Genomic DNA, 227,396 nt, shown 5'->3' with positions numbered 1-227,396 from the left:
ATGGATTGATCCAAAACTTTGTCAAAATAACCAGTTATAAAATCAATCCACAAAAAGAAGGATCATTCACAATTTAGAGCACCCTGGGATATCTGGCCACAGTGTCCAGGAGGAGATAACTGTAAGTTTAGTCAGGAATGGGGTAGCTTTGTGAGTGTAAGCATTTAATCAGCACATGTAGTGTTCCTATGTGTACAAGCATGCAGCCTTTGCAGTCTGCCTGGCTCATAGACTAGAAGTCTCCCTGTCACCAGCAATTGTTTCTAGGATTCTAAGAAAGGAAGCTCTTAAGGTGAAGCATTTATCCATTTGGTGTTTTTAAGAATTAACAGTGTACTACAATGTCCTCATTCCTTTCTAAAAGAAAAAAAATGTTGTGTAAATTTACTGAAAACCCAACTAAGGAAAAATGATAAAGGAATACAAAATATTATGGAAAAGCACTAAAATCAAATATTCTCTAGAATACATCACAAAATGTGCATTGAATATTTGACTTAGTAATATAAACTCAACCTTATTAATAAAATTCCTAAAATAAAGAAGGAAGATAGACAAAGAATTCAATAGAAAGGAATATTTTGATCATATCTTGATAAACATACTGAGGAAGTTAAAAATGTAATTATATGTTTTCATTTGTTAAACAGCGTGCCCTCAAAATAAGAACATGGACACAATATTTTTTGCAAATACATTGTTATGTTTTCAATTAAAAGTTTAATAGAATTCTATAGTCAATTACATAGTCATTTATCTATTAGAAATGTAAATGTGAGAAGACAATTCTAGTCACTCAGGAATTGAGGCATGGTTTGGCATAATTACTTCAAAGGCTACACAGACTCTGTTCCTGTCCATTTCTTCCCTCAGTTTTATAAGGATCCACAGACCATTTTCATCTTGTTAGGTCAACAGCCCACTCAGTTCTAGCTGAAGTGAAGCAGGTATGATGCCATGGAGATAGCTAACAATGTGTCCTTTGGAGCCATTTGATAGAAGGAAACTTGCTGTGATAACTCGGGAAAAGGTCAAACCAAAAGTGAGCTACAGTGGAAAAAATACAAGACATGAGTAAAAGGATTGCACTATATCACAATATCAGTCTTGGTCTATATTTAGAAATCACTGGAAGCTGGGCACCAGTGGTTCATGCCTATAATCCTAGCTGCTCAGGAGGCTAAGATCTAAGGAGCATGGTTCAAATCCAGCCCAGGCAGGAAAGTGAGACTGTTATCTCCAATTGACCACCAGAAAACCAGAAGTAGCACTATGATTCAAAATAGTAGAGCACTAGTCTTGATTCTCCACATTCCCCATTCCCCTCCCCTCAAGCACTATCCTTCAGACAAGACATGTTTAAGCATCCCGGTATTCATTTTGCTAAACAGTATTTTAATCCCACATATATCCAAAGACATTACTTGTTGGGGATTTTAACACACCACTCACCCCACTAGATAGATCAACTCGGCAAAAACACAACAGAGAAAGCACAGATCTAAATAACTGCATGGATCAACTATATTTAACAGACATCTACCAAATATTTCACACATCAGCATCAGAATACCCGTTTTTCTCAACAGCACATGGAACATTTTCCAAAATAGACCACATTTTAGGCCACAAAGCAAACTTGTCCAAATTCAGAAACATTGCATTCTCTCTGACCACAAGGGAATAAAATTAGAACTCAACACCAAAAGCCACCAAAGAAAGTTCAGTAACACATGGAGGCTGAACAACACACTGCTGAATCACGGGTGGGTCATGGAAACGATTAGAAACGAAATTCAAATCTTCATGATATTCAACAAAATTGAGCACACAAATCACCAGCTCCTCTGAGACACAGCAAAGGCAGTACTCAGGGGCAAGAGTATAGCTCTGAGTTCCTACATCAACAAATTGATGAGATCTGAAACCAACAATTTAATGACACATCTGAACCTCCTTGAAAAAGAACAGCAAGATAAACCACAATCCAGGAGATGGAAAGAACTCAGAATTTAATGATTTAGAATAAAAAAAAACTATAGAAAGAATCAACAAAACAAAGAGTTGGTTCTTTGAAAAAATTAACAAAATTGACAGACCCTTAGCAAATCTTATCAGGAAAAGAAGAGAACACACCCAAATAAACAAACTCAGAGGTGAGAATGGAAACATCACCAGAGAAACAACCAAGACTCAGAACATTATAAGGAAATACTTCTCAAAACTTTATGCTAATAAGTTTGAGAACTTAGCAGAAATGAAACTTTTCCTAGCAAATACTGACCTGCCAAAACTAAACCAAGATGAGTTAAACCATTTTAACAGGCCCATATCAAGCATTGAAATAGAAACCACAATAAAAGACATCCCATCTAAGAGAAGTACAGGACCAGATGATTTTACAGCAGAATTCTACAAGGCATTCAAAGCAGAGCTCACACCAATACTCCTCCAACTCTTCAATGAAATTGAAAGAGAAAGTTCACTACTGAACACATTCTACGAAGCCATGATAACCCTCATCCCAAAACCAGGCAGGGACTCATCAAAGAAAGAGAACTATAGACCCATTTCTTTGATGAACATTGATGTAAAACTTCTCAACAAAATTTTGGCCAATCGACTTCAACAATTCATCCAAAAAATCATACACCACGATCAAACAGAATTCATTTCAGGATGCAAAGCTGGTTCAATATACGCAAATTAATATAATTCATCACATCAACAGGAGCAAGGGCAAGACCTACAGGGTTATCTCAATAGATGCAGAAAAAGCATTAGACAAGATCCAACACCCCTTTATGATGAAGGTTTTGGAAAAATTAGGAATCCATGGAACATTCCTCAATATAATAAAGGTTGTATATGACAAACCTACAGCCAGCATTATACTTAATGATGAAAAACTAAAGCCATTTCTTCTTAACTCAGAAACAAGACAAGGATGTCCAGTCTCTCCACTTCTCTTCAATCTAGTATTAGAATGCCTAGCTACAGCAATAAGACAAGATGCAAACATAAAGGGGATACAAATAGGGAAAGAAGAAATAAAACTCTCCCTCTTTGCAGATGACATGATCTTGTGTTTAAAGAATCTCATAGACTCCACTCCCAAATTACTCAAGTTGATTCAAAACTTTGGCAAAGTAGCAGGGTATAAAATTAACCCCCAAAAATCAATGGCTTTTCTGTATGCCAACAATGAGAAAAGTGTGGCTGAAATTAGGAAAGCAACTCCATTTGTAATAGCCCCACAAAAAATAAAATACCTAGGAATTAACTTAACCAAAGAAGTGAAGGACCTTTATGATGCAAACTTTAAAAACTTGAAAAAGGATATCAAAACAGAACTTAGAAAATGGCAAAAACTCCCATGCTCCTGGATTGGAAAGATCAACATCGTCAAAATGCCAATACTTCCCAAGGCTATCTACAAATTCAATGCGATATCTATCAAACTTCCAACCTCATTATTGAAGGAAATAGAAGAGGCAATCCAAAAATTCATATGGAACAATAAAAGACCCCAAATAGCAAAAACACTCCTCAACAGAAAGAACACTGCTGGAAGAATATCAATACCAAATTTCAAACTCTACTATAAAGCCATAGTAATCAAAACAGCTTGGTACTGGCACAAGAACAGACCTCAGGACCAATGGAATAGAATTGAAAACCCAGAAATGAACCTACAGCCCTATAGCCAACTAATCTTCCATAAGGGAGCTAAAAAAATGGAATGGAAGAAAGACAGCCTCTTCAGTAAATGGTGCTGGCAAAATTGGTTAACTACTTGTAGAAAACTAAAGCTAGATCCATATATATCACTCTGCACTGGAATCAACTCCAAATGGATCAAAGACCTCGGAGTCAAAGCAGACATTCTGAAAACATTACAGGATGAAATAGGAGAACCCTAGGTCTCCTTGGCGCAGGCTGAAATTTTCTTAATAGAGACCCAGAAACACAACAAGTCAAAGAAATGTTGGACAAATGGGATTGCATGAAATTTCAGAGCTTCTACATGGCAAAGGACATAGCTAGCAAGATCAATAGAAAGCCCACGGATTAGGACAAGATCTTCACTAGCCATACAATGGAAAAGGGTCTCATAGCTAAAATATACTTGGAACTCAAAAAATTAAATCCCCCAACAACAAATCCTCAAAGAAACAACTGCCCAATGAATAAGTGGGCTTAAGACTTAAAAAGAAACTTCTCTGAAGAGGAAAGAAGGATGGCCAATAGACACATGAAGAAATGCTCAACCTCCCTAGCCATAAAATAAATGCAAATCAAAAATTAAGATACCACCTCACTCCAGTTAGAATGGCAAAAATCAAGAACTCTAATAACAACAGATGCTGGAGGTGATGTCGACAGAATGAACCTTACTGCATTGTTGGTGGGAGTGTAAACTTGTTCAACCACTTTGGAAAGTAGTATGGAGGTTCCTCCAAAGACTCCACATAGAGCTCCCCTATGACCCAGCAATCCCACTTTTGGGCATTTACCCAAATGTTTACAAACAAGACCACACTAAAGTTACCAGCACAACTATGTTTGTTGCAGCATTATTTACTATAGTTAAGATATGGAACTAACCCAGATGCCCCTCAGTAGATGAATCAAGAAAATGTGGTATATATACACAATGGAATTCTATGCCTCCATCAGAAAGAATGACATTGCCCCATTTGTTAGGAAATGGAAAAACTTGGAAAAAATTATATTAAGTGAAGTTAGCCAAGTCCAAAGAAGCATAGGTCCCATGGTTTTCCTTATTTGCAATATCTAGTATATGTCTGAGTCAAGCAGAAAAGGTCAGATAAGGTGATGTTAGGGAAATGAACCCTAAGATATGTATTTAAATGTTTTTTTTCTTTCATGTAATTTGTTTCTAATGCATTTATAAGATTATTTCTTTGTTGTTTTGTATGTCCCTCCCCCACAGTATAACCCCTGCTTTCACTGTATTTGATGTCGGTATAATTTGTGGAGGTGAAGGGGAAAAACAAGTCGTTTAAATAAGGATACTGGTGGACCCATTGCAACAATGAGAAGTAAAAGTTGTTATGTAGAAAACGAACTTTACAACTTTAGTGGGGGGGGGAGAATTGGGTAGGGGGTGTGGGAAGGATGGGAAGGGATGGGAAGGGGAAACAAAGGAGGAGGCTACAATGCTTAAAAAGAAATGTACTCATTATCTTGCCCATGTAATTGTAACCCCTCTGTACAGTATTTTCACAATAAAATATAAATAAAAATTAAAAATACAATTAACCCCTTTCTCCTTTTTTTCTTCCTCTTTAATTCTTCTCATACAAACCCCCAATTTTGCCACTCAACTTTTAAAAACATGAATAATCTTACTTCCCTAACCACCCACCTTACCATGAATAATAGGATTGCTTGTGTAGATGATGCTTTTTTACTTCATGTAACTATCTGCATTGCTGATGACTTATTGTTATTCCTGAGTTATACCCCCAGGTATACCACCAGGTCAGTGGCAGGACAATGCATACCAGTACTAACCTACCCAGTCTGCCCAGAACACAAGAAATATCTTCAACTGAAAGAGTTTAGATGACTAAACCCACCATCAAAGCATGAGTCCTCATGAGAAAATTCTATAACCAAAAACAAACAAACAAACAAACATAAACATGACACCTTAAAAAGAATAATCAAATTAGACTGGGATTGCTCTAGGCAGTATGGCTGTAGACAAGCATGAGACTTGCCACCACATTGTGGCTTGTGCTTCCTTATAGAATTAATATATGTGAATATGAATTTTAGAAATAATTTTCTGGATTTCATTTAGGAAAATTCCTTGCATAATATTTTATTATGTTTTTCTAAGAAGCTTATGTTAATTCCCAACATATCACATGTGATTATTTTTAATATTATAGCTAAGAATTTTCTACCAATGCACTGGCTATCTTTTCACTCTTTGTTGTATTGTTGTTATTTGGTCTGTGTAGATTGTTTTCATTGTGAAGCAAACCCAATTGGCAATATTTTCTTGATAACTGAACTGAGATGTCAATCTAGGTAACAAGCTTGCTAGGCAGATGCTGCAGAATGAGCCATAACTCCAGCCCTTCCTTGCACTGACTTTTTTTAAGTTAGTTTCTTTCTTTTCACCTATGCCTATACTTGCACTGCAGTGCTTCTATTGATGGCTCCTGCAATCGCTGGGATGATAGGCATATTCCATGATGTGTTGTTTCTTCTATTTACATGGGTATCTCATAAACTTGTTTTTAGCCTAGAATGGCCTGGTATCACAGTCTTTCAGATTTCAGCCCCTACATTGCTGGAATATAAAGCACGTGCGTGCCACCACACCAAGCTATAGGTTGAGAAGTAGTCTCATGAAATTTGTGCCAGGGCTGTCTGTGAACTGTGATCCTCTCAATCTCAGCAATGTGAGTACCATGTACTTCAGTCATAAGCCACTATACCTGGCTCAATTCTTTCCCATGTTGGATACTCATGAATGCTAGGAAGTCATTACAGCTGAGAAATGCACTAACCAACATTCATTAGGTTTTTTTCTCTTCTTTCTGGTTATTACAGTCTATTGTGTGACAAAGTTGAAGAGGATTTTTGGAGCATATAAACGGCCTTTTCTATAATTCCAAAGGCAAATGAGTGACAATATAGAACTACTGAATACAACATACCCTAATGAGCATAGTACAATATAGAACTATGTTAAAATGAAAATATTAATGGAATTCATTAATAAATAAGATATAAGTTAGTATTTTGTTTATATGTTTCAAAAAGTAATTGAGAAATCAAAAATAAGATAAAAAAACCGGGATAATATGCTAATTGTGAAAAATAGTATTAAATGCAGATTGAATTGAAGAAACAACATACATACAAAATTCACATTAAGATAGTGATAGTTACAATTATACCACTATTGTGATATCAGCACTAGACAAACTAGTAAGAGCAATTTACTCATTGAAGTAATTCCCATAGTAAAAACTAAGAGCGTACTGGGAAAATTTAGTTGAGACCTTTTATACATTGATCAAACACATGTGGCAAATCTTAAATCTTATCTTCTCAAAGATGTATTTTCTCCCTGAAGCCATGCAGAGAATTTCTATTGGATTTCAACACGATGATGTAGCACTTGGGGACAAAGATGCAGCACAGGAGCCCTGCACTGGAGGCCAAGATGGAGAAGACCTCCACAGCCACTATGACCTTCCCCTTGGCACTGTGGTAGACAGGCAAGAAAGTGAGCCACACACTGCAGAACACCATCATGCTGAAGGTCAGGAACTTGGCTTCATTGAAGGTGTCAGGCAGGTTTCTGGCCAGAAAAGCCACAGTGAAGCTGGCCAGGGCCAGGGAGCCCAGGTAGCCCAGGACACAGTAGAAAGCCGTAAGAGAGCCCTTGTTGCACAGGATGATAACATGGCCATGTTCAGAGTGTGCATCTGTGTCAATAAAAGGAGGAGAGGTTCCCAGCCAGAGTCCACAGAGAGTCACTTGGATCAAAGTACAGATAGGGATGATGAACTTAGGAGCCCCAGATATCAGCAGCCACCTCATCCTTTTCCCTGGAGAAGTGGCCTTGAAGGCCAGAACCACAGTCACTGTTTTGGCCAACACTGTAGAAACAGCCACAGTGAACACAACTCCAAATGCGATCTGCTGTAGGATGCAGGTGACCATGTTTGGACGGCCAATAAAGAGAAAAGAACAGAGGAAACAAAAAATGAGAGAGATGAGTAAGATGTAGCTGAGAGCCCGATTGTTGGCCTTGACAATGGGAGTGTTTTGGTACCTCACAAAAACCCCAAGAATAATAGCAGTGAGAGTGGACAAGCAGAGAGCTATGCAGGCCAGGGCCATGCCCAAGGGTTCTCCATGAGCCAGGAAACTTTCAGCCCTCAGGACACACTGGTTTCTCTCTGAGTTGGCATATAGATGATCTGGACACTTCACACACTGCTCCATATCTGGAAAGGAAGACAAATAACCCCTTTCAATAATGCACCTTCTTCAATGAAAATTCGAATCTCCCTGCTTAAAGTTAAAACATGTAAGTGTTTGTGATAATAAAAGTATTACCAGTTAGTATATAAAATGTTCAAAGTTAACATTTGTGATTCCAGCTCCCTCTGTTTAGAATACGCATTATCAAGAAAATAACAATTACAAATGCTGGCAGAGATGATGCCAAAAGGGAAATCTGTTACACTGTTGGAATGTAAACTTATGCATCTATTCTGCTAAGTAATGTGGAGGTTCCTCAAAAGCCTAAACAGAGAGCTACTCTTTGACACAGCAATCCCATTCCTGGGCATTTATCCAATAAAACACAATGACAAACTTAAGACTACCAGAACAACCATGTTAATTGCGACACTGTTTACCGTAGCCAAGATGTGGAATCACTGGCAAATGAATTAAGATAATGGGGTATATATGAACAATGGAATTCTATTCATCCATCAGAAAAAATGATATTGTATTATTCATAAGGAAATGGAAACACTTGAAAAGCAGAAAGCCATGTCAGCCAGAGCCAAGGAAACATAGGTTTTATAGTTTCATTCATTTACAGTGTCAAGATTGTGCCAATAAATCTTCAAGTAAACACACTAAATGACATATGTAGAGAGAGAGAGATACAGATTTTATATAAATGTAAATATCATATACCTATATATTATATATTTAAATCATCATATATAGATAGAGGTATCATTCAATCCATTTATTCATTGAGTGTGTTATTCATTCAGTGTGTATATATACACACACACATATACACACACACAATGGAACATGATGCATGTCCTATATAAGTCCTATATAAGTCCTATATAAGGACTCTAGACATTCACACACTGAGGCCAAAGAAGAATATGCAGAGGAGTGGTTGACAAAGACTCAATAGCTATGTGAATATGATCATATAAAATAATATGAAATGAACTCCAAGAAAAGGAAATGAGATTTTTTAGTTGATGTGTTGATTTCTTTTCCTTTTCTTTGTTAGTTTGTATATTGAATGGTAAAGAGGGGCACAGAGAAGGTAGGACATAGGGTGAATAAAAACAAGAGTGGTACTCAATAGACACAATGTGGAAAATGAAGTGTACATCTTGTGGGTGGGGATGGGAGTGAAAATCTTAGAGAAAGTGAGGGAGGGGAGGCATGGTTCAAAAAGAATTGTACTCATTGCGTGATTTATGTAACAATAACCACTCTGTATATCACCTCTATACTAATCAAAAAATAATGTTGGCACAATTTGGGAGGGAAAGGGAAAAACAAATTGTTTAAATAGGGATACAGGTGGACCCATTGCAACAATGAGATGTACAAGACTTTATGTCAAAAAACAAACTGTACAACTTAGGAGATGGGGGGAAGAGTGGGAAGAGAAAAACAAGGGAGGAGGCAACAATGCTTGATCAGAAATGTACTAATTACCGTGCTCATGTAATTGTAACCCCTCTGTATGGTATTTTCAAAATAAAATAAAATAAATGCTTAATACTGTTTTATTTTACTCTTTTCTAAACTGTAAACCTTTTTATTGTGAAAATACTGTACAAAGAAGTTACAATTATATGGGCAAAGTAATGAGTACTTATCAAGCATTGTTGCCTCTTCCTTTGTTTCTCCCTACCATTCCTTCCCATACCCCCTGCATCCCCAACACCCACCACTCGTTTCCTTCACTCCTCACCCCAACAAAGTTCTAAAGTTCATTTTTCAACATAATGTCTTGTACATCTCATTGTTGCAATGGGTCCACCTGTATACCTATTCAAAAAAATTGTTTTTTCCCTTCCCCTCCACAAATCATACTAACATCAAATACAGTGAAAACAGGGATTATACTGCAGGGGAAAGAATACAAAGCAACAAAGAAATCATCTTATAAATACTTTAGAAACAATCGCATGAAAGAAAATCCATTTGAGTCCTTATCTTGGGGCTAATTTCTCCTAACATCAACTTATCTGAGCATTTCTGCTTGTCTCAGACATATACTAGTAATTGCAAATAAGGGAAACCATGGGACCTATGTTTCTTTGAACCTGGCTTACTTCACTTAATATAATATTTTCCAAGTCTTTCCATTTCCTAACAAATGGAGTAATGTCATTCTTTCTGATGGAAAAATAGAATTCCATTATATATATATATATATATATATATATATATATATGTATGTATATGTATATATATATACATATATATATATATCCCACATTTTCTTGATCCATTCATCTACTGAGGGGCATCTGGATTGGTTCATATCTTAGCTATGGTAAATAATGTATAATAAACATAGTCATGCTGGTAGCTTTAGTATAGTCTTGTTTGTGATCATTTCAGTAAATGCCCAAAAGTGGAACTGTTGGGTCATAGGGGAGCTCTATGTGGAGTCTTTTGAGGAACCTTCATACTACTTTCCAAAGTGGTTGAACAAGTTTACACTCCCACCAACAATGCAGTAAGGTTCCCTTCTGTCCACATCCCCTCCAGCGTCTGTTGTTATTAGAGTTCTTGATTATAGCCATTCTAACTGGGGTGAGGTAGTTGTTTTGATTTACATTTCTTTTTTTTGGGGGGGGGGTCCGGTCGTGGGGCCTGAATTCTGGGCCTGGCTGCTGTTCAGCTGAAGGCTAGTGCTCTACCACTTGAGCCACAGCGCCCCTTCTGGCTTTTTTCTTTTTGCTTATGTGGTGCTGAGGAATCGAACCCAGGGCCTCATGCATGCAAGGCAAGTGCTCTACCACTGAGCCACCTTCCCAGCCCCGATTTACATTTCTTTTATGGCTAAAGAGGTTGAGCATTTCTTGATGTGTCTATTGGCCATCCTTCTTTCCTCTTCAGAGAAGATTCTCTTTAAGTCTTTAGTCATTTATTTATTTATTTATTTATTTATTTATTTATTTATTTATTTATGTGAGGATTTGTTGTTGGGGATTTAATTTTTTGAGTTCCAGCTATATTTTAGATATGAGATCCTTGTCTTTTGGATGGCTAGTGAAGATCTTGTTCCAATCTGTGGGCCTTCTTTGATCTTGCTAGCTATGTCCTTTGCCATGCAGAAGCTCTGCAATTTCATGCAATCCCATTTGTCCAACCTTTCTTTGATTTGTTGTGTATCTGGGTCTCTATTAAGAAAATTTCAGCCTGTGTCAAGGAGACCTAGTATTTCTTCTATTCCATCATGTAATGTTTTCAGGGTATCTTCTTTGACTCTAAGGTCTTTGATCCATTTGGAATTGATTCTGGTGCAGTGTGATATATAAGATTCTAGCTTTAGTTTTCTGCAAGTGATAAACCAATTGTGCCAGCATCATTTACTGAAGAGGCTGTCTTTCTTTCATTCTATTTTTTAGCTCCCCTAGCAAAGATTGGGTGGCTATTGGTTTGTGGGTTCATTTCTGGGATTTCCATTCTATTCCATTAGTCCTGAGGTCTGTTCTTGTGTCACTACCAAGTTGTTTTGATTACTATGGCTTTGTAGTAGAGTTTGAAATTTGGTATTGATATTCCTCCAGCACTGTTCTTTCTGTTAAGAATCATTTTTGCTTTTCGGGGTCCTTTATTGTTCCATACTAATTTTTGGATTGCCTCTTTAATTTCCTTGAAGAATGAGGTTGGAATATTGATAGCTATCACATTTAATTTGTAGATAGCCTTGGAAATATTGCTACTTTTCACGATGTCGATCCTTCCAATCCAAGAGCATGGGAGGTTTTTCCACTTTCTAAGTTCTGTTTTGATTTTCCTTTTCAGGTCTAAACCATAACCTTAACCTCACTCCTACATTGTGGGTTTTTTTGTCAGATTGAATCTTTAGTGACTATCATCCATACTGATAATATGTCCCTCTTGTCATTTTTAGTATCCTAATCATTTTCTACACTATTTTATCCTGCTATACCATTCATTCTTAGCACTCTTTGCGCAGCTCCTTAAGCCCCAATGAAAATTGTGGATATGGCATGCACTTTAATATATAGGTCTGTGAAATGTTAATAGAAGCCCTAGTGCACATTCTTGAATACATGACATTATATTTGTCTCTCCTGTTCACCTGTGAAGCAGTGGGGAACAGAGGATCAAACTATTCTTAGAATCTCTAACATCATGCTACACATAAAACTTCTCTATTTCTTAAACCAATCCCATATTCTCAGCACCTGCTCTCTGGCAAGAGAAGTTCTATTCACTGTGATATGATCAATGTTTTCATCGTTTTATAACAGCAATCTGCAAGAACATGGATACCCTATCTTAATAAGGCTTCATATTTAGTATTAGGATAGAAGTTAAACTTCCCTTATTGATGGAGAAGTAAGTTTTCTAGAGAGATATCCATGCATATTAGACTAGAAGAAAAATAATGCCAGATATAATTCAGGTCCAAGATTTATATAGTTTGAAGGAACAATATTATCAATTGTTAGAAACTGAAGGAAAGGTAGCTTTGACTCTGCGATCTTGCTTTCTTTGCACTTGGATTAATCAGAGAACATTACAGAGAACTGCTACATAAGTCATGGACTTACCTGTCCCATTAGAAATCTCATTTTCTGGGCAAGGGATACAGTCAAAGCAACAGGCAGCCTTTTCCTCCTGAGAGGATTTCCTGAATCCAGAACCACAACTCTCACTGCAAACGGAGTGAGGAATCTGAGGAAAATCATATATGTTTTGGTAACTGTTAAAACGTTTACCTACCACACGAAAATCATTAAATTTTCTTAGAAATTGGACCGTTGCACACACTTTCTATACACATAAAGCCAATCAGTTGAATGGATAGTTACAGATTCCTTATGTCATCATCCCCAAACGCTTATGTGCTATACTCTTCTTCTGCAGTCCCAGGTACCATTGTAAAGTGTTCAATCTTTAAGAGGTGAACATAATACTAAGATAGTCATTGATGGTGAATACTAAGGAAATTCTAAAATTCATTGTGTGGGTGTGGGTGTTTGTGTGCATGCATGCACATGGGTGTGCCCACAGGTGCATGCTGGTCTTGGAGCTGGAACTCTAGTCCAGGGCACTGTCCCTTAGTTTATTTAATCAATGCTAATACTACCAATTGAGGCCACAGCTCATTTCTAATTTTTTGTGGTTAATGGAAGATAAGAGTCTCATAACTTTCTTGCCCCGTCTGACTCCAAACTGCAATCCTCAAATCTCAGCCTCTTGAGCAGCTAAGGTTACAGGCATGAGCCTGGTAATGAGCATGGTGCCTGATAAATTCACTTCCACTGATTCATAAAATATGAAAACCCTCACTGAAGCTGTCAAAGTATTCCCTAAATATGGATATCCCCTACATAAGGTTATGTGAAACCCTCCTTTCTTCCTCTCTGCTTTCCATTTACCAAGAAGTAAAAATCTTCTGATACAGAGAAAAATCTTTCTGATTCCTGTCACCCTGATGCCTAAATTACAGATCAAGTAAGCCTAGCCTAAAACAACTACAGTGTGGAGCAAAATGAACCTTTCTATTTATGAATTGATTCCTCAGGAATTTTGTCACTTGTATTTTTACTAATTACAATAAAGTTTAGAAACCTAGAATTCATATATTCCTTTTCTATCCTAGAGACAACAAATAAGAAAATTCCTCTAGATGGTAATAATTATCCAATGCTTGGATAATTAATGAGAATAGAGGGGCTTAAAATATAGGGATTATTTTGCTTCCATGAAGTTAAAATCATTGTAGTTAGGTCCAACTCACCTCAGTAGTTCGTATGGTCCACTCTATCATATCTTCAGATATTGACAGTTGATGACCCTGTGGAGCATATGGAGAAAATAGTCCTACTTTCACCTTACATTCAAGGCCTTCTGGAAAATTCCAATTGTTCACAATGTCATAGTCTGTATCTAATTTCTCTTTCTCATTCAAAATCACTTTGTCTCCAGCAGGATTATGAAATTGGATCTTCTTCAGAAAAGGGTGCAGCTAAAATAGATCTTACAATGAAGTAAATGTAAGCATTAAGACACAAAACCTAAATTCTACAATGACCCTCATTGTCTTTAATACCTGCTTCATAATTCTGGATTGACACACTACATGAAGTAAAGCAAAACAAAAGTGTATAGAGGACTGAAATAATGTTTCTGAATATTACTCACTCACAAAGCCTCTTTTAAAGGCAAAACAATTCCATGTAAATAACCTTGAATGAGACAATTCTATGTTGTATAGCTACAGGTTAGCAGAACTGCCTGTGTTTTGAATATCTGGGAACTTCCAGTTGGCTAAATTATTAGTACCTAAAGTGGAAATAAACCAACTCATTTCTTTTTTATATATTTTATGAATATCTAGGAACATGCAGCTGGCTAAATTAGTAGTAAGGAAAGTGGAATTAAACAACCCCATTTTTTTAGTTAGAGAGAAAGAGAGGTTTCATGCATGAAAATAATACATTAATTTTTTTAAATTTTTATTTTATTGTTAAGATGTACAGAGGGGTTAAAATACATGAGTAAGGCAAGGAGTTCATTACTTGTGGATCATTTTTACTCCTTCTCTTCCTTGTTGTTGTCCCACTATCCCTTCCTTCCCCCACATCCCACACACCTACCCCATCCCCCACCTTCACTGCCCTAAGTGGTAAAGTTCCTTTCCACTACACTGTCCTGTGAATATCCTTGTCTCAATGGGTCATCCTGTGTCCTTGTTTCAGTGTTTTGTTATCCCCCTTCCCCTCCCCAGATGAGACATATGTATATTATACAATATTCAGGGGGTCAAAATCTAGTACAGTGAAAGCAGGGATAAGCCATAGGGGAAAGAACAAAGGAAACAACAAAAGGAAACAACAAAAAATAAAATCACATGGTATATTTAAAACAATAACAATAAAGACGGAACTCTTGTGTCCATATCTTGGGGTTCATTTCACTTAGCATCATCTTATATGTTCATTTGTACATGGTTTTTGAGCTTTTCAGCTCATCTGATAAGATTATCCTATATGTATACTTATTATTGCAAATAAGGGAAACCATGGGACCTATATTTCTTTGGGACTGGGTAACTTCACTGAATATGATTTTCTCCAAAATTTTCCATTTCCTAACAAATGGGGTGGTGTCGTTATTTCTGATGGAGGCATAGAATTCCATTGTATATATGTACCACATTTTCTTGATCCACTAATCTACTGCGGGGCATCTGGGTTGGTTCCATACCTTAGCTATGGTGAAAAATGTGGCAATAAGCATAGTTGTGCTGGTAGCTTTAGTGTGGCCTTGTTTGTGATCATTTGGGTAAATGCCCCAAAATGGGATTGCTAAATCATAGGGAGGTCTATGTGGCTTCTTTTGAGGAACCTCCATACTGCTTTCCAACGTGGCTGAACAAGTTTACACTCCCTCCAACAATGCAGTAGGGTTGCCTTTGACCACATCCCTTCCAACATCTGTCATAATTAGATTTTTTGATTATAGTCATTCTAACTGGGGTGAGGTGGAATCTCAATGTTGTTTTGATTTGCATTTCTTTAATAGCCAGAGAAGTTGAGCATTTCTTCATGTGTTTATTGGCCATTCTTAGTTCCTCTTCAGAGAAATCTCTCAGAATAAACTTAACTAAAGAAGTGAAGGACCTCTATGATGAAAACTTTTAAAACCTAAAAAAGGAAATTAAAGCAAAGCTAAGCAAGTGGAAAAACCTCCCAGGCTCCTAGATAGGGAGGATTAATATGTGAAAATGGCAATGCTGCCAAAGGCTATCTACAAATTCAATGCAACACTCATCAATATCCCAACCTCATTCTCCAATGAAATAGAAGAATCAATCCAAAAATTCATATGGCACAATAAAGACCCCAAATAGCAAAAATAATTCTTAGCAGAAAGAACAGTGCTGGAGGAATAACAATCCCAGACATTAAACTACTACAAAGCCATAGTAATCAAAACAGCTTGGTACTGGCACAAGAATAGATCTGAAGTCCAATGGAATAGAACTGAAGATCCAGAAATGAACCCACAGACTTAGAGCCACCTAATCTTTGATAAGGTGGCCAAAAAATAGAATGGAAGAAAGATAGTCTCTTCAGTAAATGGTGCAGGAAAAACTGTTTAAATACCTGTAGAAAACTAAAATTAGATCCTTCTATATCACCCTACACCAGAATCAATTCCAAGACTTCGAAGTAAAAGCAGACACCCTGAAAATAATACAGGAAGGAATAGGAGAAATTCTAGGGCTCCTTGTCACAGGCCGAAATTTTCTTAATAGAGACCCAGAAACTCAACAAATCAAAGAAAGGTTGGACAAATGGGATTGCATGAAAATGTAGAGCTTCTGCAAAGCAAAGGACATAGCTAGCAAGATCAGTAGAATGCCCACAAACTGGGAGAAGACCTTCACTAGCTATACAACAGACAAAGACCTCTTATCTAAAATATCAGTACGTTAAGTATAGCGTGAGCTGGTGGCTCATGCCTGTCATCCTAGCTTCTCAGTAGGCTGAGATCTGAGGATCACAGTTCAAAGCCAGCCCAGGCAGGAAACTCAATAAGACTCTTATCTCCAATAAACCACTCAGAAAACCGGCAGTGGCACTGTGGCTCAAGTGGTAGTATGTTCTCCTCTAGCTGAAGAGCTGAGGGACGGCACCCTGGCCCAGAGTTCAAGACCCATGACCGACACAAAAAAAAGTAAAAAATAAAATATACTTAGAACTCAAAAATTTAAATCCCCCCAAAACAAATCCTTAAAGAAACAACCATCCAATTAATAAGTGGGCTGGAGACTTAAAGAGAGATTTCTCTGAAGAGGAAATTTTTTAATTTTTTATTTAATATTGTGCAAAATGGTTACAATTCAGTGTCAGTTTATGAATACAATGCATCTTGATCAATTTCTCCCCTTACATCATTGACTCTCATATTTCCAGCCCCACTTATCCCTCAAGTTATTTTCTGAACACAAAATCATTCAATTACTTAGGTACATGAAGATAATCCTTTGATATTTAAGAAATTCATAAGAAAGGATAGATTTAGAAGTTTGAAAACATTAGCTGTGAATTGAGTGAGGTCATTTGTAACAGAAAAACAATATGGGAACATTAAGAACATTTCCCCCTTTCCAGTAGCATGTTTTTCTTGAAGAACATAGGAAGAGAGGTCTGAAGAAACATCAGGAACCTTTAAACAAAATTTCTCTTGGGATTTTTTAAAATTAGAACATATTTGGATTCACTTTGTTTTGGATGTGTCAATTCCAACTAAGAATACCTTACCTGTACAGGGGAAGGCACCATCCCTTCCCCATTTCCCATCAGTGGTATCTCTGTTTGATGAAGAAACATCTTGTGAAGGGCATGGGCCACAGCATACACAGCATTGTATATATTATAACTCTCTTCAGACATGGCCATGTCAAAAATGTGTCCAGGCAACCACTCCAAGGAGGCATCCTGGGGACAGTTCTCCCATGTTACACAGTCAGACTCAGAATGGGAGCAATTAAAAGAAAGAACCCACAGCCTAGCAAGGTAAAAGTCTTCTGGGTATTTGGAAGGATTAACTTCCCTGACATAGTTCTTAAACCAAGAAATGTCTGAATGGTGGTGTGAGAACATGAGAGGAACATGGAGTGAGCCTAAAATGAAGTATCTTCTACTGATGGATAAATCACTCTGTGAAGTCATAAGCCAAACCTTGCCTGACATTAAAATCTTCTCAAAATAAGTCATTAAGTCTAGTAGGTATTCATTATCACCATAAATGATAAACACATTTGCTGATGATTTACTAATCTTGTGATGGATTGTCATTATGTTTAATACTTGTGTCAGGGTAGTGCTTGGAATCACATGCTCAAAGGCTACACAGACTCTGTTCTTGGCCATCTCTTCTCTCAGTTCTGGAGTTATCCACAAACCACTTTCATCTAGTGAGATCAACAGCCCCACCCAGTTCCAGCTGAAATGAAGCATCAAGGAGACCATGGCAATGGCTAGTGATGTGTCCTTTGGGGCCATCTGATAGAGAGAAGGAAACTTGTTTTGTTCACTCAGCACAGGATCTAAAGGTCCAAAAGTAATCTAATGGGAAATAAAATTGGAGAGTCTGTAAGAGGATTGCTATCCTTCACGATCTTAGTCTGTATATTAAAGAAGAGGTTTAAATGATGGAAGGGGATGTTTTCTTTCCTTTTTTGTTTTGGAAACCAAATTTTAAATTTGATTTCCCATCTGTATCAATCATACCCATTTCCGGGCTTTATTTTACATACATAGTTGAACATTACAACTTTATTTTCCATCAGTCCTCTCTTCATTCCTCTATTCCCCACATCATTCCCTTTATACTTCTACTATTATCAGGAAACACATGTTTCAGCTTCCTCCTGCTCATTTGGTCAGAGCACTTACATCATGGGAATCCATCATTCAGTACATCATCCTTCAGTGTATACATACTTGTGGCTATCTATGGGATTACATATTTATTTCATATTTCATGCTTATATTTTAAATCTAACTTACACATATTAGAGAAAACCTGATAATTTTTTCTTTCTGCTCCTGATTCCATTCACAAAATATCTTCATTTTTTGTTTTACATAAACTAGGCCTTGAACTCAGGCCCTGACCCATGTCCCTGATCAACCCTAGATTCTATAACTTGTTGCCACACATCCATTGCCAGCTTTTTTCTGGTTAATTAGAGATAAGTCTCATACGCTTTCCTGCTGATGGGGCATGTAAAACCACAATCTTCAGATCTCATCCTCTTTCATAGCTAAGATTACAGATGTGAGCCATCAGCATCCAGATAATTTCACCTTTTTGTTTAGGTTTTACTTTTTTAAATTTTCACTTTTTAAAAGTCATTTCCTACTTTCTTATTGCTTCCTATACAATTATTCAACAGGCTTTCAGTCCCTGGCAATTTCCTTGTCGGCTCCAACTTCTCCATCCTCTCTTAACCAATGGGAACATGGATAACTAGCTATTTTTGTATATTTAACCTTTGATATTATAAAACTTTATAGATTTTGATAACTTATCTCTTATTATCACTTGAAAAAGCAACAAAGTAGACATCTTTCCACATCTGCTTCCCTACCGTTCTCACCTGTGGAAACCTGTAGATTTCCAGCAATGTCCCAATCTGGGCTGATGTTATTGCTGATATTCCTGTGAGTACTGCTACAGAGTTACTTTCTCTCATGCAGGTATAATTAGGGATCTTGTACTGCCCAGAAAGCCAGACAAAGGGATTCTCAAGTGTTGACCAAGCTTTGAAATCCACATTATAGATATCAAATCCCAGAGTTACGTTATGTAAAATATTGGGGTTTTTGTTGATTTCTTCAATGGCAAAAGCCAAGGAAAGGACAAACTGGTAGTTCTTGAAGACAAATCTGCACCATAGATATGAAAAATTCATCAGAAATAATTCAAACTTTATCTGCAAGTCAGTGCAATAACTTTGATGAGTTTAATGTTTGTGTCTTTAAAACATAAATGTGTTAACAAAAATTACCCTCTTTGGGATGGAATGGTAATGTGGTGTCCACATGAATTCTCAGAAACTATGATTTTTCTCTTTTATATGCAATATACCAATAAGTTTGGTCTTCATTAAACATGGAATAGGCTATCATAATACACAAAATATTTTTTGCCTTGATCTTAGAAAAACTAGCTCCATATGTGTGACAAATATTTGTTTTTCAGCCACCTTGTATGTTACATGGTTATGTGGCAGGTTATAGGTTCATTTGAGGAGGATCCTACAGCTCTCTTCAGAAACCCATTACTTTGAACAGCTCTTTCTGAGATAGCTACCAGAACAAAAAACTCAAAATATCAGGAGAGAGGCTTTATTTATAATATATAACAGAACAAATAAGATGCTTTAAAATGCAACAGAAAGTAGTTTCCCATATGAACTTTCACTTCACTAAACTTCAAGAAACTAACCGTGAAGAAAGGAACTTCCAACTACAGGATGGAGAGAAAATTGTCATGAAGACTTGTGCTAAAATACCTGTCCCACAATTCCCATGGTGACATGGTAAAATGCAGTTGATGATCACTACTCTCTTTCCAAAATATGTACATCGAGATGTTGAAAAAGAAAGGATACAGAAAGTAAAGAGGATTAAGGTCTCTATTCTCTCTCTGTCTCTTTGTGTGGGTGTGGGTGTGTCTGTCTGTCTCTGTCAGATACACAAGTAGACAACATAATGAAACTCAATACACACTATTTTTAAAAAAGGAATGATAGAGGAGGAATTGTAATACTAATGAGGGAGTGAACTTGTCCAGCATTTCCTATATGCATGTGTGGAATTTTCACAATAGAAAAGTTTTATGTCAGTGATGTATGCTAATCCCAAATAAAGTTTCAAAATTGGCTTACTTCACTTAATAAATTTTTCCCAAATCTTTCTATTTCCTTATGAATGGTATAATATCATTCTTTCTGGTGGATGAGTAGAATTTGTATATATTTCACATTTTCTTGATACATTCATCAACAGAGAGACATGTGCTTTGATTTTTTATCTTGGCTATGGTAAACAATGATGCAATGAACATGTTTGTGCTGCTGGCTTTTGTTTTTAGGTCCACTGCATAAGTGCCCAGCAGTAGGATGCTGGGTCATAGTGAAGCTCTATGTTTAATCTTTTAAGGAACCTCCATACTGCTTTCCAGGGTATAGAACAAGTTTACATTCCCACCAGCAGTGTAACAGAATGTCATTTTTGCCACATCCTGCCAGCCTTAGTTATTTTAAGTTTTCCTGGTAATGGCAAATCTAACTGGAGTGAGGTTGTTTTGATTTGCATTTCTTTTATAGCTTGAGATGTTGACACTTCTTTATGTTTCTATTGTCCATTCTTACTTCTTCCTCTGAGAAGTCTCTCTTTAACTCTTTAGCCAATTTATTGATTGGCCTGTTGAGTTTCAGTGAGTTTATTTTTGGGAGGTTAGTTTTTGGAGCTCTAAGTATATTTTAGCTATGAGGTCCTTGTCTGATACATAGCTAGTAAAGATTTCCCTCATTCTGTGGGCTTTCTGTTTACTGGCTGGCTATGTTCTGACAAGTGAAATATACAGGAGTATAGAGAAGATTCTCAAGTCTGCAGTGGGAAAAACAGGTAAGTATACCCCTATTTCCTTAATAGTTGACTTCTCAGTAGAATCCACACAGGCCAGGAGGACATGGAATGATGTCTATATAATTCTGAAGGTAAAAAATATAAATTATTCACAAAGTATAAGGCATCTAGCAAAGATGTTCTGTACAAGTTAAGTACAGGTAAAGATGTTCCCAGACCTGCAAAGTTAAGAGAATATACCTCTAGCAGATACTCTAGAAGATATGTCGAAGGAAATTGTTCTAATGAAAAGAATCATTAATATGGAAAAATATATAGTAATATCAAACTTACTGGTAAGGATAACTATACAAACAAGATGAGAATGTTCCAACATATAAATGTGCTAGCTAAATCATATACATATTTCTTAGAAGATGGACAATGTTAACATATTTCCAATATTTAATATATAAAAATGTGAAATCAAATATACAGTACTTGAAATGATAAGGACAATAATGCAGTAAGTTTTCATTTGTGCATATTTACTAGATTAATTATATGAAGAAATTTCACTATGACATTTCTTTACATTCACTTAATTTTAATCATAGTCTGCCTTCTTTCTTGTGGGTACATTTCTTTCTTGTTCTTTTGTTTGCTTCTCATCCTTATCATGGATAGTGCTATCACTGCAAAATACTTTGCTGTAATCAAGTATAATTTAAGCCTTCTATTAACCACAAATTAAAGCTCATAATAGACAAAGAAAAATAATAACCAAAAAATCAAAGGACAGAGATCATGTAGTAGGACACCTGCCAGTGAGTGAAAGTATCAAATACAAAATTTGAATCCCAATCTTGGACAAAAGCCTCACTTATTAACCACTGAGTCTGCAAGAGAGAAAACATAGAAGCATCATCAGTGAACCAAACTCTAGCACATTACATAATGGAACTAATAATCATTTGTCAACAATGACTAAAATCAAAACTGCATAAAATTCTCAATGTAAAAGATATGGGACTGAAACCAAACACCTGTGGCTTATGCCTATAATCCTAGCTGCTCAAGAGGCTGAATTATGAGAATCGTGATTCCAAACCAGCCTGGGCAGGAAAAGTCTATGAAATTTATCTCCAGTTAGGCACAAAAATCTGGAAGTGGATTTGTGGCTTAAGTGGTAGGGCACTAGCCTTGAGCATAAGAGCTCTCGAACCACACCCAGGCTGAGATTTCAAACCCTAGTACCAACACACACCAAACTATGTTGGCTCCAAAGGCCCCACTTCACCTTCAAAAGCTCCCATACACTGTTTCTAATGGAGGCAGCCTGTGCAAGTGGAAACTAAAAGAAAGCAGGAGTATCCTTAACACATCATATCAAATAGACTTGCAACACAATGAAAAGTGACAAAGATCTCAGTTCAACGACAAAAGAATCAAATCAGCAAAATGACTTAGCAATTTTAAATGCATATTTACTCATTATCCAAACACTTCACTATCTGAAGGAAGTGTTAGCAGAAAGGAGAGAGAGCCCCTAGTATAATCATTGCTAAAGAGTATCTGGAGAGACAAAGTGAACAAGGATTGATCAGAGAGATATTTTATCCTAGATCAAGTGAGCCTCACACCTGTAAGACATTTCACCCAATTTCTGAAAAGAACATCTCTTCATCACACATGGAACATTTCCCAGAGAGATCAAGGAAGATGACCCAAAAGCACTCTCAAAATACTGAAATTTTCTTTACTATACATTGTGACTATGGTGTAGTAAAACTAGACATTAATAGTAAAAGTGTGAAAATCTGCACATACAAAAATTTAAAAGAATGATTTTAAGCCACAAATGGGTCAAGTCAAAATTCAAGAAATTGAAAATGAAAGCAGAATACCAAAATCTCTTTTTCTTTTTCCTTTTTTTTGGGGGGTGGGGGGTCCGGTCATGGGGCCTGAACTCTGGGCCTGGGCACTGTCCCTCAGCTCTTCAGCTCAAGGCTAGTGCTCCACCACTTAGCCACAGCACCGGCTTTTTTCTTTTTTGCTTATGTGGTGCTGAGGAATCAAACCCAGGGCCTCATGGATGCAAGGCAAGCGCTCTACCACTGGGCCATCTTCCCAGCCCCTCTTTTTCTTTTTCTTTCTTTCAATTTTTTCTGGTCCTAGGACTTGAACCTTGGGCTTGGGTACTGTCTCTGAGCTTTGTTGCTCAAGACTAGTGCTCTTGAGCCATAGCATCATTACTAGCTTTCAGCAGATTCATTGGAGGCAAGAGTTTCATGGGCTTTACTACCCTAACTGACTTCAAACTGTGATCCTCAGATCTCAGCCTCCTGAGTAGTTAGGAATATAGGCATGACTCTCCAGCACCCAGTTAGAAAAGCCATTTTAGATAGTGGCACTAGGCAGTCCCTAGGCTGGGAGGAAACAAGACTCTTTTAGTCTTGTCTGTGCTGCCAAATTTGTGTATTGAACTACCAGACAGTCCCTTGATTCTTTGAAATGATGTCTGAGTCACATACATATTAAGATAGCTTTCAGATCAAGAGTGAGAGCAGGAGATTGAATTTCCCTTCAACTAAATCCTAGCATTTTAGGAAACATCCCCATCTGCAAAAAAAGTGATAAAGTTAATAACTGTTTGGTTTAACCTTGCAAAGTTACTGTGTGGATTACTCTGTGAAGGTGAGATGTTTTCCTTGATATGGTTTAAGAGGACATTCATTGGCCTTTGTCCCTAATTCCTGGCACAAGGCTCCGAACCTTATGGTACTTTCCAAGTGATAAAGGTGACAGAAGCCCTTTTGCCAGTTCTGGGGCTTGGAACTCGACACTGTCCCTGAGCCTATTTGTGCTCAAAGCCACCACTCTACCCCTTGAGTTGCAGTCCACTTCTAGCTTTTTCTGAATAATTTATTTGGAGATAAGAGTCTCACAGATTTTACTGCCAGGCTGTCTCCAAACCATGATCCTCAGCTCTCAGCCTCTTGAATAGCTAGGATTACAGACACCTGGCTTAGTCCTTTTATTCTAGTGTTTCAACTCTTAGCAGGTCCCTATATGACTTTAGTTAGACCATGCTTTGATCAGAAGTTTGGAACTTTCAGCCCTAGCTTCTTGACTTACAAGGCAGAGGGGATGGATATTACATTCTATTGCCAATTGCCAGCAATTTCCTTAATCATGCCTTCATCATAAAATTTCCCTAAAACTTCTAAGCCAAGATATGTTAGAGGAGTCTCTGAGAAAAGTCAACACACATAGGTTCTTGGAGCTCAGAAGCTCCCACCATACCCTGCCCCTCCCCCTCTCCCATTTGGCTGTTCCAATAATTGTCAGTAAGAAACATATACCAACCTATCTATCTTCCTTCTCTGTTTTTCTCCTCCCTCCCTATCTCCCTCCTTATCTTCCTTCTTTCTCTTCTTCCTTTCCTTCCTCTGTCCCTATCTCCCTCCTCTTTCCCTTCTTACTTCTTCACGCTCCAGCCTCCTCCTTCCCCATTCTCCCTCTCTCCTATTCAATTTCCCTTTTTGTCCTTCTTTATTGGCAGTACTAGGAGTAGAATTCAGTGCCTCATGCTTGCTAGGCAAATACTCTATGACTTGAACCATGAACCCCACTACCAGCTCTTTTCTCCCTTTAGGCACTTTTCTGAGAGAGTCTTGTATTTTTGCCTAAGAGTAGCCTCGAAGAACAATCCTATCTATGCTTTCAGCATGTCTGAGACCACAGATGTATGCCAACATGCCTTACTTATTACTTGAGATGGAGTTTCACTAACATTTTGCCTTGGCTGTCCTTAAATTACAATCTTCCTGATTACAGTAGCTGAGATTACAGTTATAGTCACCGGGTTCAGTCCTGATTTTTGTTCTTTATAATAAACCTATGACAAGAAGTTAAGTGCTTTCTGATTTGCATGTGTTATTCCAGTGAATTTTTCATCCTGATGGATGGCTTGTGGAAAGTTTCAGATTGACAGTGGTGTTTTATAGTACAAGCCCTTATTCTTCAGAGTCTGAGCTACCTGTGAGTGGTGTCAGAATTGGACTGAGTTGTTAAATAGATTGGTATGCATCTATTTACTCTTTCCCCCTCAATAATTAGGACTGAACTCTGGGCCTAGAAAAGTGCTCTACTCATGTCTCCAGTTTTATTGCATTTAATTTATTTTTCAGAGAAAGTCTCACACTTTTTCAGGGTCCCTTCTTGGACTGTGGTCCTCTGCCTTCTGAATTGCATGTGTTCACTATCATTTTCAGCCCCTACTCACTTTTTATGCCCCACATCATCCTATTCCATAATGAAGACAGGAATTCCAGGTCATAAGCATTGAGACCACTATATGGTAGAAAAATGAGGGTATTGTTCTTTGAAAGTGATAACAAGTGGAATAAAAATAAAATGCACCCAAAATAGAGGAAACAGTCAGGAAGAGGACAAAAATAGAAAACAAGAAAATGTTACAGCAGCAGGCATAGATTCACTTAATTGAAAGAGGAGATATTATGGGATGGTGGCCTATGCTGATAGGACTAGAAATGAGAGAATATGGAAGCAGGGCAGATATTAGGGCTTTGCTCCATCCACCTGTGTTGCGAAAGATAACCTTGGAGCCGAGGAGAGCTAGCATAAGTGAGTAATGGAGTGACAAAGAGAACATACCAAAGCAGTGCTGGGTTACAGAAACATGACATGATGAATTAAGCCACATATCATTTATATTTCCAATGAGCTACAGGTATCGATTGCCTATTGCTACTATAAGAAGTTATCATAGACATAGTGGCTTTAAACAACCCAAATCTATTCACTTAATCTTTCCTTCTGGAGTCTTCAGGGGAGAATCTGTTCCCAGGACAACTCCATCTCAGAAGCCACTTCACATGCTTTAGTTTGTGGTCCCTTTTGTCATTGTCAAAGCCAGCAGAACATTCTTTGAGGTAATTCCATCTACTAGGCTACTTACAACTCTTGTGATTACATTGGGCCCACCTGGACAATCCATCATCTCAGTGTCTTTAACATCATCATAGATGAAGTGTCCTCTGCTGTTAGGATGCCATATTCACAATGTTCTTAGGTGTGGATGTCCTTGCCTTTGGAAGGTCTTTATTCAGCCACATTAAAGTGGCTATAATTAGGCTGTGGATGCAACTTAGTGGTTAAAATATTTACCTAGCATGTGTGAGACCTTGGGCTCAAACTTTAGCACATCTCCTTTACAAAACAAAACCCCTAAAACTAAACCGTTGAAATTATTTAATAAGTTATCCCAATGAGTTCAGTGCTAAATCAATGTGTTAAATTCCTAGGTAAGTTTGTAAGTACATTATATACTAAATCTATAGAATCGATACTTAGTATTGATACTATATATAAGATCTGTCTATATAGTATGCATATACTGTATGCAATATCTATATATAAGTCTCTATAAAGATGTATATAGAGACCTATATATAGATAGATACTATATGTGTATACTATCGTATGTTATAGAACTATATAGTATTTATATCAATACTGTGGTATTCACATAGATATAGTATATATATATATAGTTATAATATAGCTCTATATTATATACAGAGATATACTATAGATATACTATATATAGTATAGATAGATAGCAGATATGTATATCTAGTATGTACTATATAGAGAGATCCATAATATGTATATGTGTAGATATACTATATATGCTATATAGATATTATATATTGATATCTATAGCATAGATATGTATATCTACATAACATATATAGATATCTACATATAGTATCTATAACTTATAGATACTATGTCTGTGTCTATATACTATAGCATACAGTTATTCACGTCTCCCAAACATGTCTTCCATCAGGTAACTTGTGGGACACAGTCAAAAGTGGTGGAAGAACTGGATAGTAGACATACAATGCTATCAGCTACAGTTGCTAACATGGAGACTTTCCTCATTTTTTTGTAGGAAAAATATATGATTCATGTTTTGGAGAAGGGAGTGACATTTCTCCCGAGAAGTTAGGAGATCTAGATTTGAGAGAGGTCCAGCTAGAGGCTGAGAGTTGTATTGGCTTTATGAAAGATGGATGAGCTGATGGTGGTGGATGAGAACAAATTCCTGGAAACATCAATGTTGAGAGACCAACTGAGGAAGGAATGAATAAGGAGGGGTAGAGGGAAAGAAAGGGCATGTTTAAATCTAGAGGAAAGGAAAATGTAGTGCAAGTGGGAGGAGGGAAGTTAATACCAATAGTATTTTTTACTCTTCTTATTTAGAACTCAGGACTTGATCTGCTCAGCTTACTTATTTGGTGGGTATTCAACTACCTGAGCCAAACCTCCAGACCAGCATTTTTCTGTATAATTGAGAGTGAAGTCTTGTTGACTTTTTTAAAACTTCAACTGACTTTGAACTTCAATTACAAATTACTTCAATTACAAATTACTAAGCCAGGCACCAGTAGCTCACCTCTGTAAAATCCTAGCTACTCAGGAGACAGATCTGAGGATCACAGTTCAAAGCTAGCCCAGACAGGAAAGTCTGTGAGACTCTTATCTCCAATAAACCACCAGAAAACCCAAAGTGGTGCTGTGGCTCAAGTGGTAGAACACTTGCCTTGAGCTGAAGAGCTGAGGGACAGCACACAGGCCCAGGGTTCAAGCCCCACCACTGACAAAAAAATTACAAATTACTAGTACAGAGTTCTATTCTAGCACCAGAGAACAGACTGGCAATCCATAGGTATATGCATATTTATATCCTCATATGTTGCCTTCATCTGATCCTTTCCAAATATTACAATATTGTACCTATACTTTTGTTTGTTTATTACTGGTCCTGAGACTTGAACTCAGGGCCTGTGTGCTGTTCCTGACCTTTTTTGCTCAAGGTTAGTACTCCATCACTTGAGTCATAGGTTCACTTCCAGCTTTTTGCTGGTTAATTGGAGATAAGAGTCTCACAGAGTTTCCTGCCTGGGAAGTTTTGCACTGCAGTCATCAGATTTCAGCCTTCTGAGTAGCTATTATTACATGTGTGAGCCACAAACACTTGAAATTTAAAGAATATGAAATGACCCCTCTGGTTTATGTATTCCATTACTTCAAATTATACTCTTATTGGTGGAGGCATTTGCTTAGATTTGTCACAGACAATCATAGCTAAAGAAAGAGGTTATTTTCTCAAACTTTTTGCATAACTGACTCTAGCCAGAATTTTTTAAAGGATGACAAAATCAAACATACCTAAAATGATATTAATATTGCAACAGTAGACAGCTATTCTTCATATTTTAACTTTATTCAAATTTAGGAATAAAGAAAAACTTTGTAGAATTAAAAGTTTCTCAAAACGCAAACAGAAATGTAGTATCAACAGATAGTTCATTTCTCATTTTTCTTACAAAAATAGCCATGACTTGTGTATTGGTACTAAGTACAATTTTTGAGAAAAGAAGCCAGTCTGCCCATCTTTAAGTTTTATTTTCTGATTTATTTACATCAACAATAGCCTATAAGTAGAAATGCAAAATGAAATTTTCTCAGTTCTATAAATTATTCTGTTAAGATTAATTTAAACAGACATATAAACATACAAGCCCACTCTTTTAAAAAATGGACCCTTTGCATCTAAGAGTACTTTAATTTTTTCAAGTCAATGGCCATTTCTTCAAACATTCTCTAGAAATGTTTTGTTCTTCTGAAAGAATACATGGAGAACCATGTGGGAGGAGTAAAGATGGCAGTTTCCACTAAATAACTTCAAGAGTGCACAGTGATACTCTGTTTATTCTCCCCACAGACTTTCTCGCTAAGCATATCAAGATGAAGCTTTTTTTTCTTTTTTCTTTTGTGCCAGTAGTGGGTCTTAAACTCAGGGCCTGGTAAGTGTTCCTTAGCTTTTTCACTCAAAGCTAGCATGCTACCACTTGAGCCACATCTCCACTTCTGGCTTTGGGATGATCAAAACTGAAGATAATAGCCTCACAGAATTTGCTGCCTGGGCTTGTTTTGAAATAGGATCCTCAGATCTCAACCTTCTGAGTAGCTAAGGATATAGACATGAACCACCCATGTCCAGTGAGGCCAGGGGTTATTAACTGAGTTCAGTTTTGATTTCATGGTTAGGGAAGTGGCATGGCATCTGGAAACTAGTAGTTTGTAACAGTACAGTATAGATGACCTCTTTCTGTCTCCCCAGAGAATTTTCCTGCTCCATATGTCAATAGTGTCAGAGTTGAAGAGGCCCCCTTTGAACCTCCCCATTCAAGAGAGAAGAAGGCATGTCCCTAAGCAAGAGGGAAGGGAAAGAGCAACAAGAGAAGGATGTGACTAGGGTCCATTTTATTTACAAGGATTCATTATTTTGTTGTTTCAAGTAAATGTAGCAAACACTGGATCCCATGGACATTCTTGGCAGCTAAATAAAGGCCATTTTCTTTTTATGGGTGTTCACAATTGACTATATCCTGGGATCTTGTAGTCAATTAGAGTTTACAGTCAATGGCTACCTACAACCTTCCTTTGGCCCACATAGGAGGCAAACTGATTCCCAGGCTGAGTTGATTTCACTTCAGAGAAATTGATCCCAGAGAAAGAAGTGAAAATATTATAGACAAGTGTTCTAGAGAGAGAGAATGGTGTGATCAGGCCCTTAACTTAAAGTATCTTTGTAAGAGGAAAACACAATACACAAATCATAGACTTCTGTGTCTCTTCAACTTTACCCAGTAGTACTGCCTATGGGGTTTCTTCACTTGAGCAAATTACTTGTTCTTTTTGAGCTGTGTATTCATTAGTAAAATTGAATCAAAAGATACACCTTGCAAGTTGTTATAAAGACTAAATAAAATGTATATAAAAATCTTAAGATAGCATATACAGGCAGTAGAATCTCAGGATATCGTTTTAATGTCATAAACTCAAGATCAGAGCTGCAAACTGGATAATCAATTTAAGAAGAAGCGAGGAGTTTTCTTTCTTTCTCTACCTTTCTTCCTTGCTTCCTTCCTTGCTTCCTTCCTTCCTTCCTTTCTTCCTTTTCTCTTTCTTTCCTTGCTTTCTCTTTCCTTCTTTCTTTCTCTACATCGTTCTCTCTTCCTTTCTTCTTTCACTCTTTCTTTCTCTCTTTTTTCTTTCTTTAATTATTCCTTTCTTCCTGCTACTGATCCTTATTCTTGAAATAAAGGCTATGTCCCTGAACTTCTTTTGCTCAAGGCTCTACTACTCTACTACTTGAGCCACAATTTCACATCTGGCCTTTGGGGGGCAGTATTTTATTGGAGATAGGAATATCATGGACTTCCCTGTCCTTGGTACCTTTGAACCATAATCCTCAGAACTCAGCCTCCTGAGTAGCTAAGATTACAAGCATGAGCTGCCAGCACTTGACTGCATCTATGTTTCTTATAGGAAGATCACATCCCTGATGAAGAAGGCTAAAGATCACTTTCTACCATTTTTCATCTCTTTTGAGTTTTTCTTATGACCTGTGAGCATCAGGAACTACAAATTGGACAGCAGTGAGGTCATTAGCTAGAGGACCTGGATTTCAATCACACCTTTTAGCTGTGAAATTATATGACCCTGGACTCTCTGATAGTTGACCTTTTCTTTACCCCTGGCCCATGATGAGTAGGAGATAGTAAATGTGTACCATTTAGGAACACGTAATAAATTTTCCCAGGTAAATTGTATTTCTCCTGTTGAACTAACCATATTCTAAAGGGGAACCATATGAAGAACTTCCACTTTGAAAGTTGTCCATTTTTGTAGACTACAACAGCCATGATTACACCATGAGCCATTTTGGCTGTTTCCTACATTACATGCTCTTCTTTTTATCTTTTCCATAGCATTTATTTTTGTGGTTTACCATTTTCTCCTTTGCTGAATTGTGAAGTCATAATTTAGCATAGTAATATTCTAGCTATTTTCCTGGGCAGATGGAATGTACACTTAGTTTTTCCAATGGCTATCTTGGTTTAACATTTTGGTGGGGGCGGGGGGTGGGGGGGGTGTCCGGTCATAGGCCTGAACTCTGGGCCTGGCTGCTGTCCCTCAGCTTTTCAGCTCAAGGCTAGTGCACTACCACTTGAGCCACAGTGCCACTTCCAGCTTTTTTTCTGCTTATGTGATGCTGAGGAATCGAACTCAGGGCCTCATGTATGCAAGGCAAACACTCTACCGCTGAGCCACCTTCCCAGCCCTAACATTTCTTTTATTACTTAACTTGGTGATGTTGATACTCGTCTGATTACTCTTCCTTGAATAATAATAATGAGTATTGAGAGCTTCTGATCAGACTGCTCACTGAAAAGAGCACCAATTAAACCAAAAGGGTGAAGGAAGGATGGTGGAGATTGACAAAATAGGCACATGTGTGTAAACTGAAGTATTGAAACTTATGGAGATTGGTTTGGGACAATAAGTGATAAACAATAAAGGTTCATCAGGAAATTGAATACAGTGGACATTTGATACAATACCACATGTGGATGTATAGTCCAAAATGTCAATCTCAAATTTGTACAGTGATGCATTTGTATACATGTTTGTTATTGTTGACAAACAATATCCAACTATGGAATCACCCTGGGTGCCCAAGTGTTATAGATTAAATAGAAATGAGTTTTCTTGAACCATAGGATGAAATAAAAATTGTAAGAAAATACATGGAAACTTTTTAACTAAATTAAGCAAGTATCATGAGTACAAGTACCATATTTTCTCTCGTATATGTAATGTAGAATAACAACAAGTGAAAATGGAGAGAAAATTAGAGATATATGAAGGTAAACAGGATGTGGAAGGATGCATAATAAATCATTATAAGTAGAAGGGGTGACTATAATCAAACTATGAGACATACAATATCAATAAACAGTAATGAACTAGCTTGCACAACACAAGTAATTGTAATAATAACTGAAAATCATTACCATAACATCTGTGAATGTAGAGTTGAGTCATAATTTTCACCCTCTGACACTTAATTGCAGTGGTCCATTTATGGCAAACTTCTTAGATGACATATTACTATCTTTAACCTGCAACATCCATACATTTTACTTCCTGATTACCAACAACTCTTTGTATCTTCAAGTAGCTAAAAACCATCCAGCAACTGGAACCATAAGATCTAATGTGTTTATAGAAGAGCAGTAATAAAATTATTCTAACATAATTAGGAATGTCAGGAAAAGGAAAGTCAAGTGAAAATAGAAAAAATAGTGGAGTTTAAGAAAAACAAGTATCTAGGAGTGACAGGAAGAAGCAAGGTTCAGAACCTTCAATAGTTCAGATTTCCTCAAGTGGGGAAGAGAGTAATTCTTTGTCCTGCCATGTGTGCCTCCAACTGTGTGCAGCTACATCTGGCTACTCGGCACATTAGCATTTGAAAACTGGTGAAAGAAAGTGATAGAGGCTAAGGATCCAATGTATATTATGCAAAATTAAGAAGAGTAAAGGAAAGATTTTAGAGGAGAGGAATGAGTGAAAATGATGAAAGGAATGACATCAAGCAAGATATGTTCATAAACAGCAACTTCTTTGTACAACTACTTAAAAACATGATGATGGCAACAATAATGATCATCTAAATAACATATTTCTAGTGCAGTAGTGTTCAGGATACATGATACAGAGAATACTGAGGTATACACCCACAGTTCCCTAAGCCATTGACCATCCTAGAAAAAAACAGTAAATGGAAATCAGACAATGAGGTACTTACTGTGTGTTCTCTTCTTGCTTAGAAGTATCACTGACACTGTGATCTCTTCCCAAAGTGTAAAGAGGGAAAAACCCAGCAATCACCACATCTCCATCCATATGTGCTCTCTGTTTCATTCTAGAAAAGCAGTTGGCTATACCCAAGACACTGACAAATGGAGGAAGCTGGGAAATGATTAGAAAAGCAAAAGGAAACATCACTGAAGCATCTCCAAGCTGGAATTCTCGCTGCAAGTGGAGACTACCATGTCAGATATTTATATACATGTATCTTCTGTTTGGCATATGTTCATATGGGTCTTTATGGACAGAGTTAGACACTCTAACCTACCTTTTTTCATCACATTCTTGATGCGGGCCCAGGAGAGATATGTAAAACTCTCAGCCTGGGGCTCTGCATCTGAGGCCCTGAATCCAGGAGAAAAACACAAGATGGAAAATATGTTTGCAGATCCTGTTCTCCAACCAGGTGCTATGATTTCATCTAAGACCACAGATAATGAAGCCCCAGGAATGAAGTTCTCCTTGACACATATGGTCCCACATCCGTGTCAAGAAATTTTGTAAACAAAACTCATTTGGGATGCTGGAACTGGATTGTATCAAAAGATGTCATGTCAGGAGCATGATGAGATGGCCAGAAAAGTCCAACCAGTAAGATGTCAATCAACCGAAGTTAGTGCATCAAACCCAGAGGGAGCTTCACATAACCATTGTCCATAATAGTTACACACCACTGCTGGTTGGTCCAGACAGGATTCAATAACTAGTCCATATGTAGAAACCTCCACACTGCACCTGTGGAATAAATTATACTGATGAAACCAGCAATAACATGTCAGTAACTCAGTGTCAATGAAAAAGTTGAGTTGCACCTTTGCATTCTGAATGTAGACATTCAAAGAGGCAATTTGAAGTGAACATGCTAACATGAATCAAGACATTTCCATGATGCACTGGTAGATCCAAAACGTTGTATTTCTCTATTTATGGTTTTCTGTGAACATGTACGTGTACATGTATGGAGGAAATCCTTCTCTGTTTTTCACAAACCTAAATCCATATCAAAACCAACTCTGTATATTATACGCAGAAACATATATTAGAACCAAATCTTATGCAGACATCCGTGGTGCTGGAGAACAGAGATATTTCAGGGCAGTAAACACACTGTGTACAAGTCTGTGGTGTTGGATGCACATTATGACACACTTGCACTTGGCTTCAGGAAATAGGAATCACAGAATGCATTAAGAACTAAACAAAATATATATTTAACTCTCATATGGCTCTTAAAAGTAAAATGGAATAATTAAAAATTGATTTCTTATACATTTGTATATATTTGTATACTTGTACATTTGCAATATGTAGGATTTATCCCTTCTTAAAATTTTAGTAGTGTATGTTAGCTACACAGAGGTCTTTAGACATGTTCATATGTAAATACAATTATTTCCAATCAGCCTCACAAGATCATAGCACTGGATCATATCATAAATTTATAGTCTTTTTAAATTTCTTACTTTTATTATAAAGGTGATGTACAGAGGGGCTACAGCTATATAAATTAAGTGAACAGTGCATTTCTTTTAGAATATTAGTACCCCTTCCTTCACTGTCTTCCAATTTTTTCCTCCCATTCCAGATCATAAGCTGTGTAGTTCATTTTCAGCAAAGTGTCTTAAGAAAATCACTACTGTATAAATCTGTAGTTTCTTGGGGAATCTGCATACTGATTTCTCATAGTGGTTGCTTGAAAATACATTCCAATGCATAGTGGGAATTATCACCAGAATTTGTTGTGATCTTAATAATGACCTTCTGACTGGGACGATATAAAATTCAATGTCATCTGGCATTGCATTTTTTTGGCCAAGGATGTTTCTTTGCTATATGTTCTTCTTGCTTTGAGTAGTGTCTTTAAGTTCATTGGCCAGTTTGCTAATTGGCTTGTTGATTCTTTAGGAGTTTAGTTTCTGAGCTTCTTGTGTGTTCTGGTTATGAATCACTTGCCAGATATATTACGCAATTTCTGCAGGTCATCAATAGTCTGTGTACTGCTTTACTTTGCTGTGCCAAAGGTTTGTAAAATGATGTAATCCCATTTGGCAATTCTTGCTCTTCTTTTCTGACTACTAAAGTTTTGTTTACAAATTCAGTCTCTTAATAGAACAATTTGTCACATTTTACCATTATACTGCAGTATTTTTTGGTCAGTCATGGGGCTTGGCCTCTGAGCTTGGGCACTGTTCGTGTGCTCTTCAGCTCAAGGTGAGCACTCTACCAATTGAGCCACAGCGCCACTTCCAGTTTTCTAGTGATTTATTGGAGATAAGAGTCTCATGGACTTTCTTGCCCAGGCTGGCTTTGAGCAATCCTCAGATCTCAGTCTCTTGAGTAACTAGGATTACAGTGAGCCACCGATGTCTGGCTAATAATGCAACTTTTTAAAGTATATAGTTTTGTCTTTTTAATGGTCTAGACACAAACCAAATGTCAAGCTCAGGTGTTTGTCATAATACACAAACAATAAACAATTTATAGAATCAGCCTAGATACCCAACAACAAATGAAAGGATAAGGAATATGGATACAGATACAAAGATAGATATAGAGATAGATATAGAGGGGCTGGGAAGGTGGCTCAGTGGTAGAGTGCTTGCTTTGCATACATGAGGCCCTCGGTTCGATTCCTCAGCACCACATAAGCAGAAAAAGCCGGAAGTAGGCTCAGGTGGTAGAGCGCTGGTCTATAGCTGAAGAGCTGGGGGACAGCTCCCACAGAGTTCAGGCCCCACAACTGACAAAAAAAGAGATAGGTGTACATACAGATACACATATGTATGCATAAACACAAACACATATAAAGTTGAACTTCTTCAACAATAAAGATTGAGATCATAGTTAATCAAATTAGGCTAGTAGCATGGATATACATGAACCATAATTTCTCCTGTAAGTGTATGAGAAAAAAATACAATAGGAAATTAAAGACATAGGCACAAGAAAAGAATGTTGAAACGGGCATAATAAATGGTAATAAATAGATTGAGGGGCTGGGAAGGTGGCTTAGTGGGAGAGCACTTGCCTTGCATGCATGAGGCCCTGGGTTCGATTCCTCAGCACCACATAAGCAGAAAAAAAAGCCAGAAGTGGCACTTGTGGCTCAAGTGGTAGAGAGCTAGCCTTGAGCTGAAGAGCTGAGGGACAGCGCCCTGGCCCAGAGTTCAGGCCCACAACTGGACCCAAAAAAAACAAACAAATAAATAGATTGAGTGACTCTGATCAAAGTACATGATATTCAGGAAATAAAATAACCAGCTTCCATGACATAAATAAATTGCAATAAATAATTGCAATAATACGTATGATTTTAGAGTTGAGTCAAATTCTCTTAGTCACTGACATCTAATTGCAGTAAAGATTTCATGGATAAAATATTATGATCTTTAACCTATCCCATGCATAACATTTTACTAAACTGTATTATAGGATATTAAGAACAGACTTCCCTAACTATTGCCAATACCTCTTCATATGTGTAAGTAACTAAGAAATATCCATCAGCTGCACTCTATGACAATGTGTCTAGATAAGCACCCTAGCAAAATATTCAATATATTCAAAAATATTCAAATATATTTTGACATTAAACCAGGCACATTAGAAGTGCACATTAGAAGTGATAGTGGAGGATAAAAAAGATAAACGGAAAAGATACACAGACAAACATGTAGGAGTGACCTGTAAGATCAGGAGATATATTTTCTATAACTGTGTCTTCAGTGTCTTATTATCACAAGTCTAATATTGAAATGGGGAACTTATGGGTTAATAAAACTATCCCGTTCTATGGTCATCTACAAACCTGACCGGAAAGTCCCCAACAGCAAAAACTGAGCTGCAGTAGTTAATATTAAACTCAGAGGAACAAATTGACAGACTTGTGAAACTGCTACAGAGGAACTTTATTTAAAATCTTTACCATCACATAAACTTTAAACCATGGCTTTCTTTTGCTTCTTTGTTATTAATTTTTATTGTAAAGATGCTGTACAGAGGGGATACAGGTACATGAGTAAGTTAATGAGTACATTTCTTGTGGAGAATTGTTATTCCCTCTTTTGTTTTTCTCCCACTATCCCTAACCTCCCCACCTCCCTCACTTCCCACCACCCACCTCCCACCTTAGCCACCCCCCCCAAGTTATAGTTTATTTCTAGTTTACTCTCTTGTGGGTAACTTTGTTGCAATGGATCATCCTGTGTCCTTGTTTCAATATTTTGTTATTCCCGTTCCCCTCCCCATTAAGTTCTGTTTTCATAATGATTGATAGCTTGCAGCTGAGAAAACAGGATGTGACTAAATGACTGTAAATCTTTGACTAGGGTAAAACTAACTGTATATTGGCTTCTGTAAAAATGCTTGCTTGCAAAATCCCCCTGTAAACCACTTTTATAAATCCTGAGCTATTTGATTTTGGGGCTGCTCACTCCCTAATTTAGACAGCCCCAGGCAGTCAGCTGAATAAAATGACAATTTTCCATCATTGGTCAATGTCCATGATTTGTCCAGGGGTCATGTCCACTTCAATATGAGTGAAGAGAGACTGTTCTCTGCTAAGTACCAAGGTGTTAAAAGACAGATATCTCAGTAGAAGTGGACAGCAATTCATTGTGACCTTCCAGAATTAAATCCCCATGTATTTTTCACTAGAGATTGTTCTGTGGGGTTTCCGTTCTAGACTCGATATCATCCTCAAGCTTGGGGATATTTTCAGACTTGGAATTGCCCATTTTTCTGAGGTTTCGGGAAAGAAATCTCATTCTGTTTGAGTTCAATACTGCTTTTCTTTCCATTTGACTCCTTTGCACAAGGTTGCTGACATTTAATATCTTTTTTTCTGTATGCAAGGATAATTTTATTTTCTTACAGGCTTGTTTTTTAGTTTGAGGCTGAAAATAGATCCAGACGTAAGGTGTGGAAAAACCGTGGATGTTTGCTTCATTCCAAGCTCCTGAGTCCATATCTTGGATCCAAACAGTACCTGGTTCAGATACCCTAGCCTGTCCCAGTCTCCCTCCTTTGTTAAAATTACAGGGTTTCTCCGTGGATAGTGGGTATGGAATTTGCTGAGAACACTTGTGGCAAAATTTACCTGAGGATTAAACAGAAAGGGCAGATTAGAAGTACAGGAAGAAGTAGTTATCTGCTATGAAAATCAGGAGCAAATGCCTGGTAAATATGACAGTCCCTAGACAGGTTGAGGGCCACACCAGGGAAAGGAAAAGCACTGGCGCGGAACCCTATTATTGGAGATCCAGTTTGTCAATCAAGTGTCCAGGGTAGGACCAGTTTTTGTAGCCAATCACGAAGGCCGTTTCTTGGCCCCCCCCCCAAAACCGTCCAATGAGGATTGCCCGTGGGAGGCAGGTGGCGAGGTAAGGCCCTAGAACTTCCTGTTTTTTGCTGCCATGTTTGTTTGTTATCTTGGCTATTCTGTGAGGTCTGAGGTGGCGCAGCCTGGAGACTCCCTTTCTGCCTTGACTTTGGGAGCTCTGAGGAGATGCGTCAACAGGTAAGAAGGTGGTAAAGGCAATGGGGAGCTGGGGTCGTCGAGGACGGGCTGTGGGAACCGGAAGTAGCTGTGGCCGCCCTGCTGTCCCCTCAGTGGTCAGTGGGCTGAGACCTCAGTTTCCCCCCAGGGCCCAAGGTGGCCTGTGAGGTGGGGCTGCGAAGGCAGCTGGAAGGCTGTGCTCTGCTGCGTGTCCTTGAAGCGGCCTCCTCCCCACCTGCAGGCCTCCACTGCCACCCCGCGGCTCAGCACCCACTGAGGCCTTCTCAGAGCCATGGCAGCAGGTTGCTCATGGAGGAGACTGCAGCTGCATTAAGGACTTGGTGTGTGGAAAGAACTTGAGGATGCGGAGCGCCTTCCTCTCCCCTCCCCCCTCTCCCTTCTCGGACACTTTTTTTAAGTCTTTCAGTGTATATCCCCTCACATCTTGCTGATCAAGTCCCTGAACTCCATGTGTCCAGACATTGCTAAACCCTTCAAGAATGGGGATCCACAGGCGCATTGGGTGGAGGTTGGAGCAGCGAGAAAGGCATTTATGTCTCTGGCCTGTTAGGCCCAGTGACTCTTTCTAGACATGTTTTAGTTTGATTGCTTTTTTTTATTGTAAAGGTGTTTAACGGGGGGGGGGGGGGGAGGGGGTTTTACAATGACCAAAGTTAGGTAATGAGTACATTTCTATTTGAACAGTGTCAACTCCTCCCTCATTTTCAGAGTATGTTTTCCCTAATTACTAATGTTGGATGATGGAATGTGGCAACACCAGCTCTTAGTCTAAAACACGTTTTCCCCTATAATCAACCTGTTCTTAGGGCGACAGTTTACTGCTTTAGGCTTTAGGTGGAGGTAGAGACCGGTTATTAAAAAGTTAAAGGGAAACTTTAAAAACTAATTTTTGAGCATTGGCAAAGTTAGTTTCATAAGTGTTTCTACTGACTAGTTCAACCTTCAGTTTCTACAGACAAACCACAAATTTGGAAAGTCTAGGGGTAAAAGTGTGGAAGGTTCACGTAATTGTTTTGGATGTTTGCTGGCTCTGTGACACTTCTAAACAGAAAGGCTGGAATCAGAGTTCTGGAATTGTAGCTGCTTTCCCAGATGGATCTCGGTAGTTAGGAAAAACATTTCACCTGTTGTTTTGCCTTCAGGTAGTTGATCCTCACGGTGTAATTTGTTGCAACTGAGAAGACACCTTTAGGTTCTGCCTGATGCACAAAGATTTTGTGTATTTGAAAGTTGATGTTGATCTTTAAGGACTGGTCTAAGTGTCTAATGTGTTCTGTGCAATAGAATCATCTTTATTTTTCATAATCATCTTCTAACAAGGTGAGAATTGATGTTACTAAGGTGACTCAGGTGCCAGCATCTATCACTTCAGGAAGGTGAGTGGTGACTAGACAGAGTGAACACTTGATTTGCACAAGCCTCTGCAGTGGAGGCAATGTGGTGGGACCAAGATCTGAATATCTGTGGACTGTGCTAAGTCTGGGTGGTATCAGCATTACATTGTGGGACATCTTACTGGGGTCTGAGAAAAAGGGTGGGCTCAAGAAACACCACAGGTTCAGTGTTATAACTGTTGCAGAAAAAGTTACATTGCAGATCATCACCTTCAGTGTCTCCAGGAGAGTGTTTGATGACAGGTTACACTTTGGTCTGTGATAGAGACAGTCACAGGATTCATTACTTAGCCATTATTTGTAACTTTACCATCTCCTCATGGTTTGCCTATCTTCGATTCTGAGTTGTTTTTATCTTTCATATAATCATGCAGTAAAAGTTTATTTGGTAGCTTGTCTGCCATAGTTTCTTGCACATATGGTGAATGATAAAGATTTGTCAGGTTATTCTCTTAGCCATTTCTTTCCTTACATGATTTGTTTCTTTTTTTTAATATTTGACTCTGCTATCTATGTTATCTGAAATCCTATTGCATCATAAATTACTTTTAGCAAATTTGGAAAAAATTGATTTGTGGAGTTCATAGGTAATTTAAAATTATTAGGAAAATTTGGTAGTGCACACACTTTTTCATCAGGTCTTTTAATTGATGTTTGTATGGAGCTTATTTCCCATGTCATATTTCAGGTTATTTGAAAATACCTCTCTCTCGTCTCATATTTTCTTCTGTGTCTTTATGTCCAAGATTTGTGAGAAATTGTTTTCATTACCATTGATAAACTGTTCCCTTTTTACATTGTCCACATTTATATTATTTATGTTTTATTTTCATATTTGACTATTTCTTCATTGGAGTGGGGACATTTGAACACTAAAGTGGCATAGGTTAGGCAACAAGTTCAATTTTTTCTGGTGTTAAGGTAGGAATCTTTGGTTGTAGACATTTCTGAAATGATTAGACATGTCAGAAAATCTGGTTTTTGTTTGTTTTATGGCAGAACTTATGCAAAACCCCAACATTTCAATCAGAATTCTTTACCTTCTTCTCCCCTGAAACCATCCATCCCAGCCAGCCCAGAAGACCACATGGAGACAGTCATGTACAAGAGAAGGAGGTTTATAAGGAGGTTTATCAGAGGGGCCATATACCACTGTATAGGGAACAATATAGTGCCAGCCCCTACCAGGTGGATCCTGTAACACCTGGGCTAGAGGTGAAAGGTACTCTGCATGTGCAGCTAGGTGTGGGCAGAAAGTGGGAATGCCAACCAAACCCGAGAGAGTTCTAGGGCAGGGATAAGTTCAGATCTAGGTGGAGGGCATTCAGCTGATGTAGCTTGGGGCTACAATCTGCTCCCTCAGTGAAGTGGGAGGGACTGAGTACCTAATATGGAGGGAATGCTAACATCTCCCACTTTGTTGTTTAATAAACTAGGGGTACTGGGTGGGCCATGAGGATGGACAGAGGTCCTTTCTTCTGGAGTTACTTCCCGCTAACATCCTCTGTATAAAAGTAGTTAGGGAATTTTCTCTGTATATCCTTGTAAGAATATAGTACAGGTTTTTTTGTTTACTTTTATTTTTTCAGTACAAAACTTTTATTTAAAAATGGGGATGTTTAAGTCTTTGTGTTGCAACCATTAAGAAAACATAAGATTTAAAGTCTTGTGTTTGAAAGTCAATGTAAACTAAGTATCTAATCTTAAGCCATAAATTTTGTTTCTGATTTAACTGATGTGTCTTTGTTTCATTCCAAGGAATCAGTACCTCTGAATGAAATGTTCTCAGTAAAGTCTTTAATAGAATTTAACCTTTGACAAAATGTGTAAGACCAGTGAGTGCAACGTATTTGTAAGATCCTGCTTAAAACTTCAGTATAATATATTTCCTAGCAAAATTCGTTGTATTTTACAAAGCCTTTTCATTCTCTCTTCTAATAATTCAGTGTTATAGTTCTTCTTTTAGAGGGGTAGACTATCACAGTGGAGTAAAAATAGAAAGAACATTTCACCTCTTTTCTTCAACCTAAGAAGAATTTAGGCAGAAGAGATGAGACTAGGTTTTTTTTCAGTTGTCAAACATAAGTAGATTAAGAGAGACCAAAACAATGTGTGTCATGGTATTCAAATAAAAGTATGTCAGAATGTAATATTTACTTCCAGATAAGAAGTATGATGGATAAATTCCTTTTAATTCGCTACTTGTTTCCTGTTACAGAGTTTTGTTTGGATTTAGTAAGAAAAATAGCCTTGCTTTTCATGTTTTAATCAGTAGAAGAACAGAGAGATACCTAGTGAAGGCAAGTCAAGGAACTTAAAGGCTAATAGGATACAAGGCTTGCTAAATGAACTGAAATGGGGAAGACTAAGTGAAAGAGTAACCCTCCCCTGCTGATGACTGGGAGTGGCCTTCACATGTACCAGTTGGTGTTTGTAGGTCCTGGGGCTTGAAATCATTCCCTAGGGACTGTCCTTGAGCTTTTGTTCTCAAGACTAGCATTCTGCCACTTGAGCCAAAGCCAGCCCAAGCTGCCTTTGAACCTCAGTCCTCAGATGTCAGCCTTCTGAATACCTGGGATTATAAGCATGAGCCACTAGGACACAACTGGGTTCTTCTGTTTTAGTGCACTGATGATTTATGCCATAATAATTTATAGTCCTGCATCATTCTTTGCTTTATTTCAGTCCTAATCAGATAGCTATTGTGGCATTCATTTTACCTTGACTTCCTCATAATGTTTTTTTGTGTCAATAGCTCCTCTGTTATGCTTTTACATTCTTCAGATTTGGGTAACACAGCAGCAATATGAGCCTCAGTGGATGGCTTTTCTTAAAGAATAGATGGCTAATGGAGAATGTGACCATTCACTTCCACCAACTACGCTCTAGCAAACATAGCTAGATATAGTATATTCTTCATCTGAACAGCAGATTTTACACAGAAGCGTAAGTTCTCTTAAAACTCTGTTCCACACATAAATTTTCTGGAAACCTTCTTCTGAAGCCTGCTATACTTGGTACTAATTTGCTTGGAAATGTTCTGATTTGCTTTTCTACACTGAATAACTAGATGAGAAGTAGTCAGTGTGATAACCACATTTGTTTAGAGAGCTGTAGTTATGTAATGGTCCTCCAGGGTTTTTCTTTAATATAAGCTTAGTACCAAGTAAGTAGAGTAATGATCTACAACCAACAATATCAGGGGTACTGCAGCCAAAATCTCAGTAGCCATGGTAACCTCCAGCTCCCACTACATTATGGTATGGTTCTTGTAGATTGTAGATTGTAGAGTCTAGTAGAAGTACCACCAAACCAGCAGGCCTCCTGGCATGTATTGAAATTTGTTTTCTCTCTTCCTTCAGCAGTTCAAGACACATTAGATTTTCCAACCTTTATTTTGGGGGATTTCAGCTGAAGGAACTAATGCTTCTCTGAGTCTTTTCTCCTTCTAACTTTCTTTCCTTCCTTCCTTCCTTCTTTCCTTCTTTTTTCCTCAAGGCTAGCATTCTACCACTGTGAGCCACAGTTCCACTTCTGGTTTCCTGGTGGTTAATTTGAGATAAGAATCTCATGGGCTTTCTTGCCTAGGCTGGCTCTAAACTGCAATGCTCAGGACTCAGTCTCCTGAATACCTATGACTACAGGCATGAGCCACCAGCACCTGACTGAGTCTTATTTTCATCACTTCATGGATACTATGGCTTGTGTTTGATCTTAAGTTGCTGCATCAAAAAGCGTTGTTGATTTTTACTTCTGTTGCTTTTATTTGTGTGCATGAGAATATGTATTTCTGTATCCTTCCACGAGGAATTATAAAGTAAAAGTATGTGACTTCATTATATCATGATGATAGAGTTTTTCTCTCTTTTTATGCCTCACATGAATATCAGGTGATCAAAAGCCTAGGGCTACATCATCCTATGGAGCTGTGAGCAGAGTCATAGCACCCACATACTGCACCTGTGAGTGAATATTCAGTATACATAGATAAAATATTATATGTGTATATTTAATATGCATATTTAATATGAGATAATTGCTACCAGTTTGAGCAGCCTACTTATCTCATGACCTCTGTTTAAGCCTTTGAATATCCCCTGATTTTTTATGTCTTATTATAACTAGTGTCAACATCGGAACTTCACCTCTGCAATTGACTGTAACATTTGCATAACATTAACAGGATGTCTTAAGGACCATCCCTTGTCTCTTTTTTCTTAGTCAGACTTGATAACTGCTCTCCTTCCTGGTGGCCAACATGCACTCTAACTTCTGCATAGTGGATATTGGGGAACTGATATGTTGTGACCACTGTTAATTGATTGCCACTGAATGGATAATCCATGTTTTACTCAGCCATAATAATCCAACCCTGTTGATGAAATTTCTAAAATCAAGAAAAAAGATAAAATATTAACATCAATAGAAACAAATATTTTGGCCATCTCTTGATACAAATACTAAGGATTTAAAAAACATTTGATCAGTATTATGTCTTTTAAAAAAGAACATGAGCACAGTGGGGTTTTTTGCCAAAACATGGTTATATTGCCAGTTGAAAACTAAAGTAGTAGAAGCCCATTGTAAGTATATAATCACTCATCTATTAGAAAAACAAGTGTCAAAAGAAGAGGCAATGAACAATAGAAGAGAACAGGAAGGATGGCCATTATGTGATCATATGTCTTAAATAGTCATGTGTTTCTTTTCTATATATTTTTATTGTAAGGATACTATACAAAGGGGTTACAGTTACATGAGTAAGATAATGAGTACATTTCATTTTGAGCATTGTTAATTTCTCCTTTGTTTTTCCCCCACTATCCCTTCCCTTTCTAACTCTTGAACTTCTCTCTTCCCCACCCCAGAATTGTAAAGTTCATTGGCAACGTAGTGTCTTGTACATCTCATTGTTACAATGGGTCAACCTGTATCCTTATTTCATCATTTTGTTATTTCCCTTCTCCTCCCCAAAGTCATGTAGTTCTTTAAACATAGTATAGAACCCAATAATTCAGTCTGTTTAAAATAATGAATAATGAATTTCTTATAAAATTAAAATTTTGGAAATGTAACATTTTCCTGTAATAAACATATGTAACATCAATTGATAACATAAGAAAAACTTTATATATATATATATATATATATATATATAGTATATAAATTTGTATGTATAATATTTTAAAGTGATTAAACAAGAATAAGTTGAAATTTTTATTCAGCCATGGATGAGCAAACTATTATCAATCTCTACTTTCCTCAGCTATTAAACCACAAATCCAATACATTGTGATGTACAATTAAAGTGCATTTTTGTAGCATATAAAGCCCATTCTTTGAATTCTAAAACTATATACAAAAAGCAAAGAGGAAGGAAGAGGAAGAAAGAAGATAAAAGAAAGGGAACAGAAATGGAGTGGATTTGGGGAGATTGACTTAATGGAACAGACTGAGGAATATTGCAAAAGGATGATGTGTTAAAAGAAATAGAGAACTATTAAAAACACTCTAATAGAGTATGAGAAAATATGGAATATTTTAAAGAAGAAAATATTAATGAAATGTATTTAAGGATGAAGCAGCATAGTGTTATGCAGACAGGAAGTTAGTGTACATTAAAACTTAGAAAAAAACCCATAATCATAGTTACTCAGAAAGCTGAGATCTGGAGATCAAACTTTGATGCTACCCTGGCCTACATAGTCCATGAGAATCTTTTTTTTTTTTTGAACCATGAGAATCTTATCTCCAGCTAATGACAAAAATGCTGTGGAGCTGTGGCTCAAGTGGTCAAATGCTAGCCTTAAGCAAAAAAAAAAACAAACCTCAGGGACAGTACCCAGGCTTTAAGTTAAAGTCCTGTGACTGGCACAAAAAAAGTTAGACAAATGGTTAAGAGAGCAAAATTCGAAAACAGGTCAACATTGGAAATGCACTAGCAGAAATGATGGGATTAAATGTGGAGGATCATACATAATAAAATTGAAATTTACCTGGCTCTGGCTATAATTTATGTCTATATCATTACTAGAGAAATGAGTTAAGATTCACTTATTCATTGAAGTGATTCCCACAATAGAAGTTAATATCTAATGGGAAAAGGAACTTAGATTTAATCTAGCCTTCTTATGTGTATTTGATCAGGTATATAAGTTTCATCTTAAGAGGGCTTATTTCTCCCAATATATTTTTTGTCCCTAAAGCCATGCAGAAAATTTCTCTCTGGCCTTAACAAGATGATGTAGCACTTGGGAGCAAAGATGCAGCCCAGGAGCCCCACACTGGAGGCCAAGATGGAGAAGACCTCCACAGCCACCATGACCTTTCCCTTGGCACTGTGGTAGACGGGCAGGAAGGTGAGCCACACACTGCAGAACACCAGCATGCTGAAGGTCAGAAACTTGGCTTCATTAAAGGTGTCAGGCAGGTTCCTGGCTAAGAAAGCCACAGTGAAACTGGCCAGAGCAAGGAAAACCAGGTATCCCAGGACACAGTAGAAAGCAGTGAGGGAGCCCTTATTACACAGGATGATGACATGGCCATGTTCTGATTGTATATCTGTGTCAATGAAGGGAGGAGAAGTCCCCAGTCAGAGTACACAAAGAGTCACCTGGATCAGGGTGCAGATGGGAATAATGAAGTTAGGAGCCCCTGATACTAGCAGCCATCTCATCCTTCTCTCTGGAGAAGTGACTTTGAAAGCCAGAACCACAGTCACAGTTTTGGCTAAGACAGTGGAAACTGCTACAGTGAATGCAACTCCAAATGTGGTCTCCTGCAGAATGCAGGTGACCATGTTGGGATGGCCAATAAAGAGCAAGGAACAGAGGAAACAGAAGATGAGGGAGATGAGCAGGATGTAGCTAAGAGCCTGATTATTGGCCTTGACAATGGGGGTGTTCTGATGTTTCACAAAGACCCCAAAAACAACTGCTGTGAGTGTAGCTAAACAAAGAGCCATGCAGGTCAGAGCCATCCCCAAGGGTTCTCCATAAGACAAGAAACTTGAAACTCTTAGGAGGCATTGATTTCTCTCTATGTTGGCATACTGGTGCTCTGGACATTTCACACACTGCTCCATGTCTGGTGAAGAAGCCAAATAACCATTAGTCCCTTTTCAGTTCTTAAAAGAAAATTAGAAAATCCCTACGTAGAGATAATTCTAACATGTCAGTACTTACTATCATAAAACTAAATAATACCAAGTATTACCAAACATGTTCAGTATTATTTTTATGTATTTATCATGTTATCATATTATGTATTCATCATTCCCACATTCTCTTTCTTTTCAGTCTCATTGAACCTTTTTTACCCACAGTGACTATCACACATTTATGTCTTGCCATTTCTAATATCCTAGCAACAATTTTCAGCACAATAATAATGCTGCCATAATAATTTCCAGCCTTATGTATATAATTCCAAGCCCCCATTCAAAATTTTGGTTAATAAAGCTGGAACTCTGATGTATGTTTCTGTGCAATAAATAGGACCTTGGTAGCCCTTCCTTGCAGTTCTATTTGTCTCTCCTACTAACCTGTAAAACAGTGGGAAACAGAGCCCTTTTAAGCTCTAAAGTCAAGCTGTGTGTGCCACTTATGTCTGCTTCACACCAGATCCAACCCAGAGCACTTGCTCTGTTGGAGGACTAGTTCTGGGCACTATCAAATAGATGGGCAATTTTTTAAAGGTAATTTTGAAGAAGATGGAGACCTTGTCCTTGAAAAAGCTTGGCACTTAATATGATAGAAGTTAAATTTACATTACTGAGTAGTTGAATAATCATGCACTCAACAGACTAGAAAACAATACTATATGTAATTCAAAACCCATGATTTGTGTTTTCTAAAGGAGCAGTACCATCCATTATCACAATTAAATTACTAATTGAAGGAAGAAAGACTTTGACTCTGCAATCCTAATATGCACTTTTACCTGGACTTGCATGGATTGGGGGACACTAGGAGAAAGTATGATTTTCTTCCTAAGTCATGAATTTACCTGTCCCATTAGCAATCTCGTTCTCTGAGCAGGGGGTGCAGTCAAAGCAACAGGCAGCCTTTCCCTCTTGAGAGGATTTCCTGAATCCAGAACCACAGCTCTCACTGCACACAGAGTAAGGAGTCTAAGAAAAAACATAAATGTCAGTAACTGTTTAGAGTTTTACCTAACACTCCAAAAAGTCCATTGTTTTAAAGAATCAAATTATTAGACATAGTATTTCTATACATTTAAGTCCAGTCAGTTAATTGAATGCTGTTATAGATTCCACATCATGTGATCACCAAAAGATTATGTTCTATAGTCTTGATCTCTAGTCTATTGAACTATGAGAAGTGTAGTACCTTTAAAAGCTAGCGATAAATGGTGAGAAAGTAAGTCCTAGTGCGTAGCTCTATGGAATTTCTTTGAATTCATTACTCTTACTCATCAGTGATATGGTGAAGAGTAAGGAGGAAGAATCCTCCTTGAAGCTTTAAAAGTATGCTGTAAAGAAAGCCCATCCTATCTACCTCTCTGTTTTCCATTTTCCATGATAAAAGGATCTTCTTCTCACACAGGCTTCTTCAATGATTCCTCTCACCATAGATGCCTAAGTAACAGGTCAACTAAGCATTGATGAAAAAACTACAGAGATGATCAAAATAAACATTTCAATCTTATGAATTGATTCCTTAAGTATTTTGTCCCAGGGATAGAAAACTGCTATGACTGTCATTTATCTTTATTATAAGAAATAAATGAACATTTATGAGCAAACTGTTACATTCCTTTGTGCCTTTCCCATCTAAAAGTCAATAAATGGCATAATTTCTTTCAATTTCAAAATAATTAAATACATAATGCTGGGCCATTAGAGATTACAACAAGTATAAAAAGAGTTATTTTTATTATTTCTATGTAGTTCAAATCATGACAATTAGATATGACCCACCTCTGTACTTCCTAAGGTCCACTCTATCATATCTTCTGACAATGAAAGCTGATGACCATGTGGAGCATATGGAGAAAACTTCCCTACTTTCACGTTAAGTTCAAGACCTTCTGGAAAATTCCAAATGTTTACAATGTCATACTCTAGCTCTGATTTTCTTTTATCATCCATAATTACTTTGTCTCCAGCAAGAGTCTTAAATAGGGTTTTCTTCAGAAAAACATGCAGCTACAAAAGATACAAATCTTATGTTGAAGTGAATCTAAGAACTAAGAGAGAAAACCTGAGTGAAATAAAGCCCCTCATTATCTTTAATCCTTACTTTATAATTCAAGATCAACAGACATCAAACCAGTGGAACAAAAAGAAAGTGTGGACAAATGGGATCGTATCAAACTGAAAAGTTTCTACATGGCAAAGGACATAGCTATGAAGACAAATAGGAAGTCCACAGAATGGGAGATCTTTACTAGCTATGCATCAGACAGGGGCCTCATACCTAAAATATGCTTAGAGCTCACAAAATTCACTCCCCCAAAAAACAAACACTCAACAAAGTAAAACACAGTTAATAAATGAGCTGAAAACATAAAGAGAGACTTCTCAGAAGAGGAGGTAAGAATGGCTAGTAGATACATGCAGATATTCACTAGACACTATGTTGAAAAAACTATGCACCTTGTGAAAGAAAGTTGACAGAAGGGAAAACTGGGAGAAAACAAGGAAATAGGTGACACTGATCAAAAAGAATTGTATTCAACATGTTGACCCATTGTAACAATGAGATGTACAAGACATTGTGGAAAATGAACTTTAAACTTGGGTAGGGAGGGAGGAGTTGGGGAGGTGGGCAGGGAAGTGATGGTAGAGGAAAGACAAAGGAATGGGCAACAGTGCTCCAAAGGAAAGGTACTCATTACCTTACTCATGTAACTGTAACCCCTCTCTACAGTATCTTTACAAAAAATTTTTAAAAGAAATGAAAACAGCTAAAACAGTGATTAAAACTCACCAAAAATGTATTTATTACCTGATATATATAACTAACAATCCTCTGTACAGCACTTTTACAATAACGATTTAAAAATCTGAACAAAAAATGTCTATGGGAAGAAACCTAACAAGTGAAACAAAAGAAAGTCTAGGGAAACCAGGTCATAATGTGTAGATCCCAAGGCTCATTTTCAAGCTGAATTATATCCACCTAAATATGTTTCTTTTAAGTTGCCTAACTACAGTTGCCACAACCATAATGTTATGAATGTTCAGAGATGTTAAGTTTGCCAAATTGGTCATATCTAAAGTGGAGTTAATCAGGATCATTTATGAAGTCTGTATATATTCCACAGGTTTTAGGTATTTAAAGAGCTGATCATCTTTTGCTATTACACTTGGAGGGAAAAGCTTGATTTGTAATATTGAGAATGTTAGCCATGAGCATGTTAAGAAATCATTCATAACAGAAAGAATTGGAAAAAGCATGAAACAGTTCCTGCTTTACTCTGACTTGTTTTTTTGTTGTTTTTTTCTTTTTAATTATATTTTTATCTTAGGCCTATGTTTCTTTGAAAGAACATGAACACAGTTCTAGTGTACTTCACATACCTTTAAATATAGTTTCTCTTAGATTTAAAAAGAAGTTTTAAATACTTAATTTCATCCTGTGAAAAACACTATTAGAAAGTAACTTTGCCCATGGTATGTGAAATCCAACACAGAAGCATTACCTGTGCAAGGGAAGGTACCGTCCCTTTCCCATCTCCCATTAATGTCACTTCTGTTTGATGAAGAAGTATCTCGTGGAGGGCCTGGGCCACAGCATACACAGCATTGTAGATACTGTAACTCTCTTCTGACATGGTCATGTCAAAAGTGTGTCCAGGCAACCATTCCAAGGAGGCATCATATGGACAGTTCTCCCATGTCACACAGTCAGAGTCAAGAGTTGAGCAATTAAAAGACAGAAACCACAACCTAGCAAGGTAAAAGTCTTCTGGGTATTTGGAAGGGTTAACTGCCCTCATAAAATCTGTGAATCCAATACTTTGTGCATGGTGGTATGAAAAAATGAAAGGTACATGGAAGGAGCCTAGCATGAAATATTTCCTTTTCATGGTTAAATGCCACTGTGAATTCATGATACACACTTTGCCTGTTACTAAAAATCGTTCAACACACATCATTAAATCCAGTAGGGATTCATTATCACCATATATAATGAGTACATTTGTGGAAGATTTATTAATCTGGTTATAAACTGCTGTGAGTCTCAATACATGTGACAAGGAATGGTTTGGAATCACATGCTCAAAGGCTACACAAACTGTGTTCTTGGCCATCTCTTCTTTCAGCTCAGGAAAAATCCACAAATCATTCTCATCTTGTGAGGTCAACAGTCCCACCCAGTTCCAGCTGAAGTGAAGCAGTAAGGAAACCATGGCAGTGGCTATTGATGTGTCCTTTGTGGCCGTCTGATAGAGAGCAGGAAACTTGTTCTTGTCATTCAGGGCATGATCAAAAGGCCCAAAGGTAAACTAAAAGGAAAGAAGATTGCATGCTCCATGAGTGGCAAGATTCCACCTGTCACAATCTCAGTCTTGATATAAATTAAGCAACCAGTTGAAGTAGATAGATGTTAGGTTTCATTTTTGAAAAAAAATACATTTATAATAGATTTTGAATTTGTCACTATTTCCATCAACTCCTTCCATCTATATCAACCTCACCCTATTTCCTGATGTTTCTAATTCCATTTTCACATATGTATATTGAATATTATCTACTGTTCGTTGTCAGATTGAACATGTATACATATAAATGGCTATGTATGTGTCCCATATTTCACATTCCATGTTGATACTTTAGCTCCAACTTTCACATGCGAGAGGACTCATAGCCTCTTTCTCTTCCTGATACTGACAATTCAAAATCATACTGTGTGTGCGTGCACACAAGTGTGTTCATGTGTAAGGACATGAACTCAAGCCTTCATGCAATTTCTTGGCTTGGCTCCTCAAGGCTGTCACTCTAGCACTTGTACTACACATTCACTCGGTTTTTGCTAGTTATTGGTGATAAAATTTCATTAGTAAGATTATCTTCACACTTTAAAGTCACTTTCCATTTCTGGATTTTTTAAAGAAAATTATTGATAGGGCCCAAAACTCCAAATAATCCCTTTGTCTGCTCTAACTTTTCTATCCTCTTTTCCAAACAATGCAAATAACAGATATCTGACTATCTTTGAATACTTACTCTTTTTTTTGGGGGGGGTCCAGTCGTGGGGCCTGAACTCTGGGCCTGGGCACTGTCCCTCAGCTCTTCAGCTCAAGGCTAGCACTCTTCCACTTAAGTCACAGCGCTAATTCCGGCTTTTTTCTTTTTGCTTATGCGGTGCTGGGGAATCAAAACCAGGGCCTCGTGCATGCAAGGCAAGTGTTCCTCTACCATTGAGCCACCTTCCCAGCCAGAATACTTACTCTTTGACATCACAAAATTTGATAGGTTCAAAAATCCAGTCTTGGGGCTGGGAAGGTGGCTCAGTGGTAGAGTGCTTGCCTCGCGTGCATGAAGCCCTGCGTTTGATTACTCAGCACCACATAAGCAGAAAAAGCCAGAAGTGGCACGGTGGCTCAGGTGGTAGAGTGCTAGCCTTAAGCTAAAGAGCTCCGGGACAACACCCAGGCCTAGAGTTCAAGGCCCACAACTGACCAAAAAAAAAAATCCGGTCTTTTCCTATCATTCTCTTCTAACACCTGAAATGGTACCAAATTAGACATTACTTAATATCCCTATACTCCTCACACTCACCTGTAGAATCCTGTAAAGTTGCAGCAGTGGAACAATCTGGGCTGATGTTATTCCTGATGGTCCTGTAAGTACTGCTATAGATTTGCTGTCTCTCATGCAGGAGTAGTTTGGACTCCTATCCTCCCCAAAAAGCCAAATGAAGGGATTCTTAAATACTGCCCAAGCTCCAAAGAAAAAATCGTAGATATCAAATCCAAGAGTCAAGTTATGTAAAAGATTAGGGTTTTTGTTGATCTCCTCAATAGCGAAAGCCAATGCCAAAACAAACTGATAGTTCTTGAAGATCAACCTGCATAATAAGCATAGAGATTTATGAGGAATATTAGAAAACTTACGACTTTGATGGACTGAATCTCTTGAATCTTGAATCTCTGCCAGTGAATATGTTAAAATATTACTCCCAGGGTCTGGAGGAAGATGGCAGAGGAGAACTTGGAGGCTAAACAAGCTCTCACATGAAAGCAATTTTAGGGTTCCAGTGAACAGTCCTAGGCTAGAGAAGCACACTAAGTGTGCCATCACAGTACAGGGAGTTTCACCAGAGAGGAAAAATTCAGGTAGTTAGGTCAGGGAGACAGATCTGAGCACTTGCTGGTGTCCATGGCGGCAGCAGCTGCTGCCGGCACCACCATATCAACAGAGAAAGCCCAGGACAAAGTTGCCAGATGCGGTGTGCAAGTAGATTCTACTCATCACCAGAAAGAACTGACAAGGAGCAGAAATCTTCATCCTGCTGATCACAGACCAAGGATGGCACAGGAACCAAGAGGCTAGCATGAGTACACCCAAGACATCCGCACTCCTTCTCATGGAGCAGCAGTGGGAAGATAGTCCCTCCCCCACCAGTGGATAAGAACTCCATCTTTGATAATGACAAAGGCCCAGTTGAGCTGCTAGCTCCAACTCAGGCCTTGGAAGAAAACAATAGGAGCCATTCGGCAGGTCACAGGAACCTGGCCTGACCTGCTAGGCTCAGCTCTACCTAGGAGAAAGTTGCCCTTCCCAGGCAGAGGCATGTCTGCCCCAGAGAAGTGACTTTCTTCACTGGGTAAACAGAGCCAGAGGCTGTCCCTCCCCACTGCAGCTGAGACAGCACGAGGGGTAAAAGATAAACAATTGAAACTCAGTAAACATAAATCTGGAGAATGGCTCAATGAGGGCTCTGTGAGTGTCTCAGGAGCTAGTCCCTCAGGGAAAAGCTACTGATTGCTGATAGAACTCAACCCTAACCAGAACCTAGCCTCACCACAGCAACTACAAGCTTTTTTGTGATACTCAAAGCAGATCACACTCCTACTGAACTAGCCTGGTTTTTCAACCATAATTAGTTAAATAATTTAATTGAAAGTATTCAACCTAACTGATTAATAGATGACTAAATGAATTGTCTTTCAGGGCAAATTTCAAACAATAAACATCCTTGAAGCAAATGAAAATATCAGACTATGAATATAGAAAAAGGGAATAAAAAGAAACTAGCAACATTTGCTTAAATCAAGAGTACAGATACTATACTAAAGAATCAACACTGCATGTTAAAGAACTAGAAAAGTCAGAATTAGTAGAAGGAATGAAATAAGTAGAAGAAAAAGATAATAAAAACAATAACAATAATAAAGAAGGATGTACAAAAAAAATGTTGACTCAAGTAAAATTCATGAAAAATCAAAGGGGAAATCAAAATTGCACATATCAACATATACTTCCCATTCTGGGTGAGCAGAATCAGTATGGTGAAAATAGTCATATTACTAAAAACCATCTACAGATTCAGTGCAGTCTCCATGAAAATTCCTATTGTTTCCTTCACAGAAATAGAACAGGCAAGCCTAAATTTTATGAAAAGGAAATCCTCAGTTAGCCAGAGCTATCTTAAGATACAAGACAAATACTGGGTTATCACCATTCCTGTTAGAATTATAGTAGCAGAAAAAAAGTACTGTGACTTAAAAAGCACATAGGTCAATGAAATATAAAATCAAGATATAATTGCAAACATCTACAAGAATCTGATTCTTGGAAAGTTGCCAAATAATACATGGACTAAAGATGTCACTCTTAGTAAGGGGTGGCACTGTGAACTAGGTACTCATGTGTCAAACACTGAAACTAGACCCTGTCTTTCAACCTGTATGTTTTAATGCAAAACAGATTAGTTACTAATAAAAGACCAGAACTTGGCAAGTAGTAGAGAAAATGTGAGGAAATATTCAGGTAACTTTAATAGAGTTCAAATAGCTCACAAAATATCAAGAATGAAGCTCTGGATTTGGCTAGGTGGTAGAACCCTTTGTCTCATTCACATGACCCTAACTTGTACCCCCAGCAATGGAAATGCAAAGTAGCTGTGATTACATTAAATTGAAGCTTTACTGCAATGAAAAAAAGTTTGATAGCCATTCAATAGTTGGAAATCTTGCTAGTTATTCATCTCATAAAGGATTAATACCATAGTTTAAAACAATTCTAAAACTGAAATACTAATAGGAAAAATAAACTAAAGAACAGACACAAGCAGATGCTTTAAAAATTAAAAGTACAAATGCAAAGTTAATACAGAAAAAAATGTTCAGCCATTTGAGCACTTGGGGCAGTACAAGTCAAAGTGACAATGAGTTACCCATCAACCAAGAAAAAATGCACTTTTGGTGACGGTACATAAAAAAAGATTGGAGATTCCTCAAGATAGTAAAACTGCCTGTGCTCATGGCTCATGTCTTTAATCCTAGCTATCAGAAGGCTGAGATCTAAGGATCCTGAATCAGAGGCAGCTAGGGCAGAAAAGTTTATGCCACTCTTTTTTTTAAAATTTAATTTAATTTTATTTGAGAACATACTGTACAGAGGGGCTACAATTACATGGGCAGGATAATGCATACATTTCTTACCAAGCATTGCAGCCTCCTCCTTTGTTTACCCTTCACCTCCCTTCCCAGCCTCCCCCCTCCCCCCACCCAATTATACCCCCCCCCACACCGACATTGTAAAGTTGGTTTTGACATGACATTTTGTACTTCTCATTGTTGCAACAGGTCCACCTGAATCCTTAAACGACTTGTTTGTCCCCATCTCCTCCACATGTTATACTGACATCAAATATAGTGAAAGCAGGGGTTACACTGTGGGGGAGGGACATACAAAGCAACAAAGAAATAATCTTATAAATGCGTTAGAAACACATGCATGAAAGAAACGAAAACATTCAAATACATATTTAAGGGTTCATTTTCCTAACATCACATTATCTGACCTTTTCCGCTTGACTCATACCTATACTAGATATTGCAAATAAGGGAAACCATGGGACCTATGCTTCTTTGGGCCTGGCTTACTTCACTTAATATAATTTTTTCCAAACCTTTCCATTTCCTAACAAATGGGGAAATGTCATTCTTTCTGATGGAGGCATAGAATTCCATTGTGTATATATACCACATTTTCTTGATCCATTCATCTACTGAGGGGCATCTGGGTTGGTTCCATATCTTAGCTATGGTAAATAATGCTGCAATAAACATAGTTGTGCTGGTAGCTTTATGTCTGTTAACTAACAAAAAGCCAGATGTGGAGGTGTGGCTCGAGTGGTGGAACATCAACCTGGAAAAAAAAAGCCAATCAAGAGTGCGAAGCAACTCATGCACCAGTGGCTCATACCTATAATCATAGCTACCTCAGGAAGCTGAAAATGGTCCCTCCCCCATGGTATAACCCCTGTTTTCACTGTATTTCATGTTGGTATAATTTAGGGAGGGGAAGGGAAAAAATAAATTGCTTAAATAGGGATATAAGTGGACCCATTGCAAAAATGAGATGTACAAGACATTATGTCAAAAAACAAACTTTACAACTTTGGTGGGGGGAGGTGGGAGTGGGGGAGGTGTGAGAGGGCAGGGATGGTAAGGGGAAACAAAGGAGGAGGCAACAATGCTTGATAAGAAATGTACTCATTACCTTGCTCACAATAAAAAAAAAAAAACATAAAAAAGAGGCTGAGATCTGAGGATTGTGTTTCAAAGTCGGCTTCAGAAATGATGTCTGCGAGACTCTTATCTCCAATTAACCACCAAAAAATGCCAGAAGTGGAACTGTAGCTGAAGTGGTGGAGCACTAGCCTTGAGCATAAACAGCTCTGAGCAGCACCCAGACTTCAGTTCCTACAACCCACACAAACAGGGAAAAGTAAGAAAACATACCAGTGACATATAAGATAAGGAGACATATCTTCTATAGCAGGAAAGAGAGTAATTCTTATCACTGCCATCTCTGCTCCCAACTGCAGGCAGCCACATTAGGCTACACTTGTCATACCACTACTTGAAAAGAGTGCAAATGATCGAGGCAGTAGCATTTTCTCTTGCAATAGGTATCAAATAAACTGCTAGAATTTCTTGAAGTTTTGTATAGCCATTTTTCTTTTTTCTTTTTTTGTATAGCCATTTATTAGTGAGACCCTCTGCTACAGAACAAAAGCTAAGGATATACATGTGCATAAGTAAAGCAGAACTTATCTTGGATGGATACAATTCTCCCATAAATGGTGTTTGATAACACTGTCCTGCCTGGCAACAGCTGGACTGTGGAGCATATCTGGCATGAAATAATGACACAGGGCTTAGTTTAAAACAATAGCAGCTTGTCTACAGTAACAGTGTGCATGTGTATGTGTGGGTACATGTGCAGGTGTGCCTGCATGTACCAGTTCTAGGGCTTGTACTCAGAGCCTGGACACTGTCTTTGAGCTTTTTTGCTCAAGGCTAGCTAGCACTCTGACACTTGATCCTCAGCTTCACGTTCAGCTTTTGACTGGTTAATTAAAGACTCACTAATTTTCTTTCCTGGGCTGACTTCCAATCTCAGTCCTCAGATATCAAGTCCTTGGAGTACTTAGGATTACAGTCATGAGCCACCTACAATAAGAAATTTTATCCGTGTCCTCAAAATACAGTGTTTCTAAAGGAAAGTTCTACAGCATTTTACAGAACTTGTGCCATTGACACAGGTTGTAACAACGTCACTTCATCCTCTGCAATGACAGCTTGGATGGAGGAGATACAGGGATGCTGGAGTAAAGTGAAGAGCTTACAGCTTTGGAAAGAAGCTACTTGAAAGGAAACTATGGCCTTCTCTTACTAGCAGAAGAAAATCATTCAACAGCAGATTCAGGATAAAGTAATGACGATGAGCTGTTTGTGGTGCAGTAGGCATTGGAAGATCAGGGTTGAGGATGCAGAGAACAACCAGGATTCCCCCAGCCATTGCCCCTCTTGAGAACAAAACAGGAATGGAAATAAAATGATGAGTTACTTACGGTGTGTGTTCTTCATGGTTGGAAGCATCACTTTTACTTCGATCTATTCCCAAAGTGTAGAGAGGGAAAAACCCAGCAATCATCACATCTCCATCCATGTGTGCTCTCTGTTTCATTCTGGAAAAGCAGCTAGTGCCAGCCAAAGACCTAACAAGAAGGGGAAACTGGAGAAGGAGTGTGAAAGTCAAAGGGTGCATATGTCAGGCTGAAATTGCTGGCAATGAGGCCCCAGTGTCAGATATATATATATATATATATATATATATATATATATATATATATATATATATATATATATATAATTCGTATGTCTTTGCAAATGTCCTTTTATTGACAGAGATGTACACTGTAGCCTATCTTTCATTGAACCCTCTTTTGAAGCCCCAGGAGGAATGTGTAAAACTCTTCCCTGGGGCTCTGTATCTGAGACCTTTAATCCAGGAGAAAAACATGAGTTGGAAAATATGTTTACAAGTTCTCCTTCACTCCAGGTGCTATGATTTCATCCAAGAACACAGATAGACCCAAGGGTTGAAGTTAACTTTAATAGATTTGGTCCAATGTCTGTCAAGAAAGTATTTGCATGAAAACCATTTAGGATGATGTGACTGGTTGCATCAGAGGATGCCATGTCAGGTGCATGGTGTAATGGCCAGTAAAAGGCTATGCCAGTGAGATGTCAACCAAATTATTAGAACATCCCACCCAGAGGGTCAGTTCACACACCCAATGTCCATAACAGCCACAGAAGGCTTCAATAAGAATTCCAATTGCAGAGACCTCAACAAATGCACTTATTTTCTGTTGCCTAAGGAAGCAATGATCATGCTGAAACCAGCAATTAGCATGTTAATAAGTCAATGTCAATGCTGAAATTGAGTTGCATATTTGCATTCTCAACTTTCACCAGCAAACAGGTATTTTTACAATATGTTTTATTATAAAGATACCGTACAAAGGGGTTACAGTTACAGGAGTAAGGAAATGAGTACATTTCCTATTGAACATCATTACTCCCTCATTTGTTTTTCCCCTACCATCCCTTCCTTTCCCAACTCCCCAACTCCTCCCTCCCCCTCCCTAGAATTGTAAAGTAAGTTCGTTTTGAACATAGTGTCTTGTACATCTCATTGTTACAATGGATCAACCTGTATCCTGTTTCAGCATTTGAAACAGGTAATTTTTACTTAACATAGATGAAGACATTTTCATGATACACTGTTCTGAGAATATGTGGTAAGAGAGGAAAATCTTCTCTGTCAAAAACCTAAATCCCTCCCCCTCCCTAGAATTGTAAAGTAAGTTCGTTTTGAACATAGTGTCTTGTACATCTCATTGTTACAATGGATCAACCTGTATCCTTGTTTCAGCATTTGAAACAGGTAATTTTTACTTAACATAGATGAAGACATTTTCATGATACACTGTTCTGAGAATATGTGGTAAGAGAGGAAAATCTTCTCTGACAAAAACCTAAATCAATATCCAAACCAACTGTATGTTTTCTACTTGTGAAAAAATATATTAGACCCAAGTTCCTTCCAGCAACCCCATTTTCTTGAGAGAACAAAGATACTTCATGGCATTGAACACACTCTGTACAAGACTGTACTTATTGTTTGATGCATATTGTAGTACACTTGCCCATAATCATGCACTGAGTATAAGAAAATATGAATCAGAGTAAAAATGAAAGACTGAATGACACACATACTTAAAAAATTCAGGAGCACCAGGCACCAGTGGCTCACACCTGTAATTGTAGCAACTTAGGAGGCTGAGGTCTGAGTATCACCATTCAAAGTCAGCCTACGCATGAAAATCCATGAGACTCTTACGTCCAGTTACCGCTGGAAAACCAGAAGTGGTGCTGTGGCTCAAAGTGGTAGAGCACTACTCTTGAGCTGAAGAGCTCAGGGACAGCACCCAGGCTCTGAGTTCAAGCCCCACAACCAGACAAAAAATATTCAGGAGAAAAAATGTAGTGAGGCTTCCTCCAGTGTTTTATGCATACATACTCATTATATTATATAATGTTTTATTACTTAGTTTTAAAATTCTTAGTAGCATATGTTAGCTGGGCAGAGGGTTTATTTAGACATATATGTATGCATGCAATGGGCCTCAGTCTCAATAGGTGGTGGCACTGGTTCATACTGGTTTATACTTTCTTAAGGAACCTACATATTGATTTCCATAGTGGTTGCATGAAGTTATATTCCTATGAATAGTAAGTTCTCTTGCCCTATGTTCTTACAAGTATTTCTTATTTGTGTTCTTGATGATAGATATTGTCACTGGAATGAGATAAATTCAATGTCGTATGACTTTGCATTTCCAGTATGGCAAGGATGTTGAGCATATCTTTGTATTGTTTTTTAGCTATTTATATTTGTGGTTATGAGTAGTGTCTTTATTTGCCAATTTAATTGGCTTGCTAAGTCCTTAGGAATTAGTTTCTGAGCTTCCTCAGATATTCTGGTTATAATCACTTGCCATATGTTTATTTGAAAAATTCTATAGGCTATCTACTCAGTCCAGTGACTCTCTACTTTGTTCTGCCAAAGGTTTTCAAGTTTGAGGTAATCCTATTTGTCAATTCTTGCTTTTCTTTACTGAGCTATTTGAAGTTTTAATCAGAAAGTTACTGCCTATAAAAAATGTTTCATTTTTTTGTTATCTGTAGTGTAGTGCATTATCCTAAGTCTTAGCTCTTGAATTTCTGGGGGCTAGAATAACAGGAATCATTCACAACTTAGAGCATCCTGGGATATCTGGCCACAGTGTCCAGGAGAAGATGGCTGCAAGTGTGGTCACAGAGAATCTCTGTGAGTGAAAACATGTAATCAGCACATTGCTGCTCTTGTGTGTACATGTGTGTGGCATCTGCAGCCTCAGTGTAAAGTTCAGTAGGTATTCATTATCACCATAAATGTTAAATACGTTTGCTAATTATTTATAAATCTGGTGGTGCTCATGTGTCAGGATATTGCTTGGAATCACATGCTCAAAGGCTATACAGACTCTGCTCTTGGCCATCTCTTCTCTCAGTTCTGGAATTATCCACAAACCATTTTTATCTAGTGAGATCAACAGTCCTACCCAGTTCCAGCTGAAATGAAGCATCAAGGAGACCATGGCAATGACTAGTGATGTGTCATTTTGGGCCATCTGAGAGAGTGAAGCAAACTTGCTTTGTTCATTCAGAGCAAAATCTAAAGGCCCCACAGTTAAGCTAAAGGAAAAGAAAATTGGGGAGTTTATAAAAGGATTGCCATCCTTCACAATCTCAGTCTTCACTCATATTAGGAAAAAGGAATAAATCAGTGAGAGGAAGGGTATTTTTTAGTTTGGGGAACAATATTCAAATTGTTTTTAAATAGTTGTACAAAGATCTTTAATTTGAGCATATCAGTGTCTGTGTAATGCCCATTGGTTATATAACAGTTTCTCTTATCCTCCCCCATCTATACCAACCCCACTTATTTCCTCATTTTATTTTTACATATGTATTTGAGTATTATAATTGTATTTGTCATCATCACTCCTCTCTTCAGTCCTCTGTTCTCCACACCTTTCCCTTTATACTAACCCCTATTATCAGGTAAAACATTTTTTTTAACTTTCTGCTATTTAGAACAGTGACACCATGAAAAGCCACCATTTTGTACACCATTCTTTAGTCAGTTTTATCATGTACATGTGATTAGGGCCATGGATGCATTTTCATATTTATTTCATATTTCATGTTTTTATCTTAACAAAAACATTTGATTTTATTCCTACATATGGGGAAAAATCTTGCCCATTTTGTCTTTCTCAGTCTGACTTCATTCACAAAATAACTTCAATTTTTTTATTCTTTTATTTATTTATTTTCCAGTCCTAGGGCTGGAACTCAAGTCCTGTCCACTGTCCCAGAGCTTTAGTGCTCAGCGCTATCATTCTTACCACTTGGAGCCACAGGTCCACATCCAGCTTTTCTTTTCTTTTTTTTTAAATCAGTGCTGAAGCTTAAACTCAGTGTCTGAGCACTGTTCCTGAGCGTTTTTTGCTCAAGGCTGGTGCTATACCACTTACAGCCTAAGTCCCACTTCCAGTTTTCTGGTGGAGATAAGAGTCTCATGGACTTTCTTGCCCTAGCTGGCTTTGAACTGCGATTCTCAGATACCCAGCCTCCTGAGTTGCTAGAATTACAGGCATGAGCCTCCAGCTTTTTTTCTGGTTAATTGGAGATAAGAGTCTCATGGCCTTGCTTGCCAGAGCTGGCTTCAAATCAAGATCCTCATATCTCATCCTCCTTGAGTCATTAGGATTATAGGCTGAGCCACCAGCACCCAGCTAATTTCACATTTTTTAGAAATTCATATTTTTAGTTATTTCCCACTTCTTAGTTGCTTTCCACAAATTTATTCAACAGGCTTTCAGCCCCAGATCATTCCCTAGTCTGCTCCAACCAATGGGAACATGAATATCCCACTTTGGGTATTTAGTCTTTGATATCATAAAACTTGATAGGTTTCTATATCTTTTCCCTTCATGTCCCTGTATAAAAGCACAAAAGTAGACATCTTTTCACATCTGCATCCCTACCATCCTCACCTGTGGCAACCTGTAGAGTTCCAGTAGTGTCCCAGCCTGGGCAGATGTTATTCCTAATAATCCTGTGAGTACTGCTACAGAGTTACTTTCTCTCATGTGGGTGTAATTAGGGATCTTGTACTGACCAGAAAGCCGGACAAAGGTATTCTCAAGTGTTGACTAAGCTCTGTAATCAGCATTATAGTTATCAAATCCCTGAGTCATGTAAAATATTGGGGTTCCTTTGATGTGTATTTTAATGTTTTTTTCTTTCATGCATGTGTTTCTAATGCATTTATAAGATTATCTCTTTGCTATATTTGATGTCAGTATAACTTGTGGAGGAGATGGGGAAAAACCAGTTGTTTAAGGATACAGGTGGACCTGTTGCAACAATAAGAGTACAAGTTGTCATGTCCAAAATGAGCTTTACAATGTTGGTGCAGGGGGGGGGAGGGGGGAAGGAGAAGGATGGGGATTGGGGGGGGAGGGAGGAGGCTGGGAAGTTATGTGAAGGGTAAACAAAGGAGGAGGCTGCAGTGCTTGGTAAGAAATGTACGCATTATCCTGCCCATGCAATTGTAACCCCTCTGTACAGTATGTTCACAAATAAAATAAAAAAAATATTGGGGTTCTTATTGATTTCAACAGCAAAATTCAAGGCCAGAATAAACTGGTAGTTCTTGAAGACAAGCCTTCACAATAGACATAAGGAATTTATCAGGAGTAATTCAAAATTTATCTTCAAATCAGTGCAATGATTTTGATGAGTTTTTGTTTGTTTCTTTGCATATGATATGTTGGAAAATTACCGCCCTTAGGATGGATTGATAATGCAGTGCCCACAGGAATGCTCCAAGTGTGTGATTTTTCTGTCTTTCATGTATATGCAATACATCAAAAAGTTTGGTCTGTGTTAAACATAGAATAGGCTCTCATGAGGCATCACATATTCTTTTGCCTTGATCTTGGGGATCAAGGCAAACAAAGAAATCTTTGTTTTTCATCCACTCAGTTTATGTTACATGGTTATATGGCTAGAGAAAGGTTCATTTGAGAAAGATTCTATGGCTCTCTTAGAAACCAAGCACATTGAACAACAGCTCTTTCTCCACTAGCTACCAGAACAAAAAACTCAAATATCAGGAGAGAAGGTTTAATTAAGTTTATATAACAGAGTAAATAAGAGGATTGAAAAATGCAACAGGAAGTAGTATAACAGTCCTACCTCCAATTGAACAACAGAAAACTGGCAGTGACACTGTGGCTCAAAGTGGTAGAACATTAGACTTGAGTAAAAAGGCTCTATTATCTACTGATAGTGTGACAACAAAATATTGTAAATGGCTATTTAATATATGTATATTTATAATATCCTAATAGAGGGGATTGAACAAGGATAAAATCATTAACGTATCCAACCATGTTTAAGTCAACTATTACTATTTTGCCTCTATAGCTTCCATCAAATACTAGCTGTTATATTAAATACATTGTGAGGCAACATTGAAGCATATTTTTGTAACATATAACTAACCTTTCCTACAAATTGAAAGATAAAGAGGGGAAGAAAGAGCTGAATTCTGAAAAGTACACTCAGGAATATTTCAAAAGGCAAATGTGTAAATGCTAATGTGAAACTGCTGAATACAGCATACTCTAATGAGCAATGTGGAACTATGTTAAGAGATATTGATGGAATTTATTTGATGGCTAATAAATAGGGAAGGATCTGGTTTATTTAAATGCTTAGAAAAGTAATGGGGAAATCAAGAGTAATACACAACAGGGATAGCATACTAATTGGGGATAGTAATATTAAATGCAGATTGAGAAGCCAGAGCAAGAAGGTCTATGACCTCCTTATCTCCAGTTAACCACTAGAAAACTGCAAGTGGCTCAAAGTGACAGAGTGCTACCATTGAGCCAAAGATCTCAGGGACAATGCTCAGGCTCTGAATTGAAGCTCCATGACTGACCAAAATAATGCAGATTGAATGGAGGAACCATAGGTATAGGGAATAAAATTCATATTAACATGGTGATAATTATAAGTTGAACACTACTATGGTATCAACACAAATAACTAAAGGCCATTTACATATTGAAGGAATACCCACAATATAAACTAATAGCTTACTGGAAAATGCTGTAGGTTTAGTTCAGACCTTCTATACACTAATCAAATACATACGATTAATCTTAAATCTTATTTTTCTGTTTAGGTGCTTTATTCCTGAAGCCATGCAGAGAATTTCTATCTGACTTTAACAAGATGATGTAGCACTTGGGGGCAAAAATGCAGCACAGGAGCCCTGCACTGGAGGCCAAGATGGAGAAGACCTCCACGGCCACCATGACCTTCCCCTTAGCACTGTGGTAGACAGGAAGGAAGGTGAGCCACACACTGCAGAACACCAGCATGCTGAAGGTCAGGAACTTGGCTTCATTGAAGGTATCAGGCAGGTTCCTGGCCAGAAAAGCCACAGTGAAGCTGGCCAGGGCCAGGGTTCCAAGGTATCCCAGAACACAGTAGAAGGCAGTAAGGGAGCCCTTGTTGCACAGGATGATTATGTGGCCATGTTCAGAGTGTACATCTGTGTCAAGAAAAGGTGGAGAGATTCCCAACCAGATTCCACAAAGAGTCACTTGGAGTAAAGTGCAGATAGGGATGATGAAGTTAGGAGCCCCTGATACCAGAAGCCACCTTATCGTTCTTCCTGGAGAAGTGGCCTTGAAGGCCAGAACCACAGTCAGCGTTTTGGCCAAGACAGTAGAAACACCCACAGTGAACACAACTCCAAATGTGATCTGCTGCAGGATGCAGGTGACTGTGTTGGGACGGCCAATAAAGAGCAAGGAACAGAGGAAACAGAAGATGAGGGAGATGAGCAGAATGTAGCTGAGAGCCCGGTTATTGGCCTTGACAATGGGAGTGTCTTGATACTTCACAAAAACCCCAAGTACAGCAGCAGTGAGTGTGGAGAAGCAGAGAGCCATGCAGGCCAGGACCATGCCTAAGGGTTCTCCATAAGCCAAGAAACTTGCAACTCTTAGGAGACACTGGTTTCTCTCTGTGTTGGCATACTGGTGCTCTGGACACTTCACACACTGTTCCATATCTTGTGAGGAAAATAGATAACCATTAGTCTGCACTCAGTAGTGCACTTTCTTCAATGGAAATTAAACTTTCCTGCTTAGATGTAAAACTAACATGCCAGGGTTTGTTATCATAAAAGTATTACCAATTAGTATAAGAACTGTTCAAATTGAACATTGAGATTCTACCTCACCCTAGTTAGAATGGGCATGATCAAGAAAACTAACTACAACAAATTCTGGCAGAGATGATGCCAAAAGGGAACTCTACTATACTTTTGTTGTAATATAAACTATGGAAAGAAATATGGAGGTTCCTGAAAAAGGCAAACATATAGCTACCTTATGACCCAGCAATCCCACTCCTGGCCATTTATCCAGTAGAACACAAAAAAGTTACACTAAGCCACACAACCATGTTGATTGCAGCATTGTTGACCATAACCAAGATAAAGTATCAACTAGGATGTCCTTCAGTGAATGAATGGATCAAGATAATGTGGTATCATGATTATCTCAATAGATGCAGAAAAAACATTTGACAAGATCCAACACCCCTTTATGATGAAAACTCTGGAAAAACTAAGAATCCGTGGAACATTACTCAATATAATAAAGGCTGTGTATGACAAACCTACAGCCACCATTATACTTAATGGCGAAAAGTTAAAGCCATTTCCTCTAAATTCAGTAACCAGACAAGGATGTCTGCTCTCTACACTCCTCTTCAATTTAGTATTATAATATCTAGCTACAGCAATAAGACAATATGTAAACATAAAGAGGATCCAAGTAGGGAAAGATGAAGTAAACCTTGCCCTCTTTACAGATGACATAATCTTGTATTTAAAGAATCCCAGGGACTCCACTCCCAAGTTATTTGAGCTGATCAGAAACTTTGGCAAAGTATCAGGATATAAAATTAACTCTCAAAAATCAATGGCTTTCCTGTATGCCAGTAACAAAAAGAGTGTGGCTGAAATTAGGAAAGCAACTCCTTTTGTAATAGCCCCACAAAAAATAAAATACCTAGGAGTTAATTAAAGAAGTGAAGTACCTCTGTGAAGAAAACTTTAAAAACCTCAGAAAGGAAATTAAAGCAGAGCCAAGCAAGTGGAAAAACCTCCCATGCTCCTGGACTGGAAGTAGTAACATTGTGAAAATGGCAATAGTGCTGAAGGCTAAATACAAATTCAATGTGATACCTAACTATATCCCAACCTCATTTTTCAATGAAAAATAAGAAGCAATCCAAAAATTCACATGGAACAATAAAAGACCCCGAATACCAAAAACAATCCTTAGCAGAGAAATAACAGTGCTGAAGGAAGATCAATTCCAAATTTCAAACTCTACTACAAAGCCATAGTAATCAAAACCACTTGTTACTGGCACAAGAACAGACCTCAGGACCAATGGAATAGAACTGAAGACCCAGAAATGAACCCAGAGACCTATAGCCACCTAATCTTCAATAAGGGAGCTAAAAAATGGAATGGAAGAAAGACAGCCTCTTCAATAAATGGTGCTGGCAAAATTGGTTAATCACTTGTAGAAAACTAAAGCTAGATCCTTACATATCACCCTGCACCATAATCAGCTCCAAATGGATCAAAGACCTCAGAGTCAAAGCACATTCTGAAAACATTACAGAATGGAATAGGAGAAACCCTAGGTCTTGTTGGCACAGGCCGAAATTTTCTTAATAGAGACACAGAAGCACAACAAATCAAAGAAAGGTTGGACAAATGGGATTTCATGAAATTGCAGAGCTTCTTCATGGCAAAGAACATAGCTAGCAAGATAAATAGAAAGCCCACTGATTGGGAGAAGATCTTCACTAGCCATACAACGGACAAGGGTCTCATATCTAAAATATACCTGGAACTCAAAAAATTAAATCCCCAACAACAAGTCCTCAAAGAAACAACCGCCCAATTAATAAGTGGGCTAAAGACTTAAAGAGAAACTTCTCTGAAGAGGAAAGAAGGATGGCCAATAGACACATGAAGAAATGCTCAACTTTTCTAGTCATAAAAGAAATACAAATCAAAACAACATTGAGATACCACCTCATCCCAGTTAGAATGGCTATAATCAAGAAATCTATTAACAACAGATGCAGGAGGGAATGTGGCCAAAAGGAAACCTTACTGCATTGTTGGTGGGAATGTAAACTTGTTCAACCACTTTGCGATTTGCCCAAATGATCATAAACAAGGCCATACTAAATCTACCAGCACAACTATGTTTATTGCAGCATTACTTACCATAGCTAAGATATAGAACCAACCCAGATGAATGGATCAAGAAAATTATATATATATATAGTAAATTATATGTAATACATAATATATATATATATGAATTCTATTCCTTCATCAGAAAAAATGGCACCACCCCACTTATTAGGAAATAGAAAGACTTGGAAAAAATTATATTAAGCCAGACCCAAAGAAACATAGGTCCCATGGTTTCCCTTATTTGCGATAACTAGTATATGCCTAGGACAAACAGAAAAGGTCAAAAGCTATGTACATATGACCATATAAGATAATGCTATGTGAAATGAACCCCAAGATAGGGACACAAGTGGTTTTATCTTTCTTGCTGTTGTTTTTAATGTATTTATAATGTACCATGTGATATTTTGTTTGTTTTGTATGTTCTTCCCCCATGGTATAACCCCTGTTTTCACTGTATTTGATTCCAGTCCCCCGCATCTTGTGTATACATTTTTCTACTTTGAGGAGGGGAAAGGAAATAACAAAATACTGAAAAAAGGATACAGGTTGACCCATTGTAGCAATGAGATGTACAAGACACTATGTTAAAAATGAACTTTACAACTTCAGAGGGGGGAGAGAGGAGGAGTTGGGGAGGTGAAAAGAAAAGGGATGGTAGAGGAAAAATAAAGGAGGGGGTAACAATACTCGATAGGAAATATTACCTTACTCATGTAACTGTAATCCCTCTGTAAGGTATTTTTACAATAAAAAATATATACAGAAGAAAAACATAACGTGATATATATATATATATATATATATATGCAATGAAATTCTACTCATCCATCAGAAGGAATGTACTGTACCACTGGTAAAGAAATGGAAATATTTGGAAAATATTAAGTGATGTAAGCTAAAACCAAAGAAACGTAGGTGTCATGATTTCCTTCATTTAAGAAGGCAATGTGCCTATAAATTCCTGTAAAAATGAGAATAACCTACAAATAAACACACTGAAAGATACATGTGTGTATATATATGTATACATATATGTTATTCAGTGTGTTTATTCCTTCAGTGTATTATTACACACACACATATTACACACACACACACACACACACACACACACACACACACACACACACACACACACACACACACACACACACACACACACACACACTAGGACATGATAAATTATATGGGACCTAAACATTCACACACTGAGGCCAAAGAAGGATATGCATAGGAGTGTTTGAAAAAGGCTCAATAGTTAAGTGCATATGTTCATATAAAATTATATTTTATGAGCAGGACGCTGGTGACTCACACCTGTAATCCTAGCTAACTCAGAAATCTGTCATCTGACGATTTCTATTCAAAGCCAGCCCAGGAAGGAAAGTGTGTGAGACTCTTATCTGAATTGAATCACAGAAAAATGAGAAGTCATGCTGTTCAACAAGTGGTAGAGTGTTAACCTGGAAACAAAAAGAGCTCAGAGACAGCACCCAGGCCCAGAATTCAAGCTTCAGTACAGGCTTTTTTTATTAAATGAACTCCAAGAAAAAGAAATGAGATATTTTTAGTTACTGTTGTTGCTTATGTTGTTTTCTTTTCCTGGTGTCTTGTTTGTTAGTTTGTATGTACAACAAACAGTACAGGATGGCACATAAATGGTGGAACAAATGAAAAAATACAAGAGTGGTACTAATTGGACACTGTGGAAAATGCACTTTAATCTTGTGGGTGAGGACAAGAGAGAACAACTGGGAAAGAATGAGGGAAGGGAGAAATGGTTCAAAAAACATGGTACTCATTACCTGATTTATGTACCTGTAACCCCTCTGTATATCACCTGTTATAATAATAAAAATAAAAATTTTTAAAGTTCAGTGTTTAGTTTACTCTTTTCTAACCCATAAGTTCAACCTCACTCCCACATTGTTTTTTGTCAGATTGAACCTTTTACCTTCAGTGACTATCATTCACATTGATAATGTGCCATTGTGTCATTTTTAATATCATAATCATTTTCCTCACTATTTAATGCTGCTATAACATTTATTGTTAGCATTCTGTACACAACTTCTAAGCCCCATAATAAATTGTGGATATGACTTACACTTCTGTATATATTTCTGTAAATGTTAATAGAAGCTCTGGGGCATGACTTTGAATTCATGACATATATTTGTCTCTCCTCCTCCCCTTTGAAGCAGTGGGGAACAGAGGATCAAACCACACTTTGAAGATCTAACATCATGCTCTGCACAACACTTGTCTTTCTGAAACCAAATTCAGCTTCTGAGCACTTGCTCTGTGGCAAGAGCAGTTCTGTGCACTGTGTACATGATCCATGTTTTCCTTGTTTTATAAATGGAATCTAGAAGAACATGGAGACCCTACCCTTATTTGGCTTTGTATTAATATGATAAGAAGTTAAACTTACATTATTGAGTATCAAGAAGTGAGTTTTCATGAGATAATCATGCATACATTGGGCTAGGAAAAAACTAATGATGATGTAATTCCAGGCCATGATTTGTATAATTTCAAGAAGCAATATCATCAAATGTTAGGAACTAAAGAAAGAGAAGCTTTGGCTCTGCAATCTTAATTTCTTTTCACTTGTATTAATCAGAGAACATTAGGGAGAATTTCTACTTAAGGATTTACCTGTCCCATTAGAAATCTCATTCTCTGGGCAAGGGATACAATCAAAGCAACAGGCAGCCTTTTCCTCCTGAGGGGATTTCCTGAATCCAGAATCACAACTCTCACTGCAAACTGAGTATGGGGTCTGAGGAAAATCAGATATGTGTTGTTAACTGTTCAGACTTTTACCTTCCACACCAAAATAGTTAAGTTTTCATATCAATTGGACCATTAAAAACAATATCCATACATTTAAAGTCAATCAGTTGATCAAATACTGTTAGAAATTCCATATGACATGATCCCCAAAGGCTTATGTGTTGTAGTCTTGATTTGTAACCCAAGGTACTATTGGGAAGTTTTGAAACTTTAAGAGGTAGAACCTAATACTAAGATGGCCAACCCTTAAATATATTATGTGTGTTGTGCTTCTTGGGCTGGAACTCTGGGCCTGTGCACTGTCCCTGAACTATTTGCTCAAGGCTGACACTTCACCAATTTAGGCCACAGCTCCATTTCTAGATTTTTGTGATTAATTGGAAATAAGTGTCTCACAGACTTTCCTGCCTGGTCTTGCTCCAAATCACAATCCTCAGAGCTCAGCCTCCTGAGCATCTAGGATTACAGGCATGAGCCACTAGTACATGGCAAATTCATTATTGTCTTCTACAGAGTCGCTAAGGTGAAGGCAACCCCTCATTGATACTCTCAAAGTATTCCCTAAAGCACAGACATCCCATACATAGGGTTATGTGATAACCACACTCATCATTTCTTCCTCTCTGATTTTTCATCATCAAGAAGTGAAAATCTTCTTCTCACACACAGTTTTCTCAGATTCACGACTGAAGCATAAATTACAGGTCAAAAAAGCCTTTACTGAAACAATCACAGTGTGAAGCAAAATGAACTTTTCTATTTATAAAGTTATTTCTCTGATATTCTGTCATCATATAAGAAAACTTATAAACCGGGCTCCGGTGGCTCATGCCTGTAACCCTAGCTACTCAGGAGGCTGAGATCTGAGGATCGCAGTTCAAAGCCAGCCTGGGCAGGAAAGTCCGTGAGACTCTTACTCCAATAAACCACTAGAAAACAGGAAGTGGTGCTGTGGCTCAAGCCGTAGAGCGCTCGCGCCTTGAGCTGAAGAGCGCAGGGACAGCGCCCAGACCCAGAGTCCAAGCCCCACAACCGACAAAAGAAAAAAAAAAAAGAAAACATAACATTTCATTTAGATGTTTCATAAAGTTTAACACTTAGAAACATAGAATTCATATACTGATTTTACATCCAAGAGTCAGCAAATAAGAAATTTCCTCAAGCTAACAGTAACTATCCAATGCTTGGATAATTAATGAGAACAAAGAGACTTAAAATTCAGGGATCATTTTTGCTTTTATGTAGTTTTATGTAGTTGTGGTTAGGTCCAGCTCACCTCAGTAGTTCCTATGGCCCACTCTATCATATCTTCAGATATTGACAGTTGATGACCATGTAGAGCATATGGAGAAAATAGTCCTACTTTCACCTTAACTTCAAGACCTTCTGGAAAATTCCAGTTGTTCACAATGTCATACTCTGCTTCTAATTTCTCTTTCTCATCCAAAATCACTAGGTCTCCAGCAGGATTATGAAATTGGATCTTCTTCAAAAAAGGGTGCAGCTAAAATAGATACATCTTATAGTGAAATGAATCCAGGAGTTAAGACAGGAAAGCTTAATTATACAATGCTCCTCATAGTCTTTTAAACCTGCTCTGTAATTCTAGATTAACGCACACCACATGAAGTAGAACAACACAAAACTCGCTAGAAGACTAAAATAATGTTTCTGAATATTCCTAACTTATAAAAAGATCATCATAAGGCCTCTTTACAAGACAAACCCGCTCCATGTAAATAGTCATGAATGAGAGAATTCTAAGTTGCATACCTACAGTTTTTCTCAACTGCTTATTTATGAATCTCCAGGGAGTTCCAGTTTGATAAATTAGTAGTACTCAAAGTGGAATTAAGGAAGCTCATTTCTTTTTTATGTACTTTATGAATATCTAGGGACATCCAGTTGGCTAACTTGGTAGTGACTAGAGTGGAATTGAAGAAGCTTATTTCTTCTTAGGTATATATTTATTAATATTTTATGCATGGAAATTGTATATTCTTTAAATTTTTATCATTATCTTTTAAGTATTCTGTAAAAAGGTTTCAATTCAATAAGTGTGTTTATGAATACAATGCATCTTGATCAATGTCACCTCTTACATCATTCTACCCCATCTTTCCAATCACCCAACTTACTTTCCTAACAGAAGATCATTTTTAAGTATTAAGGTATACAAAAAGCCAAGACATTTGCTGTTTAAGAAACTCATAGGAAGCCGGGCGCTGGTGGCTCACGCCTGTAATCCTAGCTACTCAGGAGGCTGAGATCTGAGGATCGCGGTTCAAAGCCAGCCCGGGCAGGATAGACCGTGAGACTCCTATCTGCAATAAACCACCAGAAAACCGGAAGTGGCGCTGTAGCTCAAGTGGTAGAGCGCTCGCCTTGAGCTGAAGAGCTGAGGGACAGCGCCCAGGCCCAGAGTTCAAGCCCCACGACCGACAAAAAAAAAAAAAAAAAGAAACTCATAGGAAAGGCTAGATTTACAAGTTTCAAAACATTAGCTGTGAATTTACTGAGGTCATTTGTAACACACAAAAACAATGGGTACATAAAATGCATTTCCTCCCTTCCAATGGCGTGTTTTTCTTGAAGAATGTAGGAACATAGGTCGGAAGAAAGTTCAGAAACATTTAAAGAAAGTTTCTCCCACAATTTTTGTTAATTTGAACATATTTAGATTCATTTTATTTTTGGTGTGTCAAATCCAACAAGCAAGATATTACCTGGGCAGGAGAAGGCACTATCCCTTTCCCATTTCCCTCTGTTTGATGAAGAAGCATCTTGTGAATTGTGTGGGCCACAGCATACACAGCATTATATATATTGTAACTCTCTTCAGACATGGCCATTTCAAAAATGTGTCCAGGCAACCACTCCAAGGAGGCATCCTGGGGACAGTTCTCCCATGTTACACAGTCAGATTCAGAATATGAGCAATTAAAAGAAAGAACCCACAGCCGAGCAAGATAAAAGTCTTCTTGGTGTTTGGAAGGATTAACTTCCCTGACATAATTCTTAAACCCAGAAATGTCTGGATGGTGGTGTGAAAAAATGAGATGGACATGGAATGAGCCTAACATGAAATACCTTCTACTGATGAATAACTCACTCTGTGAAGTCATGAGCCAAACTTTGCCTGTCATTAAAAATTGCCCAAAATACAGCGTTAAATTTAGTAGGTGTTCATTATCACCATAAATGATAAATACATTTGCTGATGAGTTATTTATCTGGTGATGGAATCTTATGTAATTTGTTACTTCCATGAACATATTGCTTGAAATCACATGCTCAAAGGCTACACAGACTCTGTTCTTAGCCATCTCTTCTCTCAGTTCTGAAATTATCCACAAACTATTTTCATCTAGTGAGATCAATAGCCCTACCCAGTTCCAGCTGAAATGAAGTATCAAGGAGACCATGGCAATCGCTAGTGAGGTGTCCTTTTGGGGCATCTGATAGAGAGAAGGAAACTTGCTTTGTTCACTCAGGACACGATCTAAAGGCCCAAAGGTAAGCTACAGAGAAAGAAAATTGGAGAGTCTGTAAGAGAATTGCAGTCTTTCACAATCTCAGTCTGTATTTAAATATTAAGGAAGAGGTTTAAATGGATATAGGGAAGGGTCTTTTTTAGTTTGTGTAATTTTGGAAAACAAATGTGAAATTGTTTTAAAAAGAGTTGTACAAAGGTCTTTAATTGAGTGTATCAGTTACTGCATGCAATGCCTGTTGATCAGTGTAACTCTGTCTATTATCCATAACAAGCCTATTCATTTCCTCATTTTAGTATTACATATAAATGTGAATAATACAACTGTATTTGCCATCGGTCCTCTCTTCATTCCTCTGTTCCCCACATTATTCTCTTTATACTTACCCCATTATTAGTAAAACATGTTTCAACTTCCTGCTATTAATTGTTCAGAGCAGTTACACCATGGAAATCCATCATTTTGTACAACATTCTCAGTCAACATATTCATGTAAAGTCCTAATTGCTGTGCATGTGTTTTCATATTTATTTTATATTTTATATTTATATTTTAAATCTAATTTCCACATATGAGACAAACCTTCCCATTTTGTCTTTCTCAGCCTAATTTCATTCACAAAATATCTTCCCTTTTCTTCCAGTCCTGATTCTTGAACTCAGGGCCTGAGCATGGTTCTACACTCTACCACTTGGAACCACAGGTCCATTTCTAGCATTTTTCTGGTCAGTCTCATTGCCTTTCCTGCCGGAATCATTATCCTCAGATCTCATCCTCTTGCATAGCTTGGAGTTACAAGCATAATCTATCAGCATCTGGTTAAGTTCACATTTTTATTTAATTTTTTATTTTTAATTTCACATTTAAAAATTTTTTCCAACATCCTGACTATTTTCTACAAAATTATTCAATAGACTCTCAGCCCAGGTCATTCCCTTGCTGCTCTATCTTATCCATCTTCTCTTAACCAATAGAAATATAGATATCCAACTATGTTTTGTATTAAGCCCTTGATATCATAAAACTTGATAAGTTTCCATGTCTTATCTCTTCCTTTCACCTGAAAATAAGCACCAAAGTAAACATCTTTTCACATCTGCATCCCTCCCATCCTCACCTGTGGAAACTTATAGAGTTCCAGCAGTGTCCCAATCTGGGCAGATGTTATTGCTGATATTCCTGTGAGTACTGCTACAGAGTTACTTTCTCTCATGCAGGTGTAATTAGGGATCTTGTACTGCCCAGAAAGCCAAACAAAGGGATTCTCAAGTGTTGACCAAGCTCTGAAATCAGCATTATAAATATCAAATCCCAGAGTCATGTTATATAAAAGATCAGGGTTCTTGTTGATTTCTTCAACAGCAAAAGCCAAGGCCAGAACAAACTGGTAGTTCTTGAAGGCAATCCTACACCATAGACATAAGAAAATTTTCAGGAGTAATTCAAATTTTATCTTCAAGTCAATGCAATAACTTCAATGAGTTTAATGTTTGTTTCTTTGTAAAATGAATATGCAGAAAATTACACCCTTTTAGATTGAATGGTAATGTAGTGTCCACATGAATGCTTAGGGAGCACGATTTTTCTCTTTCATGTATAATACCAAAAGTTTGGTTTCCATAGAACATGAAATAGGCTCTCAGGAGACACCAAATATTCTTTTACCTTGATCCTGGAAAAACTAGCTCCATATGTGTGACAAACAAATCTTTGTTTTTACAGCTACCCAGTTTATCGTTAAATGGCATGTGATGGGTTCATTTAAAGAAGATCCTTTGGCCCTCTTCAGAGACCTATCACCTTGAACAGCTCTATATGTACTAGTTATCAGAACAAAAACCCAAATATCAGGAGACAGTGAACAGTTCTAACATATAACTGAGTCAATAAAATGCTTTTTAAATTCAATACAATGTAGTTTCCTATGTTAACTCATATACTAAACTTCAAAAAACTAATCACAAAGAAAGGAGCTTCCAACTAGGGTATGGGGAGAGAATTGTCATGATATTAAGCCTTATGCTGAAACCCATCTCCCCAAATTCCCATGGTGAAATGCAGTTTGGGTAAATGCCTCATAAGTACTACCTTCTTCCCAAAACACACACATAGAGATATTGAAAAGGAAATGATACAAGGAATAAAGAGAATCAAAGTCTGCTCTCTCTTTCTCTCTCCCTCTCTCTCTTTCTCTCTCTCTCTTTCTCTGCCATACACAAGAAGATATCATAATTAAACTTAACACACATGATTTGAAAAAAGGGAAAGATGAAGGTGGTATTGTTATACCAATGAGGGAGTAAACTTGTCCAACATTTCCTATATACATGTATGGAATGATTACAATTTTCAAACCTGACTTACTCCACTTTATATGATTTTTTCCAAGTCTTTCTATTTCTTTATGAATGGTATAATATCATTCTTTCTGGTGGATGAGTAGAATTCCATTGTGTATAGATACAACCTTTTTCGATATGTTCCTCCACTGAGGAACATGTGGATTGATTCCATATCTTGCTTATGGTAAACAATGCTGCAATGAATGCAACTGTGCTGGTGGATTTAGGGTGACCTAGTTTGTAATCCATTGGATAAATTCCCAGAGTGGGATTGCTGGGTCATAGGGTAGCTCTATGTTTAGTCTTTTGAGAAACTTCCATACTGCTTTCCAGAGTCATTAAACAAGTTAACATTCCCATTAACAGTGGAACTGAATTCCCTTTTGGACACATCCCTGCCAGCATTTGTAATTGTTAGTTTTCCTGATAATAGAGTGAGGTGGAATCTCAATGTGTTTTGATTTGCATTTCTTTTATGGCCAGAGATGTTGACACTTCTTCATGTGTCTGTTGGCCATTCTTACTTCTTCCTCTAAGAAGTCTCACTTTAAGTCTATAGCCCATTTATTGATTAGGCTGTTAATTGTTTGATCTTTAAGTGTATTTTACCCTTATCTGATGCATAGCTATCAAAGATATTCTCCCATTCTGTGAGCTTGCTAGCTATGTCATGTACCACATAGATGATCTTTAGTTTTATACAATCCCATTTTATATAAAGCAAAGTAAACCAGACCCAAACAAATATAAGCTACATGGTTTCCTTCATTTATGGTAACTAGAATGTACCTATAAATATACACGTAAACACACTGAATGATTAAAATATATATGTATGTGTGTATACATACATATACTTTATATATAATATATATTTTGTATATACACATTTAAATACTTTCTATATGTATATGCATACATGTACATATACATACATATGCATATGTTTATATAAAGTATATATACATACACATACACACACATACACATACTCTGGGACATGATGAATTATATATGACTATAGACATTCACATACTGAGGACTATGCATAGGAGTAGTTGACAAAGACAAAGCTATGTGCATATGATCATGTAAAAAACGTTTTTTTGAAATGAACTCCAGAAAAAGAATATGAGACATATTTTTAGTTGCCATTGTTGCCGGTTTTGTTTTCTTTTGTCCTGTTGGTTTGTACTTGGGAGGATAATAGAACACAGAAAAGGTGGAACAAGGGTGAAAAAATATAACTGTGGTATTCATTAGACACTATGTAGAGAAAATAAACTCTATTTCTTCTGGTTGGGAACAGGAGGAAAAAACTGTGAGAGTGAGATAATGGGAAACATTCAAAAAATATGCCCATTATCCATTACCTGATGCATATAACTGTATTCCCTCTGTATATCATCTCTATGATAACAATAAAAAAGAAATTTACATGAAAATAAAATAAATAAATAAAAGTGGGAAAAAGTTAAGGGGTAACATTGTCCAAAGAAATATACTCATTACTTGAATTATGAAAGTGTAACTCCTCTGTACATTACCTTTATAGTAACAATAAAAAATTAATAAAAATTTTAAAAAATAATCTTAAACCTAAAACAGAAGAAAATAATGATATTGAAGAAAATCTGAAAAAAATTGAAAATATTCATATGGAAGAGGAAACCAAAAGGAAGAATTGTAGACCTGAAAAGTATTTGTTAGAAATTAGCAAGTATATTCTTTTACCTCTTTTAAATATAATAAAAAATGTCGATCCTTATAAAAAATTGGCAAGTAGTTTTAAATAAAAAGGAAATGTCAGTACTGTTGAAGTTTAGTAACTGATTGAATAAGGTAAAATGCTTATTCAAACAGAACAACAGAATAGAATAATAATTCTTAATGTAGATAAAATTAAAATATCCATGGTTAGCAAGATCAAAGATTAATAGAACTTCCACAATGACATCTACAGTAAACTCTCTTATGATCAAGTTCTCACAAGTAAAATACACGGAAATATACATAAGATTCTCATCTGTGAGAGAAAAATAGCACATTAGTATGTTCTTGTTTCCAGGAGCACATGGAATAAGATCTGTATAATTTTGAAGATAACAAACATAAATTATCCACAAAGTATATAACACTTAGCAAAGATAGCCTGTTAAAGTGATGGAGGGGTAAAGGTGTTCCTAGACATGCAAAGTTAAGAGAATATATCTATAGAAGATCTACTCTAGAAGATATTGTAAAGGAAATTGTTCAAATAAAAGGAATCATTTATGTGGAAGAAAATATATAGGAATATATCAAACTTACTGGCAAGGATGATTATACAAACAAGCTGAGAATGTTCTAACATGTACATGTACCAGTGAAAACATGCACAGAAGATGGAAAATATTAACATATTCCCAATATTCAATCTACAAAAATATAAAAATTAGAAGACAACAATGCAGTAACAAGAGTTTTCATTTGTACATGATTGCTATTTTATGTATAAAGAGATTTCACTTTAATATTTCTTTACGTTTACTTAATGGATTTTGATCATGGTTTGCCTCCTTTCTTCTGGATACATTTTTCTTGTTCTTTTGTTTGCTTCCCATCCTTGTCATCCTGGATAGTGGTTTTCATTACAAAATAATTCGCTATAATCAAGTATATTTTAATCCTCTTATTAACTACAAATGGAAACCCATAATAGACAAATGAAAAGTCATAACCAAGAAATCAAAAGGCATGGATTATTTAGTAGCGCATCTGCCAGTAAGCAAAAGCATCAGATGGCAAGTTTGAATCCTGGTCTTAGACAAAGAAAAATCAAAACAGATTACTAGTGAATTCACTTATTAATCATTGATTCTCTACAAGAGAGAAAGCATAGAAGAAGTTTCTGTGAAACTAGAGAACAAGTTACATAATGGCACTAGTAAGACATGATCTGTCAACAGTGAATAGGATCAAAAATGCATAAAATTAGTCATTTAAAAGATAAGTGACCGAAGTCAAGCATGTGTGACTCATTCCTGTGACTGACCCTACTGTCTGGAGAGGTTGAGATCTGAGAATCATGATTCCAAAACAGTATGGATAGGAAAAGTCTATGAGACTCTTATTTCCAATTAACCACAAAAAGGTGAAAGCAGAGCTGTGGCTCAAGTGGCAGAGTGCTAGCCTTGAGCAAAAGAACTCTGGAATGGTACCTAGGCACTAATTTCAAACCCCAGTACCACCATGTGCCAAACTCTATGTTACCTCCAAAGACCCCACTTCACCTTTAAGGGCTCCCATACACTGAAAGGGATGGAGTGGAGGCAGTCCATACAAGTGGAAACTAAACAAAACAGGAGTATCTGTAACATGTCATGTCAAGTAGACTTTCAAAACAATGAAAACTGAAAAGGTTACATTTCAACAACAAAAAGATCAAATCAGCAATATAAGTTAGCAATTTTAAGTGCATTATCCAAGCATTTCACTTCATGTAGAAAATACTGACAGAAATGAGAGATGATTCCCCAACACAATCATAACTAAAGGATATCTGGAGAGACAAAATGAACATGGATTCAGGAGAGAGGAATTTCACCCTATATCAAGTGAGGCTCACACCTACAGAACATTTCACCTAATTTCTGAACAGAACGTCTCTTATTCACATATTGAACATTTTTCTGGATAGATCACAAGATGACTCAAAAATTTAAAAATATTGACATATTCTTTAACATATATTGGGACTACAGAATAGTAATGGTAAACATTAACAGTAAAAGTTGGAAAACATGCACATACACAAAATGTAAGTGAATTATTTTCTAGCCACCAATGGGTTGTCAAAATTGAAGAAATAAAAAATGAAAGTGAAAACAGAATATCAAAATCTATGGATATTGCAAAGGAAGGGTAAAAGAAAACTTTCTCTTTTTTTGGCGGTCCTACTGTCCATGAGCCTCCTTTTGTTCAAAGCTAGTGCTCTACCACATGAGCCACAACAGCATTTCTGACTTTTTCAATAATTAATTAGATAAAAGAATGTCACAGACCTTTCTGACTGGGCTGGCTATAAACTACTATCCTCAGATCTCAACCTCTTGAGTAGCTAGGATTGCAGGCATGAGCCACTAGCATCTGGCTTTTTATTATTAAGTAATTGTCCAAAGGTGTCTAAATTCAACATGTTTGTGATTGTTGACATACAAATTCCAACTATGGGATCACTTTGGGTGTCCAAGTGTTATAGAATGAAATGAAGGTGCATTTTCTCAAAGGTGTCTAAATTCAACATGTTTGTGATTGTTGACATACAAATTCCAACATGGGATCACTTTGGGTGTCCAAGTGTTATAGAATGAAATGAAGGTGCATTTTCTTGAACCATAATGATGAAATTAATTTGTAAGAAAATACATGGAAATGGGGATTATCCTGTTAGGCAAATTAAGCAAGTATCATGAGTATAAGTACCATCTTTTCTCTCCTATCTGTAATGTACAAAAACATGGAGAGAAAATTAGAGATATGTGAGGGAAACAGGATGTGAAAGGAAGCATAATAAATTACAAATTGCAAATATTACAAATAGAATGGGTGAATATAATCAAAGTAGGAGACATGCAATGTCAATATACAATAATGAACTAGTTTGTATGGCACAAATACCTGTAATAACAACTGAAAAACATTACCATGATGCTGTGGGTGTAGAGTAGAGTCAGTACTTCCACCCAATGTCACTTAATTGCAGTGGCCCATTTATGCAAAGACTTCATGGATGACACATTACTATCTTTAACCTACAGCATCCATACATTTTACTTCCTGATTATCAAGAACAACCCTTCATATCTTCAAGTAGCTAAGAAACATCCACCTACTGAACCAGAAGATTCAATGTCAGGAAAGTCAGGTAAAGGAAAATCAAGTGAAAGTAGAAAAGTAGTGGAAATTAGATAAACAAGTATCTAGGAGTGATAGGAAGTATCAAGTTTTAGATCCCGCAATACTTCAGACTTTTTCAATATCTGCAAAGCGAGTAAGTCCATATCCTGCCCTCTCTGTGCCCCAAGCGTGTGCAACCACCTTAATCTACCTTTGTCATGTCAGCACTTGAAAACAGGTGAAAGAAATTGATAAGGGCCAAGAATCCAATGTATATTCTACAAAAGTAACAGTAGGGAGGGTTGGATAGAGGAGGATTGAGTGAGAATGATGGAAGTGGTGACATTGATCGAGGTGGAATGTATTCATAAACTGCTTTTTTATATAGCAATTCCTTTAGCAATTATCTTGAAACAGGAATCAAATCAGTTGCTGCAATTTCTGGAAATTCCTCCTTAGCCATTTATTAAAGAGACCTTCTGCTGCAGACCAGAACTTCAGGGTGCACATGTGCACAAGGAGAACAAATCTAGGGCAGATAAATTCTGTCATGAAAGAAGTTTTATTGCTGGAATGTCTGGCAGCTGCTGGATCATGCAATAAATCTGATGTGAAATTAAATAGAGCTTAGTCTGAAACAGTAGCTGCATCTGTACAGCAAGAATTTTTTTGATCAAAGTCAACAAAATAGATGCCATCTCATACTTACCAAAAGAAACTTCTCATACCACTGGCCTATGGAGCAGGAAATGTGTCTGAAAGCTCAAAGTACAGAACTCATGCCACTAATGCAGGTTGTTAGTAATAACATCACTTCATCTTCTGCAAAGGCAGGCGGTATGGAGCTAGAGGGATGCGGCCGTGAAATGCAGAGTCCACAGCCCTGGAAAGGAGAAGCTACATGGAAACGAGTCTTCTCCTATTAGCAGACAGAAAATCCCTCAAAAGTAGATGTGTATACAAATGTATTAAATGAAATAGTAGATTCAAAGAAGAATTCAAATTGTGCAATTCCTTAGGTAAAGTCAAAATTTAACGATATAAAATACTAGGCATCAGGTACTCAAAAGGACTGAGGTAAGAAGGAAGGCTTGAACAAATGCAGAAGAGAAGAAGGGAGAATGCAGTTAGGAGTCCAATGCAAAATTAAGAAGAGTGAGGACATTGATTAAGATACTCATAAACAGCTTTGTTCAATGGCAACTCATTTGTCCTTTGATGATGGTAGTAATAATAATTTAAAAAACATTTTTCTAGTGCAGTAGAGGTCAGGGTAGAAGATATAGAGAACAGTGATGTGTGCACCCACAGTTCCCTCAGCCATTGCCCATCCTGGGAACAAAACAGTAAATGAAAATCAAACAATGAATTACTTACTGTGTGTTCTTTTCTTGCTTAGAAGTATCACTGACACTGTGATCTCTTCCCAAAGTGTAGAGAGGGAAAAACCCAGCAATCATCACATCTCCATCCATATGTGCTCTCTGTTTCATTCTAGAAAAGCAGCTGGTGCCACCCAAGACACTGACAAGTGGGGGAAGCTGGAAAAGGATTAGAAAAGTCAAAGTAAACATCACTGAAACATCTGCCAAGCTAGAATTCTGTCTGGAAGTGGAGCCCACAGTGTCAGGTGTGTATATACATGTATCTTCTATTTGTGTGTGTATATGCAAATGGGTCTTTATGGACAGAATTAGACAGTCTAACCTACCTTCTTTCATCACATTCTTAACTAGTGCCCAGGAGAGATGTGTAAAACTCTCAGCCCTGAAGCTCTGCATCTGAGGCTCTGAGTCCAGGAGAAAAATCACAAGTTGGAAAATATGTTTGCAGATCTTTCTCCACCTCAGGTGCTATGATTTCATCTAAGGCCCTAGAGATGAAGTTCTCTTTGATACATATGATCCCTGATTTATGCCAAGAAAATTTTAGAATGAAAGCCATTTGGGATGATGTAACTTAATTCATTGTATCAGAAGATGCCATGTCAGCTACATGGTGAAATGGCCAGAAAAAGTCTAAGCCAGTATAATGTCGGTCAATCAAAGTTAGTGCATCACACCCAAGAAGATTGCTTCCCATACCCAGTGTCTATAACAGTCACAGAACATTGCTGGTTGATCCAGACAGGATTCAATAAGTATTCCAAATTCAGACACCTGCACAAATTTACCAGTGGAAGCATTGATGCTGCTGAAACCACAATTACACATCAGTACCTCCATGTCAAGGCCAAGTTGATATAAAGAGCAGTTACAGTTATGTAAGTCAGGTGAATAGCACATTTCTTTTTGAACAATATCACCCCTTCCCTCACTTTCTCCTCACACATTTTTCACCTTGAACTTTGGCCTTCAAAAAGGTGCTTTTTACTAAACATGCTAACATGGATCAAGACATTTTCATGATGCACTAACAGACCCAAAGTGTTGTGGTTTGTTTGTTTGTTTTGCCTGTCCTGGAGCTTGAACTCAGGGCCTGGACACTGTCCCTGAGCCTCTTTTGTTCAAGGCTAGCCCTCTACCACTTGCGCCTTAGCGCCATTTCCAGCTTTTTCTGTGTATGTGGTACTGAGGAATCAAACCCAGGGCTTCATGCATGCTAGGCAAGCACTTAACCACTAAGCTACATTACCAGCTATGTTGTGTTTTTATTTATGGTTTTCTGAGAAAATATGCTTATGGAGGAAATCCCTTTGTCTTTCACAAACTTAAATCCATATCAAAACCAACTCTGTTTTTATACTGGTCAACATATATTAGAACCAAATCCCATGCAAAGACATCAGTAGTCCTGGAGAAGAGAGATATTTCAAGGCAGTAAATATACTCTATCAAGGCTGTAGTGTTGGTTGGGTATTATGATACACTTTCATTCTGCATCAGAAAATGTCACAGAAAACAGTAAGAAATAAACAACATATATTCTTTAAAGTTCATACGGCTTTAAAAATAAAATAAATTTGTTAGAAAAAATCCATTTCTAATGAAGTTGTCACTGATCTTTTATACTTGTACATTTGCAATATATAGGATTTTATCCCTTATTACTTCAAATGTTAGTAGCATATGGTAGCTGTACAGAGATCTTTAGACATTTACACATGTAAATTAAATGATTTCAATCAGTCTAACAAGGTGGTAGCACTGGATCATATCATAAATCTTTAGTTTCTTTTTTAATTTTTATTGTTATAAAGGTGATGTACAGAGGTGTTACAGTTATGTAAGTCAGGTGAACAATATATTTCCTTTTGAACAATATCACCCCTTCCCTCACTCTCTTCCAGTTTTTCCTTTCTATTCCAGCCCATAATTTGTGTAGTTCATTTTCAAGATAGTGTCTTGTGAGTAACACTGATGCATACATCTATAGTTGCTTAAAGAAACTGCCAGGTGCTAGTGGCTTATACCTGTAATACTAGCTACACAGGAGGCTGAGATCTGAGGATCACGGTTCAAAGACAGCCCGGGCAGGAAAGTCTGTGATACTCTTTTCTCCGGAAGTGGTGCTGTGGCTCAAGTGTATAGCACTTGCCTTAAGCTGAAGAGCTGAGGGACAGTGCCCAGGCCCAGAGTTCAAGCCCCACAACCGACAAAAAAAAGGAACCTACATACTCATCTCCATAGTGGTTGCATAAAATTATATTTCCACGCATAATGGGAATTCTCACCACCATTTATTGTGATCTTGATGATAAACCTTGTGACCTGAGTGAGATAAAATTCAATGTCATTTAGCTTTGCTTTTTTTGGCCATGGATGTTAAGAATCTCTTCCTATATTTCTTCCACATTTGTTCTTTAAGTTTATTTGTCTTTAAGTTTATTTGCCAATTTGCTAATTGACTTCTTGATGCTTTAGGAGTTTCGTTTCTGGGCACCTGTATATTATGGTTATGAATCACTTGCCAGATTATAAACTGGCAATTTCTGCAGACTATCTATACAGTTTAAAAACTGCTTTACTTTGCTATGTTATAGTATGATGTAATCACATTTCACAATTCTCGCTCTTCTTTTCTGAACTATTGAAGTTTTAACAAACTCAATATTTTAATAGAAACCATTTGTCACATTTTACCATTATTATAAAGCAACTTTTAAAGTATGTAGTTTTGTCTTTTTAATGGTCTAGACACAAACCAAAGAACTAATCCTACCTCCAAAAGTTTAATTAACAATTCTAAATTTGCTTAGCATAGTGGCTCAAGCCTACAATCCAGCTCCTTGGGATCAGAGAGGTCATGGTTGGACAGGTTATGTACCAAATAATAGCTGTAAATCTTACTAAATATTATTATTAAGCATGTATTAGACTTATAAGTGTAAATTATTACTTGCCTTGTAAAATATTTCAGAATTTTAAACAATATTATCAAATGACATGCTTTTTTAAATATTTTATTGCTATTGTAGAGATGATATACAGGTAAATGAATCATATAATGAGTACAATTCTTTTTGGACCATGTCTCCCCTTCCCTTGCTCTATCCCAGTTTTCCCTCCCATCTTCACCCACAAGATGTACATGTATGGAACTCCTTTATATTATTGATATAACATAATTCACTATGTTTTAGCAAGAGGATGTATGGCTCAAATGGTAGAACGCTAGCCTTTAGCGAAAAAGTCAACCAACAGCCTGAGGCCCTGACTTAAGTCTTAGTACTGCTCCCACAAAGAACTAAATTATTAGTAGCATGAAGGAAATCTCACTGAAAATAGCACAGGACAGCTGTCTGGAGGTTCCTCCAAAAATTAAACATAGATCTTCCCTACAACTGGCCATACTACTATGGTAAGGACACCTGCACATCAACATTCATTGCTGCATTATTCATAATAGCCAAGATATGGAAACAGCCCATATACCCCACAATATATGAGTAGATCCAAAAAAATGTGGTACCTATACACAATGGAATTATACTCAGCCATTAGAAAGAAGAAAATAATAACTAGACAACTTGGAGAGGAGAGGGGTCAGGAGGAAAAAGTCTGGAGAAAATGAGGGAGATGTGACACAGTACAAAAAGAAATGTACTCAATACTGGATTTATGTAACTTGTGATGACATGGGAGAAAAAAACCTACCGTTGGTGGGACTGTAATTAGTGTAAGCAACATGAGCATTGCTGGATTTCCCCCAAAAGTAAAAATACATTTATATTATTAATCCCATATTCCACACTCTTTGCATCCATCTAAAGCCAACCCAGGCAGAATAATCTTGGATATGCCATCTCCAGCTAACCAGCAAAAAAGCAGGACTATAGACATGTCTCAAATGACAGAGTAACTTCTATGAGCCAGCAAGTAAATTGAGAGTGCCATATCACGCTTTCAAGACATGATACCTGGACACACACAGAGAGAAATATATAAATGGCCACAGGGGTGTGATAATGTGTCCAACCTCCTTAATCATCAGGAAAATATAAATCAAACTACAGAAAGACATCACCTCACAAGGGCAAGAATAACTAATATAAGCAAGATTTAGTACAAAAAAAAGGGCTGTCAGTTGAGGAAAAGCAAATTTCTATACTCTCATGACAAGAATGCACATTGGTACAGCCACTATGGAAAAATAATGTGATGATTCCTCACAATTAAACTAGAATTCTCATATGATGCATTAATCTCAGTAGTGGATGTATAAGGGAATGATATGAGCACTACAAAGAAGCATTTGTGCTCTTGTGTTCTCCATATCACTGATACTAACAGAAATGGAAAACACCTATATGTCCATTCTTTGAAGTGTAGATATGAAGCTTAATCTTTTCTTAGGCAGTGTTGGGGTTTGAGGTCAGTAGTAGGCGGAACTTCTACCATGTAAGATCCTATCACAATGCCTCACCCCTTCTTGCCTTTGCAGTTGGTTTCATAGGACCTTGAATTTATTCCTGAGTTGGCCCAAATAGTATCCCCCTTATGTGTCCTTCCGTGGAGATAGTGGGCAGTACTACCACATCAATTTTGTATTGCCTGAGATGGGTCTTGTGAACTCTTTATTTTGGTCATGAACTGTGGTCTGCTGATCACTACTTCCCTAGTAGCCAAGATTACACTAAGAGGATAATAAGTAAACTGAAAGTTGTTGAAAATTAGAGTCAGAGGGAGTCAGTGAAAAGCACAATGAAGGGAATTAATCTGGTCAAAGTATAATGTTGCTGACATTTAACATCTTTTTCTGTATGCATTGGATAATTTTATTTTCTTGTAGGTTTATTTTATAGGTTTTGGCCCCAAATGGATAGCTTATGACATAAATATGTAGGAAAACATCGGGCATTTGCCTCATTCCAAGCTCCTGGTTATCTTGGTTTCACAAAGTATCTGGTTCCTATATCTTAGCCTGTCCCAGTCTTTCTCCTTATTGAAATTATGGGGTTTTTCCTCGGATAGTGCATATGGGATTTACTGAGAACACTTCTGGCAAAATTCACATGGGGAAAAACAGAGAAGGCAGGTTAGAAGTACAGAAAGGAGCAGGTATCTGTTATGAAAAACCAGGAACAGATAGATGCCTACTAAATACAACAGTCCCTAGGCAGGGTCAGGGCCAGGGCCAGGGCCAGGGCCAATACAGGTCCATGCAAGGGAAATGAAAGCACTGTTGCTGCAGACTGGTATTAGAACATCCAGTTTGCCAGGCTTGACAGTCAGGTGTCAGGGGCGGGACCACTTTTCACAGCCAATAACAAAGGCCACTTCTTGGCTCCAAAACTGTCCAATGACCAGTGCCGGTGGAAGGCAGGGCGGCAAGATAAGGCTCTGCTGTCATGTTTGTTCCTCGCCTCTGCGGCTGAGTGAGAGGTGAGGTGACACAGCCTGGAGACTCCATTTCTGCCACGACTTTGGGAGCCCGGGGGAGATGCCTCAACAGGTCAGAAGGCAGCGAAGACAATGCTGCAGGTGGGTGGGAAGCTGCGGTCATGGAGAACGGACTGTGGGAACCGGGAGTATCTGTGACTGCCCGGCTGTCCCCTCAGTGCACTGTGGGACTGGTGGGCTGAGACCTCAGTTTCCCCCCGGGGCCCAACATGGCCTGTGAGGTGGGGCTGCGAAGGCAGCTGGGAGGCTGTGCTCTGCTGGGTGTCCTTGAAGTGGCCTCCTGCCCACCTGCAGGCCTCAACCGCCACCCCGGGGCTCAGCACCCACTGAGGCCTTCTCCTCAGAGCAGCTGCAGCCCTGACAGATCACTCCGGGGGAGGGCACTGCGCCTGCGTGAAGACTTGCTGTGGGGAAGGAACTTGAGGACGCAGTCCTGCTCCCCTTCTCTTCACTCTCATTTTTTTCTATCCGTGTATCCCCTCAGATCTTGGTGACCAGGTCCCTGAACTTCATGTTTCCCAGACTGAACCCTTCAGTAATGGGGATCCATGTGCTTGTGTGGTGGAGGTTAGAGTGGGAAGAGAAGCATTCACCTCTCTGACCTATTAGGCCCAGTGATTCTTTCTAGACACGTCTTTTTTTTTTTTTTAACAAAATACGTCTTAATATTGGATGACAGAATGTGGCAAACCAAAGGAGGAGGCAACAATGCTTGATAAGAAATGTACTCACTACGGAAGTGGCGCTGTAGCTCAAGTGGTAGAGCGCTTGCCTTGAGCTGAAGAGCTGAGGGACAGCGCCCAGGCCCAGAGTTCAAGCCCCACGGCCGACAAAAAAAAAAAAAAAAGAAAAGAAAAGAAATGTACTCACTATCTTGCCCATGTAATTGCAACCCCTCTGTATGGTATTTCGACAATAATATTAAAAAAGAAGGAGGCAAAGCCAGCTTTTAGTCTACAAAATCATCTTCTTAGAGTGACAGTAAAAGAGAGGTTTTTTAGGCTTTAGGTGGAGGTAGAGACTGGTTATTTAAAAGTAAAAGGGTAACAAAAAAAAACCTAACTTTTGAGCTTTGTTTTTTGTTTTTTGTTTTTTGTTTTTTTGTCAGTTGTGGGGCTTGAACTCTTGGCCTGGGTGCTGTCCTTGAGCTCTTCAGCTACAGCACCACTTCCGGTTTTCTGGTGGTTAACTGGAGATGTCACCACTTTTCTGCCCGGGATGGCTTTGAACCTCGATCCTCAGTTTTTAGCCTCCTGAGTAGCTAAGATTACAAGCATGAGTCACTGGTGCCTGGTACTTTTGAGCTTTTTCAAATTTATTTTATAGATGTTTCCACTGGTTAGTTCAACCTTTGGTTCAGCCAGAAAAACTGGAAAGTTGCAAATTATAAGGGTAAAAATGTGTGGAAGGTTTCATGTAACTTTTTAGGATGTTTGCAGGCATGGTGATGCTTCTAAACAGAAAGACTGGAGTCAGAGTTCTGGAATTATAGCTGCTTTCCCAGATGGATTATTGTAGTTGGGAAAACCATTTCACCTGTTCTGTTTTGTCTTCAGGTAGTTGGTTCAGACAGTGTAATTTGTTGCAGTTCAGAAAGACTGAGAAGGAGCAGTCTGAAAGACACATTTAGGTTCTGCCTGCTGCACAAAGATTTTGTGTATTTGAGAGTTGACTTGCATATGTAGTATAATTTTTAAGGACTGCTCTATGTGTCTACTATGTCCTGAGCAATAGGACCATCTTTGTTTTTCATAATCATCTTCTAACAAGGTGAGAATTAGCATTAATGAGGTGACTCAGGTGCCAGCATCTATCACTTCAGGAAGGTGAGTCGTGACTAGACAGAGTGAACACTTGCTTTGCACAGGCATTTGCAGTGGAGGCAGTGTGGTGGGACCAAAATCTGAATTTCTGTGGACTGTGCTAAGTCTAGGTTTTATCAGAATTACATTCTGGGACATCTGACTGGCGTTGGAGAATGAGGTTGGGTTCAAGAAAGACCACAGGTTTGGTGTCAGAAGTGTTGGAAGAAAAATTGCATCTCAGATCATCACCTTCAGTGTCTCTAGAAGAGTATTTGATGACAAGTTTCACTGTGGTCTGAGACACCCACAGGATGGATTACTGAATATAGCTTTACCATCTCTCATGGTTTTGCCTATCTTAAATTCTGAGTGGGTTGGCTTTTCATCTAATCATGTAGACAAATTTTATTTGGTAGCTTATCTGCCATAGTCTCTTGCACATATGGTGAAGTTAAAGGCATTTTTAGGTTGTTCTCTTACTTGTTTATATCCTTGCATGTGTCAATTAGGGGTTTTTTTTGACTGTGCTATCTATTGGGTCAAAAGTCCCACTGAATAATAAATAACTTTTAATGAATTTGGAAAAATTGATTGCGTGAAGATTATGGGTAATTTAAAATTAGTAGGAAAATTTGGTAGTACATGGAACTTATTTCCTATGTGCTCTTAAAGGTTATTTGAAAATCTTTCTCATCTCTTTATATTTTCTTCTCTCTCCATCCATCCTCTCTCCTTCTTTTTCTTATCTCTTCATGGTATGTATATACTATTCTTTTTTTCAATTGAAATCAATTTTAGAGAAAATATAGCCAAATGATGCATTTTGGTATTGTATACTACTGCTACAACTCACTAATTCCATGAATATTTTCATGTATCTTTAGATTTTTCAACATAGATAGTAATGCCCTATGTGAACAAAGATACTTTTGTTCTAAAAATATGTATTACTATAGTCTTTGGAATTGTTACACAGTATTCTAGCTTGACATAGGTTCTTTAGCATACTAGGCAATGTGTTAGCCCTCTATGAATGTTACACATTCCTATCCAGGTATACTGTGAGAGGCTTCAATTTCTCTGAAGATTTCCCTATAACATGGGCAATTTAAAATTTGTGATGGCATGTTTTCTTCTTGAGAGGTTTCTAAACTTTCTGTGTTCCAGTTTTATTTCAGTGTAACTTTGGAACATTTAATATAATATTTATGAAAGTTATATTTGTAAGGAATATGTTGTAGAACAAGTCATCAGCTGTGTTGGTGAATGCACTACATTATTTGAAAAGATTATGTGCATTAGAGTTGTTGAAATGCAGTCTCTTACTGATCTAGAAGTGTCAGAAATCTCTGCAAATGTTGTAGATCTTGGTTTTAGTTTCCTATTTCCATTGTGATTTGATACTCTGTTTAGTGTAATATCTATTAAGACGCATTATGCCTCCAGGAAAAATACTTTCCTTTAATTAGTCCCTTTATTCCCTTAGTCTTTTGTTTATGTATAATTATGTGTAATTTAATTTTATGTATAATGTAAGTTGTACATACATTATCTCATAAGCACATAAATATATTTCGTATGCCTTTATATTAAATCTATGTATCTTCATGTTGTTTTACTTTTAAAATATCCCAATTTACAAATAAATATTTAATACATTGATTGTATAGATCATAAAATTTTTTAAATGTCTTGAGGAATGGCTCAGTTGAGATAATTTATGTAAATATTAGCTCCTACTTACCCTTCTACTTAAAACCTAACTCCTTGGAGATTTTCCAGAGTGCATTTCAATGTTCTTAATTGTAGCCATAATTTTATAGTAGAGATATGTCAGACTCTTTCTTTCTGTATAGCTGAAATTTTGAATATATCAAAGGGTATGTCCAGATAAATTCTGCAGTATATGTCTTAATATTTAAAATGGATTTTCTTGTATAGGAACAAAAGTTGGTCCTTCTCTTCTGATTTACTATCTCTAGGTTTTAATTATTATGCAGATAATTCAAGCAGAAACTTATCATTGATCTAGTTAGATCATTATGTGTATTTGTAAGTTTGTTTACTCCTTACAGATTATGTACGTATAAACTTCTCATAGTTTCTGTCTACTCATTGTAATTCTATGTTTTAGATATTTTCTCTGCTCCCTTAGGAAATCAAGTATATTTTGTATATTTTTAGTGATTTCCCACTTACTGAAATCTATTTGCAGTGTATCTAAATGCTCTTTCTAAGTACAATGTACTCTTTCATGGGCAGTGCAAGTATCTTAGCATGTTCCCAACTCCTGGTGTCCATTCTTTACACAATTGAAATAATTCACTTTTTTATTATCATTATCTATAAACTATTACATTGTTGATAGTCCCATCATGTAAGAAAATATGTGAATGTAGATTTGAATATAGAAAGTTAAGATTTTGTTGTACATTCATATAATTATTCACAACACTGCTTTTTTTGGTAATCAGAGTTCTTACCATACCATTTCCTTCTCTCTAGAGAATTCTTTTGAACATTCCTGCAATGCAGAAGCTGTTGATATAGTCTTTTCCTTTTATTACTTTCTTCAGGCTTTATAGTTCCATCCATTTATCTTCATGAATGTTTTTTATTCCTCTTGCTATATAACTCCATTGAGCTGTAGTAATGACTTCATTTAAGTGACTTTAAACATACATTATTTCTCTGTGGTACTTCTGATGATATCTAATTATTTGTCAGCATTTTTTATGAGTACAATGTGCCTTTATTGAATATATGATTAATCTTTTCTTGCTAATTGCCCTTACCCTGGGTCTGAACTGCAACAGCAAGTATTAGCACCATCTAGTGGAAAGAGCCTAACATTCTGGTGTGAGTAACAGCACAGCCAAGGGCAGTCAGAAGTCACAGCAGTAGATTCTACATGGACATATCTTTGCCAGCACTCTCCATAGCTCTAACAGTTGATCAAGAACCCCTTCAAAGGTTGTTAGTACTTCTTATACAAACATTTTCCCTTGTTCCTGAGGGACTTTTTTCCCTCAACTTTGGTGCCTTTGAGCCCTGACATTACACTGCAGCGTTTTGTGTAATAACTACTCTTAGGTCCAAGATTTCTCAGAAATTGCTTCTTTCAATTAATTTCCATTGATAAAGTATTTCCCTTTTTTCATTGTTCATGTTTATATTATTATATTCATATTTTATTTTCATATTTTATTATTTCTTTATTGTCATTGGAGAGGGGACATTTGAATATTAAAGTGACAGAGGTTAGACAACATATTCAGTTTTTTCCAGTGTTAAGGTAACAATCTTCATTTGTAGAAATTTTAGTCAGGGAATTTTCTCCATATGTCAGTGTCAGAACATGGTACTGGTTTTTTGTTTGCTTTTATTTCTTCATTATGAAAAACTATTTTTATTTAAAGTCTGGGATGTTTAAGTGGATGTGTTGAAACCTTTTAAGAAAAAATAAGATTTAAAGTCTTTGTGTTTGGAATTCAATGTAAACTAAGTATTTAAGTATATTAAACAATAAATTCCATTTGTTTCTAGTTTAAAGGATATGATTCTATTTCATTCCAAGGAATCAGTACTTCTGAATGAAATGTTCTCAGTAAAGTCTTTATTAAAATTTATCCATAAACTAAAATGTGTGAGATTACTGAGTGCAAGGCATTTGCAAGACTCTGGTTGATACTGCATTATAACCTATATAATATATAACCTATATATATAATATATAATATATAACCTACATATATAATATATAATATATAACCTATATAACCTAGTAAAATTCTTTGTGTTTTACAAAGCCTTTTCATATCTCTCTTCTAAGAAGGCCATGTTACAGTTCTAGTTTTATAGGGGTAGGCTTAGTACATTGGAGTTAGGGGAGAAAGTATACTCCACCTCTTTCCTCCGACTTAAAGGGAGAAGAATTGAGACAGAAGAGGTGAGACAAGGTTTTTCAGTTGTTGCATATAAGCAGATTGATTATGAAAGACCAAAGCACTGTGTATAACAGTACTCAAATAGAAGTATGTCAGAATGTGATATTTACTTCCAGATTGTAAGTATGATGAGTAGATTACTTTTTCTTGGCTACTTAAATTTCCTGTCAAAGATTTTTGGTTGGTTTCAATCAGAAAAATATCTTTGTTTGTCATTTTTTTTTAATCAAGAAGAACAGAGAGAATACCTAGCAAAGGCAGGTCCAGGAACTTGAAGGCCACTACAATGCAAAATTAGTAGTGGGCTTCACATGTACTGGCTCGTGTGTGTGTGTGTGTGTGTGTGTGTGTGTGTGTGTGTGTGTGTGTGTGCGCGCGCATATGTGTGTGTGCGCATGTGTGTGTGCGCGCATGTGTGTGTGTGTGTGTTTGTGTATGCACGCATGTGCACACGTAGGTCCTTGAGCACTATCTTTGAGCTTTTTTGCTCAAGGCTAGAATTTTGCCACATAAGCCGGCTCAAGCTGGCTTCAAACCTCAATCCTCAGATCTCAGCCTCCTGAGTAGCTAGGATTACAAGCATAAGCCACTGGTACCCAGCTGGATTCTTCTGTTTTAGTGCACTGATTTATGTCAGGGAAGATTATTAGTCCTACATCACTTTTTACTTTAAGTCCTCATGAGGTCGCTGCAGTATTAATTCATTTTATCATGACTTCTAGTGTTATTGTGTCAATAGCCGTTTTGTTATATATTTACATTCTTCAAATTTGAGTAACATAACTGCAATATAGCCCTCAATGGGTGGCTTTCTTGAAGAATTTATGGCTAATGGAGAATGTTTCCATTCACTCTCACCACCATCCTCTAGCAAACAGCTATATATGGTTCATCTGAGCAGATTTTACAAGAAGTACAAGTTCTCTTAAGAACCATGTGCCCCACATAAATTTCCTGAACACTTTATCCTGAAGTCTGCTATGATACTATTCTGATATGAAATGCTTTGATTTTCTTTTCTACTTTGAAGAACTGGATGAGAAGCAGCCAGTGTGAAGATAAACATTTGCTGAGAAGGCTGTATAAACAGTGTTTCTCCAGGGTTTTTCTTTGACATCAGCTTAGTAGCGCACAAGTGGAGTAATGACCTACATTCAACAATATCAGGAGTTCTGCAGCCAAAATCTTAGTAGCCGTGGCAACCTCCAGTGCCCACTGCCCTCAAGTCTTGTACATTGTAGAGTCTGCTGGAAGTACCATCAAGCCTCATGACAGTTTTGTAATTTTTTTGTCTCTGCCTTCAGTAGGTCACCAAAACACATCAGAATTTTTTTAATTTTTTAATTTTTTTATTGTGAGAATACCATACAGAGGAGTTACAATTACATGGGCAAGATAACAAGTACATTTGTTATTAAGCATTGTTGCCTCCTCTTTGTTTCTCTTCCCATCCCTTCCCATACTCCTCCCCTCCCTCCACCCGACCCTCCACCCACTCCTCACCAAAGTTGTAAAGTTTGTTTTTCCATGTAATGACTTGTACCTCTCATTGTTACAATGGGTCCACCTGTATCCCTAGTTAAATGATTCGTTTTTTTCCCTTCCCCTCCACAAATTATACCGACATCAAATACAGTGAAAGCATGGGTTATACCGTGGGGGGGAGGGGGGGGACATACAAAGCAACAAAGAAATCATCTTATAAATACGTTAGAAACAATTGCATGAAAGGAAAAAAAAGCACTTGAATACTTATCTTGGGGTTCATTCCACTAACATCAACTTATCTGACCTTTTCTGCTTGACTCAGACATATACTAGTTATTGTAAATAAGGGAAACCATGAGACCTATGTTTCTTTTGGCCTGGCTTACTTCACTTAATATAATTTTTTCCAAGTCTTTCCATTTCCTAACAAATGGGGCAATGTCATTCTTTCTGATGGAGGCATAGAATTCTGTTGTGTATATATACCACATTTTCTTGATCCATTCATCTACTGAGGGGCATTGGGGTTGGTTCCATATCTTAGCTATGGTAAATAATGCCGCAATAAACATAGTCATGCTGGTAGCTTTAGTGTGGTCTTGTTTGTGATCATTCGGGTAAACTCCCAAAAGTGGGATTGCTCTGGGTCATAGGGGAGCTCTATGTGGAGTCTTTTGAGGAACCTTCATACTGCTTTCCAAAGTGGCTGAACAAGTTTACACTCCCACCAACAATGCAGTAATGTTCCCTTCTGTACACATCCCCTCCAGCATCTGTTGTCATTAGAGTTCTTGATTATAGCCATTCTAACTGGGGTGAGGTGGTATCTCAATGTTGTTTTGATTTGCATTTATTTTATGGCTAGAGAGGTTGAGCATTTCTTCATGTATCTATTGGCCATCCTTCTTTCCTCTTCAGATAAAATATGGAACGCTTCACGAATTTGCGTGTCATCCTTGCGCAGGGGCCATGCTAATCTTCTCTGTATCGTTCCAATTTTAGTATATGTGCTGCCGAAGCAAACACCACATTAGATTTTTATGTCTTTATTTTAAGGGATTCCAGCTGAAGGAACTTAATGGTTCTCTGAATCTTTTTTTTTACTTTTTTTCTTTCCTTTTTTATGTGGTGGTGGGGCTTGAACTCAGGTCATAGGTCCCCAAGCTCTTTTTTGCTCAAGGCTGTTGTTCTACCACTTTGAGTTATAGCTCCACTTCTCATTTTCTGGTGGTTAATTGGAGATCCAAGTCTCATTGACTTTCTTGCCCTGGCTTTATTTGAACCAGGATCCTCAGATCTCAGTCCTGAGTAGCCAAGATTATAGGTGTGAGTGAACTTGTCTTATTTTTAATCACATAATGGATATTGGAGATTGCATTTTATTTTAATTCTCTTCATCTAAAGTAGTTGTTGATTGTTATTTGGGTTGCTTTTTCTTGTGAGAATGAATATATGGCTTTCTATATCCTTCTAGGAGGAATTATAAAGTAAAAATATGTGACAGCATTTTACCATGATGGTAACAGTATATATATGGTGATCAAAAGTCAACACATCATCCTGTGGAGCTGTGAGGGGACTCATACCACCCACACCTCTGTCCCTGTCAGTGAATACTCACTATACATGTGTAAAATATTAATGTGTATATTTAATATGTACTTCATTGTACAATATTGTACATAATATGTACCAGTTTGACTAGCCTGCTCATCTCATGACCCTCATTTAAATGAGGGTCTTTGAATGTCCTCTTGGTATTTCATGCCTTAATATCACCAGTGTCAATATCAAAACTTCATCTCTACTATAATATTTGCACAACATTGACAAAATGTCTTAAGGGCCATCTCTTGTCTCTTTCCTCTTACTCAGACTTTATAACCTGCTCTGCTTCCTGAGGCCAACATACATTCTGACTTTTACATAGTGGATATTGTGATGAATGTTGATTGATTGCCACTAACTGGGTTATCAGTATTTTACTCAGCCATAATAATCCAACCTTATTGATGAAAGTACTAAAAGCAAGAAGAAAAATAACATATTAACTTCAATAGAAATAAATATTTTGACCATCTCCTGATTTAAATGCTAAAGACTTTGAAATACTTGCTTAATATGCCTTTTAAAAGGAACATAAGTACAATGAGATTTTTGGCCAAAACGTTGTTTGTTTCCAATTTAAAGTAAAAGTAATAGAAGTCCATAGTCAGTATATAACTACTCATCTATTAGAAATACAAATGTCAGGGCTGGGAAGGTGGCTCAGTGGTAGAGCGCTTGCCTTGCATGCATGAGGCCCTGGGTTCGATTCCTCAGCACCACATAAGCAGAAAAAAAAAGCGAGAAGTGGTGCTATGGCTCAAGTGGTAGAGCACTTGCCTTGAGCTGAAGAGCTGAGGGACAGCGCCCAGGCCCAAAGTTCAGGCCCCACGACCAGACCCAAAACAAAAAAAAAGAAAACAAGAAATACAAATGTCAGAAGAAAGATGCAGTGAACAATAAAAGAAAGCAGAAAGGACTGAAATTATGTGACCATATGTCTTAAATAATCATGTATGTCTTTAAACATAGTATAGAACTTAGTAATTCAATGTATTTTAAATAATGAATAATGTATTTTTATAAAAATTTTAAAATATTGGAATGTAACATTTCATGTAATATACAAATGTAACATAGTTAACAAGAAAAAAATTATATATTTAATGCATACAAATTTGTATTTATCATTTTAAGTGATTAAACAAGAATATGTTGAAATGTTTATCCATCCATGAACAAGCAAACTATTATGAAACTATACTTTCCTCAGCTATTACTCCATAAATCAAATACACTGTGATATACTATTAAAGCGAATTTTGTAATATATACAGCCCATTCTTGAAAGTGTAGCACCATATAGAGAAAGCAGAGAAAGTGCAGGAGGAAGAAAGACGAAAGGAAAAGAAAGACAAAAGGGAAAGGGAGAAGCTGTGGAGAAGTTGATCTAATGAGACAGATTGAGGAATGTTGCAAAAGACAGATGTGTGAAAAGAAATATACAACTATTAAAATACATTAATGAGTATGTGAAAACATGGAACTTTGTTAAGCAGAAAATATTAATGAAATGTATTTGATGATTAAGCAGCATAATGATATACAGACAAGATGTTAACATACTTTAAAATATCAGGAAACTGAGATAATGGTGATTACAGCTTGAAGCCAGCCTCAGCAGGAAAGTCCACAAGACTCTTATCTACAACTAACAACAAAAGAGCTAAAAGTGGAGCTGTAGCTTAAGTGGTAAAGCGCTAGCCTTCAGAAAAACAAAACAAAAACAGGGACAGTGCCCAGGCTTTAAGTTAAAACCAGATGACTGATACCAAAAAACTAATTTTAGACAAATGATTAAGAAATCAAAATTGGGAAACAGGTCAACAGTGAAAATATTACATTAGAGATGTTGGAACTAAGTGCAAAGGAAATAGGAACCAAAGATAAACAGAATGAAATTAAAATTTAACTGGCTCTGGCTACAACTTAGACTCTACCATTACTAAAGAAATGAGTAAGAGTCACTTCTTCAATGAGGTGATTCCCACAGTATATCTTAATATCTAAAGGAAAAAATGTAGATTTAATCTAGACCTTCTGTAAATTTAAACAAACATATAAGTGTCATCCTAAGAGGGCTTATTTCTCCCAGTATATGTTTTGTCCCTGAAGCCATGCAGAAAATTTCTCTCTGGCCTTAACAAGATGATGTAGCACTTGGGAGCAAAGATGCAACCCAGGAGCCCTGCACTGGAGGCCAAGATAGAGAAGGCCTCCACAGCCACCATAATCTTCCCCTTAGCACTGTGGTAGACAGGCAGGAAGGTGAGCCACACACTGCAAAACACCAGCATGCTGAAGGTCAGGAACTTGGCTTCATTAAAGGCATCAGGCAGATTCCTGGCCAGAAAAGCCACAATGAAGCTGGCTAAGGCCAGGAAAACAAGGTATCCCAAGACACAGTAGAAAGCAGTGAGGGAGCCCTTGTTGCAGAGAATGATGACATGACCATGTTCAGATTGTGTATCTGTGTCAATGAAGGGAGGAGAAGACCCCAGTCAGAGTACAAAGAGAGTTACTTGGATAAGGGTACAGATGGGAATAATGAAGTTAGGAGCTCCTGATAACAGCAGCCACCTCATCCTTCTCTCTGCAGAAGTAACTTTGAAGGCCAGAACCACAGTCAATGTTTTGGCCAAGACAGTAGAAACTGCTACAGTGAACACAGTTCCAAATGTTGTCTGCTGCAGAATGCAGGTGACCATGTTGGGACGGCCAATAAAGAGCAAGGAGCACAAGAAAGAGAATATGAGGGAGATAAGCAGGATGTAGCTGAGGGCCTGATTATTGGCCTTGACAATGGGGGTGTTCTGATGTTTCACAAAGACCCCAAGAACAACTGCTGCAAGTGTAGATAAACAAAGAGCCATGCAAGCCAGGGCCATCCCCAAGGGTTCTTCATAAGCGAGGAAACTTGCAGCTCTTAGGAGACACTGGTTGTGCTCTGTGTTGGCATACTGATGATCGGGACATTTCACACAGTGCTCCATGTCTGGTGAGGAAGCCAAAGAACCATTAGTCCTTTTTCAGTACTTAAAAGGAAATTGAGAAATCCCAACCCAGAGGTAATTCTGATATGTCAGTACTTGATCATAAAACTAAGTATTTTTGTTTTTATTGTAAAAATACTGTAGAGTTGTTAGTTATATGAGCAAGGTAATGAGTACATTTCTTATCAAGCATTGTTGCCTCCTCCTTTGTTTTTCCCATACCATACCCTCCCTCCCACTTCTACAACTACACCATCTACCCCCCCAACCAAACCCACCCCCCACCTAAATTGTAAAGTTCATTGTTCAATAGTGTCTTGTACATCTCATTGTTACAATAGGTCAACCTGTTGGCACAGGCCAAAATTTTCTTAATAGAGACCCAGAAACACAACAAATCAAAGAAAGGTTGGACAAATGGGATTGCATGAAGCTTCAGAGAGAGCTTCTGCATGATAAAGGACATACCTAGCAAGATCAATAGAAAGCCCACCGATTGGGAGAAGATCTTCACTAGTCATACAATGGACAAGGGTCTCATATCTAAAATATACTTGGAATTCAAAATATTAAATTCCCCAATGACAAATCATCAAAGAAACAACTACCCAATAAATAAATGGGCTAAAGACTTAAAGAGAAACTTCTCTGAAGAGGAAATAAAAATTGCCAATAGACACATGAAGAAATGCTCAACTTCTCTAGCCATAAAAGAAATGCAAATCAAAACAACATTGAGAATCCACCTCACCCCAGTTACAATGGAAATAATCAAGAACTCTAATGACAACAGATGCTGGAGGGGATGTGGCCAGAAGGGAACCCTACTGCATTTCTGGTGGGAGTGTAAATTTGTTCAAATACTTTGGAAAGCAACATGGAGGTTCCTCAAAAGACTCCACATAGAGCTCCCCTATGACCCAGCAATCCCACTTTGGGGCATTTGCCCAAAAGATCACAAACAAGACCATACTAAAAGTATTGCTTTAAATTTTTATTGTAAAGGTGATGTACAGAGGGGTTACATTTATATAAGTTGGGTATTGAGTACATTTCTTTTTGAACAGTGTCACCCTCACCTTTAATTTATCTGTTTCCACCCTCCCAATCACCTCCCAAGTTGTACGGTTCATTTCTAACATAGCATCCAGTATCACTGATGAATTAGTTCACCCTTCATCCCACCATTTCTGTGCTTCCCCTTCCCTACTCCTAATCAGATAAACTTACATGCAAGAAAAAAAATCACACAAGAAATCAAAAACATCAATAAAAGGGGTAAAACAGGAAAAAAAGAACCACAAAAGTAAAATAAAAGCTTGTTTCCATTTCTTGGAGTTCATTTCTATAATCATTTTATATGATCATATGCACATAGCTATTGAGCTCATGTGATCCTCTCCTAATAATATCCTCCTTGGTTCCTCAAAAGACTTCACATAGAACTCCCCTATGACCCAGCAATCCCACTTTTGGGCAGTTACCCAAATGTTTACAAACAAGACCACACTAAAGCTACCAGCACAACTATGTTTATTGCAGCATTATTTACCATAGCTAAGATATGGAACCAACCCAGATGCCCCTCAGTAGATGAATGGATCAAGAAAATGTGGTATATATACACAATGGAATTCTATGCCTCCATCAGAAAGAATGACATTGCTCCATTTGTTAGGAAGTGGAAAAACTTGGAAAAAATTATATTAAGTGAAGTAAGCCAGGCCCAAAGAAACATAGGTCCCATAGTTTCCCTTATTTGCAATATCTAGTATATATATGAGTCAAGCGGAAAAGGTCAGATAATGTGATGTCAGGAAAATGAACCCTTAGATATGTATTTTAATGTTTTTTCTTTCATGCATGTGTTTCTAACGCATTTATAAGATTATCTCTTTGTTGCTTTGTATGTCCCTCCCCCACAGTATAACCCCTGCTTTCACTATATTTGATGTCAGTATAACTTGTGGAGGAGATGGGGAAAAACCAGTTGTTTAAGGATACAGGCGGACCTGTTGCAACAATGAGAAGTACAAGTTGTCATGTCCAAAACGAGCTTTACAACGTCGGTGCGGGGGGGGGGGGGGGGAAGTGGGGGGAAGGAGAAGGATTGGGATTGGGGGGGAGGGGGAGGGGGGAGGCTGGGAAGGGATGTGAAGGGTAAACCAAAGGAGGAGGCTGCAATGCTTGGTAAGAAATGTACGCATTATCTTGCCCATGTAATTGTAACCCCTCTGTACAGTATGTTCACAAATAAAATAAAATTAAATTTAAAAAAAATTAAAATCCAAAAAAATAATAATATCCTCCTTTGGTCTCACTGCATGTTCAGAGTCCTGATTAATTTGTTATATATAAGTGTAAATTTTTGTCATTTACTACCTATTAGGTTTACTAGTAGATTTATAGGCACATCCTAATTATTCTCTTTTCCTTCTCTATTATTCTCTTCTTCCTCAGCATCTGTCATTCTTACATTAGGTTTTTTGATTGAGGCCTAAAGTTCCTGCAAGCTCTTTAGTTTTTTTTTGTTTTGAATAATTGTGCCTTCTTTCTCTGTAATAGCCAGGCTCTCTATGATTCCTGAGACTCTGTCTTCTACATCATCTAATCTACTGTCAAGTCTTTCCACTTTGTATTTATTAACCTGCCTTCTATTTTTTGATAGATTCTGTTTCTTTATTGAAGCTTTGTTTTAGGTCTTCTATGAACCACTTCCTGGATTTATCTGTGTCTTCTTTCTTTTTTATTTTTTTTCTTTTTAATATATATTTTTATTGCAAAGATACTGTACAGAAAGGTTACAGTTACATGAATAAGGTAATGAGTACATTTCCTATCTACGATTTTTACCCCCTCCTTTGTTTTTCCCCTACCATCTCTTCCCTCCCCACTTTCCCAACTCCTCCTCACCTGCCTCTCGAAGTTGTAAATTCCTTTTCAATAGTGTCTTGTACATCTCATTGTTATGATGGGTTAACCTGTTCTTTATTTCAACATTTTCTTATTTCCCTTCTCCTCCCCATATTAGAAAAATATGTATATACAATGTTCAGGGCATCAGAATCAAATACAGTGAAAACAGGGGTTATACCATGTGGGAAGAACATAGAAAAGAAACAAAAAAATCACATAGTACATTTTAAATACATTAAAAACAACAGCAATAAAGATGAAACCTCTTGTGTCCCTATATTGGGGTACATTTCGTTTAGTATCATCTTGTATGGTCATATGTACCTATCTTTAGACATTTCTGCTTGTCTGCTAAGATTATCTTGAATATACACTAATTATTACAAATGAAAGAAACCATAGGATATGAATAAAATTCAAAGATAAATTCTATGTTGCCTCCAAGAAAGCCATTAAAGTCTCTCATAGACTGCAAATGAAGGAGTGGAGGTAGTCTATGCAAGAGGAAATCAAAAGAAAAGAAAAGTATCCACAGCATGTTGTGTCAGATAGACCTTCAATACAATGAAAAGTGACAAATATCACAATTCAATGACAAATGGATCAAATCAGCAACATGATAGCAATTTTAATATATATTTTTATTGTAAAGATACTGTACAAAGGGGTTACAGTTACATGAGTAAGATAATGAATACATTTTCTATCCATCCTTGTTACCTCCTTTGTTTTTCCCCTACCATCCCTTCCCTCCCCACCTTCCCAACTCTTCTCTCCTGCCCCCCCAAGTTGTACAGTTCGTTTTCAACATAGTGTCTTGTACATCTCATTGTTACAATGGGTCAACCTTATTTCAGCTTTTTGTTATTTCCCTTCCCCTCTCCAAATTAGAAAAACATATATACAAAATGCAAGGCACCAGACCAAATACAATGAAAACAGGGGTTATACCATGGGGAAGAACATACAAAAGAAACAAAAAAATCACGTAGTACATTATAAGTACATTTAAAACAACAGCAACAAAGATAAAAACTCTTGTGTCCCTATCTTGGGGTTCATTTTGCTTAGCATCATCTTATATGATCATATGTACACAGCTTTTGACCTTTTCTGCTTGTCCTAGACATATACTAGTTATTGCAAATAAGGGAAACCATGGAACCACTGCTTCTTTGGGCTTGGCTTATTTCACTTAATATAATTTTTTCCAAGTCTTTCCATTTCTTAACAAATGGGGCAGTGTCATTCTTTCTGATGGAGGCATAGGATTCATATATATATATATATATATATATATATATATATATATATATATATATATATGATAAACATAGTTGTGCTGCTAGCTTTAGTATATCCTTGTTTGTGATCGTTTGGCTAAATGCCCAAAAGTGCGATTGCTGGGTCATAGGGAAGCTCTTCTGAGGAACCTCCATACTGCTTTCTAAAGTGGTTGGACTTAGCAATTTCATATGCATATTCACTCATTAGCTAAGGACTTTATTACATGAAGGAAATATTAGAAGAAAAAAGAGATGGTCCCAATACCATAATCAATAAAGAAATGTTCTCATTAACTGACCTATTTAGCAGTAACTCTTCTGTACATTACCTTGAATATATATTTGTTTTCATTTCATATGTATATGTATATATATACATATATATATACACACATATATATGTATGCATATATATGTGTATATATATATATATATATATATATATATGAAAGGAAAAGGAAAACAGCTTCACAGCACAAAAAAGTAAGGAATGTTTGGATAGATCAAGCAAATGAACAAGGATTCAGCACAGAGAAATTTCACCCTAGATCAAGTGAGTCACACTTACAAAACATTTTCACCCAGGTTTGTACATTGAACATTTTCCTGTATATATCATAGGAGAGGAACCAAAACCAGCCTCAAAAATTTTAAAATACTGAAATTTTCTTGAACCTACCTTGAAACTCCAATGCAGTAAAGCTAGAAATTATCAGTACACATGGGAAAATCTTCATAAACATCAAATCTAAAAATTATTTTTCAGCTATCAGTGGTAAAATAAAAATTAAAAAAATAAAAATGAAAATAGAAGAGCAAAATCAATGTATATTGCAAAAGGAGTAAAAGTAAACATTTCCCTTTTTATCTCTAAGTAATTATCCAAAGGGGATTAATGCTACACGTTAGTTAATAAGTACAATGCATCTTAATATCATCCTTTTAATTGTTCTTCCCCGTATTTTCCCAACCTCATCCATAAACACGAGTTGATTGTTTTAATAGGAAACATTAGGAATCATTGTACAGAGTTGTATATTAAAGAATCTTAACTGCATTTCAAGGAACAAGAATACAACTAAACCCAAAATTAGTAGAATGAATGAAATAGGAGTAAAATAAATCAAGAATAAAAACACAAAAAAAAATAAAAACAGTAGCAATAATCAGTAAAGCAAAGAGGAAAACAAAAGGGAAAAGTCTTAAGACTACAGAAAACGTAGAGAAGACTGAAGCAAGTAACATCTCACATGAAAGCAGAAACATAAAATATCATTAAAGATACTTTAAGAAAAGGACATGTCAGTAACTTTATAACATGGAAGAAATGACATGGTACATTTTCCAGTGCTAAACTAGGAAGACACAAAAAAAAAACAAAAATAAATAACTTTAATGGAGTTCAGTAATAAAAAGCTTGTCATGGTTTTACTGCTGAATTGTTCTCAGAATTAAACTGTGACTAAAACCCATTTTTTAGTTTGGAATATAATTGGAAGAAATTCCTTATAACACATTCTATGATCTTGATATTACCTTTAAACCAAACCAGAGGAGGAAGTGAAACTATAATAAGAACTATATTTGCTGTCTATGATAAACGTAGCAGCAAATATTCTAGTCAAAATAGTAACAAAGTGGTTATAACACTTATAGTCTATTCCTCAAGAGCAAGAGTTGAAGAATCGAGAACACATAATTTCAAACTTTCCCCCTCTCTTCTGGGATGATGGTGGCATCAAAAGGTAAACTGCCTAGGTGTCTGACCAAACAGATTTAGGGTCCCAGCACACATGTCACCTCAAGAGATCCACACCAATCGAACTTTGAGCTGATACTCATTCAACTATAGAAGAAATCACACTATAAGAGGGCAAGAACAGAAATCAGCGAAGTTTTCAGAAACAGCATGTGGATCCCTGCTAACAATTGCAGTCAGGGTGCACTACCCCAGGCAGCATAGAGATTGAGAGTGACACTCCTAAAACACCACCACCAATCAAACTTTAAACAGAGACTCATTCTAGTACAGAAAAAAAAACACACCGCGGCAATGCAAGAAAAGAAATCAGTGAAGATTTCAAAAACAGTGTGTGGACCCCTGCTAACAATTGCAGTCAGAGTGGACTACCCCAGGCAGCATAGAGATTGAGAGTGACACTCCTGAAACACCACCAATCAAACTTTAAACAGAGACTCATTCTAGTAAGGAAAAAAATCACACCATGGAAATGCAAGAAATCAGTGAGGATTACAGAAACAGTGTGTGCACCCCTACTGAGCAGCTATTGTGGAAGCCATACTGCACTAGACAATGCAAGAAGGGGGAGAGTGAAGAGGAGTTTGAGACCACCATATACGGGCACAGAGATGCCTCACAAGGACTCCACTGTGTAGCTCAATACCAGCTCAGGGATCTGTAAGTAGCCCATTGGAGGACTATTTCCCTGTGGTGACCCAAAGCACCTAGACCAGATCCTCTGCCTTAGAGGGAGGGAGCATATTAGAAAAAGGCAAAGAACCAAACTCTTCCCACACCTTCTGTGGCTATCCAGGAAAGAATCCTGGGACACAGCCTTGCTCCCGTACCAACAAACTACAACTCACAACTCTTCCACAAAACTCCCACCAGTGGACAGCAATGCCCCTTGAAGAGGCAGGCAGCGAGCAAAGCATTTGGGAAAACAACACCAGGACCTACACCAGACAGGAAAGACTACTCATAATCACTACAATCTCAACCCAACTACTCTTATGGGAATAACTGCATATAGCTCCAGTAGCAACTAGAGTGAAACTACAACTATGAACTGAAGATCTTCCTCTAAAGTGGCCCTAATTCAAGCCATTCCCAGAGAAACTGCAGTATGGAACAGACTTGGTCTCTGACAAACTGAGCAGAGAGCCTCTTTTATTTTTTTTTTCTTTTTCACCTTCAGTTTTTAGAGAATGTGTATCTTCAAGTTGAACATTCTGGGTCTAATGATTTGATGATTTGAGATTTGTATTTACACAATTTATAAACTATTGTTTGTAATATATACACACATATAACACCCTACTGTTCTTTATAACATCTTTCTTCAAAATTAGAGCTGTTATTAGCTTAAGCTTTTTAGAGAAGTCAAGGCTCAAGGCACTTAACCCAATTTCTCTGTACTCCCTTTTTCAATATAGAATACAAAGGATTTTTCTCCTTTTTTGTCTTTTTCTTCTCCTTCATTTATATCCTCCATGATGCTCATTTCCTGTCCTCTCCTCTTTCCTTTCTTCAACTCCCCTATAAACTTGTACCCATCTCACTCATGTCCCTAAAAACTACCCATCCCCATTCTAACCATATCTCACAATCTCACTCAGTATTTTCACCTAATACTAACTTTTTGACAGTTCATTTCCACAGCACAACTGAACCCATACAGGGTTCAGATAAGTAAATCTCATCAAGGGGAAAGGACACCAGCTGCCTAGTCACTCAAAAAAGATAAGAAACAGACTGTTTAAAGAACACAGATAAAGCCAAAAGTGTCTTCAAATGGACAGAGCACATCAAAGAAATCCTAGAACTATACAAATCCAAGGGAATACTATGATCACAGAAAACAACCAGACAACAGAGCAAGGAAATAGGGATCTAGAAGACATTTTACAAGATGCACTGTCATTACTGATAAATTTAATTAATGAAAAGTTTGAAAACATAAACAAGAAAATTTGTAAGCATGATGAGACTAATGAAAGAATAATTGAAGAATTCATGGAGAACACAAACAGGAAGCTAACAGAAACCCAAAAGATGGGAAAGGAGTCCAAGGAAAAATCAGCCACCCAGTTAAAAGAGATTAAGAAAAATACAAGCAAATCAGTAGCATAAAGAGGTCCTTAGGAATACTTAGACAAGACTTCAAAAAAGATGTAGAAAATATCAATAATGACCAAACAGAAAAAAATAACTAATAAAGTGGAAAGTCATTGTGGCCAAAAACATGAGGGAAAAGATTAAGAGCTGGAAGACAGAGCAGATCAAATTAACCGATGAGGTTATTATACAGAACTATTCCAAGAAAGAAGAAAGAAGCCTGCAGGAAACCCAAAACTCAATTCAAAGACTGAATTAGATTGATAGATATCCAGAAAGGTAAAGAGGGGACAGCCAAGGAGATAGGAAACATACTTCACAGAATCCTAGCAGAGAATTTCCCAAATATCCTAAAAGAAACACGCATTCAGATATGAGAAGCATTTAGGACACTCAACAGACTAGAATAGAACAGATCATCCTACAGCCACATTATAATCCACACTGGATCAATAGAGACCAAAGAAAGGATCCTCAAAGCTGTCAGAGAGAAAAGATTGATTACTTATAAAGGGAAACCAGTGAGAACAACTGAAGACTTACCAGTTGAGACCATGAAAGCAAGAAGAGCCTGGTATGATGTAGTCTAAACCCTAAAATCAAACAATTATGAACCCAGAATACTGCACCCAGCAAAGCTCACCTTCATAACCAAAGGACAAATTAAAACATTCCATAACAAAAAAATTTAAATAATCTATGTCCAACAAACCAGCACTCCAGAAAATATTTTCAGATACAGAAAACAAGAATACTATGCTGGCAGAAAAAAAATGCTCCTTAAAATAGAATCAGATAAATATGGCAAAAATGGAGAAGGCACAAGACCCTAAGAAGGGTGATAGCATGGCAGACATTACCAGACAACTCTCAGTCCTAATTTTCATTATCAATGGAATTATCTTTCCCATTAGAAGAAATAGACTGACTACTTGGATCAAAAAGCAAGACCTGTCCATATGTAGTTTACAAGAGACACATCTTGGTGACAAAAGTAGACACATTCTTAACATTCTCAAAGTGAAAGATTGGAAACAATCTTTCAAGCAAATGGCCTCAATAAACTGGCCAGAGTAGTAATCCTAATATCAGAGTCTTCAAATTAAAATCAGTCATAAAGGGAACTCCACTACAGGAGAATATGGCAATTCTAACTATATATATATGCATCAAAAGCTGGAGCACCCAACTTTATCAAACACATACTCCTTGGCTTAAAGGTTCACATAGATCAAAACATATTGATTGTTGGCAACTTCAGCACATCATTGAGACCTCTGGAGAGATCATCCAGGCAAAAACAGTAAAGACAACACAGACCTAAATAATTATATTGATCAACTATATTTAAGAGACATCTACAGACTATTTCACCCAACAGCATTAGAATACACAGCAGCCCATGGCACATTCTCCAAAATAGATCATGTTAGGTCACAAAGCAAATCCATGCAAAAAATTTTTAAATTTAAATCATTGCTTGCCTCCTATCAGACCACAGCAGAAAATAAAAGAGTATTGCTCAATAGCAAGAACCCTACTTCATTGTTGGTGGGGTGTAAACTTGTTCAAACACTTTGGAAAGTAGTATGGAGGTTCCTCAAAAGACTCCACAGAGAGCACTCCTATGACCCAGCAATCCCACTTTTAGACATTTACCCAAATGATCACAAACAAGACCACACTAAAGCTACCAGAACAACTATGTTTATTGCAGCATTAATTAGCATAGCTAAGATATGGAACCAACCCAGATGCCCCTCAGTAGATGAATGGATCAAGAAAATGTGGTATATATACACAATGGAATTGTATGCCTCCATCAGAAAGAATGACATTGCTTCATTGTTTAGGAAATGGAAAGACTTGGAAACAATTATATTAAGTGAAGTAAGCCAGGCCCAAAGAAACATAGGTCCCATGGTTTCCCATATTTGCAATAACTAGTATATGTCTATGACCAGCAGAAACAGTCAGATAAGTTGATATTAAGCGAAATTAACCCCAAGATAAGGATTCAAATGTGTTTTTTTTTCTTTCTTGCTATTGTTTCTAACATATTTATAAGATATTTCTTTGTTGTTTTGTATGTCCCTCCCCCAAGGTATAACCCCCATTTTCACCCTATTTGATGTTGGTATAATTTGTGGAAGGGAAGGGAAAAAAACAAATCATTTAAATAGGGATACAGGTGGACCCATTGCAACAATGAGATGTACAAGGCATTATGTCGAAAAACGAACTTTACAACTTTGGCACGGTGCGGGGATGGTTGGGGGAGGGGACAGGGTGGCTGGAGGGGGGAGGAGATGGGAAGGGATGGGAAGGGAAAACAAAGGAGAAGGCAACAATGCTTGATAAGAAATGTACTCATTACTGAACAACACATTGCTGAGTGATTAGTGGGTCATCGAGGATATTAGAAAGAAAATTCAAACATTTATGGAATTTGATCAAAATGAACACATAAAATAACATCTCCTTTGGGACACAGCAAAGACAGTACTCAGAGGAAAATTTATGGGTCTGAGTGCTCACATCAAGAAATTGGTGAAAAACTGAATATTTTAATGCTGCAACTCGAGCTGCTTGAAATATAGGAATAAATTGTTGCAAATAAGGGAAACCATGGGACCTATGTTTCTTTGGGCCTGGCTTACTTCACTTAATATAATTTTTTCCAAGTCTTTCCATTTCCTAACAAATGGGGCAGTCATTCTTTCTGATGGAGGCATACAATTCCATTGTGTATATATACCACATTTTCTTGATCCATAGCTAGTAGCACAACTGTGTCGAAAAACAAACTTTACAACTTTGGCTGGGGGGGTGGAACATGGGAAGGGATGGGAAGGGGAAAGAAAGGAGGAGGCAACAATGCTTGATAAGAAATGTACTCATTATCTTGCCCATGTAATTGTAACCCCTCTGTACAGTATGTTCACAAAAAATTAAAATTAAAATTAAAAAAATTAAACAAAAAAATGTACTCATTATCTTGGCCATGTAATTATAACCCCTCTGTACGGTACTTTCACAATAAAAAAATAAATAAAAATAAGTTAAAAATTAAAAAAAGAAAAACAGGCACCAAGCAGACCCCAAATCAATAGACAGAAACAAATAATAAAAAATTAAATCAGAAATACAGGTATTAGAATATTTAGAAAACCCATAGGAGGAATTCACAAAAGAGCCAATTCTTTGAAAACATTAACAAATTGACAGACCCTGAGCAAATTTAATTAACAAAAGAGAGCACATGGAGCTGGGAAGGTGGCTCAGTGGTAGAGTATTTGCCTTGCATGCATGAGGCCCTGGGTTCGATTCCTCAGCACCACATAAGCAGAGGGAAAAAAGGCGGAAGTGGCCCTCTGGCTCAAGTGGTAGAGTGTGTGAGCTTTGAGCTGAAGAGCTGAGGGACTGTGCCCAGGCCTAGAGTTCAGACCCCATGACCAACAAAAAAGAGAGAGAACACACCAAATTTAATAAAATTAGAGATGAAAGTGGGAATATCACAACAGAAATATACAAGATTCAGAATAATCTTAGGAAATACTTTGAAAATACTTATGAAAATAAATCTGAGAATCTGGGAGAAAAGGAGGCTTTCCTAGAGAACGTTGATGTCTCCAAACTGAACCAAGACTGAACTCAACCAAATAGATCCATACCCCATACCAAGTAATGAAATTGAAATGGCAATATAGACCCTCCAAATCAAGAAAATCCCAAGTCCACATGAATTCACAGCAAAATTCTATAAGGATTTCAAAAGATAACTCACAAACTCATCAGTAAAATAGAAAGGAAAAGGTCACTACCAAGTTCATAATGTTCATCACCAAACCAGATAGTGACCCATCAAAGAAATAAGATTATAGACTCATACCTGATAAAGATTGATGCAAAACTCCTCAATGAAATTCTGGCCAAATGAATTCAATAACTCACCAAAAAATAATCATATGCTATGAAAAAAACAGGTTTCATTCCAGGATTGCAAAGCTGGTTCAATATGTGCAAGTCAATTTATGTAATTCAACATAACAACAGGAGCAAGGAGAATAATCAAATGATTATCTCAAAGATGCAGAGAAAGCATTTCACAAGATTCAACAGTCCTTTAAGTTAAAAGTTTTAGAAAAGCTAGAAATCCATGGAACATTCCACAGTATAATAAAAGGTATAGAGAACAATTCTACATCCAGTATTATACTTAATGGGGAAAAGTTAAAACCATTCCCTCTAAAATCAGGAATGAGACATGGATGTCCCCTTCTCCACTCCTCTTCAAAATAGTCCTGGAATGGGATTGAAATAGGGTAAGAAGAAGTAAGGCTATTTCTTAGAAGACAACGTAATCCTTTAGATGCATCTCCCAAGCTACTTGAGGTGATCCAAAAATGTGGCAAGGTATCAGGTTATAAAATCAATCCACAAAATTCAGTAGCTCTTCTGTGTGCCAACAATAAGAAGAGTAAGGTTGAAATAATTAAAGCAACTCCATATATAATAGCCTCAAATAAATAAAATAATTAGAAATAAAATAATTAGAAATTAATTTAACCAAAGATGTGAAAGATATCAGTTATGAAAACTTTAAAACTCTGAAAAAAGAAATGGAAACAGACTTAAGGAAATGGGATAACTTCCCGTGCTTCTGAATGAGGAGAATTAGCTTAGTAGAAATTGCAATTCTACCCAGAGAAATATACAAATTCAGTGAATTACCCGTGAAAATCCCAACAACTTTCTTCAAGGAAATGGAGAAATTAATCACCTAATATTTGGTAAGGTAGTCAAAAACATAAAATGGAAGAAAGCTTCAACCAATGGTGCTGGCAGAACTGGTTATCTATGTACAGAAAACTGAAGCTCATATATCACCTTGTGCCAGAATCAAATCTAAATGGGTCAAAGACCTCACTCAATGTAAGGCCAAATATTTTGAAAATATTACAGGAAGGGGTAAGGGAAACCATGGCCTTCTAGTTGCAGGAAAAACTTCCTAAATAAAGATCCAGAGTCACAACGAATCAAGGACTTGAGTAAATGGGATTGCATTAAACTGAAGAGCATCCGCATGGCAAAGGACATAGCTAGCAAAATGAGTAGAAAACCCACAGAATGGGAGTAAATCTTCACTAGCTATGCATTAGACAAGGGCGTTATACTTCAAATATACTTAGAACTCAAAAACTTGAACCCCTAAAAAACGAATACTCAAAGAAACAACCCATTTAATAAATGGGTTACAGAGGGGTAAAAGAGAGACTTCTCAGAAGAAACAAGAATGACCAGTAGACACATGAAAAAAATGTTCAACATCACTGGCAATAAATGAAATCCAAATAAAAAGAACATTGAGATTCCACCTCACCCCAGTTAGAACTACCATTATGAAGAAAATAAACAATAACAGATGCAGGCCAGGGATGTGACTGAAAGGGAATGCTGCTACTCTGTTGGTTGGAATGTAAAATTGTTCAATCACTCTGGAAAGCAGTATGGAGGTTCCTCAAATCACAAAACATAGAGTTTCCCTATGACCCACTAATCCCTGTCCTGGGCATTTATCCAATGGACACCCTTCAGCACAACCATATTCATTACAGCCTTGTTTACCATAGCCAAGATGGGGAATCAACCTTTATGTCCCTCAGTAGATGAATGGATCAATACAATGTAGTATATATACACAGTGGCATTATACTCATCCATTAAAAAAAACGATATTGTACCATATGTAAGGAAATGAAAATACTTGCAAAAAATATTAAATTACATTAAGTGAAGTAAGCCAGAGCCAAAGAAACATAGGCTGCATGGTTTCCCTCATTTTTTTTAATTGTGAAAATATCATACAGAGGGGTTACAATTACATGGGCAAGGTAATGAACGCATTTCTTATCAAGCATTATTGCCTCCTCCTTTGTTTTCCCTTACCATCCCTTCCCATCTCCCCCTCAGTCACCCTGTCCCCTCCCCCAACCATCCCCCCACCGAGCCAAAGTTGTAAAGTTCATTTTTCGACATAATGTCTTGTACATCGCATTGTTGCAATGGGTTCACCTGTATCCCTATTTAAACAATTTGTTTTTTCCCTTCCCCTCCACAAATTATACCGACATCAAATACAGTGAAAGCAGAGGTTATACTGTGGGGGAGGAACATACAAAGCAACAAAGAAATATCTTATAAATATGTTAGAAACAATCGCAAGAAAGAAAAAACATTTGAATACTTATCCTGGGGTTCATTTCGCCTATCATCAACTTATGTGACTGTTTCTGCTTTTCTCAGACATATTCTAGTAATTGCAAATAAGGGAAATGGTTTCCCTCATTTGTGTAGCTATAATTTGCCTTTAGGTGTATGAGTAAACACACTGAATGATAAAATAAGTGTCTATATATATATATATATATATATATATATATATGAATCCACACATGCTGGGACATGATAAATTATGTATGATTTAGGACATTTACACACTGAGGCCAAAGGAGGATATGCATAGAAGTGTTGACAAAAGCTCAATAGCTATGCGCAGATGATCCTATAAAATAATCTTCTATGAAATGAACTCCAGGAAAAGGAATCCAGAGACATATGTTAGTTACCATTGTTGCCCTTTTTGTTTTCTTTTCCCTTTGTTTTGTTTATATTTGAAAGGGTAAGGGAGGGCACATAAAGGATGGAACAAAGGGGAGAGATAATTCAAAAAGAATTGTACGAATTACTCATTACCTGATTCATATTACTATAACCTCTATATTAACTCTCCAATAACAATTTTTAAAGTTATGTACTCATTGTCTGACTTATGTAACTATAACCCCTCTGTACGTCACCTCTACAATAACAATAAAAATATTTTTTCAAAAAGAAACAAAAAATTAATCTTATACATAATTCAAAACCCATGATCTGTGTTTTCTAAAGGACCAGTATCATCCATTATCACAAGTTAGTAATTGGAAGGAAGGAAGACTTTGACTCTGCAATCCTAATACATGACTTTTATCTTGACTTCCATGGACTGGAGACACCCTAGTATAAATTTACCTGTCCCATTAGCGATCTCATTCTCTGAGCAGGGAGTGCAGTCAAAGCAACAAGCAGCCTTTCCTTCTTTAGAGGATTTCCTGAATCCAGGAACACAGCTCTCACTGCACACAGAGTGAGGAGTCTGAGAAAAAATCAGATATATGTTAGTAACTGTTTAGAATTTTACCTAACATTCCAAAAAGTCCATTGTTTTAAAGAATCAGATTAGTAAACATAGTATTTCTATGCATATAAGTCCAGTCAAATAATTGAATGCTGTTACAGATTCCACATCACATGATCACCAAAGTTTTATGTTCTACAGCCTTGATCTCTGGTCTGTTGAACTATCGAGAAGTGTGGTACCTTTAAAAGATAGAGATTAATGGTCAGAATGTAAGTCTTAGTGCCTAGCCCTATGGAACTTCTTTGAATTCATGTCATTATTGTTGTTTCCTTCATATCAGTCAAGAGCAAGGAGGAATTATCCTCTCTAAAGCTTAAAAGTAGGCTGTAAGTTAAAGAAGCCCATCCTATCTTCCTGTCTGTTTTCCAGTTTCCATGAGATAGGCTTTCAAGCTTATGACTGATTACTCGGGTATTTTGTCCTCCTGTTACAAAACTGCTATAACATGCCATTTATATTTATAATAAGAAATAAGTCAACATTTATGAACAAACCATCAAGTCCCTTTGTGTCTTTCCCATCCAAAAATCAATAAATAGGACAATTTCTTTCAATTAGTGAGCACAACAAGTATGTAGTTCTATCTAGTTCAGATCATGACAATTAGATATAACTTACCTCTATACTTTCTATGGCCCACTCTATCATATCTTCAGACAAAGACAGCTGATGACCATCCAGCACATATGGAGAAAATTTCCCTACTTTCATATTTAGTTCAAGACCTTCTGGAAAATTCCAAATATTTACAATGTCATACTGTGGCTCTAATTTTCTTTTATCATCCACAATCACTTTGTCTCCAGCAAGATTCTTAAATAGGGTTTTCTTCAGAAAAGAATATAGCTAAAAGACATAAATAGCTATGTTGAAGTGAAACCAAGAATTAAGAGAGAAAATCTGAATGAAGCAAAGCATTTCATTATCTTTAAACCTACTTTATAATAATTAAAGATCAACAGACATCAAACCAGTGGAATAAAAGAAAGTCTACGGATTAAAAAAAAAGAAAGTCTATGGATAAATGGCATTACATGAAGAGTTTGATATGGCAAAGGATATAGCTGTCAAGATAAATAGTGCACAGAACAGGAGAAAGTTTTTACTACCTCTGTGTCAGACAAGGGCCTCATATCTGAAATAAACATAAAGCTCAAAAAATGAAACCCTCCGAAAATAAATCCTCAAGAAATAACACCCCAATTAATAAATGGGCTAAAGGTTTCAAAAGAGACTTTTCTGAAGAAGGTGTAAGAATGGCCAGTAGACACAAGAAATGTTCAACATCTCTGGCCAGAGAAAGAAATGCAAATTAAAATATTTTACCCCATCCCAGTTAGAATGGCCATTATCAAGAAAACTAACAATAAACAGATGCTGGCAAGGATGTGGCCAAAAAGCAATGCTAGTACACTGTTGATGTGAATGTAACCTTGTTCAACCAATCTGGAAAGCTGTATGGAGGTTTCCCAAAAGACTGAACATAGAGCTTCCTGATGACCCCGTAATTCCACTCCTGGGCATTTTTCCAATAGATCACATATGAGGCATTAACTAACCATAGACAAGGTATGGAATCAGCCCAGGTGCCCCTCAGTGGATGAGTCTATGAAGAAAGTATGGTATATATATATATATACAGAATGGAATTCTTTGCTTTCTTCAGAAAGAATAATACTGTACCATTTTAAGGAAATGGAAAGACATGGATAAAATTATATTAAACAAAGTAAACCAGACCCAAAGAAACTTAAGTTCTGCAGTTTCCTTTATTTGTTGTAACTAAAATATGCCTATAAATCAACAAATAAACACACTGGATGGTAAAAGACAAAAAATACACTTGGACATGATAACTTTTACAGGACTCTAGACACACACAGTGAGAACAAAGCAGGATATTTTTATGAGAGGATCACAAAAGTTCAGTAGCTATGTGCATAGGATCATATAAAATGATGTTGATCAAAATGAATTCCAAGAAATGGAAACAAGGTTTTTTGTTATTTTGCTTTTTGGTGTTTTTTTCTCCTTTTTAACTTTTTTTTGTTTCTGTACCTTTTATATGTTATTTGTTTGGAAGAGCTTAAGGAGAAGGACAGAAATGATGGAGAAAAGGATGAACAAATGCTACAGTGATATTGATTATACATTATCTTGATAAATCTATACAACTTGTTGGGGAGGGTGTCATGAGGGAAATCTGGGAGAAAAAAAAAACAAGGAAAGAGGTGACACTGTTCAAGAAGAAATACTCATTACCTGACTTATGTAACTTTAACACCTCTGTACATCACCTTTACAATAATGATTTTTTCATCATTTTTTTAAAAAAAATGCCTGTGGAAAGAAACCAAACAAGTGGAACAAAAGGGAGACAATGGGAAAATAAAATATATGTTGTATCAGATACTGTGTCAGGCCAGGTCGGATCCCAAGATCCATTTTCTTTTTTTAAGTATATTTTTTATTTTAAAGAAACTGTAGAGAGGGATTACAGTTACATGAGTAAGGTAATGAGTACATTTCCTCTTGAGCATTGTTACCCCCCCCTTTGTTTTTCCCCTACCATCCCTTCCCTCCCCAACTCCCCAACTCCTCCCTTCTCCTCCACTCGAAAGTTATAGAATTCATTTTTAACAGAGTGACTTGTACATCTCATTGTTACAATGGGTCCGCTGTATCCTTGTTTTAGCATTTTGTTATTTCCCTTCCCCTCCCCAAATTAGAAAAATGTATATACAAGATGGAGGATACCAGAATCAAATACAGTGAAAACAGGGTTTATAACAATAGGGAAGAACATACAAAAGAAACAAAATAAGTCACATAGTACATTATAAGTGCATAGCTTTTGATCTTTTCTACTTGTCTGGTAAGGTTATCCTTTATTCTCTTTATTCCCTTTATTCCCTTATTGCAAATAAGGGAAACTATGGGACCTATGTTTGCTTGGGTCTGGCTTACTTCACTTAGTATAATTTCTTTCCAAGTTTTTTTATTTCCTAACTAATGGAGCATTACCATTCTTTCTGGTGGAGGCATAGAATCCATATATATACATATATATATATATATATGTATATATATGAATTCTATGTGAGATATATATGTATATATATACATATATATGTATATATATACATATATATATATCACATTTTCTTGATCCATTCATCAAATGAGGGGCATCTGGGTTGGTTCCATATCTTAGCTATGGTAAATAATGCTGCAATAAACATAGTTGTGCTGGTAGCTTTAGTATAGCCTTGTTTGTGATCCTTTGGATAAATGCCGAAAAGTGGGATTGCTGAGTCATAGGGGAGCTCTATATGGAGTCTTTTGAGGAACCTCCATACAGCTTTCCAGAGAATTTGAAGAAGTTTACACTCCCACCACCAATGCAGAAGGTTTCCCTTTTGGCCACATTCCCTCCAGCATCTATTGTTAAAATTCTTGATTATAGCCATTCTAACTAAGATGAGGTAGAATCTCAATGTTGTTTTGATTTGTATTTCTTTTATGGCTAAGGAAGTTGAGCATTTCTTCATGTGTCTATTGGCCATTCTTATTTCCTCTTCAGAGAAGTCTCTCTTTAAGCCAAGACCCATTTTCAAGAGAAAGTACATCCACTGAAATAGACATGAAATGAGATTCTTTGAAGTTACCTAGCTACAGTAGCCATAACCACTAATGTTATGAATGTTCAAGGACTTTCAGTTTGCTAAACTGGTCATACCTAAACTGAAATTAATCAATATCATTTATGAAATGTGTAGGCTTTCAACAGGGTTTAGGAACTGAAAGAGCAGATCATCTTTTGCTGTTAAGAAACTTGGAGGGGAAAGCTGGTTTTACAATTTTTAAAGCATTACCTGTGAACATGAGATCATAAATAATGTAAAGAAATGGTGGAAACATGAAACATATACTTCATCCTTTCCACTTACTGGTGTTTCTTTTCAGTTATATTTATATCTTAGGCCTGTTTTTCTTTGAAAGAACATAAACACAGGTCTAGAGTACTCCACGGACATTAAAACGAAGTTTTCTTGGATTTTAAGAATATTTTAAATATTTATTTTATCCGGTGAAAAACACTATTAGAAAGTCATTTTGCCAATGGTATGTGAAATCCAACACAGAAGCATTACCTGTGCTAGGGAAGGCACCATCCCTTTCCCATCTCCCATTAATGTCATTTCTGTTCGATGAAGAAGCATCTCGTGGAGGGCCTGGGCCAAAGCATACACAGCATTATAGATATTGTAACTCTCTTCAGACATAGCCATGTCAAAAGTGTGTCCAGGCAACCATTCCAAGGAGGCATCATGTGGACAGTTCTCCCATGTCACACAGTCAGAGTCAGAAACTGAACAATTAAAAGAGAGAAACCACAACCTAGCAAGGTAAAAGTCTTCTGGGTATTTGGAAGGGTTAACTGCCCTTATAAAATCTGTGAATCCACTACTTTCTGCATGATGGTGCGAAAAAATGAGAGGTACATGGAAAGAGCCTAGCATGAAATATTTCCTTTTTGTGGTTAAATGCCACTGTGAATTCATGATACAAATTTTACCTGTAATTAAAAATTGTTCAACACACAACATTAAATCTAGTAGGGATTCATTATCACCATATATGATGAGGACATTTGCTGAAGATTTATTAATCTCATTATATACTGCTATGAGTTTCAATACATGTGACAGGGCATGGTTTGGCATCACTAGCTCAAAGGCTACACAAACTGTGTTCTTGGCCATCTCTTCTTTCAGTTCAGGAAGAAACCACAAACCATTCTCATCATCTGAGGTCAACAATCCCACCCAGTTCCAGTTGAAGTGAAGCAGTAAGGAGACCATGGCCATGGCTATAGATGTATCCTTTGGGGCCATCTGATAGAGAGCAGGAAACTTGTCATTGTCACTCAGGGCATGATCAAAAGGCCCAAAGTTAAGCTAAAGGGAAAGAAAATTGGATGTTCCATGAATGGAAGATTGCCATCCATCACAATCTCAATCTTGATATATATTAAGCAACCAATTGAAGTAGGTATAAGTTAGGTTTTTGTATCAGTTTCTTCATAAATATAGGGCTCAACATATCAATTTTTGTCACTGTTTCTACTAACTCCTCCATATATATCAGCCCCACCCATTTCCTTTCTTTCTTTTTTTTAATTGTGAAAATATCACACAGAGGGGTTACAATTACATGGGCAAGGTAATGAGTACATTTCTTATCAAGCATTGTTGCCTCCTCCTTTCTTTCCCCTTCCCATCCCTTCACATGTCCCCCCCCCATACTTCCCCATTCACCACCCCACCCCACAGCCAAAGTAGTGAAGTTCGTTTTTTGACATAACTTCTTGTACATCTCATTGTTGCAATGGGTCCACTTGTATCCTTATTTAAACAATTTTTTCCCTTCCCCTCCACAAATTGTACCAACATCAAATATAGTGAAAACAAGGATTATACTGTGGGGGAGGGACATACAAAGCAACAAAGAAATCATCTTATAAATATGTTAGAAACAATTGCAAAAAGAAAAACCATTTGAGTCCTTATCTTGGGGTTCATTTGGTTTCCCTTTGGTTTCCCTTATTTGCAATTACTAGTATATGTCTGAGACGAGCAGAAATGGTCAGATAAGTTGATGTTAGGCAAAATGAACCCCATTTCCTTTCTTAATTCCATGTTCACATATGTACATTGAATATAATGTTGTATTTGCCCACCCATCCACCACCCATTTCTCAGCCCCTTTCCACATCCCCTTAACATGTAAGCCCCTCAGACAACATATGCTTCGGCTTTCTGTGTTCATTTTATTATACTGTTAGTTACTTAGTGAGATAACACCATGGTATTTCACTCCTAATTATACCCTACATTAGTTGCATTGATTTTCTATGATCAATGTAAATGTAAATGGCTATGTATGTGTTCCATATTTATTTCATATTTGTATTTATATTTTGATAAGAGAACACATGCCCCCTTTCTCTCTCTGAGCTTGACTTCATTCAAGAAAATATTGTGTGAGGGGGTGGTAGTTGTAGAGGTGGGAGGAAAGGGATGGTAGGAGAAAAACAAAGGAGGAGGCAACAATGCTCGATAGGAAATGTACTCATTACCTTGCTCTTGTAACTGTAACCCCTCTGTACAGTATTTTGCCAATAAAAAACATACAAAAAAGAAAATACAGTGTGTGTGTGAGAGAGAGAGAGATTGCACACCACTACAGGGGCATAAAGTCATGGTTTCATATACTTCCTTATCTTTTTCCCTCAAGGCTGTTGTTTTTACCACTTAAGCCACACATTCTCTTCCTGTTTTTTGCTGATTAATTGGAGATAAAAGTTTCATATGTAGCTGGGATTGTAGATGTAAGCCACCAGCACCCAACTCAACATACCTTCTCCCTTTAAAGGCATTTTCTGTTTCCTGATTTTTTAAAGAAAATTATTGGTAAGGCCTAAAATTCCAAATAATCTCTTTTTCTGCTCTAACATTTTTATCCCCTTTTCCAAACAATGAAAATACAGATATCCCACTATCTTTGAATACTTACTCTTTCACATCACAAAATTTGATAGGTTCAAAAATCCAGTCTCTTCTTATCATTCTCTTCTGACACCTGAAATGGCACCAAATTAGACATTTTTTATATGCCTCCACTCCTCCCACCCTCACCTGTAGAAAACTGTAGAGTTCCAACAATGTCCCAATCTGGGCAGATGTTTTTCCTGAGGGTCCTGTAAGTACTGCTATAGACTTGCTGTCTCTCATACAGGAGTAGTTTGGAATTTTGTCCTCCCCAAAGAGCCAAATGAAAGGGTTCTTAAATACTGTCCAAGCTCCGAAGTAAACATCATAAATATCAAATCCCAGAGTCAAATTATGTAAAAGATCAGGGTTTTTGTTGATCTCCTCAATAGCAAAAGCCAAGGCCAAAACAAACTGATAATTCTTGAAGATAAACCTGCATAAAGAAAATAGAAATTTAGGAGTACTTCAAAACTTAGGGCTTTGATGTACTGAATGCCTGTTTCTCTGCCAGTGAAAATGTGAAAATAGTGCTCCCAAATGGAATTAAAGAGAATGTACTGCCTTATATTTCTATGTAGGATTAAAGTACATGAAAGAAATTTGTCATGAATGATATTCAGAAACTTAGAACTTGTTTGTTCCCTTCTACCACATTCACCACAGCAAAAAGTTGTTATCCATTGAACCTGGAATAGGCTTTCATGAAACACCAAATAATTCTGTTGCCTTAATTTTGGGGTAACTAGCTCCACTACTGTGAAAAATAGATATTTTTTGAGTCACCCAGTATATGTTCTGTGTTTATATGCCAGTACAGGCTAACTAGCTAATGTCCAGCTTAAGAGCAATTTTCAGAAGCAAAGTACTATTTCTGAAATATTCTATAGTAAGGTCTGCTCACAGACCAAATATATTGAATAGCTCTTCCTGAAATATCAGCCAGAATAAGAGCTCAAATATCAGGGAATTTTGTTCTTATTTATGCAACATAAGGGATGCATCCAGCTCCAAGAAGCTGCCTGTAGGAGTGAGGAACTTCCAACAAGAGAGATGAGAATATTAAACAAGCTTTACAGTGAAATCCCAGTTCCAAGGCTGCCATGATAAAATGTAGTGATCGTTACTCCCTTCCCAATGTATTTAGATTGAGATACTAAAAATTAAAGGATGAAGAGGAAGAAAGAAGATCAAAGTACCTTCTTTCTCTGTGTCATGTCTGTGTATGCAAGGGGGTGTGTGTATTTGTACACACATTATAAAGAAATTGGTGAAATTAACACATATTGTTCAAACAAGAAACAATGGAAGCAAAATGGATATACAAATGAGAGGATGAACTTATTCAACTTATACTGTATGCATATTTGAAATCACAATGATGCCTATTATGTTAGTGAAGTTAGAGTTTGAAGAAAATATGATTTATTATACACATATGGAAAAGTAAACTGAAGCAAGGATGAAGACAGGTGAAAAACGTTTTGTCAAAAGTTGATAACAGTATTTTAAAAAGCAAATAATGATGTTTTGTGGATTCAATAAATGGTTGAGAAAGCTAGAGAGTTGGAATACTTTTTCTAGTAAGTATTGACAGAACTTGAAGTTCCTAATGTAGACAAGTATAGAAATGTAAGATATCTATTGTAGCTTTTTTTTACAGGGCTGAGGACCAAAACCAGGGCCTTGCACACGCCAGGTGGGCGCCCTTCTGCTGGGCTAAACCCCTAGCCCCAGAAATGTAAGATATCTAAAGATGAGAGGTTAATCAATTTTGTGTGTGTGTGTGTGTGTGTGTGTGTGTGTGTGTGTGTGTGTGTCAGTCATGGTGCCTGAACTCTGGGCCTGAGCGCTGTCCTTCAGCTCTTCAGCTCAAGGTTAGCACTGTACCACTTGAGCCACAGCACCACTTCTAGCTTTTTCTGCTTATGTGGTTCTGAGGAATTGAACCCAGTGCTTGCCTCATGCATTCAAGGCAAGCACTCTACCACTGAGCCACCTTCCCAGCCCTCAAATTTTTAACATGATATCTACAGCAAGCTGTCTTATTGTCAAACTGTCACAAGTAAAACATACACAGAAGATTCTCTATATTAGAAGAGAAATGGAATCCATAACACATAGATATGCCCCTGTTTCACTAACAGCTGATTCCATAGAATCAATGCAAGCCAAGAGGGAATGGCAAGAGATCTTTACAGTATTGAATGCAAAGAATTATGTAAATTATCCACCAAGAATAGTGTACTTATCAAGGGAGCTAAAAAATACAATGGAAGAAAAACAGCCTTTTCAGTAAATGATGCTGGCAAAATTGGTAAAAATGCCTGTAGAAAACTAAAGCCAAATCCTTATATATCACCCTGAACCAGAATCAACTCCAAATGGATCAAAGACCTCGAAGTCAAAGTAGACACCCTGAAATTATTACAGGAAGGAATAGGAGAAACTCTAGGGGTCTTTGGCACAGGCCAAAATTTTCTTAATAAAGACCCAGAAACACAACAAATCAAAGAAAAGTTGGAAAAATGGGATTGCATGAAACTGCAGAGCTTCTGCATGGCAAAGAACATAGCTAGCAAGATCAATAGCCTTGAAATTGGGAGAAGGTCTTCATTAGCCATACAAAGGACAAGGATCTCATATCTAAAATATACTTAGACTCAAAAAGTTAAATCCCCCAACAACAAATCCTCAAAGAAACAACTGCCCAATAAATAAAGACTTAAAGAGAAACTTCTCTGAAGAGGAAAGAAGGATGGCCAACAGACACATGAAGAAATGCTCAACATCCCTAGCCATAAAACAAATGCAGGGCTGGGATGTAGCTCAGTTGCAATGCGCTTGCCTAGCAAGTGCAACATCCTGGGTTCGATCCCCAGTACCAAAAAAGAAAAGACAAAAAAATACAGTTAAAAAAAACAAACAAAAGAAATGCAAATCAAAACAACATTGAGATACTACCTCACCTCAGTTAGAATGGTAAAAATCAAGAAATCTAATAACAATAGATGCTGGAGTGGATGTGGACAGAAGGGAACCTTACAGCATTGTAGGTGGGAATGTAAACTTGTTCAACCACTTTGGAAAGTAGTATGGAGGTTCCTCAAAAGACTCCACATAGAGCTTCCCTATGACCCAGCAATCCCACTTTTGGACAGTTACCCAAATGATCACAAACAAGACCATACTAAAGCTACCAGCACAACTATGTTTATTGCAGCATTATTTACCATAGCTAAGATATGGAACCAGCCCAGATGACCCTCAATAGATGAATGGATCAAAAAATGTGGTATATATACACAATGGAATTCTAGACCTCATCAGAAAGAATGACATTGCCCCATTTGTTAGGAAATGGAAAGACTTGGAAACAATTATATTAAGTGAAGTAAGCCAGGCCCAAAGAAACATAGGTGCCATGGTTTCCCTTATTTGCAATAACTAGGATATGTCTGAGACAAGCAGAAAAGGTCAGATAAGTTGATGTTAGGTGAAATGAACCCTAAGATAAGGATTCAAATGTGTTTTCTTCCATGTGATTGTTTCCAACATATTTATAAGATGAATTCTTTGTTGTTTGTATGTCCCTCCCCTGTGGTATAACCCCTGTTTTCACTGTATTTGATGTTGGTATAATTTGGGGAGGGAAAGGGGAAAAAACAAATTGTTTAAATAGGGATACATGGCAACAATGAGATGTACAAGACATTATGTTGAAAAACGAATTTTACAACTTTGCCAAAGGTGGGAGGGCATAGGAGGGGAGATATGGGAAGGGATGGGAAGGGGAAACAAAGGAGGAGGCAATAATACTTCATAAGAAATGTACTCATTACCTTGCCCATGTAATTGTAACCCCTCTGTACAGTATTTTCACAATTTAAAAAAAAGTCTTAAAGAGAAACTTCTCTGAAGAGGAAAGAAGGATGGCCAATAGACACATGAAGAAATGCTCAACCTCCCTAGCCATAAAAGAAATACAAATCAAAACAACATTGAGATACTACCTCACCCCAGTTAGAATGGCAAAAATCAAGAACTCTAATAACAACAGATGCTGGAGGGGATGTCGACAGAAGGGAACCTTACTGCATTGTTGGTGGGAGTGTAAACTTGTTCAACCACTTTGGAAAGCAGTATGGAAGCTCCTCAAAAAACTCCACATAGAGCTCCCTTATGACCCAGAGCAATCCCACTTTTGGGCATTTACCCAAATGTTTACAAACAAGACCACACTAAAGCTACCAGCACGATTATGTTTATTGCAGCATTATTTACTATAGCTAAGATATGGAACCAACCCAGATGCCCCTCAGTAGATGAATTGATCAAGAAAATTTGGTGTATACATATAAGTATGTATGTATGTATATATATGAATTATATGTGTGTGTGAATTCTGTGCCTCCATCAGGAGAATGAGAATGACATCTCATCATTTGTTAGGAAATGGAAAGACTTGCAAAAAATTATATTAAATGAAGTAAGCCAGGTCCCATAGGTTTCCTTTATTTGCAATAACTAATATAAGTCTAGGACAAGTAGAAAAGGTCAAAAGCTATGTACATATGACCATATAAGATGATAAGTGAAATGAACCCCAAGATAAGGACAAGTGGGTATTTTCTTCCTTGCTATTGTTTTCAATGTAATTAAAATGTACTATGTGATTTTTTTTGTTTCTCTTGTATGTTCTTCCCCCATGGTATAACCCTTATTTTCACTGAATTTGACATCGGTGCCCTGCATCTTGTATGTACATTGTTGTAATTTGGGGAAAGAATGAGAAATAATAAAATGTTCAAATAAGGATACAGGTTAACCCATTGTAACAATGAGATGTACAAGACACTATGTTGAAATAGAACTTTACAACTTCAGGGGGAGGGAGGATTTTTGGGAGGTGGGGAGGAAAGGGATGGTAGAGGAAAAATCAAAGGATTGATAGAAAATGTTCTCATTACCTTACTCATGTAGCTGTAACCCCTCTGTACAGTATTTTTACAATAAAAACATATAAAAAAGAATACTTACTTATCAAAGATGCCCTTTAGAAGTGAAGACAAAATAAAGATGCTACCAGATCAGCACAATTAATAGAACATATCTCCACCAAACCTAGTCTACAAGAAATACTAAAGTAAGTTTATACTTGAAAACACTGAACAAAAAAAAAATATGGACAAAAAAATATACAAAAATGTATAAAACTTACTGGTAAGAGTGACTAGTGATATACCTGTGAGCTGAGAATGTGCTAACATTATAAATGTGCTAGCAAATTGTACAAATAATTCATATATAGAGAGAAAAATTATTAATATAACTAGTAATTACTATATGACCATGTAAAATTGTATATCAAATATTACAATATAGGAGGGATACAATGTAGTTGCAGATTTTGTCTTTACTATTTTATCTTAAAATATTAAGTTTTCATTAAAAATTTAAATGAAGGATTTTATTATAACATTTCTGTACATTCACTTATGGACTGTGATCATAGTCCTTATTACTTATACATGTGCATTTTCTCTTTTTCTTTCATCCTCATGACAGCGAATTGTCACCATTCAAAAATACCCTGCTGTCATCTATTTTTAGTGCCCCTAAGTACCACAGACTCTATAATAGACATGAAAATTCATAATTCAGAAGTCAATACACACTACTATTGAACTCAATAATCACTGAAGTCTCTAAAAGGAGAAAGAGGGGAAGAGGCTTCAATAAACCTGGAAGAACAAGTTACATAAGGGCAGTGATGAGAAATGATCTGTCAACAATGACTGGAAGTGAAAATGCAGGAAATTCGACCAATAAGTGCTACAATAACTGAATGAGTAAAAACTCAAGGCCAAACAATAGGTTGATTCAAAGAAACTCACTTTACCATTAATGTACCCCAATGACTGTAAAAAATGAGTGGATTAATGTAGTCAATGCAAATGAAACCAAAAAGAAGCAGAAATATCCATAACACATCATATCAGATAGACTTTAATCAAAGCAACAAAAATGACAAGTTTGTAATGAAATGAGGAAGGGATCAAATCAACAAGATGACATAGTTTTTTCTTTCTTACTTTCTTTCTTTCTTACTTTCTTTCTTTCTTTCTTTCTTTCTTACTTTCTTTCTTTCTTTCTTACTTTCTTTCTTTCTTTCTTTCTTACTTTCTTTCTTTCTTTCTTTCTTACTTTCTTTCTTTCTTTCTTTCTTTCTTTATCTATTTTGGTCAGTTGTGGGGCCTGAACTCTGGGCCTGGGCACTAGCTCTGACTTCTTCAGCTCAAGGCTAGTGCTCAACCAATTGAGCCACAGCACCACTTCCGGTTTTTTCTGCTTATGTGGTGCTGAGGAATGAAACCCAGGGTCTCATGCATGCAAGGCAAGCACTCTACCACTGAGCCACCTTCCAAGCCCAGCATAGCAATTCTTAATGTGTACTTACACACTATTGAATAATTAACAATGATATCACTTGACTTTGAGATAGTCCTCAATACAATAATAGTTTTGTGTAGTGATCAGACAAAATCAACAGGGAGGTAACAGAGTTAAATTTCACCCTTGATCAAGTGAGGCTCACATACACCTAGAGAACATTTCACCCAACTTCTGAATAAAGCATCTCTCATAAACATACTGAATGTTCTCCAAGGGAGATCATGGGTTAAGATACAAAGACAGATTTTTTAAATACTGAAAATATTGTAAGCACACATGTAGATCACACTGTAGGAAGGCTAGACATTAACAAAAAAATACGTACACAACATAAAAATTAAAAGAATTGTTTTTCAACCATAATTAAGTTAATTAAATAAGTATTCATTATAATTAATGGCTAATTCATGATTAAATAAATTGTCTTCAAGGCAAATTTCAAGAAATAAACATCCTTGAAACAAATGAAAATAAAAATACCTGAATCTATCAATATAAGAAAAGGACAAATATGAGGAAACCTTTGCTTAAATGAAGAGAACGTATTTTTGTATGTATTTTTATTGTAAAAATAGTGTTCAACATGCAGGGAAGATGGCGGAGGAGAATCTGGAGGCTAAACAAGCTCTCACCTAGAAAGCAGATTTAGAGTTCCAGTGAACAGTCCTAAGCCAGAGAATCACACCAAGTGTGCCATCAAAGGACAGAGAGTTAGGCCAGAGAGGGAAAATCCAGGCAAGGAGACAGATCTGAGCCCTTGCCAGCAGCCGCCACCCCCGCAGAGGCAGCGGTGGCGGCGGTGGCCGAACCTGCCATACCTGAATCACAGAGAGCCGGGACGAAGGAGCCAGATGGGTGAGCAGATTCTACTCAACACCAGCAAGAACCAACAAGGAGCAGACATCTTCATCCTGCAGTTCACAGACCAGAGACGACCCAGGAACCAAGATTTGGCATGAGTAGAAGCCTGACATTCTCACTGCTTCTCAGGGAGCAGAGGAGGAAAGGCCACCCCTTCCTCCCCCCCCCCCTCAGTACCGGAGATCTCCATCTTGGATACCGACAAAGCTCGGTGGAGCTGCTAGCTCCAACTCAGGCCTTGGAAGAAAACTAGAGCCATTTAGCAGGACACAAGAACTTAAGCTGACCTGCCAGACTCAGCTCCACCCAAGGAAAAGTCACCCAGCTTGGGCGCCAGCCCTAGGAGTGGTTTCTTCACTGGGTAATCAGAGTCAGAGGCTGCACCCCCCCCCCTTTAGCAGCCTTGATAATCAATTGAAATTCAGTAAACATAAACCCTGTGAGTGGCTCCAGCCTGAGCTCTGTTAGTTTCTCACAAACTAGCCCCTGGGTAAAGCTACTGTTTGCTGAAAGGCCTCAACTCTACCCAGAACCTAGCCTCATCACAGTATCTCCAAACTAGAGGGAAAAGCCATCTCCCTCTTTTGTGATACTCAAAGCAGACCTCCCTCCCATTGAACTACCCTGGGAGGAGGATCACAAAATCCTGGGTAAAGCAGAGCATTTTTCTGCCTGTTCAAACTGACTTAAGAAACCAACCAAGCCACAGGACTACAAGTAGACCAGAGACTCCAACAAGAGGCTGGTTACGGACAAAAGGGAGATACAGGATTTTTTCCAACCCTCCCAAAAAAATCAAAGAACTTTTTTTTTCTTCTTTTTTTTTGTACCTTTTATTTTTTTAAAAAAATGTTTTTTCTTTTCTAAATTTTTTTTTAATTTTTAATTTTTACCTTTTTTGAAAAAAAAAGGTTTTCCAGTAACTTATTTTTCCTCTTACAATTTTTATTTTAGGGATACATGTGTGTGCGCGCTTTTCTTTCTTTTTTTTTTCTTTCTTTTTTAAAAAAAATTTTTCTTTTTGTTTTTTGTTTAGCTCTACTGAACTTCTGATCTTTTTTTCTTTCTTTCTTATCCTTTTCACCTTTTCTTCTCTTTCGTTCTTCTTTATGTGACTTAATTGTTGTTCTGCACATCCTCAGAAAAACCCGTAGTTGATTATTAGACCCTATCCCCCATTGTGTACACACTTAATCCATAAATTTATTACTCAATTCAAAACCTCTGAGACTTAAATTACTTAATAGCAGTACTACCTCTTTATACCTATATAATATTTTAAGTATTTTTATTTTTAAGTTTTTCACATCTCCTTTATCTCCCTCCCTTTCTCTCATTATATTCACGTTCTTCTCTGAATAGTTTGTTTTTGTTCATGCATAATACATTTAATTTTTACTTTTCTATTTGTTCTGGTCTCTTTTTTTCCCTTTCTCTTTCTTCTTTTTTCCTCTCTCTCTACTTTCATCCTACCTAACCTATTTACTGCTTCGAGATTAGGACTTAATTAAGTTAACTCTCCCTGTGCATTCCCACATCACTCTATTCCTATTTTTTACCCACATCTTTCCCTAACCCTAATAATTTCTGGTTTTCCAAATTATTCTTTGTAGTTCGTAGCCCATTAATATATAGTTGCTTGATGTTGAATAGATGTATCTGATGAATTAGATTGTATCTGCAGACTATTGACTGTGCAAATTCAGACTTTGGGTAATGCTTGCCTTAAGATAGTGTTTTAGCACAAAACGTGCTGTTTTCATCCCAAATGGGCAGAGTAAGCTGGAAAAACACAAGAAAAATGGCAAGTCGGGGTATCTCAACTCCCACTCATGATAATCAGGGGACATAATAGATCATGAATAATCCAGAGGAGAGTTGCCAAATAGCTCTACAAACACTGCTGGCAAACATGATAAATGAAAAGACTGAAAACCTACAAAGGACTCTGTATGAGCGTGATAGGGAGAGAGAGGAGACAAACAAAAGGTCAATGCAGGAAAACAATGAAAACCTACAAAGGACTCTGGATGAGCATGATAGGGATAGAGAGGAAGCAATCCAAAGGTTTACACAGGAATATCACTAGTGTGAGAAAGCCACTCAAAAACTGATACAGGATTTGCGTGAGCAGCTTGAGAATACTCAAATAGAAAGACAGGAATGGCTTGAACAGGGTGAGACACTCAAAGAGAACTACAAGAATGGCATGAACGGGAGGAAGCTAAGCAAAGAGTAATACAGGAATAGAGAGAGCAGGATGAGAATACACAAAGATCACTAAAGACATTCATGGGATCCATTAACAAAGAGCTGAAGGAAGTCAGGGAGACCACAAAGGGAAAGCTGAATGCAACCCAACAGAAGGAATGGGAGTCCAAGGAAAACATAACCAATCAACTAAGTGATTTGAGAATAAACACTGAACACCAAATTAAGGAAATAAAGAAGTCATACAAGATCTAAAACAAAGCTTCAACAAAGAATTTGAAGCTATCAAAGCTGACCAATAAAAAGGAAAAGAAATAAAAAACAAGGTAGAAAGTCTTGACAGCAGGTTAGACCATGCAGAAGATCAAATCTCGGGGATTGAAGACAGCCTAGATATTATAGAGAAAGAACATACAACCATCCAAGACAAGTCCAAGAAATAAGATAGATCTATCCAACACTTGGAAGACACCATCAGAGGGCCTAATCTAAAGATAATGGGTGTAGAGGAGCACGTAGAAACAGAAGTTAATGGTCTAGGAAATTTGTTTAACAGGATCCTAGCAGAGAAATACCCAAACATGCAAAAGAATAGGCCTATTCAGATACAAGAAGCTTTTAGAACTCCAAATAGACCAGATCGGAATAGGACATCCCACTGTCACATTATAATCCACACAAGATCAATTCAGAACAAGGAAAAGATCCTTAAAGCTGTCAAGGAGAAAAGATTAATCACCTATAAAGGGAAACCAATTAGAATCACCTCAGATTTCTCAGCAGAGACAATCAAAGCAAGAAGAGCCTGGAATGATGTATGCCATGCCCTAAAAACAAACAACTATCAACCAAGAATACTGTACCCAGCTAAACTCTCCTTCATAACTGAAGGCCAAATAAAAACCTTCCATACCAAGGAAAAATTGAAACAATACATTTCCACCAAACTAGCCCTACAAAAGGTCCTTAAAGATGTCCTACACATAGAAAACCAACACCACAATAAAGGCCAAGAAACTGCACCCAAACTGAGAAACCAAGAACCATAGCAAGAACCCAGTTTTTGCAACCCCAAAGAAGGTGGATAACATGGCAGGAACTCCCAAATACCTCTCAGTCCTATCTATCAACATTAACGGACTTAACGCTCCAATTAAGTGACACAGACTGTCTAGTTGGATTAAAAAACAAGATCCTTCTATATGCCCATAAAAACAAACACATTTTCAATGTTAATGGCTGGAACAAAATCTACCAAACAAACGGCCCCCATAAACAGGCAAGAGTTGCAATCCTAATATCAGATAAAATAGACTTCAAATTAAAATTCGTGAGAAGAGATAAAGAAGATCGTTAAATACTAATTAAGGGATCTCTCCATCAGGAGGCTATTACAATTCTAAATATCTATTCGCCAAACAATGGAGCACACAAATTTATCAAAGAAACACTACTTTCCCTCAAATCCCACATAGAGCTAAAGACATTAATTGTTGGGGATTTTAACACACCACTCTCCTCACTAGATACATCAACTCGGCAAAAACTCAACATAGAAACCGCAGATCTAAACAACTGCATAGATCAACTAGATTTAACAGACATCTACCGAACATTTCACCCAGCAGCATCAGAATACACAGTCTTCTCAGCAGCACATGGAACATTTTCTAAAATAGACCAAATTTTAGGTCACAAAGCAAACTTGTCCAAATTCAGAAACATTGAAGTTATACCTTGCATTCTCTCTGACCACAAGGGAATAAAATTAGAACTCAACACCAAAAGCCACCAAAGAAAGTCCAGTAACACATGGAGGCTGAACAACACACTGCTGAATCATGAGTGGGTCATGGAAGAGATTAGAAAGGAAATTCAAATGTTCATGCTATACAACAAAAATGAGCACACAAATTACCAGCTCCTCTGGGACAGAGAAAAGGTAGTACTCAGAGGCAAGTTTGTAGCTCTGAGCTCCTACATCAACAAATTGGAGAGATCTGAAAACAATTTAATGACACATCTAAACCTCCTTGAAAAAGAGCAGCAAGATAAACCCCAATCCAGTAGATGAAAAGAAATAATCAAAATTAATTCAGAATTAAATGAATTAGAATCCAAAAAAACTATAGAAAGAATCAACAAAACAAAGAGTTGGTTCTTCGAAAAAATTAACAAAATTGACAGACCCTAAGCAAATCTTATCAGAAAAAGAAGAGAACACACCCAAATTAATAAACTCAGAGATGAGAATGGAAACATCACCACGGAAACAACCAAGGTTCAGAACATTATAAGGGAATACTTCTCAAACCTTTATGCTAATAAGTTTGATAACTTGGCAGAAATGGACCTTTTCCTAGCAAATATTGACATGCCAAAACTAAACCAAGATGAGTTAAACCATCTTAACAGGCCCATATCAAGCATTGAAATAGAAACAGCAATAAAAGACATCCCATCTAAGAGAAGTCCAGGACTAGATGATTTTACAGCAGAATTCTACAAGGCATTCAAAGCAGAGCTCACACCAATACTCCTCCAACTCTTCAATGAAACTGAAAGAGAAAGTTCACTACCGAACACATTCTATGAAGCCATCATAACCCTCAACCCAAAACCTGGCAGGGAGTCATTAAAGAAAAAGAACTATGACCCATTTCTTTGATGAACATTGATGAAGGGTAAACAAAGGAGGAGGCTGCAATGCTTGGTAAGAAATGTATCCATTATCCTGCCCATGTAATTGTAGCCCCTTTGTACAGTATGTTCTCAAATAAAAAAAAATACAATTTAAAAAAAAAAAAAAAAAAAACTTCTCAACAAAATTTTGGCCAATCGACTTAAACAATTCATCCAAAAAAATCATACACCACTGTCAAACAGGATTCATTTCAGGGATGCAAAGCTGGTTCAATATACACAAATCAATTAATATTATTCATCACATCAACAGGAGCAAGGATAAGAACCACATGATTATCTCAATAGATACAGAAAAAGCATTCAACAAGATCCAACACCCCTTTATGATGAAGGTTTTGGAAAAATTAGGAATTCATGGAACATTCCTCAATAAAATAAAGGCTGCATATGACAAACCTACAGCCAGCATTATACTTAATGGTGAAAAACTAAAGCCATTACCTCTTAACTCAGGAACAAGACAAGGATGTCCACTCTCTCCACTTCTCTTCAATGTAGTATTAGAATGCTTAGCTACAGCAATAAGACAAGATGCAAACATAAAGGGGATCCAAATAGGGCAAGAAGAAATAAAACTCTCCCTCTTTGCAGATGACATGATCTTGTATTTAAAGAATCCGATAGACTCCACTCCCAAATTACTCAAGCTGATTCAAAACTTTGGCAAAGTAGCAGGGTATAAAATTAACCCCCCAAAATCAATGGCTTTTCTGTATGCCAACAATGAGAAAATGTGGCTGAAATTAGGAAAGCAACTCCATTTGTAATAGCCCCACAAAAAATAAAATACCTAAGAATTAACTTAACCAAAGAAGTGAATGATCTCTATGATGAAAGCTTTAAAAACTTCAAAAAGGAAATCAAAACAGAACATAGAAAATGGCAAAAACTCCCATGCTCCTGGATTGGAAAGATTAACATCATGAAAATGGCAATACTTCCCAAGGCTATCTACAAATTCAATGTGATATCTATCAAAATTCCAACCTCATTCTTCAAGGAAATAGAAGAGGCAATGCAAAAATGCATATGGGACAATAAAAGATCCCGAATAGCAAAAACGCTCCTCAACGGAAAGAACACTACTGGAGGAATATCAATACCGAATTTCAAACTCTAATATAAAGTCATAGTAATCAAAAAGCTTGGTACTGGCACAAGAACAGACCTCAGGACCAATGGAATAGAATTGAAAACCCAGAAATGAACCTACACACCTATAGCCATCTAATCTTCGATAAGGGAGCTAAAAAATAAAATGGAAGAAAGACAGCCTCTTCAGTAAATGGTGCTGGCAAAATTGGTTAACTACTTGTAGAAAACTAAAGCTAGATCCTTATATATCATCCTGCACCAGAATCAACTCCAAATGGATCAAAGACCTCTGAGTCAAAGCAGACACTCTGAAAACATTACAGGATGGAATAGGAGAAACCCTGGGTCGCCTTGGCGCAGACAGAAATTTTCTTAATAGAGGCCCAGAAACACAACAAATCAAAGAAAGGTTGGACAAATGGGATTGTATGAAATTGCAGAGTTTCTGCATGGCAAAGGACATAGCTAGCAAGATTGGGAGAAGATCTTCACTAGTCATTCAACGGACAAGGGTCTCATATCTAAAATATACTTGGAACACAAAAAATTAAATCCCCCAACAACAAATCCTCAAAGAAACAACTGTCCAATAAATAAGTGGGCTAATGACTTAAAGAGAAACTTCTCTGAAGAAGAAAGAAGGATGGCCACTAGATACATGAAGAAATGCTCAACCTCCCTAGCCATAAAAGAAATACAAATCAAAACAACATTGAGATATCACCTCACCCCAGTTAGAATGGCAAAAATCAAGAACTCTAATAACAACAGATGCTGGAGGGGATGTGGACAGAAGGGAACCTTACTTCATTGTTGGTGGGAGTGTAAACTTGTTCAACCACTTTGGATAGCAGTATGGAGATTCCTCAAAAGACTTCACATAGAGCTCCCCTATGACCCAGAGCAATCCCACTTTTGGGCATTTACCCAAATGTTTACAAACAAGACCACACTAAAGCTACCACCACAACTATGTTTTTTGCAGCATTATTTACCATAGCTAAGATATGGAACCAACCCAGATGCCCCTCAGTATATGAATGGATCAAGAAAATGTGATATGTATACACAATGGAATTCTATGCCTCCATCAGAAAGAATGACATTTCCCCATTTGTTAGGAAATGGAAAGGTTTGGAAAAAATTATATTAAGTGAAGTAAGCCAAGCCCAAAGAAACATAGGTCCCATGGTTTCCCTTATTTTCAATATCTAGTATATGTATGAGTCAAGCAGAAAAGGTCAGATAATGTGATGTTAGGAAAATGAACCTTAAGATATGTATTTAAGTGTTTTCTTTTCTTTCATTCATTTGTTTCTAATGCATTTATAAGATTATTTCTTTGTTGCTTTGTGTGTCCCTCCTCCACAGTATGACCCCTGCTTTCACTATATTTGATGTGGTTATAATTTGTGGAGGAGAAGGGGAAAAACAAGTCGTTTAAGGATACAGGTGGGCCCGTTGCAACAATGAGAAGTACAAGTTGTCATGTCGAAAATGAACTTTAGAACTTTGGTGGGGGGGGGGAGGATTGGGTGGGAGGGCGGGGGTAGGCTGGGAAGGGATGTGAAGGGTAAACAAAGGAGGAGGCTGCAATGCTTGATAAGAAATGTACTCACTATCTTGCCATGTAATTATAACCCCTCTGTACAGTATGTTCACAATAAAAAAATAAATATATAAATAAAAAAAAGTGTTCAAAGGGGTTACAGTTACATGAGTAGGGTAATGAGTACATTTCCTAATGAGCATTGTTACCTCCTCCTTTGTTTATACCCTACCATCCCTTCTCTCCACACCTCCCCAACTCTTCCTCCTTTCCCCCATCCTCCCCCACCCCCGCAAAATTGTAAAGTTCTTTCAACATAGTGTCTTGTACATTTCATTGTTACAGTGCATCAACCTTTATCCTTATTTAAGCATTTTGTTATTTCCCTTCCCCTCCCCAAATTAGAAAAATGTATATACAAGATGCAGGGCACCAGAATCAAATATAGTGAAGTACATACCAAAAATACAAAAAAAATCGCATAGTACATTATAAATACATTCAAAATAATAGCAAGAAAGAAAAACCACTTATGTCCCTATCTTGGTGTTCATTTCGCTTAATATCATTTTATATGGTCATATGTGCATAGCTTTTGACCTTTTCTGCTTGCCCTAGACATATACTAGTTATTGAAAATAAGGGAAACCATGGGGCCTGTGCTTCTTTGCTACTGGCTTACTTCACAATATAATTTTTTCCAAGGCTTTCCATTTCCTAACAAATGGGGCAGTACCATTCTTCCTGATGGAGGCATAGAATTCGTGTGTGTGTGTGTGTGTGTGTGTGTGTGTGTGTGTGTGGTGTGTGTTGTGTGTGTGTGTGTGTGTGTGTGTGTGTGTACCACATTTTCTTGATCCATTCATCTACCCAGGGGCTTCTGGGTAGTTTCCATATCTTAGCTATGGTAAATAATGCTGCAATAAACATAGTTGTGCTGGTAGCTTTAGTATGTCATTGTTTGTGATTGTTTGGGCAAATGCCCAAAAGTGGGATTACTGGGTCATAGGGGAGCTCTATGTGGAGTCTTTTGAGGAACCTCCATACTGCTTTCCAAAATGGTTGAACAATTTTCACTCCCACCAACAATGCAGTAAGGTTCCCTTATGGCCACATACCCTCCAGCATCTGTTGTGACTAGATTTCTTGATTAGCCATTCTAACTGGGGTGAGGTGGAGTCTCAATGTTGTTTTGATTTAAATCTCTTTTATGGCTAGAGAAGTTGAGCATTTCTTCATGTGTCTATTGGCCATTCTCAGGAAAGAACTATTGTATTAAAGAACATACACTGCATCTCAAGGAACTAGCAGAACAAACCCAAAATTAGTAGAAGGAATGAAATAAGTGAAGAAAAATAAATAGACAATGGAAATACAATAGCAATAATCAATAAAGCAAAGAGGAGGTTCTACAAAAAAGTGATAAGATTGAAGTTAAAATAATGAAAAATCAGGCTGGAGAGGTGGCTCGTTGGTAGAGTGCTTGCCTTGCATACACTAGGCCTTGGGTTCAATTCCCCAGCACCACATAAGAAGAAAAAGTCAGATGTGGTACTGTGGCTCAAATGGTAGAGTGCTAACTTTAAGCTGAAGAGCTGAGGGCCAGTGCCTAGGCCCAGAGTTCAGGCCCCATGACCGACAAAAAAAAAATCATTTAAAAAACAACGAGATTTACAAGTCCTTATGTCGAAAAACGAACTTTACAACTTTGGTGGGGTGTGGGGGAGAATCAAGTGGGGAAAGGGGGAAAGAATGGGAAGGGGAAACAAAGAGGAGGCAACAATGTTTGATAAGAAATGTACTCTTTATCTTGCCCATGTAATTGTAACTCCCCTGTACGGTATTCTAGCAATAAAGAGAGAGAGAGAGAGAGAGAGAGAGAGAGAGAGAGAGAGAGAGAGAGAGAGAGAGAGAGAGAGAGAGAGAGAGAGAGAGAGAGAGAGATGGGTGACAATGTTGTCAGACACATTGTACTCATATACTGTTTTGTAGAATGGGAACTTCTTTGTACAACTACTTAAAGATAATAAAATAAAATATTATCCCAAAAAATCAAATGGGAAATGAGCAAAATTATACATATCAACAATATCTCCCATTATTCTGGATGAGCAGAATCAGTATGGTGAAAATAGCCATATTACTGAAAAACTACAGATTCAGTGCAGTGTCCATCTAAACTCCTGTCACTTCCTTCATAGAAATAGAATAGGCAAGACTAACTTTTATGAAACAGGAAATCCTCAATTAACAAGCTCTATCTTACTATACAAGACTAATACTGGAGTATCATCATTTCTATCTTTATTTTATACTACACAGCCATAGTAGCACACAAAAAAAAAACATCTGCAACTAAAAAATCACATAGATCAATGCAATATAAGACCAAGACATAATTGCAAACAACTAAAGATATCTGATTCTTGGAGAAGTTGACAAATAATACATGGGCTAAAGATGCCTCCCTTAGTAAGGAGTGACCCTGTAAAACTGGGTATTCATGTGTCAGACACTTAAACTAGACCCTACCTTTCAACCTGTATTTTTTAACTCAAAACTTATCAGTGTGTAACAAAAAATTGGAACTTTACAAGTAGTAGAGAAGATGAGGGTAAATATGCACAGGTTGAAAAAAAGAATAGTTGCACATGAAATTATATTTTAAAAAATGCACAAGGGCTGGGAAGGTGGCACAGTGGTAGAGTGCTTGCCTTGCATGCATGAGGCCCTGAGTTCGATTCCTCAGCACCACATAAGCAAAAAGAAAAAAGCCGGAAGTGGTGGCACTATGGCTCAAGTGGTAGAGCTCTAGCCTTGAGCTGAAGAGCTGAGGGACAGCGCTCAGGCCCAGTGTTCAGGCCCCACGACCTGACCCAAAAAAATGCACAAGAGGGCTTTAATAGAACTCAAAGAGCTCATAAAATAATAGCAAGAATTAAGCTCTGGATTTGGCTAAGTGGTGGACTCTTTTGTCTCATTCACACAGCCCTAAATTCCACCCCCAGTACTCAAAGTGTAAAGTAGCTGTGGTCGCATCAAATTGAAAAGCTTCAGCATAAAAAAGGTTTGACAGCCAGGTGAATGGTTAAAAATCTTGCTAAATGTTATCTCACAGAGGATTAATGGCATAATGTAAAACAATTCTAAAATTGAAATACCAATAGGAAAAAAATCTAAATCAAGAACACACATATATGCAGACACTTTAAAAATTAACAGTACAACTGGAAAATCAATGAAGAAAAAATTTTTTCAACCAGGTGGGGAGGGACGAAGATAGCCTAAAGCTAACCTAAACTCCCTAAATAAGCAGAGTTTGGGGATACCATCAGGATTTTCATGTCTAGAGAGCCACACCAAGTAAACTATAATTATACAGAGATACACACCAAAGAAGATTATAAATTACTTAAATGAGAAGATGCAACAGCCATATATACACGACATTATATTGGAAATGCTCTGTACAACTTTGGGGCTGGGTGGGGTGAAGGGGAGGGAAAGTAGGAGAAAAATGAGGGAAGGGGTAACAATTTAGACGAGAAATGTACTTATTACCTTACTTATGTAACTGTAACCCCTCTGTTCATCACTTTGACAGTAAAAAAATAAAGAATTGAAAAAAAGACTAAATTCAGCACATGCTAGTGGCAGTGGCAGCAGCTGAGCCAGAGGATTGTATGTACCTTCAGTTCAGAATTTGAAGAGCCCACAAAGGAGAACGCAGGAACTGGAGCCCACAGCTGAGCCAGTCACAGTCAGATGCAGAGACAATTCCCTAAAGAGAAGATCTTTATAGCTATGCATCAGAAAAGGGCCACATATCTAAAATATACCTAGAACTAAAATAATTAACCACCTGAAAAAACAACAATTCAATTAATAAATAGTCTAAAGACTTAAAATGAGACTTCTCTGAAGAAGTAAGAATAGCCAATAGACACATCTCAGGCCATAAAGGAAATGCAAATCAAAAACCACACTGGGATTCTACCTCACTCCAGCTAGGATAGCCATTTTCAATTAAACTAACAATAACAGATGCTGGCAGGAATCTAGTCAAAAAGGAATGCTACTATACTGTTGGTGGAAATGTAAACTTCCTGAACCACTCTGGAAAGCAATATAACAGTTCCTCAAAAGAATAAATAGGGAACTTCCCTATGACCCAGCAATCCCACTCCTGGGAATTTTCAGTTGACCACAAACCAGGCCACACTAAAGCCACAAGCACAAACATATTTATTGCAGTATTATTTACTATAGCCAAGATACAAAATCAACCCAGATGCCCTGCAGTGGACAAATGGATCGAGGAAATATGGAATTCTATGTTTCCAACAGACAGAATGATACTGTCCCATTTGTATGGAAATGGAAAGGCTTGGAAAACATTGTATTTAGTTAGCCAGACCCAGAGTAATACGGTTGCATGGTTTCCCTCATTTGTGATAATTAGAATATGCCTATACATCTACTAATAAACCTAAAGGAGAGTAAAAGACAAAAAAAATACACTTGAACATGATAAATTCAACAGGACTTTAAACATTCACACATGGAGACCAAAGGAGAATATTCTTAAAGAGAATCATAAGATCAGAAGAGCTCAGTAGCTATGTGCATATTATCATATAGAACGATAGTTATAGAAATGAACCCCAAATGTGTCCAAAAGGGAACCCTATTGCATTGTTGGTGGGAGTGTATACTTGTTCAACCACTTTGGAAAGCAGTATGGAGGTTTCTCAAAAGACTACACATAGAGCTCCCTTATGACCCAGCAATCCCACTTTTGGGCATTTACCCAAAGGATCACAAACAAGGCCATACTAGAGCTACCAGCACAACCATGTTTATCACAGCATTATTTACCATAGCTAAGATATGGAACCAACCCAGATGCCTCTTAGTAAACGAATGGATCAAGAAAATGGTGTGTGTGTGTGTGTGTGTGTGTGTGTGTGTGTGTGTGTGTGTGTGTGTGTGTGTGTGTGTGTGTGTGTGAATTCTATGCCTCCATCAGAAAGAATGACATTGCCCCATTTGTTAGGAAATGGAAAGACTTGGAAAAAATATATTAAGTGAAGTAAGCCAGACCCAAAGAAACATAGGTCCCATGGTATATATCTATATAGGATATATCTTGGACAAGCAGAAAAAGGCAAAAGCTATGTATATATGTCCATATACGATGTTGTTAAGAGAAATGAACCCCAAGATAGGGACACAAGAGGCTTCATTTTTGTTGCTGTTGTTTCTTTAAATGTATTTATAATGTACTATGGAATTTTTTGTTTCTTTTGCATGTTATTCCCCCATGGTATAACCCCTGTTTTCACTGTATTTGATTCTGGTAACCTGCATCTTGTATATACATTTTTCTACTTTGGTGAGGAGAAGGGAAATAACAAAATGCTGAAATAAGGATACATGTTGACCATTGTAACAATTAGATGTACAAGACACTATGTTGAAAACGAAGTTTACAACTTTGCAGGGGAGGGAGGAGTTGGGGTGGAGGGGCGGGAGGGGATGGTAGGGGAAAATCAAAAGAAGAGGTAACAATGTTCAATAGGAAATGTACGCATTATTCTCATACCTGTAACTCCTCTGTACAGTATTTTAACTATATAATACATATTTTATATATATATATATATATATATATATATAAAGAAATTAACCCCAAGAAAAGGAAACAAGAGTTTTTTTTCTTATTTTACTTTTTGTGGGTTTTTTCCTGTTTTTCCCTTTTGCTGCTGTTTTTTTATTTCTATACTTTTTGTCTTGAATACATATTAATGTGACTAGGGGAAGGGAAGGTAAAGCACAGAAATGATGGATGAACTATTTCAGCAGTAATACTATATGCCATGTTGGAAATGAACTAAACACCTGGAGGGGGTTGGGAGGAAGAAATTGAGGATAGGAGTGACACTGTTCAGAAAGGAATGTACTCAGTACCTGACTTATATAACTGTAACCCCCCTGTACATCACCTTTACAATAAAAGTTTTTTTAATGTTCAACCATTTGAGCAATTGGGAAAATACAAATCAAAGCTACAATGAGTTACCCATCAATGAAGGAAAAATTGCAATTTTGGTGATGGTTATTAAATAGCTTTGAGATTCCTTAAGAAATTAAAACTAACTGTGCTGATGGCCCATGCCTGTAATCCTAGCAGATCAGGAAGGTGGGATCGAAGGATCTTGAGTCAAAGCCAGCTGGGGCAGTAAAGTCCATGACACACTTATCTCCAGTTAACCCAAAAAAAGCCAAAAGTGGTATTGCGGCTCAAGTGGTAGAGCATTAACCCTGAAAAAAAGGCAGTCAAGGACACAAACAAACCAAGACCATTGGCTCATGCCTATGATCCTAGCTACTTCAGGAAGCTGAAAAGGAACAGAAGAAACTATAGATATGGAAGAGAACAAAGGATATGAGACAGAGTATTAAAAATGGTCATAAATAGAGTGCATTAACATGCAGTGTGGAACTACAATGTGAAGCAGATACTTGGCACAAGTTCCACATTGTATAAAAATTAAGAAACATTGCCATAACATCAGTATGTATGGAGTTGAGTCAAATCACCTATTGATGTCTAATTCAGTCTACAAGAGACTTCATGAAATAATATTGCTATATTTAGTTGATACCATGCATAAAATTTTACTAACCCAGACCAGGCTTCTTTTCAAATCTGTATACTCAATGTGTCTATGTTAACACACTTGCAAAATATTAAAATGTATTTTGGGAAATTAGGAGAAGGAAAAACAGCCAAACATAGCTAAATAGTGGGGGGGAAGGAAGAAAAATAAGCTACGCTAGTCACTGGTGCCTTGTGCCTATAGTCTTCAGCTACTCAGGAGGCTAAGATTTCAAGATCATGGTTCAAAGCCAGCTTGGGCAATGATGTCTGTGAGACTATTACCTCCATTTAACCACCAAAACAATGCCAGATGTGGAACTATGGTTGACGTGCTAAAGCACTAGCCTTGAGGGAAAAAAGCTTGGGTATAGCACCCAGGCTTGAATTCTAAGAACCAGTACAAAAGAAAGAAAGGTAAACACACTAGTGACACATAATATGTATCTTCTATAGCAGGAGAGTGATTCTCATCACTGCCATTTCTGATCCCAACTTCGGGCAGCTACCTCAGGCTATACTTGTAACTCCAGCACTTGAAAAGGAATGCAAATGATAGAGACAATAACATTTTCTCTTGCAATAGTGCAATAGTTATCATATAGATTGCTAGAATTTCTTCTTTTTTGTCAGTGGTAGGCCTGAACTCTGGGCCTGGGTGCTGTCCCTCAGCTCTTCAGCTCAAGGCTAGTGCTCTACCACTTGAGCCACGGCGCCACTCCCGGCTTTTTCTGCTTATGTAATGCTGAGGAATTGAACTCGGGGCCTCATGCATACAAGGCAAGCACTCTACCACTGAGCCACCTTCCCAGCCCAGCTAGAATTTCTTGAAGTTCTATATAACCATTTTTCTTATTTTTTGTACAGCAAAGTGAGACCCTCTGCTACAAATGAAAAGCCACAGATATGCATGTGTACAAGTTAAGTAGAACTCATCTTGGGCAGATCAAATTCTCCCCATAATAGATCTTTGATCACACTGACCTGCCTGGCAATGACTGGATTGTGGAGCATATCTGACATGAAATAATGACACATTGCTTAGGTTTAAGCAGTAACTACTGTCTCCAGTAACTCTGTGTGTGTGTGTGTGTGTGTGTGTGTGTGTCTGTGTGTGTGTCTGTGTGTGTGTGTGTGTGTGTGTGCATGTGTGCTGGCACAGGGCCTGGACATTGTCCATGAGCATTTTTGCTCAAGACCAGCACTCTGCAACTGGGCCCTCAGCTCTGCTTCCATCTTTTTGCTTAATAATTGGAGAATAAGGTCTTATAGGTTTTCCTTCCCAGGTTTGCTTCAAACCTTAAACCTCAGATACCAACCCCTTGGAGCAGTTAGGATTACAGGCACGAGCCACCAGCATACAAAAAGAATTTTTATCAATGTCCTCAGCATATAGGGGGAAGGAAATGTATCTACAACCTTTTACAGAACTTGTGCAAATGACACAGGTTGCAATAACATCACTTCATCCTCTGCAGTGACAGCTGTGAAGGAGGAAGTACAGGAGTACTAGAGTAAAGTGAAAAGATTACAGCCCTGGACATGAAAAGCTACTCAGAAGGAAACCAAAGGCTTTTCTTACTAGCAGGCAGAAAATTATTCAAGAGTAGATGCAAGATAAAGTAAAGAAGCTGACCTGTTTGTGGTGCAGTAGGTGTTAGGAGCTGAGGGTAGAAGATGCAGAGAGCATACCCAGAATTCCCTCAGCCATTGCCCATCTTGAAAACGAGACAGTAATGGAAATAAAATGAGTTTCTTACGGTGTGTATTCATCATGGTTGGAAGCATCTCTTTGAGTGTGGTCTGTTCCTAAAGTGTAGAGAGGGAAAAACCCAGCAATCATCATATCTCCATCCATGTGTGCTCTCTGTTTCATTCTGGAAAAGCAGCTAGTGGCAGCCAAGGACCTGATAAGGAGGGAAAATGGAAGAAAGAGTTTGAAAGTCAAAGGGTGCATCCCTGAAGCATCTGCCAAGCTGAAGTTCTGGGTGGAAGTAAGGCCCACAGAGTCAGGTACGTGTAATTCATATATATTTGTATATGTCCTATGTGTCTTTTAATGGACGGAGATGTACACTGTAACTTGTCCTTCATTGAATTCTCTTTTGAGGCCCTGGTGGGATGTGTAAAACTTCCCTGAGGCTCTGCATCTGAGGCCTTGCATCCAGGAGAAAAACATGACTTGGAAAACGTGTTTGTAAGTTCTCCTTCACCCTAGGTGGTATGATTCCATCCAAGACCACAAATAGGCCCCAGGGATGAAGTCATCTTTGTTATATTTGATCCAACATCTGTTTCAATGAAGTATTTGCATGAAAACCATTTCAGATGATGCAACTGGATTGCATCAGAGAATGCCATGTCAGGTGCATGGGGAAATGGCCAGTAAAAGTCCATGCCAGTGAAATGTCCACCAAAATTATTAGAGCATCAAAACAGAGAGTCAGTTCACATACCCAGTATCCATAATAACTAAAAATGTTGGGTTGAGCTAGACAGGTGTCAATAAGAATTCTATGTGCAGAGGCCTCCACAAATGCACCTAATTTCTCTTGCCTAAGGAAGCAATGATCATGCTGAAATCAGCAATTACATGTCAACAAATCAATGTCAGTGCCAAAATTGAGTTGTATATTTGTATCCTCAGCTTTCAGCTTCAAACAGGTAATTATAACATAATCAAGATATTTCCATGATGTACTGACTGAGAACATGTGGTAATAAATTATTCTCTATCACAAACTTAAATCAATATCAAAATCAACTGTATGTATTCTACTTGTGAAAATACATTAGACCCAAATTCCTTACAGAGACCCCATTTGCCCTGGAGGACATAGATAATTCAGGGCACTGAAGAAATTCTATATACAAGACTGTACTGTTAAATGCACATGATAGCTCACTTGCTCTTAATTGTGCACTAAATATCAGAAAATATGAATCACAGTAAAAATGGACTGAATGAATGACATATGTACTTCAAAAATTCAGGAGGAGGGGGCTGAGAAGGTGGCTCAGTGGTAGAGTGTTTGCCTTGCATGCATGAGTCCCTGGGTTTGATTACTCAGCACCAAGTAAATAGAAAAGACTGGAAGTGGTGCCATGGCTCAAGTGGTAGAGCACTAGCCTTGAGCAGAAGACCTGAGGGACAGAGCCTGAGACTCTTATCTCTAAACCACTAGAAAACCAGAAGTGGTGCTGTGGTTCAAGCGGTAGAGTACTTGCCTTGAGCTAAAGAGCACAGGGATAGTGCCCAAGCCCAGAATTCAAGCCCCATGTGCGACAAAAAAAAAATCAGGAAGAAAAAACTCCAATGAGGTTTCTACTAGTCTTTTATGCTTGTATACTCACTATGTTTTATAAGATTTTATCAGTTATTTTTTAAATTCTTAGTAGCATATGTTAGCTGGATAGATTATTTATTTAGATGTATATGTATGTATGCAGTGGGCCTCAGTCTCAATAGGTGGTAGCACTGGTTCATATAATAAATTTATTTATACTTTCTTGAGGAACCTATATATTGATTTCCTTAGTTGGTGGATGAAATTACATTATCACGAATTATAAGTGTTTCGTTGCCATATATTTTTACAAGTATGTGCTATTTATATTTCTATTCTTTTTTTATTGTGAAAATACCGCACAGAGGGGTTACAATTACATGGGCAAGATAATGAATACATTTCTTATCAAGCATTGTTGCCTCCTCCTTTGTTTCCCCTTCCCATCGCTTCCCATCTCCCACCCCCCCTCCCAATCCGCCCACCCCGGCCAAAGTTGTAAAGTTCATTTTTCGAAATAACAACTTTTAAAGAATATAGTTTTGGCTCTTTAATGGTCTAAACACAAAGAACTAATACCTCCAAGAGGTTAACTAAAAATTACAACCTTGTTTGTCATAATGGCTCAGGCCTGTAATCTATCTCCATAGGATGACAGAGATCATGGTTGGACAGCTGATATACCAAATAATAACTGGAAATCTTCCTAAATATTATTATTAATCATATATTAGATTTATAATTTTAAATTATTACTTACCATACAAAATATTTCAGTATTTTTAAATAACATTATCAAATGACATGATTTTTTGTGTACTTGATTGTGCCTGGTTTAACAAAAATATTCAAATATATTGTGGGAATTAAACCAGGCACAATCAAATACACAAGAAATAATAGTGGATGATAAGAAAGATAAACAGACAAACATATAGGAGTGACCTGTGAGATCAGGAGATATATTTCTATATATTCCCTAATCCTGCTATCTCTGCCCCCAAGGGTGGGAGATACCTCAGACTACACTTGTCACACCAGCACTTGAAAAGAGGGGCAAGCCATCAACACAGACAATTACATTTTCTCTTAAAGTAGGCATCAAATAGAATGTTAGAACCTCTTCCAATTCCTCCTTTGCCAATTATTGAGAGCCTTGCTGAAGACCAAAACCTCAAGGTGTGCAAGAGCACAAAGAAAATTCAACTTGGGCAGGTAAAATTCTCCCATAATGAATCTTTGATCTCTGATCTTCCTAGCAACTACCAGATTATGAACCTATCTAACAGTAAATAATGACAACATGCTTAGTTTGAAACAGTAACTGCAGGTTTATGGTAGGAATTTTTTAATCAAGGTAGTCAAAATATTTGTCAACTCCTACTTATTAAAGAAAACTTGTCAGACTACTGTCCTTTGCGGAAGGAAATGTTCCTGCAGCTTCTTAGTACAGAACTCATGTCACTGAGCCAGGTGGTGTTTCTTTTATTTTTTATTGTCAATGTGTACAGAGGAGTTACAATTACATAAGTAAGGTAATAAGTACATTTCTTGTCAAGCTTATCCCCCCCTCATTTTTCTCCCACTTTCCCTCTCCCCAACCCCCCACACGTTGTATAGATAAGTTCCAACATATTGTCTTGTGTATGTCGCTGTTGCATTGGTTTCTCCCCCCCACCTTGTCCTTTGTCTCACCATTTGGTTGTTTCCCTTCCCTTCCCTAACTCAAATGAACAAAAATACAACACCAGGGTACCAAAACCAAATACAGTCAGGTGGTATTTCTAAAAGCATCATTTCATCTTAGCAGTGACAGCTGGGATAGAAGAAACACAGTGATGCTGAAGTCAAGTAGAGAGCTCAAAGTTCTGGAAATGAAAAGTTATATAAAAGAAAAAACAGCCCTCTCTTCTACCTGAAAAGCAAAATAATATTCAACACCAAGAGTACAGTCAAGCTAAAGTAATGAAACTAAGTTTCTGGTGGTGCACTGGGTGATATGTCAGGGTAGAAAATGCACAGAACAATACTGTGTACACCCAGAATTCCCTTATCCACTACAATCTTGAGAACAAAACAGTAATGGAAATAAAATGATGCGTTACTTACAGTTTATAGCGTGTTTTCTTCCTAGTTGGAATCATTGCTTTACTGTGATCTGTTCCCAAAGTGTAGAGAGGGAGTATACCCCACAATCATCACATCTCCATCTACATGTGCCCTGTGCTTCATTCGGGGAAAAGCAGCTAGTGCCAGCCACGGAGCTGACATGGAAGGGAAGCTGGAGAAGAAATAGGAAAATCGAATGTGTCTGCCAAGCTGTAACTCTCTCTGGAAGTAAAGCCTGTAGTTTCCAGCAGGTATGTGCACATATATTGTATTTGTGTATATATCATACATGCCTTTTATAGCCACTGTAACCCAGCTTTTCTGATGGCAGCTTCCTGCAGTCCCTGGTAGTAATGCACTAACCTCTCTATCCTGGGGCTCTGCATTTATGACCCAGGATGCAGGAGAAAAACACAAATTGGAAAATATGTTCACAGAACCTTCTCTCCAGCCCACACCACAGATAGGCATGGGGATGAAGTTCTCTTTGATAGATGTGGTCCCAAACTATGTGTCAACAAACTATTTGCATGAAAGCCATTTGGGATGATGCAACTGGATTGCATGAGAGGATGTTCTGTGAAGGTGAAATGGTTACAAAGAACCCAGGCCAATGAAAGCTCAAGTGAGTCATTATGACATCACACCATACAATGTCAAATACAAGCATGGACACCACATAAAAATGTCCAAAGCAGCCACAGAATATTGCTGGTTAGCCATGATGGTTTCAGTAAGAATTCCATGGGCAGAAGCATCCACAAATGTACCAATTTACTACTGCCTGAGGAGGCAGTGATCAAGCTGAACTAAGCAATTTCACATTAGCAGCTCAAGGTCAACGAAGGAGTTAAGTTGTACATTCTGAGATTTGACCTTTTTAACTACTAGCAGTGTTTCTAGACATGCTGAATGCATGTGTCAATCTACTATCATAACGCATTGATACATCCACTACCTTGGGTTTTCTGATTATGGTTTTCTGAGAACATGGGGTTCTCTCTTCTGCCAAAAATCAGATAATAATGTAAAAATATCTCCATATTTTCTCCTCTGAAAATATATGAAACTCAGAAACCATGCTCATACAGTGTCCATTAGAAAATTTGAATACTGAATACTGTGTACCTCAAACCCTGGACAACAAAATGACATGTTGAGATTGGCTCAGACAATGTGCCATGTCTCTGTCTCTCTCTGTCATTGTCTGTGTGTGTGTGTGTGTGTGTGTGTGTGTGTGTGTGTGTGTGTGTGCGTGTGTGTATGCATGTGTGGCTATCAGTACTAGGTCTTAAACTCAGGTCCTGGGTGCTGTCTCTTAGATTTTTTACTCCAAGCTCCTGCTCTGCCGCTTGAGACACTACTCGTTAATTCAAGATAAGAGAGAATCCTGGATCGGCTTTGAACTGTAGTCTCAGATCTCTATCTCCCAAATAGCTAGGATTATGGACATAAGGAGCCATCAACAGGCTTCTGTTCAGCTTTATTTTAAGCACTGAAAAATAGAAGTATTTGGTTAAAAAAATCACAATTTACATGAGGATAAACTGAAAGGACAGGTACAGGAAGAAGCAGGCATCTGCTATGAAAAGTCAGGAGCAAATGCCTGATAATACAACAGTCCCTAGACCGGGAAGGAACACGCCAGGGAACGGAAAGGAAAGCGCTGTTGCTGTTATTGGAAGGAAGAATCAGTTTGCCAGGCTTGTCAATCAGGGGTCCAGGGCGGGACTAGTTTTTTTTAGCCAATCACAAAGGCCATTACTTGGCTCCAAAACTGTCCAATGAAGAGTGCCAGTGGAAAGCAGGGAGGCGGGAGGTAAGTCGCCAGCACTTCTTGCCCATTGCCACCATGTTTCTTCTTCACACGGTGAGGCCTGAAGTGACCTGGCCTGTGCTTCCGCCATGACTTTGGGAGCTCAGGGGAGACCCATCAACAGGTGAGAAGGGAATGAAGGCAATGGTGCGTGTAAGTGGGAAGCCGGGGTCGTCGAAGACGGGCTGTGGGAACCAGGAATATCTGTGGCCTCCCCGCTGTCGCCTCAGTGGTCTGTGGGGTCAGTGGGCTGAGGCCTCAGTTGTCCCCGCAGGGCCCATGGTCTCCCGGCCTGCGGGGTGTGGCTGGGAAGGCAGCTGGGAGCCTGTGCCAGGTGGGTGTCAACCGCCACCCGCCTCTCAGCATGCACGGAGCCCTTCTCCTCAGAGCTGCGGCGGCCCGACAGTTTGCTCAGCGAACACTGCGCCTGCGTAAGGACCCCCTGCTCTCTCTCCATCTTTCATGAGAACACTTTTTTTTTCTGAGTCTTTCAGTGTATAATGTAATAACCCCTGGGGCCCGAATAATCAGCGGGGCCCAATAGTCAGTGTGGCTCTGTGGCCGGCCTGCTGGAGGGGGCGGGGCATCAAGAGGAGACCCTCGCAGCTCCACAGACCAGGCCACCGGATAGAGCCGGGCTTTGAGAGGCTGACGTCACCGCCCCTGGGGGAGGAGGGCGCTGGAGGGGCGCGCCATGCCGCCGAAGGAGTGGGGCATGCCGCTGAAAGGGGCGTGGCATGCTACTGGAGGGGTGGAGCGATGAGCCCCACATGGTGAGCTGTCAGGAAGTGATTGGACAGTGGCAGTAGGAAAATCGTTAGGGAAAAGCCGTGAGAAGGACGGTAAGGAGAAAACCGTTAGCACGGAGGAAGTGGAGGAGTTGGAGTGGAGGAGAGACGGTAGGAGGGGAAAGCTTGCTGGAGCAGGGCAGGCCTGTGGAGGACAGGGCAAGCCTCGGGAGGTCATTTGGGGCTTCTCAAAGCCATTTGGGGCTTCCTTGAGAGGCCATTTGGGGCCTCCTTCCGAGGTCATTTGGGGCCTCCTCGAGGAAGCCATTTGGGGCTCCTTGAGGGATCATTTGGGACCTCTTCGAGGGCCATTTGGGGCCTCCTTTGGAAGTCATTCGGAGCCTCCTCTGGAAGCCATTTGGGACCTTCCTCTAGAGAGGCCTGTGGAGAGGTGCCTCCCGGAGCAGAGCAGGGCAGGGCTGTGGACAGTGGAGAGGCCTGCAGTGGAGGAAGAAGGGAAGAAAGGGAGAAAGCCTTCCCCTTTGGAGCTTTGAAGCTTTGGAGGTCTGAGGTTTGGAGGTTTGCAGGCCGACTAATAAAGGTCGGGGGTCCGGACTGCCCATTGGAGGCTTGGAGGTTTGGTGGTTGAAGCTGCTCTGGGTTCTGGGTATCTAGCCCAGGACAAGGTAGTCTCATGACCCTTTTCTGGTGTAAATAGTGTAAATAAACTTCTTTTGTCCACCTTTCACTGTCTGTGCCTCGATGGATTGACTCTCTCTCCGTAGGTCATAAGTGTATCCCCGCCCCCCCCCCAGGTCTTGATGACCAAGTCCCTAAACTTCATGTTTTCGCTTCCTCCATTGTTGAACCCGTCAGAAATGGGGATCCACGCACACATATGGTTGAGGTTGGAGTGGGAAGACAGGTTTACCTCTCTGACCTATTAGGCCCAGTGACACTTTCTAGACATGTTCGTTTTGTTTGTATTTTTTTTATTATAAAGGGGATGTACACAGGGGTTACAGTTATGTAAGTCAGGTAATGAGTGCATTTCTTAACAGTGTCACCCGCTCCCACATTTTCTATCACTATTTTTTTAACTAAATACTTATTAATGTTGGATTATAATAACCAGCGGGGCCCTGATAATCAGCGGGGCCCCAATAATCAGCATGGCCCCATGGCCTGGCCCACTGGAGGGGATGGTCATCAAGAGGTGAGCCTCACCACTCCAAGGACCAGGCTCTCCGAGGACCAGGCCATTGGAGGGGGTGGGAAGCTGACATCACTACCCGCGGGACATGCCACTGGAGGGGCATGGTAGTGCTGCTGGATGGGGGTGGGGCAGGCTACTGAAGTGGGTGGACATCAAGCCCCACATGGTGAGCTGTCAAGAAGTGATTGGACAGTGGGCAGCTTGGGGGAGGAGCATGAATGGCAGTTGGAAAACTGTTAGGGGGAAAACCATGAGTCCTGAGGAAAGCAGGGAGAGAACGCCTAAGAAGAGAGAGAGAGACAGCAGGAGAGGAAAGCCTGCTGGAGTAGAGTAGAGCAGAGCAGGCCTGAGGAGGGCAGGGCAAGCCTCGATAGGTCATTTGGGACCTCCTGAGGGACCATTTGGGACCTCCCTCTAGAGAGGCCTATGGAGAATAGAAAGGCCTGCAGAGAAGGAGGAAGGGAAGAAAAGGAAAAGCTTTCTTTCCCCTTTGCAAGTTTGGAGCTTTGTAGGTCTGAGATTTGCAGGCCAACTAATAAAGGTTGGGGCTGCCTATTGGAGGTTTGGTGGTTGAGGCTGCTCTTTGTTCTGGGTATCTAGCCCAGGACAAGGTAGTCACAGACCCCCTTTCTGGTTTAAATAGTGTAAATAAATTTGTTATCTTTAACTGTGCCTAGATGGAATGTCTCACTCTTTAGAAGTCATAAGTGGATGATGGAATGTGGCAAAGGCAGCTCTTAGTCTAAAAAAAGGTTTTCCTTGTAATTTTCCTGGTCTTAGTGTACAGTAAAAGAGAAGTTTGCTGCTTTAGGTGGAGGTAGAGGCCAGTTATTAGAAAGTTAAGCTTTTAAAAAATTAACTTTTGAGCTTTTCTAAAGTTAGTTTTGAGATGTTTCTACTGATTAATTCAACCTTCAGTTTTTAGAGTAAAACAAAATTTGCAAAGTATAGGGGTAAAAGAGTGTGGAAAGTTTTGTGTAGCTGTTTAGGATGTTTGCTGTCTCCATGACGCTTCTAAACAGAAAGGCTGCAGGCAGAGTTCTGTAACCATAGCTGCTTACCCAGATGGATCATCACAGCATTTAGGAAAAACATTTCATCTGTTCTATTTACTTTATTGCAATTGAGAACAGCTGAGGGCTGGGAAGGTGGCTCAGTGGTAGAGTGCTTGCCTTGCATGCATGAGGCCCTGGGTTCAATTCCTCAGCACCACATAAGCAGAAAAAGCCTGAAGTGGTGCTATGGCTCAAATGGTAGAGCGCTAGCCTTGAGCTGAAGAGCTGAGGGATAGCGCCCAGAGTTCAAGCCCACAACCAGGCCCGGAAAAAAAAAAAGAGAACAGCTGAGAATGGACAGTCTGAAAGACACCTTTGGGTTCTGCTTGCTGGACAAAGCTTTTTGTATTTGAGAGTTGATGTGAGTCCATAGTATGATGTTTTAGGAGTGGTCTATGTATGTAGTAGGTAGTATATTATTTATATTTATATTTTATTTTCATATTTTATTATTCATTGTCATTGGAGATCAGAGATTTGAATACTAAAATGTCTTAAGTTCAGATATCAGGAGTAAGGAGAAAAAGTACATTCCACCTCTTTCTTTCAACCTAAAGGGAGAAGAATTGAGGCAGAGAGGTGAGACTAGATTTTTCAGTTGTCACAGATAAGTGGATTAAGAAAAAACAAAACAATGTGTATCTTGGAACTCAAACAGAAGTATGTAGTGTTTATGTCCAGATTATTAGTATTAGTATTACTTTAACTTGGCTACTTAAGTTTCCTATTTTGAAGAGTTTTATTTGGTTTTAATAAGAAAAACATACTTGCTTGTTCTTTTTTTTATTAAGGGAAGAACAAAGAGAATACCTACTGAAGGAAGGTTGACGAACTTGAAGGCCAGTAGAATACAAGGCTTGTTACATGAACTCAAATGGGAAAGACAGTGAAAGAGTAGCCCTCCCCTACTAATGGTTGTGAGTGGCACTCACATGTACCAGTTAGTGTGTGTAGGTCCTGAGGCTTGAAATCAGGGCCTGGCCTCTGTCATTGAGCATTTTGTAGCATTTTCCACTTGAGCCACAGCCAACCCAAGCTGGTTTCTATCCTCAATTCTCAGATCTCAGCCTCTGAGTAGCTATGATTACAGGCATGAGCCACTAGCACCAAGATGGATTCTTCTGTTTCAGTGCACTGATGATTGATGACAGGGAAGACTATCAGTCCTGCATCACTTTTTGCCTTATTTTAGTCCTTATGAGGTAGCTGTTGTGGCATTAATTCATTTTACTATGAATTTCTTGTGTTGTTTTTGTGTCAGTAGCCCTTCTGTTAAGCTTTTGCATTCTTCAAATTTGGGTAACATAACTGCAATGTAGCCCTCAGTGGATAGCTTTTCTCAAGAATAGATGGTAATGGAGAATGTTTCTATTCACTTCCATCAGCCATCCACTAGCAAACATAGCTATCTATGCTTTATTCTTTATCCTAACAGCAGATTTTACACACAAGTGCAAATTTTCTTAACAACTGTGTGCCTCACATAAATTTCCTGAAAATTTTTTTTCAGTCTGCTATACTTTGTACTGACCTAATAGGAAATGCTTTGACTTTCTTTTCTGCTTTGAAGAACTGGATGAGAAGCAGCCGGTGATAACACACATTGCTTAGAAAGCTGTAGTTATGCAGTGGTTCTGCAGGATTTTTCTTTGACATCAGCTTAGTATCAAGCAAGTAGATAATATCAGAATATCAATAATAATAATAATAATAATAATAATAATAATAATAATATCAGAAGTTCTGCAGTCAAAAACTCAGTAGCCATGGCAACCTTCAGCAAATACTACCCTCTGGTATGGGTTTGTAGATTGTAGTCAACTAGAAGAACCACCAAGTCTCCTAGAGTGTTTGGAAATTTGTTTTTTCTCTTCTTTCAGCAGTTCATCAACACACATTATATTTTCCTACCTTTATTTTTAGGAATTACAGCTGAAGGAAACTAATGCCTCTCTGAGTCTTATTTTTTTTGACGTAGTGGGGCTTGAACTCAGGATGTGGCACAGTCCCCAAGCTCCTTTTTGCTCAAGGCTAGTGGCCAAACAAGGCACAGCATCATTTCTGGTTTTCTAGTAGTTAATTGGAGATAAGAGTGTCTTGGACAGAGCGCTGGAGGAGCGCCCGCCGGCAGAGATCCTGGAGCCGGACCACTGAGGAGAGAGGAAAACCTTGGAGCAGCCGGGAAGAGTATTTCTGAGAACAGCAGCTCCGCATTTCAGTTCAGTTCCTTATGTCCTCCCCTGAAATAGCCTCTCTCTCATGGGGACAAATGAAAGTACAAGGCTCTACCAAAACCTATAAGGATTGCAAAGTATGGCCAGGTGGTAGCCGAGATTGGGATTGGAGAGAAACAGGAACTGAGCACTCTCCTGGTGTGCAGCCTGCAGATGTAAAGGAAGTGGCTGAGAAGGGTATACAGTGATTGGCAGAGGGATGAGTGAGGCCTTAAAGGTGCCCCCATCCACTGTGGAATACCTCGAGAAACAAGGCATTGATGTACGGGTCCTCCAGAGCAGGCAGTGAAAGAATATAATGCCTTGGCTGCCAAAGGGGTCAGGGTAGGAGGCATCTTCCATTCCGCCTGCTGATGAAGTCTTAAGAGGAGAATAAACCATGAAGCAATGATAAAAAAATAAAAATAAAAAAAGTGTCTTGGACTTTCCTGCTCTGGCTGGCTTTGAACTGTGATCCTCAGATCTCAAGCCTCTTGAGTAGGTAGGATTACAGGTGTGAGCCACCAGCACTCAGCTGATTCTTCTATTTATCACCTAATGAATATTATGTATTCCATTTGGTCTTAATTCTCTGCATCTAAAAGAGTTGGTCTTTATTTCTGTTTCTTTTTATTGTGTGCCTGAGAATATGACTCTCTGTATCCTTCTAGGACAAATTATAAAGTAAAAGTATGTGACTTATTTTACCATGATGGTAACAGAGCCTCACATGAAGATAAAGTGATCATGAGTCTGAGGACACATCATCCTATAGAGCTGTGAGGATACTCATACCACCCACACCTTTGCCCCATCAGTGAATACTCACCATACATACATAAAATATTGTATGTGTATATTTAATATATATTTCCAAGGGTATTTGCTATCAGACTGAGTGTCCTCATCTCCTGACCCCTAACTTAAGTGAGCAGTAAGCCTTTAAATGTTCTCTTGGGTTTTTTGTGCCTTTTATCACTAATATCAATATCAAAATTTTACCTCTCAAATTGACTAAAACATTTACACAACGTGAACAGGATGTATTCAGGACCATCTCTTGGCTCTTTTTTCTTACTTAGACTTGATAACCTGCTCTTCTTCCAACATACCAGCATGGCCAACATGCACTGTGACTTCTGCAAATAGTAGATATTGGGGGACTCGTGTTAATGATGAACGTTAATTGATTGCCACTGAATGGGTAAGTCACTGTTTTACTCTCCCATAATAATAGAACCCTACTGGTGAAATTACTGAAATCAAGAAGAAAGATAAAATATTAAATAGAAACTGAAATATTTTGACAATCTTTTTATAGAAGCACTAAGGCTTTAGAAATATTTTCTAACTAGTATGCCTTTTTAAAGGGACATAAGAACAATGTGTTTTTTTAGAAAAAACATTGTTGTATTTCCAATTTAAAATTAAAGAAACAGGAGTCCATGATTGGTATATAATCACTCATCTATTTGAAGTACAAATGTCATAAGAAAAGTATAATGAACAATAGAAGAGAGCAAGAAGGACTGTCATTATATGACCATATGTCTTAGTCATGTGTTTCTATGAATATAGTATAGAACCCAGTGCATTACTTATAAAATTAAAATATTGGAACTGTAACATTTTCACGTAATACCAGCTATAAAATTAATTGATAACATACCAGGAACAATTTATGTATACATATAAACATGTATATAATGTATACACATTTTTATATGTAATATAAACATGGAACTTGGTTGAGAGGAAAATATTAATGAAATGCATTTTATGATTAAGCAACATAGTGATATGCAGGCCAGAACTTCATGTGCTTTAAAATTTAGAAAATACCCATAATTCTAGCTACTCAGGAAGCCACGATCTAGAGATCACAGTTTGAAGACAGCCTGGACTGGAAAGTCCATGAGAATCTTATTTCCAGCTAAAAACCAGAGAAAAGTGGAGCTGTGGCTCAAGTGATCAAAGCTAGCCTTGAGCAAAAAACTAAGGGATAGAACCCAGGCTTTAAGTTAAAGCCCTATGACTGGCACCAAAAAATGTTAGATGATTAGGAAAGCAAAATTAGAAAACAGATTAACAGTGAAAATATGCTACCAGAGATGATGGGATTACGTATAGAGGAACATACAGAATAAAATTCAAATTCACATGGCTTTTGCTACAACTAGAGACTGCACCATTATAAGAGAAATGATTAAGAGTTACTTATTCACTGAGGTGATTCCCACAATGTAAGTTAAATCTAATGGGGAAAAGAATTTAGATTTAATCTAAACCTTCTTCTTGGCCAAGTTTTGGCCAAGACACTTAAGCAAATATATGTTTCATCTTAAGAGGGCTTATTTCTCCCAATATATGTTTTGTCCCTGAAGCCATGCAGAAAATTTCTCTCTGGCCTTAACAAGATGATGTAGCACTTGGGAGCAAAAATGCAACCCAGGAGCCCTGCACTGGAGGTCAGGATGGATAAAACCTCCACAGCCACCATGACCTTCCCCTTGGCACTGTGGTAGACAGGTAGAAAAGTGAGCCAGACACTGCAGAACACCAACATGCTGAAGGTCAGGAACTTGGCTTCATTAAAGGCATCAGGCAGATTCCTGGCCAGAAAAGCCACCATGAAGCTGGCCAGGGCCAAGAAAACCAGATATCCCAAGACACAGTAGAAAGCAATGAGGGATCCCTTGTTACACAGAATGATGACATGGCCACATTCAGATTGTGTATCTGTGTCAAGGAATGGAGGAGAAGTCCCCAGTCAGAGTGCACACAGAGTCACCTGGATCAGAGTACAGATTGGAATAATGAAGTTAGGAGCTCCTGATACCAGCAGCCACCTCATCCTTCTCTCTGGAGAAGTGACCTTGAAGGCCAGAACCACAGTTACAGTTTTGGCCAAGACAGTGGAAACTGCTACAGTGAATGCAACTCCAAATGTAGTCTGCTGCAGAATGCAAGTTACTATGTTGGGTCAGCCAATAAAGAGCAAGGAGCAGAGGAAACAGAAGATGAGGGAGATGAGCAGGATGTAGCTGAGAGCCTGATTATTGGCCTTGACAATGGGGGTGTTCTGATATTTTACAAAGACCCCAAAAACAACTGCTGTGAGTGTAGATAAACAAAGAGCTACACAGGCCAAGGCCATCCCCAAGGGTTCTCTATAAGCCAGGAAACTTGCAGCTCTTAGGAGACATTGGTTTCTCTCGGTGTTGGCATACTGATGATCTGGACACTTCACACATTGCTCCATATCTGGCAAGGAAATCAAATAAACCATTAGTCCCTTTTCAGTACTTCAAAGTAAATTGGGAAATCCCTACATAGAGATAATTCTAACATATCAGTAATTAGTATCACACAACTAATTACCAAGTATTACCAAACATGTTCCATATTATTATTATGTATTCATGGTCCCACAGTCATTCCTACATTCTATTTTTTTCAGTTTGAAACATTTTTACTCACAGTGACTATCACACATATTATTCCTTGCCATTTCTAATCTAATAACAACTTTCTGTACCTCTTCATGCTGCCCTAATAATTTTCAGCCTTGTGTGCTCAACTCCAAGCCCCCACTCAGAATTGTGGATAATAAAGCTTGCACTTCCCTGGATGTCTCTGTGCACTATAAATAGGACCCCGGTGTCCCTTCTTTGCAGTTATTCTATTTGTGTTACCTACTCACGTGCAAAGCAGTGGAGAACAGAGAAATTACACTTTAAAGCTCTAAAGTCATGCTATGCATACCACTTGTGCCTGCCTCTTTCACCAAACCCAATCCAGAGCACTGGCTCTGTTGGAGGAACAGTTCTGGGCACTAAGAAATAGATGTGCAGGATCTATGGGAGATTTTGGAATGTGAAGGTAATTTTGAAGAAGAAGGAGACCTTGTTCTTAAAAAAGCTACACAAGATGATAGATGTTAAATTTACATTACTGAGTAGTTAAATAACCATGCATACAACAGACTAGAATAAAAATTAATTCTATATGTAATTCAGAACCCATGATTTGTGTTTAAAAAAGGAGCAGTATCCTTTATCACAAATTACAAATTGAAGGATGGGAGACTTTGACCCTGAAACCCTAATATATAACTTTTGCATTGACTTGCAAGGATTGGAGGCCACTAGGAGAGAGTATGAATTTCTCTCTAAGTCATGACCTTACCTGTCCCATTGGCAATCTCATTCTCTGAGCAGGGGATGCAATCAAAACAACAGGCAGCCATTCCCTCCTGAGGGGATTTCCTGAATCCAGGACCACAACTCTCACTGCACACAGAGTGAGGAATCTGAGGAAAATCAAATATGTGTCAGAAACTTTTTAGCCTTTTACCTAATATTCCAAAAATTCCATTGTTTTTAAAAAATGGATTATTAAGTATAGTATTTTTATGCATGTAAGTCTAGTCAGTTGATTAAATACTGTTATTGATTCCACATCACATGATCACCAAAGGCTTATGTCCTATAGCCCTGGTCTCTAGCCTATTGAACTATTGAGAAGTGAGGGGCTTTTTAAAAGTTAGAGATTAACAGTGGAAAAAGTAAGTCATTGTAACCAGCACTATGGAACTTCTTTGAATTCATGTCATTATATGTTGTTTCCTGCTCATCTATGACATGGTGAAGAGTAAGGAGGAAGAATCCTCTTTGAAGTATGCTGTAAGGTAAAACAGCACCATCCTATCTTCCCCTCTGTTTTACAGTTTCCATGAGATATGGACTTTCTTCATACATTGGCTTCTTCAATGATTCATGTCACCATAGATGCCTAAGTAACATGTCAGCTAAGCGTTGATGAAACAGCCACAGAGATGAACAAAATAAACCTTCAATCCTATAAATGGATTCCTCAGATATTTTGTCTTAGTGTAAAAACTGCTATAATGTATCATTTATGTTTATGATAAGAAATGAATGAACATTTATGAACCATCTGTTAAGTTCCTTTGTGTCTTTCCCATCCAAAAGTCAATGAATAAGACCATTTCTTTAGAGTTGTAAATAATTAAATGTATAATGCTGGGCCATTAGTGAACACAAGCATACAATCCAGGTGTTATTTTTATTACTTCTATGTAGTTCAAATCATGACAATTAGATATAACCCACCTCTTTCATTCCTATGGCCCACTCTATCATATCTTCAGACAAAAACAGCTGATGACCATGGGGAGCATATGGAGAATACTTCCCTACTTTCACCTTAAGTTCAAGACCTTCAGGAAAATTCCAAATATTTACAATATCATACTCTGGCTCTAATTTTCTTTTATCATCAACAAGCACTCTGTCTCCAGCACAGTTCTTCAGAAAAGGGTGCAGCTAAAAAACATATATATCTTATGTTGACTTGAATCCAAGAAATAAGGCAGAAAACCTGAATGAAGCAAAACCCTTCATTATCTTTAATCCTTACTTTATAATTCAAGATCAGCAGACATCAAACCAGTGGAACAAAAGAAAGTTTATGGATAAATTGGATATCAAACTGAAGAGTTTCTGCATGGCAAAGGTCATAGCAGCAAGATAAATAGAAAACCCACAGAAAGTGGGAGATCTGAGGGGAGATCTGAGAAGATATTGGAGGTGCAGCTGGGGTCTAACTGGGCTCTCTCTAAGAAACATGTTTAGCATTCCAGAAAAAGTCCACCAAGTGAGCCATAAAAGTATAGAGATTTTGGGCAGAGAGGCAAAATTCAAGCAGTCTGTTTAAGAGGACAGATTTGAGCACACACCTGTGCTGGTGGCAGTGGCCACAGGAGTGGTCCGACAAAGCCAGGACAAAGGCACTGAGACAGTGTGCACCTCCAACATGAGCTGGATGATTAGGAGTGGAAACCCACACCCTGCTGGCCACAGATGGATGCAGATTGCGGAAGGGGGGGGAGAGAATGTTTGAGTAGTCCACAAAAGACAACCTCCCTCTCTCACAGAGCTTTTGGAAGATACTCCTTTCCCCACAGCAGAGAAAGGCCAGAATTAGACCTGCCAGAGCAGCAAGCATAACTCAGGGCTGAGAAGCAGCAATTGCAGCACCATTTTTCAACAGGGCTAAAGAATCTCACCAGTGAGAGCCATCTCTGCTCCAGGGAAGGTTGTTCTGCCCAGGAAGAGGAAGCTCCTCCTAGGGAGGGACAACTTTCTTTACTTCACTGTGAGAGGCAGCCCTGCCTCTACAGCAACGAAAGACATTCCGTTCTGATAGTGGCTAAAACTGCAGCTTGGCCAGCTGCAGGAATTAAAAAGACAAAAATCTCTAAATATCACTAGAAAAAATTTAAAAATTCAATAGGCCATGAAAGCCCTGAGCAGCTCTAGCCTGGGCCAAAAGAATGCCTCAGGAGCTAGCCTCTCTGGGAAAGTCATTGATTTCAGACATGCCACAACCCCACCCCCAATCAGGCTCACTTGCAGTGACTCCAACCCACAGAAATCAGCCACCTCCTTCCTGTGTTACACAAAAGCAGATCACTCTCCCAATAAATTAGTCTTGGATGAGAAACACAAAGACCCCAAGTCTGTAAGGCAGAAATTTTTTCTGCATACTCATACTGATTTGACAAATCAACTAAGCCACAAGGAAAATTGACCATTGCCAGGAAATCAAAGGGTCAGGTCCATCAAGAAACTCAATAGAGGACCTAGGTCACAAAGAATTGGTTGGTGGAAACATGAAACATTTCCTCCTTTTCACTGACTTGTTTTTCTTTCTTTTTAATTATATTTTTATCTTAAGCCTGTTTTTCTTTGAAAGAACATGAACACAGGTCTACAGTACCTTAGACATTTTTCTGGGGGAGTGGGTCATGGGACTTGAACTCTGGGCCTGGGCACTGTTCCTGAGCTCTTCAGCTCAAGGCAAGTGCTCTACCATTTGAGCCACAGCACCACTTCTGGTTTTCAGGTGGTTAATTGGAGATAAGAGACTCACAGAGTTTCCTACTTAAGCTGGCTTTGAACTTTAATCCTCAGATCTCAGCCTCCCAGTAGCTAGGATTACAGGCATGAACCACCAGCACCCAGCCCTCACAGACTTTTAAACTAACATAATCTCTCTTGAATTTAAAAAAAAGATATTTAATTTCATCCTGTGAAAAACACTATTAGAAAATAACTTTGCCCATGGTATGTGAAATCCAACATGGAAGCATTACCTGTGCTAGGGAAGGTACCATCCCTTTCCCATCTCCCATTAATGTCACTTCTGTTTGATGAAGAAGCATCTCATGGAGGGCCTGGGCTACAACATACACAGCATTGTAGATATTGTAACTCTCTTCAGACATAGCCATGTCAAAAGTGTGTCCAGGCAACCATTCCAAGGAGGCATCATGTGGACAGTTCTCCTATGTCACACAGTCAGAGTCAGAAACTGAACAATTGAAAGAGAGAAACCACAACCTAGCAAGGTAAAAGTCTTCTGGGTATTTGGAAGGGTTAACTGCCCTTATAAAATCTGTGAATCCACTACTTTCTGCATGGTAGTGTGAAAAAATGAGAGGTACATGGAAAGATCCTTGCATGAAATATTTCCTTTTCATGGTTAAATGCCACTGTGAGTTCATGATACAAACTTTGCCTGTTATTAAAAATTGCTCAAAACATGACATTAAATCTAGTAGGGATTCATTATCACCATATATGATGAGGACATTTGATAAAGATTTATTAATCTTGTTATAAACTTTTACAAGTTTGAACACATGGGACAGGGAATGGTTCGTCATCACTAGCTCAAAAGCTACACAAACTGTGTTCTTGGCCATCTCTTCTTTCAGTTCAGGAAGAATCCACAAACCATTGTCATCGTCTGATGTCAATAGTCCCACCCAGTTCCAGCTGAAGTGAAGCAGTAAGAAGACCATGGCAGTAGCTATTGATGTGTCCTTTGGGGCCATCTGATAGAGAGCAGGGAACTTGTTATGGTCACTCAGGGCATGATCAAAAGGCCCGAAGTTAAGCTAAATGGAAAGAAAATTGGATTCTTCATGAATAATATTGCTGTCCATCACAATCTTAGCCTTGATATATATATTAAGCAACCACTTGAAGTAGGTGGAAGTTAGGTTTTTGTTTTAGAAAAATACATTTTAAATAGCTGTACAAAATATCTATTTATTTGTCATTAAACTCCATCCATATCAACCCCACACCATTCCCTGACTTCCCTAATTCCATTTTTACATATGTGAATATTGAATAGTATGTTGTATTAGCCCACCCATCCACTAATCCTCTTCCCCCTTCACAACCCCTGAGCACCTAACCACCTCAGACAAGTTATGGGTCAGCTTTCTTATATTCATTTTATTATACTGTTAGTTGGTTAGAGAGGTTAAACCATGGAATACCACCCCTATATATATACCCAACATTAGTCAGATTGATCATATATATTTGCAAATGGCTATGCATGTGTTCCATATTTATTTCATATTTCATGTTCATATTTTAGATCTAACTTTCACATATGAGAGGATACATTCTCTTTCTGAACCTTATTTCATTCAACATAATACCATATGTGTATATATGTGTCTGTGTGCACCAGTATACTTCCTTGGCTTTTCCCTTCCAGGCTGTTGCTCTACCATATGAACCACACATTCACTTCCTGCTTTCTGCTGATTAATTGGAGATAAAAGTTTCATGAGTACCTGGATTATAGGTGTAAGCCACCAACATCAGCTCAACATTTCTTCACACTTTAAAGTCATTCTCCATTTCCTGATTTTTAAAAGAAAATTTGATGAGGCCTAAAACTCCAAATTTTCCTTTTGTCTGCTCTTACTTTTTTATCCCCTGTTCCAAACAATGAAAATACAGATATCCCACTATCTTTTGAATACTTACTCTTTGATAACACAAAATTTGATACATTTGTAAATCCAGTCTTTGCCTATCATTCTCTTAACACCTGAAATTAGACATTTTTAGATCCCTCTACTCCTCCTACCCTCACCTGTGGAAACCTGTAGAGTTCCAGCAGTGTCCAAATCTGGGCAGATGTTATTCCTGATGGTCCTGTAAGTACTGCTATAGACTTGCTGTTTCTCATGCAGGAGTAGTTTGGAATCTTGTCCTCCCCAAAGAGCCAAATAAAGGGATTCTTAAATACTGCCCAAGCTCCAAATTGAACATCATAGATATCAATTCCCAAAGTCAAGTTATGTAAAAGATCAGAGTTTTGGTTGATCTGCTCAACAGCAAAAGCCAAGGCCAAAACAAACTGATAGTTCTTGAAGATAAACCTGCATAATGAACATAGAAATTTAGGAGGAGCATTTCAAAATGTACTACTTTGATGGATTAAATGCTTGGCTTTCTGCCAATAAATGTTAAAATATTCCCAATTAGGATGTAATGCAAGTATAGTGTCTTATGCTTGTATATAGGATTAGGTAAAGATATAAAGGAACTTGTCATGAATGAGATTCGGAAATGTATTTAAGCTGTGAGAAAGCTTTCTTATTCACTGCTACTACATGCACCACAGCAAAAAGCTGTTGTCCATTAAACTTGGAATAAGCTTATTCTATTGCATTCATCTTTGGGTAAGTAGCTCCACCTGTGTGAAAAATGAGGTTATATGGCAAGTCAGGCTAACAAGAGTTCCATTTAATAGCAACTTTCAGAAGCAAAGTGTCATTTAAGGGAGATTCTGTAGTAAGATTTGTTCACAGACCCAACATATTAAACAGCTCTGCTTGCAATATCAACCAGAACAAGAGTTCGAATATCAGGTAAGGAAATTTTATTATTATTTATTTAACAAAGGGAATGCATCCAATTCCAAGGAACTCATTATGGAGAGAGGAACTTCCAACAAGGTGGCTGAAAAGAAAATTTTAAACATTGAAATCCAAGTTCGAAGGACACCATGGTAAACCGCAGTGGCCACTACCCTCTTTCCCAATATATTGAGATTGAGATACCAAAATTGAAAAAATGCAGAAGAGTAAAGTGGATCAAAGTACTTTTCTTTCTATCATGTCCTGTATGTTTGCAAGAGTATATGTCTGTGTGCATGCGCACATCATACAAGACACTGTTGAAAACGAACTTTACAACTTCGGGGCAGGGGTGGTGGGAGGATTTGGGGAAGTGGAGAGGGAAGGGAAAAACAAAGGAGGGGGTAACAATGCTCAATAGGAAATGTACTCATTACCTTACTCATTTAATTGTAACCCCTCTGTACAGTATCTTTACAATAAAAAATAAAGAAATTAATGAAATCTATATACATTATCTTAAAAAGGAAATAATGTAAACAAGATAGAAATACAAATGAGAGGATGAACTTGTTCAACGTATTCTGCATGCAAATATGATTTTCACAATGGAAGCGTAAGTGATATCTTCTGAAGAGAAGAAAATAGTGAGTGTGAATACAATCTAATTGAATATATCATGTGGAAGAGCAAACTGAAGCAAGAATAAAGATGTGCAAAAAATAAGTTCTGTCATTTCCCCATTTGTTAGGAAATAGGAAGACTTGGGGAAAATTATGTTAAGTGAATTAAGCCAGGCCTAAAGAAACATAGGTCCCATGGTTTCCCTTATTTGTAATAACTAGTATATGTCTGAGACAGGCAGAAAAGGTCAGATAAGATGCTGTGTTAGGTAAAATAAACCCCAAGATAAGGACACAAGTGGTATTTTCTTGCTATTATTTCTAATGTATTTATAAGGTGATTCTTTGTTGCTTTGTATGTCCCTCCCCCACGGTACAACCCATTTTCACTGTATTTGATGTTGACATAATTTGGGGAGGGGAAGAGAAAAAACAAATTGTTTAAATAGGGATGCAGGTGGGCCCATTGCAACAATGAGATGTACAAGATGCTATGTTGAAAAATGAACTTTACAACTTTTGGTGTGGGGGATTGTAATCATGTAGATGGGAGGGCAAGGAGGGATGGTAGGGGGAAAACAAAGGAGGAGGCAACAATACTTGATAAATGTAGTCATTACCTTGCTCATGTAATTGTAACCACTCTGTATGGTGTTTTCACAATAAAAAATTTATTTAAAAAAATTTCTGTCATAAATTGACAAAATTCTGTCGATTTATGACAATATATTTTCAAAAAAAAGGATATATTAGTGTTTTGTGGATTCAGTAAATATTTAAGAATGCCAAAAAGTTAAAATGCTTGTTTTAATAAGTAATGATAATTTTAAATTCCTAACATAGACACAGAAGTGTAAGGCATCTGAAGTTGAAAGATTAATCGATTTTTTGGCCATGACATATACAGCAAACTGTCTTAGGATCAAGCTCTCACAGGTGAAATATATGTAGAAAATTCTGGATAGGTAGGTAGGTAGACAGACAGACACACAGACAGACAGACAGACAGACATTCCCAGGTAAATGCAGTTAAGAGAATATATCTCCATCAAATCTGTTCTACAAGCAATACTAAAGTAAAATTTTTAGTCCAAATAACAGAGCCATTAACAAAGAAGAAAAATCTACAAGAATGTATAAAACTTACTGGTAAGCATGTCTACATGTGAGCTCAGAATGGTCTGCCTTTTGTAATGTGCTAACAAAATAGTACATTTAATTCATATAAAGAGGGAAAAGTCATTATAAAGTATTCTAAAGAACAAGGGAAAATTTGATATCAAATATTACAAATGATGGGAAGGATAAAATTTAGTTTTTACTTGTGTCTTTAGTATGTGATCTTAAAATATTAAATGAAGGGTTAGCCTAGCATATATGAAGCCCTGGGTTTAATTCAGAAAAAGCCAGAAGTAGTGCTGGGGCTCAAATGGTAGAGTGCTTGCCTTGAGCTGAAGAGCTCAAGGACAGCATTGAAGCCCCACAACCAACAAAAAAAAAAAGTTTTTTTGCTCGATAGGAAATATGCTCATTACCATGCTCATATAACTGTAACCCTTCTGTACAGTATTTTTATAATAAAAAGTACAATTTTTTTAATTTAAGTAGGGCACTGGTGGCTCATGCCTGTAATCCTAGCTACTCAGGAGGCTGAGATCTGATGATCACAGTTCAAAGCCATCCCAGGCAGAAAAGTCCATGAGACTCTTATCTCCAGTTAACCACCAGAAAACCAGATTTGGCTCTGTGGCTCAAGTGGTAGAGTGCTCATCTTGAGCTGAAGAGCTGAAAGACAGTGCCCAGGCCCAGAGTTCAAGCCGCTGACAACAACAACAACAAAAAAAAGCCAGAAGTGGCACTGTGGCTCAAATGGTAGAGTGCTAGCCTTGAGCAGAAGAAGCACAAGGATAGTGCTGAGGCCTGGAGTTCAAGCTCCAAGACTGGCTAGATATTGAAATGGTTTCATTAAAAATTTAAATGAAAATATTTTGTTATATCTATACATTAACCTATGAGCTGTGATCACAGCCCACTATTGTGCATATGTGTATTTTCTCTTTTTCTTTCATCCTCATCATCAGGGTTAATTGTCATCATTCCAAAATGGCTTTCTGTCATCTATTTTAAGCACCCCCTAATTACCACCATATCTATAAGAGATAAGTGAAAACTCATAACCCCGAAATCAAAACACACACCTATTGAATTCAGTAACCACTGAAGTTACTAAAAGAGAAAAGTGGAAGAAGCTTCAAAAACCTGAAGAAAAGTTACATAATGACAATTGTGAAAGATGATCTGTCAACAATGACTGGGAATAGAAATGCAAGAACTTCTACCAATAATAGCTAGAACAGCTGAATGAATCATTTGTTTCCAAGAAACTCACTTCACTATTAATGACCCCCCAATGACTGTAAGAAAAGAGTGGAATAAGTGACTCCATGCAAAAGAAAACAGGAGTATCTATAACACATCACATCAAATAGACTTTAATCAAAGCAACAAAAAAGTGGCAAGTTTGTAATGTAATGATGAAGGGATCAAATCAATAGATGGCATAGAAGTTCTAAATGTATAATTTACATATTATCCATGCACTTAACAATATTAACAGACTCTGAGATAGTCCTCAATACAATAATAGCTGAAGATTTTATGGAACAGGAACATACCAGAGTTTAATTTCACTCTTGATTAGGTAAGGCCAGAACATTTCACCCAACTTGTGAATAAAACATCTCTCATAAACACACTCAATTCTTTCCAGCAGATACAAAACCAGCCCAATTTAAAATATTTTGAAAGTATACTGAGCACACATGTAGATCACACTGTAGTAAGGCTAAATATTAACAAGGAAAATATGCCAATAACAAAATAAGTGAATTGTTTTAACCATAATTAAATAATAACTAAAAGTATTCAATTTAAATGATTAATATGTGAAGAGGAAAAATTAATATGGGAAGAGGAAAAACGAATCATTTAATAGAGGTACAGGTGGATCAATTGCAACAATGAGATGTACAAGACGTTATGTTGAAAAACGAACTTTACAGCTTTGGTCTTGGGGGCAGGGAGCGAGGGGGTGGGAAGGAAGGGGGTGGGAGATTGGAAGGGATGGTAAGGGGAAATAAAGGAGGAGGCAACAATGCTTGATAAGAAATGTACTCATTACCTTGCCCATGTAATTGTAACTCCTCTGTATGGTATTTTCACAATAAAAAGAATACAGATATTGAATTAACCTACACTGCATCTCAAGAAACTAGAAAAACAAACCCAAAAGTAGTCAAAGGAATGAAATAAGTAGAAGAAAAAGCAATAGACAATAAAAGTATAATAGCAATAATAAGGCAAAGAGGAGGTTCTACAAAAAGTGTTAAGACTAAAGTAAAAATCATGAAAAAGGAAAAATCAACAAAATTACATATATCAACACATATCTGTCATTATTCTGGTTGAACAGATTCAGTATGGTAAAAATAACCATATTACTGAAAAGTGTCTACAGATTCAGTGCAGTCTCCATCAAAATTCCTATCACTTCTTTCACAGAAATAGAAGATGCATGACTAAATTTTACAAGAAAATCCTCAATTAGCCAGAGCTATCTTTAGACACACCAACAGTACTGGAAGTATCATTGATTTGTATTTTTTTAATACCTCAGAGCCATTGTAGCAGAAAAAAAAGTACTGTGGGTTAAAAAAAAAAAGATAAACCAATGGCATATAAGACCAAGAAACAATTACAAACTACAGATATCTGATTCTTGGAGAAGTTGCCAAATAATACATGGGCTAAACACATCACAGTAAAAGGTGGCACTGTGAAACTAGGTATTCATGTGTCACTGAAACTAGACCCTACCTTTCTGTATTTTAAAAAAACTCAAACTGTTCAGTTCTTAATAAGAGACTGGAATTTTGCAAGTAGTAGAGGAAATGAGGAGAAACATAAATACACAGGTAACAGAACTCATAAAATAATAGCAAGAATTAAGCTCTGGATTTGGCTAAGCTGTACCATCATTTGTCTCATTCACCAGGCCCTAAATTTCACCCCCCAGCACTGGAAAGGTAAAGTAGCTGTGGTTACAGCAGATTGGCAAGCTTTAACACAATGAGAGAAACAGTTTGACAGCTAAGTGAATGGTTGAAAAATCTTCCTACCCATTTCACAGAAGATTAATAACATAGTATAAAACAATTCTAAATTTTAAATAACAGTAGAAAAATCCAATTAAAGAACAGACACAAGACAAAGCTTTAAAATTAAAACATGCAAATAGAAATTCACTTTGGAAAAAAACTTTACACCATTTGAACATCAGGACAATCCAAATCAAAGCTACAATGAGTTTCTCATCAACCAATATGATGGTATATAAAATGATTGGAGATTCTTCAAGAAATTAAAACTACCTGTGTTGGTGACTCATGCCTGTAATCCTAGCTGATCAAGAGACTAAGATCTAAGAATCCTGAGAACACAGCTGGGGCAGAAAACCATGATACCTTTATCTCCATTTAACCAACAAAAAGCCAGGAGTGGAAGTGTGGCTCAAGTGGTAGAGCATCAACCCTGGGGAGGAGGCGGGGGGGGGGGGGAGCGGGGAAGCCAACCAAAAGTGCAAAGCAAGCAAAGCCCTAGTGGCTTATGCCTGTAATCTACCTCAGGAAGCTGAAAATGAACAGAAGAAACTGGAGATATGGGAGAGGACAAAAGATATGGAACAGGGCTGGGAAGGTGGCTCAGTGGTAGAGCACTTGCCTTGCATGCCTGAGGCCCTGGGTTCGATTCCTCAGCACCACATAAGCAAAAAAAAGCCAGAAGTGATGTTGTTGCTCAAGTGGTAGAGAGCTAGCCTTGAGCTGAAGAGCTGAGGGACAGCACCCAGGCCCAGAGTTCAGGCCCCACGACTGGACCAAAAAAAAGAAAAATTGAAAAACCTTGTCATTGCATCAGTAGGTATGGAGTTGAGTCAAATCACTTACCGATGTCTAGGTGCAGTGGCTCATTTACCTACAAAATACTTCGTTGATAAATATTGCTATTTGTAGTCAATGCCATGCCTAAAACTACTAACCAGACCAAACTTCTCTTCATACCTGTAGCTAAGAAACACCCATTAGCTGAAACCATGATACTAAATTTGTCAATATTAGCACATAACAAAAGTGCTCAAATATATTCTGAGAAATAAAAAGAAGGAAAATCAGCCAAACATGGCTAAATAGTGGGGAATAAGGGAAGCCAGGCACTGGTGGCTCCTGCCTGTAGTCTTAGCTACTCAAGAGGCTGAGATCTGAGGATCATGTTTTGAATCAAGCTTGGTCAGTGATGGTTGTGAGACTCTTATCTCCATTTAACCACCAAAAAGTGCCAGAAATGGAGCTGTGGCTCAAATGGTAGAACACTAGCCTTGAACAACAAAGCTCTGGGACAGTGCCCAGGTCTGAATTCCCAGGACAAGCGCAAAAGAAAAATAAGCAAACATACCAGTGACATATAACATATATATCTTCTATAACAGGAATGAGAGTAATTCCTGTCCCTGCCTTCTATGCTCCCAAGTGTGTGCAGCTACCTCAGGCTATACTTGTTATACCAGCACTTGAAAAGTAGTGTAAATGACATTTGCTCTTGTAGTAGTTATCAAATAGACTGCTAGAATTTCTTGAAGTTCTGTATAGTCATTTTCCTTTTCTATTTTTTTGTGTGTAGCAATTTATTAGTGAGACCTTCTGCTACAGAACAAAAGCCAAGTATATACATGTAAAGCAGAACTTATCATGGACAGATAAAATCCTCCCATAAAGGATCTTTGATAACAGTGACTTTCCTGGTAACAGCTGGGTTGCAGATCACATCCAACATGAAATAATGACACAGGGCTTAGTTTGAAATGGTAACGACTTGTCTACAGTAAAACTGTGTGGGTGCATCTGCATGTACCAGTCCTAGGGGTTGAATTCATATCCTAGACACTGTCCTTGAGCTTTTTTGCTCAGGACTAGTGCTCTGCCACTTGACCCATAGATCTGCTTCCAGCTTTGGCTAGTGAATTGCAGATTAAAGGCACGCGGATTTTCTTGCCCAGGTTGGCTTTAAACCTCAATCTTCAGATATCAGCCCCTTGGAGTACTTAGGATAACAGGCATTAACCACCAGCATACAATAAGAATTTTTACCAATGCCCTCAAAATATATGTGTTAGTAAAGAAAAGTTCTTGTATCACTGGCCTGCAGGTAAAGAAATGTGTCTGCAGTCTTTTAAAGAACTTACGCCATTGACTCAGGTGTTTATAATAACATCACTTCATCTTCTGTAATAACAGCTGGGATGGAAGAGATATAAGGGCGTGGGGGTAAAGTGAAGAACTTACAATCTTGGAAAGGTGGCCTGGGAGGAAAGAATGTATGTCTGCAGCCTTTTCCAGAACTTGTGCCACTGACACAGATTGTTTGTAATAACATCACTTATCATCTACAATAAAAGCTGGCATGGGGGAGATACCAGAATGCTGGAGTAAAGAGCTTGCAACCCTGGAAAACAAATTTCTTGGAAAGAAACCAGAGGCTTCTCTTGTAAGCAGGCAGAGTCACTCAGCAGTACATGCAAGACAGATAATGAAACTGAGCTTTTTGTAGTGCAGTACACATTGGAAGATCAAGGAAGAGGATGCAGAGAACATTTATGTATGCCACTCAGACTTCCCTCAACCATTGCCCATCTTGAGAACAAAATAGTAATGGAAATAAAATGATGATTTACTTACGGTTTATATTCTTCATGGTTGGAAGCATCGCTTTTACTGTGCTCTATTCCCAAAGAATAGAGAGGGAAAAACCCAGCAATCATCACATCTCCATCCATATGTGCTCTCTGTTTCATTCTGGAAAAGCAGCTAGTGCCAGCCAAGGACCTGACAAGGAGGGGAAAGTGGATAAGGAGTGTGAAAGTCAAGAGGAACATCCCTAAGCATCTGCCAAACTGAAGTGCTGGCTGGAAATGAGGCCACCAATGTCAGGTAAAAATGTGTATATCTTTGTATATGTACATATGTGTCTTTTTATTGACAGAGATCTACAATGTAGCCTACTTTTCGTGGAAGCCTCTTGTGATTCCACAGGAGGAATGTGTAAAAGCTTTCCCTGGGGCTTTGCATCTGAGGCCTCACATCCAGGAGAAAAACCTGAGTTGGAAAACATGTTTGCAGATTCTTCAGCTCAGCTTGCTATGATTTCATCCAAAATCATAGGTCCCAGGATGGTTATCTTTGTTATGTTTGAGCCACCATCTGTGTCAAGAAGTATTTGCATGAAAGCCATTTGGAATGCTGCAGCTGGATTGCATCAGAGGATGCCATGTCAGGTGCATGGTGAAATGGTCAGAAAAAAGTCCATGCCAGTAAGATGTCTACCAAAGTTATTACGGCATCCCACCCAGAGGGTCAGTTCACAAACCCAATTGCCATAACAGCCACAGAACATTGCTGGTTGAGCCAGGCAGGTTTCAATAGGAATTCCATGTACAGAGGCCTCCACAGATGGACCCACCTACTATTGCCTAAAGAAGCAATGGTCATGCTGAAACAAGCTATTACATGTCAATAAGTCGATGCCAAAATTGAGTTACACACTTGCATTCTCAACTTTCAGCCTCTAACATAATTTTAACACATATCAGGACATTTTTGTAATGTACTTATCTGAGAATATATAGTGAAAGAGGAAATTTTTTCTATCACAAACCTAAATTAATATCAAAACCAACTCTCTTTTCTACCTGGGCAAATATATTAGACCTGAGTTCCATGCATAGACTTCAGTGGCCTTGGAGAACAGAGATACTTCAGGTCATTGAACATACTCCGTTCAAGGCTGTAGTGTTGGATGCACATTATAGTATACTTACCCATGATTATGCTCTGAATTCACAAAAAAAAATTTATTCACAATAAAAAATGAAGGACTCAACAATAGATGTACTTTAAAAATGCAAGAGGAAAAATCTAATAAGGTTGCCACTGGTCTTTTATGCTTGTATACTCATTACATTATATAATATTTCATCACTTATTTTTTAAGTTCTTAACATGTTAGCTGGACAGAGAGTTTATTTAGATATCCATGTATGCATGTAATGGGCCTCAATTTTACAAGGTAGTGGAACTGGTTCATATCTTAAATCTATTTATAGTTTCTTGAAGAAACTACATACTGATATTCATAGTGGTTGCATGAAATTACATCCCACGAATAGTGTGTAAGTGTTCCCATTACCTACATTCTTACCAGCATTTGTTGTGTTCTTGATAATAGACATTGTCACTGCAGTGAGATAAAATTCAGTGTCATTTTGCTTTGCATTTCCTGTATGCCAAAGATGTTGAGCATTGTGTTTTTTATTAGCTATTTATACTTGTGTTTTTGAGAAGTGTCTTTAAGCTTGTCAATTTCTTAATTGGCTTATTGATTCTTTAAAGTTTATTTTTCTGGGCTTCCTCCATAATCTGGTTATAAATCACTTGCCACATGTTTATTTGGCAATTCTTAGGCCATCTATTCAGTCTAGTGACTCTTTATTGTGCCAAAAGTTTTTAGTTTGAGGTAATCCCATTTGTCAATTCTTGCTCTTATTTACTGAGCTATTTGAAGTTTTAATCAGAAAGTTGCTGCCTATACAAAATGTTTCCTTGTTTTTGTTATCTGTTCTCTAGTGCCTTATCTTAAGTTTTACCTCTTGAATGTCTGAGGGCTATGAAAACAAATATCATTCACAACTTAGGGCATCCTGGGACACCTGACCACAGTTTCCAGGAGAAGATAGCTGCAAGTGTGGTCATATAGAGTCTCTGTGAGCCACAGCACCACTCTGATTTTCTAGGGTTTTATTGGAGATAAGAGTCTGACTGGGCTGGCTTTGAACTGCGATCCTCAGATCTCAGCTTCCTGAGTAGCTAGGATTACAGGCGTGAGCACCAGCACCTAGCCAGGTTAGCATTTTACAAGGTGTTCTAGAACTAGACTTCACTTGTGGGAGTTGCTGGATTCTTCAAAATGCTCAACCCAATGCTAAAAAATATATCCCATGGAATTCAAGTGGCAAATATCCTTATAAAGATGCAGGGGAAGTGGTAGTTTCATGGTCAAGACTGAGGAATGACCATGTGCGAATCCTGTCCAAAGGAACCACAATGTCTGAGTCCAGGCCTCTGAAAATGGTGAGGGAGTCTGTAAAGCTACAAACTTCTAGCAAGAGTTAAGAAAAATGTGTGGGTAAAAAAACAAGAATGGGAATACCTCAGAAAGGCAAGAATATCATGACATCAGAAAATACTGAGAATAGCTTGTCTTTCTTGTGACAAGTGTCTGTATGTGACTTGTGTTCAGTAATGTGAAGATTTGGGACATGAGACATATTGAATAATATAAATGGACCTTAATGATAGTTGACATGTAGCAGTATGTTTCCTTGGCATTAAAAATGTACCTTTGAGTCCAGACCTTAAGAACCTAAGCCAGAACCTGTATTGTGACCTCAGGATACATGAGGATGCCTCTGTTTTGTACTACACTCTGCATGTGCATCTGATTTATATTTGGGGAACCACTAACAAAACTTTCAGTGATTCACATGGATATGTCTTGTACAGTGGTCAAGGCTGGATGCTGGGGATTCCTTCTCCTTGCTAACTTCAGCCTACTTATTGCATGCCATATTTGTGAGTGAGCAGAGAAGTAGGTGGAGAAGGAAATATTGACAGTGGAATTTCTCATGAGGAGATATGTGTCTCCTGAAATTGAATCTCTTTCCAGCAAAGAGACAAGTTTCTCCTCTTGGTCTGAGTCTTACAGGGATTCTAAACAATTTCAAGAGATTGAGCTACATAATGTGTATAATTTAGTAAGCTAAGAAAGTATGTCCCCAAATCATTGATATTTCTTATATCTATACCAAATATTCCAAGCTCTATTGAATTACCTGAAAAGGAAGGAAAGCTTTTACTTTTTCTTCCTTAGAGCAAGTTTGGTAAGAGAAAGTTAATTAAACGTTCAATTTAGTGATGAAAGAGAGTAAATGGCATGATAGATGCAGAAAAATAGAGATGAATGAGAAAGTTTAAGTTCTAAGTAAGGAAGAATTTATTGCACTCATTAGGTCATGTTGGTATATTCAGGGAGTTATTCATAAGATTTTTGTACCGTAATAGATTTGGGACAAAGCAAAGAGATATTTTTACTTTCCAACTCTACATTAATTGATTTTAAATTTTCATTTTTATATTATCTTAGATTTTATTAGTGTATATTTGTGAAAATGGGTGATATTTTTATTTCTTGTCCATTTATCAATAAACTTCTATCATTGCCATTGACCATTTCCCTGCCCCCTTTAGAACATCCTTCTCTTTACCCCTATACGTAATAGGATAAATATTTTGTAAGTTCACTTAAAACTACAAAGAAAGTAGAAAGGAGACTGGGAAGGTGGCTCAGTGGTAGAGTGCTTGCCTCCCATGCATGAAGCCCTGGGTTCGATTCCTTAGCATCACATAAACAGAAAAGGTTGGAAGTGGCACTGTGGCTCAAGTGGTAGAATGCTAGCCTTGAGCTGAAGAGCTGAGGGACTGCACTCAGGCCTAGAGTTCTAGCCCCACGACTGACCAACACACACACACACACACACACACACACAAAGTAAAAGGGAATACTATTGAGTGGGTCATTAAAATATTATGCAAGAGCTGGGGTAGGGGGTAGTGGCTCATACCTGTAATCCTAGCTACTCAGGTTGCTGAAATTTGAAAATCACAGTGTAAAGCCAATCTGGGCAAGAAAGTCTGTAATACTATTATCTCCAGTTAACCACTTTTAAAAAGCCAGAAACAGAGCTTTGGCTCAAGGTGTAGAGCACTTGATTTGGGCACAAAAGCTCAGGGACAATACCCAAGCCCAAAGTTCAAGCCCCAGGACTGGCAAAAAGAATTATACAAGGAACTAAAATAAAATATCAGTTGTCTCATAAAGTACATCACAAAAATGAGGATTCGGTTTTTTAATCAGTAGTAAGTATTCAATCCTATTAATGAAATTCCTGAACTCAAGAAGGAATATATAAACTAAGTACAGAGCCAGGCGCTGATGGCTCACGCCTATAATCCTAGCTTCTGAGGAGGCTGAGATCTGAGGACCACTGTTCCAAGTCATCCCAGGCAGGAAAGTCTGTGAGACTCTTATCTCCAATAAACCACTAGAAAACCAGAAATGGTGCTGTGGCTCAGGCGGTAGAGCACTTGCCTTGAGCTGAAGAGCGCAGGGGTAGCACCCAAACCCAGAGTTCAAGCCCCACAACCGACAAAAAAAAATACATTAGAAACAAATGTTTTAGCTATATTGTGATTAACATATTGAGCAAGTTAGAAATATAAGAATACGTTTTGATGTGCTAAATAGTACCACCTCAAAAGGCAACTGTGTTTTTTTTGTTTTTTTTTAATATTATTTTATTTTATTTGAGAACATACTGTACAGAGGGGCTACAATTACATGGGCAGGATAATGCATACATTTCTTACCAAGCATTGCAGCCTCCTCCTTTGTTTACCCTTCACCTCCCTTCCCAGCCTCCCCCCTCCCCCCACCCAATTATACCCCCCTCCCCCCCCACACCGACATTGTAAAGCTGGTTTTGACATGACATTTTGTACTTCTCATTGGCAACTGTGTTTTTTGACTAAAACATTGTTATATTTTCTACAAAAACAGAAATAATAGAAACCCATAATTTTTTAATCAATTGTATTAGCAATAGGAAACAGAAGAGGAAATGATGAATAGAAGAAAATAGAACAGCCATTATATGACAACATATGATGGTCATATGAGTCTGTGGACTAGAATCCCATAAACTTGTCCCATATAAAACAATATTTTCTTTATAAAATATAAGTTGTTTGAATTGTTGGAGATAAGTATTTTAGGCTATTAACATAGCCTAAAAACTTTAATTGATACTAAACAAGGAAATGTTATTTATGCATATTTTAAAAATTAAAATTTATATTGTAATAAAGGGTAATTAAGGAAGGATAAATTGAAAAACATTTTCAATTGATTATTCTGTCTTGCATTTCCCAATCCACTTAAAACAATGGGAAAAATCTGTGATAGGACTGGCAGAAACAAAGGTCTTCTTTATGGTGGCAATTTCTGACATTGCTGTTCCTCGACAAATCATAGGCCTTGAAGTAAATATTTATTTCATTTTCTAGTTCATTACAGGTAAGGTTATGTCAAGAAATACTTTTATTGCTATCTTAAGAAATTCATAGCAAAGCTGGATTTATTAAATTGAAAATAGCTATAAGTATGGTGAGGTCTTTGCAACATTAATCATTCGATAATGAAACACATTTCCTTATCACTGCCACATTTTTCTTTAAGAATACATAAACACAAACCTAGAGAGTTAGCTCCCAGACATGTAAGCAAATACAGTTTCCCTTGGGCTTTTGGATAAGGATCTAAAAGTACTTAGTTTCATCCTTTATGAAACCTCTTTAGAAAATCATTCTGCTTATGAGTGTGTGCAGTGCAACAAAGCAGGCATTACCTGTTCAGAGTAAAGTACCATTCCTTTCCCAATTCACAATAGAGACACTTCTCTTTGAAGGAGAAGCATTTCATGGAGGGTCTGGGCCTCAGAATACATAGCACTGAATATATTGTAACTCTCTTCAGACTGGTCATGTCAAAAGTGTTTCCAGAAAAACCATTCTAAGAAGGCATTATGTGGACAGTTCTCCCACATTGCACATTCAGACTCAGAATGGGAGCAATTAAAAGAGAGAAACCACAACCTAGCAAAATAAATGTCTTCGAGTATTAAGAGGAGTTAGTGCCCTGATAAAATTTGTGAATCCAGATATGTCTGTGTGTTTGTATGAAAAGAAGGCACCTGGAATGATCCTAGCACCAAATACCTCTTTAAAGTCATACTGTGAAGTTATGACCCACATTATCCCAAAGCTATGTACAAATTCAGTGCAATACCCAACAAAAGCCCAACAACATTCTTCAATGATATAGAGGAAGCAATCCAAAAATTCATATGGAATAATAGAAAACCCCAAATAAAAATAATCCCTAGCAGGAAAAAACAATGCTGGAGGAATATCAATACCAAACTTCAAAGCTGTAGTAATAAAAAAAAAAAAACAGCTTGGTACTAGCACAAAAATAGGCCTGAGGATCAATGAAATAGAAGACCCAGAAATGAATCCACAGACCTATAGTCACCTAATATTTATAAGGGAGACAAAAACACAGGATGGAAGAAAGCCACTTCAACAAATGATGCTGACAGCATTGTCTACACATGTGCAGAAAATTGAGGCTAGGTCCTTTTATATCAGAAGCCAAGTGGATCAAAGACCTCAATATAGGATCAGATACCTTGAAAATACTGCAGGAAAGGAAAAGGGGAAGCACTAAGGCTCCTTGGGATGTGTCAAAACTCCCTAAGTAAATAATCAGAACCACAACAAATAAAAGACAGACTGAATAAATGGGATTGCATCAAACTGAAGAATTTCTGCATGGCAAAGAATAGAGACAGCAAGATACAGCCCATAGAATGGGATAAGATCTTTACTAGCTATGCATCATACAAGGACCTCATATCTAAACTATATAGCTCCCCCAAAACAAATCCTCAACAAAGCAACAACCCAATTAATAAATGGACTAAAGACTTAAAAGAGAGACTTCTCAGAAGACAAAGTAAGAATGGCCAACATAAAGAGATGTTCAATATTTCTCATCATAAAAGATGCAAATCAAAACAACTTATCACAGTTAGAATGGCCATTATCAAGGAAAATAACAGTAACAGATGCTGGTGGGGATGTGGCCAGCAGGGAACACTATTATACTGTTGGTGGAAATGTAAGTTTGTCTATCACTATAGCAAGCAGTATCAAGGTTCCTCAAAAGACTGAATATAGGGCTTCCCTATGACCTGGCACTCCCATTCCTAGGCATTTATCCAGTTAACCACAAACCAAACCACACTAAAGCTACCAGCACAACTATGTTCATTACAGCATTGTTTACAATAGCTAAGATATGGAACCAACCCAGATGCTCCTTGTGGATAAATGGATCAAGAAAATGTGGTATATATACACAATGCATTCTATACTTCTGTCAGAAAGAATGACATTTCCACATTCATAAGAAAATGAAAAGACTTGGAAAAATTCTAAGTGAAGTAAGCCAGACCCAAAGTAACAAAAGCTGCATGGTTTCCCTCATTTGTAATAACAGAATGTGCCTATAAATCTACAAGTAAATCCAATGGATAGTAAAAGAAAAAAATTACAATTGGACATGATAAACAGGACTAAACATTCACATAATGTGACCAAAGGAGGATATTCATAGAAGAGGATCACATGGGCTCAATAGCTGTATACATATGATCATATAAAATGATGTTTATCACAATGAACTCCAAGAAATGGAAACAAGAGATTTTTATTTCTCTTTTTGCAAGTTTTTTTTTGTTTTTTACCTTTTGTTGCTGTTTTTTTTATTTCTGTACTTTTGTACTGATTTGGAGAGTGGAGGGGATGCACAGAAAGGTTGGAGCAAATGGGAAACCTCACAAGACACTATGTTGAAAATGAACTATACGAGCTTATGAGAGAAGATGGCAACGCTCTCACAGGTAGTCCCACTAAGTGTCTCTGACCAAACAAAGATCTAGGGTTACAGCACATACTTTACCTCAAGAGACCCACTCTAATCAAACTCAATATCTAAAGACTTTTCCTACTACAAGAGGAATATCCTAGCAAGCAAACAAGGCTAAAAAAGAAACAGTGAATGGTACCCCCGTGGAGCAGCTGTACCATGCAGATCCGTGGCCATGCTGGGATTTTCTGGATATTTTAAGCAGAGAAGCACCCAAAAACTGAAGAGAGTGCTCAACACCAGACCCAGGTAGGAATCTGGGGAACGGCCTCCACTCCAACCCGCTGCCCCCTCCAGGGCAGCTACTGGGAAGGAGAGAATCCAACAATCACTTCCATTACAACTGCCAGAAATCAGCACCACTGGGTAAGCTCCCAAAGTCATCCAATGCCTGCAGCACTGGCAGGATCCCTGTGAACCCCCACCACTTCTGCGCATGGCCCCCAGGAAACCACAGCTGCAGCCAATCCCTCACTCCTTGGACCAACAACCCTGCCAACTGAGCGCTCTGCTGGGACCTGCTCCCTCCCTGCCACCACCAGGTGCAGACCTGGGTTCCCACAGCCACTGGTGGCACCTGCTACTGCTGCAGGTACCACCACTGATACAGCTCAAAGCCACAGGCAGCCACCCCCAAGGCTGCCCACTGCCTCCCACCACCACCGCTGCAGCCCAGCATGGTCACTGCAGCCCAGAGCAGCCTGCTGAACCAAGCTCCACCTGGTCCTCCCACCGCTCTAACTCCCCAGCTGCAGAGTGAGACCCTTCAGTTCTGCAGATGCCATCCCCTGACCTGGTCCTGCTAACTGAGAACCCACCAACACCTTCCTGGCCACCACAACACAGGCTCTGTGGTCCAGTGCACCACCAGCTACAGACCTTGTGAGTAACTCAATTGGGTCAGCTCCCTGGGGGGCAACTCTCTGTGGGATCCCAAAGCCCTCTGACCCAAGCCCCCTTCCAAAAGGGAGGGATCACATCAGAGGAGAACACAGACCTGAATTATATTCCTAAAACTCCTGTGGCTACCTGAGGAAGCCTGGGAACACAGCTTCAGGCCTCTGATAGCAGACTACAAATCTGAAACCCCCAAACACACACCATCAGGCCTTGGAGTGGAATTCTAGGAACCAGTCACCCTCCCTTGTCATGAGGTCGTCTGGATCCAACCAAGCCACAAGGAAAGTGGACTATTGCAAAGCATACAAGATTTTATCTGGAATCAGCTTAGAGGACTACATGGAGACTCAAGCTCCCCAAACAACCCAAAAATCCCACTCTACATTTTTTTAGTTTGTTTTATGTCTGATCATTTGTTGTTTTTGTTTCTGTGTATTATTTTTGTATATTGTCCTTTAGAATTTCACTTAAATCTTCTATTTTTTTCTTCCACTTTTCAATTTCCTAATTTTAATTTTTTCTTTCCCCTCTCCCCTTTTCATTTCTCTCCACATTATACTGCGACTCCATCAGAGCTATTTTGTTTAGTTCTATACACAAAGTAAGGCCGCCTTCTATGTGTGTAAACAATAATTACAGGAGTTAGATTAAGCAACTTCCTAATGCTCTTTGAATAAAACTTTTTCTTTTTTTTTTCTTTTTTTTTTTTTTGTCGGTCGTGGGGCCTGAACTCTGGGCCTGGGCGCTGTCCCTCAGCTCTTCAGCTCAAGGCAAGCGCTCTACCACTTGAGCTACAGCGCCACTTCCGGTTTTCTGGTGGTTTATTGGAGATAGGAGTCTCACAGTCTCTCCTGCCCGGGCTGGCTTTGAACCTCGATCCTCAGATCTCAGCCTCCTGAGTAACTAGGATTACAGGCATGAGCCACCAGTGCCCAGCTGAATAAAACTTTTTCTACTCTTAGCAACTCTCCCACATATACTTATATATAACTTCTTTCCTTATCCTCATCTAGATATCTAAGCTATTCCTTACATAACCTTTCTTCAAATTTTTTTACCTCTTACACTCTGAAACAAGGTCTCTAGTCTCTTCCTACTACATGTACCTCTTCTCTAAGCTGTTCTTACCCCTCTACTATCATTATACCCAGTTTTTCTTCTGAACTTAAATTTATATCTCTCCAATCCTAACCCTTCTCTTCTCCGTTTTCTCCAGTCTATTGATCCCTAATGGTTTATATCTGACCCAACTTACAGTTGGTTCCATTTTGACTGAGTACAAAGGGCCCATCTTGTTAAGGTGGAGACTAAGGTGCAGACTACTTATCAGCCAAACCCAGACCATCTCACAAGTTACAACTATATGTAATCTACCCGGGAGCCACAACATCTCTCTCCAAGTAAAGAAAAAGAGAGCTAAATAGGGAAACACCTACCCATAATTCTGAAACCCTAAGATCTATACATCTACATGATGCTGGCTTGGCACCAGCCCTAAAAGACTATCCTGTTGTCATACCAGTGTGGTTCTTGTCTTCAAATAGGTAGAACTAACCACAGAAACACAAGAAACATGGCCAATCAACTAACCCCAAGACCATTTCCACATAAACAAGCTACAGAGCAGTCTCAGAATGACCTAGAGGATAATGCTCAAGATATTTTAAATGCATAGCTGGTAAATCTGCTGAATGAAAAATTAGACATCTTGCATAGGGCTATAAGAGAACATGATGAGGCCAACCAGAAGCTAATAGACAACTTTATGGCCTCCACAAATAAAAGGATAAAGGAACTCCAACAGAAGGATAAAGAGTCCAATGAAAAAATAGAAACCCAGATAAAGGAGTGGAAAGAGAAATCTGAAAAACAACTCCAGGAAATAAGGCAATGTATTCAAAACTTAAAGCCTCAATCAACAGCTGGCCACCATTAAGAAAGGCAAGCAAGAAGGAGGGGACATAAACAGCAAAGTAACAAGCCTTGAAAGCAGAATGGAGGAGGAGGAAGAAAGAATCTCTGAGGTAGAAAACAGTTCAGACTCCATACAGAAAGAGCATTCAGATATTTATAACAAAACCAAGAAGCATGACATCACTGCAGGAAATAAAGTATACATTCAGAAAGCCTAATTTGAGACTAATAGGTATACAGGAGGGCCTGGAAAGGGAAGCCAGTGATTAGGAAATATATTCAGCAGAATCCTAGCAAAGAACTTCCCAAATATACAAAAGGACAGGCCCATCCAGATACAAGAAGCCTTTAGAACCCCAAATAGACGAGACTAGTATAGGTCATCACACCACCACATTATAGTCCATACAGGATCAATAGCCACTAAGGAAAGAATTCTTAAAGCTGCAAGAAAGAAGAGAACAATCACATATAAATGTAAGCCAATCAGAATTACCTCAGACTTAGCAGAGACCATAAAAGCAAGGATGCACTGGAAAGAGGTATACCATGTCATAAAGACAAATCACAACCAACCAAGAATAATCTACCCCGCTAAGCTCTCATTCATAGCAGAAGGACAAATAAAAACCTTCCACAGAAAGGAAAAACTGAAACAATGTATTACTACCAAACCACCTCTACAAAAATTCCTCAGACATTCTACACATAAGAAAAAACAACAATTACAGAATACTGGCAATGAAACAGTCCACAAAGAAAGAACTACATTATCACAGAAAGAACAGCCAAGCACAACTCCCCCCCCCCAAAAAAGGATAAAAAGGTAGGGACAAGCAAACACCTCTCAGTCCTAACTCTTAATATTAAAGGACTTAACTCTCCAATTAAGCAACATGGATTGTCCAGTTGGATCAAAAAGCAAGATCCTTCTATCTTCTGTCTTCAAGAAACACACGTTGGCCACCCAAAAAAAAAATTCTGAAAGTGAAGGGCTGGAACAAAATCTACCGAGGAAACAACTCCCATAAACAGGCAGGAGTTGCAATCCTAATATCAGATAAAATAGACTTCAAATTAAAATCAATGAGAAGAGATAAAGGTCACTATGTACTAATTAATGGATCTCACTTTCAGGAGGATATTACAATTCTTAAATATCTACTCACCAAATAACAGAGCACCCAAATTTATCCAAGAAACATTACTTTCCTTCAAATCACACATAGATCCAAAAACAATAATTGTTGGGGACTTTAACACACCAATATCACTGCTGGATAAATAAACCCGGCAAAAACTAAACAGAGAAACCTCAGATCTTAACAACTGCATATATCAACTAGACTTAACAGACATTTCCTGAATATTTCACCCAGCAGCATCAGAACATTCTAAGCAGCACACAGAACATTCTCCAAAATAGACTACATTCTAGGTCTCAAAGCAAATTTGTCCAAATTCAGAAACATTGAAATTATAGCTTGAATTCTCTCAGACCAAAAGGGAATAAAATTATAATTCAACACCAAAAGCCACCAAAGGAAATCTTGTAACACATGGACAACACACTGTTGAACCATCAGTGGGTCATGGAAGAGATTAAAAAGGAAATGTCCATGCTATTTAACAAAAATGAACAAAAAAAAAAACTATCAGCTCCTCTGGAACACAGCAACAGCAGTACTCAGAGGCAAATTTATAGCTCTGAGTTCCTACATCAACAAATTGATGAGATATGAAACCAACAATTTAATCAGGTACCTAAAGCTCCTTGAAAAAGAACAACAAACTAAACCCTAATCCAGTAGATGGAAACAAATACTTACAATTCAATCAGAATTAAATGAATTCGAGACCAAACCAAAAAATAAAAAGAAAGAAAAAAACAAAGAGTTGGTTCTTTGAAAAAATTAACAAAATTGATAGACCCTTAGCAAATCCTATCAGAAAATAAAAGAGAACACACCCAAATAATCCCAGAGTTGAGAATGGAAACATCACTACAGAAAAAAAAAACAAGATTCAGAACATAAAAAGGAGATACTTCTCAAACATTTATGTCAATAAATAATTTTGAGAATCTGGAAGATATGGATGAATGTCTAGCAAATATTGTCATGTCCAAACTAAACCAAGATGATTTAAACCAACTTAACAGACTCATATCAAGCATCAAAATAGAAACAGCAATAAGAGACCTCTCACCCTAGAAAAACCCAGGGCCAGATGGATTTACAGTGGAATTCTACAAGGCCTTCAAAGCAGAACTCACACTAATACTCCTCCAACTCTTCAATGAAATTGAAAGTGAAGGCTCACTACCAAACACTTTCTATGAAGCCATCATAACCCTGTTGTGCCCAGGTCGTAGGACCCCCACCAAGAAGACCATCGAGAGTCAGACTCTACAGCTGTTTTAAGGTTTTATTTAAACAGGCTGCAGCTCGGGCCTCGTCCTACACTCCGACACAGCGGAGCCTAGGAGGAGAGCCCCGAGCTAAAGATTTGCAGGGGTTATAAAGGCACACAACCAACCAGGTGTTTGGATTACCACCACGTGTTGCTCTGCAAGAAACAAGCAACACTTGGTCACTGCCTCAAAACTTTAACCCTTCAACCCTAATCCCAAAACCAGTCAGGGACTCATCAAAGAAAGAGATGTTCCTTGTTGGACATCGACACAAAACTTCTCAACAAAATTTTGGCCAATTGACTTCAACAACTTAAAACAAAAATCATACACCACAATCAAACAATTCATTTCAGGGATGCAATGCTGATTCAATATACACAAATCAATATAATTCATCACATCAACAAGAGCCAGGATAAGAACCACATGATTGTCGCAATAGATGCAGAAAAACCATTTGACAAGATCCAGCATCCCATTATGATGAAAGCTCTGGAAAAATTAGGAGTCCATGGAACATTCCTCAATAAAACAAACCTACAGCCAGTATTATAATAAATGGCAAAAGCTAAAGCTATTTCCTCTAAATTCAGGAATGAGACAAGGATGTCCACTCTTTCCACTCCTCTACAACTTAGTATTAGAATGCCTAGCTAGGGCAATAAAACAAGATGCAAACATAAAGGGGATCCAAATAGTGAAAGATGAAGTAAAACTCTCCCTCTTTGCAAATTACATGATCTCGTATTTAAAGAATCCCATGGACTCCACTCCCAAGTTACTTGAGCTGATCAGGGTATAAAAATATCAGGGTATAGGGCTGGGAAGGTGGCTCAGTGGTAGAGCGCTTGCCTTGCATGCATGGGCCCTGGGTTCGATTCCCTAGCACCACATAAGCAAAAAGGAAAAAAGCCGGAAGTGGTGCTGTGGCTCAAGTGGTAGAGCACTAGCCTTGAGCTGAAGAGCTGAGGGACAGCGCCCAGGCCCAGAGTTCAGGCCCACCACTGGACCAAAAAAAAAAAATATCAGAGTATAAATTTAACCCTCAGGAATCAATGGCATTCCTGTATGCCAATAACGGGAAGAGCACGGCTGAAATTAGGAAATTAACTCCCTTTTTAATAGCCCCCAAAAATAAAATCCCTACGAGTAAACTTAATTAAAGAGGTGAAGGGCCTTTATGATGAAAACTATAAAAATCTAAAAAAGGGAATTAAAGCAGAACTAAGGAAGTGGGAAAACCTCCCATGCTCCTGGATTGGGAGGAGTAACATCATGTACATGACAATAGTGCCAAAGGCTATATACAAATTCAATACCATACCTATCAATATCACAACCTCATTCTTCAAGGGAATGGAAGCAGCAATCCAAAAATTCATATGGAACAATAAAAAACACTGAATACCAAAAACAATCCTTAGTAGAAAGAAAAGCACTTGAGGAATATCAATTCCAAATTCCAAACTTATTCCAAAGCCATATTAATCAAAACAGGTAGGTACTGGCAAAAGGACAGACCTGAGGACCAATGGAATAGGATTGAAGATCCAAAAATGAGCCCACAGACCTCTACCCACCTAAACTTTGACAAAGGAGCTAAAAATAGAATGGAAGAAAGACAGGGAAAATTGGTTAAACACCTGTAGAAAACTAAAGCTACATCTGTATATATCGCCCTGCACCAGAATCAACTCCAATGGATCAAGGACCTCAAAATAAAAGCAGACACCCTCAAGACATTACAGGAAGGAATAGGAGAAACTCTACTGCTCTTTACCACAGGCCCAATTTTTCTTTTTATTTCTTTTCTATTCATTTTATTTATTTTATTAATAAGTTTTTTATTGTGAAAATACCGTGCAGAGGGGTTACAATTACATGAGCAAGGAAATGAGTATATTTTATTATATTTTTTCTTGTCAAAATACCCTACAGAGGGGTTACAATTACATAAGCAAGGTAATGAGTACATTGTTGCCTCCTCCTTTGTTTCCCCTTACCATCCCTGCCCTCCCATTTCCCCCATCCTCCAAGCCACCACCTCCTCCATCCCCTCCAAAGTTGTAAAGTTCCAAAGATAAGGACTCAAATTGTTTTGCTTTCTTGCTATTTTTTCTAACATATTTATAAGATGATTTCCAATTTTTCTTAATAGAGACTCAGAAACACAACAAATCAAAGAAAGGTGGGACAAATGAGATTGCATGAAGTTGCAGAACTTCTGCATGGCAAAGGACATAACTAGCACGATTGGGAGAAGATCTTCACTAGCCATACAATGGACAAGGGTCTCATATCTAAAATATATCTGGAACCCAAAAAATTAAATCCCCCAACAACAAATCTTCAAAGAAACAACTGCCCAATAAATAAGTGGGCTAAAGATTTAAAGAGAAACTTCTCTGAAGAGGAAAGAAGGATGTCCAATAGACACACGAAGAAATGCTCAACCTCCCTAACCATAAAAGAAATGCAAATCACAATAACATTGAGATACCACCTCACCCCAGTTAGAATGGCTATAATCAAGAACTCTAATAACAGATGCTGGAGGGGATGTGGACAGAAGAGAACCCTACTGTATTGTTGGTGGGAGTGTTCAACCACTATGAAAAGTAGTATGGAGGTTCCTCAAAAGACTCCACATAGAGCTCCCCAGCAATCCCACTTTTGGGCATTTACCTGAATGATTACAAACAAGACCACACTAAAGCTACCAGCACAACAATGTTTATTGCAGCATTATTTACCATAGCTAAGATATGGAACCAACCAAGATGCCCCTCAGTAGATGAATGGATCAAGAAAATGTGGTATATATACACAATAGAATTCTATGCCTCCATCAGAAAGAATGACATTGCCCCATTCGTTAGGAAATGAAAAGACTTGGAAACAATTATATGAAGTGAAGTAAACCAGGCCCAAAGAAACATAGGCCCCATGGTTTCCCTTATTTAAAATAACTAGTACATGTCTGAGACAAGCAGAAACGGTCAGGTGAGTTGATGTTAGGTGAAATGCACTCCAAGATAATGAATCAAATGGTTTTTCTTTCTTGCTATTGTTTCTAGCATATTTCTAGGATGATTTCTTTGTTGCTTTGTATTTCCCTCCCCCACGGTATAACCCCTGTTTTCACTGTATTTGATGTTGGTATAATTTGTGGATGGGAAGGGAAAAAGCAAATTGTTTAAATAGGGATACAGGTGGACCCATTACAACAATGAGATGTGCAAGACGTTGGCTCGGGGTGGGGGGGGATGGGAAGGAGAAACAAAGGGGGATGCAACAATGCTTGGTAAGAAAGTACTCATTACCTTACCCATGTAATTGTAAACCCTCTCTGCAGTATTTTCGCACAAAAAAAAGAAATGCAAATCAAGACAACATTGAGATTCCACCTCACCTCAGTTAGAATGGCTATAATCAAAAAATCTAATAACAACAGATGCTGGAGGGGATGTGGCCAAAAGGAAATCCTACTGCATTGTTGGTGGGAGTGTATACTTGTTCAACCACTTTGGAAAGCAGTATGGAGATTCCTCAAAAGAGCTCAATAGAGCTCCCTTATGACCCAGCAATCCCACTTTTGGGCATTTACCCAAACGATCACAAATAAGGTCTTACCAAAGCTACCAGCACAACTATGTTTATTGCAGCATTATTCACCATAGCTAAGATATTGAACCAACCCAGATGCCCCTCAGTAGATTAATGCATCAAGAAAATGTGGTGTATATATATGTATACACACACATACACATACACACACACACAATGGAATTCTCTGCCTCCATCAGAAAGAATGACACTGTCCCATTTTTTAGGAAATGGAAAGACTTGGAAAAATTATATTAAATGAGGTAAGCCAGGACCAAAGAAACGTAGGTCCCATGGTTTCCCTTAACTGCAATAACTAGTACAAGTCTAGGATGAGCCGGTAAGGTCAAAAGCTATGTACATATGACCATATAAGATGATGTTAAGTGAATTGAACCCGAAGATAGGAACACAAGTGGTTTGTTTCTTTCTTTCTATTGTTTTTAATGTACTTATAATCTGTGACTTTTTTTGTTTCTTTTATATGTTCTTCCCTCATGTTATAATGCCTGTTTTCACTGTATTGTTTCCAGTGTCCTGTACCTTGTATACACATTTTTTTAATTTTGGGAGGGGAAAGAAAATAAAATGCTTAAATAAGGATACAGGTGGACCCATTGTAACAGTGAGATGAACAAAACATTATGTTGAAAACGAACTTTACAATTTCGGGGAGGGGCGGGGAAGGAGTATTTAGGGAGGTGGGGAGGGAAGGGATGGTAGGGGAAAAACAAAGAAGGAGATAACAATGCTGAATAGGAAGTGTCTTCATTACCCTACTCATGTAACTGTAAACACTCTCTTCAGTATACTTTAGATCTAGATTCCATGTATGAAAGAAAATATGATATTTTCTGAACTTGGCTTATTTCACTTAAATAATAATCTCCAGTCCTGTCCATTTACTTGCAAATGACATAATTTCATACTTAGTGCTCAAAAAACATATTTTTGACAATTCTTCACTTACAGGGCATCTAGGCTAGTTCACTATTGTGAATAATGCTACATTCAATGTATGTGTTGTGTGTGCTTATTCTATCCTGACCTGTAATCTGAGATATATTTCCTAACGTGTATCACTAGTTCATATGGTCAGCAGATTTTAAATTTTATTAGGAACCTCCTATTATTTTGTATGGAACTTTTACTGATGTACATTTACAAGGACAGTGATTACAGGTATCCATATTCCCTCAATCCTCAACAGCAGCTTATGGGTGTTGTTTTGTTTTGTTTTTGCATCAGAGCAAAAATTGTTGAGACAGTCCAATTCAGAACCATGATGGTCACAGCAAACAATGGCACATGCATTCTTCCAAGGACTGAATTACATTAACACCAGGAAGGAAATGTATACTGCACAGTACAGAAGGATTTGTTGAATACATTTGAGGGATAAGTGAAGGTTTTCCCAGCTCCATATGGTCCAAGCTGCCTACCACAGGGAGCCCTCTTGAACAGGATTGTAAAAGAACATGCTGATCTTCTGCAGGAAGTCTCCATTATCTTGGAAAGGAATTCCCACCCATTTTGTGGAAGGAAGTCCCATACACCTCCAGAAGGAAGTCCATTTTAAGGAGTCCCTGCCTGTGTTGTTTCAGAGACAACATAATCCCAACCATAAAACTATTAGTTTAACATTTTTGGAAAAGTGACTTTCTTTGAGTGAACAGGCCTAGCAGACTAGAAATAGCAAGGCTTCCCAAGCTATTGCTATATCAACCCAGCACAAACAAACCCACAGATTCTAGAACTGAATGTTGCATTGTAAGGATAAACTTAAGTGCATCCAAGGCACTTTAGACAATGCTGAACAGAGCCAGCCCACCAAGCCCCAGCAACCCTCCCCAGTGCAGAGTTGTAAGTGAGTACAGGAGACACAAGTCTGCACAGCAAGAAAAGTTACATGAAGAAATACAATAGGACAAAATAGAGGATTAGAGATGGGAGGAGAGCACCCACTGCACCGACAGAATCCAGGAAGTATACATGCTTCCCCTCAACAAAAAAAGAAATACTACTATTCTTTCTATTTTTTAATTGGTTCAGTTTTTAAATGTTCTATAATTGGTTCAGTTTTTAAATGTTCTAAATTCAGCACTAGTTTAAAAACTCTTCACATATTTACTGTTGAAAAAGAAAAGGCATTGTAAGTCAACAGAACCCCCCCCTCCCAGACATAAGCTCTGCCCTCGATGGCAGTACCTGCAGTGCAGGGGAGACACCTCCCACCTCCTGCCTCATATCTGCATAAGGGTCCTCTTGGGAGACAGAGACCAGCAACATTTTCTTTTCCCTTTGTGGGAACTTGACCTTGTGAGCTCTGCTGGCAATAAACCTCTTTGTCTACATAACATTGTCTGCGTGGTCTTCTGTGTTAATTTCCTTGCAGTCATAACATTCAACATACCCATGTGAAAATAGAACCAGGTAACTTCAGGAGATGAGTGGGAATGGAACAAATAAATGGGCAGGAAGAATGGAAGCGTTGACAGGATGCACTGTACTCATAACCTGACTAGTGAAATCCCTTTGTATACCTACTTAATAAATATTTTTAAATGAAATCACTAGTTAATAAAACAAAACAAAATCAAAGTTTCCTGTAAGCTGGGCTTATAGATCTTCCTCCCTCACCCTTCACTTAGATTGGAATTACTGGAGCATCACATTCTTCTTTCCTTGGCAGGTGGTTGGTATGTTGGGATGACTCCATGTAACTCCTGTTTCACTTATTTCCTTTGGGATTTAACTCTTTCTTTCATATGCTTTATAAACTTTTTGCTAAAATTTCTAATTTAATAATTCTGATTGTAATGTAAAGTCTAGGCACTTGAGTTTTATCTACTCAATATATATCACAGTTCAGGTTCTGTGTCTCACAATTACAAATTATATCATACCTGTCTTCTTCATTTACATTAGCTTTGTTTTTCTTTTTGGCTGTATCCCAGATTGCTTTTCTCATGTAATATTATGGTTGCTCCTCCCTTGCAGACCTTAAATGTACATTGTGTATGTACATTCATTTTAAAATTTCCCAATATTGTCAGATTGAATTCTGCTCCCAAGTACCCATTGCCAGCCTTTGCTTTTAATTTTCCTTACAAGCCCTGTGATTTCCATTTGCTGTCCTATAAGGAGTATTATTGTCCTCCTCCAATGTCTTAATTCATGTCTAACTACTTATGTCTGCCTTTTACTTGCAGTCAGGAAACTCCAAAGAACTTGGACATATGAGGATGTTTATTGTAATTTCACAATGCTGGACCAGATTCACCAATATCTGGGTGTCTCTTCTCAAATTCTAAGGCCTAGTATCTCTCAGAGAAAATGCACTGGTGTCCATGAACAATGTTCTCTGCAGTTACAAGGGATGAGGAAGCCTACTTAGCCCACATTCACTGTACACTCTCCTGTCAGTGTATATATTCTAGAACCTAGTGGAGCATCCATGTATTACTGGGGAAGTAGGAAGTTTGAGTTTATGTGTAGAATATAAGCATGCTTTCTGGCTATTATCCTGTCCTGAGGAATGTGGTTGGTGCAGATATACTCATCCATGGCAAATAGGAATGGGGGGAAAGTTTGTATATTAGAACTCAAATATTCAGCTTGGTAGATGTTGAGGCTCTTACTTGGAATTTCTGAATTCCCTGTGATGATTGCTTCCCAAGATAAAGCATGACACAGCCAATAATGCACGGTGGGGGTGTTGTCACATATGACTGGTGTGGAGATGTACTTCTGTGGCTTCTCTGCACTCTGGCTGTATGGGACAGCCCCTCCCTATTTCAGACATTTGGAGATAGAATTCTACATGTTTCTATAGGCCCCATGGTTTCCCTTATTTGTAATAACTAGTATGTGTCTGAGACAAGCAGAAAAGGTCAGATATGTTTATGTTAGGTGAAATGAATACCAAAATAAGTATTCAAATGTTTTATTTTACTTTCATGTGATTGTTTCTAACATATTTATAAGATGATTTCTTTGTTGCTTTGTATGTCTTCCCCCCCCCATGATAAAACCCCTGCTTTCACTGTATTTGATGTTGGTATAATTTGTGGAGGGGAAGGGAAAAAACAAATCGTTTAAATAGAGATACAGGTGGACCCATTGCAACAATGAGATGCACAGTCATTATGTTGAAAAATGAACTTTACAACTTTGGCCGGAGGGGGGTGTATGGGAAGGGATAGGAAGGGGAAACAAAGGAGGAAACAACAATGCTTGATAATAAATGTACTCATTATCTTGCCCATGTAATTGTAACTCCTCTGTATGGTATTTTCATAATAAAAAATTTTTTTAAAGAATTCTACATGCTTCTATATTAACCTGACTGACACGGGCACTTTCTGGCTATTTCTGTTCACATCTGACTCTGCAATAGATGATGCAATCCACTGATTTTGTTTGCAGTAGTATTGGTAGGAATTGCTTATTGACACAGACCTGGCACAAATTGGGCCAAGAAAAGTCCATCTCTGGGGCCTCCCTATCAGTGGACATAGGTAGAGAGGTGTAGGCTGACTCATGTTATGCTTATGTTTTCCATGTGGATGTATGACTTAAGAATCAGAGCCCCAGCTCAGGAACACTTGAGATTTCTGTAGAGGAGTTGGGAAGGCCTGGATGAAGATCCTGGAGGGTATGAGAATGAGGACGGTGAAAAACAATACAAAAGACAAACATATATGCTCTCTGTATACCTGGCTGATACCATAGTTCCCACCTCTGCTTCCAGTTAAGGCTTTCAGAAATGAATATGAATTTCAGAGAACTCATTGCTGGAATGCCTAGAAACTGCTGGATCATGCATTGCAACTGATACAACATGAATGATGAAACTGCTTAGTTTGAAACTGTAGCTGCATCTCTAAAGCAAGATTTTTTTCTTAAAGTCAACAAAATATATGTTAACTCATACTTGCTGAAGAAACCTTCTCAGACCACTGGCCTATGGGGAAAGAAATACATCTACAGACTCAAAATAAAGAATTTGTGTCACTAACTCAGGTTGTTTGTAACAACATGACTTCATCTGCAAAGACAGCCAGGATGAAGGAAATAGAAAGATACTAGAGTACTGGAAAACTCACAGCCCTGTAAAAGAGAAAACACATGAATGGAAAAAAGAGTCCTCTCCTACTAGCAGGCAGAGAAATCCCTCAAAAGTAGATGAGCATATACAAATATACTAACTAATAAACAGTAAATTCAAGGAGAGCTCAAGTACTTTAATGCCTTAGAAAGACAAAGTCAAAGTTCAACAACATAAAACATCAGAAAGCAGATACTGGAAATGGGGTGGGGGGAGTGGTTTAAGGGGAAAGTGGTACATGAATGAAGAGAAGACAGAGAAAATGCAGTCAAAACTCTAAAATAGTTCTGGGAAGGTGGCTCAATGATACATTTTTTACATTGCATGCATGAGTCCCTGGGTTCAATTCCTCAGCACCAAATAAGCAGAAAAAGCCAGAAGTGGTGCTGTGGCTCAACTGGTAGAGTGCTAGCCATGAGCTGAAGAGATGAGGAACAGCAGCCAGGCCCAGAGTTCAGGCCCCACGACCAACCAAAAATAAAAAAGTAGTCTAATGTAGTTGGACACTGATGACTCATGCCATGCCTATAATCCTAGCTACTCAGGAGGCTGAGATCTAATGATAGTGGTTCAAAGCCATCACAGGCAAAAATATCCATGAGAACCTTACCTCCAACAAACCACCAAAAAACAGAAAACTGGAAGTGTGCTGTGGCTGAAAGTGGTAGAATGCAAGCATTGAGGAAGAAAGCTCAGAGACAGCACCCAGGCCCTGAGTTCAACCTCATGACAGGAAAAAAAAAAAAAAAGAATCCAAAGTATGTCCTAAAAACTTAAGAAGAGGGCTGGGAAGGTGGCTCAGTGGTAGAGCGCTTGCCTTGCATGCATGAGGCCCTGGGTTCGATTCCTCAGCACCACATAAGCAAAAAGAAAAAAGCCGGAAGTGGCGCTGTGGCTCAAGTTGTAGAGCGCTAGCCTTGAGCTGAAGAGCTGAGGGACAGCGCCCAGGTCCAGAGTTCAGGCCCCACGACTGGACCCAAAAAAAAAAAAAAAAACTTAAGAAGAACCAGAGAATAGGATAGGTAAGGAAAACATAGGTGAAAATGTTGAAAATGGTGATTTTTATCGATATGTTGTATTCTTTTTTTGAGTGTGAAAATACCATACAGAGGGGTTGCAATTACATGAACATGGTAATGAGTACAATTATTATCAAGCACTGTTGCCTCCTCCTTTGTTCCCCTTCCCATCCCTTCCCATCTTCCCCCCATCACCACCCCACCCCACTTCTCCCTGCCCCCACACATCCCCCACCCCCTCCCGCCCCAGACAAAGTTGTAAAGTTAGGATTTCAACGTAACATCTTGTACATCTCATTGTTGAAATGGGTCCACCTGTATCCCTTTAAACAAATTGTTTTTTCCCTTCCTCTCTACAAATTATATCAGCTTCAAATACAATGAAAACAGGGGTTATACCATAGGAGAAGGATATGCAAAGCAACAAAGAAATCATCTTACAAATATGTTCATTTTGCCTACATCAACTTATCTGACCTTTTCTGCTTGTCTCAGATAATTGCAAATAAGAGAAACCATGGGACCTATGTTTCTTTGGGCCTGGCTTACTTCACTTAATATAATTTTTTCCAAGTCTTTCCATTTCCTAACAAATGGGGCAATGTCATTCTTTCTGATGGAGGCATAGAATGCCATTGTGTATATATACCACATTTTCTTGATCCATTCATCTACTGAGGGGCATCTGGGTTGGTTCCATATCTTAGCTATGGTAAATAATGCTTCAGTAAATATAGTTGTGCTGGTAGCTTTAGTATGGTCTTCTTTGTGATCATTTGGGTAAATGCCCAAAAGTGGGATTGCTGGGTCATAGGGGAGCTCTATGTGGGGTCTTTTGAGGAACCTCCATGCAACTTTCCAAAGTGGTTGAACAAGTTTACACTCCCACCAACAATGCAGTAAGGCTCCCTTCTGGCCACATCCACTGCAGCATCTGTTCTTACTAGAGTTCTTGATTATAGCCATTCTAACTGGGGTATGGTGGTATCCCAGTGTTGTTTTGATTTGCATTTCTTTTATGGCTAGGGAGGTTGATTCTTCATGTGTCTATTGGCCATCCTTCTTTCCTCTTCAGAGAAGTTTCTCTTTAAGTCTTTAGCCCACTTATTTATTGGGCAGTTGTTTCATTGAGAAATTGTTGTTGAGGACTTAATTTTTTGAGTTCCAGGCATATTTTAGATGTGAGACCCTTGTCTGTTGTATGGCTAGTGAAGATCTCCCAATACATGGGCTTTCTATTGATCTTGCTAGCTATGTCCTTAGCCATGCAGAAGCTCTGCAATTTCATGCAATCCCATTTGTCCCACCTTTCTTTGATTTGTTGTTTCTGGGTCTCTATTAAGAAAACATCGGCCTGTGCCAAGGAGACCTAGGGTTTCTCCTATTCCATCCTGTAATATTTTCAGAGTGTCTACTTTGACTCCTAGGTCTTTGATCCATTTGGAATTGATTCTGGTACAGGGTGATATGTAAGGATCTAGCTTTTGTTTTCTACAAGTGATTAACCAATTTTGCCAACACCATTTACTGAAGATGCTGTCTTTCTTCCATTCTATTTTTTTAGCTCCCTTGTCGAAGATTAGATGGCTATTAGTGGGCTCATTTCTGGATTTTCAGTTCTATTGCATTGATCATGAGGTCTGTTCTTGGGCCAGTACCAAGCTGTTTTAATTATTGTGGCTTTGTAGTAGAGTTTGAAATTTGGTATCAATATTCCTCCAGCACTGTTCTTTCTGTTAAGGATCATTTTTGCTTTTCAGGGTCTTTTATTGTTCCATATTAATTTTTGGATTGCCTCTTCTATTTCCTTGAAGAATGAGGTTGGAATATTGATAGGTATCACACTGAATTGTACATAGCCTTGGGAAGTATTACCATTTTCACAATGTTGTTCCTTCCAATCCAGAAGCATAGGAGTTTTTGCCACTTCTAAGGTCTGTTTTGATCTCCTTTTTCAGGTTTTTAAAGTTTTCATCATAGAGGTCCTTCACTTCTTTGGTTAAGTTAAATCCTAGGTATTTCATTTTTTGTGGGGCTATTACGAATGGAGTTGCTTTCCTGATTTCAGCACAGTTTTCTCATTGTTGGCATACAGAAAAGCCATTGATTTTTGAGGGTCAATTTTATACCCAGCTACTTTGCCAAAGTTTTGAATCAGCTTGAGTAATTTTGGAGTGGAGTCCGTGGAATTCTTTAAAGACAAGATCATGTCATCTACAAAGAGGGAAAGTTTTACTTCATCTTTCCCTATTTGGATCCCCTTTATGTTTGCATCTTGTTTTATTTCTGTAGCTAGGCATTCTAATACTAGATTGAAGAGCAGTGGAGAGAGTGGACATCCTTGTCTCATTCCTGAGTTTAGAGGAAATGGCTTTAGTTTCTCACCATGAAGTATAATGCTGGCTGTAGGGTTGTCCTATACAGCCTTTATTGTATTGAGGAATGTTCCATGGATTCCTAGTTTTTCTAGAACCTTCATCATAAAGGAGTGTTGGATCTTGTCAAATGCTTTTGCTGCATCTATTGAGATAACCATGTGGTTCTTATCCTTGCTCTTGTTGATGTGAATTATCTTAATTGATTTGCATATATTTTTTCTTTTTTTTTAGTAAAAATAACTACACAGAGGAGTTACATGGGCAAGATGAGTACATTTCTTATCAAACATTGTAGCCTCCTCCTTGGTTTCCCCTTCCCATCCCTTCCCATCCTCCCCCCGCCCTCCCACCCAATCCTCCCCGTCTCCCTCCTAGCCCCCCCACCAAAGTTGTAAAGCTCGTTTTCGACATAATGACTTGTACATCTCATTGTTGCTATGGGTCCACCTGTATCCCTATGTAAACGATTTGTTTTTCCCCTTCCCCTCCACAAATTATACCAAAATCAAAAACAGTGAAAGCAGGGGTTATTCTGTGGGGGGAGGGACATACAAAGCAACAAAGAAATAATCTTATAAATGTGTTAGAAACAATCGCATGAAAAAAAAACATTTGAATACATATCTTAGGGTTCACTTCCCTAACATCATCTTATCTGACCTTTTCTGCTTGACTCAGACATATACTAGATATTGCAAATAAGGGAAACCATGGGAATGATGATTCTTTGGGCCTTTGCCAGATAATTAGCTGGCAAGTTCTCAGGCCATCTATTCTAAACAGTCTAGTGACTGTTTATTTTGCTGTGCCAAAAGGATTATAATTTGATGTAATCCCATTTGTCAATTCTTGCTCTTCTTTGAGGAACTATTGAATTTCATTCAGGATATTACTGCCTTACAAAATGTTCCGTTCCAGGGGCTGGTAAGGTGGCTCGGTGGTAGAGCACTTGCCTTGTATGCTTGAGGCCCTGGGTTCGATTCCTCAGCACTACATAAGCAGAAAAAAAAGAAGCTGGAAGTGGCGCTGTGGCTCAAGTGGTAGAGTGTTAGCCTTGAGCTGAAGAGCTAAGGGACAGCGCCCAAGCCCAGAGTTCAGGCCCCATGACCGGACCCCCCCAAAAAAATGTTCCATTCCATTGTTTTCATTATCTGTACTGTAGTACTTTCAATGTTTCAACTCATTAGTTCTTAAGGACTAGAAAACTAGAATAACTTTGATTAGAGCATTCTTGTACTCCTGTATACAGTGCCCAGAAGAAGGTGGCAGCAAGTGTGGTAATAGGGAGAGAAAGGCTGATGCTATTGAGTAGACTTTTAATCAGCAAATATGCTTCCTTTGGGTATACTCATGCATGCATTTTCTTGTTCATTTTCCCCTTGCCTCTGTTCCTCCATCTACTTATTTATGAATTTCTCCTGTCCTTTGTGTCATTAACCTACTGCCTGCCTCCTATTTATCCTCTATAACATGCATCCATCCATGCCTACAAGTTTTCACTATCATCTTAATGAAAAAACTCACTTTAAAATACAGCTATGTCAGGCATTTGTGGTTCAGGCCCCTAAACATACACACACAAGAGGCTGAGTCTGAGGCTCGCAGTTAGAAGCCAAGCTGGGCAGTAAAGTCCAGGAGAACATTTCCAATTAACTACCAGAAAACCAGAAGTGGCATTGTGACTCAAAGAGGAGGAGTGCTAGCCTTGAGTGAAAAAGCCCAGAGACAGTACCCAGACCTTAAGTTCAGGCCCCCAAGCCCTCCTCTCCCCCACCCAAAAGAAAAACAGGTACAAGAAAACTAGAAAGGAATACTACTTGCTAAGTCTTCAAAATGCAATGAAAGAGTACTAAATATATATTCTCCCAACAGCCGCATTATATAATGGGGATTTGTTTTTCTAAGTAATGGAAGTTAACCACATCAATGAAATCTTTAAAATTAAGAGACAAGATATACAAATAACTTCTTCGGACATGGAGATATATTCTCACAGCTTCTCTGAAAACACGGTACAGAAGTTAGAAATATAAAAATATGTTTCATTTGTTACATAATATTGCCTCAAAATGGTGCATGGGAGCCAGGCACTGGTGGCTCATGCCTGTAATCCTAGCTACCCAGGAGACTGAGATCTGAGTATTGCCATTCATAGCCAGCCTAGGAAGGAAAGTCTGTGAGATTCTTTTTTCTTATTGTGAATATACTGTACAGAGGGGTTACAATTACATGGGCAAGATAGTGAGTATATTTCTTATCAAGCATTGTAGCCTCCTCCTTTGTTTACCCTTCTGTGAGATTCTTTTTTGGGGCGGGGGTTGGGGTCCAGTCGTGGGGCCTGAACTCTGGGCCTGGGCGCTGTCTCTCAGCTCTTCAGCTCAAGGCTAGCATTCTACCACTTGAGCCACAGCTCCACTTCCGGCTTTTTTCTTTTTGCTTATGTGGTGCTGAGGAATTGAACCCAGGGCCTCAAGCATGCAAGGCAAGCACTCTACTACTGAGCCACCTTCCCCGCCCCTTCTGTGAGATTCTTATCTCCAATTAAACACCAACAATTTGGAAGTGGCACTGTTGCTCAAACTGGTAGACCATGAGCCTTCAGTAAAAAAAAAATAAATACATAAATAAACCTCTGTCATCTACTGATAAATATGACAAAAATATTATAAATGACAATCTAATATCTGCATATTTATACTATGTTAATAGAGGTGATTAAGCAAGGAAAAATTCACTGGTATACCCAGCCATGGTTGTCTCAACTGCTAGTATATTGCCTCTACAACTTTCATCAAATATTAGTACTTAAATTCAATACACTGTGAGACAACACTGATGAGTATTTTTATAGCATCTACCTAGCCTTTCCTACAAGTGAAAAGATAGGGGAAGGAAGGGCTGAATTCTGAAAAATATACTCAGGAATATTTCAAAAGGCAAATGTGTGAATGGTATTATATAACTACTGAATACAACATACTCAAATGGGTATGGAAATCTGGTAACAGGAAATAATAATGGAAGGTATTAGACAGCTAAAAAATATGATATAGGGAAGAATTCAATTTATATAAATGTTTTGAAAAGTGAGAAATCAAGTAAAACAGGAGAAAGGATAATATACTAATTGGGAGTGGTAGTATTAAATGCAGATTGAATTGGAAGAAAATGTATAATACATATAGACTAAAATTCACTACTTAACAAACAAGTAATACCTAATTACTCATTGAAATAGTTCCCATAATAAACTACTAGCTTAAGAGAAAATGGTGTTTAGTTCAGACCTCCTATACTTTGATCAAACACATAAGGTTAATCTTACACCTTATTATGCTGTTTATGTGTTTTATCCCTGAAGTCAAGCAGACAATTTCCATCTGATTTTATCAAGATAATGTAGCACTTATGGGCAAAAATACAGCCCAGAAGCCCTCCACTGGAAGCCAAAATAGAGAAGACCTCAACAGCCACCATGACCTTCCCCTTGGCGCTATGGTAGACAGGCAGGAAGGTGAGCCACACACTGCAGAACACCAGCATGCTGAAGGTCAGGAACTTGGCTTCATTGAAGGCATCAGGCAGATTCCTGGCCAGAAAAGCCACAGTGAAGCTGGCCAGGGCCAGGGTTCCCAGGTATCCCAGGACACAGTAAAAAGCAGTAAGGGAACCCTTGTTGCACAGGATGATGATGTGGCCATGTTCAGAGTGTGTATCTGTGTCAATAAAGGGAGGAGAGGTTCCCAACCAGATTCCACAAAGAGTAATTTGTATCAAAGTACAGAAGGGAATGATGAAGTTAGGAGCCCCTGATACCAGCAGCCACCTCATCCTTCTCCCTGGAGAAGTGGCCCTGAAAGCCAGAACCACAGTCACCGTTTTGGCCAACACTGTGGAAACAGCCACAGTGAACACAACCCCAAAAGTGACCTGCTGCAGGATGCAGGTGACTGTGTCAGGGCGACCAATAAAGAGCAAGGAACAGAGGAAACAGAAGATGAGGGAGATGAGCAAGATGTAGCTGAGAGCCCGATTATTGGCCTTGACAATGGGAGTGTTTTGGTACTTCACAAAAACCCCAAGAACAACAACAGTGAGTGTAGACAAGCAGAGAGCCATGCAGGACAGGGCCATGCCCAAGGGTTCTTCATGAGCCAGGAATCTTTCAGACCTCAAGAGGCACTGGCTTCTCTCTGTGTTGGCATACAGATGACTTGGACACTTCACACAGTGCTCCATATCTGGTGAGTAAGATAACTATTAGTCTGCTTTCAATGATACACTTTCTTCAATTAAAATTAAAAACTCCCTTAAAGATAAAACTAACAGCCAGGCACCGTTGGCTCACACCTGTAATCCTAGCTATGCAGGACGCTGAGATCTGAGGATCACAGGTCAAAGCTAGAGCTGGCAGGAAGGTGCATGAGACTCTTATGTCCAATAAACCACCAGAAAAACTGGAGTGGCACTGTGGCTCAAATGGTAGCACACTTGCCTTGAGCTGAAGAGCTGAAGGACAGTGCCCAGGCACAGAGTTCAAGACTCCTGACCGACAAAAATAAAGAAAAAAAAAGATAAAACTAACACGTCAGTGTTTGTGATCATAAAAGCATTGCCAATTAGAGTAAGAAATGTTCAAAGTTATTGAGATTCCACCTCACCCCAGTTAGAATGGCCACTATCAAGAAAACTACCAGTAACAAATGCTGGCAGGAATGTGGCCAAAAGAGAAATCTATTTAACTATTGGTGGGAATGTAAACTTGTTCAACTACTCTGGAAAGCAGTATAAAGGTTCCTAAAAACATAAAACTACCCTATAACTCAGCAATCCCACTCCTGGGCATTTATCCAATGGAACAGAAACAACACCACACTAAGACTAACAACACAACCATGTTCATTACCGCATTGTTTGCCATACCAAGATATAGAATCAACCCAGATGCCCCTCAGTGGATGAGTGGATCCAGAGAATATGGTATATGTACACAATGGAATTCTACTAATCCATCACAAAGAATGATATTGTACCATTCAGAAAGAAATGAAAGACTTGGAAAATACTATATTAATCAAAGTAAGCCAGAGCCAAGGAAACATGAGTTTTGTGGTTTCCTTCATTTATGGTAGATATAATGCACCTATAAATCTACAAATAAACACTAAATTAGATAGACAGACAGACAGACAGACAGACAGACAGACAGATAGATAGATAGATAATCATTCACTGTGCTTATTCATCCAGTGTGTTATTCATTATATATGTATGTATATAAGAGAGAGAGAGAGAGAGAGAGAGAGAGAGAGAGAGAGAGAGAGAGAGAAAGAGAGAAACAGAGAGAGAGAGGGAAAGAGAGAGAGACTAGGACATGATAAATGTCTAGGACTCTAGACAATCACACACTGAGGCCAAAGGAGGATATGGACAGGAAGGGTTGACAAAGGTTCAATAGCTATGTGCATATGATCATATAAAATAATATTTTATGATGACCTCCAACCAAAGGAAACAAGAGATTTTTTTAGTTGCTGTTGTTGCTGTTCTTGGTCTCTTTTCCTTTTGTCTTGTTTGTTATTTTGTCTGTGAGACAGTAAAAGTGGGCACTGAAAGGCAGAACAAATACAAGAGTGGTACTCGGTGGACACTATGGAAAATGAACTATAAATCTTTTGGGTGAGGAAAGGAGGGAAAAAGTAGGAGAAAATGAGGAAAGGGAAGACATCGCTCTAAGAGAATTGTACTCATTACCTGATTCTTGTAACTGTAACCCCTCTGTATATCAACTATGTAATAACAAAAATAAAATTTTTTAAGAAATAGTGTTGTTTTATTGTACTCTTTTCTAACACATGACCTCAACCACACTACCACAGTGTTTTTTCAGTCACATTGAATCTTTTAGCTTAGTGACTGTCGTACATATTGATAAGGTGCCATTTTTGTCATTTTTAATACCACAATGATTTTCCACACTATTTTAGGCTGCTATAATGTTCATTTTAGCACTCTGTTCACAGTTCCCTAAGCCCCATTGAAAAATGTGGATATGGCTTACACTTTAGTAAATATCTCTGTGAAATATTAATAGGAACCCTGGGGCACATCTTTGAATCCATGACATAGTTTTGTCCTCCTCCTTACCTGTGTAGTGGTGGGAAACAGAAAAACCACTCTGAGAAGCTCTAACATCATACTATGCACAACACTTGTTTATTTCTAGGCTTGGGCACTGTCCCTGCACACTTCAGCTCAAGGCGAGCGCTCTACCGCTTGAGCCACAGCGCCACTTCTGATTTTCTAGTGCTTTATTGGAGATAAGAGTCTCACGGACTTTCCTGCCTGGGCTAACTTTGAACCAACATCCTCAGATCTCAGCCTCCTGAGTAGCTAGGATTACAGGCATGAGACATTGGCTCCTGGCTTCACTTGTTTATTTCTTAAACCAAACCCAGCTTCTGAGCACTTCCTCTGTGGCAAGAGCAGTTCTATGCACTGGGTATGTGATCCATGTTTTCCTTGATTTGTAAAATGCAGTCTGGAAGAACATAGAGATCCTGTCCTTAGTAAGGCTTTATATTTAATATTATGACCAAAGTCTAACTTCCATTCCTAAGTATCAAGAAGTGAGTTTTCTTCAAATAACCATGCATACATTGGGCTAGAGAAAAAAAAATGCCAGATGTAATTCAAGGCCATAATTTGTGTAATTTCAAGGAGCAATATCAATTGTTAGAAAAGGGAAACTTTGGCTCTGTAATCTTGATTTCTTTTCACTGGGAATAATCAGGGAACATTACAGAAAATATCTTCTTAAATCATGGATTTACCTGACCCATTAGAAATCTCATCCTCTGGGCAAGGGATACAATCAAAGCAACAGACAACCTCTTCCTCCTGAGGGGATTTCCTGAATCCAGGATCACAATTCTCACTACAAACTGAGTGAAGAATCTGAGGAAAATCAGATATATGTTGGCAATTCTTCAAACTTTTACCTACCGCTCCAAAATAATTAGGTTTCCTTAGCAATTGGGTCATTAAAAACAATTTCTATATACTTACCAATCAGTTGATTGGATACTATCAGAGATTACATATGTGATGATCCTCAAAGGCCTATGATCTGTAGCCCAGTGTACTATTGGGAAGAGTTGAACCTTTAAGAGGTAGACCCTAATGCTAAAATAGTCATTGATAACCAGCCCTAAGGAACTCTTGGAATTAACTGTGTGCGTGTGTGCATGTGTGTGTGTGCACGCGCACGCGTGTATGTGTGTGTGTGTGTGTGTGTGTGTGTGTGTGTGTGTGTGTGTGTGTCCAAGTGTGTGCTGGTCATGAGGCTGGAACTCTGGACCTGGACATAATCCCTGAGCTATTTTGCTCAAGGCTAATGCTCTACCAATTTAGACCATAAGTCCATTCCAGTTTTTGTGTTTAATTGGAGATAAGTGTCACAGACTTTCCTGCCTGGTCTGGCTTTAAACCCCAATCCTTAGTCCCAGCCTCCTGAGCAGCTTAGATTACAGGCATGAGATACTGGTGCCCAGAATATTCATTATTGTCTTCTAATGATTCCTGAAATAGGTAAACCCTCACTGAAGCTGTCAAAGCATTCTCTAAAGTACAGACATGCTCCACACAGGATCATGTGAAGCCCATGCTCATCATCTCCTCCTCTCTGATTTTCAATTGTCAGGAAGTGAAAATCTTATTCTGGTACAGTCTTCTTGGAGGATTCCTGTCCCTCCAGATGCAGACATCATACATCAAGTCAGCCTGGACTGAAACAGCCATAGTATGGGGCAAAAGGAACCTTTCTACTGTATAAATTGATTCCTCAAGTATTTTGTCACCATATTACAAAACAGTAATTACATGTGTTCAGATTTTCTGATAATAAATAATTTAACACTTAGAAACATAAAATTTGTATATTCCTTTTCCATCTAAGAGTCACCAAATAAGAAACTTGATCAAGCTAAAAATAATTATCCAATGCTGGATAGTTAATAAGAACAAGGGGACTTAAAATCTAGGGATTATTTGCTTCTATGCAGTACTTCTCATTGTGGTCAGGTCTAACTCACCTCAGTAGTTCCTATGGTCCACTCTATCATATCTTCAGATATTGACAGTTGAAGACCATGTGGAGCATATGGAGAAAATAGTCCTACTTTCACCTTAAGTTCAAGACCTTCTGGAAAATTCCAAATGTTCACAATGTCATACTCTGCTTCTAACTTGTCTTTCTCATCCAAAATCACTTGGTCTCCAACAGGATTATGAAATTGGATCTTCTTCAGAAAAGGGTGCAGCTAAAAGAGATACATGTTCTGGTGAAGTGAATTCAAGAATTAGGACAGAAAAAATTCTACAATGCCCCTCATTGTCTTTAACACTTCCTTTATAAGTCTAGATTGACACATGAAGTAGAACAAAAGTCTATCAAGGACTAACAATGTTTCTGAGTGCTACTCACTCAGGAAAGGATCATAAGGCCCCTTTTCAAGACAAACCAGCTCCATGCAAGTAGTCATGAATGAGACTGCTCTAAGTTGTATAGCAGCAGAACTACTCATTTTGTGAATAGCCAGGAACTTTCAGTTGACTAAATTAGTACAACCTAAAGTGGAATTAAAATAGCTCATTTCTTTTTATGACTATCTCGGGATATGACTTTTTATGACTATCTCGGGATATTCAACTGGTTAAATTGGTAGTACCTAAGGTGGATTTTAACAAACTCATTGCTTTTTAGGTAAATATTTATAAAAAATTTCTCTTAGGATTTTAAAAAATTTGAACATTTGTCAATTCACTTTGTTTTAAGTGTGTCAAATCCAACAAACTAGACCTTACCTATGCAGGAGAAGGAACCATCCCTTTCCCATTTCCCTTCAGTGGCATCTCTGTTTGACGAAGAAGCATCTTGTGAAGGGCATGGGCCACAGCATACACAGCATTGTATATATTGTAACTCTCTTCAGACATGGCCATGTCAAAAATGTGTCCAGGCAACCATTCCAAGGAGGCATCCTGGGGACAGTTCTCCCATGTTCCACAATCAGACTCAGAATATGAGCAATTGAAAGAGAGAAACCACATCCTAGCAAGGTAAAAGTCTTCTAGATAGTTAGAAGGATTAATTCCCCTGACATAATTCTTAAACCCAGAAATGTCTGGATGGTGATGTGAAAACATGAGAGGAACATGGAATGAGCCTAACATGAAATACCTTCTACTGATAGATAAATCACTCTGTGAAGTCATAAGCCAAACTTTGCTTGACACTAAAAACTGCCCAAAATACAGCCTTAAGTTTAGAAGGTATTCATTATCACCATAAATGATAAATACATTTGCTGATGAGTTATTAATTTTTCCATGGATTTTCAGGCTGCTAAATACTTGTGTAAGGATAGTGCTTGGAATCACATGCTCAAAGGCTACACAGACTCTGTTCTTGGCCATCTCTTCCCTCAATTCTGGAATTATCCACAAACCACTTTCATCTAGTGAGATCACCAACCCCACCCAGTTCCAGCTGAAATGAAGCATTAAGGAGACCATGGCAATGGCTAGTGATGTGTCCTTTCTGGCCATCTGATAGAGAGAAGGAAACTTGCTTTGTTCACTCAGGACAGGATCTAAAGGCCCACAGGTAAGCTGCAGGGAAAGAAAATTGGGGAGTTTGCCAATCTTCACAATCTCAGACTTGACTTACATTAACAAAGGATTAAATGGGTGGAAGGAAGGGTTTTTCTTGTAGTTTTGGAAAAAACAAATTTTAATTGTTTTTAAATAGCTGTACAAAGATATTTTATTTGAGCATGTCAGTTTCTGTGTGCAATGCCTGTCTGTGTGTGTAACTGTTTCTATTATCCCCCCAATCCATACCAACCACATTCATCTCCTCATTTTATTTTACATATATACTTGAGTATTATAACTATATTTGCCATCATTCCTCTCGTCATTCCTCTGTTCCACATACCATTCCCATATACTTACCCCTATTATCAGGTAATACATGTTTTCAACCTCCTGATGTTCATTTTTTACCTTAATTACACCATGCTTCAGTCAGCACATTCATGTATATGTGCTAATGTCTGTGTGTTTTCATATCTCATGTTTATATTTTAAAGCTAACTTCCATATGTGAGAGAAAACCTGCCCATTTTGTCTTTCTCAGCCTGACTTCATTCAGGAAATAAATTCATTTATTTTGCCAGTCTTAATGCTTAAAACCAAGTATTGAGCACTGTCCCTGAGCTCTAGTACTCAATGCTAGCACTCTACCACTTGGAGCTACAAGTCCATTTCCAGTTTTGTACTGGTTAATTGGATATGAGAGTCTCATGGCATTTCCTGGCAGTGCTACCTTCAAACAACAGTCCTCCTTGAGTAGTTAGGATTACAAGAATGAGCAACCAGTACCCAGATGATTTCAGTTTTTATCCATTATTTTTTCACTTCACATTATTAAAGTTATTTCCCACTTCCAGATTGTTTTCTACAAAATTATTCAACAGATTCTCAAATCTAGGTAATCCCCTAGTCTGCTCCAACTTCCCCATTCTCTCTTAACCAATGGAAACATGGATATCCCATTGTGTTTGTGTGTTTAGCTTTGATATGATAAAATCTGATGGGTTTCTTTTTTTTGTAAAGGTGTGGTTTTTTTTTTTTTAAATTCTGATGGGTTTCTGTATCTTATCTCTTCCTATCATCTGCAGAAACACCACAGAAGACATCTTTACACATCTACATCCCTCCCATCCTCACCTGTGGAAACCTATAGAGTTCCAGCAGTGTTCCAATCTGGGCAGATGTTATTCCTGATATTCCTGTAAGTACTGCTACAGACTTACTTTCTCTCATGCAGGTATAATTAGGGATCTTGTACTGCCCAGAGAGCCAAGTAGAGGGATTGTCAAGTGTTGACCAAATTCTGAAATCCACATTATAGATATCAAATCCCAGAGTCATGTTATATAAAAGATCAGGGTTCTTGTTGATTTCCTCAACAGCAAAAGCCAAGGCCAGAACAAACTGGTAGTTCTTCGAGATAGACCTGCACCGTAGACATCAGAAATTTATCAAGAGTAATTCAAAATTCATCTTCAACACAATGCAATGATTTTGATGAGTTGAATGTTTGTCTGCAAAATGAATATATTGAAATAGTACAGCCTTCAAGATGGATTAGTAATGTAGTGTCCAGAGAGGATGATGCTCTAATGCTCAGAGAGGATGATTATTCTCTCTTTCATATGCAATACACCAAAAAGTTTGCTCTCTATTAAAAGTGGAATAGGTTCTCATGAAACACCAAATATTTTTGCCTTGATCTTGGAGAAACTAGCTCCATGTGTGTGAAAAATAAATCTTTGTGTTCCAGCCACAGAGTTTATATTACAAGGTTTTGTGGCAAGTGATGGGCTCATTTGAGGAAGATCCTTCAGCTCTCCCCAGAGACCCACCACCTTCAACAGCTCTTTCTGCACTAGCTATCCAGAACAAAAATGCAAATATCAGGAGGCAGATCTTAGTTCTGATTTAAATAGTAGAACAAATAAGACACCTTAAAATGCAACAGAAAGTAGTTTCCCATGTTAACTCACTTGACTAAATTTCAAGAAACTAATGAAGAAAGGAGCCTCCAACTTGAGGGATGGGGAAAGAATTGTCATGAAATGAAGCCTTGTGCTGAAATCCCTGTTCCAAATCCCCCATGGCAAAATGCAGTTTTGGAAAATGCCTAGATGATCACTACTTGCTTGCTGTACATTGAGATAGTGGAAAGAAAAGGATACAGGGAGTAAAGAGGATCAAAGTCCACTTACTCTGTCTCTCCCTCCGTCCTTTTCTTCCTCCATCCCCCCTCTCTTTCTCTCTGTCATATAAACAAATACCAGCATAATGGAATGCAACACACTATTTGAAAAAAGGAAGTGATTGAGGTAGAATGTTACAACAAGTGAGAGAGTGAACTTCTCCAGCAGTTCCTATGTGCATGTGTGGAATTAATAAAAATGGAATTCCTTGTCATTGATTTATGCTGTTTGAAAATAAATTTTAACCTAGCCCATGTAATTGTAACCCCTCTGTATGGTATTTTCACAATTAAAATAAAAGAAAATAAATTTGTAAAATTTAGTGAGAGTGAAAGAAAGGAAGTGATTGTCCAAAGAGAAATATACTTATTACCTGACTTTTGAAATTGTACCCTCTTTTTAATAGTAAGAAAATTTTAAAAAGCAAAAAACTAATCTTAAACAGATAAAACAAGAAAATAGTGAGCTTGAGGAAAATCTAAAGAGATTGAAAATATTCATGTGGAAAACTAAACCAAAGGAAGAATTGTAGACATGAAAAATATTTGTTATATCGGGGCTGAGAAGGTGGCTCAGTGGTAGAGCACTTGCCTTGCATGCATGAGGCCTTGGGTTTGATTCCCCAGCACCAAATAAGCAAAAAGAAAAAAAAGCTGGAAGTGGCGCTGTGGCTCAAGTGGTAGAATGCTAGCCTTGAGCTGAAGAGCTGAGGGACAGCACCCAGGCCCAGAGTTCAGGCCCCACGACCGGACCTCAAAAAAAAAATTGTTATAAATTGGCAAAAAAAAAATAAATGTCACTGCTGTTGAAGTTTAGTAAATGGCAGGATAATGTAAAATGCTTGTTCAAAGAACAGAATAAAAATTCTTTTATTGTTATTGTAGAGCTGATATAGAAAACAGTCATAGTTACATGAATCAGGTAATAAGTAATGAATACAATCTTTTTTAATATTGTCTCCCTTTCTGTACCTCTGTCCCAGTTTTTCCTTTCCACAAGACATAAAGTTCATTTTCCATGTAGTGTCTAATGAATATCATTGTTCTGTTTGTTCACCCTTGTTCCACTTTTTATGTGCCCTTCTTTACCCTCCCAAATACAAACAAGAAAAAGGTAAAAGAAAAAATAGCAACAATGGCAACTAAAAAGTGCCTCTTGAAGTTTTGTGTATTGTAGAGCAACATAGCTTTTGTTTGTGCTTAGGTAAATTTGTAAAATGGCCTGTTGTATCTAATTTTACCACTGTTTCATCCTTTGTCTGAAACTGATGATCGGTGAGACATTTACATAGAACAGAAGAGTAAAGTGATTTACCTGTAAGTCATAGTCAACTTTTCAATGTCAAGACTGATGTTTTGCATATGGATACTACAAGGAAAACAACTTGAAAACTATGAAAATGGTATGGGCTGGGAAGGTGGCTCAGTGATAGAGTGCTTGCCTTCCATGCATGAGGCCCTGGGTTCAATTTCTCAGCACCACATAAGCAGAAAAAGCCAGAAGTGGCACTGTAGCTCAAGTGGTAGAGTCCTAGCCTTGAGCTGAAGAGCTCAGGGACAGCACCCAGGCCCAGAGCTCAGTCCCTACGACCAACCAAAAAAAAAAAAATGAAAATACCAATTTCCAATGATTAAGCTCTTTTGTAGAAAAAAAGTCAATAATTTGTCTTTCATTTGTATATGACTTAAGAATGTTTTCAAAACTAGTACCATAAATAAATAAATAAAAGATTAAAAAAGTGCCTCTTGTTTCCTTTTCTTGGAGTTTATTTCATAGATTATTATATTATATGATCAGATGCACATAGCTATTGAGCCTTTCTCAACCACTCCTAAACATAACCTTCTTTAGTCTTATTGTGTGATTGTCTAGAGTCCTATGTAATCTATCAAGTCCCAATGTGTGTGTGTATATATCTTTATTTATTTACTTATTTAAATTATTTACATGTGTTTACTTGTAGATTTATGGGCACTTTTTCATTAACACAAATGAGGGAAACCATGCAGCCTGTGTTTGTTTAGCTCTGGATAATTTTTCTTAATATAATTTTTCCAAGTCTTTCCATTTCCTTAGGAATGCTGCAATATCATTCTTTCTGATAGGTTAATAGAATTCCATTTTGTATATATACACAATTTCTTTTTTTAATTTTATTGTATTGTAAGCATGATGTACAGAGGGGTTAAAGTTACATATGTAAGGTAATGAGTACATTTCTTATGGAACATTGTTATCCCTCCTTCATTTACTCCCATGTTCTCTCTCCCTCCCAATTTCTTGATCCATTTTTTTACTGAGGGACATCTAAGTTGATTCCATACCTTGGCTATCATGAACAATGCAGCACTGAATATGGTTGTGCTGGTGGCTTTAGAGTGGCCTTGTTTGTGGTCCACTTGGTAAATGCCGAGGAGTAATTGCTGGCTCTTACAGAAGATTTATGTTTACTCTTTTAAGGAACCTCCATACTGCTTTCCAGAGTGGTTAAACAAGGTTGCATTCCCACCAAGAGTGTAGTAGAGTTCCTTTTGGTCACATCTTTAAGTCTTTAGCCTATTTATTGACTAAGTTGTTTTGTTTTTTGGTTTTTGGTTTTTTGGTCAGTCGTGGGGCTTGAACTCTGGGCTTGGGCACTATCCCTGTACTCTTCAGCTCAAGGCAAGCACTCTACCACTTGAGCCACAGCACCACTCCTGGTTTTCTAGTGGTTTATTGGAGATAAGAGTCTCATGGACTTTCCTGCCTGGGATGACTTGGAACTGCAGTCCTCAGATCTCAGCCTCCTGCCTAGCTAGGATTACAGGCGTGAGTCGCCAGCACCTGGCTGAGTTTTTGAGGGTTTATTTGGTGATGGATAATTTTTTGAGCTCTAAGTGTATTTTAGATATGAGGTCCTTGTCTGGGATATAGCTAATAAAAATCTTCTCCCATTCTGTGGGCTTTCTATTTATCTTGCTAGCTATGCCCTTTGCCACACAGAAGGTCTTCAGTTTGATACAATCTTGCTCATCCAGTCTTTCTCTAATTTGTTGTGATTCTGAATCTTTATTTAGAAATTTTTGACTGCTGCCTAGAAGCCCTAGTGTTTCCCATATTACTTCCTATAATATTTTAAGGGTATCTGTCCTTTCATTGAGGTATTTCATCCATTTAGAGATGTTTTTGGTGCAGGGTGATATATTTGTATCTAGATTCAGTTTTCTGCATGTAGACAGCTAATTTTTGCAAGCACCATTTGTTGAAGAGGCTGTCTTTCTTCCAACTTGTGTTTTGGGCTCCCTTATCAAATATTAGATAGGGCTTTTTTTATTTGTGGGCTTTTTCTGGGTTTCTATTCTATCCAATTGGTCCTCGGGCTATTTTTGTGCCAGTACCAAGCTGCTTTATCACTATGACTTTGTAATAAAGCTTAAAGTTTGGTATTGATATTTCTCCATCATTTTTCTTCCTGCTAAGGATGTTTTTGCTAGTCTGGATCTTTTATTATTCCATATCAATTTTTATTGATTTCTTTATCTCCTTAATGAAAGTTGTTGGGATTTTGATGGGTATTGCATTGAATTTGTACATTGCTCAGGCCAGAATTGCCATTTTTACTATGTTGATTCTCCCCATCCAGAAGAAGGAAGGCTTTTCCATTTCCTTAAATCTGCTTCAATTTCTTTTTTCAGAGTATTAAAGCTTTCACAACAGGGGTCTTTCACACCTTTGGTTAAGTTAATGATTCGTTTTTTTTTTAAGTCTATGAAAATGGTGTTGCTTTCTTGATTTCAGCATCACTCTTCTTATTGTTGGCATACAGGAAGGCTACTGGTCTTGTGAGTTCATCTTCTACCCTAGTACTTTGTCAAAGTTTCAAATCAACTCAAGAAGCTTGGGTGAGGAATCTCTAGGGTTCTTTAAATATAGGATCATGTCATCTGCAAAGAGGGATAGCTTTACTGCTTCTTTCTCTGTTTGGATCCTCATATGTTTTTCTCTTGCCTTATTACTCTTGCTAAGAATTCCAGCACAATTATTTACCATAGCTAAGATATGGAACCAACCCAGATGCCCCTCAGTAGATGAATGGATCAAGAAAATGTGGTATATATACACAATGGAATTCTATGCCTCCATCAGAAAGAATGACATTTCCCATTTGTTAGGAAATGGAAAGGTTTGGAAAAAATTATATTAAGTGAAGTAAGCCAGGCCCAAAGAAGCATAGGTCCCATGGTTTCCCTTATTTGCAATCTCTAGTATAGCTATGAGTCAAGCGGAAAAGGTCAGATAATGTGATGTTAGGAAAATGAACCCTTAAATATGTATTTTAATGTTTTCGTTTCTTTCATGCATGTGTTTCTAACGCATTTATAAGATTATTTCTTTGTTGCTTTGTATGTCCCTCCCCCACAGTGTAACCCCCGCTTTCACTATATTTGATGTCAGTATAACATATGGAGGAGATGGGGGCAAACAAGCCGTTTAAGGATTCAGGTGGACCTGTTGCAACAATGAGAAGTACAAAATGTCATGTCAAAACCAGCTTTACAATGTCGGTGGGGGGGGAGGGGGGTATAATTGGGTGGGGGGAGGGGGGAGGCTGGGAAGGGAGGTGAAGGGTAAACAAAGGAGGAGGCTGCAATGCTTGGTAAGAAATGTATGCATTATCCTGCCCATGTAATTGTAGCCCCTCTGTACAGTATGTTCTCAAATAAAATAAAATAATATTAAAAAATAAAAAAATAAAAAAAAGACACAAAAAAAAAAGAATTCCAGCACAGTTTTGAAGAGAAGTAAAAAGAGTAGGCATCCTTGTATCATGCCTTAATTTAGAAGGAATGGTTTTAATTTTTCCCTATTAAGCATAATGCTGGCTGTTGGTTTGTAATACACAGCCTTTATTATATTGAGAAATATTCTATAGATTTCTAGCTTACTGTACATAAAAGTGCAAATATCCATGGTTAGGAACATCAAAGGTTAATAGAACTTTTTGTCAGTTATGGGGGATGAACCGTTACCTGGATACTGTTCCTCAGCTCTTCAGCTCAAGGCTAGGGCTAGTGCCCTACCACTTGAGCCACAGTGCCACTTCTGGCTTTTTTTCTGCTCATGTGGTACTGAGGAATTGAACCCAGGTCCTCATGCATGTGAGGCAAGCACTCTACCACTGAGCCAACATCCCAGCCCCATAAATGGAACTTTTACAATGACATCTCTTATGATCAAGATCTCATAACTGAAATATATAGGAATATACAGAAGATTCTCAAGTCTGCAAGAAAATATGACCCTGATTCCCTAATAGCATACTTCTCTCAGTATAGTCCACATAGGCCAGGAGGGCGTGGAATGAGAGCTATATAATTCTGAAGATAACAAGTATAAATTATCCACAAAGAATATGGCACCTAGGAAAAATATCCTGCACAAATGAAGGCTAGATAAGCATGTTCCCAAACATGCAAAACTAAAAAAATATATTTGTAGCAGATCTACTCTAGAAGGTATAATAAAGGAAAGTTTCCAATTGAAAAGAACCATTAATATGGAAGGCAACAATGAGATTACAAGACATTATGTTGAAAAATGAACTTTACAACTTTGGAGTGGTGGGGGAGGAGACGGGAAGGATAAGGGAAAACAAAGGAGGAGGCAACAATGCTTGATAAGAAATGTACTCATTACCTTGCTCATGTAATTGTAACCCCTCAGTACGGTATTTCCACAATAAAATAAATAAATAAAAACAAAAATATATAGAAATGGATCATACTTACTGGTAAAAATGACTATACAAACATAGTAGCAATGTTCTGCCATGTAAATGTGCTAGTTCAAACATACATATATTTCTTATAAAATGGAAAATATTAGCATATTTCTAATATTCAATATACAAAAATGTAAAATCAGATATATAATACTTGAAATGATGAGAAATATGATCCATGATCCAGTAACAGAGTTTTCATTGTACATACTTATATTTCATTGTACATACTTAGTTTTGGGGTTTTTTTTCTTTTGATCAATCCAGGGGCTTGAGCTCTGGACCTGGGTACTATCTCTGAGCTTTTTTGTGTCCTAGGCTAATGCCCTGTGATTTGAGTCACAGCACCACTTCCAGTGTTTTCTGAGTATTTATTTGGAGATAAGAATCTCAGGGAATATCCTGCCTAGGCTGGCTCTAAACCATGATCCTTACATCTCAGCCTCCTGAATAGCTAAGGTTACAGGCATGGGACACTGGCATCCAGCTCATATTTGCTGCTTTAATTATATGAAGAGATTTCTCTGTGACTTATTTTACATTTACTTAATGGATTTTGACCATAGTTTGCTTTCTGTGTACATTTTCTCTTGTTCTTTCATTTGGTTTTCATTATTATCATCAAGGATAATGGTTATAATTACAAAATAATTTGCCATAATCGAGTATATTTTAAGCTTCCTATAACCACAAATGGAAATCCATAATAGACAAAAAGGAGTAAGAAATCAAAACAGGCTGGGAAGGGAAGGGATAGTAGGGGATAAACAAAGAAGGGGATAACCAGGCTAGATAGGAAATGTACTCATTACTTGTGGAACTGTAACCCCTCTGTACAGTATCTTTATAATAAAAAAAAACTTTTTTAAATCAAAACAGGAGTTAGAGGCATGGATCAATGAGCAAAACAGTTTGAATCTGGCCTTAGACAAAAAAAAAGAGATCAAAATAGATTACTAGGGAGAGGCAAGCTACCGTGAAACCCAGACCCAGAGCTTCCACCTCCACACTGCTCCACCCTTAATCACCACAACTGAATGTGTTGGCCATGGGAACCAGCAAACTACAGCACATACATACAGAGTTCTGCCACAGCATCGCTGGACAGCCCTTAACCTGTTCCAGGATCAGTGAGTACCCCACAGGGGACACTCTTCTGCCCCTGCCACAGGAACTGTGTGCAGGCTCCAGCAGCCTCTGAAGCAAGTCCCACCTATAACTGCTCCTGTGTGCCCCAAGTGGGAGGTCTAGCAGCCATCACCCATGGTCCCTAGATAATGGAGCTGGGAATCATGCATAAACTCGCACAGCTGGAAGAGTACCACCAACCCACTGGGAACTGACAAGCAAGTGTACCCCAACTGAGATCCTACGCCCCTAGGCCACTGGATTCTGACTTATACCATGAAACATGTGTGTGCTCCAGCAGCAACCCAGGATAGAACTCCAGTGAGAGTGAAGAAGAAATGGAGAACAAAAGATTAAAGAATTATGAGCCAAGTGCCTGTGGCTCGTGCCTGTAATCCTACCTACTCAGAAAGCTGAGATTTGAGGATCACGGTTCAAAGCCAATCCAGACAGGGAAGTCCATGAGACTCTTATCTCCAATAAACCACTAGAAAACCGGAAGAGGCACTGTAACTCAAGCGGTAGAGCACTATCCTTGAGCTGAAGACAGCGCCCAAACCAAGTTCAAACCCCACAACTGACAAAAAAAAAAAAAGGCAGAATTGACCAAAGTAATAAAAAAAAAAGAGTTACAACAGCAATTTCAAAAGTACAAAGAAGAAATATCAAAGGAATTCCAAGACCTAAAAAAAAGATTCAGTCAAGAATAGACACATGCTTCCTTAAAAGATGAAATTAACACTATGAGAATCAATATGAAAACCGTTACACATCTCTTGGTAATTATATTAAGGTTCTGTGGGTTTTCAGCCTTACAAGGGGCTAATAAAAGACAAGTAGCTCTTGGAACTATTTTTTGTAATTATTCTATAAATCTAAAATTATCTCAAAATACGAAGTCAAAGAACTGTGTTCCCCAAAGTCCTTTAAGTAGACAACAGGAAACTTTAATGGTTTGAGAGGGTACAAATACAACACAAATTTGAAATGTATTATGAGATTGAAATTAGTTATCATTTACATAATCCTTTTACTCTCTTATTGTACATTCTTCAAAATGCACCTATGCCTCAAACTTGGAACCAGTCAGTTAGTAGTCAGTGGCCTCTGGGTCTTCACAGATATTTAGTATCTGGGGACAATTTTTATCACAGCAAATATACCTTCAGATTGTTGATGTTTTGCTACTTGTATTTATTGAATTTGCATTTTTGATGTTATTTTTGTGTTATAGCATACATTCTTTTCACAACCATGCATCAGTAACTTCAGAAATTTGTAGGGGTATAAAATTTGAGACAGAAATGTTCATGAATTACCTCAGAATTGCTAACACGAATGTAAACTGAGAAGAGTAATCTATTAAAAGGAAAAATTGCAGTAAGTATGTATTGTTGAAAGTTAAGTTTTAATAATTTGTTGCATTAGTATGTTGTCTGAGATGAAACTCTATATAGAGTAGCTCAAAGAAGGAAATAACAATGCTTGATAGGAAATGTACTCATTATCTTGCTCATATAACTGTAGCCCCTCTCTACAGTATTTTTACAATAAAAATGTATTTTAAAAAAAAGAGTAGCTGCAAGAACTATGATGTTTTCTTTAATGGCATTTCCACAGAATGTTTCAGGACATATTTAGTAAACTGAGAGTATGAATAAAAAAATTACTACCACAGATTTTGTGTCCAGAAACCTAGGCTAAATGCTAGAGTTGTGTAAATTCGGAAAATAAATTAATTTCTAAATGCCTAACTTGCTCACTAATAAAGTGGGGGTAATGAAATACTTAAATCACAGTTGTAGTGAAGATTAAAATAAATAATACTTAGAACAAATAAGAACGTTTCAATAAGCATCTAACAAGAAGAGATATTATTGCTTTCATTATTGTCACTGTATTATTGTGATATTGGAAAAATTACCTGTAACAATGTACAAAAAAGTTTAAAAACTTAAAAAATAGACTACTAGTGAACTCACTTATGAACCATTGAGTCAAGGGACAAAGAATAGAAAAACCTTTAGTGAAACTAGAGTACAAGTCACGTAATGACACTAAGGAGAAGTGATCTATCAACCGTGACTAGGATCAAAAATGGATGAAATTCTTCATTTAAAAGATATGTGACTGAAGCCAAGCATCTGTGGCTCATCCTTGTAGTCCTAGCTACTCAGGAGTCTGGGATCTGAGAATAATGACTTTTCCTGCTCAGGCAAGCAAAGGCATGAGACTCTGATCTCCAGTTGGCCACAAAAAGCTTGAAGTAGAGGTGTGGATCAATAGTAGAGTGCTAGGCTTGACCAAAAGAACTCTGGACCTGCACCCAGGTTCTGATTTCAGACCCCAGTACCAACATATGCCAAACTCTATGCTACCTCTAAGAACCACAGTTCACCTTTAAGGGCTCTCATACACTGCAAGGAATGCAGACAGCTCGTGCAAGTGGAAACCAAAAGAAAGCAGGAGTATCTATAACACATGTCAAATAGACTTTCAACACAATGAAAAGTGACAAAGGTCACACTTCAAAGACAAAAGAATCAAATCACCAACAGGACTTAGCAGTTTTAAATGTATATTTACTCACTGTACAAGCACTTCATTCCATGAAGGAAATAGCAAAAGAAAAAAAGAGAGAGAAGGAGGTCCCCAGTACAATCATCACTAAACAATGACTGGAGAGATTATTCAGACAAAAGCACAGAGATTCATCACAAAGATGGGGCTGGGAAGTTGGCCAAAGAAATTACACCTTAGATCAAGTGAGCCTCACAGCTACACAACATATTGAAGTAAGGAAAATAGGTCTAAGTATTATCACCTTGTTCTCACAAGCTACCATGGTGCCTAGCTGGGTGATGGTGTGTTTTCTCCCAGCTTCAAAAGCCTAGAGGTGAGACAAGCCATCCTTTATTTGCAGATGCCTTGCTCGAGTGATAGAGGAAGGAGGGCTCTGATCTGGATGAAATGCAAATGTATCCAGTTGTTTAGACCCAGAGGGAAAAAGCCATGCTCCTGGTGCCTTTGTTTATGTTGGGGTTTTGTCATCACCCAAACATGTGGATTTTATATTTAAAAGCTTGGGGTACCCACTGTGCAGGGCTGCAGGGCTTTGAGACAATACTCTACCTGCAGATGCCGACTTTCTAATAAAGATTCTAATTCTCTCTCAAAATGTGGCTTCTCTGTTTCTCATGATTGGGTTCACCTTACAAAGATGGTTACAACAATATCACCCAGTTTATGAATAGGACAGCTCTTCTTCACTCATTGAACATTTTTCCTGATAGATTAAGAGAGATGGCCCATAACCAATCTCAAAATATAGAGAACATTGGAATTTTCTTTAACATACATTGAGACTACTTAGACATTAGAAGCATGAGACACCAGCATCTGGCTTTTTTATCTTTAAGTAATTGTTTTTAATTTAACATGACAGTTTATAAGTAAAATGTATCTCAATATCATCCCTTCCATTGTTCTTCCCCATCCTTCCCAGCCCCATCTATACACCCAAGTTGCTTGACTCCAATGGAAACTATAACAGTCATTGAAACTTACCTGCATTTCAAGGAACTGGAAAACAACTAAACTCCAAAATTAACAGAGTGAATCAAATAATTTGATAGGAGTAAAAGAAATTAAAATTAAAAACACAGATATGGTTTGACAAATATACATTGCTGCCTTATTTATGTTACTGTAACTCCTATGTACATCACCTTGACAATAAAATTAAATTTTAAATTTAAAAAAACACAATAGTAATCAATCAAATAAAGAGGAGTTTTTCAAAAACAAAAGGGAAAAGTCATTGGCTAGACTATGAAAAAGAAAGCCATTAACATGAAATCAGAAACAGAAAGATTAAAAAAAAGAAAGAAAAGAAAGAAACACGAAAGATCGTTAAAGTTGTTTTCAGAAAATGACATGTCACTACATTTTATAACATGGAAGAAATGGCATGGAGCACTTTCCAAAGCTAAAATAGGAAGACACAAAAACAATACATTTGGAAAATATGCATTTTATGAACTTCAGTGAGTAATAAAAACCTTGTCAGCCGGGAGCGAGTGGCTCACGCCTGTAATCTGAGCTACTCAGGACGCTGAGATCTGACGATCACTGTTCAAAGCTGGCCTGGGCAGGAAAGTCCTTGAGACTTTTATCTCCAATAAACCACTAGAACACCAGAAGTGGTGCTGTGGCTCAAGTGGTAGAGCGCTCGCCTTGAGCTGAAGAGCACAGGGCCAGCGCCCAAGCCCAGAGTTCAAGCCCCGACAAAAAAAAAAAAAAAAAAAAAAAAAAACTTTTTCATGGACTGAGAAGGTGGTAGAGTGCTTGTTTTGTATGCAGGAGGCCCTGGGTTCAATTCCTCAGCACCACATAAGCAGAAAATGCTGGAAGTGGCACTGTGGCTCAAGTGATAGAGCACTAGCCTTGAGCTGAAGAGCTGAGGGCAGTGCCCAGCCCCAGAGTTCAAGCACCATTACCGACAAAAATATGTATTTTTTTAATGTTGTACTGGTTTTTCATAGTTGAATTGTTCCAAATAACATTCAACAGTTGCTAAAACCCATTTTTCTTATTTTGAAAGACAGCAAGTGGCAGGAATTTCTTAACCACATCCCATAACTCCAACATTACCCTAAAACCAAACCAGAGAAGGAAGTTAAACTATAATAACTATATTTGATGCCTATGATAAACATAGTGGCCTATATCCTCATCAATATACTAACAACACTATATAATATACAACACTAATAGCCTGTTCTGCATGAGCACGAATTGAAGAATGAATTACAATCTTATACTCTTAAAGTTTCAGCTCTAAAGGAACAATTACCAGAATCTTCACTAGCTAGTCAAGAAAAGAAAACTACCCTGGTTTTCCAAAGATCTCAAAAAAAGTGGAAAAGAACAAAGAATCTAAATAATAAATGAGCAAATGATTTGGACAGGTCCCAGAAGAAGCAATACAAATTACTTAAAGATACCCAAAGAAATGTTTGACATCCTTCAACAGAAATGAAATGCAACTCAGACCTACATTAACATTTCATTTGGTATCAAAATAGAAGTCATGAAGCAAACGAATAATGCTGGTGAGACACATAGAAAGGAATCTCTTACATTGTTGTGTCTGTAAACATTTGGGCAAGCAATATAGGCATCAACATGGAGTTTCCTCAAAATTCTGAAAATAGGTTTACATTTGGATCCTATCCTGCCAGATTCTTGTGTAAATATGGAAGATCAGAGGATTTCAGTTGTAATCAGCCCAAGCAAAATGGTCTTGGATTCTCTGGTTTATCAGAAAAGGCAGGATTATAGACATAGCTCCACAAGTAGAGCACCTGCTGTGAGCAAGCAAGCAAGGGGAGACTGCAATGCCTTGTGTTCAAGTCACAATATGTGCGCACAGAGAGGGAGGAGGAAGAGAAAGAGAGAAAGAGATGCAGATGGTGAACAGAGGATTGATGCAACATGTTTGGTCTTAATCTTCAGCAAAGTATAAATCTAACAACAGAATGACATCATCTCACAAGGTTAAGAATAGTTAATGTATGGAAGACTAAGAACAAAAGGGGCTGGTGAGGAGTTGAAGAAAAGTGAATTTCTGCACTCAATTGGCAGAAATGTACATTGGTCTAGACACTGTGGAAACTTTTGTTTGAGGAACATCAAAATTAAGTCAAAGCCCCATATGATTCAGTAACCTCAGTGATAGCTGCATAACCAATGGAATATAATTAATACAGTAAAAAGGTACCATCACTGCCATGTTCTCTGTATGATTAGTAACAATCACTGATAAACAGAAATTACCTATAGGTCCATCAATTAATTGGTGGATAAATTTGAAGCTTTAACTTTTCTCAGCAGTGCTGTGGATTGAACTCAGTGCCTTGCACTTGGTATGCAGGACTTTCATAAGCACAGTCTGCTCAGGACTTTTCACCTTTGTGATTCTTTTGAACAAAACTTTATTCCTAGGATTGCCTGAACAGTGGGATTTCTTTTTTTTTTTTTTTGTCAGTCCTGGGGTTTGAACTCTGGGCCTAATCACTGTCCCTCAGCTTTTCAGTTCAAGGCCAGAGCTCTATCACTTGAGCCACAGAACCACTTCCAGTTTTCTGATTGGTTTATTGAAGATAAGAGTCCCATGGACTTTTCCTGCCTGTGCTAGCTTTGAACTGTGATCCTCAGATTTCAGCCTCCTGAGTAGCTAGGATTTCAGGTATGAACCACTGATGCCCAGCTTAGTCTGAAAGACTAACTGCATCTCTACAGTAAGATTAGCAAAATATATGTCACTCCATACTTACTAAACAAAACTTCTCAGACCTCTGGTCTATGGGGTAGGAAAGGTATCTACAGCTTCAAAGTACAGAACTCATGCCACTGACTCAAGTTGTTAGTAATAACATCACTTCATCTTCTGCAAAGACAGATGGGACAGAAGAGATAGAGGGATGCTGGAGTGAATTGGAGAGTTCACAGCCCTGGAAAAGAGAAATCACATGGAAGGAAACCAGTCCTCTCCTATTAACAGATAGAAAATCTCTCCAAAATAGATGAGCATACACAAACGTATTAACTGAAATGTGATAGATTCAAGAAAGAACTCAAATTGTGTAAGTGCTTAGATCGGCAAAGCCAAATTTAAGAACAAAAAAAAAAAAACAGGGAACAAGTATTCGAAAGGAATTGGGTGAGAGGAAAAGGATGAACAAATGAAGAGGAGAAGAGGGAGAGAACTCAGTCAAGAATCCATTGTATATCTTACAAAATTAAGAAGAGAAAGGAAAGTGATAGGTAGGAGAGGGATACATGAGAATGTGGAAAGGCAACATTGATCAAGATAAATTGCACTCATAAACAGCTGGGTTAAATGGCAACTCCTTTGTAAAACTATGTAAAGAAGAAGATGGTGGTAATAATAATGATTAAACATGTGTCTACTTCAATAAACGTCAGGGTAGAGGATACAGAGAACATTGAGGTTTGCATCCAGAATTACCACAGTCATTTCCCATTGTGGGCACAAAACAGGAAATGGAAATCAAACAATAAGTTGCTTACCGTGTGTTCTCTTGCTTTGGAGTATCACTGAAACTTTCGCTTCCCAAACCGTAGAGAGGAAAAAATCCAGCAATCATCATGTCTCCGTCCATGTGTGCTCTCTCTTGCATTCTAGAAAAGCAGCTCGCACCAGCCAAGAAACTGGCAAATTGAGGAAGCTGGAAAAGGATTAGAAGTGTCAAAGGAAACATCACTGAAACATCTGCCAAGCTGGAATTCTGGCTGGAAGTGGAGGCCACAATTTCAGACCAGTATATACTTATATCTTATATTTGATTATATATGTGTAGATGTGTCTTTATGGACAGAGATGGCCATTTAAACTACCTTCTTTCATCATACCCTCAAATAATACCCAGAGGAAAGGTGTAAAACTCAGCCCTAGGGCTCTCCATCTGAGGCCCGCATTCAGGAGAAAAATACAAGTTGAAAAACACATTTGCAGAGCCTCTTCTCAACCCCAGGTGCTATGATTTGATCTAAGACCGCAGATAGTGAGGCCCCAGGGTTGAAGTTCTCTTTGTCAGATGTGGTCCCAGATATTGTGTCAAGTAAATGTTTGCATGAAGGCCATGAAGAATGATATAACGAATGCCATGTCAAATGCATGATGAAATAGACAGGAAAAGTCCAAGCTAGTAAGATGTCAGCCAACCAAAGTTAATAGAGCATCACACCCACAAAGTTGTTTCACATATCCAATGTCCATAACCATTACAGAACATTGCCAGTTGATTCAGGCAGGTTGCAATAACTATTCCATATTTCAGAAGTCTTCACAAATGCACCTGCTGAAACCAGCAATGGCAACTCAGTAACTCCATGTTGATGCAAAAGGTAAATTGCACATTTACATTCTGAACTTTGACCTTCAAACAAGTAATTTGTACTAAACATGCTAACATAGATCAAGACATTTTCATGGTGCACTGATAGAGCCAGTGTATTTTTCTATTTAGGGTTTTCTCAGAACACACAATTATGGTGGAAATCCTGTCTTTCACAAACCTAAATTCATATCAGACCACCTCTATATTTTATACTGGTCAATGTATATTAGAATCAAATCCCATGTAAAAGCATCAGCAGTCCTGGAGAACAGAGATATTTCTGGACAGTAAACATACTCTGTACAAGATTGTAGTGTTTAATATATATTATGATACATTGCCCATAATCATGCACCCAGAATCAGATATAAGAATCACAGACAAATAATTATACTTGGATATGATTAAACAAACAGCCCTCCAAACTCACAGTAAGACTAAAGGGGGATATTCTTAGTAGAGAGGATCACAAAGGCTCAATAAGCTATAAGCCTATGATCATATAACATGGTTCTTATCGATATAAACTTCAAGAAATGGAAAACAGAGGTTGTTTGTTGTACTGTTTGTGGTTCTCTTTTTTTCATTTTCTTTTTCTTTGGTTTATTCCTTTTTGTGGCTGTTTTTATTTCTGTACACTTTGCCTTGTATATAGGTTTATCTGATTTGGGGAGGGGAAGAGGAAGCACTGAAAAGGTAGTACTAAGGGCAAACAAATTCACTAGAAACTACGTTGGAAATGAACTGTACAATTTGGTGAGCCAGAGAGTCAGGAAAGGAAAAATGAGGAGAAAATGAGGGAGAAGGTAACATTGTTCAAAAAGAAATATACTGAAAATAAAAAATTAAAATATTTTTTAAAATAGGTAGTCAATGCCTGACTTATGTAACTGTAGCTCTTCTGTACATTGCCCTTACAAAAGAAATTTGATGGTAGAAAAAAAATAAAGTTACCGAATACATTAAGACCTAAACAATTTATATTCTTTATATGTCTATGATATTCTAAACAGAAGATCTCAATAACCCAACAGCTTAGTGCATAGGACCATATATAATGAAGCTCATCAATATTAGCTCCAATATATGGAAACGTGAGGTTCTTATTAGACCCTGTAGGTAGTTTGTTCTTTTTTTCCATTTCTCTTAGTTTTCTGTACATCATGTCATGCATATAAGATTATTCAATATGTGGAAGGGAAAGGAAGTCACAGAAACTGCAAAACAAAGATGAAACCAAAGCAACATTGATACTTGAAGTGTCAAGTGAATTGGATATGAATATTGCAACTGGGAGTGGGGGAGGGGGAATGGCAAGGGGTAAGTGGGAAATAATGAGGGATAGGGTAACAATGATTAAAAATAAATGTACTCAAAAAAATCTGGGCACCTGTGGCTCATGCCTGTAATCCTACATACTCAGGAGGCTGAGAGCTAAGGATCATGGTTCAAAGTCAGCCTAGGCATGAAAGTCCATGACACTCATATCTCCAATCAACCACTAGAAAACCAGAATTGGTGTTGAGGCTCAAGAGGTAGTGTGCTAGCCTTGAGCTAAAGAGCTGAAGGACAATGCCTAGGCCAGAGTTCAAGCCCCACAACCAACAAAAATAAATAAATAAATGTTCTCATTACTTATGTAACTGTAACCCCCCTGCTCGTCACCTTTTCAATTAAAAGTGAATATTCTTTAAAGATCATATGGCTCTTTTTTTATTGTTATCAAAGAGTTGATATACAGAGAGGTTACAGTTACATTAATCAGGTAACAAGTAATGAGTACAATTCTTTTTTTTTGCAATTCTTTTTTTTATTTTATTTGTGAACATACTGTACAGAGGGGTTACAATTACATGGGCAGGATAATGCATACATTTCTTACCAAGCATTGCAGCCTCCTCCTTTGTTTACCCTTCACATCCCTTCCCAGCCTCCCCCCTTCCCCCCCAATCCTTCCCCCCACCCCCGTACCGACGTTGTAAAATTCATTTTCGACATGACAACTTGTACTTCTCATTGTTGCAACAGGTCCACCTGTATCCTTAAACGACTTGTTTTTCCCCATCTCCTCCACAAGTTATATTGACATCAAATATAGTGTAAGCAAGGGTTATACTGTGGGGGAGGGACATACAAAGCAACAAAGAAATAATCTTATAAATGCGTTAGAAACACATGCATGAATGAGTACAATTCTTTTTGTTTGTTTGATTGATTGATTGTTTTTGTCGGTCATGGGGCCTGAACCCTGTGCCTGGGTGCTGTCCCTCAGCTCTTCAGCTCAAGGCTAGCGCTCTACCACTTGAGCCACAGCACCACTTCCAGCTTTTTCTGCTTATGTGGTGCTGAGGAATCGAACCCAGAACTTCATGCAAGCAA

The 227,396-nt window shown here is 38.0% G+C and overlaps 6 protein-coding genes, 1 non-coding gene and 1 pseudogene across 7 annotated transcripts; 1 reads left to right on the top strand and 7 right to left on the bottom strand.

Moving 5' to 3' along the window:
- Positions 1–7,098: 7,098 nt before the first annotated feature.
- On the bottom strand, positions 7,099–32,987 carry LOC138814222 (vomeronasal type-2 receptor 116-like). The gene is made up of 8 exons (XM_070003233.1): positions 32,890–32,987; positions 26,119–26,200; positions 22,135–22,166; positions 19,160–19,448; positions 17,316–18,122; positions 13,784–14,011; positions 12,591–12,714; positions 7,099–8,003 (listed from the first exon to the last, which is right to left on the bottom strand). The coding sequence occupies exons 1-8, from the start codon at positions 32,985–32,987 to the stop codon at positions 7,099–7,101; spliced, it is 2,565 nt and encodes an 854-aa protein (XP_069859334.1).
- Positions 32,988–46,026: 13,039 nt separating this feature from the next.
- LOC138814221 (vomeronasal type-2 receptor 116-like) lies at positions 46,027–58,020 on the bottom strand. The gene is given in 6 exon segments (XM_070003231.1): positions 46,027–46,949; positions 47,871–47,994; positions 48,805–49,032; positions 50,532–51,338; positions 52,615–52,903; positions 57,923–58,020. Coding segments are annotated over 6 exon segments (2,469 nt in total).
- Positions 58,021–64,705: 6,685 nt separating this feature from the next.
- Positions 64,706–83,586, bottom strand: LOC138814220 (vomeronasal type-2 receptor 116-like). The gene is made up of 8 exons (XM_070003230.1): positions 83,446–83,586; positions 82,739–82,902; positions 75,259–75,547; positions 73,360–74,168; positions 72,786–72,789; positions 71,924–72,151; positions 70,510–70,633; positions 64,706–65,625 (listed from the first exon to the last, which is right to left on the bottom strand). Exons 1-8 carry the CDS (start codon positions 83,584–83,586, stop codon positions 64,706–64,708), a joined length of 2,679 nt encoding a protein of 892 aa, XP_069859331.1.
- A 12,776-nt stretch (positions 83,587–96,362) lies between these two features.
- On the bottom strand, positions 96,363–96,469 carry LOC138814394 (U6 spliceosomal RNA). Its single transcript, XR_011367974.1, has one exon. It is a non-coding gene; the product is annotated as a U6 spliceosomal RNA (small nuclear RNA).
- A 2,651-nt stretch (positions 96,470–99,120) lies between these two features.
- Positions 99,121–145,296, bottom strand: LOC138814219 (vomeronasal type-2 receptor 116-like). The gene is given in 6 exon segments (XM_070003229.1): positions 99,121–100,043; positions 115,177–115,300; positions 115,964–116,191; positions 119,500–120,306; positions 122,047–122,335; positions 145,199–145,296. Coding segments are annotated over 6 exon segments (2,469 nt in total).
- A 10,518-nt stretch (positions 145,297–155,814) lies between these two features.
- LOC138813450 (mth938 domain-containing protein pseudogene) lies at positions 155,815–156,237 on the top strand (annotated as a pseudogene).
- Positions 156,238–158,203: 1,966 nt separating this feature from the next.
- Positions 158,204–181,452, bottom strand: LOC138813738 (vomeronasal type-2 receptor 116-like). The gene is given in 7 exon segments (XM_070002117.1): positions 158,204–159,126; positions 160,051–160,174; positions 160,998–161,210; positions 163,043–163,849; positions 164,851–165,139; positions 173,031–173,177; positions 181,154–181,452. Coding segments are annotated over 7 exon segments (2,802 nt in total).
- Positions 181,453–201,678: 20,226 nt separating this feature from the next.
- On the bottom strand, positions 201,679–224,279 carry LOC138813737 (vomeronasal type-2 receptor 116-like). Its single transcript, XM_070002116.1, is given in 6 exon segments — positions 201,679–202,598; positions 205,191–205,314; positions 206,451–206,678; positions 207,223–208,029; positions 209,152–209,440; positions 224,188–224,279. Coding segments are annotated over 6 exon segments (2,460 nt in total).
- Between the last annotated feature and the right edge of the window lie 3,117 nt (positions 224,280–227,396).

The sequence above is a fragment of the Dipodomys merriami genome, unplaced genomic scaffold, assembly GCF_024711535.1.
Source record: "Dipodomys merriami isolate MVZ:Mamm:240054 unplaced genomic scaffold, mDipMer1.0.p SCAF_6, whole genome shotgun sequence".
In the NCBI taxonomy this organism is placed as follows: domain Eukaryota; kingdom Metazoa; phylum Chordata; class Mammalia; order Rodentia; family Heteromyidae; genus Dipodomys; species Dipodomys merriami.
This window is presented reverse-complemented; position numbering and strand designations above follow the sequence as displayed.

Excerpts from the sequence above, each read along its gene's own strand:
- LOC138814222 (XM_070003233.1), bottom strand. The coding sequence starts at position 32,987 with ATGGATGGAGATGTGGTGATTGCTGGGTTTTTCCCTCTTTACACTTTG. Across the intron at positions 26,201-32,889 it reads AAGCAAGAAGAGAACACACA|CAGAGGACACTTCATCTATG; the intron begins GTAAGTACCTCA and ends GCATCCTAACAG. Across the intron at positions 14,012-17,315 it reads TGGTGCCTTCCCCTGTACAG|CTGCACCCTTTTCTGAAGAA; the intron begins GTAAGGTATTCT and ends GATCTATTTTAG.
- LOC138814220 (XM_070003230.1), bottom strand. The coding sequence starts at position 83,586 with ATGGAGGTACTGATGTGTAATTGTGGTTTCAGCAGCATCAATGCTTCC. Across the intron at positions 82,903-83,445 it reads GTGACTGTTATAGACACTGG|CTTCCCCCACTTGTCAGTGT; the intron begins GTATGGGAAGCA and ends ATCCTTTTCCAG. Across the intron at positions 65,626-70,509 it reads TGAGATTTCTAATGGGACAG|ATATGGAACAGTGTGTGAAG; the intron begins GTAAATCCTTAA and ends TTTCCTCACAAG.